The sequence below is a fragment of the Ornithodoros turicata genome, chromosome 6 (assembly GCF_037126465.1).
Source record: "Ornithodoros turicata isolate Travis chromosome 6, ASM3712646v1, whole genome shotgun sequence".
Lineage (NCBI taxonomy): Eukaryota > Metazoa > Arthropoda > Arachnida > Ixodida > Argasidae > Ornithodoros > Ornithodoros turicata.
Window position 1 is genome coordinate 46,300,461 of NC_088206.1, and position 288,358 is coordinate 46,588,818.

General features: G+C 44.9%; 6 protein-coding genes, 1 long non-coding RNA gene and 2 other non-coding genes across 19 annotated transcripts; 3 read left to right on the forward strand and 6 right to left on the reverse strand.

Moving 5' to 3' along the window:
- The first annotated feature begins 280 nt into the window (after positions 1-280).
- On the forward strand, positions 281-7,470 carry LOC135396617 (engulfment and cell motility protein 1-like). Its single transcript, XM_064627682.1, has 3 exons — positions 281-482; positions 559-1,382; positions 2,372-7,470. The coding sequence occupies exons 2-3, from the start codon at positions 852-854 to the stop codon at positions 3,980-3,982; spliced, it is 2,142 nt and encodes a 713-aa protein (XP_064483752.1). The 5' UTR covers positions 281-482; positions 559-851; the 3' UTR covers positions 3,983-7,470.
- On the reverse strand, positions 7,453-55,945 carry LOC135396615 (pyruvate carboxylase, mitochondrial-like). Of its 8 annotated transcripts, none has more exons than XM_064627669.1 (22): positions 55,630-55,945; positions 53,754-53,904; positions 52,372-52,556; positions 51,705-51,870; positions 51,494-51,639; positions 50,237-50,354; positions 49,973-50,079; positions 49,520-49,683; positions 49,295-49,457; positions 42,322-42,504; positions 42,028-42,265; positions 36,510-36,602; positions 27,724-27,948; positions 26,744-26,900; positions 22,984-23,090; positions 22,787-22,920; positions 21,575-21,824; positions 12,410-12,654; positions 12,175-12,354; positions 9,204-9,452; positions 8,109-8,252; positions 7,453-8,047 (listed from the first exon to the last, which is right to left on the reverse strand). In XM_064627669.1, the coding sequence occupies exons 2-22, from the start codon at positions 53,884-53,886 to the stop codon at positions 7,790-7,792; spliced, it is 3,645 nt and encodes a 1,214-aa protein (XP_064483739.1). In that variant the 5' UTR covers positions 53,887-53,904; positions 55,630-55,945; the 3' UTR covers positions 7,453-7,789. The 8 variants fall into 8 exon arrangements, with proteins under 8 accessions (XP_064483739.1, XP_064483745.1, XP_064483743.1 ...); XM_064627675.1 differs by lacking the exon at positions 55,630-55,945 and adding an exon at positions 55,330-55,406; XM_064627673.1 differs by lacking the exon at positions 55,630-55,945 and adding an exon at positions 55,247-55,322.
- Positions 55,946-56,146: 201 nt separating this feature from the next.
- LOC135396616 (DNA replication licensing factor mcm5-A-like) lies at positions 56,147-99,037 on the forward strand. 3 transcript variants are annotated; one of them, XM_064627678.1, is made up of 15 exons: positions 56,147-56,404; positions 67,959-68,085; positions 69,360-69,488; positions 73,071-73,243; positions 80,231-80,386; positions 80,442-80,526; positions 83,800-84,056; positions 87,249-87,360; positions 87,420-87,488; positions 91,919-92,059; positions 92,113-92,289; positions 92,351-92,460; positions 95,519-95,647; positions 97,798-98,068; positions 98,886-99,037. In XM_064627678.1, exons 1-15 carry the CDS (start codon positions 56,250-56,252, stop codon positions 98,985-98,987), a joined length of 2,193 nt encoding a protein of 730 aa, XP_064483748.1. In that variant the 5' UTR covers positions 56,147-56,249; the 3' UTR covers positions 98,988-99,037. The 3 variants fall into 3 exon arrangements, with proteins under 3 accessions (XP_064483748.1, XP_064483750.1, XP_064483749.1); XM_064627680.1 differs by lacking the exon at positions 56,147-56,404 and adding an exon at positions 57,319-57,381; XM_064627679.1 differs by lacking the exon at positions 56,147-56,404 and adding an exon at positions 59,019-59,672.
- Positions 98,842-121,442, reverse strand: LOC135396618 (KICSTOR complex protein kaptin-like). 2 transcript variants are annotated; one of them, XM_064627684.1, is made up of 12 exons: positions 121,013-121,442; positions 118,313-118,398; positions 115,298-115,385; positions 114,840-114,894; positions 114,712-114,793; positions 114,587-114,660; positions 111,214-111,349; positions 111,071-111,119; positions 110,921-111,005; positions 102,598-102,733; positions 102,388-102,543; positions 98,842-99,095 (listed from the first exon to the last, which is right to left on the reverse strand). In XM_064627684.1, the coding sequence occupies exons 1-12, from the start codon at positions 121,269-121,271 to the stop codon at positions 99,027-99,029; spliced, it is 1,275 nt and encodes a 424-aa protein (XP_064483754.1). In that variant the 5' UTR covers positions 121,272-121,442; the 3' UTR covers positions 98,842-99,026. The 2 variants fall into 2 exon arrangements, with proteins under 2 accessions (XP_064483754.1, XP_064483753.1); XM_064627683.1 differs by having other exon boundaries at positions 111,071-111,178; positions 111,240-111,349; positions 121,013-121,440.
- Positions 121,443-211,315: 89,873 nt separating this feature from the next.
- On the reverse strand, positions 211,316-211,388 carry Trnaa-ggc (transfer RNA alanine (anticodon GGC)). The gene has a single exon. It is a non-coding gene; the product is annotated as a tRNA-Ala (tRNA).
- Positions 211,389-211,966: 578 nt separating this feature from the next.
- Positions 211,967-212,039, reverse strand: Trnaa-ggc (transfer RNA alanine (anticodon GGC)). The gene has a single exon. It is a non-coding gene; the product is annotated as a tRNA-Ala (tRNA).
- A 9,972-nt stretch (positions 212,040-222,011) lies between these two features.
- LOC135398568 (uncharacterized) lies at positions 222,012-224,582 on the reverse strand. Its single transcript, XM_064629958.1, has 3 exons — positions 224,356-224,582; positions 222,411-222,928; positions 222,012-222,157 (listed from the first exon to the last, which is right to left on the reverse strand). Exons 1-3 carry the CDS (start codon positions 224,580-224,582, stop codon positions 222,012-222,014), a joined length of 891 nt encoding a protein of 296 aa, XP_064486028.1.
- Positions 224,583-257,643: 33,061 nt separating this feature from the next.
- LOC135397974 (uncharacterized) lies at positions 257,644-258,275 on the reverse strand. Its single transcript, XR_010423922.1, has 3 exons — positions 258,190-258,275; positions 257,938-258,105; positions 257,644-257,731 (listed from the first exon to the last, which is right to left on the reverse strand). It is a non-coding gene; the product is annotated as an uncharacterized LOC135397974 (long non-coding RNA).
- A 4,203-nt stretch (positions 258,276-262,478) lies between these two features.
- Positions 262,479-264,527, forward strand: LOC135398570 (uncharacterized). Its single transcript, XM_064629959.1, has one exon. The coding sequence runs from the start codon at positions 262,479-262,481 to the stop codon at positions 264,525-264,527; it is 2,049 nt and encodes a 682-aa protein (XP_064486029.1).
- The last annotated feature ends 23,831 nt before the right edge of the window (positions 264,528-288,358 follow it).

The following is a 288,358-nucleotide window of genomic DNA, read 5'->3' on the forward strand; positions in this document are numbered from 1 at the left end:
GCAGCAAGAGCCAAAAAAGTGCTCTTGGGGCGAGCGAACTACTCCGTAGTGCATCATCCGAACACGCGGCTCTTGCTCTGGCCGCACCACCCGAATTTACCGCTCGGGTTCGGGGCAGAAAAAAGTGCCCCAAATGCATCATGAGCCAATTCTCATACGCCCTCGAGCCAGCTCTGTGACGACATATCCGCTCCGAGCGCCTCCGGGCGATTAAACACTTGGGTGGCAACGGTCACGTGATCCAGCTCGGTCGCCGACCTAGCAATTTCCGAGCGCTCGGCCGTTTTGCTACGAAATGACCACCCGAATTCGTTAAAAGAAACAGTTGCGCAGAAGATGTTCAAGGTTCCGAATTTCGTTTATATTTTCTCTCATTCTTATCCATTCAGACTCACTTTGTCATGTCCTCTCTTGGCCATCTAGCACGCTCGTTCGCTGAAACATCCTGTCAGGACATCGTGCAAGTGCAACCAACAAAAAGGGTACAGTTGCGGCAGCGACTTTTTTTTAGCGATTTTCAGTTTCAATTTCAGCGACTTTCTGTTTTAGGCGTTTTAGGGACGCCACTAGCGCCTTCCTGCGGAAGCACTGGTCGGAAGCGAGCGAAAACGGCGGAAGTCTGGGTCTGGGCGCGTCTGGGTAACAAGACCAACGCTCGTGAACCAAATCAAAACAGCGCCCGAAGTTGCCAGTGATTTCATAAACTAGAGTGCATAATGGTAATTTCGTTGCGCGCATACAAAGATTGATTGGTCTGCATCAACGTATGCCGTTCGCTCCTTGGTCGCTCGGTTTTAGGTCTTCTTAAGCTTCTTTGTGGGCGAGCCGCGGCGGAAGCTGGTGTATGCAAGATGCCAGCCAACAAAGATGGGCACATTGTCAAAATTGCTGTTGAGATGGCTGATCAGGTGCCTCAGCTGATCGAATTCGACCAACAGAGACCACTGACTGCCATTATTCAAGACCTGTGTAATCACTGGGCCATAACTGATTCTGACCAGTACTCGCTTCGATTTTCGGACAACACCCAGTCTTACATAACAGAAAAAAATAGAAATGAGATAAAAAACGGCTACGTTCTGCGTTTAACTCCAAGTCCTACCAAAACTGCGCAGGAAATTTTGGAAAAGTTGAGAAATGGCACCTTGGAAGAGAGACGGATGGCTCTGTCAAACTTGGTCAAACTGTCGTCTGATTATACGTTTGCATTAGAATTTATCAACAAGCAAGGCCACCAGCTGCTTGTCAGTATAATAGAAGGTGGCAACTACACGGGGGAGCACCTGGCTCTGACTCTACAGTCCTTCGTCGAACTCATGGACCACGGCATTGTCTTCTGGGACATTCTTGAACCTAAGTTGATAGGAAAAGTTGCCAATCAGGTAGAGAACATATACCTTGAAACATAATTCTGAGTAGATAATAGTAACATAAATAGTAAACATTAGTAAATAGTAGATAGTAGCTTTTAACACGTTGCCTATTGGACACATTACCTTTGCCCCGGTAGGCCCTTCTTTCTAGCATCTGCTGCAGTAGAAGTCTCCCGCAGTAACTTAAGAAAGTGTTGTGACTGCTTACTGACCCAAGCCACATGAGCCCAAACCCAGCCGGGGCCATTGCCTCGGTGGTTGTATGGTACAAATTGCTTAGCCATTTCGCCCTCTCCGAGGGACGTTATGTACGGGGTGCCGTGTGCTGAAATTTCGGTGCTGGTTAAAGAATCTTCAAGTGGACAAAATGTGGACAAAATTTTCATTCTCACTTTTCATGTACCTAGCTGGGTGTTCAGGACAAAAGGTGGTGAAGCAGGAACTCTCTAAGGAGTCTAAGTTCGTCCAGTGTAGGGATAACTTAATGCGTTGAGAAAAATAATCAGAATGCGTCTATTGGACAGTGGGCAGCACCACGTGCAGCACTGTCCAATAGGCGCGTTAGATTGCTTTTCTCGACGCATCAAGTTATCTCAACACTGAACGAACCTAGCTTCCCTGAACCCAGAAAATGTTTACTTGATATTTTGTGCAACATCACCGGAACTCGATGAAAAAGTTTTTATGGGTAACATTAGTGTTGTGTGTGTTTGTGCTCACCACCGCAAATGCGAGATGGGTGTGGTGCTAGTTGTGCTCTCTTTGTTTCCAGGATAGTCAGGCCTTTCCGAGGGCACACTTGTATCAGTTCCTTTGGTTAAGAAGTTTTCGTGTTTATTGTAATTTTTGTGCAATGGATTAATGTTCAATAGTATGCTTTATCAATTCAATGAAGCAGCTTAGTATTCCATTCCATGCGTCATTTGTTTCAGCATCTTTATTTATATGACCATAGAAGCCAGATGTCAGAGAACATATCATACTGCTGTTCTTTGCAGGTGAACACCAATATGCCACAGGACAGCAGGACCCTGCAAGCATCTCTTTCCATCTTGGAGTCATTAGTACTGAACAGTTCAAGCCGTTACTCCATGGTGGATCAACAAATCACACTGCCCAACCTTATTGTGCACATTCAAAGTGGTAGCGCTGAAATCCAGCAGTCTGCCATTGCTCTCATTAATGCGCTCTTCCTTAAAGCAGAAAGCCTGACAAAGCGTAAGACGCTGGCTGCCACGCTGTCATCACGCCACATTCGTGACGTTATTCTTACCACAGTGCTGCAGCGCTCACAGCAGCATGTTGGCACCGAGATGGCCCACCAACTTTATGTGTTGCAAACACTCCTTCTCAACTTGCTGGACGAACGACGTACCCGGATCGACCCAAATGATCCAGAAGCGCGAGAACGCATCCTGGAACTGCGCCGCTTCGCCTTCGATTCTGATGGGGAAGCGACGAGTGGCCGCAAGACTGGCGGATATGCCAAGGACTACAAAAAGCTCGGCTTTCAGAATCACACCAATCCCGTGCAAGACTTTGCTGAACCTCCTGGGATGTTGGCATTGGACAATATGGTGTACTTTGCGAGGAACCATACGGACAATTACATCAAGGTGGTTCTGGAAAACTCATGTCGTGCTGACGAGCACGAGTGCCCCTTTGGCCGCAGTAGCATCAGGTTGACAAAGCTCCTGGCTGAGATGCTGAAGGTCGGTGAATTGCCAACAGAACAGGGAAAGACCTTCTACCCAATGTTCTTTACCCATGATCATCCCTTTGAAGAATTTTTTTGTATAAGCATCATGCTCCTGAACAAGACATGGAAAGAAATGCGTGCTACGACAGAAGACTTTGCAAAAGTTTTCAGTGTTGTGCAAGAACAAATTGCTCGTGCAACTGACCCTCCTCCAGCAACACTAGACAAGTTTAAGAGTAAGTTGGCTACGCTGACGTACTCTGAAATAATGAACCTGTGGCAGCAGGAACAGTCAACACGGGAGGAATGGGAAAGCCAGGCAAAGCCCATTGTCGAATTGCGGGAACGAGTTACTCCAGAAATTCTGGACTTGATCCGGCAGCAGAGATTGCAGTTCCTACACGATGGAACACTTTTCACCAAGTACTCTGCTAAGGGTCACCGCATCAAAGACAAGTTCTGGTACTGCCGTCTATCTGCGAACCAGAAGGTGCTGCATTATGGTGATTGTGAAGAGAACGCAGTCTCCAGTATTGAGGACCTCCCCCATAAGTTGGCTGTGGTAGAGATCCGTAGTCTGGTGACTGGCCGTGAGTGCCCTTATATGAAAGATACCCGCAAGGCCCGCTCGACCGCCTCTCTGGCCTTCTCCTTGATTCTGGACTCTGAACAAGAGCCACTCAACTTTGTAGCCCCCAACGAGAAGGTGTTTGACTACTGGACGGACGGCATCAATGCTCTGCTTGGCAGGACTATGGTTAGTAAGGAGACCAAGAATGACCTGGAGGTTTTACTTAGCATGGAGGTCAAGCTTCGTCTGTTGGACACCGAAGGAGTTGACATTCCCGAGAATCCTCCACCGATTCCCAAAGAGGTGACTAATTTCGACTTTTGCTACGATTTCAAATAAGCCCAACGATGGGTAATGTGCAAAGTGTCTCATTTGTGCGCAACAGTACTGCAGTGCCATGGGAGAGCAATTTTCTCTGTTCTTACAAGCTGCCAGTACTTCGACACAGGCCAGGGCAGGAGTAGATGTATATTTTATAGCGCTTAAGTGGAACTGTTAACAAGGGACAAGGAGAGTGACAGTAATGGTTCACAACTTAAGAAACTTCAACAGTGTTAAAGGAGTTCTGCACAGTCTGAAAAACACTGCATCTGATAAAGTCCCTGAAGGACAACAACAATGCAAAGTTTCGTCGCATTTAGTGGACGCAAACATATTTAAAACCATTCACAATTACCATATTTTCACGAATCTAAGACGACCCCCATGTTCGGGTACACAGATTTGAAAAAAAAAAGTTAACAGGAGATTGGGAGGCAGTATAACATTTAGAAGCGATGCACAATATCGTTTATTCATCACCGCTTTTTTCGACGCTGTTTTCTTTGTCGCTATCTGCCCACAGCTTATTGTCCTCCGTTCCGTCCAACGCGTAGACAAACTATACTTTTTAAAAGCGTGCAAGAACGTCGTCAAGCACATCACGTCCAAAATCTACTGCACTGGCGAGATTCTTGATTTCTCCCTGTTGCTTTAGCCATCTTTTAACATTTGCTTCCGTTACTTGAAAGTGCCTCGCCGCAGCTAAATCGTTTCTGCATTCAGTGGCGAGAGCGATAACTTTGCATTCAAACGCAGAGTGACGACGCCACGACAGTGTATGAAGGCCGTCCCCATTGTTCCCGTATTGCCGTATTTACATTGCTTTGTTTGTTTCGTGCTGACTGGCGCTGACAACCACAGCATGTAGCATCGGCCACGCCGCGCTGTGGGCCAGATCCCTTCGCCCACACCCGCCTCTCTCATGACTTTATTGTGGCATAGATATTCGAATTTAAGATGACACTCGGCATTGGAATACAAGATTTTAGAAAAAAAAAAGAAGAAAAAGGTTGTCTTAGATTCGTGAAAATACGGTATGTAAAAACTTGCTGGCTCTTGGCTGTTGGCAACCTGTTCTGTGACGTAATGGCTCATTTCCAAACCAATGGAAGCTGCCGTCTTTGCATTGGCTATTTGGCTCAGCTGCGACTGCACAGCATTCTCCCGCGAAATGGCCTTGCTGTCCGTCTGACATTGAAGGGCGCATGCCGGGTGACTGGCTTTGAGAGATGACATCATGATGAGCACGAAAATGGCACTTCTTTTGCATCGGCAAAACCGAAACCAAACTGTTAAACGCCGTCAATTCCCAGTGTTAGTAAAAACCACAGAAACCAATGGTGGTGGTGGTTTATGAACTTTGAGTTCACGCAAACGTTATAGACCCAACATTAGAAAAGTCTTGGTCGCTCTGTGCAGAACTCTTTTGAGATTAGCAACATGTTCTGGAAAATAGTTCCAATCAACAACAGTACATGAAATAAGCTGAATTTGAAATAACCATTGTGCAGCAAAAACTGAACTGTAAATGTTAGTGGAACCTATGTGATAGACATTGGCAGTTCAAAGCACATCTGACGTCCCATTATTTGAACATGATGGCATAAGTTATATCCCTACAATTGTTTGATGTGGCTTCCAGACAGGAATTGAGTTTCCCTAGAGTACTACTTTGTCTCTGCAAGTTGTAGTAATATTGCACATTCTGTTATCCCTATTTATGGTGTACACTTCCATTGATTCATATTAATTTTTTAAACTCAGTTGAGTTCAAATGTCCTAGGAAATATGTTTGTTCTATTTGAATGCACAAGCAGTTTGCACTGGATGATTGGACTAAAGAAAACCTACATGCATGCTTCTCACACAGTACATCCTCTGCAGTAAGGTAGTGCTGTTCGGGGGTGGCTGCGTAGGAGCAGTTTCTTTCATTCAATCTTGGAACACTTTTTAACTTCATGGTTGTATTGGGGTCGAATTAACAACAGTGTTTTGCATGTGCATTTATTGTGTCCAAGTCATGTACACTGCTTTCCAAGAACCCTAGCTACCTATATATAACTTTGACGGAGAAGCAAGCTCGAAGTGAGCCAGTCACTCAATGATTATGTGAATGTAAACTACTTTTGATGATGATGTGTGCCAACGCAAGCTGAAGCGGGCACCTGCAGAAAGCCATGAGCATCCCGTGGGAGCTTTGCTCATGGCTGCCTGCCCCCTTGCAAGATGCGATTCTGGAGCTTTGTGTGGAATATCCAACCCACATGCCTTGAGGGTGAACATCACCTTGAGAAACAGATGCCCGTGCTGGGATTACGTAAAGATGAACTGCCACATGCTTTTTGAATGTCAGTTTCAAGCATTTTTTGTCAATTAGCTTGACAGCATGCAAACATTGTCTGTCCAGTGGCCTTCCCTTCCATTATTGAGAGAGAGTAGGTTTCCTGACAATGGCCTGCGATGGCTTTGTGATACCGGACATGCGGTTATCACCGTTACACCACGTTGCTCAACAGTTCTTGCTGGCATGTTTTCAGTAATGGATGTCTTTCTCGTGGCACATAGATATTGTTCACATTTGTTGATTCTAAGAGGACATCTCCTTTGTGAACACATATAACACTTTCTAAAAATAATGTTCCTTATAGTCAGGGTTCCACATTTTTGATGTTTATTATAATGAAGGTTGCTGTAATGGCTACAATTGTCAAAGCACAAGTCACCTTGGGGAAGGCAGGCAGAGATAAATCTAGTATTGTTGTTGTTGTTGTATTGGTAAGGGTCAGCCTTGCACTTCCCCAGCTATTTGAGGACTGGGAATAAGGCAACATCTGTTTCAGGTGACTGTACATCAGAGAGCCACTCACACATCTAAAGCGAGTTGTTGACACAGCTGGTGCATGTTTATTGCCACTTTTCAGCTTGAACGGAAACCTTATTTAAGGAGATATTCAATGTGTATGCCATTCCCTGGTGCTCTTAAGTGTGAAACAATTTGCCACAAAATTAATCATGCAATAATATTGTACATAAAAAATTAAGTTTCGCAAGTTACCAGGATGTTATATGCCAGTCACATAAACAATATGTGGTCACAAATGTTCAGCTGCTATACATAGTCAGGTATTCAGTGCTAGCAGTAGTGGTAACTAGAGCGAAACAGCAGTCTCCTTTCAGATCGGTGTTCTAATGATCGCCATGGGGGGAGGCAAAGTAGTAGACGCCTGCTCTTCGTTTTTGGGGTGAGAGCAGTACTATTTTTTTTAGATATGTGGGCGGGCATTGCGCTTGTCTCATCCTGCAATTGGCAATACAAACAGCAGGATTTCACAATAAGTTGTTGCTTTGGAGGTAATCCATTTGGTTGAAGCAAATGTGGATCTAGTCAAGTGATGTGTGCAGCAATCTCATGGAAAGTTGCTCATCTTGGAGTCTCATGAATATCATCATTTCAGTATGTGTATGGATGGTACAATGTTGAAATAAACTTGTATACAATAAACACTTTATTAGACTTTGTTATTTGCTCAATTGCAACAAAGATGTGCCAAAGCGGGCATTTGGTTTGGAAGACTCGATAAAAATAATATTGCTGACATTGATAGCTGTTGTCAGTGCTACTTTGCTTTCCAACAGGCATGAAAGACTTCGGGTGGCACTATCAAAGAACCCCTGAAGTATGAGACTACTATTAAGACTAGAGGCTTTGAAGCACAGTGCAGTACAGAGCATTTAGCTACAGCCTCCTACTGCCTAGACAGCCTCCTACAGGCTGCTATCACCATGCAGCAAAGTAACTGACAGCCACTTGTACAACATAGCACCTCAGGGCTCTTCGGCTATCTCCACAAGGAGATCGTCTCCCTGTAACTTCATCTCTTTTGTGACAGAGATGCTCTTGACCTTTCCTGCGATGGGAGCCTGTACCACCATCTCCATCTTCATGGCACTTAGCACCACCAGGGGGTCACCCTTCTTCACTGTGTCCCCTTCCTTGACTCTGACGTCCAAAACTGTGCCTGGCATGGGTGCCCCCACGCTGCCTTTGACATCTTTGTTAGCTTTTGGGTGCACCACAATTTCCTGCACACATTTGTTTATGTGAAGGAGAGAAAAGCGCTGCGAAAGTGGATCTAATCCCTACCTCGCTGAGCGTCAGATCCTTGACAAACACGGAACGTAGTTGTCCATTGAGTTCAAAGAACACTTCTCTCTCCCCCTCCTCTGTGACATTCGCTGAAACGGCCAGGGTCTTAATGTGAAGAGTTTTACCTTTTTCTAGAACCACCTGCAAATATTTTAGTGCATGTTTCATCAGCCAACTTCATGGTGATCTAACGGAATGACAGCATATTGCAGCATCATGCTGTGGTCAACTTGCGGCAACCTTTTTCCACATCCTTGCCTTTGTGTTTCTAAAATTGTGCAAAAGGATACTTCATACATACTAAGGGTCATGAAATCCCTTTGGCTGAAAGCATTTTCCAAATTACCCTACTAAACTAAATGCTAAAATACATAATAAGAATAGTTAATAAGAATAGCACACTACTGCTCTGCCCTCAAGGCTCTCTTCACCTTTCTGGACGCCACAGGACTTGGACCCTTATTGTGAAGGGACTCATTATTTAATTCCCTGCATCACCTCCAGCAATGGGGTAGAGTATCGCCCCCGGCGATGACACTCCCCCGGCGATGAAACTCCCCATCCATCATCTCGAAATAAAGTTGTTGTTTCGTTAAGAATAGTTGCACAGCACATTGTGGTGCTATACCTCGTTACGATGCTTTACAGTGCTTAAGAATTTTGATGAAATAAAGTGCTAGCTTCAGCTTGGCTGCATTTTCAGTAGTTCCAGCCTTGGTGGATCAGTTGGAAAGGTGTCCATCTTGATCTCAAGGTTGCGGGTTTGAACCTGGCCAAGTATGCCAACAACTTGGTGGCAGGGTACAAGCTACTTGGGCCCACTGTTTTCCCCGTGGGACATTAAATATGGTGTGCTGTGTGCTGGCATTTCAGTGCACATTAAGGAACCCTCAGGTTAGGAGGGCAAAATTAATCTGCAGACATACTACTGTGGCGTGATCATGGTTGTCTCATGCCATAATGACACAAATTATCGTTATCGATTGTATTTTTTAAGCAGCCCAATCATGGTGCAGTTTGGAAGTGCTAGGTGTACCGTTAGTATTGACAATAAAAATTTGATACCAGCAGCCAAACAAGAGGAAGGCTTACCTCAAAGTGGTCTCCAACATTGGGTCCAACAAGGAAGACCCGCGTGTCAAGTAGGCATACTGGTCCATATGTGTTTCGGAAGGTGAGGAAGTCGTCGCACACCTTTGGGTACATTGCTGCACTCATGACGTCCTCATTGGTTACCTTTGGCCCATGCTTTTCCACCAGCTTTTTCTTGAGGGCTTCTAAGTCCATGGGAGGCAGAGTCTGACCAGGACGTCCCTCGATCCGCACGGTGTCTTTTAGAATCTGAACAAGAGTGACAAAGCACATATCTATGGGAGTGGCAATAAGAATATTTCTTTCTTCTGAGGGATAAACCTGTTTCATTTCTTTGGGGCAGAATTGTATACAATGACTTGAAGAGGCAGAATAGATAAATGAAGGACCTATTTTCGGTACTCACTGGCAGAAAGGCATTTTATGCGTCAGATTTGGTGACTATGGAGCTGCACCTTTGTTGAGCTCAGTGAAAAATAGAAATAGCTTGTGGCTATTAATATCCATCTAGGACTGTAAGAGCTCTAGTGGATGTCACATAGAATCTCAAGTGCAGGAACATATTGACATGTTCCTTCCAGCATGGTGGTCAACCTGGAATAGACTGACTAGAATATCACCAGCAGAGCTTTTCTTGAAATGGCAACTCTGAACAAAATTAAGACTACCCAAACCACCGTTCATGGAAGGCTAGTTCCAAGGAACAGGCAAATGCACCAAGGAGCTCTGCCCAAAGTTTTCAAACAGGGGTTCTGGCCATAGGTAAAACCAGTGTGAGGAAAAAAAAGTAGCGTAACTAGAAGGAATCGTAGAACAAGTACAAAGGAGGAGGAGGAGGAGTGTATGGAGGACATGCTGTAATTTACGCATGCTGATCCGATCAACTTTGAGCATGACATGAAAGTGCTATATTCTATGGAAACCCCTGTAGCATATCGTCAGCATCGACAATGAGGAAGATAGTGCAGAGCGCGTGACCTATAGCAATCTAGGCAATCCCGTCGAATAAACCAGTTGTTGTCACTCGGGTCGTTCACTTCATCCCTCTCAAGCTCCTACATATTTGGTGACCCGGACGTGATTCGAACATGCAACATGCACTGCCACCTTGTCAAGGGTTTCGCTACCTACTGACGGCGGTTGACCGCTTCACGAGATGGCTTGAAGCCACACCAATGCCTGATGCCTCAGCGCGAATGATCGCTTCCACCTTCCTTTCATCGTGGATCTCTCGGTTTGGTGTCCCATCTAAAATAGTCACCGACAGAGGCCGTCAATTTGAAGCGCACCTTTTCGCCGTCTTCGCGACGCTCTTGGGAACATCTCCCAGCCAAGCAACAGAACCATCTAGCAGCAGCGCCCTGCCAATAGCTACAGGACTAGGAGAAGCACGGGTCTCTGTTGCTCTTCAGGTCGCTATGAAGCTGAGGATGCACCATTCATTACTCTGTTCACGGAATGCATATTTCGTTTATGCACCCATTTATTAATGCAGAATGGAACTACAGTTGGGTCACCATAAGGTTTAAGATTTTCCTCTCCACCTGCTTACATTGAGAGACCACAGATAAAAATTTTTGAGCAGTGACTCATCTAGAGTGCTATGCTTTTGGTCTGTTGAAATCCTTGTGTGCCCCATTTGGTCCTGACCCACCCATGTCACCCTATCTAGATAACAGCAACTCCAGCATGTCACCACATTTTCGACTGCCTCGCTTCATGCCTCGAGCCCCACCACTGGAATGGTTGGCATGACCGGGAACGTATGGTCTCCATTATGTGATTTGTTGCTTTACGTTAGTTTGCACCTTATCGAGCCTTTTCAGGTTAACACGTGGCAGAGTACCTCATGCAACTGTTGTGGTGATATTAGTACATGTGGACAGCAGCCAGATGGTGATCAAACTGGCCCCTGCCAAAGGAGACTGCAACTGTTGCTACACAACCCTGCCTGAATTGGACAATGATCATCCGCTGGTAAGCACACAGTGTCCGTCAGGCATTGTTGACTTTTCAGACAATTGATGCCACAGTGTGCATACCAGACACAAACTTTGCTTTTGTTGTGTACTATGGTGTGTGCACTCCCTTGCTTACGTGATTACACAAACAGCCTGCCCGTATCTCCCAGACCTTAATTGCCTGTGTCTTGCAGACTCATGCTAGTTATTATGGCTTTGGTGATTTTTTTTGCAACACTCTGTACTCTGGCCTGTGGCTTTTGCAAGATACATGTGGCATCTCCTGAACAGATTTCTACAGTAAAGGGTGAAAGACCTGGCAGTTATGTTTAAACTCAAAAGCAAGCAAGCAAGCAAGAAAGAAAGAAAGAAAAAAAGTGTTGGGCCCAGTCTGGGGCGTATTCTGGGCCGCCCAGAATACGCCCCCACAAATTGGTGCCCAACGTGGGGCCCGATCTAGTATGCCAATTGCCCAGGAGGTCCACTACAGGCTTGTTTTTCTGTTCTTTTTGGCTTGCACAGTTTTGCTCCCAAACAGAATTTGCAGTTAACTGCCATCGAGCATGATATAATTTGAGAGTTTGATTGCCTCCTGTTACCTGCGATTACCTCCCTACAGTTTTCATCTACAAAAAGGCAGATGACACGACCATGCATGTGCCCTAGATACTTATGAGGTAAAACAAAGGCAAAAGTACAACAGAAACATCCAGCAAACTTTCATGAAGCATACTGTCACGATTGTGCTATCGCTATCTTATCTTGTTGCGTCACCGCGAAGTGGAGTAGTGGGGCGCCTTCGTGTGTGTGCCGACATTGTTTGCATAACGATAGTAGTGACAACAACCATACATCCCAGAAAAAAGGGATTGTGAAAACTTTAGTTAGTTTAGAAAAGGAAAACGGTTCCCTGGAGCAAAGTGCCACCATCCAAATATACCATCCTTCTGGGACACTGTGTGCTAACACCTCCACATTTCTTTGTTTATTAGATGCAAGACTGTGCTTACCTTACTTCGCAAAGGCTCCGGAAATCCACCATGCGGCATTCCTATGTAGCCCTGCATGAACTCAACTACTGACGTAGGAAAACTCAGCTCTTCAGCTCTCTCTAGGACATCTTTACTGCTGAGTTTATTCTGCACCATAAACTGTGCCAAGTCACCCACAACCTTTGATGATGGTGTCACCTAAAAAGCAAAGTGCGCCCATTTCTCTCTGACGAATACTCCACCACCCCAGTACCTTGATAATGTCTCCAAGAAGATTGTTGGCTTCCTTGTATGCTTTCTTAATGCTTTCAAAGTGCTCTCCAAGACCCAAGCTAAATGCCTGGAACTGAAGGTTGGTGTACTGGCCACCAGGAATCTCATTCTCGTACACGTCTGCATTGCCGCTCTTCATAGTGACAGCACATTCGAATGGAGCATACAGGGTACGTGCTTGCTCCCAGTAGGCGGAGTATTTGCTCACATTCTCGAGAGAGATCCCTGCAAATCGAGACAGACACACTTGATTTCCTTAGATCACTGTGTTGATCATTTGTCAGCTTTGAAGGCCAGTGATGACAAGCCTGATTTGTAGCAAATATCACATGGCACATTTACAGTATGTGAAATCATGTGGTTTAAACATTTCACAGCATTTAAAACCCTTCAATTCACGATGTTTAGAGTTTCACGTGTCTATCATTTCCTACAATGCACCAACATTCAAGAAACCACTTGGTTGGTAACCAGAATTGTGGAGATATAAGTGTCCCACAAGAGAGGAGGAAGCAGATCGACCGGTCGAGCTGGCAAAAGAGGGATGGGCAAACACCAACCAGGAAGCTGACCTTGTTGGAGTGAGGTGTGTGCTGATGTGGCCCCTGTCTTCACCATCCACTACAGGGTCTGATACATACTGCAATATCTGGTTTGCTATCTGATGTCTTCCAAAATGTTACTTGTATACAGTGTTAAAAGGACGGTCTCGTACAGATCGAGCGATTTCAAAACTTAGCTGAAACTATATTCAGGAGTGATTTACCGTATTTTCACGCGTATTAGCCGCGGCTTATGCGAGATTTTTTGTTTTCGCGGACGCTCTGCGGCTTATCTGATGACTATTTTTCCCTGGTATTTTCCCAATACCCTGGATGAAACGAAAGGGCAGACAGTGCATCATGTTTTTCGGAACAGGACCGCCCTGCCAGTGCACGAACAATACCGAACAGGTACGGGTCCACATTCGAGTGGACTGACCTTCCGGATACATTCCCCCACCCAGCTTTAACAAAAGGGGTGACAGCAGGGGCGGATTTAAGGGTCTGTCATGGGGGGGGAGAGGGGTCTTAAGAGGGGATACGACCTCCCGCGGCCCCATGTATTCTCTATGGGCGAAACAATGCGATCTTCTGCAGCTAATACTGAACCGATTTGGACCAAAATGGCCTTGTTCGATAGATTTTCGAATTTCAAACAATTCGCATTGGAGACATTTGCAATTTTTTTTTTTCAGAAGTTTTTAAAACCTTACGAAAGCTGCAAAAATACTAGCCCCACTTTCAGCCACTATCAAGATATTGTTGCTGAAGGAATCGAAAAGGCTGCCTGGGAGGAAATGCGACAAGCAGGACTGGAAGAGGCAAGACTTGCAAGAGAAGCTGGAGAGGTAGATGCTGAGGGCTTTCCCTTACTCACCGTTGTGGCCGACGGCGCATGGGCAAAACGCACGTACAAAAATAAATACGATTCTCTCTCCGGAATGGTAAGTACACTCATACTTTTTCATATCTTCGTTTGACAGAGCTTATGTTCATCTTACAGTTTCTTAAAAATGTATTTACGTCGTCTTTCAGGGGGCCATTGTTGGGTATCGTACACAGAAAGTCCTTTTCCTCGGCGTTCGAAATAAGTTTTACACCATGTGCGCAAGAGCGAAGCCTGGCGAGGAACCGAAGGAGCACGTCTGTTACAAGAACTGGAAAGGAACTTCAACGAGCATGGAGAAAGACGTCATCGTGGAAGGTTTTCGACGCAGCGTGCAGATTCACGGATTGAAATACATGAAGCTCATCGCTGATGGCGACTCGAGCACTTATAATCCATTCTGGAGGCATCTCCGTATCAAACCCAGGTAGTGAGAAAAATCGAGTGCCGAAACCACATACTCCGAAATTACAGTGGCCGCCTCAGAGACATTGTACTGACGAAGAAAATGACCAACGTCCCATCGTCCATGAAAAGCTTGCTCTTGAAAAACATTCCTCGCCTGAGATCTGGTGTGTACAAGGCCATCAAATTCCACAAGGAACAAAGCCAGTTTTCCTTGCGCCAAAGGACTCAAAACCTTGTTGGGGACATAAGGAACGGCGCAGTCCATGTCTTCGGTGATCATGAAAGATGTGCGGACTATTTTTGTCGGGGCCCAAAGGATGGAGAAACAAATCGTGTGCCCGAACTTCGACAATGTGGCCTTTTCAATGAAATCCTCGTTGCAATGAACCGTGTTGTAAACAATGCTAGCAGCCTGATAATGGATGTGGACAACAATGCCGCTGAACATTTTAATGCTGTGGTTGCAAAATACGTCGGCGGAAAGCGGATTAACCACTCGCAGGAACATTCGTACCGCACTCGGGCGTTAGGCGCTGTCGTCTCATTCAACTCCGGGCAGTACCACCGCTCAATCCACAAGGCGATGTACAGCTGCAGCCCGGGAAAGTTTACGAAGCGAATGCTGAAGCACCGCGCGGATGTACACGCTGCAAGAAAGAAAAACCGTTCGTGTCATCAACCTCGTTGTAAACGCTCGCTGACGAGCATGTTCTCTGGAAAATCCATGGCAGATGCTGATTACGGACCCGATGCTCAAAGGCCCGACATGGAGCCCGAAGAGTTACGACTGGCTTGTGACCACTACAGAAGTTGTCTGCTGCTAACTCCAATAGAGTCTCAACAACTCGAAAAAGACACCACCGGTCCAGTGTCGCGGCCGTTGTGGATGCAAGAAAGGAGAAAACGGTTGACCGCATCCATGTTTGGCAAGGTTTGCAAAATGCTTCCCACAACAAGCTGTACCAGCACTGTTCGCGCCATGCTTTACACCCATGTGCACACCAAGTCTATGGAATACGGCCACGACAACGAGCCCATAGCGATTTCGAAGCTCGAGAAAAATATGGGAATCGCGGTGACCCCATGTGGTCTATTTGTCGATCACAAGCAACCATTCCTTGCAGCCACGCCTGATGGTCTCGTGGGCGAAGACACCGTCGTAGAAGTGAAGTGTCCATATTCGGCGCGAGATCTTTCTCCACTACAAGCTGTAAAAAACAAAAAAATTCAATATTGCCGGATTGCTGCGGATGGAAGCCTCTTACTCAAGGAAAACAGCAACTACCATTACCAGATACAAGGTCAGCTGCACATCACTCGGCGTGAATTCTGCCTGTTCGTGATTTTCGCTGGAAATGAGATATCAGTGCAACGTATCTCAAGAGACGACGCTTTCTGGGAAACAAAAATGTCAAAGCCACTCCAGATGTTTTTCGACAACTGCCTGCTCCCAGAATTGGTAGACCCACGTCAGAGCCGAGGAATGCCAATAAGGAACCCGACTTACATTATTGAGGCACAGCAAGCCAGAGAGGAAAAAAAGAAACGTGAAGAAAAAGTACAGATCCAAACAGAGCAATGAGCGTTGCTCCATGGCTGCAAGTGAGGTATATGTTGAAAGATGAAAGTCACTGAAAAGGTTAGCCAGCTGTAGGGATCGAACCCACATCTACTGGATTGCCGGTCCAGGGCTCTACCAATTGAGCTAAGCTAACACGCCTCTCCAGCGACTTTCGGGGTGCGTCATCTGAAGGGACGACAAACCAGCCACTCACTCTCACTCACCCTCCTTTCACTCTTACATTTTTGCTCACTCATACACACATTCATACGACGGAAATCGACGCAAGCGGCACCTGTATATGTGGCTACAAGTCAAGCGTGCCACAATCAACGAAGAAAGAAGGAAAAGGTTAGCCAGCTGTAGGACTCAAATCCACATCTCTCGATTACCGACCTAGGGCTGGTTCATTGTTCAACGATGAAAGATGAAAGTCACTGAAAAGGTTTGCCAGCTGTAGGAGTCGAACCCACATCTTCTGGATTGCCGGTCCAGGGCTCTACCAATTTAGCTAAGCTAACACGCCTTCTCAGCGACTTCCAGGGTGCGTCATCTGAAGGGACAAACCAGCGTAAGGATGGAACTGGACGTTTGTACGGGCACGGCGGTGCACAGACATTTCGGTGCACGTGCATTTCGGAGCATGAACGTTTAGGAGAACGGACACTTCGGTGCACGGACAACTCGGTGCGCATTCTTTTTGGCGGGGCAATGTGAAACGAAAAATTACAGCAGTGACTATTTTTGCCGTTCCGTAATCACCATACATTCAGAATTTAGCAAGCTTTTGTTGATGCCTTTCACTGATGTGTGCCTTTGCTACAAAAATATCATATTATTGTTATACTGTTATCATATTAAAATATATGTTACTGTGTTTTTCCCATGCGCTTACGTGATTGAAAAAGCGCTTTGAATGCACGGTCAGACAAATACACACCAAGTATCTTATGTGCCTGTTGTTTTCGCAAGCTACGTGTCGTGCCCTGTAACACAATATAATAGAAGAACGTTTGTCGGGGGAGAACATACTTTGTTTTGGCTGGGTGGGATGACTGATGCAAAACATCAAATTTCTCCGTTTCATCAAATTTCTAAGAAGGAAATTTCGCCATGGTACGACAAAAAATCTAACGCCGAACTATAAGAAGGCTGAAAGCCAAAAGACCGAAAAAGCATAACGCCGAGCTATCATAAAGCCAAAAGCAAAAAGGCCGAAAAATCATAACGCCGAACTATCGAAGGCCGAAAATCGGAACACCGAACAATCACAAGCCCCAAAATAAAAAGGCCAAAGAGACAGAAGACCTAGAAGGCAGAAGAAGAAGGGGATGATTAGGAAAAGGTTTTGTAGAAATTTTATTTAACTCTTTTATTAGAAATCAAATAATTGGAACGCAAAGCGTTTGGTGCTCGGAAATAAACTGGCTAGGGAGAGACAGAGAGGGAGAAAAGCAATAATTTATAACATGTTTACAAATAGAAAGTGCCTGGTTGGTGATTGCCAGTGAATGACTCGTACCACCCACTCAATGAATTTTAGAGGAGATGGTGTCGCTCTATACATTTGGTAACCCGAACGTGATTGTCATCGTGTACACTAAGCACATACAATGACACAGTCATGTCTACTTTTATTTTTTGTTTTCCGCATAAGTGATCAAAAGTACGTTATCTGAAGTGAAGTTGGATGAAATGATTTATTCCCTGTATTAATTCCCAACAAGTCTATCCTACTTTTTGTAGAGCTCATTTTTTATCGCAGTTGGAATAACAGTTTCCTTATCTTGGGTTCCTTACTTTTTGACCTTACGATAATTCGGTTTTCTGGCTTTCCGGCCTGCTGATAGTTCGGTTTTCTGAATTTTCGGCCTTCTGATTGTTCGATGTTTTAATTGTTCGGCCTTTTAAGTTTCGGCCTTTTGATATATTGTCTAGGTTTCGAAGGATACATGTATGTTGTAAGGACCAAATTTAGATTCACTTGCACATAGGCGAAAAGTAAATAAACTAAAACTGGGTGTCCGCCTATTTCATCGAACGTCGTTTGGTCGAATGCCGTTTGATCGAACGCCGTTTGTTGGAAAGGAGTTCAAAGCTCCGTGGAGTGTGTCGTACGCACCTGTTTTTCTGTAACTTTTGATTCGAGCATACGGTGTGGGCAATCAGTTTCCTCTACTTTTTTATTTATTTGTTTGCTTTGTTCAGCCGAAGAGGGGAGGCCACTGGTTATTTTAAGACCTTTGTCATTTACGAACAACGCAGCTGAACAGAACGGGGCACGGACAATTGCTCACCGGACAGTTGCTCACCGGACAATTGCTCACCGGACAATTGCTCACCGGACAATTGCTCACCAAAAAACTGCTGAGGCCGGACAATTGCTCACCACAGAACCGTTGAAGCCGGACAATTACTCACCGCCTCTTTCACCACACTTATATTGTGATTTTATTTCGCGTTTATGGCGCTTGACTTTTTTTATGTTAGCTGAACTTATTTTTTAGCTGTCTAAGTTGCTTCAAATAGATCTAGGAAATCCACCAGTGAAGAGGCTGAGGCGAGAGGTCGTCCACTTGCAGGCACGCCTGAAGCGTCTTTGTCAGGACCTGCGTCCATGGGGCGTTCCTATAGGAGTTTTTTTCCAAGGGGTGGACAGCAAAGTGCGTCCAGGGGGCAAAGCGTGCATCCACCTCACCTCCTTCCCTGGGGCGGACGCTGCGGGTGTTCACAGGTTCATATTATTAGAAAAAATTATGACCTATGAATAAAGGGTGCAAAATTTTCACAAGTGACCTTGCTCCCCTCTCGGTATGCCCATGTCTGCGTCACCAGGATCTTCCAAGACACAAGCCGGGGGAGATTTAAGAACACATCTCTATTTTACCACTCAAATTCATGAATTTTCTATGTCTGTCCAAGTCGGTTTAGCGAACGCAAGCCACATTTTAGCGCCCGATTGGCTTAGCAGGGCGGACACGACTGAACTGCACGTATTAGGTCAGTCCAAGTTTGTTTGTATTGCTATGTCCAGGTTAGTCTAGTTCGCTGTTGACAGTTTCGCGCGCGCGACTGTGCATTTTATAGTCAGATAACATTTATTTACAGTAGTCTATTTTGCAATGGGGATTTCGATCACTTCATTTCGAGGTAACCCAAATTCAGCTAACATAAAAAAAGTCAAGTATATGAGCGCCATAAACAATAAATAAAATCACATCGCATAAAAACACGAAATAAAATTGCATATAAGTGTGGTGAAAGAGGCGCGGTGGAGCAATTATCCGGCTTCAGCGGTTCTCTGGTGAGCAATTGTCCGGCCTCAGCAGTTTTTTGGTGAGCAATTGTCCGGTGAGCAATTGTCTGGTGAGCAACTCTCCGGTGAGCAATTATCCGGTGAGCAATTGTCCTGGATCCGAACAGAACAGTGGGAACAATCCGACGCACTACACATATTGAAGAAAGTGGCCTCACGTTGGGAGCAGCCGACAGTCTGTGCTTCTTCTGGGCACCCTTTAAATTTAACCCTGGGCAAATTTAAAGAGAAAGTTCTGAAATGGGATATCTATATGTGCGCGAAAGCCATTTGAAGCCTGTGGATACTAAGAAAGAAATTTTGCCATGGTACAACAAAACATATTAAATTAACAGCATGTAAAGCATTAGTCCTGAGTGGCTCGGGACTAACATCTCCATTTTTTTCTTTTACAAACTAATCAATCAAAACAGTTGTTCCACCTCATTTAGAGTATGCATCTGCAGTCTTGGATCTCTGCACATCCACGCTATCCGTGAAAAAACAAAGAAAGAAGACAAAATGCAAAGGTCCGCTGCACGGCTTATCTTGTCTAGGTTTCGAAGGACTTATTCAGTTAATGTTTGTAGCGACTAATAAATTTCGATTCACTTGCACACAGACGCAAAGTAAATACACTAAAACTGAATAGTCAGTTAAATACAAATATTGCGTCATATATACATTCCGTCCGCAAAATGTTCTAGTGTGAGAACTCAGCGCCAAAGAAAAATCGGCAGGTGAATATAAATAAGGGAAGGCCAACGAAATATAACATTAGGACTCTGCGCTGTGTCCAGAAAGTCAGACAAGCTAAGATAGCATAACACCAAGAAGTCACCAGATGCAGTCCACAAAGGGACAAAAGAGAAGAATTGGCGTTCGTCGGGACCTCCTTCCTTCTTTCTTTCCTTCTTTTTCTGTAGCTGAGTTGACCTTGGCAACCCAAACATGACGTGAAATCCCTGCATCTCAATAGTCAAGGAGGTCACACGTGTTTATGGAACTACACAATCCTGCGGAGGAGTGAGTTATTTGTACTAAGGGTAATGGCTACAGCTGCCTTCAGGCTGAGACCCGTATGTTCGTGTGCCGCCATCTACATGCGAAAAAATCGTGAATTGGAGATGCCGCCTCACTCGTATCCCCTCTTAAGAAAATTTCGTGCTTTGCGGCGCAGCATCGTCCAGGAGATAGGGTTTTTACATAGGGAACACGACCGTATGCGGTCGCCCCCCCCCCCCCCCTTAAATCCGCCCCTGGGTGACAGTGAATCATGTCTCCTGGAACATGTCTTAGTAAGCCGCTCTGTAATATTTCTGATGTTAGCCTCTGTCTTTTTTTTTTTCGAATAAATATATACCCGTTTTCATAGCGATAAAGTCTCTATTGATTTTGTATGTGCATCACTGGTTAGCGCACAAAGCAGTCGCGTCGTATTACCCGCAGCTTATCTGAGAGTGCGGCTTATCTGCAAAAACATTTTCAAAATGTATCTAAAAACGAGTCCTGCGGCTTATCTGCGGTGCGGCTAATACGCGTGAAAATACGGTACCTCACGAAATTTACCTCAGCATAAAAAAAAAAGAAAAAAAACCGAACTGGCTGATAAGCACTTTCTAGTGAACAATGTTACGAAATCATTTGATATAGCTTTATTATCAGCTCTTACTGTCTTGTCGTTTTTACTTTGCAGTGCTCTTGCCTGGCACTGCTTGTAACTTCCTATGCTGCAATATTCCCCATATTCATACTTTCCCACACCCTCCTCTTAGTTTAATTTTACATTGCCTATTACTTTTTTTTTTCAGTATGGTGCAATAACAGTTAGTACTTGCTTTTTACTGTACCAGTTACTGTTTTGTTGTTTTGTCCATTTTGCTAATTTTATCTAAAAGCTTACCATACGCTATAGCACTGCAGCAAACAAAGTGACCTGAACTCCATAATGTAAAAGACCGAGTCTCGGCACACAGGGGGACGACAAGAACACACGTACGACTCAAAAGTGTCGTGTGTTCATATTGTGCCTCTGTGTGCCCAGACTCAGGCTTTTACATTATGGAGCTCATCCACCAGCTAGCCTGCATCTACTACATTTTAAAAGTGAGTTGAGTTTGGTTGAATAATGTTCAGTTTTGGCTTAATTATAAAACAATGCAGTGGCAAAACTTTCTATAGCATTATAGCACTAGGAGAAGCAGTGGTCATAAAAAGGCAAATAATGACTGGGATTCAGAATCAGCAGTAATAAATATAAACAATAATAAAAAAAAACATTAATAAAAAATAAACTACAGATCAGGTAGTTAGTGCTTTAATTACAGGTAGCAATGAACTGAAGTAAGTGAGAAATCCTACAGCTCTCATAAAGCCATTACTGTTCAGGCATTGATGAGGCAGCCCTCCAGAATGACTCAGTAACAATATCCTGGACTATGAAAGTGACATACGTGTCTTGTGCTTGGAACCTTGTAGACACGCAATGATTGCACCCATGCTAGGTTGAGAGGTCATGCCAGACATGGAGTCGACAGCCACGTCCACCACGTCAGCACCCGATGCTGCACACTCCAGCATGGATGCCACTCCAGCACCAGCTGTGTCGTGAGTGTGAATGTGGATGGGAACATCTGGGTGGCGATCCCGCAGTGCTTTCACAAGCAGGCGTGCTGCTTGTGGCTTCAGCAGACCTGCCATGTCCTGCATATATGTATTTACCTCTTCTTGTATTACACTGATAAGGATACTACAGCATTACTTAGCAGTATTCCGGCCACCAACGTGACTTCCATAATACAGGGTGTCTTTCTTTTTTCGATACAGATTTTTCATAAAAAACTATAATAGCTATAGACCTCCTCTTTTCACTTCTATCATCTCTGGGCCGGCGGACGTTCTTGGCCATTTGTTGCTCAACCATCGAATGACTAATTACCTAAAAAACGTTAATTAACTTTTTAATTATAAAAGCTACGAAGTTGTCCCAATGAGAACGTCTGTTCCCTTCGGTCATCTGATATCGTAGCCGTTTCCAGAACAAAAATCCGTTCGATAGATCATCCACAAAAAATTCTTGAAGTTACACCATTTTTTCCTTTATTTTGTTCATTGCACATCTTCGAAGACGCGTCTTTCTTTCACCCCCAATGTGAGAGGGTGAAAGAGCACACTATCGCCTCTTGCGTCCTGGAAAAAGATTAAAAGAAAACAGAAAATGCAACCCAAGATAAGCATCCATAGCAAACATGGTGATGTTACTCTTCGCTCTCTCACTTGGAGAGCGACACGTGTGCGGCCCTGCAACAGGTGGTTTCAGGCTCCCAGTGCCTACAGGTTTCATTAAACAGAACACATCGCATGAAGACACCTCATTAAATCAGCGCAAAAATGCATTGGCCTCCATGGGGAAGTGTACGCACAACTGATATAATACGTGAAATAGAGCATTTAGTTAACTCTACATTTGCTATGTCCGGGTTCAAATGTACGTAGTGCAATGTACTTTGTCCAAGCTTCTTTTCAGAGCAGTGTGGCATAAGAGCAGATAGATTAAGACATGTTTGTTAGCTGTTTCATATATCCTTGGAACAAAACAATCCCAGTAGCTTTTTGTCTTCAAGTGATATGGGAGTGTTTAACAGGCAAAAACAAGCATGCTGTACCTTGATGCAAAGGATGTGTGTACCAGCCTTGACCAATTCGTCGGAGAGCTTGAGGTAGTAATCCAAGTTGTATTTCGTCCTGTTTGGGTTTGAGACATCACCCGTGTAAGATATGGCTGCTTCCACAACACCACCTTTCAGAAAAACAAGCCACTTTCATCCGAGATGCCCAACATTTCTTCGAATCACAGCAGTACCTGCCTTTCCAGCGGCATCCATCCCAAGGAGCAGGTTTGGTACATAATTAAGAGAATCAAAAACCCGGAATATATCCATGCCACATTCTTTGGCAATTTGACAGAATCTGCAAAAAGAATGACACATTTACGTCACATGGTCATTTTGGAGCAACCCACCAGCACAGAATATCGAGAATCACTAGACAAATTCATCATCAGTACAGTCAAGTTTAGTGGGTCTAACGATACATTGGAAAACTTTGGAAGAAATCTATGTTTTGATCTCACAAGTCCCGAAACTGCTTTATTTTTTAATTTACGTAGCACAGTAATCTGAAACAGTCTAAGCTCTAGTATTCAGTCAATCCCCATTGAACGCTCTATGTATATAGGGTCTGACTTTTTCGAGTTAAATGCCTTTCCTGCATTCGTGAGTAATTGGATGCTAGTATTTTTAGATCTCCAATCCGAGGTGAAATCGGGTTGCTTTTTCTTTTTGTACAGCAACGGCCCACAGTTAAAGGTGCACATATTGGTGAAACATGCACCACATGTTGTAACATGAAATGTACTTCACTCACTTACTGTTGCATGGAAACAATATTTATATCAGACTTGCATGCAGATTGCCACTAAATAGTCTATGTCATAAGTAGAGAACGGATTTTAAGGCAAAGAAAAACGTGTGTTAGGCACCTAAGAAGGCACTAAACGAGGCCCAAAAAGGCATGAATTTTTTCGAAATAGGCACAATCGATATTGCACTACCAGCACTACGAGCGATGCTATCAGCACTGGCAGCTTTACGGTAACATACCACTTTATCACGTGCAATTGCTGCTCAGAAATAATATACTTGTATTGTAACCTCTGAAGTCATTTTTCAATTGCACTGCAAAGATTCCATACAGCCAGTGAGAGAGGAATAGGAAGAAAAATAGTATGGAGATTTTGGCGTCCACAAAACCACTCTGATCTCATGGCAACCTTTATTTTGGAATTGGACCACAAGCACCTTGCACACGTCTTCTTATTGAAAGCATGAAGACAGTAGAAAACAAGCATAATTTCAATGTGTTCCAGTGTGAAATCCTTGCCTGTCACTACTAATTGTCCTACATGCTGAGAACAGCCTCACGATGTCGTCCGACTGGATGGTGCATGCCTGTACGAATACGGGCACTCGTGACGAATATCTTCGGGAATAGAAGGAGCGTCAACACCAGAGCTAATTGCAAGTAATTGAGCTACTGTATGTAATTACTTCTCATGCAACTAATTACTGTAACCAACTACTTTCTAAAATATGTATCTGTAACTAATTCAATACTTTTTTCGAGTAACTTGTACTCTGAGGAAAGTTACTTCTTCAATCAAACTTCCATGCGACTGCTAGGTCCTGGGCTGGAACATTACAGGGTGAATGAGAACTTAAAAAATGTCCTGCTGCTAAGAACAAATTTATGAGCATTATCAGCTTGGCTACCAAGCGAGTGAGTAGGTGGTTTGTTTCAAAAGCTTGTTTTCAACAGGTCCTACAATTGATACACTGTGTTCCAAAGTTTTATGTCACCTTGAACATGAGTAACCGGAAGTAGATGGGGAGTAACTGGATGACATTTCACGAGTACATAACTGTAACTGGGGGTACACTTCAGTCTAAGTAACTTTTCCTTACCTTAGTTACTTTTAAAGTCATGTAACTGTAACTTAATTATACTTCGTGAGTAACTTATACAAGCTCTGGTCACCATTAAGCACAGCTGCAAGGGGAGACAAAGTCTTGTACCGTGTGCAAGGAATGCCGGCGGAAAAGAATTCGCTTTGTGCCATAGGGTGAGACACTTGCATTACGCAACAAAGTGCGGCGTAGAGTGTCCTCAGCTGTTACGCACTTCTTTTTTCTGTTGCAAAACATATGAAACATAAACACGAAGCAGCAAGTAAAGTACCCGTTGAGGCACTTATCAGAGCCTATTTTCAAAGAAAGGCACTAATGGAAAAAAGGCAAAAGAGGCATTAACATTTGTACAGAGGCAGGTGTGTTTCCTGCTGTCTGGAAGCAGTCCGTCATTGTACCAGTGCTTAAAAGTGGTGACCCTACTGTTGTCGACAATTACCGGCCTATTTCATTATGTAACTTTTCAAAAGTTTTTGAGATTGTCATGCACGAACGATTTTATGTGTATTTTAGTAGAAGAATAGTGGAAATGCAGCATGGTTTTATCTGTGGACACAAATCTGTGTTCTTTTTTAAATTATTGCTCACCTGCAGTTGTCAATGGTGGTCAGGTCGACGTTTTGTACTGCGATATGTCAAAAGCCTTTGACCGCGTGTCTCATGTGCGTCTCCTTCAGAAATTATCTCGCATTGGAGTTACAGATGGCTATTGCAAATGGATAAATGATTATTTAACGAATCGCACTAATTTTGTTCACTTAGGCAATTGTTTGTCGTCGGAATACAAGTCTCTTTCTGGGGTTCCGCAGGGCTCTAATCTTGGCCTTTTATTCTTCTTAATATTTGTGAATGATTTGTCCTTGGTCGTTCAACACTCGCAGGTGCTACAGTATGCTGACGATGCACAGTGGACGACTGTTAGCTACTCCAACAGGATGTTGATTCAGTAAATAACTGGTGTAAAAATAATTTTTTGTTACTTAACCCTGCCAAGACGAAGGTGTTGACGATAAGCAACAAGAGAAAGCCCACGCATTTTTCTTATGTTGTCGAAAACATTGATATCGAGCGTGTGCCCTCTGTTCGTGACCTTGGTGTCATAGTGGACAGCGCCCTTTCCTTCGGCCCACATGTGAACACCATTGTGAACAATGCTGTCATGTCTCTGGGTGTCATAACGTGATTTACTCGCGGCTTCACTGGCCCTCGGTGCTTGTTAGTACTGTATATGAGCCATGTCAGGAGCAGACTCGAACATTGAAGTATTGTTTGGAACCGTTTGACTAAAACACAGTCAGACCAAATTGAACGTGTACAACGTAAGCTGGTTACTACTGTTTATGACAGATATATTGGTAGGAGGTTATACTATGACTATGAGTTCATTCTTGATTATATAGGACTTCTGTTATTGTCGTGTCGAAGACTATGTATTTATTTGCGATTTTTGGAAAAAGTAATTAACGGTGAAATCAACTGTCCCATGTTGTTATCATCCATTAATTTTCTGTGTACAACAAGGACAAGGGCACGAAATTTGTTCTACATTAGTCATTCAGACGTTGCTTCTCCTGTCTCAGATACTGAAAGTGTATAATGACAATGGTTCTGACCGTGCGACATTTCGATAGTATATCTTTCTCTTAATTTAGTTATCCCAGAATCTTTAATTAGCCAGCATTATGCATGTGTAGTTCCCTGTTGTATATAGAGTATGTATTGTGTCTCGTGCACCACACTAAAGGCCACGGCTGTTTGTGGGCACTTTAAATAAAATCAATCAATCAACCAATCAATCAAGCAACATTAGGGTACTAAGGGTGCCCTTCAACCTGATTTGTGCTTAGAACACTGAAAGGCAACATCTGTACATTTCCCGACGAAAAGGCATACACCTGGAAATCCGCTCTGTAGTGATAAGTGATTGAAATTCGGGGAGAAATAGGGTCTACCCTGAATTGGTTCAAAAGATGATTTGAGGGGAATAATCAGTAGGAATCAGGTTTAACCTAAAAGAGTCAGGACCTACTCAAACCCTATTCATTCGGGTTTCCCCTGAAGGTTCTACACAAGGGAGGGAATTATCTAACATCTCACTTGTAGACAACGTTGTCTGGATAAGAAGTATAGCCAACAGCATTGGCACCACGCAGGAGCATTTGGAATGGGATGTTCGGGATCAATTGCCTCATCTCTCTCAGCCGCTCCCAAGGGCACTCGTGCAAGAATCGCATTGCGACGTCGAATGTTGCACCTGCGCATGGGATATGTAATTTTGGAATGCAGCACAACATAACGTGAAACAATGTCATATACAATTTCCTGCATCATAGCCATTTTATCCAAGCGGGGAAGGTCCCGCACCACTGTGTCAAATCGGGCCCTGCAGATGCTAAGGTCGGCCCTGGTTTCACATACCGTGTTCATCCAAACTGCAAGAAGCGCATTTCTTCTTGTTTACTTTCCATACAATATCGGCAGATTTTACTGTTTTATAGTTCCTGAAGTGAAACTCAATTTTTGCACCAATTTTCGAAGATGTAACTTGAAAAGTAAAACCCGAGAAAACAAGGGTCTATGCTAGCTGATATTGCATACCATTGAAAAATTTCGTGCTCATGTAAGAAAAAGGACAGGAAGGCATCAAGCAAGGACAGGAAAGAGTGCAGCGAAGGTGGTGCTATTTCCTCTCCTTGCTTGGCATTTTTCTGTCCCTTTTCTTACTTTAGTGCGGAATTTTTCAATACTATAGGTACGTAGCCAGTTTGCCAAGCAAACGCTATGAATGGGGGGCAAACACTGCCCCCATTCATAGCGGATGCGTCATTTCCCCAAGACGCATTCACTGTTCAGCAATCAAGGGAGAAATGCAAGGAAGATATCTCGACCCATGTTCATAACATGAGGGAATTTGTAAATGTAAGGTTCACAGGTTGAGGGTTAACTGTCTGTGCAGATATGCCAATGGAAATGAAGTGAACAAATGTGAACATAAAATGGAACTTTGAGAGGCCACAGAGTGAGATTTGCACAACAGCAACCCTGGGCAGCAGACGCTTATGGTATTATCTACTCACCACCCCAGTTCTCGAGACTGTAGAACCTGTTGAAGTTGTGTGCAACAAAAGGGCTGATCTTGAGCAGGTCGAAGGTGCGCACTCTAGTAGCCAACAAGGACTGGTGGGCATCCCGGAATGTTGTGTCCATCAACAGAAGGCCGTCGTGATTGCGCACTGCTTTGGCAAAGCCTTCAGGACCCTCACGCAACAGCACATCTCGCAGGCCCTCAGGAGGCTCCACGCCTAGTGCCCGGAAAAAGCCATTTATGTTACTTTGTCATTGTCAGGGAACACTTGTTACAGTAGAGGCTTAACCACTACCTCCTGGAAATCTCAATGTGAAGGTTTACGGTATGAGCACAGACATTCAACATTTAAGATCCTAGGTTACGGAAAATGAACTGCATAGAATACATAAATCGCCCCTACACATGTAGATTATAATCAGAGCCTTGTGTTTCAGGATTAAACCCAGTAAAACCAGTCTTTAAACCTGAAGTCTCATCATCGTTAATTTTGTTATAACCCAAAAAGACCTGAAAATGAACTTGCAAACAATGCAAATACAATGCTAAACACAGCACATCCAGAATATCCACGAAGCATCTTGCATCCATATCGAATGAGAGAGCCACTATTTTTAACACTGTCCACCCGATATCACCCCATTTTACAAGATTTTGCAGCTTCTATGGATGCTATTGTCAAATTTGTCATGAAGAATGAACCTTCTGGACAATATCCCAGGCCTTTCCTTGCAATTGCATTTCCCGTGGCACCCTCTATCAACATAGAGTAGGACTGTGGCATTAATCGTGACCACTTGCTCCAAGAAGTCCACATGAATGACCACTGGCAGATGAATGTTGGGAACGCCTACACTGGCACTAGGCCATGTGGCATCCGCATGCTGGGCTTCCTCCTCCATTCGGCACCGGTGAGTGGCAGTCTTTTTTAATCCCCACGAGCTGCTCTTTCTTCTATTCAACGTTTCCTGAAATTCTGCTTGTATAAATTAGCCAAGTGACTCAACATTGTAAAGTTTGTACAGTAACTTTTGCAAAGTCCTATCACAGTTGTTACTGCGCATCAACACCGTAACTCTTGAGAGTACTTTAGATAGTCCATTATATATTGCAGAAATGAAGCTCTTTTCATTAAAATCGGTTGAAGCACTCGCCCCAAACACTCTCTCAAAGCAGACTGGGCTCCCGGAACCGAGGGTGTAAGAGAACAATAACAGCGAAGAGATTACCCACTGCGACTTGGATATAGCAGAGAGTCAGTCTTATGCGTGGACTCTTGCTTTACCTATTTGTAAGTGCAACTTGACTGCACTGCAACCGGTTTATATGTTATAACGTCTTAAAATCTACCCTATTTTTGTAACGCTCCACTTTCCAAACTGGCATACCGATCTATAAGACATATTCATGTCAAAATATAAAACCCGAAAACGCAGGGCCATAAGTACAACAGAGCTAAGGGCAGTGAAGGAAGGTAAGAACAACATTAATTCAGAGAAATATGAGACTTTTAGAAGACACTTCTAGAAGGAATATATCCTTTAAAGAGACGGTCTCGTACAGATCGAGCGATTCCGAAACTTAGCTGAAATTATATTCAAGAGTGCTACAGAAACACAGTCGCGAAGTTTCAACCAGAACAACGAAGTGGTTTTCGAGAAATTTGAAGGAATATGCTGTGACAGCAGACGACGGAAGTCGCAGCTGGATTCAACTCCCTCTCATGCATCGTCACATGTGACGTGGTTATGGTATTTATGGTGGCAGGTCGCCCATTGGGCGACCGAAGTGCAATGCACAATACAGTCGGGGGTGTATGCGCTTTGCGCTTGGAAGTTGTCACGCGCGACGTCGTAATGTCTGATAACAAATTTAGCGATAGTGACGGGTCCCTGTCACTAAGCGGTGAAGATGAGTTCATCGGCGCCGATCGATTGAAGAACCGGGGACGTCGATGAACCTTTAGCTACTGACCCTTTGCCACAACAACGTGGTTAGCCAGTGAAAGTAGTGGATGATCCGGAATCGATTGACGGGTAAGACTCATCCATAAAAGCGCACTTTTTGCGTATATATGTTCCGCCTGATCGTGACACCATTCTAAATTGTACAAACATTGCAGGTGTGTGTGTAGCCACTGCTCGCTAATACCAGTATGTGTTATGCGCACAATCCGGAACCTGTTTCGATCCGTCACGTACACATGGTGTTGTATTCTCCTGAAAGGTGTTGTAAGGTTTGTTTTTGTTGCGCAGCTTTTTATTTGCATATAAAAATGTGTGTTTCATGGTACGTTATGCAAACTTTCAGATTTGGGCATTTCGTCATGTATCAGAACTTGGATAGACTGCTGAAGAAAGCTGATCTCTCTATGCATTCCCGCAAGCGGCAGGAGGTCATCAACGTGATAAGTGAAGGCTTTCCATTCATGTCATTACACCTGGAGCAAATGACAAAATCAAGGATAAGCTGATCTACGTCAACGTCTTCAATTACCCCTGGCCTATGAAAAAAAAAAGCCCTTTTCAGAACCATCCAACATATCTGCATCAAAGACCATGCTTTTGCATCCAATAAGCCCTTATCATCATTGATGATTATAATATTTCATATAAAAAATACCTAGACGTGCATTACGAATGTGCAAGATGGAACAGCCGTATTTTTGCTAATGTTATGGCGGTGTGATCATGAGCCCATACTGGCTCAGATTTTGATTGTGTCAGGGGTTGCACACTAAGATGTCCAGCACGTTGAATATAAAAGATGTGGAAATGTTTAAAACTTTCAAAAATATCAAAAATACCTAGATGTCCATGACAAATTTGTAAGATGGAACAGCGGTTTGCAACATGTTTACATGTCGTCAGTCTTATTTTTGCTCATGCTACACCGGTGTGTTCATGAGCCTATACTGGCTCAGATTTTGATTGTGTCAGGGGTTGCACACTAAGATGTCCAGCACGTTGAATATAAAAGATGTGGAAATGTTTAAAAACTTTCAAAGATATCAAAAATACCTAGACGTGCATGACAAATTTGTAAGATGGAACAGCAGTTTGCAACATGTTTACTTGTCGTCAGTCTTATTTTTGCTCACGCTACACCGGTGTGTTCATGAGCCTATACTGGCTCAGATTTTGATTGTGTCAGGGGTTGCACACTAAGATGTCCAGCACGTTGAATATAAAAGATTTTGAAATGTTTAAAAACTTTCAAAAATATCAAAAATACCTAGACGTGCGTGACAAATTTGTAAGATGGAACAGCGGTTTGCAACATGTTTACTTGTCGTCAGTCTTATTTTTGCCCATGCTGCACCGGTGTGTTCATGAGCCCATACTGGCTCAGATTTTGATTGTGTCAGGGGTTGCACACTAAGATGTCCAGCACGTTGAATATAAAAGATTTTGAAATGTTTAAAAACTTTCAAGAATATCAAAAATACCTAGACGTGCGTGACAAATTTGTAAGATGGAACAGCGGTTTGCAACATGTTTACATGTCGTCAGTCTTATGTTTGCTCATGCTGCACCGGTGTGTTCATGAGCCCATACTGGCTCAGATTTTGATTGTGTCAGGGGTTGCACACTAAGATGTCCAGCACATTGAATATAAAAGATTTTGAAATGTTTAAAAACTTTCAAAAATATCAAAAATACCTAGACGTGCGTGACAAATTTGTAAGATGGAACAGCGGTTTGCAACATGTTTACTTGTCGTCAGTCTTATTTTTGCCCATGCTGCACCGGTGTGTTCATGAGCCCATACTGGCTCAGATTTTGATTGTGTCAGGGGTTGCACACTAAGATGTCCAGCACGTTGAATATAAAAGATTTTGAAATGTTTAAAAACTTTCAAGAATATCAAAAATACCTAGACGTGCGTGACAAATTTGTAAGATGGAACAGCGGTTTGCAACATGTTTACATGTCGTCAGTCTTATGTTTGCTCATGCTGCACCGGTGTGTTCATGAGCCCATACTGGCTCAGATTTTGATTGTGTCAGGGGTTGCACACTAAGATGTCCAGCACATTGAATATAAAAGATGTGGAAATGTTTAAAACTTTCAAAAATATCAAAAATACCTAGATGTCCATGACAAATTTGTAAGATGGAACAGCGGTTTGCAACATGTTTACATGTCGTCAGTCTTATTTTTGCTCATGCTACACCGGTGTGTTCATGAGCCTATACTGGCTCAGATTTTGATTGTGTCAGGGGTTGCACACTAAGATGTCCAGCACGTTGAATATAAAAGATGTGGAAATGTTTAAAAACTTTCAAAAATATCAAAAATACCTAGATGTCCATGACAAATTTGTAAGATGGAACAGCGGTTTGCAACATGTTTACAATGTCGTCAGTCTTATGTTTGCTCATGCTGCACCGGTGTGTTCATGAGCCCATACTGGCTCAGATTTTGATTGTGTCAGGGGTTGCACACTAAGATAGATGTCCAGCACGTTGAATATAAAGGTTGTGGAAGTTGAGTGTTTATGTAGCCATCTTTTATTGTCCCTTATTGTAATGTACGTCCACAGCACTGACCAATTGTGTTAAAATTGGGTTGTTGGTATCGGGTAGTCATAATGATGTTCAAGCAGCAAGCTCTGAGCAACCTGTCGTCCTGTCCTGTCAACAAGGTTGTCTTGTCTTTTGCTGGTTGAACATCAAATGATCACAACACTGATTTGCGGATATAACTTACATATTTATATTATGCAATACTTTTCTCACATCAGTAATGTGCAGGGAAAAATTAAATAGAGCTGTGAAGCCTGCGAATTGGAGTTGTTAGATTTGTGACCCATTCATAGGTGTTGATTCTGGCACAGGAAGGAGTGCCACTCTCATCAGTTAGTGTCAGCTACTGAAGGGGTACAAGACAACATTATTGAGCATAGTTTGGCGATATACTGCTCCGGTAGGGATAATACCTTAGAGAGGCTATATGCAAAACAAACTGATGTAGCCTGCTGGATCAAGCACTTCCTTCTCGCAATACTACCGAGGTACACGGGACTGCCGTTTCGTGCGGTGCCGACAATTTCTGTACACGTCACTTTTGGCTATTATCAACAGAGTACCTACATTTCAATACTGCGCGTATCCAGTTCTTTGGACACCATTGCCGCTAACAGTTGACTGCGTGACGGTCGACATCTTTTAGTTTGAGCTGCGTCCGGCGCCGTCCCATACATATCGTGCTCGCAGAACGTCTCTTACCTCATATGCATCGTGAACGAAACGTGCGGAGTACGCGCACGCGTGTGACAATCAGACCTTTTGTTGAAGATGCTTCGAGTATGTGACTCCCAACAGGTGCTTTTCTATATCCACTTTCATCACATTGTCATTTACAAAAGAGTTGTTATACACCCGGGTTACGTTTCCACCACTAACATACGGAATATTCTTTTCACAGGTAAGACGAACTAGAAGTGCTCAAAATACCGAACAATACGAGACAAGTTAGTAAATAAGCGTGAACTGCCTTTATTAGGTGGAGTCATCCACGTAAACTCCCGCTCGAAATGAAGATGCGAGACGTATTGACATTGTTGTTCGGCCACATTTTACAATACGCGTCTTTCGTTTGACCAGACCACATGCAGCAAATTTATTGCCGTCGCCGTGATCCTCGAGCACCTTTTGGAAGTCGTCTGGTCTCACCGCTGCAAAAAGGCGCGAGAGCAGACGATTTTTTCATCCAATAAGCGGTCTGCCATCGTAGCGGATATCACTGTTGCCAACAGAAATCGCAATGTGCTGGCGCTGTTCTTATCAACTTAATTCGTTTATTTAATAACCGTGACGATTCTGGACGAGCGAATTCACAGTATTACGTTTTCAGCAATGAGGAATCGAATGGTACGCTTTGTGGATGGGCCAGGGTGTATGAGACCGTCCCTTTAATGTAGGGCATAGTAATCCAGGTAGCCTTGTTGTTTATCCTATTTCTCACAACTATGATAATTATGGTAGTTTACGTTGTCTGATTAAGAACTGTGGTTGTGCAGCTTGTACTGCACTGCATGTGGTGGCAACCTGTTGTTCTTACGAGGTCTGTCCAGAAAGTTTGTGCAGTGAGTTTGCTGAGTGGTAGTAGGTGAACTGGTGGCGCCCTCGTCCGGCTCTCCACATTCGACGACATGTGTTTGATATTCGTTAGTGCTTTAGCGTCTCTAGGAGAAGGCCTGGCTTTGTGCGTCCTTGTTTTGTAGAAACGGTTCTTGCTTATTGGCAAAATGGAGATAAACCAACAGCTCGAACAATGAATTAACATAAGGTTTCTTTTAAAACTCGGCAGGAATGACCTGGAAATTCACAAAAATGTTGCAGCAGGCATATGGAGAGGGTCTACTAAAGGAAAGAATGGTTTTCAAGTGGGTTGAGCGTTTTCGGGGAGGCCATGAAGACCCTAAAGACGATTCAAGGTCGGGACGCCCCTCCACCTCAACTGCCAGTGAAAACACTGAGTCCGTACATTCTCTTGTGTTGAGCGACCAGTGACTGACTGTCAAAATGATAGCAAAGGAGTGTGGATTGAGAAAATCGTCCGTCCACACGATTTTGCCAGAGCATTTGGCAATGAAGAAGGTTTGCGCCAAGATTGTGCCGAAACTGCTCACCCCTGAACAGAAGTTTCGACGGAACGAATGTTGCCTGGACTGGAGATCGTCAGAGGACAATGCCAATTTCGTGGATAGGGTGATCACAGGCGCCGAGTCATGGATCTACGAGTACGACATCGAGTTGAAGTCCCAGAGCAGGGAGTGGAAACAGAAAGATGAGCCGAGGCCGAAAAAATCATGAAAAAGCATATAAAAAATCAAGGTCATGTTGATAGTTTTCTTTGACTGTTACGGAATTGTGCACAATGGATTCGCGCCTGAGGGCCAGAGTGTGAACGCAGCTTTCTATGTGGAAGTTTTGACGTGCTTGAGAGACCGTGTGCGGCGCATGCGACCGGAATTGTGTTAGGGAAAGCGACGGATTCTCCAACACGACAATGCCCCCTCCCACAGCACTAATTGTGCATGAGTTTTTGGCTCGCCACTCCATTACCGTGCTTGAGCACCCACCGTACTCCCCTGACTTAGCGCCCAGGGACTTTTTCCTATTCCCAAAATGCGAAATGGTGCTGCGAGGTCGCCACCTGGGAGATGTGACGACAATAAAAAAAGAAACGACATCCCTGCTGAAGGTCTTGACAGAGGATGACTTTCAAAGGTGCTTCCAGCAATGGCAATGGAGGTGGGACAGGTGCGTCATCTCTAACGGAGAGCATCTTGAAGGGGACCACAGTGATGCATCCCCAAATTGGTAAAATAAAAATTTTATAAACGTACTGCACAAACTTTCTGGACAAACCTCGTATATGTCTGCTTTGTAAAATTCACCGCAAACGTTAAACGATGAGACACAACATTTAGAGCACTGCACTGCTCTCGTGCACCCATTCAATTGCCCTTTCAAGTCTATTAAATGTACAGCATTGGCATGATGCTTTGTGAAACAAACTGAAAAAAAATAGAAAAAATAAAAAGAAAAAACGAAGAGCGAGGTTACCATCATGCAGGTGCAGAAAGGGGTACAAGCAGAAAGCAGAATGTATGCAGTGTATCCATGCAACAAGAAAAAGAGTCTACACAAAACTTCAAGCTTCAAGTACTTCAGGAATATTAGTGCATTAGGATTCTGACAAAAATGCTGCGCACTACATTATGTGTGCTGGGTGCCTGGTCCGTGATGCTACTTAATGACAAGCGGCAGGTGTAGTGAGCTATTCCGCCACCCCTGGGAAGATGACTACTGTATAAGTGGTTAAATTTGCGGCCTTAATACAATAAACCCTCGTTAACTCGAACTCGCTTATCTCGAAATATCGGTTATCTCGAATTTTTTTTGCGTCCCGATCCTTGTGCCAATGCTTCTTATGTATTTTGGCCCTTTTAAGTCGAAGCTTTTTTTTGCAGCAGTACGGATATCTCGAAATTCCATCACCGGAAGGTCAGCGTACCTACGGTACCTACTACCTACTACCTACGTACCTACTACCTACCCGTCACGGGCACTCGATAGTGACGCGGCAACTTGTACAAAGGCGGACCCGCATGGCAGCGTGCTAAAACCCATACACGCCATGCTGGATGATCGAGGCTTACAAGGAACTGCAATCACGGGACACCGACACCCGTGTGAGATTCATGAAGGCTGGACTACTGTCTCCACTTGAAACTCTCTCCATACAGTGAAATAGCGTGAAAAACCACGTACATATGTTGCCTCAGCGTCCTAGGTCAAATTTCATACATATTGCATTTGCGTATTTGCTGTCATTGGGCCAAATAACTCGCAAAAAAAGAGCGCTTGCGAATTTCGCGAAAATTAGTTCCTCGCAAACATTACTACTTATACAGTATACACAATCTCGACTTTACATTATAGCTCAGCAACCTTGCCAAAGAACAACACATAAGGAAGTAAAGATAATACAGTCGAGCTCAGTTGTTACGATATTCAACATAACAATAATAACTGTGGTATTACAACCAGCTAGTTCCCACCAGTATAATCATTGTATTCTGCATTCCCATCGATACCTACCATTACAAACAGGCTCGACTGTATTTTCAGTTCAGAAAGCATGACAAAGAAACACGGCGCTCGTTTTAAACATATTCTGTGACATGCACGTGCAAGAAACTGCTCCATTAGCGTTATCAGCGTGCACACACACAGAAAAAGAGCAAGAAGGAGAAAACACTGACAGATAGGGCATGGAGCACGGGAATCACGTGGACCACGGGTTCCGTCATGCTGGTGAGGCACAGAGCTGTGGGTAGCACGTTCTACAATCAAGCCTGCATCCCAAGGGAATAATGTGCATTATGCGACTCTATTCTGTTTAACATCCCGATACCACACCAACTCTACCGTATTGCAACTACGGGCCATCTTTTCTCCCAAACAGGATTGCTCAATTTTTGCCTCTATTCCTTCTTTTCTCCCGGTGCTTGACATTGCCATAGATGGGAATCAATAGATAACATATCACAATTCACAAGCATATCTAGAATACAGAACATTATTATTTGCAAACGATCATTTGTCACACATGTGTGATTCTGTGGAACATTTGGATTGTACACGTGGACGCACCAAAACCTAAAAGGCCACAAAATGCTGCACATAGTACAAAATTTCACTTACAGGTAAACACCTATTTTTGTTTTTCACGAATTCCGCACTAGCCTAGGATATTACAGCTAATTCTAAAACTTCATTTCTGCTGGTAATTTTTGACCTACTGAAACGAGACACATTCAGAGAGACTTGTATTTCAGGGTCTCGTAAAACCTGCGCCATTCCACGCCAGATGATCCAAAGTGGACGCTCGACCATAACAAATTTTTGTCAAAAAATTGGTGCAGGTAGAAGACCCACGTGGAACTGTAATAGTGGAGGACGCAGCTCAAAATACATTGCCTTTAATCTTTTAGAGGTCTAAGTAAGTATGGTAAAGTCAGAAAATTATACCTAATCTTTTTCACACTTTTTCACATTTATTCACCTGCACGTGATGTGGCAAGATACCCAATGTCATTTTTATGCAGTATACTGTCACACTGTATACTATCACACACTGTGTATGTTATGCAAAGTGGGTGTCTCCCTCTAAGGGCACCTTCTGTTCGTGAGTTTTTAATTGCTTTCCGTGGCAACTCAGGAGCGATGTATACACTACCCTTTGTTAAGTGGGTTTGCAGGTATGTCCTCAGAAAGTTTTGTGCGCGTGTGCATTGTACATCGCGCGTTAGCGGAGCTCAAAAATGTAAAATTTGCAATTTTCCCAATTTTCGACAGTTTTTTCCAGGATGTGGCGGTTCATGTCCAAACAACTGCAAGGTGCATTTCGATAAAGAAGACATTCCACTACATAATAGTAAAAAATTTGGAAAAGTACTTTTTGAAACGCACAAGAATTTTTTTTTTTTTTCTGGACCACTCTTGGCATTCTGCCGATACTTTAAAGTCTGCTTACTAAGGTAGAGAAATGGGGTAGCTGGTAAGTCATACTTAAGATTTGTTTGCAGCAGAGAGACAAGGACAGAAGAAACTGACAGGAAGGCTGTGTACTCACAACTAAAGGAAAAAATTCCTGCTTTCTAACCACGTTCTGCAGCGACAAAGAAGCAATAGGTCTCTATGTCTTCCACTATCTCCTTGCTTTGTGTTCCTTTGGTATCTTCCTTTCGCTTCCTTGTCGTTTGTCCACATTACCAGTCTTTTGTGGCTTTTTTTTTCATTCCAAGTAGCAGAAAACATGACAACAACACTAACAAACTCTAGCTTTAGAGCAGATTTGGTTTAAATGATCTTATGTATGCCAAACACTTGCATCTCCGAAGAGAATGATGTTTGCTACACCTCTATTGCTGCGGTAGATATGGGTTGAAAATGGTGTAGTCTTCTTCTGCCTGGCACGGCGATAGAGTGCGTGTGTTTATCAGCGAGAAGGTTTTTTTTCTTGTGCCCCATCCTCTTTTGACACCCATAGTGCTTGAACTTTTAGATTGTCTCTGGCGCACTTGTAGAGATCTTTTGGTGTCAGGATTTGGCCGTCAACAACTCTCTGCAGGCTTGGTTTTGCAGCAAGCCTTTTAACCGTCCCGTCTATGCCGTCGCATGGTCCTTTCCCATATTATGTCACGTGGAAGCGGATATACACAGCAACTGCATAAACGGTAGCCTGGGATTCATTCCAGTAGTAGGATTGAGGACAGCACTCTCCTCAATCCTATGTCACCTCTTCATCCGATGTCGTCATCACTTCATCATTTATTGTTGTTGTTGTTTGTCACTGCAGAACATGGTTAGAAAGCAGACTTCAACGTATCTGCAAAATGCCAAAAGTAGCCCAGAAAAAAAAAATAAAATTTTTTTTTCTCGCATGTTTCAAAAAATACTTTCCCAATTGTTTACTATTATGTCCTGGAATGTCTTCTTTATTGAAAAGCACACTGCAGTTTGACATGGACCATCACATCCCGAAATTGGAGGTCAAAAATTGAGAAAATTGCAAATTTTACATTTTCGAGCTCCGCTAACGCGCGGTGTACTACGCACATGCACACACAACTTTTTGAGGACATACCTGCAACCCCACTTAATCAACGGTAGTGTATACATTGCTCCCGAGTTGCCACAGAAAGTAGTTAAAAAACTCACAAACCAAATGGGCCCTTCGAGGGAGAGGGAGAAAGCCACTTTGCATAATGTACACATTGCGTGATAGTGCACCTTTCCGCTACATGAAAATCACATGTGGTATCTTGCCATATCACGCGCGGGTGAATAAATGTGAAAAAGTGAGCTGTGTCCTCCAGAACTACTGTTCCACATGGGTCTTCTACCTGCACCAATTTATTGAAAAAAAAAAAAAAAACTGTGATGGTTGGGCACCCACTTTGGATCATCTGGCATGGAATGGCCCGCCTGTTTTTACCCCAAATTTGCACCATCAACAATTTGGATGAGCAGGTAAACTGCGAAACCAAACCAGCCAAAGCACAAGCTCATTCACTCATGCTGGTGCAGGGAGACACTAAATACTTCACGCTTGGCTCTGCCTCACGCCAACGCACGTTCATCCAAAATGTGTGAAAACCATCTCTCGTTTTCGAACAGAATATCTGCTCTCTCATGTGATACAGTAAAAGCTCGATAATTCGACCACAGTTAATTCGGAAATTCGGACTACTCGCATGGTCCCTCAACATGAGTCCTGACCTGCGATGATGGAACGACCCAGTGGGCAGATGTGGTGCAGATGTGGCAGACTAGGACGGAGCCGGTAGAACTGGCCGCCAGGCACAGTAGCGCGCGGTAGCAGAGGCGCGCCGTCGGCGTCGTCCACGGGCCTCCACATCACTCACCCCCACAGACGCGGAGCGGTGCATGCGGTTGAGATCCGCGTCGATACCACGAAGAGGAGAATGAGGACGACTCATAAATGATGGATGACTGGACACACGGTTTGTGATTGTGGCAGTTGATGCAGCAGCAGCGGGATAGTGTGAAGAAGACTGCTGCGATCTGGGTGGTTTCCAGTGGTGAGATGTGAGTGCTGAGTGGTTGCTAATTGCGTTCAGTGGCTGCTCATTCTGTTGAGTTGCGTTGAGTGATCGTTGCTGAGTGTTGTCGAGTGCTGCTGAGGCAGGCTGCTGGGCGACAGTACCATGACTGGAACAAGAGTGTGAATGCTGGTTGAGAGAACTGCCGGGGAGGACCATCGTGAAGCAGGTGGAGGCCGGAAACTGACCATGCTGTGATCTCCCTGAGGGTCCCTGGTGGAATTGGGGTCCCAGTGCGACTTGCCTGCCAGAAGGTGGTTCGCTACTGGTTAGCCAAAACATTTAGGATGATGAGTGGTCCAATTACGACGAACTTGGTGTTCGTTGTTCGGGTCATCAAATGTAGAGGAAGTGGTGTTCATTGGGTGGTGGGAGCGCATGATCCCCAGGGTGAAGTCATCCCTAAGACTGACCGCGGCCATAGTCACAAGACATTTGAAGAACTCGTCACCATCCTTCACGAAGTTGAAGCGGTCGTAAACAGCACACCCTTCACTAGTGTATCCACTGCTCCTCAAAAGGTACTCCCTCTTACCCCCGTCTCATTTCCTTGTCGGAAACCGTATTGCCAAGCTGCCGCTTCTCGAGAATGTCCAGCAAGCGAGCACACTGTTGACGTTACGCAGACGGAGCGAACGACACCAGCAAGCCATTGAGGTGTTCTGGAAGCGCTGGAAAAAAGAATATCTCCTCCAGCTCCGTTCTGGGCACCAAGGTGCTGCCGGATTTCCTACAGCTCTGAAGCCTGGTGATCTTGTCATCGCTGATGATGACCACCTCCTGCCATTGTTGTGGAAAACTGCCATCGTTGTAGCCGCACACGGGATCGGCAGCAGCTTCACTATCAGACTCTCAAACGGAAGAGAAACACTGCGTCCTGCTCAGCGTCTGTACCTGCTAGAGGCCCACGAGGACACTACAGCCGCCCCCGGGAGGATGTTGGGAATCGACGAGGACGTTTCTGCCCACGCGAGTACCAAAAAAGAATCAGGAATCGCGAGCCTGGCACTTGGGGCTGTACTGGCGCAGTAGCGCGTTGCCGTCGTCGCCCATGGGCCACCACAAACATTAGTCTATGGTAAGGAACACTCGTTAATTTTGAAGCACTCGTGCGCCCACCACATAATTCGGACGGTACGACAGCGTGGTGAACCGCTGCAAACAACGTGCGTCTGAACCCCGAATGATCAGATGGACAAAGAAGGCAAAGTATGGCACAACTCTACACCTAAGAAGAACAGATGCGCCTTTATCGCTATGGTCATCAGCGCTGTGACGTTGTCTCTCTTCCTTCAAGCATCTGTCAAGCAACGATGTGTCTCACTCTCTTTTTGTTTCTGTGCTGCACGCCAAACTCCCATGGCAAATCCATAATCGACTTGAAAGAAATCTGAGAACTGCTTTAGCCGTTGCAGTTTTATGTGATTGGAGAACTCTGCATTAGGGACATGACATCCATTTCCGTGGTCTCCTGCCTTCTTTGGTGCAAGTTGCGGACTATGTCACAATTGACGATGGTGTTGCCGGTGTTGCTGGCAGTTTGATTGAAGATGAATTGTGGATAATGTCCTTGTAACAGCCGAGAAGAATATCGTCGGATGACGAATGTGAGGAGCCATCACCACGGCGGAAGCACTTGCTGTTTTGGATTATGTCAGCTTGAACGCTTCTGCTGGTGCAAGTGCGGTGGAGCACCTACTGTGCTTCGAAAACTTCTAACGGCGCAAATGAGCTTGCAAAAGCAAACCACTCTGACAGTTTTAAATAAAAGTGTCTTCATAATGGCAAGTACATCTTTTGTTATGTGGTCCATTCAATAATTCGACATCAGGTTAATTCGGACATTTTCGGGTGTCCAGTTAGATCCGAATTAACAGGGTTTTACTGTACTTATCACTCAATTTTCCTGTGTTTCACGTCTCCTGACATGAGGCACGAATTTTGTCATCTCATTTTGAAGAAACGTAAGACCCGAAAATACCAGGGTCTGTTCACTTGTGATAAAAGGGAGAAGAGTCAGAACGGTGCAACTGAAAATGCTCCCTGATTGAACAGCAGAGGCATAGAACTACACCACCCTAGAAGTCTCAAACAGTCTATGGGATTCTATAGGACTAACTGCAAGCATTTGCACACAGAATAAAGGTACTACCTGGGTCAATCTCTGGAACAACTGGACTGATCTCAGATGGTTTAAGCGGGGTAGCCAGGGGAGTCATGGGTCCATTCACCATGACATTACCCAAATAGTACAGCAGTTTTTGGGCCCTATTCTGTGTGGGCACAAAGTTGAAAAGCTCGGGGTGCTCATCGATGAAGTGGGTGTCAATGCTGTGCGCCTCAAGAAATTCTTCATTTTGAAATACGTTGAGCAGAAATGGAATGTTTGTCTGGAACATAAGCTTATTACAAAGGCCAGTCCCCCATCAGTGGCAAGGTCGCTCACCTTGACACCACGGACGCGGAACTCTTGCAATGCTCGGTTCATTTTTGCAGCAGCAGACTTCATGTCTTTGGCATGAGATATCACTTTCACCAAGAGGGAGTCATAGTACGGAGAAATGATGGCACCAGCGAATGCAGAGGCTCCATCGAGTCGAATGCCAAAGCCTTCACCGCTTCTGAAAACCTGCAAGTAACACAATACTAAGCATCAAGACTAGTAACCCCTGAGAAACATATATACTACTGCAAAAGCCCTTAATGTTCGCAACACCCTATTTTCGCGAATTTCATGAATCGGAAGATACAAGAATTTTGTGCCTTGTGCCTGGTCCTCCAAAAATTGGGAATGCAAAAAATTAAAGGATTTTACAGTATGAGCCATGACACGGACACAATGACATTTCCGTTGCTTGTTATCTTCAATTTTCTTACTGGGCGATTCAGGAATTTTTGTTCCATACCTGCCAACTTGGGAACATCCAAATTAGGGAGATTTCAAAAGTGGGGGGAGGGGGGAGGACAAAGCCAATGTTGAGAGGCTTTTATTTTCATGTGTAACAGGAGCACACTTTACCCCAGCAGGCTCATCGCTCACAAGGTTTGCAGCAAAGGACTTTGCCCTCTTCAAGAAACTATCTGGGTGTCAAGCTGTGACTAGGCTATGACACTTTTTGAACAGAACGTGAAGACACAAAACTATGTCTCTGCTCTCTTTGCGATGCTGAAGTGCCCTCACATTCAACAGTACTCGATCAGCACTACCTCAGTAATGTATCTGAAATTCAAAAGCCCATCTGGACTTCCCAGGAGAGCTTAAACATAATAGTTGTTGATCAAGTTAGTTAACGAGTCATTAAAAAAGTAGCTTGCATAATACGTCAGAACTATCAGTCACAGTATACATCGCTGTTGTCAGTTCAGCGCGCATATCATGAGCTCTTGTGCGCGGTTTCCCATTTCACAGACAACTGCGGTCGACTCAGTTCAAAGCACAATCCTCCTCCGTGTTTCCAACTCCTGACGCTGCAAAGCGGTACGCTTTGCAGCCTCGATCGGTCCACCCTTCACACGGAATGCTGGTGTCGCAACCGTAAACTGTGCAGAACACATGGTGCCCTTCCTGAACGCGATCACGTGTCCCAGTTCATCCGTGTATTGCTTCAGAAACACGTGTAGATACTTGTGGCGCTTACACTGAGCTGTGATGTGCAACACGCAAGGCAGAAACAGTGCAAAGGCACCGTTGTCGGCCGAAAACATGGAGGAAATACCCGGAAACTAGAAGTGCTAGAACCAGAGCCATGACCAGAACCCCTGAACTCCGTAACATAGAGGCTCAGAGAAGTGGCAGCGATGCCGATGGCAATTAGGCTGGTATTGAATTGATGCTTTCTTCTGTGTGTCCAGAGAGAAAGCAGGAGTTTGAGATATAGAGGGGGAAACTGCATTTTCCGGGAGATTTGCTTCTCTGTCGTACAATCGTACAAACATGTCCGAATCCGGGAGTCTCCCGGATGAATCGGGAGAGTTGCCAGGTATGTTGTTCTTGAAACTTTTTTATGAGCAACCCAGGCGAAAATTTGAGCTGGGAAGTCAACTGGTACCAGCTCGTTCCCAGTTCGCACCAACTGGAGGTCAACTGGAACCAACTGGTACCAAACTGGTGGACATTGGAAAGTAAACTGGTACCGGTTCAAGCTGGGCTGGTGGCAACTGGGCACTTTGTGGTACCAGTTCGAGCTGGACTGGTAGCAACTGGGAAGTGAACAGGTACCGGTTGTGGGGCGCTGCAGTTAGCCCATGATACAGTCGCTGCTTATCGAAGGAGATAAAAGCGCCGCGCGATGGGGGGAGAGGGGAATGTTTCTGCCGATAGCTGTCAATGTAGGCAGCGGGGCTTGGAGCGGAACGGAGGATCCGCGACACAGGATATGTAAGTGGTGCCCTTGTCACTGAGTAAAGAGTGTGTTTGTTCACTTGTGTCTGTGTCTCTCACGCTGTGGTGCAGCGGTTGGGGAAAAGACGGGTTGGATTAAACCCCGCATGGGATTCAAGGGGGTAGAATCCTACACAGTTCAAGCTGGGTTGGGGAGGTAACTGGAAAGCGAACTGGTAGCAGTTCAAGGTGGTCTGGTGGCAAGTGGGCACTGTGTGCAACCAGTTCAAGCTGGGCTGTTGGCAACTGGAAAGTGAACTGGTACTAGTTCAAGCTGGACTGGTAGCAACCGGAAGTGAGGTGGTGCCAGTTCGAACTGAACCAGTTTACATATTTGGGGGAAGTTTCGGTTTCAGTTCCAGGACAGCTTAATATGAAGATTGCAAGACGAAGTTATAAAACGATCAGGAAGTGACTTTATTAGTAGTAATAGTCATATTTCAATCTTTGGCAAAGTTCCTGTTAACAAAAGTTATTTTGGAACTCTTATATTTGTATTTTGTGCGTTCCTGCTCCCACGATGAATGATGCGTTTACCGTGCAACGGTCGCTTGCTTAGCAGCGTGCTTGTAGAGCGATTTTTGCCCGTTATGTTCTTAACGTGATGTGTGACATAGGCGTTGATTTTGTAATCTAAAGGAGTCGTCTGCAAGATACAACAGTGTGACAGTACAATGAGCGTCAGCGGCCGGGCGGGTGGGTGTTACAGGATTACAGCTTGACTACAACTGTGGAGACCGCTTTATCGTGAGTACTGTGCTTAAGTGCTTTTCCCTTGTGCACCATTTAGAAATATTACTTCCACTAGAACCTCTTCTCTCTGTTCCACGTCACATTCGTGGCATCTGCAAGTGCATGCCGTTTTACGAGTAACATCCGGTTTATGTTAACGTTACCAGCAACTTTTTTCATTCATGTTTTTGTTTTTGCTCTTTTTTTTCGTTCATTCTCGTGTTTTAGACCCTTCACACCACGGATGTTGTCGAACTAGCACAGCGCGCCAGAGTAGTACTCATTGCCCCCCAAAGCCGGCCAATCACTTAGTTGAAAGGTCCAATTACTGCACAATGGAAATGTTGAGAGATTCGCATACTTTCCGGGGCCACGACTGCTCAAATTGAGTGACTGTCCAGCCACACACTACAATTACATGTTGCAATTGAATGCATATTCACTTGTGTATATTCACTTCACCTCTTCAACTTTCCAGAAACCTTAAGCTGCTGGGGCTCAAAGGAAAATATCGATCCATCGTGTGCTATTAAGAAGATCTCAAATACTTTGTTGAATGATTCAAGATGTCCCCAAGGCAGTCAAGCAAGGGACCAATCAACCATGAAGTATTATCTATTCCATGTAACCCTGTAGTTCATCTACTGCTATAATTTGATTACGTTATAGTTACGTTACATGCACATTAGAATATGTGTAATGTTTATGTGTGTAACTACAAATAAAACGCAATTTTGCATTGCAGTTCTTTGGATCTGCTGTTGCTGGGAACAGCGACCCTGCAAAGGGGCACTGGTTACATACAAGCTAACCTCTGTCCGAACAGGCCGCTCTAAGTGATGTCACTTCAACCGGTCCCAGGTCCAACAATGAGGTTTGCAACCAGTTCCAGTTGATACTGCGACCGGTTAGAAACCAGTTGGGCCAACTGGTACCAGTTGATCGAACTGGTCCCTGTTCGATAACACAGTTCGCCCAGTTCCAGTTGCAACTGGACCAGTTCAACTGGGACTGGGTGAGCTGTGTTATCGAACAGGGACCAGTTGTCCCAACTGGTACCAGTTGATCTGGGACCGGTTGAACTGGTCCCTGTTCGATAACACAGTTCAATTGGTACCAGTTCAAAAAATTTTCGCCTGGCAAGGACGTCCCTTTGTGCTGTGACAATCTCTGCTCATGACAATGGGGATAATTAATTCCTCGTGCAGGCTCCAATGTAGTAACCTAATAGATCAGTTAACAGAAACACTGATTGTGAAAACACCAGCTCAAGTTTTGTTGGTCAACTGATTTGTAGAAATTTCAAGCACAATTGAAAAATACACAATGCAACAGCACACTGGAGCACATTTTCTTCATCATGATACTGCATGCGTTATACAGTCAAACTCCTTTACAACGAAACTCAGGGGACAGCAAAAAAAATTCGCAGTAAAGGTACTTTCGTTAAAAAGGATGTCCATTATTGGACCTATAGGGCTCCAGCCAGACCGCAAAAAAATTTGCTGTAGTGGTATTTTCGTTAAAAAGGTGTTCGCTATAAAGGAGTTTGACTGTAATCCCTGTCTCATGGTACATAATCATGTCATTTTTCTATAAAGCGCATATATTCACGTGGCACACACAAACTCGATTTACACCACACACTCGTAAACCTAGGATTCGTCCACCCATGAGTCAAGGACACATTTCAACACTGTCGACAGAACTACAGTAATGCTAATCGCGACAGCATCTTCATTACTACAGCTGAAAAATAATTGGGGGGCATGCTGCAAGTAGAAACCAAATTCTAAAATGATCGTAACTTGCTTGACATTCAAGCACCGTATCATATGTAGGACCCGGTGTTTTAGGGTAAAATGCGTTTTTAACCCCCACGATTTGCATCATCATCACTTGGGGTTAAAAAAAAAATGCGAAATCGACCTTTGCAAAGTGCCAATTCAGCCACCAATACGGGCACTAGAGAACAGTAGCACTGAACATTCAGCACAGCTGTTCCGCATCTTATACATCATTATAAAATGCGAGAAGCGCTCATTTTTTATTTTCCACCCGAAAATCTATTTTTCCGCCTGATATCACCTGATTTTACCCTGTTTTAAGGATCCTGAAATAAAACCTGATTTTTACCCCCTCGATTTTCAAAGAACATAAAACCTGAAAACACAGGGCCCTAATTATATGCTACTTTCATCATATGCATGACATGTTTAAGGTGCCCCACTAGAAATGTTTCACTTGTTTCTGCAACTTATGCTGTACCAACAGGGGCATCGGAAGTCTCTCACTGCTGGGGGGGCGAGCCCTATCTTAGCCTAACCTAACCTAAAGGAGCCATTGATGTGCTTATTAGAAATGACTCGTCCTGTGCAATACGATGACTGTGAAGGGTGTAACACATATGGGAAGGCGTTTGAGCGGCACAAACTAATATATTGGTTCATTATTCCATTAAGTGGGGTAAGACAAACAGAAGTAAGCGAGCGGTGGTGTGTTCCTTTATTTTTTATTTTTGTTCTCGTCAGAAGCGCAATGGGGTTGTCTGCAAAGACTGTCATTATTATTGCACTAAAAAGGCTCTGCCAAAGAGTTCTGGCCATGGCTCAGGCAAAGAAATGGTACACATCTCAACAAGCACACCAGCGAACAGCTTAAAGGCTCCTCGCAGCATGATAAGAGTTTCCCTTCCCAGCATCTAATATTTCCCTGCATTTACCAAAAACAAGTCTACGTCCTTTGCTGGAGCGAAATCTGCGTTTTCCTGTGTCGTCTAAGCAAGGCTACTGAATGGCGTGTCGCTACTCTTTGCGCAGCAGGTCCGCAGATACAGTATAGCGTAATCGGCTGGATAGTACACTACCGCATGTACAGTGGAACCTCGTTAGCGCGTACCTGGCGGGGACGCGGAAAAAGTACGTGCATAGCGGTACTACGTCATAACCGAAAATTACTAGTTATGTCACTTATCGTCATGAGAAACCTGAAAAATGCAAGCCGTGATAGAAGCCATCAATTCACGATTTTTACTTCACGCTCAAACGCAGAAATCCGTGATTTTTGTTTGGTGATGCTCTGGCCTCGCGGCGAGGAGGCCATCTTCAAAGTCTGTCAAACTTGGCGCCAGCTGTTCCATCGAACCCCGCTTCTCAAAAAATAGACGCAGAACGTCTAACTCCCGTACTGCTTCTGCCACTGTCTGGCACAGTATGTCGTCCTCTTCAGTGTCCGCATGGTCGTCATCGTCACCACCTGAGTTGGACGCCGTTTCGGGAGCAACAGTCGTCGTCCGTCAACTCGGCCGATGTCGTGACCTCATCGTCCACATCTCAGAATATGCTAAACTGTACACTTTCGGAAGCATCCTGACGCTGCAGAACTTCAGCTAGAAGATTCTCGCAATCGTTGGTTGACTTCCTCGTTGGCATCTGAAGTCTCCTCAGTACTGACAACAAACTTTGCACACCTGAAGCAATTCTGAATCATTGCGGGCTCAACTTGGCTCCATGAGTACTGGAGCATATGTATCTCGCTCATCAAGTCAATAAAGTAAGACTTGTCGTTCTCGACCTCACCAGGTCATGAACCCCCTACTTTCTACCAGAAAGAAGGGAATTACAGATAAGAAGGGGATTACAGATGAGAAGGGGGAGACATGGGGAAGATTACGGAAACAATCGCCACGTGTTCGAGAAGCCGACGGGTTTTCTTTTCCCGCGTTCACAAGGACCGGTTTCGCAAGAACAGACCAACAAAAATAGTACGCGATAAGCGACACGGGTGTCAAGAAATGCTACGTGTAAAGCGGTCATGAAATGCATTGAGTGCAATGGCTGTTCGGTCAGGGAATCCAAATGACTACTTCTAAAGCGGAACTACGGCTTATGCGGGTACGCACTAACAAGGTTCCACTGTATTTACTCTGCACGGTAACAGAGGTGAAAGCGAGACTGTTTGGGTTGACACGTACAGATGAAAATGGGGTGGTGGGATCCCCAGAGCAAAAGTTCAGGGGGGGGGGGCCCTGCAGTAAAAACTCGGGGGGAGGGGGGGGGCGACTGCCCCCTCTGCCCCCACCTTCCGACGCCCCTGTGTATCAACGTGGTATACATGCAATACATGCAATGTGTGTACTGCTGTGATGAAGTCAATGTGTACAGTCACAATATCACAGCTTGAAAGCTCAGAGAAGTTTCAGGAATGAAAGCAAAACTGTGGTCTCCTCCAACACCAGCAATGGCAGTTACATCTTAGACTGAGTTCATTTCATTGCTCTCTCGTTTGAAGAGTAAAGGACACCCACCTCTATGCGTCCAGTGTCAGGTTGAAAATTCTTTGCAGGGTCTTCAGTGGTGACACGGCACTGAATGGCACACCCCTGTGGCTTGATCTTATCTTGCACAAGGTCCAGCTCCTTTAGAGTCCTTCCTTCTGTGATTCGAATCTGCGACTGCACCAGGTCTACCCTAAGGAAAGTGCAAACCTCAGATGCTCCATGGCCAGCAGCACAAATCTACAGAGTACTCACCCAGTGATCTCTTCCGTGATGGTGTGTTCAACCTGTAGTCTGGCATTAACCTCGATGAAGTAGTACCTCCCTGTTTTATCTAGCAGAAATTCTACGGTACCAGCATTTGAATAACCAACATGCTTGGCCAGCCTTACAGCATCCTGCAGTATCGCCTGCCGTACCTGTGCGTGATAGCTGCATCAAGAAAGCTGGACAGTATAACAGCTTAGTTAATCTGTTTGCTGTTCAGCTAAACATGTTCAGATGAAAATAATGCATACAGTACTTTTTACGAATTATTTAGGAGACAAAACAAAACTACTTAGGGTTTCTCAGTTGCTAAAAATGACATCTAAGCCAAAGCTACAGTATGGGCATTTGAAGGAAGAATATTAGATGAAAAGAAAAAAGGAGCATGTGCCACGTCGTCTAGTGTCTACTAATAAGAGAGGCTCAGAAAAATAATTGTACCTTGGGATCTAAGTTAATAGCAGGGGCTATCTCGATGACTTTTTGATGCCTTCGCTGAACAGAACAATCACGTTCGTACAGATGCACCACGTCACCCGTATGGTCGCCTGTACCAGAAACCAAAAATACGAATCATGGTATCAACCCAAATCATCTGCTCTAGTGTCTACTGTGAACACAGTTATTGTCAGTCCATACACCACACAGTGGGGAATAAAAACAATTCAGAACAGCATGTCGTGAGCTGGGTATATGCTTGCTTACCCAGCAGCTGCACCTCGATGTGCCTGGGCCTCTCTATGAACCGTTCAATGAACATGGCACCATTGCCAAAGGCAGATTTGGCTTCAGATGATGCCCTCTGAAAACTTTCTTCCACATCCTGCAATTCATATTGACAGTGTTTCAGGCACAGCATTCACTGGAGCAGACTTTCATTATGAAAGTGTTCCTCTTGAGATAAAATGCTCTTTTGGGATGGGCACTGAAAAAAGGCAAGGTGCAATTAAAAAAGAAAGGAAAAAAAGGAACTTAATGACCATCATCATCCTCATATATTTCGTGGAATGACATTTTGATAAGTGTGCTTACAACACCTACATGTTAAAGGGACCATCGCATCCGGAAACGTGTGTATAAGACCTATACGTTAATGTTTGGCACCGCTTCACAGTCCACTTGGGCCATGTCTCTCTTCCGAAAACAGTTTAGATATTAGATAAAGGAGTCTTTATAAGATTCGTACTCCCTCTGCAGCTAAGGAACTCCCAGAGATGCTAACATCATGATGACGCAGGCCAATGCGTCCATTGGCAACGCAGTGAAAACGATTGTCTCTGAGCTCGTCTGCTTTGTGTTCTCACTGCAATATAGTGAAAAGTGCAAAAGTGCGAGCACTGATGCAACCATGTTGCGTGGAACATGGTGTTACATTCCTGGCTGCATGAACACTTCTGACACTAACCCAGTAGTGAGACTCCGCAAGCCGATCAAATACTTCCCGTGACTTGAAGACGCCTGCCTGCTTGCCAGCCGATCGCCAAGAGGGCACTCCCTGATTAGACATTTCCTCGAGTTTTTGCTCAGCATAGAACTCTCATACCCTCAACATCCGGCATTACGTTCATGCATAATTACATCAAACTGCACTACTAATCCACTCCACTGACTGCCTCCCCAATTTTACATCGGGTTTTTGGCGGATGAACAAGGAGTAGAACAGAGCTATAGTTTCGGAATCGATCAGGACGGATGCAACAATCCCTTTAAGCACCAGAGATACCCATCCACCCTTCCAGGGCACTATAATTTGTCCTGTACTCGTTCTAATTTGATTGTCAAAGTCCATCAGAGCAACACACCAGGAATGGATATGTGAGCTTTTGGCTGAAGGGTAATTCAGTTACACTGAGTATGGAGGAAATCTAAGATACTCACTCCCACATTATAGCCACCTTCAAACCTTTTTCTACACGTCTCAAAAGTGCACTCATCATATGTATCTGACTACAGGGTACATGCCTTTGACTCCTTGACCACTCTCATTCCACGACCCCCTCCTCCATAGGCAGCCTTAAAGATGATGGGCAGCCCATGTTCCTTCACAAACTCCATTGCTTCTTCCGTCGTTGTTATTGGACTATCAGTTCCTGGCACCACTCGCACATCTGCCAAATTATATTTACAACTATGAACATCCCATTGCAGGCTCAGTGCAGAGGGTTCCACTCACCTGCGGCGATAGCTGATTGGCGAGCAGCAATCTTGTCCCCCATCTTGGCCATCACTTCGGGTGTTGGTCCAACGAAACGGATGCCACCATCTATACATGCCTGAGCGAAGTCAGCCCTTTCTGAAAGGAACCCGTAGCCAGGATGGATGGCGTCCACGTTATTTTCCTGTAAGGCAGTTTTCCTTCACATGCCTCCACTTGTCTAGGGCATACAGTAATACATGCCACAACTATTGCAGCAGCGTTGTACTGCAAGCACACAACGGGACCATGCTTTGCAGACGAAGAGGGTGACCATGTCAACTTACCTGTCAACAGAAACACAACATTAGAGTAACACAATGTCTGGATCCATGCAATGGCCAGTTACACAAGCAATATTACCAACTACTGAGTGCTCAGCAAAAACCCACATCCAAAAAGTCTAGAGCCCAAAGTCAGAATGAGGAATGAAAACAAAGTATTCCACTATGAGAAATAGAAAAAGTACTACACAAGAGGAAAGTGCAGGTCACAACATTAAAGCCTGGAAGCCATAACTCAAGCTGGTAGGACTCAGAGAAATCAAATGCTGAACTGTCACTGAACTAAAATGCTGCAGAGACACATGCTAAGAAAATGACCACAACTGGAAGGCAGCTGTGCCGAAGCAAAGCTATGGCATCACCTGAGCAATCTTGACTATTTCTGGCACATTGAGATAAGCCTGGACCGGGGAGAGACCCTTTCCGATGAGGTAGGACTCGTCCGCTTTCTGCCGATGCATATGCATTTTGTCCTGCTCGGAGTAGATGGCCACTGAGCGAATGCCCAGTTCGTTGCATGCTCGGAACACACGGATGGCAATCTCGCCTGGCAGAGGAAATAGGTCTCCATCAACTCTTAGGCATTTCAAGATGGCAAGGACCACAGGACATGTTGCTTTGTGTTGTTTTCATGTGTTCGTGTGAATTTCTAAGTTAAACCAACTTCCGTCAAAAAATCTGAGCTGATTCCATGTACCAGCCATAAATTGTCCAGAAGAAATTGAATTATTTAAAGCTGTCTCATGATACAGTCAAACTCCTTTATAGCGAACACCTTTTTAACGAAAATACCACTACAGCAAATTTTTTTGCAGTCCCGCTGGAGCCCTATAGGTCCAATAATGGACATCCTTTTTAACGAAAATACCTTTACTGCGAATTTTTTTTGCTGTCCCGAGTTTCGTTGTAAAGGAGTTCGACTGTATACAGGGGAAAAGAAACAACGAAAGTACGTTTGATCTGTGGTATAGTTTAGTTTTTCCAAAAGTGTAGTTGCCTTGTGTCAATGGATCTTTTTTTTGTGTGTTGTTATTTGCCTGTAACACCCTCCCCAGTGTCTTTTGGGAGTAAATAAATTGATTGAGTGATTGACTGAAAGTGTGTTGTAGCTTTTATTTTCATGGTTTCCTACGACTTCTGCCGTAAATAACGACATACTGACCACTTCTTAAATCCTGAAGACGAAATTTTATTGGAACAATCTGGGGCTCTCAACTGCTTTCGAGGTTACGGTTGTGTTTAGCTGTGAGTTAAGTACAGGTGCAAAATTTCGTTCAACAGAGCCCAGTTTTCTACAAAAGCTAGAAAAATGAGCCACGTGCGAGTGTTCTTTCATCCCAGTTCTTTTTTTTTCTGAGCTGTTCACTCCAGTGCTAACATCCAGTTTCAGTTTTGACAATGAATGAACATGAGCAGATGTACCCTGCCCACGTCACAGGGTTATGCAACCAAGATAGAGGCATGTTAAATGTAATAGTATGCAGGTTCCATTTCAAATGCATATGTGGTTTCAACACGTTTTAGAGTTAGTACAGGAAGGTGCTGACTATGACATCATGGAAGAGAGACTGTTGGCTACAAAACTGATTTGTAAAGAACTACAGCTTCAAACCATTCAAATATTTTGCATGGCCATGGGTGCATCTTTAGAAATCGCACAGCAGCGTATATTAGTTTTGTCTGGGGCCCAGGATTTAACAAGATTCACAATTTTCAAGAAATTATGTGCAAGGTAAAATCTCACCTCTGTTGGCTACAAGTAATTTCTTGATTGGTTTGTACTCCACGTGTGGTGAAGTGGAGTGCATTCTTGAATGTGATAAACGCCATAGTGCACGTCTTCTGGCCACCCCTCCAACCTGTAGAAGAGCCCTCATGTCGTCTCACCTGGATCACTGCAAGCATTGTACATTGGAGCATTAAGCAGACATGCATCACTCAAGTAGCACTTCCTTTTTCTCAGTTACATCCGATGCTCTACAGCTGTACTTCTATATAGATATTTGTCATTATTGTTATTGGTATACAACCCTAAAGCCTGCTTTTCTGCACTGCAGGCCTTTACTGATGATGACGACGGCGATGAGTCAATGTTTTATGATGCATACGTGACTATTGGCTGTTATTCTTCAGAGGTGCTGCCGCTTAAATTGCTTCTTACAACTTACTTTTCTTAATTTTTTTTATGTCAGTGGAGCACCGAATGAATGTGCTGAAGGCAGATTGCTAAATGATGAGAGGCAGCTTTCATTAGCTCACATAACCAAGTAAGAATACGAGACAATTACAGACAATGCCCTCTCAATGCCTTGAAATTTCTACTTCTTCAAGGTGTGACAATCCTCGAAAGAGGAGTAGTGGCCGGGAATCGAACCCATACCTCTGTACTTTCCATCTTGTTCTACTTCTTCAGCAGTTTCTTGTACGCAGTGATTATTTTGTCGACCAGACCACAGGATAAGCATCCGTTTTATTCTGTGGACCAGACCGACCGAATCACAAGATTAGTGGTTGCAGAATTCACTATGCTGATGCAATGCTGATGTGGTGTAGTGGTTAGCATCACTGACTGGGAAATCAGAAAGTGTGGATAGAAACGTTTTTTTTTTCTTTGCTCCGGGTGCTGTTTTACCTCGGGCGCAACGTTTGAGTCCTTTTTTCTTATCTCAGAGTTGCAGTGAATGTGGACATGTGGGCAGTATTGTACGGGCGTGTTTGGGCGACCACTGTTAGTACAAAAAAATTTACTAAACTTTTGTTCCAAATTAGGTTAAGTTAGGGCCACAGCACCTTTCTTATGTTCTAGAATTAGGTTTGGTTAGGTATGGTTAGGTTAGATTAAGTATGGCATGGCATTTTTCCACACTTGATGCGGACGCCGCATGGCCTCACCACGGACGCCTATCATGTGGTTTGGTCTACAGAATAGTCACTGCATTTCTTGTATTTTGTGTTTGTCTGAGCATGTATGTTTTAAGTTTTGTATAGTGAAGCATTTGTTTTTTTCTTGTATTTCTATTGTAAGTTTTTCTTTAGTGAAATATTTGTGTTCATCTAAAGCTTCCTCCAGACACATAACTGCAAATAAATTGGAGCATTTAATTAGATGCTGGTTAGAGGTCGAAAATTTAAGTGCTACGAACAACTTCATGCAAAACGTTCCTTCTAAACATTTCGCTGTGCAAGCTGAAATTCTCAGCAATGCATACTTTGATGAACAAATGCACGTTACATCACCGTCCTATAATAACAGGGTAGTTGGTATCCGCACAACTGCTCGAGTTATTCCGGTTCGTTTTCCGGGAACCTTGTGCACATACACGGGAATTCCCACAGTGTTTCCTCCGGACAACATTGATGCGAAAGTTTCAATACCAAGGCGAAATACAGAAGCGAGCGTTGCGCTCCTTCAAGCCGAAAGGAGAGGCGCAAATATGTGACGACAGAGATAATATGTGACGACCTTGATTTGCACGTAAACAACGGAATAATAACTGAACACACCGCATATGAAGAGGCAAACTGTCCGCACGTTTTTTTTTTTTTTTTTTTTCTAGCATGCTCATTTAGACGTCGCGACAGACATGCATGAAGGTGCGATTCCATTGAATGCCACTTACCTGAGTGCGGAATTATTCCTGTCAATTCACTACTACGTATGTTTGAGATATTGGGCTCTAGGAAACCCGGCTCCTGGCTCCCGCCAGCCAACACGCTTAATGTGTCACTGTTTTTTTTTGTCTAATGATACGCAACGTCTGATGTTTCGTCATGAACCATATACATAAACACTCGACAGGCCGCAACCTTGAACACGGGACTGCAGTACAGTAGCCTACAGCATTTTGTTGCGGTGCGAAGGTTACAGCCGGTTACGGTTACGATTGCGCTGATTTGCGACTTTGCGGCGCGCCAGATGAAGAGAAGAAAATGCACCCGCAGAGCAGACCCCTACCGCCGACCACGGTAGGTAGAAGCGGCAGAAAATTGTTCGCAGAGAAACGACGAATCAATCAAGTAAGTAGGCCTGAATTTTTGTTATGAAAATTTCATTGAGATTTTCAGTTACAGACCGTCTGTAGAGGACCTAGCTACACTCATTTTATCCACAAGAGGTCACCCGGACGCTAAAAAGAAGGCCGCCATACATCCATCCAGATCCATCCACCTTTTTCCCGCCAAATTGAGGCGCTCATTGTGCTCATTTTCGCCTGTTCTGCTTCTGCACTGAAATCTTGCGATGGCAGGTTTTGACGATGCTGGGGTGTATTACAGTGACAATTTCGGCAACGAAAACAACCAAAATGATTCTCAAGTTAATCTGCAAGCTGTCAAGCGAAGATTTCGTGAGTTCCTGCGCCAATTTCACGAAGGAAACTTCTCGTACCGCTACAGGTAAGCAAGCAGTGTGAAAGCGCCATGAAGTCTTTATTGCGATCTCAAAGTAACATGCGAATGTTTAATATGTTGTAGCTTGACGCTTAGAGTTTCTAGTGACTGAAATTGAAGTTAGCCCGTGTGGACGAGACAGGGGAGAGGACACCATGCGATGAGGTTTTTGACATCCGCTCCACACATCCGATCCGCATCCACAACGGCGGCCAACTTCTACAGGGTGTGAGAAAATTTCCGGGCACATTTCAAAGCGTTATTAAAAATTGTACATAATAACAATCACAACACAAATTAGCACATTGCTGTAGTTATGGCAAAAGTTTTATTTGAGCTCGATATGATAGGAGTCGTAAGCCGCAAGTCCTACCATCGATATGATAGGAGTTGCAAGCTGCAGAAAATCCGCGCCCATGCATTTTCAATGGCTTATAGACCGTTTACACCAGACAGTTGCTTCGGGCGCTAATAGATGGTGCCACTGTAGCCACGCCATTGCTTGCCTTCTGCGAGTGCCTGTGTGCCTTTGACAAGACGTCGTTCGGTTGTTGCAACTTGATCGGAGCTTAAAACCTGAGGGGTATTCGTAACTGCTGCTTAACTGCAGGGTTTTGAGCGCTAAATTCTAACTGTATCACACGTTAAATCACTCACTGAGGCTTGTATAAGCTATAGAAACTTGCACGAGAACAGGAAAACGTCGTTCGGCTGTTGTAATTTGGTCGGCGCTTAAAGGAGCTCTGAAAGCCATCTCAAAAATTTTCCGTTCCGAACGCGTGGTGGAAGCAGGTAACTTAACTTGATGATTAACACGAAAATTTTGTCTGTGCGCGATGTTTTTCGTAGAAAAAAAGACGCTTGAACATCGCCGCGCGTGTTCCCACTCGACTCGCTCCTCCGGGTCAAACGAGGAGGAGAAAGAAAAAAACGTCGTTGGTGACGTAATAAAAGTTGAAAGCGGCGACCGCGCTTCTATCCGGGTCAGTGCTGACTGGTTTTCTTTTCTTTCTTTCCGTTTTCTTTCACCCTGCTTTCTCTCTGTCAAGGGATGAATAAGGAAGGACCTCGATATTCATGGTCGTGAAACCCCCGTTCTCGAAATTCATGTTCTGGAAACAAGGAAAAGGGGAAATGCTGCTTCGTAAGATGTTATGCCGCGATTAAGAACATAACATCACTATTTAACCACTCAAATTCAGGAATTTTCTATATGTGTTGAAGTCGCCTTAGCGAACGAAAGACACATTTAGAAGCCATTTGGCTAAGCAGGGCGGCATGTTGGTTGGTTAGTTGTGTGCTTGCAATATTATGGGTGGGTTAGTCACAGTTTGCCGTTGGCAGTTTTCCGCGCGCAACATATGCATTTTATAGTCAGCTAAAATTTACGCTAGTCACGTGTTGTTTCAGTGCACGCTGATATATGTCGTCGGACGCAAACTTAACCGGCGTTGGCTGTCACTATATGGTGGATAAAACTGATGCACTATATGGTGACAAAACAAATGGCGCCGAGCGCGGATGAACTCAAACTTGCGTGTCTGCGTCGTCCACATTTGTAGTCTGCATCGGCCAATTCTCGTTTAGCTCGATGGTTGGTAAGTTGACCATAAATTGTGGTGGTCTTATGACACTGCTTGGCTCTGTTGGTGTGTAACTCAGGCAATGAATGTTCAACTCCTGATGCCACGATGTGCCGGCGACGGCATATTGCGATAGATTTCACTGGATTGTATCTGACAACGTATGGACAAGAACACTCCTCCAGCTGAATAAGGAATTAACTGAATGGCTAACAAAGTTGGTAGTCAAAGTGACGGGCACTAGTGATCATAGCGAATTAGTGATATAGCGTATATTGATATAATGACATAGCGGACGGAATTAGTGGTCATAGTCATGCAGCGATCATTTCGAGGCGTGAAGTGAAGCAGCGCTTAGCGCCGCACTGTGTTTATACGTATTGCCGCCAACAACACAACAAGAAACAGTCACCACGATAACGAACAGCATACAAAACACAGACACGGACAGAACAGCGTTCAACTGGCACCTGAAGTTTATTTTCATAATCCACCTACTCCGGAAGGTCGCTTTAGGGAAAGCAAGGTCAAGCGGGGAGAGGTTGACCGATTTTTGGTTGACTTCGCTCGGGGAGTTCAATGAGGAGGCCTCTACAATCTCACGGTCTAACCTTGAACTGTGTCTGTAGACCAGTCTTCGTTTACTGTATCTGATAAACCAAAGAAAAAGCATAAGAAACTTCTTCCATCGTTGCAGCGGGGTTCCGAGTGAAAAATAGCAGACGACGTTCTTCGAAACCAATCAGGGGATCCACCTTTCTGACGTCAAAATGACGCAAGCGGCTCGACGGCTCGTTCCGGGTATTGCCACCGTTGCGCACGGTCGCGATTTTCAAAATCGAATTCTGCGATATTTACGCACCTGTTGATAGTATTACTTCGCATGGTGCATTTTAATATGCTTATTAACCACTTGGTTCAAAAAATGCTAGTGATTAAAGTGCTTTCCTAGCTCCTTTAAAACCTGAGGGGTATCATTCGTAACTGCTGCTTCACTGCAGGGGTTTGAAACCTAAATTCTAACTGTGTCACACGTTAAATCACTCACTGAGGCTATTTATAAGCTATCGAAGACTATATGAGAACAGGTATACGTTTTTTGATTGTCCCAATTTGATCGGAGTATCATTCGGCACTGTTGCCTGTAAATCTTCCGAAATTGAACTTATTTAACGGATTCCACCACAGCTGAAACAGGGCGCGAATGTTTCACTAAAAATTCGGGAGTACAAACATCAAGGAACTAAAATTACTTACCTCCATGTGGTAATTAGCATGAAACAAGAAGCACAACACACACACGTCCACCTACGACAGCGCGAAACCGACGACTGAGAACAATTGATGTCTTCATGCGCTGACCAGGGCACTACATTCATAGCCACCGGCGCCGAGGCGTACGAACACAACGAATGATACCCCTCAGGATCTAGCGCCTCCCGTGCCTTTGCCTATGTGAGTGCTTCCGACATTTTTTGCCGCTGTGCTACAGTTCTGTGCAAAATCTGGAAAAGCAGAGCGAAGACTGGTTCCGTGATTGAGTGTCGAAACTCTGACAGGGATCTGATCGTGTGGGACGAAGCTGTTTGTTAAATTCATGAGCCGTCGCTATACAAAGACTGCCCGCGTTCGAGGCCTTTTGCAATGCACGGGTTTCCACAAAGAGAAAAAATCAAGCTGATTCGACAACGGTAGGTATCGAATCTTCAGAGGAAGGATTTCAAACCGGGAAAGTCAGCGAGGGTAAGTAATGCAGCCCTCAAAGTGGCACAGCATTTCTGTGGAAGCCCCAAACTCTGCTGTAGGCATGAAAGAACTGATGTCCTGAGGCTGGAACAACATAGAAGGGACAAATACATACAAAGCCTCAATGCCTAAGAAATTAACGATGAAAGATGAAAGTCACTGAAAAGGTTAGCCAGCTGTAGGACTCGAACCCACATCTTCTGGATTGCCGGTCCAGGGCTCTACCAATTGAGCTAAGCTAACACGCCTTCTCAGTAACTTCCAGGGTGCGTCATCTAAGGGGACAAATCAGCCACTCTCTCTCTCGCACATCCTCCTTTCACTCTCTTACATTTTTGCTCACTCATACAGACATTCATACGACGGGGTCGACGCAGGCGGCAACTGTTGAACATGAAAGAACTGATGTTCTGAGGCTGGAACAACATAGAAGGGACAAATACATACAAAGCCTCAATGCCTAAGAAATTAACGATGAAAGATGAAAGTCACTGAAAAGGCTAGCCAGCTGTAGGACTCGAACACACATCTTCTGGATTGAGTCCTACAGCTGGCTAACCTTTTCAGTGACTTCTTGCACGAAAGTTCTTGTTCAAATAAATCTTAGTTGCTCCTAACCATTTTTCATGTTAGTATCATTTTACTGTATCTTCGACATCAGTTTCGGTTTAGCGCTTGAACACCCGATGCAGCATGAAACGGAGAGCGCCTGAGACTAACGATGGCGGTATAGGCCATTGAAAACGCATGGGCTCGGATTTTCTGCAGCTTGTAACTCCTATCATATTGACCATACAACATTGAGGAGTTCAAATAAAAACTTTTGACAAAACTACAGCACTGTGCCAATTTGTGTTGTGATTGCTATTAATGATGAAAGATGGAAGTCACTAAAAAGGTTAGCCAGCTCTAGGACTCGAACCCTCATCTTCTGGATTACTGGTCCAGGGCTCTACCAACTGAGCTAAGCACTTGAGGCTTTGTATGTATTTGTCCTTTCTATGTGTTCCAGCCTCAAAACATCAGTTGTCTCGTGATTGCTATTATATACAATTTTTTATAATGTTTTGAAATGTGTCCAGAAATCTTCTCACACTCTGTACATCCGCATCCAACCCGCAAAATCCGCGTCTCCCATGGGACACAGAGATGGTTCATTTCTGGGCTCAATATATCTAGGCAATTTTCCAGAAAATAAAGTATATTTCCCGTCTGCACAAACTAGCACAGAAAAAAGAAATAAAGGTAACAAAAACTGCTGTCACCGAACTTTGTTCACTTGGGCGACTTCCTCTCTCTTCTGACAGTGAAACCACCGCAGTGGCATAGCTTTTGTAGCGAGGGCAGGTCCTGAGCGTCCATGATGTCACCAAAGGATACACAACAGCAAGCACAGATTTAGCTGCCATTTGGCCCAAGTATTGAGCCTTTGTGTTGTGTTGTTTACGTGTCTTGCGCATCGCTCAGGCTTGCCTATCATAAGTAGGGTTTATTGCGAGTGGGATGCAAGATCGGCGCCGAACGTGCACCTAGACTGGAGACGCCAGATGTCTACTCTCCCAGTCGTGCGAGCAGCTTGCGTTCACCTTTTATTCGGTGTTCGGTGCCTAGTGCAAGAAAATTGGTGGCGCAATCTCGCGGTTTACCGTATTCCCCCGCGTCAACCAGCATGCTGGGAAAGACTGGGGGAGGCCAGCATGCTGCTAAACGCCGTATTATGCTGCATGCCGAAAAATCCAGGACATCTTTTTTCGTGGCGAAGAGCATGTAAAAACCCAGACTGCCTTCCATTTTGGGATCAAACCTGACAAAATAGCCTTTGAATAATATAACGCCGTCAAGCAAGGGCACACGCACAAAAGGGATTAGCCAGAGTGAAAGCTGCCTGTGACTATAACAGGCACACACTTCTTTCTCATGAGGTCATCAGGGTGACCTAAAAGAATGGGGAGATCAGTTTATCCCTGAACGCCGCTGGGACGCAGTGTAGCAGTTCGCATCGTCGTTAGTGTTCTCCTCAAATTTGACAGAGATGGGCGCTGCAGACACCTGTGCCGTTGGTCAACGGGACATGGAAGCCAGGAAACAACGGGGCGGCACGAGTACGGCGCCGTGGCCGTTCCCGCGGCCACAGTTATTCGATTGCCTTCAAGTTGGATGTCCTCAAGACACTGGAAGAGCTCAACGGGAATATCAGTGCTACGGCAAGGGCCCATGGAATTCCTCGTCAGTGCCTCCAAGACTGGATGAAAAGCAAGGACCAACTTCGCACATGCTCCTCACTTAGTGACATCTGCATTCAAAAGCGAAGAAACGTTCCTTCAAGTGAGGAGGAGAAGAAGAAATGGGCCAAGTTTCCTGATATGGAGCTGGAACTTTCAGCATGGATAACACTCCCACGTAAGAACGGCTTTCCGGTTTCTACGTGCACGATAAAATCCTGCGCCCAAGAAATACTTAAGAACGGCGATGGTCAGTCCCAGGACTTCCAAGCATCAAACGGGTGACTGGACCACTTCTTGACCAGATACGACGTTGTGTGCAGGTGGTCACAAGCGTAGCCCAGGAAGTTCCGGAAAACGCAAGTCTGTTGTGCCACAGCTTTTTTTACTTCAACAACAGTGCTGTTGGTTGTTTACCACCATTGTGCATAGGGAACATGGATGAGACTCCTCCGTGGTTCGATCCACCACAGAACGGGATATTCGATTTCAAGGGAGTCAAGCAAGTGAGGTGTGAAACGACTGGAAAAGAGAAGCTGAGATACACCATTGTCCTGGGTGCAATGGCAGACTGAAATGAAGCTAAAGTCCATGATAATTTTTAAAGGGCTCAAGAACGTCCCAAAATGTGAGTTCCCAAAGGAAGTTGTAGTGACTGTTGCTATGAAGGGCAACATCCCAGCAGATCTTATGAACACTTACAAATAGAAAGTTTGGGGTGCACGTCCAGGAGCCTTTTTTAAGCACAAGATTGTCCTCGTGATGGATAGTGAGGCCAGCGCATCTGAGGAATACTACAAAGACAAGCTTCAAACAACACTACAACACGTCATTGTCAGTCATTCCGGGAGGCCTGACACCTCTTCTCCACCCGGCAGACGTCGTGTGGAACAAGCCATTCAAGGCGGCCATGAGGAAGCGTTGGGAAGATTGGCTGCGCAATGGTGTCGCGGAGTTCACGAAAACTGGGAAGTGACGAAGCGCTTCCTACCTGACTGTCACGCAATGGGTGAAGGAAGCATGGGATATGGTATCCCATGATCTCATCAAGCAATTCTTTGTGCAATGTTGTTGGATTGGTTGGACGCCAATACCAGGACGTGCTTCACAGCTTCTTGAGAGAATTGATGTGTACAGGTATGCCATCTCTTCAGGCAAACAACCCATCCAGCCTCACGCGGACACAGACAGCGAGACGGAAGACGATGACGACTGAGTGCCACGTCAGAAACGTCACGCAAGACCAGGGGAAAGTTTTAAACACAGTTAAAGATGAAATAAATATTAGTCGTTACCAGTACGAACGTCTGTTTCTTCCTTCTTTTTCTTTTTTGTGTTCCCCAAAATTTTGCGGCATGCCGAAAAATACAAAATTTGGGAGCGGCAGAATTTGGACTTCCCCGAATTTCTCGGCATGCCGGCTAATGTGGGGGGATACAGTATCCGCATCTGACCCGGCGCCAATCTGCTTCATTAACAACCGCATCCGATTCGCTCCTGATCCGGCGCCATCTGATCCGCAGATCACAACAAGCGTCCATACTCATCCGAATCCGCAAGTTTCCTTCGGATATCGGCTTCCATCCGTGGATGGTGCAGGGCTTTAGTGTGTCTCCTGTCCTTTGTCTCATCCACATGCGCTACCTCCAATTTCAGTTATGGACGACAAGAAGTGCTCAACAATAGGACCAAGGCATCACAAAAAGAGATACTACTAGATAAACCAGCAAGTACAAAGTGCTAGTGTAACTACGCTTTGAGCATCAATGATATGATTACGGATGGAGAGCTCAAGTCACACATACGAAGATTCCTCTCCAGGAAAGCATCGGGACCTGATAATATCCCAAACGAAGTTTTAAAGACCTTCCAAAGAATCGCCTTAGCAGCACTCAGGCAGTGTTACAATGACATAATGACACAGAAGGAAATTCCAAAGGACTGGAAAGTGTCAAAGACTGATATGCAAGCCTAAAAAACCACTCTCCCGTATTGAATCATACTGCCCCATAGTAATTCAGGGCAATGTATACAAACTTTCTGCCTCAGTCCTAGCTACTGCAAACATCACGATATATTCAGGGAGGTACAATACGGTTTCAGGAGAAATGGACGAGCAAGTTTCAACATTTTTATTTCAACGCAACTCTTAGAAATAACAAGAAAATGAAACGAGAAATTGCTCCTCGCCTTCCTTGATCTCGAAATGGCATACGATGCAGTCTACCACAAAATCATATCTGGCAAGCTAGAAAGAACGGGATTACTAAAAGATGACGAAAAGATGACTTCCAATACTAATATTGGAAAAACTATATGAAGAATGTGAAACAGTGTATCATCTGGGTAAATACAAATCTCAGGCAGTCCCAATCAAAATGGGACTAGGACAAGGCTGCCCACTGTCACAGACTCTTTTTATCGTCTGTATCAACGATTTGCTCGTCCGATTACAAAACGAAGTACACAGAATTTGCCTAAGAATAATAACTGCAAGCACATGAGAAGTCAAAACAAAAATCACAGCGCTTGCTCTCGCTCATCACATAGTACTGATCGCCTCGTTGGTGGACAACCTACAACATATGCTAGATTATTGTACGGCAGAGGCAGAAAAAGACGGCTTGAAATTTAATTTGATGAAAACATTATGGATGAGCTTTAATCGCGAAGAATCTGAAGATCAGTCCTTTATGCTCCAAAATAGGGAAATAGCCCAAATGAAGGACTACAAGTATTTAGGAGTGCAATTCTTAAAAAACATGAATCGATCATCGTAAAGAAATCAAACAGACTAAAGGATATGCTTGGCACCTGGTGTGGCACTCATATAATCCTTACACAGTAGGAAACTCCTTTGGAAGACAACAGGTTCAACGCACGCACTTATATGCCTCTAGCCCTGTCACTATAAAGGCTGTATTGTCTTAAATAAATGACTAAACAACATCAACAAACAATACATATACAGGGTGTCTTTTTTTTTTTTTTTTTTTGCTGCATGACAAAAACATGGAGGCATGGGTGCACCTGGTTTGTAGATTTTCATCAGATCATTCATTTGTAGATTTTTACCAGCTTGCTTGCACCCTATCCCTTCTCTCATTTTTAGCTGCACCAGATTAAAAAAAAGGTTGTGAAGACAGTATATACAGGGTGTCCCAGAAAACTTGTCATTGGATTATAATAAAAACCTATGCCACCTCGGATCATGCGGTCAACGGCATTTGTTCTTATGTTTTTGCCACCTCCTGATGTGAATCTCATGTAACACAAGTTTTCGTATGTAAATTTTTGTGAACTGAACTCTGAAATTTTCCAAGTAAAGGTAATTTTTTTACCCCACCAATGTGAAGAGCGTGCCAAATTTACTCAAATTCATATTTGACAGGGATATTGAGGAGCTATCCCATCGGGAAAAAATAGCTGAATATTGTGCTTTTCAGAGCACCCAGAGCATGGCGCTCAATGACTTTTGAGCACAATCGTTGCCAGTCCAACGAAAGGAGGTTGCAAGCCCAGCCCACGGAGGGATAGTTGAAAAAGTGGCAGTTCTTGAAATTGAGAGAGGGAAGGCATGATCCCTGCAGAAGCCGGATGCGATAAGCCATGCCTGTGTTAGCTCTTTCTACTATTTTTTTGTGGGCTGGGTTTCCAACCTCCTTTCGTCGGACTGACAACAATTGCACTGAAAAATTCATTATGCACTATGCTCTAGGTGCTCCGTAAAGCATGATGTTCAGCTGTTTTTTCTGATGGGATAGCACCTCAATGTCCCTGTCAATTATCATGAATTTGAGTAAATTTGGCATGCTGTTTACGTTGGTGGAATAAAAAAAGTGACCTTTACTTTGGGATATTCCCGAGTTCAGTTCGCAAAAATTTACATAATAAAACTTGCGTTACATGACATTCAGATCAGGAGGTGGCAAAAACATAGTAAGAACAAATGCTGTTGACTGCATGATTGTAAGGGTTGCCATCGGTGGCTCAGTCGGTAGCGTGTCCGCCTGCTGATATCAAGATCACGGGATCAAACCTGGCCGAGGACGGTGGCAATTTGGTGGGAGGGTACAAGTTGCACAGACACGCTGTCTTCCGCAAGCGACGTTAAATGTGGTGTTTCATTTGTCGAGATTTTGGCACACGTTAACAAACCGTCAGGTGGGCAAAATTAATCCACAGACCCGACCACTGTGGCGTCGCTCATGATCACAGTTGTCTCGTGACATAAAGCCCTGAATTATTATTATTATTACATTGCATGATTCTAGATGGAGTAGTTTTTTAATAATAATTGAATGACACGTTTTTTGGGACACCCTGTAGATTCTGTTTTTGCGGTTGAGTTGTACAGCAGGGCGGACATTGTCTCGGGAGAGTATGTAACTACTGGATGCCTAATTGCCTTGGGGGATTTTTATGAGGGGGAGTACTGCCTTGGACAGCACTGTACACTGACAGCATTGTACTACACTCCCTAAGTTCAATTGAAGCTCCATGCAAGGACAGAAACTCTAGGGGAGGGGAGGGTATTGGATGGAGGGGATGCCCCATGCACCCCCTTTTGCCATTCATCAAAGTGTTATTCCCCCAATATTAACTCCACACACGCATAAAAATTGGAGGTATTTTATTCCTTCTTCCAAGTTTCTTCAGACTATTGTTTATGGCAGGTGACCTTACCGCTAGGTATCGTGAGCACCCAGGAACTGTCATGAGGCATACTGTTGAGGTGTTCCTGGCGAGAGATGTCCTGTGAAGGGTGTGTTTCACAGAGATAGTGCAAGGGGCTGATTGGAGGCTAATGTTACATCGTGTCATTCCGCCATGATGTCCCTACATAACATCCCCATCCACCGGTTGAGTGCCCTTGCTATAAGCGCATGTGCTGAAAGGGAAATGGCGATGTTTGAGTTCACGTGAAGCGACAGCAAGGCTTGGTAGTTCTGCTACTACTACTGCTACTAAAGTACTGGGAAAATTTACATTTGGGTGTTCCAAAGTGCTCCGAAGCGCATATTTCGCTGCTTCAAAACTCTTATTTCAGATAAAATGGTTAAAAAGCAAGCGAGCTGGTGGCTAAGATCCATGACGAAAACCCGAGACTGGGAAAAAGACGAAAAACAGAAAAACAGACGTGTTGTGTTGTGTCGTCTGTTTTTCGTCTTTTTCCCAGTCTCGGGTTTTCGTCATGGATCTTATTTCAGTGCTTCAAAGTGCTCCACAATGCATATTTGGATGCTCCAAAAATTGCTTCAAATTGCGTTTTGGGAGTAGTATTACTATTGGCACCTATTCCAACCAGAGCACGTGGCCCTCTGACACGGAATTAGTGCTATTTCCCCTGTATTCCTGATCTGCTCAGTTTTGCAAATGAATATTTTACAATTGTTGAGCTGTGCTCAGTTCCCGTCAAGAAGGGAGACGAGAAGGACGTGGACCCCTTCCGTATCCTTTTCGATGCTTCTGCTGACAAAGCCAGCAAGCTTACAATGCTACTGTTATCTGTGATTACAGTGAGATGAAAACAGGAAGAAATGAGCTATTGTTTTCTTCTCCTGCTTCTTGCGCTGATGGGGAACTGAGTGTGGCCCAGCAGTCGTCCTTCTCAAGCAACCAGTTTTGCTCATTTTTTCCAGCTGCTACTATTACACTAGGTTGCATATCTTATGGCGGGTTTGGGTAAATCTGCAATGTTATACTGACAAGTAAACAAACGGTGCTTTGATGTTGCAGATTTCAGAGTTCAATTCTATAAATAAAATTTTTTAGTTAAAATTGGATAAAATTACTGGTAGTACGTGGCAGAAATTCCCTTTACATAAATGCCTTTTCTATTAAAATTTTTTGACATGGTTACTGAAGCACCCTGTATGTAATGGGAAAGCCATGCTCCTGTCGCCAGCAATGCGCGTTGCAGGTGTGGTGCACTGATTTGTGGTGTCAATAATTGCTCATTTCATTGATAATTGATCTAGTCTGTTACTTCTCATTGTTTATTTTCAGAGATCAATTAAAGCAGCACTACAACATGGGACATTACTGGTTGGAAGTCTCTCTTGAGGATCTTGCCAGCTTTGACGAAATGTTGGCAGACAAGTTGATGAAGCAGCCTTCAGATCATCTACCAGTGGTAGGCACAGACGACGCTCGTTGGCCAGCAGCTTCTCACATAAGCTAAAATAGCTGGTGCATGCATTCACCTATGATAACACATGCAGTTGTGTGAAATGCTGGTTCAGCCTATGCACTAGCGTTTCACCTCAGCGACCTGCCATTAGTGTCTGCCTCTTTGTATGCTGGAATACTTGAGAACGGTGACAATTTAGAGTAGTTTGTGCATACTGACGAAAAATGACCAGAGTATGTGATCAGAGACACAGACGAAGGACTCGTGCTGACTTGCAATTTTATTAACGCAAACCTGGTTAAATAGCTTGGCTTCCCTCTCTGCCTCTTGTATTAGGTGCCAACAACTTTTCCATTCTTTGGCTTTGTGCTTGTGCAGTGTGCAAGACTGCTCTCTCTTCCTGAATCATTACTAAAAATGGACTGCTTGTGTGTGTGACTCTTTCTTCCGTTGCAATCTGGAAAGCTTCCTCTTCCTGCGAGTTTTCCCCTGTGCATTAGGCCTCGCATGTTTCTTGTCTGTATACTGCTTGAAGGCAGTTTTGCTTGGATATCACGGTTCTAGGTGGATAAAAAATTAAAACTGTTTGTCAGCGGGCCTCTGATGTTGTCTCATACTTGATCATTGCAAGGAATGAACAGGGATCTTGATGACATATAAAATGTGCTCGAATCTGTTGTGTAATCTAGTAGTGTAAGATAGCACTTCCGGTACCGTGTGCATCTAGGAACTGTCGTGACGGTGCGGGAGATGTAAGATGAACGACACACTATGCAGAGTGCATGCAATAGCTGATCAAAGGCGAATGTTACATGGTGTCATCCCCTGCCCCTGGTCGAAAACCCCTGTTCTACCATTTCCTCAAACTTTTTATCCAAGAATTTAACCCCTCAAGGCCTAAAAACTGCACCAATATTGCTGATTGAAACTTGCTTAATGTTCATTTGCTTAAAATTGACCTAATAAAATTAACAAATCTATTACATATATTTATTCAACACTTTGTTGTTTTTCTCTCAAGCTCGATCACATGAATAATGCTGGATTGTGTTGCTGATAATGCTAGGTATTCAGTATCCTTTCTCCGACTCAGGCATACAAGTTTTTACGTGTGCTAGTTACTTTTAGTTCTCTCGTCACGCTATGTGTTTATCCTGGTTGTATTTCATTTTGGCATCCCTTCTAAAATTATTCAGTGTCCTCCAATAATGTTCTAGAATTATTTATATTTATCGTTTAGTCTCCCAAACCCTAATAGTACCATACTTTACATATAGTTTGAAGAAGCAGCCAAGGAAGTTGCAGATGAGATCACGCGTCCTCGGCCGGAAGGGGAAGAAGAAATTGCTGACATCCAGGTCATCCTGAAATCTGAAGCCCTTCCACTGCCCATGAGAGAGATTAGGGTAATGTACTAGACACAACTTTTGGGTGAATGTTTGAGCACACTGGAGGTGTGACTACCAAGGCTAGCTGTTCCAGTAATGTGATGAGCAAACTTGTGCTTTGACGTGAATTGTAAAATTCCGAAAGAGAAGCTTCGCACTGATTAATGGGTATGAATATATCATTGCGAGGCCTATACATCAGTGTGCGTTATGGACAGGAAAACAAGGTGTATTTTTGGGAGGTGGCAAATTGTCAAATCATTCGAATAATTTTAACCCATCATAGAAAACAAGGGCAGCATTTCCTTGAGTCTGAGGAATTAAATGTGGAGGAACACAAAAAGGCGGACGACACAGGGCTGTAATGTTCTTCCATGTTGTGTTCCTCGGACTCAAGGAATTGTTGTCCCTGTTTTCTATGGTGGGTTGAACTTATTCGTTTAATTTGAGCACTCTTCCCCTCAAAAGAGAGATACATACCTGGTATACGTTATTTCCCTATGGCACAATATATCACACAGTCTACACTACTGTCTACAGTACACCAGATTGCTTGCACACATTTTGGTTGTTCTCGGTTGTAGCGGTATAGCTCTGTCCGCTAAATACAAAGCAAATATTTTACATGTGTATGACAGTGCATGCATACCACATACAAATAGTTGCGCTGTATGACTATAAATGTTTCCCTCAGTTGCATTAAAGTTACCATGAATGGATATTTGACAAACCCATGATCATTTTTAATTTGTTCCCCTGTACTAAAGCATTCACTCTGTGAAATATGAAGTTGAAAATGGTTCAAATAGCGGAGATATTCTATATTAACCACGAGCGTGAACGGCAGCTGTACGGCCCGCGTCCGAGGCGGGCTGGCCGTGACATCATACACAGTACATGTTGCCGATTCGTGGACGGGCTTTTGCGAGCAAACTGCAAAATTTGCAAACAAGCTTGCATACTTCGCCATGAAATATGTTTTAATTTGACCTGGAGACAAGATTGTATCTAACCGTTGACACAGAATCCTACGAGAAATGTAATATAGCCATTGACTGTCAGCATGGTTACCAGGGCACGTTTTCCTCTTTGAACTTCTTCGTCAGAACATACCTCAGTCTGTGACATTTTACGAGCTGCTGAGTACCGAACGATCAATAGAAGATGTGTGTGTCACATAATCTCTTCCTCCATTGCTGACAATTTGCCTTTCGTCATATTTTAAGTGATTTCGACGGCAGATATACGACGTCGTTGTCCAAACCGAAACCATGCACCCATATGGTCCCGTAGGGTGTGTCCTCCTCCTCGTTCACAGTTAGCTGAGAGAATTGGATAGCGATGACATAAGCCCGCTTCGAAGGCATATATCCAGCGGTCACGCACTGCTATTTTTGTCTGATAACTGTGCCCCCGTTGTACTTAATATGGTTAAAAGTCTATGTGTGTACGATAGTGAGGGATCATGGGAACGGTTTCCTGCAGAGTACTCCTAAATTCGCGAAAATCATTTCGTGGTCCCTTTAACATCTCGGAGATAATCGCATGCTTATGACTGGTTTGGAGGCAGCTTATTGACGGAAAATCTCGCCACCACAGGGACCCTGCTTTAGTACGGGATCGTGGGGCCGTTTGGGATCTGCGTACTGGCCCAGACAACAAAATGTCATCCTGCAAACGTCCCAGGGATATTCCTCTATGGATATTCAATATCCCACCTGCATTCCAGAAATGTCCCCGTGGTATCCTCTTGGACATTCCTAGGAATATCCCAAGAATGTATCACTTGGATATTAATGACCCTTAACGCACCTACGATTATTTGATGTGTCCACCCCACCAGACGGTGCTCCAAAACTTTATGTATATCTAATGTACTGTACGCAAGTTCCAGACATTTCACACATCCGTGTGAAATTACACTGCATTTCTTCGATTGCCACGCATGTGCACACATATGAGGACAAATGATGAGTCTAACAAAGAAAGCGTCAGCCAATTCGTGAGTCAGTGTGTAACGCTCTGGCAAACTTTATTTACTCTGGTAATCTACAAAAATTACAAACTTCCAAATTATGCTCGAGTTGCATGTAGTAGGTAGGACTGGATGACGCTCTCTATCTCAAAAGCGTTTACTTCTCGGAGGCCTACAAGAGAGGTATATTTGGGGATTAACTTGCTATTGTCGCCACACAGACCACGCTACAACAAGTGTCATGTGTCTGTACTGGAGATCTCTAATCCAAACAGCGCTCGCGTTCATGTATAGTGCGTTCGTTGTGTGTCTCCAATTCACACCAGTCGCATTCAATCAGGGAACGGAATTATCTTCTGTGTTTGTCACCACATTATTACCCAGGTGTAAACCTGCACTGATTTTGCCTAATAAAGACGCAGTATTTCTCCGATAGCATTTCTATAAGCAATCCAAGCGGGACAAGATTGTTTAAAAAGTTGCCCTCTGAGCAATGTGGTCACGCCATTATGTAAACAGCCTGCATTTGCTTTCTAAGGCCCCATACCCGTGCATTATGTATACGGTATAGTTAGAGAGTGACTTTTTCGGGTTAAACCCGATTCTGCCCGGTTATTCCCCCCCGAACTGACCTCCAACCAATTCGGGTTAAACCCTATTTCTCCCCGAATTCGTCACTATGAAATCCTCAAGTGACGTTTCTACTGAAGACGAACAAAGGTCGTCACGTGTAACACATGTAAGAATGGGTCACTTACGTTCCCAGCAATACACCCATGTGTGTCAACACTGTCTATGCCTTCGGGGATTACCACTATAAGGTCACGATCCCGCAAAAAACAACAACAAAAAAAGACGAAAACAAGAGAGATTAGGAAAGGACTTAACAGACAAGAAGAGAAACAAAAACACCCGATAACACCCGAAGGTACAATTATCGTCCGATTTCTCCCCGAATTACAGATCTAAAAATAGCGCACGATTTTTACCCCCGAATCTGAGAAAGGCATTTAACCCGAAAAAGTCACCCCCTAGGTATAGTATAGCATGTTTACTTTTACAAAAGAAGAAATCTTGCGTCGAAGCGGTCTAGCAGCCGCGTCTACTCCCGCGGTTTCACATCACTTTCAACTAACTGAACTGCGTCTTGACTGGGCTTCCTGCTTCATCGCCAAACACGCAGCTTTGCCATTCGTCTTCTGGCTCGAAAAGTGTCACGTGACTATTGCCAGCGCGAACCACACTTGGCCTTGAACATTTCCTCCCCCAGAAGAGTGAAAGGCCCCACTGCGGTGTTCTCGGTGCATTTTTTTTTTCATATCTTTGTGGATGCTGCTCGAAATGCCCTCTTTGGCAATCTTCGAACATTCTTTGGATATATCTTTGCGGCCCTCACATGGAATGCCCGCTTCGGCACTCTCAGGATATTGTTTGGACATATAAATTTTGTGTGGTTGTCTGGGGGATGCTTACGAACCAAACTGTGCTGAGGGGCGATACAATCATTCTCTAACAGTACAGTGATCTGTCGACCTTACATATTGGGAGCAAATCTGTTTTATAGTGCAGGCATCGGTTACTGAAAGGCTGGTCATGCTGTCACTAATTTGCAAATTGTGTTTCAGTCTGACCAAGTGTCACGGCTTGTGAAGGTGCCTGGCATAGTCATTTCAGCATCAGGGATCAAAGCCAAGGCTATCAGCATTGCACTGCAGTGCCGATCCTGTCGGGAAACTGTGCCCAATGTCGCAATCAAGCCTGGCCTTGAGGGTTATGCACTTCCACGACGTTGCAATAGGTCTGTACTACGTTTTGAACTTTTATCACAAAAAACACTATACATATACAGTCAACCCTCGATTTATGAACACCCTCGGTTCCCCGAAAAATCGTTCATAAATTGAAGGATTCATAAATCGAAAATTCAGTTAACTGAGTACTATCGAGCAAATGCAACAGTATTTCCGAGTTGGGATTGTGTTTATAATGCCATATATTGTGTAATTTTGCTTTTGACCATGCCTTCTGCTGTATCAATCTCACAAAGAACAGACGTTAGTGCATTCACACTCTGTTTATTATGCAATACTAAATTGTTTAATTTTGCTTTGCACCATGCCTTCCGCTGTGTCAATCTTGGAAATAAGAGATGTCACCACATTCGCACTGGACTGGTCTCGGATTTCCTCCGGGATTTTTAACATCCGTTTATTAATCTCCGGGTGACAGCGACCACCTTATTCATCAACTGAGGTCAGGAACACTTGGTTGCACCTTGTGCGACCCCGGAAAACCCGTTTGTTGTTCGGATTTCGAGGGTTTAAGAACCGAGGGTGCAATACCTGGAAAACGTTTTGTCCGTTCAGGCGTCATTCATAAGACCACGGAATTATCCCTTTGAAGGTTTCTGTTGACCTCGGAACGATCCGTTCATAAATTGAGGGCAAAAGCGCTGGGCAACTCCTAGTTGGTTCCCAGAAATTCCATTCATTATTCAGATATCGAGGTTCATAAAACGAGGGAAAAATGAATGTAAAAAGTTTGGTTCCCTCTGCTCGTGTTCATAAAACGGGGGAATCCATAAATCGAAGGGAAGAGGAGGAAAGATCAGAGACTCTTACGAGCGCTTCTGTCGACACCATATTTATGAGCGTTAGGAAGCGTTCATTTTCATCGTAAAGGGTAAATTCTTTTTGGGGTGAGAGACAGGGTACTAGTGTCTGCGCCACGTTGTTCTTGCCGCCGTGTGACGCGTATTTAATTTCCAGAAAAATCGTAAACTCGGCATGTGCGTCAAAAAATCCCACAATTTGCGGTCACGTACCACTGTAAGTATTTCTCCCACTGAAGTGAAATTAGTATCACTCGATAGATCGTGCAGCGCCCTTTCGTGTGGTATGTTTTTTTATGTATATCGATCTGGGTATTATGTAATTTGGATGCGTTCAAATGCGCAAGGTATACGATATTACGGAAATTGTGGCCGCAGATATCTAGAAAATGCCATCTTCGATTTTAATAATTTTCGGCACATGAGTAGCTTCATCCCGCTTCTTTCTAATGGCGGAAAGACAGTTTTACTTTTTTGCGTTTGAGAAGAGGAGCGATTTTTTTCCTGAGGCAATGTTTATGACACGCACGCCGCTATGCACTTTAATGCGCCACACATGCGCATCAAAGAACACCACGAAATAGTGTGTCACGCTGAGCTTAGACACTATACACAGCTATGTCCACTATATAATATTAATTTGGTGTGTCTAGTTGCAAAAAGCTATGCAGGTGCCGAAAAGGGTCTCAAGTACATGAGAAAACTGATCTCTGTCAGATCTGCCTGAAATCAATATAGCCAAAGCCGTCTGTCTGAAACAGGAATTGGCGAAGTTCACACACTCTTGTGGACTGTCCTTTGGATTTGGGACATGCAATAAAACATATTTTGCTGGCAGCTTAGCTTGGCCGGTCCTGGCTACCACTGACTTCTAGGTCTACTAGCTTTCATACCCACCATACAGTTATTCCGTGATTCAAAAACAAGTACAAAATATGTGTCAACAAACAAATTTATTTGAGCCATCATATACTAACACAATCGCCTGGCAGACTGGCACACATACATGCACTGAGCGTACAACGTCCGTTGCATAGCGCTTCCTAGCAACAAAGTTCAACCGTTCACCCTTGCAAAATACAGCCTTTTCCCAACAACGACCAACTTTCACTTTCACATACTTGCCCACAATCACATGATGAGCAAGTCGTTTCCTTGCCTACTATACGCCAAGCAAAACACCACGCTGCTTCATGAATCCTATTTTCTTGTCACTCCAATGCAAATCTAACGGCACTCGAACGTGTTTCTCGAGCCAGAATTCACGACATCATTGCAGTTTCAAATACAGTTGGCTGTTCGTAGACTGATGCTTGTATTGAGAAACAGTGCAACACGATCATAACATATGAATAGGACCGCGAACGGAGAACGCACCTGCATCCCAACGGAAGACACCGCCGACATTCTCACCGTTCAAATTTCAAATCAAACGGCTAAGAGAGTACGCAGCACGCAGGCGAGGAAGCGTGAAGTGCCGTCGTCCTGTTTTCAAATTCCGGCAACCAATGGACAGGCAAGGATTTCTCTGTGCGCAGTAACACGCATTTTGACACAGATTTTGAGAGAGTTGTGTCGGTTGTGTGGGGCTGGTTTCACATTTCGAAGCAGCCTCAGTTTTGTCGACCTGTGTGTTGGGCGGTGATGTCCGTTCATGCGCTCTAACCAAAAGACTGGAACCGGATGGCTACGCCAACATACAGCGACCGTCGTGTAGTGTGTGCCGATTATCGACACAGACACAAAAATCAGATTTATTTCGAGAAGAATTTCAAAACAGTATGTGCCCTAGGAGTACATGATGTGCAGAACATGTTTTCTGGATTTCAGACGGTAACTGTTAAGGAAACAGACTTTTTGTGCAACAACTGCGTCACTTATTTCCGTCAATGTGCCAAAGTCGCCCAGCCTGACTATGAACTGGAGTCGCTGCCCAGCAGCTCGGAAGATCCAACCTACAAGCAGAGTACGGATTATGTCACCGGCCTTAACGAAAGCGTGGCGTCCACCATCCTTAACGTATCACCACTTCAGCCTTCTGGGCAAGTGAAGTACAAGTCGTCGTACGCCAAAAGAAAGGTCGACGAGTTAGAAAAAGAGTTCTCGAAAAAGACTCTACGCTGGGTCAGCCTAGCATATGATGCGGAGGTTCCCGAGGCACCCAATCAACCTGACCAGGACGTCGAGCAGTTGATTGCAAACGTTGGGGTAGCATTCCTAAAAGCAGAGACCCTCCAAGAGAAGTGCCGCATCCTTACTCTCCTACCATCATCGTATTCTATGGGACACACAGTGAAGGTAATCCCAGAAGCCACAAAGTACTTAATCCTTAAGGCTAAGAAGCTTCAGTTGGTCCTGCCCTGAACCGTACGAACCAAAAAACCCAGCAAATGACGAGGACGTTGCACGTGCTCTTGAATATTACCTAAACGACGTCGTAAGCGTCAATGAGCTCGGAAAGAAGTGAATGATCGCTAAGCGCTACATGACTCGTACAATCCGAGAGGTTATTATAGTTTGTTCCTGCAGGCGAATCCGATCTGCAAACTTGGACTGACGAAATTCTATTCTCTGCGCCCCAGGTGGGTAAGTTTGAGCCCGTACCGTGAAGAATGTGTGTGCTCCAACTGTGCAAACTTTTCTATCTGCGTCACTGCTGTGCATGTGTGTTACCACCACTGATGACTGCAGAAGAGGCGAATGTGACATGTGCCCAACGCAGAACTATTTTACAGCCGAGACCCTCGCATTGCATGACGTGGGCGACATAGAACTTTCATTGTGGAAGTTTGGTAGGCTCGAGAAGAACTCCCTTGCATGCGAGGCCTTCGTTGAAGCATGTTACCGCTGGATTTCTCGGCATATACGTCACAAATACCTGAAGGATGTGCAAAAGGCAGCCATCCGCAAAGAGAAACTTTCTGTGAGACCGCGCACAGTTGTGTTTCACTTGGATTTCGCAGAAAACTGGACTGTGGTGCTGCCTGATGCTGTTCAAAGCTACCATTGGAAAAAATCGCAGATTACGATTTTTACGTGCGTGGTGTCAACAAGTAGTGACACCCGCAGCCTAGCTGTGATAAGCGACGATATGTGCCATGACAGTGCGTTCACAACACTGGCTCTCCAACGAATCTATGAATGGCTGGACGAACATAAAGCAATTTACAGCGAGTGTGTGTATGTGTCGGATGGTGCAAGTGCCCACTTTAAGAATAGATACGAGGTGTTTGAAATGTCGAAGTCACCAGCACTAAGAAAGTGGCTGTTCTCCGCTCCTGGCCATGGTAAGAGCGCTTGCGACGGCATCGGTGGCATCCTGAAGCACAGTGCCACAGTGTACAACCTACGGTCCTCGCCCGCGGACGTCATTCAGACGGCTGTAGAGTTTGTAGCGAAACTGAAACCTCGCTCCCCAAATGTAATTCTTCTCCATGTTCCCAAAGAGGAGGCACAGCAGCATAGGTTGGTAAAAAGGGAGCAGTGGAAGCGTGCAAAACGAATCTCCAACCTCCGCGAAAAATTAGTGTGGACATAAAGCAGCGAGGCAACACATAAAATTGTGTTCCAAGTTTCTGCAGCTTCTGTTTAGATATGGTCATGGAAGGCTCAGCTGAACATATTTATTGTGTCAATAAAATGTTCTTTTGAACGTGCATTTACCTCGTTTCTGTCCGAAAGGACTACTACATTCAAATTGTCGTAGCATCGCGTATTGCAAGTATCCACTTTGTTCTTAGACACACCAAATTAATATTATATAGTGGACATAGCTGTGTATAGGAACCGTGCGACACCTACAGGGGGCGCGTTGCTCCGTCGCGACAGCGCCGCCGGTGGCGGTCTTGGACGTATCCGACGTGATACCGCGCCGCCCGTTCTATGCATTCTCAAGTGGAACCGTAGCTTGCGTGGCGACCTCCGTAATTAGAAGGGCTAATTTTCGAAGTGCAAATAATGTGGAACCTTTCTGGGGCGCGAACGAAGAGAATGGAGACAAACTGCACAGAAGCAACCACCGTATTTATAATGCATCTAACAGTACGGAAGGAGGACAGCCATTCGCGTCTGCCCGGTCAAAACACCTGTAAGTGATACGTCGAGAGGATGGTTATTTGACTCCTCACAAAATGGCTTGCTAGCGAAGGCTATACACGTGTATTCCTCTGACTCCAGCCATTTGTAATATCATGTTTTTGACTGAGTCTTGTATCCCTTTCGTTGTCCTTGCACACACATAGCTTCGTCACTGAAATTTGCATCGTGCGTCCGTTTTATCCATACAAATAAACACGTGGGGTCACAACTTATTGCCTGAACTTGTACTGCAGTTTTTCCAGTATCTTCAGATACAATAACTCTAAAGAGATCCTCAAAGAAGAAAGTATATGAGTTTCTACCTCGGCTACCGCCGTAAGCTTGCGGGACGACAGCTGTGAAATGGTCGGTGAGTAAATACTAAACAATTTGGACAACGTAGAACTTCTGTTCTCACTGTGAGGCTCGTCATACCGGGAGCAATATCGGCTCTGGGCACTGGCGATGAAACACCTCAATCATTATCTCGAAATAGGTTGCCGTTTGGTCGGTGCATTTGACGGTGATACAGTATCCAGCGGCGTTTCACCATCACGAAAGTGGCAACTGTAAATCATTGATCATTTTGCAGGTCCTCATTCAGTTTCATTGAAACTAGAACAAAAGAAATAGAATATATTCGCTCATGTTGTGCACACCTCATGCAATGGCCGAACGCGCGTCACCTACGCTATTCGCTGCGAGTCTAGTGACCTCGGTGGTATTGGAAGCGTAGAAATCACGAGAAATGAAGCATCTGGTCCCTAATGAAGAGTTCTTTTAGGTGCTAGCACAGTTAGCGATGCTGTGGCAAAAAAAGATACCCGCACTTCACATGTAAACAAAGCTGGCTACCCGGCGGCTATCACTCAAGGTACTTTCTCCGGAGGCCGCATCACGGTGCCACCAGTTTGTCGCACAGTCCCTATAGTGTCTAAGCTCAGCGTGACACACTATTTCGTGGTGTTCTTTGATGCGCACGTGTGGCGCATTAAAGTGCGTAGCGGCACGTGCGAACCGTGCGTGTCGTAAACATTGCCTCAGGAAAAAAATCGCTCCTCTTGTCAAACGCAAAAAAGTAAAACTGTCTTTCCGCCATTAGAAAGAAGCGGGATGAAGCTACTCATGTGCCGAAAATTATTAAAATCGAAGATGGCATTTTTGAGATATCTGCGGCCAAAATTTCCGTAATATCGTATACCTTGTGCATTTGAACGCATCCAAATTATATAATACCCATATCGCTATACATAAAAAACATACCACACGAAAGGGCGTTGCACGATCTGTCGAGTGATACTAATTTCACTTCAGTGGGAGAAATACTTACGGTGGTACGTGACCGCAAATTGTGGGATTTTTTGACGCACATGCCGAGTTTACGATTTTTCTGGAAATTAAATACGCGTCACACGGCGGCAAGAACAACGTGGCGCAGACACTAGTACCCTGTCTCTCACCCCAAAAGAATTTACCCTTTACGATGAAAATGAACGCCTCCTTAAGCGCATAAATATGGTGTCGACAGAAGCGCTCGTAAGAGTCTCTGATCTTTCCTCCTCTCCACCTCAGATATTAATGCCTGCACGAGTTTAGTGTAGGGCACGTTTTACATCGCCCGAGGTCCCATTCAACATATATTTTTTTCGTCACAATCAAAAGACCCAACTTCTGCGTCTTGTTCGATTTAAAATGAAACTGCCCAGCTATGCTACCACATTTTTTGAGATATTTGCAACCCATTACAAAGGAAGAGGTGTAAACCTAAGGTATGTAAACATAGTATGAAGAGGTGTGTAAATCCAACAACATGAGGTAAAACGTCCTTAATATCAAAGTTCAGTGCATCTATTTCTGACGTCTTTTTCAACTTGAGTGGAAAAATGGACACCCATCCACTTTTTCATGCAGTGCATAGAGAGACAAAAAGCACTTCACATTTGTCTTTATTTAGTGAAGCTGCTGGTGGGGCAGGCAGATAAAGATAGAGAACACAATTGAATTTTTTTTTCTTGTCTATATTCATTATCTTGTTTACCTATACCTGTTTGTAGCAAGTCATCGCTTATACCTTGTTCCCTTTGCCATCCAATCTAGTGATCGCAGCGGGCAGCCCAACTGCCCAGTGGATCCGTACTTCATTGTCCCAGACAAGTGCAAGTGTGTTGACTTCCAGGTGCTCAAGATGCAAGAAGTTCCAGAGGAAGTGCCCTATGGAGAGATGCCTCGTCATTTGCAACTGTATTGTGACAGGTATGGTAGACCACCAATATGCTTGATGCACAAAGATAATATGTCTGTCCTGCAGGTACCTGTGTGAGCGTGTTGTGCCTGGGAACAGAATCACGGCCATCGGTGTGTACTCCATTAAAAAGGCTGGACGCCCTACAAAGGTAATCCACTCTTTCTCTTTATTCTTCGGGTAGTATGCATGGTGCTTGGTGTGTCTGTGCACATTCTTCGAAGTTCTGGAGTTGGTGCCGTAAAAGATAGAAGTGTGTATTGCAGCGCAGTACGAAACAGCGTCACTCTGCCTGCATGTGTAGTGTGCCTGTGGTTAACTGTAGGCACAGGCCAATACACTGTGTAGTACACCCACACCTCACGATAGCTTAGGCACAGATCACGTTGTGAAAGTAAACACAGGGAGCTTGCATTAAGCCATTACTGCGCATAAGTTGTTTTCGAAGTGGTGTATATCTCCTACCCTTTGCTCGACTACAAGTGCTCCTGTTCATGTCCCTTTCAATTATCTGGTTAACTGTTAACAGACTCGTGTTACACATATCAAATTCAGGTTTACTAAGTGTATTCTATCTCCTGACTCTTTTTCTCATACTCTTTTTGTGCTAAAGAAGCCTGAGGTATGGACAAACACAGAAGGGACATGCCAGAAATAGGTCAAACCAGCAAAATGTTTCACTAACACAGGAATGCGCAAAGATAAATGCAACAATAGTCTTTAGGAATAAAGAAGATGACAAATGCGAGAACAATACAAGAAATGCCAAACTAAAGTAAGAATTCAGAGAAGGCGTCTAAAAGCCGGATGAATAGCGATGCACCGTTAACACAATTGCCTGCATACTGAATGACCAAATCTTATCTAGGGAGAAATGTCCGTGTTACCGGTTCCCTCTCAATAATTGCATCTCCCCCCAAAAGTGGGTGATAGTTTTTTGCAATCTTTTAAGCGGCCTGCTAAATTGGAATCTGGGTTTTTTTCTGTGTTGACATAATCTTTGACTGACACACTGTGGTGTTAGTTTTATGTACAGAAATCCTCAAGCTAAAGGATTAGAACAGACGGCATTTTTAAAGCAAGGGACATAATTCAAAGATGCATGGCTTATCATTCTGCAACTGGATCTCTCCAGAAAAGTGGGTGTGGCGATCTGACCGAAAACACCTTCTGAACAAACAAAACCACAAACAAACAAAAACAAAATTGCACTGTACTGCACGCCATCGTACATTAGGATGAGAAAAACATTTATTTGTGTGCAGTTGTTAGGATGTTAAATTTGAGAATACTTGAGCTCTTCAGACTTGAGAAGCAGGTGTAGTACATGAGGACATGTTAGTCGCATGTTGTCTGGTTCTGCTCATATCTTTTGCAATGTCACTCCACATGTGCAGCACTTGGTGAGTTTGAGTCTAATGAACACGATTGGGGACACTTGGGAGTTCATCACAGCAGGCATGTACATGAAAAAGGCATAATTTTATTGAGTTTAAGGAAGCACAACGTGGCTATAAGCGCAAGTTTGGGGATTTAACCCGATTATTCCCAGAATCTGCACCCTGAATTGAGGCTTGCTAGTTTCGGGTTAAACCCGATTAATACCCATGAAGTGGTACTTTGGAACGAAGGGAGAAAAAAAAAAATGGAATCGAGCGCCACCTGTTGACAAAGTCTGCAGTCTGCAACCGTGCGAGAATGTTTAGAGAGAGTGACTGTTTGAAGCTGTAGATGGCACAACGAACAGCGGTTCAATGACAGGGCTCTCTGGATGCTGCACACGGAACTGTGGATACCAAAAATAGCAAGTAGGGGTTACTTCGACGCTCGTAGCAAATAACGTACGAAATGGGACGTCTGAAGACGTCTGCCGAGGATCAGGCTGTAGAATATCCGGACTTTGAAGTGGTCAAGTGTAAAAAATGTGGAACTGGTGCACCTTCAACTCCTTCAACTTCATCTGCTGCGACGGCAACTATGTTGCGTTGTTGCAAGTATGGTGCAATTGAAATCTCACCAGAACGAGACAGAAAGCTGTACCACCACTTCGAACACGCTGTGTCCCATAGGCAACTAAAGCAGTTAGTCAAGTGTGGAAAAGGCTAGCAGTAAACAAAGAGGGCAGCCTACGCTGATGGACACGCTCGTTCGCCAGAGAGAATGCGAAAAGCAAGAACATGGACCACTACTTTGTCCAAACAACAAAAGTCAAAAGTCACAACAAAATCCACATAGGTCCAGCATGAATGATGAGCTATGAAAGATCAGCACCATACTTTTTGTGAACAAGGACATTAGGTAAAAACTTGTTAGTTGTGCATATTATTGCTTTCAGTAATAAAGCCAGATTTCTCTCAGAACTTGCAATGCTGGAAAGGTTTCCACCCAAATTTGCATATTTTTTAGAACACGAATTTATTTTCCTGATTTTTACCCCCCGAATTGTGAAAAAAAGAAGAAAAAAAGCAAGAAAACAAAGAGAAACAGTACAATCCCGTTAACTCGAAGAGGACCGAACATTTGTTCGAATCAAGCAGAATTCGAACTAAAGGGAGCAGCTCTGAATGAGGGCTTGATGCGTTGGCAGCGCATACCATCTGCATCAGAGACACATCATGGCTCACCAGGTCTTGCCACTCGCGGTCACACGATAGCGTAAATACAAGAGGCTGATTCTTTCCAGAATAGTTTTACAGACCAACATAAAAAAGGCAGAAAATAATCTTATACTCGCTTGCGTTCGGTTCTTCAGCCGCGACTCTAGAAGCGCCCACGAACGCAAATATCGCCGACCCAGTTTGAGACAATATCAAATTGCTGCCTTTTTCTCGGCTGCGTTGTCAACAGGAAGGGTCTTGATCCCCATAAAAACAGGCTTGCTTGCTCCACAGAGGACTAAAGCAACGTAGTTCTGTGCTGGTCGCGTTTGCACACACCGTTACTGTATCATTTTTATGAGAAATGGATTTATAAGTAATAGGTAAATTAACATTGAATAAGTAAATTTGTGTAATGAGTAAACAGTGACCGATGCTTCCGAGCCAATGCGTAGTTGGGAGTCGGGCGCGGCCGGGCAATCTCGTTCGAATAAACTGTTGTGCACCTTCACATGTTCAAATTACTGGGAGTTTCGCCCCCATTGAAATACACATGGCTTTGCCAGGACTCGAGCGTCACAATTTCACTGTGTTTCACGAGAACTTGAGGCTCTAAATGTGATGAGCAACAGAACAAAGTGGCTTATTGTGCTTCCTCAAACTCAAGGAAGTGATGTCTTTTTCATGTACTCTGCAGCAAGCATGCCTGATCCTGCTTCTCTCATCTCATTACATGTTGTACCCCTTTTTATCACATGCATGTTTTGGAATTATGAAAAGTTACTAATCGCATATGGATAAATAAAAACTCTTGGGAACGCATGCAGAAAGGACCACACGAGAAATCCAACATCGGCATCCGTGCTCCGTACTTGCGTGTCGTGGGAATCACGGTGGACACCGATGGGGCAGCACGTGTTGGTCGGGCACCCCTTTCTCCTGACGAGGAGGATTTCTTCCGTCACTTGGCTAGCAGTGACAACGTCTATGAGCGCATCGTCAACAGCATTGCTCCTTCAATTTATGGCTGCCCAGACATGAAGAAAGCCATTGCCTGCCTCTTGTTTGGTGGGTCGGTTAAAAGGTTAGTTCAGAACACAAGGTTTGGTGCTCTATGTGCGTAAGTGAGTTGTGGAAACTCATCTTGGTCTCAGAAACTGCTTGATTTTTGGTTATGTGTAAACATGTTTTGCAATTGAAATGTGGCAGTCATCAAAAAAGCCAGACATGTGTATTGCTGTTGGACAGAAGCGCCGCCGCAGGAACTAGTGAAGAGAATGGCAGGGCGGCAGACGAGTAGGAAAGGGACAGAGGGCACATACTGTAATTTCACGCGTATAAGCCGCAGGACCCGTTTTTAGGAACGTTTTGAAAATTTTCGGGCAGATTAGCAGCACTCGCAGATAAGCCACGGGCAGTACGACGCGACTAATTTGTGTGCAAAGGAGACCATAAAGAAGGCCATAAGCCCTGTGGTTCATATTCTGGGATCAGCACGGTGTACAACAAAGGAGGTCAGTTCTAGTGTTCTACCAAGATCAGATTGTGCCCTTGTTGGGTGTTTTTTATGGATCGACGTGTCAGTGGCCTTCCAGAAGACATGAATCACTGTCACCACTTTCGTTAAAGCTGGCTGCTTGGGGGAAGTCACCAGGAAGGTCAGTCTACTCGAATGTGGACGCGCCCCTGTTACGCGCTGTTCGTGCATCGGCAGGGCGGTGCTTTTCCAGGCACACTGTCAGCCCTTTTCTTAAAACGGGCGTATGGTGAAAATACCAGGGAAAAATAGTAATCAGATACGCCGCACCGGTGGATAAGCTGCGGAACGCTCGTGAGAAAAAAAAAAACCTGGTTTAAGCCGCGGCTAATACGCGTGAAATTACGGTACTTGATATAGTTCCGGAATATACAGTTTCGATATAATATAGGTGGCTGTTGAAGAGCAGCTGTCTGGCGCTGCTGTTTGCACATATTCAGACCCTAAATGGGGCTAGTACACTACAAAACCTGGTGACGAGGATGGGATCCAAACCCAGAATCCAACCATCCAGCGGGAATCCATCATATTTGGCAAAATTGTTTGAATAATAAAAGCCACAATGGAGTTGCATAACACTGATTAATTTGACTATTAGTCCGATACAAGTACCTAGTCTACTATTGGCCTAATGCTAGTCCAACTAATAAAGTATCAAAAACTACAAAAATGGTTGTTGTCCCATGCACTACATGCCCAAGCATCCCTGGTACATATTCTGGATACCTCATGCCCCTTGGAGGGCCCTAAACTCAATTTTTTTACTTATTTTAAACTACAGGGTGTATGCTATAAAAGGTCAGTCACATTTTCGCGCCTGGCGCGATACCTACTTGTCAGACAGACAGACTTCCGCTGCCGCGAAAAAAATCGTCGATATCAGGCACTGCGTAACAAAATAGATACGGTCACACAAACTTTTCGTCTTCATGCATTTCCTATGCGCTATACCGACGTAAACACGCCAGTCTGTCGATAGTTGTTTGTAGCTTCCGCATGGGGCGCTAGTGACATTGAATCCGAAACAAACTCACGTGGGTGCGTATTTCTGTTATGCACGGTACGTACCCGTGGTACTCATTGAGATTTACGTTTAACGAAGCTTGATACGATTTGTTTTAGATGTTTTCTGCACATGTTGCGGCTCGTATGCCGCTTCCTGGCGAAACATCTCTGCTTCTTCTCTTAGCAAACGACAGTCTGTTTGCGATTGCTTTGTTGCGAGAACAACACTTTTAGCCGCCCTTCTAACGTTTTTATTTCATTCATTTTGTGTCTCTATACAGCTTCATTGGACTCTATTATTCCTGTTATTATATTTGTTCGTGTTCCATTTGTTTCTGTCGTATTTTGTATCCTTTGTGCGTTGCTGTGTGCCAGTTGACGGTTCAGGAGCGTACACATGTGGATTCAACGTCACTAGCGCCCCATGCGGAAGCTACAAACAACTATCGACAGACTGGTGTGTTTACGTCGGTATAGCGCATAGGAAATGCATGAAGACGAAAGTTTGCGTGGCCATATCTATTTTGTTACGCAGTGCCTGATATCGACGATTTTTTTTAGGGTTTCCTGCCATAACTTCTTCACTCTGCGGCGGCGGAAGTCTGTCTGTTGAGTAGGTATCGCGCCATGCGCGAAAATGTGACTGACCTTTTATAGCATACACTCTGTATATTACAAGACATCATCACGCATAGGCTCAATACAGGGAACGTGAATGTTATGGGTATTAGTACTAATTTGTGAGAGTGCTAGCAAGTCTTCATAAGTTTCAGTTTCACAAAGAGATAGATGAAATGCTGAATGTTCGTCTCCTAGCAATGGCACAAGCATCTTCCTAGTTTTTGTCTCTCGCTGTCTGTGTGTCTGTCGCTGCGGATGGCTAGCAGTTGCGGATTGGAGGCAGAAGGTGTACCGAAGAACAAATTAGAAGTGTCCAAACGAACTTTCACAACATCTTCCTTCCGAACGAACTTCCAATGAACTTCCAACGTTCGAAACAAACTTCCACAACGTCGCACTTTCAACCATGTACTGACAACAACCTAGAAACACACAAACAGAAAAACTATGATTCCCAAGCCCTGGCAATAAAAATTCCTACTCCGTCCCCACTTTCTTCTTGATAATGCGACCCCTCTTATCATCCAAACCTCATTCCTTTTTCAATTAATTCTTCCTGGTTCCGGGAAAGGATGTGGAACTGGTGTACTCTAGAAAGGGGAAACATTTCCTTCAGCAAGAGGAATACACAAACAGCACACAGAACAAAGGGGACAACAGTAGTCTGGCTGTGTTGCCCCTTTCTGCAGAAGATGACCTTGAATGTGGTGTTGCTTGTGGTGCAGCAGTGTTGCTGGGTGGGAGCCAAGTTGCACCCATCTTTGTCACAACTCTCAAAACTAGAACTTAATTTGTATAACTTCGTCAGCGCAGAGAGAAAACAATATTTTGCAGAACTGCGACGTGAGTCATGCAGTTTTCAATGGCATAAATTTGGTTCTTTGTTGGTTTGGTTCTTGGTTTGACATAAAAGCTGTGAAAGCGAGTGACAATTTTGAAACCGTGTGTGATACTGCTGCATCACACAAGATCTAAGCAGTTTTTCTGGCTGTTTGAAAATTTCTATTGGACATGATTGTGACCACTGCAGACACATAAAAGTTCTGGCACAAATTGACACCCGAGTGCAGGGATGGAGACTGATAAGTTGTTTTCATGTCTTCCTCCACAAAGGCTCCCTGATGGCTTGCGGAGACGTGGTGACATCAACTTACTGCTGCTGGGTGATCCTGGAACAGCAAAGAGTCAGCTGCTAAAATTTGTTGAAAAAGTGGCCCCTATTGCAGTAAGAGATCTATACTAAAATGCAGTTGGCAAATATCATGATAAAGGTGATTGTGATAGGTCTACACATCAGGCAAAGGCAGCAGCGCAGCAGGTTTGACTGCATCTGTGACAAGAGATGCAGCCACGGTATGCTTCTTTTATTCACACTATTCCATTGCCCTTTGACAGATTACTAGTGGTATTTATTTGTTATTTGTGCAGGGACATGACATAGATACCAGTCCTGCATAATTTTCTTGGTACATATTTGTACGCTGACAACAACTTAAGTTATGTTGCATCTTGTCAAATGCCGTGTATAGTTATTGTTTTCATGGGCTTTCACCGAAGAGATCTGCGGTCTGTCTGCAAGAGGCTACGCAGTTCTAGTGATCGTGAGTTATGACCAAACAACTCGTCGATGCTGAGTCGCAAAGGGAAAGATAGATTTTTACATGATAGCGCTCGACAGGTTGCCCAAAACATTGGAAGTAGAAAGCATTGCAAAATGCTTAAGGTAGAGCCAGGATAAATGTGCAGACAGTGCTATTTTAGTCAATGATCAGTATAGTCTAAAGCAGTTAATGAAACTGGGTGGGCAAAGGATGACCGCTTTGTTTTGTGTTTATGTGTTGCACATTATTGCACTGGACTGCTATCATTGAAAGACTAATACAGTCGAACCCGCATATATCGAACTCTAAGGGGATCGCAAAATAGTAGGGGTGTGCGAATCCGAATATTTGAAGTTGAATCGAATATCGAATCAAATGGGGAAAAAAATTCCGAATACCGAATCGAATATCGAATATTAGTGCAAAATTTACAATATGTGACTTTCACACCATAAGTTTCCATTTCGTAGCCCATGGCTTTACTGTAATTTTTCTAGCATTAACTGTCACAAGAGAGCCATGCAATTCTTCTGTGTAAAGCCCCTACTCTTTAATGTTACATGAGAGTGCTTCATGCTTTTCGGGTGAGCCTACACTTACTGTGGTACTGGAGTGGTTACCTTCATTTCAGAATTTTATGCCAGGCAGTAGCATATTATACGGATGAGGCTGTAATTGTTTCAGACAACCACAGGCCATTTGTGAAACCAACGAATTGGCATCCTGCCTCAGCTTCGCCATGAACACCTTTTAGTTTCTTTGCACTCGCCCTAGGAAGTTGCACTACTGAAATTTTAGATGCAAAGGACATCTTTAAGACACCCTTCTTGTTTGTGGGCTGTAGTCATTATTCAAGAGTCCTAACTTTTTAAAGGCAACCTCACAGACATCAAATCAGTCTCTCGTCGGCACCGCTAAACTGCATGTGGGAGAGGCGCTGCCCCTTCCACAGACGATGTCTACAAAACTAACTTTGGATAACGTTATCTTAAACTAAACACCGTCCTGCCTGTGTTGGTCCTGCAGCAAGGGCAATTTTGTAAAGCAGGCTTCACCTCGTGCACGGAAGCATCAAGTGAAGCCCACTTTCGGGTTGTGTCGTTCATATTCGCGGAATAGTCGAATATTCGAAAAATCGAATACTGGATATTCGATTCGCGAATCGAATAGTTCGAGCGTTTGATATTCGATTCGAATTCGAGAATTCGAATATTCGCACACCCCTACAAAATAGTTTGATATATCTATAATTCGATGTATCAGACGTGTTACATTAGCGACGACCGAAGCACCCGCGGTCCGAAGCACCCGAAGCACTTATCCCAACCGCAGTCATGACAGATGTAGAAAGTAGTGAAAACACATTATTTTACAGCACAAAAATCGGTGACCTTAGCTTGCGTCTTGTTGCGGGCCAAGAAGTTGAGCACACGCGTCTCGATCTTGTCAAGATGCTCCACGTTTGTAAGGCTGGAGCTTTCCATATCTACGCAGCAGCGATAAATCACTTGAAACGCTGAGATGAGCTCAGTGGCTGTTGGCAATGGATGTCGTTCTTCATCGTCGTCGGTGCTATCCGCTTCATCTATTCATCCGGTTCTTCATCGTTATGTCCGCAACGATGTCCGCGTCCGTCATTCCGCCACAGCATCTACACCCGCGTTGTCCGTAGCGCTCATGCATGGGAGAACAACGCCCGGAAACACCGAGAGTTCACGAAGCGCTCCTGGCGCCTCCTCGTTCGTGTTTTCGCCCTTTCCTCCCACGTGCTCTCTCCTCTTCTGCCCTCTTTCGCTCTCTCGTCCTTTTTGACGGTGCGAGATCGCCAGCACAAGTGCCCAGAAGAGTGTACGAAGTTGAGGTAGGAAAATAAAGCATTTACGATGAACAGGTTTGAAACGCGAATAAGATCCACTGTTCCCCCCCTGTTAACACACATGCTTAAAGATAACCTGTCACTATCTAACGCTTTCACACATGCCACGCATGGCTGACAAAGTACCGAGCATATTAATCCACATTAAAGATTACATCGTATGTAGATAAGCCATCTCTTCCAAAGACAGGTCACACATAGAGGTAAAAAGTATGTTCAAACAAAAGATAGCAAGGGAGGTAGCTGAAGCATTCTAATAATAAAGAACGGGGATATGTTTGTAAGCCAGCCATCCATTGACCTGTCTTTGGAAGAGATGGCGTATCTGCATACGGTGTAATCTTTGACGTGGATTAATATGCTCGGTACTTTGTCAGCCATGCGTGGCATGTGTGAAAGTGTTAGATAGTGACGGGTTATCTTTAAATAGTGTGTTAACAAGGGGGGGGGGGGGAACAGTGGATCTTATTCATGTTTCAAACCTGTTCATTGTAAATGCTTTATTTGCCTTGTCCGTCCCGAAATAAATATTCTGTCAGTTGTGAGTAAGCAGCCGTGGTGTCAACTTCGTTCTTCCTTGTGTTGTTTCTTGCTGCATTCAACAATATGCCCAGAAGAGGTGGCGTTTTCAGGATCTCTACGTTCAATATATCGGGTAACCGCGGTACCGAAGTTCGATAAAGCCGTACACCCGTGCTGTACTTTTACATGTAATCTTCAAGGGGACTTGTTTATTGTTCGATATACGCAATAATTCGAAATATGCGGGTTTGACTATGCACACGTATGAACTATCTGGTAATAATTTTTGCCACTGCTGTCTTCACATTGCAAACTGGCCCTGGACCCAACTGAACACTCTGCTTGCACATTACACATGCCCTCCGATTTAAGAACAAGTAGGCGTAGCTGTGAGGAAGTGTCTGATATAGTGACCTTTGTATTAAATTCCCCAAATGACCCACCAAATCTGGCAAAAAGAGACCAGTCTCTTGACCACCTCTGAGCAACTGCAGTAACCTTGACACATCTATGCTTTTGGGCCTTTGGCATGATTCCACAATATGAGCTTAACGTGCAGTACGACTGGCTCAATTCATTTTCATTTTCTCTTTCTTTCTCTCATGATTCCTGACTGTTTCTGTACTTCTTGTTTCCAACGTTTGAAGGCTCTCTTCTGTATGTCCTCTCATCCACACCTAGGTAATCATCTCCTATTGCTGCATCCTGTGCCCTTTTTACCGTATAGCCCCCACTTCAGCATTGAATTCGTTGCAAAACAGACTTTTACGTGTTCTCAGCCAACATGTCTGTCTGATCTACCTGTTTGACAATGATGTTTCCAACTACAGTGTATATGTCTCAAAATAATGTTAAGCGGTTGCCTTTGAAGATAGTGCCCCATTCTCTTGAATTGAATAACCCTTCGTTCAAGGGCCTGTACTGAGTACAACCACCGTGCTACAACACTGTAATATGGGCAATATGCTCACTCGTTGCAATGCGAGATGAGCATTGGAGCGAATCGTGTCACTGCCACATAGTCGTGTCCTTGTCTTCACTTTCGTATATTATCTGTCATCAGACATGATGCACTGTATCTATGGAGATACATGTACCTATAATCACTGTGCAGGGGTACCATCTGCTGTTGTACTCTGTAAGCATCAGCTTCGGTATACCATGTAAAGGAGTCACCTTTCCTAAGGACCTGGACGCCTTTGCTTGTGAACTTATTCCTGAACAACTACACATTTTCATAGTTATATTGCCAGTATATACCATTCATAGTTGTGCTCAAGTGAAATCTTAGTTGGCTATAAGGCCATACCTAACCAGTAGTTGGGGAGCAGGCTGTTGGGTAAGCATTCAATGATGATAGGGCCTTGTCTCTTAGGGTTGAACCCGGTAAACACCGTTTATCCCCCCCCTCCCACTTGCACCATCGTCACTTGGGGTAACACATGCAAAAAACCCGAAAATGCACTGGGGACCAGTTTGGGAACTGGAGAGAGCTAAGCACTGAAAATTCAGCACAGCTGCTCGGCACCATCATCTGAAATTTCACAAGTCTTTTTGTTTTGTACTTTCCACCCTTAAAATCTGCTTTTCCACCCGATATCACCCCATTTTACAGCTCCTGAAGTAAAATTCGACTTTTGCCCCAACCGATTTTCAGAAAGCTCCAAACCCGAAGATACAAGGCTCTATGAACATGGAATCAACCCCAAAAACATCATTTGTGCCATTCATTTATATTGTATCAGGCTTTAAAACGCTCTTCTCATAAATTGTCCACCCTTCAGAGGAACTTCGTGATGGAAGGAGGGGCCATGGTGCTGGCAGATGGTGGAGTTGTCTGCATAGATGAGTTTGACAAGATGCGAGAAGATGACAGGGTGGCCATACATGAAGCCATGGAGCAGCAGACCATCTCAATTGCGAAGGTAAGTGATGTAACAGATGCATCGATGCCACTGTAGTGACTGTGTGATTGCAGGCAGGTATTACGACAACCCTCAACTCTCGCTGCTCTGTTCTGGCGGCGGCCAACAGTGTCTTTGGTCGCTGGGACGATACAAAGGCCGACGAGAACATTGACTTTATGCCTACCATTCTGTCCCGTTTTGATATGATTTTTGTTGTCAAAGATGTCCATGATGAGCGGAGAGACACGGTAAGTCACTTGGTTCTTGTGTTGCATAACGAGTTCATTAATCTTACTTGGCTCTGTACAGACTTTGGCGAAGCACGTGATGAATATCCACATGAATGCTGCCGCCGAAGAACCAAAAGAAGGGGAGCTCAGCCTCAATGTCCTGAAGAAGTATATTGCCTTCTGCAGAGAGTAAGTATCTCTACATACAATCATGCAATTAGTTCCCTTTACCATGTGTGGTGGAAGACTTCGAACCATCCACGGATTCCACAGAAATTCTACACAGGTGCAATTCCACTCGGTAGCGATGGTGTTTAGCCGTCATAGTGTTTCACATTGTACAGTGGAACATTAGAAGATCGCACGCACCACTTGCCTGCAAAAATCAGACTGCACATACTTACAAGTTTCATTTGTCCTTGTTCAGCTTTGTTATAGAATTTTTTCACTTTATGTTATTTGCTAAGTGAACAAACAAACAAAGCATTGAGAATTCCCTTCCGACGTTTACACTTGATACGAGAAAAGCCAGCAAATCCAATGCACAACGTGAAAGGTCGGCCAATTTTAAACATGCACCCTCTAAGACAATATGGGTTCCATTCTTTCCTTCACATCGCTGGTATGCAAAGAACTGCTGCTAGCTGGGCGATATAGCGATAGAGTTTCATAATGAGAGCAAACAAGTGATCGCAAGTATAGTCATGTGCGAATGTTCTAAACCTCCAAATATTCATTCGAATAATGCAAAATTTGATTTGATCTTTGAATGGAGTAGTGGTATTCGTAAATTATTTGTTTTTTCAAATATTTTTCGAATAATTGCGGCGCTTGGCACGGGGAAGCGTTGCCGCACCACGCAGCAAAGCGTGCTCGCACTGCAGAAGCACAACTCGCTGGAGAAATTAATAAATGCTTTCCCACTTGTCACTAGACTCGCCGTAGAGCAGCGCGCGCCAAGCCAGTCGAGCGTTTCCGGTTTTTTACTTCTAGAAAACTCGCGATCAGCCCACGTGACGCCAGAAGTGGAACAGTGTGTCTTTTCATCCGCACGTCCGCACAGTGAGCAATGTTCTGGTGCTCTGCCGGAGAAACAGCGAAGTGTCATCTGGGAGCGGGAAACGCTAAATGCCGTGCCACGCTCCAGACACCTACGTGAACGACAACGTAATCATCTGAAGCGTCACTTTGGACTGGACTGGAAATTGGACATCGCAACTACGTCGCAAACAGTGCGTTCGTTCTTCAAACCAAAACTGAAGTCATGAGACGCACGTGTGAATGCGCTCACTATGAAGATCGCGCATTTCATAGCAAGGGGTCTTCACTCGTTCTCACTAGTGGAGGAACTGGGTTTGCTTGAACTGATGCACTGTGCGGAGCCACAATGTTCCCTTCCGTCAAGAACAACTTTCTCGCGGTCAGTGATTCCTGACTTATACAAGCAGGAAACTGAGAGGGCCAAGTACAAGATTGAGGACAACTTGAAAAGCGCCGATACTCGATAACGACATACGGCTCGAATTTGCGTGCAGGTGACAGTTATGCCTCATTCACATGCCACAGTATGGATGAGGACTTTGTGGCCCACAGCTATGCTTTGGCCTGCAAACACATGTCTGGTAACCATAACAGCACCAATCTACACAACTTGCTCCTATAGCTGATTGAAGAATGGGGGCTTTCACAGGACCCACCAGTATGTATTGTCACGGAAAATGCCCGTTAACTTAATTGCAGGGTAGGTCATGGACAAGCATACCATGCTTTGCTCACACTCTTCAGTTGAGCATTGAAGATGCAAGAAAGCAGACCAAGGACTTAAATGAACTCAGTGGGAAAGCACGGTCACCTGTTGGCCACTACAAACGTAGTTACCAGAGCATGTTGATGAACTAGTATTCCTACACGAAAGCCTGAAGTGATGTAGTTCCTGTTTCTTTTGGGTTCTGAATTTAATCCCGAATTAAAGTGTGTCACAATCCTTAGATCATGCACAGCTTGCTATCATTTCTCCTGGAGAAAATTTTGAGTTATTTGTTAATAATTCGTATTCGATTCGAAAACTATTCGAATTCGATTCGATTTGCACATTATTCGTTCATATTCGATTCGAAATAAAAAAAATCGCTGTTCGCACATGCCTAATCATAAGTCTTGAACGTTGGAGACAGTTTTACTTTCACATGTTTATACAAAATAACTGGGTGATACCAAAGTGGCTCATTTACTTTATTCAGTCACAATCCTTTACAATTTTTTTTTCCTCTCTTTCCATCTCCATTGTAATTGCACTAATGTTGACCGTGTTGTATTTGCCCCCTCCCTCTATGGCAATCGCCAGAAGTATTATAAATAAATAAATAAATATTTTGTTCAACGTTGCTGGTGTTACGAAAGGGAAGAGATGACCGAGCCGAATTGCCTTCAAACGTTTGCTGACCGACAAACAAGCAAACAGAATTACAGGGCGCACACTCTCAGCCCCTTCTTACTCTTTCCTCAACAGCTGGTTTTCCATAACGCATAGTCTTGAAATTCTGAGTTTTCTGAATTCGAATCTGTAATATTTACGAACAATTTTTTACGAACAACTGGATTTTATTGGATTTGGTTGCTGGGTGTTATACTGTGCTTGTATTGTAAATCACACTTAAGGTAGTAATGCTATCATGGACATAACTACAGTGGCCCCCTGGACCTTAATATCTGCGTACTTCAAGAACTAATTACTGCAAACCCATGACCCTAGTTATGCTCATAATTTAATGACACTGGAACCGTACAGCTATTTGACGAAACTAATGGCTTACAACACATAGTTGTGAGCGCAATAGAAGTATTAGTACACAGGGAAGCATAAGTAGCTGTTGCTGCTTATTTAGTATAGTCCTAGCACAATAAAACATGTAAATTATTACACATGTCACATCTCAGGAGCGGCTTAGAGGAACGTCGACATTCCACGAGGGAAAGTACTGCACTTGTTCGTGCATATTAAATCTATGTGGATGCATGCTTATTACGTTGTGGAAGTGAGGTTTTTGCATGAGTGTCACGGTGGTTGTCATATGTCGTTTCGAAAGCCATCATTTTGAGCAAAATTGGGTTGCACACAGAAATGTTTGTTCCTGTTTTATGTCCCCTAACGCATATTAAATACATATCAGAAACTTGGTGCTGGATAAAATGAACATTGTTTGTTAAGAGTTTCAGTGATGACAGTATGGACAAATGCTTTGTGTAGAAAATGTGGTCCACGGCTGTCTCCTCAGGCTGCTGAGAAACTGAAGAACCGGTATGTACTCATGCGCAACGGAACCAGAGAGCATGAACAAGAAACGGACAAGAAGTGCAGCATTCCTATCACCGTCAGGTATGTGTAACAACCTTCTCAGCGGATCAGTTTCCCTGTCAATATATGCTAATCAGTCAGAGCTACAAAGGAATAGGGCTGTCGTACAATCCGGTCCCTACAGTGGGGTACTTTTTTGCTTTGAGTAAACATGCGTGGCCTTTCGTTAACTGAGAATACATTCTACACTGTAAGCAGTGGAACTAGAGAGTGCGGTCTCTCGTGAAGTTTGCTCTTGCTGTAGTGGGATCATGTAGGTAAAAGGAGGTGAGCAATGTGCAAGCAGATGTGATCTCGCAACACTCTTGTGATGAAGTATGAAAACAGTGAAGCAGGCCCTTCGGGCTTCCTGGATCCACACATCAGGAAGGCAGTAATGCATCGAGGTTCAAAGAAGGCCGAAGCAGAGCGAGAAAAATACCAGCGGCTAAGTGAAAACACAGAGGCCAAAGCTTGTGTACAGTAGGACTTGCTTCAGCTACCTATTGTAAGCCCATTCTTACATCACCAGCACAAACATCCCTGAAGTAGTCAATGTGAAAAACGCAAGGACAAACGAGATTTGGTTTGAAGCGCTTTGGATGTTTTGTTGAGCGGCAAAGTTTTGGAAGCGGACGACACGGAGTGCAGTCGTTCGATGGTATCACTATAAACTGAACATGCGAGATAGAGAAACAAAGTGCAAAAATGCATCAGGAACACATCAGGTGTTGCATGCGAAAAAAGTTGACACAACATTACGTCTCGTAAAAACATTTTGTTTCGAATTAAATGCATATTAAATGAAATCTGCACCATCCTGTTCATGGCGTTTGGTAACGAGGCTTTGGCAGTTTCGAGGGAATCCCGTAAACTGTCTTGCGGGAATGGACCATTTTCATCAGAATGCACAGCGCATGCGCCGCTTTCGTTCTGGCTGAAAATAGCCTGAACCATTACTATTGCTACACAAACGCTACTACCACTTTCCTGTTTCTGGAGTCCTTCCGTCAGTGAGTGAGGCTGCGCTTCCTGGGTTCCGGCACCAAAAATATAGGTAAAGGACCTGGGAACGATAACGAACAGCTTTAATGCACAATGGCTGCATCACGCTGAAGAAGTGCAAGCATCATCATCTTCAAAACAGTGGCGCATAGCTCATTGGTCTGGCATGGAATGGCACGGCAAGCTCCAGAGTCATGTTGCTTATATCAAACGAGCACTCAAACTTCATACAGACAGAAGCAGCAGAAACAGGGCTTGAACCCTAAGGTGGATACTCAAAAAGCGAATAGATGCAGGACGCTGGAACGAAAGACATGAAAACGAAACTGCGTCACCTCAGCACGTGCATTTGTTTTCAGCTAGTAGCAGACGACATTCGAGAGGGCACCACATCTCAGGAAAATGGTCCAATCGCAAAGGCTGTATGGCTGACCGTCTGGCAAGAAGTGAATGACTGTATGCTTTTAAGGAAGTGCGCCTGTCTGACAGAGGTATAAGATATGCTAAACAAGTCTTCAGGTGAGGGCCTTTGCCCTGCCGGTTTGGAAATTTGGGTATATGTTCGAAGGTTTGTAAGTTGGCCGTCCCTTGATAATAAATCTTGCTGGTAGGGAGTGCTGTGTGGTCGCCTCCAGCATCCTTGTCTTTGTTTGCATTCATTTTTGCCCCGGATGTCCCACCAACATGCCGAAAAGTTCGCTCTACTCAACTGTACCAGTGCTATCATGTATTTCGTGCATCTGATACGCTGAAGCGCTCCAGAAGGGGCTGTCGCCTTTTTGCCAAACTCAGAGTTTGGCATCATGGAACCTTGCTTCCAAACTAGGACCAGCCCATAAAAGATGCCAGTCACTAGGCTTGCCTCTGATTCTATTACCTTCATTGCATCTATAACATCACTTCTTCGTAAGAAAGCTGAGCGCATGCTGGCATCCTTGGGCGACCGTTGGCGTCCTCTGCATTATATGGTCCACTGGGTGTACCAGGTAACCCTCAGGGTGAGGGTTGCTGACTGTTCTTGTTGCAGTTAGCCACCAGTTTTCACTGGAAGCTGGCACACAGTGTTTAATAAGTCCCAAAAATGGAAAACCCTACATATTTTATGCTATAATGTGTGTTATAAACTTATAATGCACATGTATTAAGATGTGGATGAGACTGACCCTGACCGTTTATCTAATGTGTAGGCAACTGGAGGCAATCATACGTACTGCTGAGTCACTGGCCAAGATGCAACTGCAGCCCTTTGCAACAGAGTCTCACGTGGATGAAGCCTTGAGGCTTTTTCAGGTGTCCACACTAGATGCAGCACATTCTGGAAACCTCTCTGGGGCTGAGGGCTTTACTACAGAAGAGGAGCATCAGCTGTTGCTCCGCATCGAGGGCCAGCTCAAGCGACGCTTTGCCATTGGCTCACAGGTCTCAGAGCATAGCATTGTCCAAGACTTCCTGAAGCAGGTATTTTATTTATTTATACCCTCAAAGGAAACTAAACATGTGAGTCGGCTTCATGTCTGCCCGGCATGTGCCACTTTCTCGCATCTCCTGCTCTCTACGTGTGGACTACATTCTCGTACCTGAGTGGAACTGCAGCCAGGGACGCGGACAAGTGCGTTAAAACAAAAAATGACAGGAGACCTGCAGATTCGCAACTAGCAGAAGTTTAATAGGAGGAGGCACTTATATACAGTACACAGAGCAACCAACCATTTGTCTGCATCCGTGGCTGCAGTTCCACTCAAGTATGTACTTCAACCAACTACCCCGCATCAACCCACTTGTTGACTACATGCTCCACTTGCGGAGTTACAGCTATATGACTGCAGCTCGAGTTGTCTCTGAGTATAACTAGGGCCATGTGTTTTAGGGTAAACCTGTTTTACCCCCCCCCCCCCCCCCCCCCCCCCCCGACTTTCATCACCATCACCTTAGGTAAAACCCGAAAATGAACTTGGCAAAGTTCCAATTGAGCCACCAATACGGGCCCTGGAGAACGCTAAGCATCGGACACTCAGCACAGCTGTTCCACATCTCATGTTCATCTAAAATGCAAGAAGCACTTTTTGTTTTCCCTAACAGATTTTACCTTTTTACGGCTCCTGAAATTAAAACCAGATTTTAACCAACGATTTTCAAAAAACAAGAAACCCGAACACACAGGGCTCTAAGTATAACTCTCCATTACCGTCTGCTGTTCATACTTTATTAGTATAAAAAGTTGCCTTCAAGAATGCTCTGTACAAACAGGTGCTTTAATATGAAATTATGATTACAGAAATACCCTGAGCGAGCGATCCACAAAGTCTTGCACTTCATGATCAGACGTGGTGAAATCCAGCACCGAATGCAGCGCAAGATGCTATACAGGATCAAGTAACTCCCCGATCATTGTTCGTGTGTTTTTATAAATAAATATTTATCGTTGCAGTCTGCACAACTTTCGTATTCGCTCCATGCACACTTCAGCAGTTTCTTGGAGGTCATGCTGTAAAATGAAAAAGGGAATGAAATTTCAGTGAAGCCTCCTGTACTTCACAATGCAATATTCACAGGAACATTGTTTCTTGTCAGTATTGAAAGGTACTGCAAGTCACTGGCTGCTGTACTAACACTGACAATCTCAATGCCACATCCAGAACAATGGAAACGCTTTGGAAAAGTTACGAGTGGGTATCAGCGGCGATTTGCCACCGGTCGTATTTGAGTACATATCCAAAGAATCGGGTAGCACAAATCCATTCAATGGGACTATACTGCACCTGCACTTCTGACCACATTTGAAACTCATTTCTGCACAGAGTGTGCACAATTCTTTGAGCTTAGTGATTGTGAGGGAAGCTTCATTCCATGAAAATTTCCAAAATACGCAAGAGAGAAGTCATTAGAAAATGAAGGTACTTTCTATAGATAGTCTTGAAATACACTAAAATGTTGGTTGGACCGTGTTTAGTACTGAAAGATCACAAGATTTTCATTGCTGCTTGTTGGAGAGCATGACTGGCAGTTGTTCTCTCATCTTCAATCATGCAGTGCAAATACAGATTGCTGGGATAGGATAAGGTGCTTAAACTACACTCACGGCTTCCTGATTTCCTGCCTATTAGTTTCATTGTGTGCGACATTGTGCACACTTTATTGCATACCTTGACAGTATCTGAAGCTTCCGGTTTTGCTCAATTACTCTTGCACAACACATGAACGGAAAGGTGCTTTGAGTCATTATATATCTTGTCATGCAGATCACAACTCCTATGTGTTACCAGTGACGGCCTTATCAATATGGAATATGGGTATCCAACTGATGCAATCTTTGTAGCTTTTGCTATGGCACTAAAAAAGAGTGCCCCACTCTCCTCCTTTTAACAATAGTACCGTTACTTACAGTGGATCAGGTCCTTCATCACTAGTCTATCACAATTCCAATATGCTAGCCATGTCTGTTCATGAATGTCCCTACTTGCTCCAGGTGCACCCAAAGTCCCTGTTCTAGAAGTATAAGTGCCATGAAAGTTTCCCTGTCCCTACCTGATAGTTCACTTTGCCGTTACACTGCTCACAGTATCGTATTTTTGCCTTCTTAGTAAGATGCAAGGGGCGTTCAAGTCAAACCGGGACTTTTCATTTTTCGCAAAAGTAAAATGAACTTACAGGCGAGAAATTAGTTTTATTTTTCAACGTAATCTCCAGCTGCACTAATGCACTTGTCCCAGCGTTTCACGAGGGCTTGGATGCCAGCAGCATAGAAATCCTTACCGACGCGTAGCAGCCGTGATCGGACCGCATTCTTGACCTCGTCGTCGCAGCTGAGGCGGCGGCCCCCAAGGAACGCCTTCAGTGACCCGAAGAGATGGAAATCGCTGGGGGCGAGGTCTGGACTGTAAGGGGGATGTGGCAGCAACTCCCAGCCAAGTTCCTGTAAGGTGCGTGGTCGTGAGATGCGCTGTATGCGGGCGTGCATTATCCTGTAGGAGGAGGACTCCTTTGGTGATGAGGCCCGGCTTTCCGAAACTGGAGGTGTTCATGAATGATAGTGTTCAACGTTCCCGCCGAAAGGTCAGTCTTTTGAGTCAGTTCGAGACATGTTATCCGTCGGTCCTTGAGGATCCGGCGCTCCACAAGTTGGATGTTCTCAGGAACTCTGACACTGGGCTCTGAGCCGCCCCGGCCGGGATCGTCCTGCACTGATGTACGGCCGTCTCGGAACAGTTTGTACCACTCAAACGCTTTGCTGCGGCTAAGTGTATCGTAGCCATACTGAGCCTGAAGTCTTCTGTGAATTTCAGATGACTTTATGCCTTCATTCACGAGAAACTTCATGACAGTTCGCTGTTCGATGTGCGCGCTCACCTCGTTGTCGGCCATCTTGTCTAGCACGTGTCTTCTGTTTCGCACAAACTTTTGACCACTATGTGGTGAACGCGGAGGCCTGTCGCGTGTGAAAATGATGAAAAAGAAGTAGCGGGAGTCATTTGTACACTCAGGAGACAGAAAGTCCCGGTTTGACTTGAACGCCCCTCGTATATCACACTAACCTGCTTCTCAAGGCTTCGCTATTAGAATCCCCATCATATCCCAGGCGAAAATACCTGGACAGAACCAGTTGGATATTCAAATGGTTCCACCTTAACTGGCTTATGGAAGAATTTCTGGCTGGAACCGTCCCTGATGGATGCAGCTGGACCAGCCTTGATGGGTCTACTTGGGCCCTGCTCCACCTGAGATTGAGTTCAAGTGGAGAAGGGTCCGGAATGACAATCACGCGCACACATGAGTCTGGGTTAACAGCAAAATATCTATGCCGTATTCAATACACGAAGGGCACTGCAAAGGTAGCACGTGCTGCTTGTTTTCCTGTTTTAGAACATCTTGGATCTTTTCAGCGTGAAGTATCTCTTTTGTTGTCCTACACATAGTCATCTCCTTCTTCATCCTTCAATATCTATGAGTGCGGCTGCAGAACGGAAATGAGCACAAATAACACCAAGAAATGATGCCATTCGGAGATGTACCAGTAAAGCAAGGAAGTCGATGACCTGGCATCATATCTGCACTTTCTCGGGAGATATAGTGATGGTCGAGATCGAACCACCAAGTACAAGGCAGCTGCTCATCATCATTCGTTTCTGCCTTCCAGCATTAGAGACTGGGGTGACCTCCCAACAGCCATTAATAGCACTGAAGATATGTCCCATTTCAGAAGCACTCTTACTGGTCACCTGCTTTTGTAATGTGAGACGCAATAGTAATCTTGTAATAACTATCATATCAACCACTGTATGCAATACTAATACTTCTTGTAGTCATTAATAATCCTATAACAAGGATAATAATAATTTGCGTTAATAGTAACATGATTTGTAATGCAGCATGCTGTAGTATGCGAGCTGTGATGTTGCCCAGCCCACTGTAATGCATCAAGGACCAAAAAAGGGTATTGCAAACACATAAATATATATCAGGTTACTATCGTGTGCAAGCATTGAACATTGAAGGCATTTTTGTGCTGTGTTGCAAAAATCACAATTGAAGCACTTTCACTACTGCTTGTGACAAATACAACCATATGAATTTTTTATGACTGGCTCATAAGTAGGGCCTGACTTTTTCCAATTATATTTTTCAGCAACATCGGGGGGTAAATATTGGGTTATATTTTGCTTCAATAATTTGGGTGTAATCGGGTGTAACCCTAAAATGTCAGGCCCTACAGTCATAAGTTCTTTGTGAATGCAAAAATGTGACAATGTGGGACTATCTTTGCCATGCCCACATGATACCTGCAAAATGTGAAGCCCCTTTGTGGACAGAACCACCAGTTCTCTAAGTCCGTCTCCTGTGATGTCAAGGTATCTGAGGGACAGGACGGGATGGGACACTGTCTGCTGCCATAGAGGCACATACCGCTCATCCTCCAGCTTGAAAACAAGCACCTCCTGCAAGGATTACAATCCTTAGGACACATCATACTTCGTACTGTGGCCACTCACCTGGCCATAGGTCCCCAAGACCACTTCATGCGTTCCATCCATGTCCACATCTGCTATGCAACCACAGGTGACTGAATCAAAGTGCTCACTATGTGGGAGCACTGCACACTTGTCGAGACCCTGCTGCAATATGTCCCTGTGACAATACAATCAATACATCCACAGCTTCATTGCCTCAACGTTTCTCAACTGTTCTAAGAAAGTGCATACACCCAGCACAGTAACTAGAAGAGTGAAGAAAAACAGGCACTCAAATTCAGCAAATGCATGTGAAGTCACACATAAGAATTCTTGAGAACTACATACATGTACTAAGAACAGTGTATGCCATTTATACAGATCCTACATTTAATTCCAATGGATTTCTGTATGTGGACTTTCAGAGGGGTGTGTATGTGGACTATGTGAGTATGTGGACTATCTTGAAGGGGCACTAAAATGCAAAAACAACTTGCTCTCAAATGAAAGTCTATGTTTCAATTAGTACAATTCAAACTAAATTAGTTCACACAACACTACTCTTTAGAAGAAAAACACAATGAAAACAGATCCGTCTTTAGCAGCAACGAATGGTATCCCCCGGAGGCAAAGATTAGCGGCATCCAATGAAACAGCAGGAGAAGTGCGCGCATACCTATCGTGCGTGTGTGGATTTGGAACGAGTCGGATCGTAGTGTTCTGTATATGCTTGGCACAGTGGCATAGCCACGCGAGGGCTGGGGAGGGGGGGGCTCGAGTCCCCCCTACCTGCCGCCGATCGACCCGCACAAATTGTGCAAATCCAAGGTGAACATAATATATGGGGGGGACCAGTGTGACGACCGCGAAAGTTCTTGCAGTTCACGGCGTCTATCTAAGCAGCTCTTGAAAGGTTTTCAAAGTATGAGCTTCTCAAAATACTTCCAATCTCATGACACCACCTCATTGGTCATGACAGCCTATACATGTAACCGTATTTTTGTTCCTTTTTTTTTTTCATCCACAGTTTGCACTGTGCACAAGTATGTGTGTGTTGTCGCACACACGATCAGGGGGGGGGGGGAGGGGGAAGTGGGGTGAGTTTTTGTATCGAGCCCCCTCTACCTTGAAGGTCTGGCTCGGCATGATGCGCACTGCTACATTTTTCAATACCGATTCACTGAATTCTCGCCCACAACAGTTCTCGCGAGTGTTCCACCGACAACATTTATCTTCACGTCCTTCGGACAGCGACGCCAGTCCACTTTGCAACGCATTTTTCACCGGGACTGCTCCTTGGCGTGGCACTGCAGCTTGGACTAAAAACACCGATGCATGAGCTGAAGCGTTGTTCTCTGCTTAGCGCCGAAACAAGAAAGAGTCCGGTATAATTTTGATTGTAGCTTCGTAACGGAATCAAAGTTTTGAATTACGACAACAAGTACGAAATTAACATAGCGTGTAACGTAATTTGAAGTGAACTTGTTTTTGCATTTTAGTGCCCCTTTAACTTATTGCTTATAATATACTACAGGGTGTTTCACCAATGCGAAGAGAGAAAAAAAAAAGGCAAATCATAATAAGAAATCTACCAGCTATCCCGGGGGAGATTTTGCCATGACTTCTGAGCACTTTTATCAAATTTAATTTGTGAAAAATTGAACTTTCCCAATTGATATCCGAAATTTGCCAAGTCAACCTCACATTTTTTTTAAACAAACGGAAAGCACACGTTAGATTTATACCATTGCATTGTAAAATACATTCCCTACTGCTTTGGTAATAGCTGGGAAAAAAATTGCAAAGAATGTCATTTCGAGGCGTGCAAGTTGTTGGACGAGCTCAGTTCTCCGTCAAATGAATGCAAAGTGCGACGGTCACCTGCAAAAATTGTCACCCACCCTTTTCTTTTCCTTCTCGTTCTTCTTCCAGATAACTTTACGTAGCAACCATGCTGGGGCCCTATCCTCGTCAAAGTAATCGACCTCGATTAATTTGTGTCTCGCCTGTCATTGGTCGTTACGTGAAGAAGGCGTAAAGAACAGAAATGAATGTTGCGTGCCCTCAACCGATAGTCGAGCTCTTGATCCTGCAATCTTCGCGCTTTATCAGTGTGCCCACATCACAGACCGCCCTTGCGTGTTCTCGATGGAAGTGGAAGGCTGTATTGTGAAAGAGAAATTTGTGTAGCCGTGAAGAAAAGTGTCCATGTGTAATCTATTTGCTCTACATAGGAAATGTTGAAGTCTGCAGGTGATAAGAAAAATACGAGTGTGTGAGCGTGGTTCCTTTACACAGTAGCGGATGCAGACAGTGGGTGACCTTCACACTGCTCATACGCTAGAGACAAGGGCTAGTAATAAATATCCCAAGATAAGGGCGGAGCCTATGGGTGGAGCGTGCTCTGGTAGCTCTGCCCAACAATTTGTGACATAAAGTAATCAAAGTTGACTACTTTTTGACAAAAATAGGGCCCCTGCAGTTGTCAGCAAAAGCTTGGACAAGGGAAAGTGGCAGGTACATGGCCTCTTCGCATCGCTTCTTTCGGAGATCTGAGCATGGCTGGCAATTTGCACACCTCGAAACGACTGTTTCCACAATTTTTTTCTTGCTATTATCATTGTAGTAGTGAATGTATTTTGAAATAGAATGAGGTAAATCAGGCATGCGCTTTCTGTTGCCGTAAAAAAAATGTCAGGTTGACTTGGCAAATTACGGAGTTCAATTGGGAATTTCTCGCGAATAAATTATAAAAGTGCTCAGAAGCCATGGCAAAATCTCCCTGGAGATGAAGTAGTGTTGACCCCATAGGGTTCAGGCAAGTAGATTTCTAATATAATTTTATTTTTCACGTGAGGTGAAATTCGAGCATTTACATTATCTTTATAAAAAAAGCTATGATAGCAGCATAGTTTTTTTTTTTTTTTTGTTGAGTGCTATGGCCAGGTGAACATCCTCTCAAAGAAAGTATGCAACTACAAGATGACTAATTACCTAAAATTAATTAACTCTTTAATTACTTTGCTGCACTCCTAAGCCCTCAGGGTAAACTAAATAAACAAATAAATAAATTAGGGAATTTCTGGCAAACTCGAGGTAGCAGAATGCATCTTTTAAAAATCGAGAAAAGAGCACGTGCCGTGAGCTATCCATCACTGAATTTCTGTATGCAAATGAGCCAAAACGGAAAAAGTGCGCCTCAGGAGCGCATCACCCTCACCGACGGAGGCTTAACTGGACCGGAAGGCAGTTTATCTGCCCAGCTGGGCAGTACCTACACCAATCATCTCCATTGCTCCAAATCACGTGGCCCTCTGACGTAAAATGAGCGCTGTACTCCCTGCGTTCCGAGTCGCTGCAGTTTCGGCTCACATGCATATCAAAATTTGGGGATGGATATTTTAAAGCCTGTGGGTGTTTCAGGATTTTTTAAACGTGGAATGGCGTTCAACGAGCTCATCTCTCGATCTGCTATCTCACTTTCGTCCAAAATCCCCTAATTAAAGAGTTAATGAATTTTAGGTAATTAGTCATCTTGTACTTGCATACTTTCTTCGAGAGGAAGTACTACTTTCTTCCTGGTCGTGGAACTCAACTGCAAAAACAACATCTATGCTGCTCTCATAACTTTTTAATAAAAATTCTGTAAAGGGTAAAAAACACCCTGTACATTATGCTACCAAGCAAACGAATGCTATGCTAACTGAACTTTGATCCGCATGCAAAGCAAAGTATAAACTGCACTTCTCCTAGTACATGCATGACTTGCAGAATGGTAATGCCAGGCAAAGGGGAGTTGGTGAGCAAAAAGTGGTGGTGAAAATTATCCGCAGTCCTACCCTGTGGTAAGTGCAGCATGTCGCAACATGAATAGGGTTTCGGATCCTTGTTTGTGTTTCTGTGTAGTAAAGACGTGTTGGAAGTGCGCCTTGTGTTCTGTCTAACTTCAGCTGTGTCTGTGTTTTTCGGCACGTTGCAGTGACGAATAGGCCGACTCACTTTGCGTGTAAATCTACTCTCAATTATAATTTTTTAATTATTATTTTTATTGTACCTATATGGATATGCTTATGATAATTGTGTGCTTAAGTATAATGCATGCAGGGCCTTTCATATTCAGTTCAAATGGGTTGTTTTTGTATCTAGATATGAAACCAGCACACCGAAAACGAGCACTTTATAGGGCATTCCTGGCGACAAGGCAGAACAGTGATCTTCTAGCATGGAAGCAGTATAGGAACCATGTCAACTCAGTGTTATGCAAAGCTAAGGAGGAGTCACTGTTAAACAAACCTGACATGATATGGAAAAACATCAAACGCATCACAGGTGCAACCAAGGAGAAGGAGTCAATAGGTTGCATGTATGTTGACGGCAAAGCGGTGTCTGACAAGTCGCTAGCTGACGCATTTAATTCTTTTTTTTTTAAAAGACAGACATTTTTTTGACAGAGTCACAAGTTCCATCTTCGGAAATTATGTTACACTCCAACATAAGGGAATCCTTATTCTTGGAACCCACTACATCCACGGAGGTCATCTCTGTTTTTACTTCTGTTAACAACAGTAAGAGTATAGATTTTGATGGGCTCCAAGTGAAACCGCTAAATTACGTCATCGATATTTTAGCTCCATAACTTACACATATCTTTAACATGATATTAGTAATTGGTAAAGTTACTAAATTACTAAAGTTAAATTGCAAAAGTGTCCCTAATACACAAAGGCGGTGAGAAGGACCGGTCTCTATACTTCCCATCTTCTCAAAAGGTTTAGAGAAGATAATTCATAAAAGGCTAATGGGTTTTTTGGACAAACATAAATTGCTATCTAACGCCCAGCATGGCTTTAGGAAAGGTATGTCAACCGAGTTAGCCTTACTGAATCTAAAGGGTACCATTTTAGGTAATTTTGAGAGAAAACGCATTGTGCTGGGAATGTTTATTGATTTCTAGAGGCATTTGATTGTATTGACCATGATGTGTTACTAAAGAAGTTATATAAATACGGCGTGAGAGGAAATGCTCTTGAACTTTTTCGAACATACCTAAGCAATCGAAAACAATGTATGCAAATTGACTCTGCAATCTCGGACCTCGAAAAGGTAACTGCTGCTGTGCCTCAGGGTAGCACCTTAGGCCCCTTTTAATTTAATTTATATCTTAACGATATTGTCAATATCAACAGTGTAGCGTCTTTTGTTATTTATGCTGATGATGTGAGCATTCTCCTATCAGGGTGTAAAGCAAATGAATTAATACAAAAGGGTAACGTTATTCTTGAACACCTTCAGTCGTGGGCCTCCAAAAATAAATTTACAATAAACACCAATAAGACAAAAGCTACGATATTCCGACTCACTAACAAATGGGTAGAATGGGACACTCAACTTACTATTAGCTATAAGTAGGGTTTGTGGTTTTCGGCATTTATTTTCAACCCAATTCGGGGGGTGTTTATCGGCATTTATATTGGGGACTATAAATCGGATTTTTTCGGCATCTATATTCTGCCCAAAAAATAAATGCCCGAATACGGGCATCTATTTATTTCGCATGAAGGAGAGCCTATTTTGCGGGCGAAGTAACAACGAACCGAAAAGAAGTGAATTGATTCATGGTTTCATTAACAATGTCTTTTATTGCCTGTGCCAAACCAGCAAACAATGAGACTACCTCTTGTTGTAATAGATGCAAGCGTGCATCATCATGCTCGCATCTGTCATAGCGGCTCGCTCCTTGTGATTAATAACACGCAGTTTAGAGAACGCGCGCTCAACATTAGCGCTAGAAACAGGAATAGCCAGTATGCTTAAGGCGCATTGCGATAACAAAGGCCATGTGCTCGAACGGGTCGTCCAAAACTGAATAGGAGATATATCCACCTGAGGGGCAGGGCATGCAGCATATTCGAAAAACTCGCGCTTTATATCATCCATACGAGATTCATCAACAGAGCTGAGGTCATCCTCCTATAAGTGCTTACGCATAACGAAACAAGGGCACAGCCCGAAGATAATGCCACGCTCGAGAAATAGTCGACAAAGGGAGATTCCAAGGGGATTTCCCTTTGCGGTTCCAGGAATGGCAGCTGTCAGGATACGAGAAATTCGTATTTTTTCGGAATATTCCGAATCTGAAAAAATCATTCGGGGGGTGTTTTCCGGCATTTTTCGGAAAATGCCGAATACCACGAACCCTAGCTATAAGTGTATAGAGATCATGAGTAACTTCAAACTCTTAGGCGTATGTTTTTCCGACACTATGTCTTGGGATTACCACTACCAATACGTACAATCTAAAATTTCCGCAGTGGTTGGAATCTTGTATAGGCATTATTATCTACCTATGCAGGTTAAACTAACATTATATAATTCATCGTTCCTGTCTCATATTCAATATTGTCATCTAGTATGGGGTACGTCAAGTAAAAGGAACATACATGCCTTGTTTCTTTTACAGAAAAAGGCAGTTTGTGCAATCGCAAATGCCGAATATTATTCAAGCACAAAACAAATTTTTCTTGACCTATCCCTCACTAAAATACCCAATATGTATGAGTATCGTTTGATTATGACATATAGACGCTCCTACCTTCAGAACAATCCCCATTTCTGCAATTTAGTTGCACTTGTTTGGAATGACACTAACGCATATAAATTCTGAGCCCCTTTATCCTGGCAGGTTAGAAAACTGCGTACGAACTACGGTACACCCTTCCCACACTATTAAACAAATATAAGGAAATGGATTTTATGTACACAAGCATCCAAAATATCAAACTCCTTTTTCTTGGTGCGTAACCACTAACCCCATATTACTGTATTTCTATTCTTGTCATTATTGTTATTGCTGTCATTATTGTCATATTTATTATTACTGTCATCGTCGACTTAATATTTGTAAATATACCCCTGCAGTGTTAATTATTCATGCATGGTATTGAAATGTATTTATGTCTGCTGTTTCCGTTTCTGTTCTTCGCGTTTGAATACCATTTGTACGTATTTTCTACATATTTGTATGCTCCGCTGTGTGAGGCGCAGGGTCTGGGACTCGTCAAGCTACCCAGTGTAGCTTTTTTCCCAGTACTCTGGGTCCAATGTTGGGCCAAATAAAGGTATTATTATTATTATTATTAAACCAATGGAGAAAAGGCATTCAAAGAAGTTGGCTTCGATATTCCAAGATCCACGCTCAAAGATTACTACAGTTCAACCATGTCACACAACTATGCTGCACATGAATCGTGGAACCAGCTAATATTTATCAATCGTTGATGTGGTATGGCACAAAATGCACTACACTGTGTATATTACAGAGCAGAATGCTTATGTATACAATAATACAAGCATATGCATAGGGCCTTGTGTTTTTCGGTTAAATTCTGTAAAAAATATGTTTTAACCTCCGATTTGCATCATCGTCAGTTAGGGTAAAACCCAAACAATCCCGAATATAAATTTTCCAAATGCAAATTCAGCCACCAGTACGGCACACCAGAGAACGCTTTGCAGTGTGCATTCAGCAGTGTTGCTCGTGTTCATCTGAAATGCAAGAAGCACTTTCATCCGAAAATCTGTGTTTCCACCTGATATCACAAATTTTTCGCCCTGTTTTGCAGCCCTTGAAATAAAACCCGCCACTCAATTTATGCTTGGTCAGGTTCTTGTTTTGATCTTCATAGCAGTATAAAGCTACATGCAGCATAGTCAATCACAGAGTACAATGCTCCCAGAGTTCCAACGTTCACTGTTAGTTGATGACACACTAGGTCAGGGGTTGGGAACCTGAATCCTAAGGGCCACATTTCATTCCCCCCTCGTCGATTTTTTCCATGGCTCCACTCTGTGTTCGTCTCAGTGAATCTATCGCTTACCTTGTGCGCAGTTAATATTGCAATGGAGTGCTTGTCTAAAAAAAATTGCTGTAACACGAAATCACAACGTTGATTGTGTGCATGCAGGAATTTCAAAATCATCAGAGTGGTGGAGAAACCCTTGAGCCTTTTGCTACTTTGCACCAGTTCTGCACTAGGTCTGCTTTAGAATTCAAAATAACAGTGCTGTCACAGAATATGTATTTGGAAAGAACAGATGACAGCAATGCCTTGCCAGTAAGAAAAAAAAGCACTATTAAATTGGGGTGTGGAGTTAATGACCTTCACTTTGAAGGTTGCTTTCCTTAACATCCTATTTTAATTGATCTAACACCTGTCCCAAGACAGAACGTTTGCTGTTCCGATAGAGTGATAGCTGTGCACGTCTCCAAGTAGCACTATACCTAACATGTGACCTCAGAAACTTTACAGACAGAGGCCCATTGAGTGTTCATCGTTCATAATGATACACCATAATGATACACCACCTGTAGACAAGTGAGGGCCCGAGCGTGTTTCCCACAAGAAGGTGGATAGGTTCTTCTCCTGAACCTTCCCTTTTTGCAATGCCCACTGTGGGAGAAGAAAAACATAATGACAGGAGCTGTAACCATTGTGAGCCAGCATTTAGAGCTCACCTTTCGTAAGAAATTCCGGAATAGGCTTTACTACAGAGTCCTTGAAAATCTGTATCACAGACAGGGGGGAATCAATGTCTTTCACCCACGACGATGTCACTACAAGCTCTGTGAAATGAAAGGAGCATTTGTCACAGCAGTACCTTGTCTTGAGTGCAGAGGAACATACCGCCACGCTGCAATTCTGTCACAGCAACTCTGACAAGGCCACCCTCACAGCAGAAAGCAGATATGCGTTTTCTGTCATCATCTGCATACTTCAAGGCCATGGAGAGAACTCTGTCAATGCAAGTAGACTCTATCACGAACCGTGTCTATTTTTTCAGTAGAAAAACGATTATTTTATTTCTTACTACCGCATGTTTTGTTTCATTTGTTTGTTTCATTTATTAGTGATCTGCAAAAGGGGACCAAACCCCCGTCAAAATGTAAAACACTTATTCGACAAATGTGCCCAATACGAATAAGAAAGATACAATGGGATGCTGATGATTTTTAAGAAAGCCACTGGTAAGACCACACTGCCCAATTACTGGCATCCTCTGCCAGGTTTGTGTCCAACCTAGCGATCAGTGTGCAGTCAAATTTCGAACTGATCTACAGAGGCCAGTACACTTTCCTTGTGCAAGGCACTGTACAAATGAGTGAAGCTGTGCAAGTACTCATCACTCACAGGGCTTTGACTGTGTCCATATAAGACCTAAACACCATTATAGTTGATTCCAATACCTATCTAGTGCTGCCATGACCTTCTCGAATGGGCCTGTGGACCTCAAGCTGAATCAGCTTTTTTTTAAGTGAATTAAATTGGCACAGAGGTAGGGTGGCATCCTGGAAAGTTGAGCGTCATGAAAACTGTCACTTTCGTCACTCAAACTGTCAATCAGAGATTACGAGGGCAAGGGGCGGGGCACCTACTGGGCCCCTCCCCTTTGCTTTGTAACCTCTGATCTCTGGAAGGTTGAAAACAACAATGAAACCGGCCTCAACTTTCCACTCAGCTCCCCGTGGGCGCAGCAAGTGTTTGAAGTTGGTTGCCAAAAGGGTGATTCACTCTGTCGTCTTGGTGAGCGCACTTGTCTCGTTTGCGTAGCTAAAAGTGTGAAGTTAGAGTCGATTCGTGTACACAGCACTACAGGCTACAATCTGAGATGATTTGTAGTAAAGTGCAGGACTCATCTGTGGAGATACTAAGAGCACCAGCTCTAAATGCCTAAATTTGTGGCTAATAAAAGGCATCGTGCCTTAAGAAATAGAATAGTTATGGCTATGAGCAATGCGGAGCGCTGCCGGCTCTATTGTGTGATAAAGAAAGCCGAACGGGAAACCCAGCAAAGAACAGGACTGCAGACTCCGTCCACTTCAGATTCAATGTGTCTACGAAGGGGTGAACGCAGTTTTCATGCAAGTAGAGGCTCTGACAACGAGCACTGCTGTCCGTTCTCCACCTTACGATGATTGTTGGCAAGCTGGAAACATCTACTTCGAGAAGAATTTCGCCCAGAACAAGTTCGAGCATGCTTGTAGTAGCGTATGTAATCGTATCTGCTTCCAATTCGACATGTGGCCTATCAATCTATTAGACAATTGCCCACATCGCCAGATGTGACTGTAACTGTGATGTGTTAGCTGTTATGTGCTCCGTTGTCTGTAAGTGTTGAACCTAACATTAGCTTCGAAGAAATCATTGTAATATATCTGTCGAATGAATGGACTCTTGTAAACCGATGTCCGTTGTTTCAGTGTCCTGTGCCAGACGTATTCATGAAAAAACCTAGCGGAGTAGCAAAACTACTACGTACACAGAATTTAAAAAAAATTCCGTGTTAGTGCCGCGAACCAACTGTCTACGAGTGGCATACAGACGTGGACAGAAGGAGAGAGGACAGCAGGAAGGAGTAGAGGACAATGGGGTTAGTATGCGTTTCAGGTCGACTTCAGGGGGGAACTGTGCCAACATTCACCTGGAAAGCCTGCTGGAAAAACCAGGGAAAACCTCAGACAGCACAGTCGGTGCAGGGATTCGAACCCGCGTCACCTCCAAGTCTCGGCATGGAAGGTGATCATCCTATCCACTATGCCAGTGGTTCCCAAACTGCGGGTTGCGACACGTTCCGAGGGGGGTTGCAAAGCAGCCCAGAAAAAAAAAAGAAAGAAAGAAGGAAAACCACGCCCTACCCGTTCTTTCTTCTACGTTACCAGGAGGCCTGTCGCCACAGACCAGGAGGTTTCTCATAAAAACGCTTGCATACGTCACACAACCTCGTTTTCACGCCTGCTTTCACTTGTGCACGGGGGCAGAAATCAACGTCATGAGCACCGCTCAGTGCCGTCTTCTCGAATTAAGGCAGACGCCAAAAACCTAGGAAAACCATTTCACGTGCTTTGTCGATGCGTGCCATTGCATGCCATTATGCAAGACTTTTTGGCCCAGAGAACTCACTCTGACTGTAGCTCCAATAAGATGTCAGTGTATCGCTTTGGCTAGCGTTCATGCGCTGAGATCGGAAGACGTCCGGCATCGCGACGAGGGGAAGGGGGGGTTGCGACAAGGTTGTGTATATATTTATGGGCCGCGGGGCGGCAAAGTTTAGGAACCACTGCACTATGCCATGCGAGCTGGTCTGAATCAGCTGAGGAGAACCAAAAGACATGAGAAAGACAAACCGTGCTGTAGAACAACCCACCGTTTACTGACTTGAGTGGAAAGTTTATATGCGTGTAAGCTAACTATGTCTCCGTCTTCACATCACATGAGGTCCTTGCCTTGCTTACTTCACAGCTTGATCTGGAGTCCATACATGCATTTCAGGGAAACACCAGTGGTCGAATGGCTGTTGTCATCAGTATCCACTGTGGCTTTAAGGGAAAAGCTAGTAGCTTCATATGTGCAGCTCTCAAAAACAATGGCTGTAACGCTTATTTTTGGTATCTTCATCCCATCTCACAGAGAAAAAAATAAGTGCTGGGAGTTTAACGGAAGAGCTGCATATATAGTGTCTGCACCTGCACCCGTGCTACAGTGCACCTGTGTCTTCTAGATGGGGTAGCATAGATGCGTATACCTTTATGGGACAACTGGACGTGCAGATACAATATATTTCGAAACGTTTTCCACAACAATGGTTAGAGAAACAGTTGTTCAGCTCAGGAAATTACTATGCGTATAGTACTACCAGCAACCATTTCAAGGAAAACATAACTTCATGAAGCAAGGTATAGGCAGCTCTCAGCAGATGGTGTTCTTTTGTGATACCCATCAGTGCACTCGGTATTGTACGGTAGTCCTGTCGTTTGGCATCCAAGAAGTGGGGTAATGCAGAGAGGCTTGCCATTGGTCTTCTCAAATGATTCGCCTAATCACTGCAGGAGAATTTTCTTGTGCCCTCCACATATCGTGGCTTGCACATCTTTATGCTGTCCCTTGCACTTCTTGACAAATCAAAGACACACTGTACCCACCTCTTTTCTTTTTTAAATGGTGTGGGAAACTAAAACCGACAAATAAGAACTTACACATCTGGTATATCCACAAACTCTGGAAAATGATCCTCCACGGGAACTTCACTGTATGACTGGTGTGACTCATCCTGCAATGCACCATTTAGTGCTGCTATCTCTCATTGAGTTCTGTGCTTTACCTCACGAAAGACATGGATCTTGCGGTCACAGCCGCTCACGAGAAAGACTGTTTCCCTGCCTGCTTGTTCGTCTGAAAATAACCTAACAAACAATTTAGAACCTGTCTCAACCTGCTTGTGCCACTTACTGTGAATGGGTCAGCTGGTAGGGAATGTAATCCAACTCCAAATGGAGGCATCCCTCTGCACAGATAGATGACACTGAGCATAACGGCAATACATATTTGCTTTTTGGAGGATAATATTGTTTTTATTGTCTGGTAAAATATGAAGGTTTAAGAGGCCATTGTTCACTGAAGAACTTCATCAGCTTCTTTTAGACCACTTTACACGACACACAAAAAAAATGATGTAGAGTATTTTAATTTTTTGTTCGGCATGCACTACAATTAGAACTACACAGTGAATGAGAAAAACATATTTTGATTAGAATGGTATAAAATACTCTCAAAAATATGTGAGATACACATGTATTTTGTTCCAGATGCAGAGTAGTACTAAAAACGTATAGTTTCTTTGTAAGTCGAAGTCCAGACTTTTGATCTCAAAGATGCAAAATTGCTTATACGGGAGTCGTTCTACTCACGTGCTATCTTGTCAAGATCCACCCCAGTGCCTGGCTCCCCTTGGGAATAAATATTGAGGTACTGCTTTGATGGCTGGTTCTCCCCGGACTGAAAAACAGCATCACAACCAGAATGTGTTGTTAGGGTGTACGCAGAACCTCAACGACGAAAAGGACCAAGCAAGACATGGCTGATGGTAATGTTCACACAGGTTTAATGAAACAAGAACAAGTGTCACGAGACACGCGGCTGGTTCATTGCTCAGCTGATAAAGATGAGAATATAAAACACACATGTGCTGCCCCCATAGACAACACATTGTCAATATTATTAACATGTGTGACATTGTGTACTAACGTTTTGTGTAACAAAAGCTGAAGCAATGCACGCACGCACGCACCGTTGAATACGCGGTGTGTGTGTGTGTGTGTTCGCGCGCAGTGTGTGTGAGTGCGTCGCTTCAGCTTTTAAATGTTAGTACACAATGTCACACATGTTAATAATATTGACAATGTGTTGTCCATGGGGGCAGCACATGTGTTTTTTTTTCATTTTCACATGTGTGTTCATTTTCACACCCACACACCCACATGAACGAACGAACGAACAAACAAACAAACAAAGCTAGTCATGCACGCACCTGTTGAGATAACATATAATTTGTGGCTTTACATCACGAGACAACTATGATCATGAGCGACACCACAGTGGCAACATCACCTAGATAGAGAAAGCCTGCTTACTCGTCGACGAGACATAACAACTAATAATCAGCCAATCGGGATCATGTTGTCAACAGAATCATAACAGAAACGGCACTGTGCTGTACAATCTTATATTTAATTGCTGGATTTCATAGATATAAACATTCTTGCCTTTTATATTCCAACTATTCATGTAGATTTGTTTAAAAATCATTCCGACTACAGAATGTGTCCCAGCAGGTGGTTCTGCCGACGTGCCTTATGCTCCCTAGGTGGCGATCATCAAATTTGCACAAAAAATCCACTAGTTCTGCAGGTTGCATTTCAATCAAGAGGTATCCATTTCAATCCCATCCAATCCACTTGCCACCCAAAATGGCGCTGCCCATGTTGGATAGGGGGACAAATTGTGAGGATAGGTTGATTGATAGCGCCCCATAGTTCAAGACTCCATTGGTCAGAAAGCTGAAAAAGTGGGTGGAGCTTCAGGTATAGGCATGACCCATTAATGGCCAGACTCCCTTTTAACATACAGCTCTGGGCAGAACCAACACCACCTAGATACAGAAAGCCTGCGCGCTCATCGACGTGACGTAACAATTAAGAGTCAGCCAATCAGGATTGTGTTTTCAACGGCCGTAGCAAATCACGAATGTGCTTTCACCGGTCGTGGCCATGAAGATGAACCACCGTTGTCTGGGAGTGGTAGTTGAACGTTCCCGCATACTAAATGGTAAAACTTAGAAATAAAGTGCAAAACGGCCCAAATCTTTCCCAAATCTGATTTTCTGGAAAGCGTGTTGCACCTTTTGTCTAAATATTCAGGTCTGCAGGTTCCAAGTAAGCTGCAATCATTTGCGGGTTCTTGAATTTGCAGAACGGAAAATTGCAGTGGCAGACGAATTCGGCTATATATGTCCACATAGCAAAGGAGGAAGAGGAGGCAATAAGCAGGCCTTCTGTATCTAGGTGCATTGACAGTGGTCGGTCTGTGGATTAGTTTTGCCCACTTTGAGGGTTCTTTAACACCGAAATCTCAGTACAGAGCACACAGTGTTTAATGTCCCTGGCGGAAGATAGTGTGCCTAAGGATCTTGTACCCAGCCACCAAGCTGCTCCCGCCCCCAAATGGGTTCAAACCTGCGACCTTAAAATAAGTAGGCCGACATGCTATCAACTGGTCCACTGGGGCCTGTTCGAGATATTATGACATGATGTGTATTCATATGGTTTCCCAAAATCAGGAATTGGGACTGTAACTTCCGCACTAATCAGCAAAAATATGAATACCGCAAGAACTGCTTGCTGACTGCCACAACATAGGAGTGTAAAAATCATCGGACGCACAACAGACTTGGAACAGCCCATTATAAAATGAAACTATCTGCTAGTGAGCAGATGTACTGAAGGATCATTGTTACTGGAAGTTGTTATATTGAGTTGTTGGCATCAGTGTCAGAAATGATCAACTGGAGACACTACAATGGAAATTGTCAACACTTAATTGAGAACGAGCAAGCTTTTAGGCAAATCAGAATTCTGCGTGTAATTTTTAATTTCACTTCATAACTGTGGTGAAGTTGTGCTGGAGTTGGTGCTCCTATCAATGATTTTCATGTTTTTGGGTGACAACGTTATAAGCCAGACAGGAATCGAACCCGCACTTCTGGACTGCCTGTCAAGTGAGCTAACCATTATGCTACACTGACACAGTTTGGCGATGACTTGCCAACGGGCCATGTTCAATGAACAGGAAACGTACTCACTGTCTTCACACTTTCTTCTACATGTTTTCTCATATACACAAACACATACAACATAGGATAAAGCAGCGACATCAGGTGAACAACCTTTTACGTCCTTACGCACCTTGAGGTTCGCATTGTGTTAATCTGTTTGTGTGTTCCAGACTCAGAACAGTTATTTCCCATCTTGTGTAAGTGTAAGTAGCAGCGATGAGTTACCTGGCCGCATGTTGCTCAACACTGCCGCTGATGCTTATTCTGCTTGGTGACAGAAAGCAAGCTTCACTCGCACAAATGATGGCCCCATCAAAGGTTAGAGGGTACACATCCTACTTGCTATCATTGATCCCCACTGGCAAGGCTGTAACCAACATGTGCTGTGTGCGTGTCTACTCCTGTTTCATCATGGTGGCCATCCCCTCAGTCCTTGCAATTTTGACACTGGGCTGTTTACACCTGACATCTTGTCCTAGTTGCCACATGGACTCCCGGAATGAAATGCAACACCCTTTTGAAACTTACAGGATGAAACCAGCTACACTACTATGCCACGGGAAGCACACTGACCAATATGGATGCAACGCACCCGCACAAAGGCGATGCCGATGATGACATCCAAACTATTTCCTAAAGGCCTGCTGAATGCATCCATTGCCACCACATCTGCACCTTCTGTAAGTTGAAAATACACAAATTACTCTTAAAATCAAACCAGAGGACATAGTCTTTCATTTGCACTTCATCTAAGAACCATACAGAAAAAAAAAAAAAGATAATCATTATTTTGCACCAAGGTCACATTTAAGGTTCCAGGCTTTCACGTCTATCTGGAACGCCTATAAAATATAAAAAATTAGGATTTTTCCAAACTCCAGTAACTGAGAGCTCAGCAGAAAAATGCCATGTCCTGATGGCCCAAACCCACTGTGCAGCAGTCTTTCACTTAACAATGCGCAAAGCATCTATGCAAGTGCAGGTGAACTTCATCCTTGACTAGAGGCACCCTGACACTGGAGTCACCGAACAGTGTGCCCTATTTGGTGACACCACTCTACACGGCGCACTCTGAGATCATTTCAGCCATTTTTCGAGTCCACCTGGAAAATGTCCTGTGCCAAAGGTATTCCTCTGGATCATGCTTCCTGTCCACCTCAAAGTGGACAAGGAAACACAGATGACATACAAATTGGCTTCTTGAAGGGCAGCTTGCTGTTGAAAGCTGAAAGTTGCCTATTTTGTCTATGCTACGTTGACTATGTTAAGGATTTGCGGCGTTATGTGATCCAGATTTCAAGATGTTCACGTCACCAGGTGATCGTGATACTGCATTTGGGGTGTGCAAGTTGTGCCACATATACACAGCTCAGCATTTCGGGTTTTCGAAACTCATAATCACAATCATCTGATAAGGCGTGAGTTTGGGCCCTGCTATGAACTCGCGTGAAGGTCAACATGGCGTATCGGTGAGCTCAATCATGCTGCATATTAGCGCACTTACCAGATAACATACATCTGCTTTGTTTACAAGTGTGATGTTATCCGGTGAGTGCACTAATATGCAGCATGATCGAGCTCACTGATACACCATGTCGACCTTCACGAGTTCATAGCAGGGACCAAACTCATGGCTTATCAGATGATTGTGATCGTGAGTTTCCAAGACCTGAAATGCAGAGCTATGGCCACATAACAGTTTTAACTCAGCTGTAAAAATAGATGACAAAAAACTTCAAATTCTGACAAAGTAACATGCTAAAAAATATAACTGTGAAAAGCTGGAACCCTAGTCATCATGCATAGGGGTTAGTCAAAGGAAAAATAGTATTACAATGGATATGTGGGGGGGGTACCGGAAGTCTACCATTAACAATAAACCGCTTAAGAATGAAATGTTCCAGAATAAATCGCTTAGAAAATACACAGTTAAAAATAAATATCCAAAAATAAACTGCTTAATATCTCTGCTTAAAGATCACCACTTCAGAATCACCATTAAAATTAGGTTAGTTTAGTTTAGTGCAGCTAGTTTAGTTTAGTTTTCGTTAGTTTGAGCTAGTTTAGGCTAGCTTGGACTTGTGACGTTAGTTTAAGTCCCTTGCTTCAGGTTCACCATGCTTTTGGGTGGTGGAGGCATAAGACTGAGAGGTGGTTTCACCTCACTTTTTAAAGATATATTTTTAACCGTAGGTGTTTGACAATTGATTATTAACGATGGATAGTTACGCAGTTTATTGTTATTGTGGATTTATTTAAGCATATATTCTGGACGTTTTTAACAGTGGATAGCTACGCATTTATTATTGAGCGTTTATTTTGAACGGTTTCAAATAGGCTACACCCGATATATGCATTATGTAAGGAGCCACATATGTGAAAGGGTCAAACACCCTTTAAGATAACTGCAGATAAGATTCTGCATGACATCTTCCATTAACACTAGTGATATGCTTCATACTATTGCCATCTAGACTATAGAGAACCTGTTCAATGCTCATTCTCCCTCCCCTGCTACACCATCATGTTGTAGGGTCCTGGTGATTCACCGTACTGTCTATTCAATGTATTCTTGTAGACTTGTATTCTATCATGTCACGTATTCTATACACATACTAACATGCAGGTGTAAATAAGATAATGATTTGTGTTCCGAAGAATACTAATACTAGGCTTAATGCTATCACTGGCTGCATGTTAAGCTGGAGGAGGCTCATTCGCATAGCTACTCTGGCTATAAGCACAGCCATGAGCGGTGGGGCTACCACGATATGTTTAAATAGCAAGCAGGCATTGTTTGGTCTAGGTGATCAATGGTCTCAACAGCTTCTGTCTGCTATCATGGTGTATTTCTTCAGGTTTCTTGGAAACCAACTTGTTGATCTACTGAGTGTGGAGAGCCGGGCAAGTTGGTCAGAGCCCAAATTCACACGGAGCAAGCAAAAATGCGGACAGACAAACACGCCAGTGTGTTGTCTTCTGTGTGCTTGTCTGTCGGTGTTTTTGCTTGTTTTTCCATGTGACTTGTTGCTCCGAGTGAAACGTTTACAGCTCTTGTATACAGGGCTCATGAATAAGCTTTCCCGTTTAGTTTCTGATTGAGTCAAACTGTACTGTGTGTCAAACCGAGAAGGAAACCGAGGAAACTTCAAGGATGAGTGGCAAGTTGACCTATACCAGCACTGCCGCAACATACATCACGGCTTCTGTTTCAAGAACTAGTGAAGCACAAGGGGAGGTGACATGCACACTATTGCATGGTTCTGAAACCGGAGCACCGGTACACACATACCAGGCAGATAAGTAAACTGAACCTCCCTCGTAGAGGGAACCATGACATTTCTCGCACTGCGGGTATATTCGATGCAGAAGACATTCCTTTGCAGGCACGACACGAGCACACTGTTGACGTCCCATCCCATTGTAAGCGTCGTCATGCCATAAATATTGCTTTGAGAAGGCAATCCTGAGAAATGCACTTCAGTCATCCTCTTCCGAACACCTTCCATGGCTTCGACCGCTTCGACGGTATTGTTCCGATTCAATCCCATGCGATTCGCACACGCTCAATTTGTGACGCCAATACACTTTGCAAAGTGTACGAAAACGAAAACACAAGGTTAAAAAACACACGAGATAAACTTCCCCATCGGGGAGAACCTTTTCGGAAGCTGCCTTGGTACAGGAGGAGGGGAGAAAGGGTCACGTGGTTCGCTGACGTCGCTCACGGAAGACGATCACGTGACTTTGGCGCGCGAGTTTTTAATGCTTCGGACCCGATCCGAAGGAGTTCCCCTCAGTCTTCGTTTCGTTATCGTCGCACTTAGGGTTGCTACCTGTCCGGATTTCACCCGAACAGTTCGGTAATTCAAGGCTTGAGTTAGGTGTCCGGGTGAAGATGTAATCTGGACATGAAATGTTCAAAAAATTGGCCGAGTCGCAGTAAAGACCTCTCGACTTTAGTTTTGAGTTTGCGTCATCGCTGCCAAAGATTGAGCGATAGCTAAAATGAGCAATCAAAGCTACGTAGAGCCACATTAGGATGCCGTAGACAACCTCTCATAATAATTAGGACCCAGTGTACCCAGCGCTCAGCATTCAAGTCTCAATAATTTGATACAGTCCCTAACAATCCAGATCATCCAATCCAAGACAGGGGAAAAATGGAGGGAGACGTGGCAGAGCCCGACAGTAATAGCTCCCATAGTTTGAGAAAGTTCACACAGTACTGGGCACAATGCAAATGCTTGTCTCGCATTTCGGCGTGCCCTGGCTACCATCGACTACTACTGGATTTCCGCATAACGCCCAGTTATTTGTAGCCTGAAATAAGTAAAGCAATTTTTTGTTAAAAATATATTTCATAGATCGTATTGATTCAAAGTGCTATACAAAGCCCACTGCATTGCGCTTCCTACCACACCGTAACAAAATCGAAAGTTAAGTTGCAAAACGAACACGTATATTAGTATATTACTTCGTGATGAGCATCTTATTTCGCTCGTTGCAGCGCACCATAATACATTACAGCGAGATGGAGTGCGTGACCCCCCCGGCGGTGTTCGGTGCAGGGTGTCGAACCGAAACGTTTTTCGTTCCGGTTTTCGTTTCGGTTACATCATAAACGATCCGGTACCGGTTCTGCTCCGGAGTAAAAAAATAACGGTCCATACCGGTTTTTAACCGGTTCCGCTTCTGCTGGGAATATTCACCCCCACAAAAAAAAAAAAAAGAAAAAAATCAATGTTACAAAATGTAAACCCATTTATTCCGCATACACGGAGCATATGTGAAATTGGTAGCTTCTGGTTCCTGTAGGTTACTGTCTGTACAAATGGGCTTTCGCCTTTATTGAAGCGCATGCTACAAACGGACTTGTTTGTCGTGATGTCATACGCAAAGTACTTTCTTGCTGGGTTGGAGCGATTGCGTCCCATCCGAATGTCTGTTGCTACTGTCTAGCCAGCAAGCACCAGCGCACGAGTACGACGCAAATCGAGGAACACCTTCATTCACAAACGCGCTCGACGGCTCCGTTTTATTTTCTTCGTGTCCTGTCCACAAAAGAGTTGCCACTTTGCACGGGCTTGCCCTCGCGTATACGTAAATGTATTCAACTTGGCTGCTCTCAAAAAAGGGACGCGTTGCGCGACATTACCGATAAAGAAGCCGTTATGCAGCCCCCTTGGGTCGCTGTTTAGTTGAAGAGAGTTTGGGGGTATCAAATTAAAACGAACACTACGGCACATTGCTAGAGAGTCACATGTACCTCGAAGTCTGTGTGCGTCCGCGAACTATAAACCATTACAAAGGGAGCCTAAGGGTCATACTATACCGACATACATTCCACCGTAACCGTAACCCTCGTATAGTATCCATGACATTAATTCAGAGCACACGACGTCTGTTTCGTTCGCCTATCCGTAGTCCAAACCGGCGAAGTTTTTTCTTGGACCGAAAACCGTTAAATATATTTTTCGGTTTCCCTCCTGAGCGAAAAAAACGTGTACGGTTTCGATTCTGTTCCGGTTCGCACCAAAATAGCGGTTTTTTTTTCGGTTTTCGGTTCCGGTTTTCGGTTCGCTCCGACACCCTGGTTCGGTGTAGTCTGGCACTGGATTTTACTCTGTTTTACTCTGGCTTGTGCTTGTATCCCAGGTGAAAAATGTCTGCAGTTTCAATGATTTATGAAACAACTTCCACCTTAAACCATTTACGTACAAATTTAGTGGTTCAAAGTGGTTTTCAGTAGAAATTGTTTCATAAGACACTTGTAACTGCTAACAGTTTTCACCTGGGATGCAGGTGAATGTGCACTGTGCAGCCTATTATTTATTGCTTGTGTTGATCTGTTGTGCACTACGTCTGAATTCTGTAGCATATACACCGATTATTGGGCAATTAGGGGCAAAGCGATCAATTCTATTTAGAGGTCCACAATTTATCATGTATACCGGCCAGCAGTGTCTGGACCTGTTGCTAACAGTTAAGTGTGCTCAAATTCGATGACTCACCTTAGCGGCGTCTCCTCTTTGTTTATCCGATGCCGCCAGCTGGCATATCTTCTGATCTTCTACAAGCGATGCCTACCCTGGCTACCTGGCTTCCTAACGGGGTCCTCGTTTTGCTGATGTTGGCATGGACCATGGAGTCTGCTGGGGATACGGACCTTTCGGTACGGACATTTCGGTACACGGACCTTTCGGTACACGGACGTTTCAGTACAAGGACATTTCGGTACACGGCCATATCGGAATATGATCGTCGGAATATGGTCTTCGACTTATTGGTTATGGCAACGTGTTTTGTTCTCAATACAGATTTTTTATTTAAAATGTGTGAGCTACAGACGTCCTGTTTTCACTTCTAACATCTCTGGGACGGCAGATATTCTTTGCCAGTTATTGTCACCCAAACGGCATATCTGCGGCTCTTATAGATTTTTAATAAAAAATCTGTATAAAAAAAGACACCCTGTATAAGGAAGGGCATTACAAGGTTTTGCACGCACGAAAACATCAGTACGTTGTCCGTTGCGTTGTTCACTGTAAATTAAAATTACCATGACCTTTCTTTCTTTCTTTTTTCTTTTTTTTAACGGCTTTCAACGAAAATACGTTTGCTGAAAAGTCCGGCAACCTCTTCATTTCCTTTTTGACGAACATAACATTTTTGACGACCTATATTAACAACGGGCATCTGGGATGTCTTCTGTGAAAGAGAGTAGGACAAAATTAGCCAGATAAAAATGCCCGCCTGCTATACCGTGGGTACTTTTTTCCGGGAACGTTTTCTCCGGGATCATTCTTTCCTACGCCCTTCTGGTTGCCACCCGTAAGGCACTGCAGAAAGGCTACTTTGCGATCATTGCAGCATGCAGATATAGGCAATTTTAGGGGAACATCTACACTCCCGTCACCACATTTACTACCATTCTTGAGCCCTTATGTGTCCTGCAGAGGGAAACCCATCAAAAGGTCAAAACACGAAAGGCCAAAAGATTAAAACGGCTAACAGACGAAGGGCCAAAAAATCAAAATACCGACCTGTCTGAAGTCCGAAGAGACATTGTTCAATTTTTTCGCACAAGATTTCAACATAATGTCCGTCCAAGCGCGTGTAAACTGTAAACACTCTTTTTGAACTAACCATATAAAGAAAATTTAACCTAACCTTAGCCTTGAATTTTGACTTTCGGTTTGTTCGGGGATTCGATTTTTCGGCCTTATGGCTGTCACTCCCTGTAGAGGCAATGCCTGGAAATTATACTTTTCGCGGCGACCACATGTATCGTGCATGGGATGCTTCGAGTATTTCCCTTGGATGACATACTGAAACAACGCATTGCATGATAGTCTAGGTACTCGCAATTTTAGGTACTCGAAAAAAAAAAAATCACCGTTTTGTGACTAAGAAGCCGGAGACCACCGGAGGTCCGCGTACCGAAAGGTCCGTGTACCGAAATGTCCGTACCGAAAGGTCCTGTACCGAAATGCCCTGTACCGAAAAGTCCTAGACCCGTCTGCTAGGTTTTCGGCGCGTCGCTATGTCACCTGTATTGGATGGGTGAATATATTGCTAAGTCGGTCACTGCTTTGGAGGAGGGGCTCGTGCTTCTGTAGAATGGCTTTGATGTTTGGAAGTGCGTTGTGATGAAGCTTATTTGGCACGCGTCAGAATCTTTTCGGCGTTCCAGAACCTCGTTTCGATCGAGTGTCAGTGCCTTGCGACGGAATTCGGTTAGGAGGGAGTCTGGATAGTCCCTTTGGGCAAGTGTGCTGCAGAGTTCGTCAAGCTTCTCAGCATTATCTGTGTCATTTGAATTCTACACCACACGGAACGGCTACTGGGCGTTCAGTGCCGGCATTGGTAATAACTAGGGTTCCGCGCTTTCGGTTTTTATTTTTGGGCGGATTCGGCGGATCTTCTGGATTACCGGTAATCCAGCTGGATTACCGGTAATCCAGCTGGATTACCGGTAATTCAGAAGGTGTGGGTTCGAGTCCTACAGCTGGCTAATCTTTTCAGTGACTTCCATCTTTCATCATTAATTTCTTAGACACTTTGAGGCTTTGTATGTATTTGTCCTTTCTATGTGTTCCAGCCTCAGAACATCAATTTCTCATGTCCATATAAAAGCCTGAGTTTGGGCAGTTTGGGTCACTGTCGTCCCATCCTGCTCCGCAAACACGGGCTTTTGTAGTATGGGGCATTCGTAGTGTTGGGCTGAGCTCCCCATATTGTCATTCATCCGGAAAACTGATACCTCTTTGCAACGAGAAATCCACAGTCTGAAGGCTGTTGTTTTTCAGTTTCCCGAAATGGGTTCCACAAGTAGCAAGCGCCGCAAAACATGTAAGGTTTTCCACTATTCAAATGGTTCTACGTTTTACTGCGAGTATTATTCTCCAGGGATTACAGCATGAGAGCTCCTCCGGATCGGGTGGGAAGCGTTCAAAACAGAATTTCGTAAATGCAGGCTAGTTGGTGGATAAATCCCATAGGCAAGCCTGAGCGATGGGCAAGACACGTAAAGAAACACAAACACGAAGGCTCAAACCAGCAAGACGTTTAATTGATAACAACGAACTTCATGAATATGTAGACGGTGAGAGGGAAGACAGAGAGAGGGGAATAGGGAATGGACCATTTCCATATTCGCGTCGCCCCTGGCGACGGAATGTCGAATGTCGTGTCTTTCCTCCCCAATAATGGTGACGCGCTTTTCGGACTGGCACGTTGCGTGGGAAAGTAGCAAGAGAAGATTGGAAGAAGAATGCGGAAAGAGTGAAAGCGCATTGTACTCGTTACCAGATCTCAAACGTCCGCGTAACCTTGAAACCGATTATCTCCCCACAATGAACATGATAGTCTCCCGCAGGTGGGTCCATAGCGATGTTTTCCACTCAAAGATGGGGGACTCAAGGATTGGGCATGCCCATACGCGTTGTCGGAAATGGTCCATTATTATTTGACAAAGTGTTGGGGATTATGGGGGAAAATCATATATGGCATGTTTAGTCACTATGTGTCAGAGCAGAAAAACCTATCAAGTGGTCGAACGGGCTAGGGTGAACAATCCAGGCTCTTGGACCGCTTTTTGGACGTGAAAAAGTGGGTTAGCATGCGGAATGTGTTTATGGGCAAGTGGATTACACACGGCGGATGTTCCTTCAGATAACGGCAAAGAAACGTGGAACAAGGTCCATGAGGGCCTAGTATACTTTTACAAGGCAGCAGTCGTACCAGACACATTAAACATATCTAGGGTTTCTGTACACAGAATGGGTAGTGTGTGTGCCCTTTCAGCGGTACAAGAATGGCTTTTATGTGGTTGACGAACAAAAACAACCCATGAAGCTGAAGATAAGAAGGCTAAAATAAGGCAGCTAAGAGCTACATGCACTTGTGCAACCAACGGCAGCGCATCGTTTGGTTGCATTTTTCGCACGGAATACGTGAACCAAGGGCACCCCGGCCGCGCTATTTTGACCACCGAGAGCCACCAAAGATGATGGCGGCGGCGCGTCGCAGCTCGCGCATGCGTCGCACGCATGCTTCTTAATGATTAAAGGATGAAAGAAGGAAGTCACTGCCTGTCATCATGTTCAACAGATGCCTCTTGCGTCGATACCGTCGTATGAATGTGTGTATGAGTGAGAAAACATGTAAGAGTGAAAGTGGGATGAGTGAGAGAGTGGTTGGTTTGTCCCTTCAGATGACGCACCCTTAGAACTCGCTGGGGAGGTGTGCTAGCTTAGCTCAATTGGTAAGAGCCTTGCACCGGTATTGGTAAGCATTGGTAAGAGTCCTACAGCTGGCTAACCTTTTCAGTGACTTCCTTCTTTCATCATTAATTTCTTAAGCACTTGAGGCTTTGTATGTATTTGTCCTTTCTATGTGTTCCTGGCTCAGAACATCAACTGTCATCATATAGGCTTCTTAGTTGTCTTTGCTTGTGGCACTTAGCCAATTAGGTGTCTTTGAAAAGGCAACGATTCTGTGAAATAATCTAATGTTTCGCTAGTTTCGAGCAAAAGAAATAAAAATAGAACTGATGTACCTGTATAATGGCTTGAGATGTTCGGCCCTGGTGTCTTAAATACAAAAACAACTTGCTCTCAAATGAAAGTCCGTGTTTCAATTAGTGTAATTCAAACAAAATTAAGTCGCACAACGGTAAAAAAAATCATTGTCGGTTTTAGATGTACCCAACTCCTTATCTCTGAGGAACACTCAAGATTTTGTGAAAATGCTTTTGCCGTTTCATGGTTCTGAAATGTTTGCGATGTCATTGGATGTCAAAGATCTGTACTCATTCTCTAAGGAAACCTCTGCTGTTGAAACGGGTTTCGGATCTTTTGAACGCAAATTTGGTACGTTTCCAGTCTCACGCTAGCATTGCAATAAGTGATTTTTTGGAATTGCTGAATTTGTATTTGGATTCTAATGTAACTTGCATAGATGGCGTTTTGTACACCCAAAAGGATGGTGTTTTCGTAGGTTCATCTGTTGCACCGTTCTTATCTGAAATCTATTTAGGTTGCCTCGACCCTCATTTACATGCTTTTGTAAATTCGTGTTTGCCTGACACTGTTTTGGTGGCTAGATACGTCGATGATCTGATATTTATGTCTCGTTCCCGCTCCTGCTTGGTAGAACTGCAACGTGTGGCTCGTGAATCGGCCCCCGAATTAACATTTACGGAAGAGCATCCTACCGACGGGAAGTTGAAGTTTTTAGATTTGACCTTACACTTCAAAAGTGGGTCATGCTGGGAATATTGTGTATCAAGTAAAAAAACCCTTCTGCCAAGAAGGAGTTGCCATTCTAAGTTGGTGAAAAATAGTTTGATAAATTCCTTGATAACCAGTGCCTTGACCAAGTCTTGCTCGCATTTTGTGTTCAGTGCTCTCAGGCTACAGACTGCCAAATTACAAAGAGCAGGATATGAGTTTAAGCTAATACAGCACAATCTACTTGTTCAGTTTCAAGCTCGCCCGAAACGTGTAATGGAAGAAAATGAGAAAAACAAGAAAATTGCAGTAGTTCCATACTACCACAAGATTTCACATAACTTGAAGGCGATGTCGAATGAGATGGGGGGTCCGTCTCCTCTTTAGGAACAACTTCAGGTTAGATCGTTTAACACCTTTTTCGAAACCAGAGTCTGGCTGTAATGTTGAACACAGAACCATCAAGTTTGTTCCTTGTGCAAAAAATGTTGTATATAGAATCCCGTTAGCTTGTGGCTTTGTATACATAGCTCAAACATCTCAATGCGTTAACCAAAGGTTGGGCCAGCATAAAAACAGCCCAGATTCAAACTTGTCGGACCATCTAAGAATCTGTAATAATTGTCAACCCCTATGGTCCCAGACGGCGGTGCTGGCGTGGGAACCAGACAGGCGAAAACGTCTTTTGAGAGAAGTGTTGGCCATACAGAGTGTTGGCAATGGACCTTTTCCAGTTGGACGTGCGACCATGTTAAGAAGCCTACCTGCACTTGGCAACGTGGTGACTGGGAACGAGGGTAGTTCTCCGAAAAACAGTGTTTAGTCTTCCTTCCTTCGCGTCAAAAGTTATCGAATTCGTGATAAAATATTGGAGTACAACTTTTCATTCGTCTTTCATTTCTTCGAACGGTTTATCATTGTTGTTTTTGCCACCTTTCTACTGCGAGGGTACGCTGTCGGTGCGAGAGGGAAAAACGAATGAGTTCCCCGAACTCATTCGCATGTATTGCCATTTGATTTCACCGTGTGACACGAAACGAATGTCAAGGGGTATTACTGCGAAGGCGACATCAAAGCGTGAAAGTATGCCCGGCTGCTGCACATAGACTGTCAGTGCCTTTTGCAGTTCTCGATGCACACATTGCCTTCGGATATAGAAAGTAAAGATCTGCGCCCACGGTATACCCGAAACCTTCAGAGAAAGGATTGAAATCGCGGAAAGTCTGCTCGGGTAAGCTCGCAGCCTGTTCTGGTTGGTAACACCCTCCTGCATCTTGGGTATGCTCGGTTCATTTTCCTGATGGCCGGCCCACGAAAGCAAATCCGTACCCGACACTTCGTCCGTCAACCGCAGTAAGTAGTCTATTTAAGTAGTCTACATAGTCATTTATTTCGCTAAAATTATCTGTACATTGCCACTCATATTCATTTTTGTCTCACAAAACCAGCCATATTTCTAGCATACTCGTTATTCTTATAACATGCATTATTCTATTGTAAAATTCCAGCGCATATATGTTTTTATTGTTGTCACATAGGTATGTAAGCATGAGTGTACATGTTTTATGGCGAGTCCTCTGATGTACTTCGGCCATCGTCTTTCTTTCTTCGGCCATCGTCTTTCAATTCTAACATCATCTGTTTTACAGAGCATTATGCATAAGGGACTACGAATCCTGATCAGGAAGTACACTTTCCATGGTTGACAGTGATCACTCAAATGCCGTGAATTCCTGTGATGAAACAGCAACATGCTGCAATGACCCACCTTCGTCTGAAGAGCCTTCCACCACAATTGCTACAGCATCTCAGTATGGGGATTCATGCAAACCTGTCATGTAAAAACAACATAAGGTCAAAAACAAAAGAAAATTTCAGAGACCATCCCACGGCTGCAACAGAGGAAGGCACGCTAGCTCAACGGGTCGCGCCTCTTTATGCTAATGAGTGGGCCCCTTCGCGCTGATTGGACCATTCCAAACCCACTGATCGGTGATTGGCTGGCTTAGCTCGGCGCCTTTATGCTAATGAGTCGGCATGGCTCCACCCGCCTTGGTCCATTCTCCAATTAGCCAATTAGCTGGTCAATTCTAAGCCCATTGATCGCGGATTGGCTCCGCACATTTTCTACACTTATAAGCCATCTGATTGGTCGATCCTCATTGGCCCACAGACGGCGGCCAGATGGCGCGCTCGGTAGCGGCCCCGCTGCGGCTTTATCTCAGATGTCCAAACTTACCTCGTTAGAGCGCCACCAGATGGCGCAACTCAGGTGCATCAACTCCACGTGGTTCCACTTCGACGCGCCACACGAGCGAGAGAACTTCGTCGAGATGTGTTGCCACATATCGCGCTCCTGTTTCGCCGCAAACAAGTTGCGGGACATCATACGCGAAATCTTGGACGAGTACCTATCGGCTTACAGGGAGCAATCACTGCACGAGGTTCAGGAACTATGTCAGGAAGAAATAAGAGTCCTGGATGATGATGATGATTAGGAGTTTTGTGGCGCAGCGACAACAAGAGTCCTGGAGACGATCATCAATCGCGCTAGGAGCTATGGATGAAAATAAAGATGCATCACACCTCGCCACACAGTCTCCTCAAGTTATTCCATGATGCGCATGCAGTTCTAGCACCCCGCTCGAATTCTCATTTCCGGCGCGTCCATGTGTGGCAAGACAGTGCTCACGCAGAATATAATGAGACACCCCCAGTTATTTAGCATTCCACCGCAGAAGATACTTTACGTACGAAAGTATGCAGCTGGATGGGAAAAGGATTTCGACGGCGTGGAGGTTATGGACAGGATACCCACAGATTGGTATGAACAATATCCCATTCTCATAGTTATTGACGATCAAATTACGGAAAAGGGGGTTCTATCGGAGGTAGAGTCGCTGTTTGTGCGTGGTAGCCACCATAAAAATGCGTCCGTGATCCTGATCACACAAGCCTTATTCTATCACAATGCCGCTTTTCGAACGATATCCCTGAACGCCAGTTATGTCGTATTGTTCCGGAACGCTCGGACCGTACAACAGATCGAAACCTTCAGACGTCAAGTATTCGGGAAACAGGGGCTCTCCTATTTCCTCGACGCATATAACCAGTCGACAGAGAAGGCGCACGGTTATTTAGTTGTAGATCTTCACTCGCAAACACCTCCGTCCCGCAGCCTGCGAACGGGTATTTTATCGCACGAGCGGCAGTTCCTGTTACGCCCGTGAAATGACCAATCTTAGAAGACATCTCACGCTCCTCAAAGTATTGGCCACCAGCAAACCGGTGCACCTTGTAGAGTTACTTAAAGAACTCAGCTGCGACGACATTCGAATCCTTTCAGAAATCTGTCTGAACATTCTACGCGGAAATATCCCACTTTCGACGGAACGTCATAAAAACTTGAAAAAACACAAAAAACCCATCCGCTTCCTCGCTTACAAGTCACTTCATAAGTGCCCCCAGCAGTTGAAGAAATATATTAGGGGACAACGAGGTGGTCTCATTCCCATACTTCCACTGCTCCTCTCAGGGCTCCCAAGTGTCGTGGCGGGAGCCGCCGGGCCAGCGATATCCAAAGCCATCGGTCATGGCTCATAGAATAGAAATAGGTGAAGTTCTGAAATCCAACGATTCGGACGATGTAAAAGTGGGCAAAGTACTGGAAGCCCTCTATTACTTGCTCAAGCGCGCTCACTATCATCCTCCTACTCTGGAACCCGTCTATTCGGAACCCAAACCGAAACCGGAACCCAACCAATTCCATTGTAATCTTCTACCCTCCGGCATTGATAAAGCACGCGCGAAATCTGTGCTAAAAGAATTGAAGAAAGTTTTCACCTGGCAGGCGTAAGGTAAGTTTAACTGGATTGTGGTGTATTGGAGCTAGGTGGCTGCCGTAAGGGCGCCTGCAGCTCCAGTGCTTACGCGTTAAAATATAATAATTGGGAGTGATGGAATTTAGAAGCGGTCTTTTATACCGCTGTCTTTTAAGAAAACGCAGAGCGCTTTCAGTGCTTTGGATTGTTGGTGCCTTCTGGGCCATCTTCCGGTAATCTTACAAAAGCACCTGGCAGGCGGATAATGTGCTAGTATATAGAGGGAAACGAATCAACCGCTCAAACATTGTGGCTCTCGTGAGCTACTTAGCATGTCGTAGCGCGCTCATCAAGAAATCCAGATGGTACAAAAAAGTATCGAAAATTATAAGCGCTCTAAAAATGCACCCTATTGCTCGCTGGAGCAAATATGGGGCCATATACAAAGATCACGGAGAAAGGGCTAGGTGGAGTTAAGAGTTAGATGGCTCACGCGCAGAGAAGCCATCGAACAGCTGAAAAACGAAGATGCTTACACCCGTCGCAAGCCGGTGAAGAAAAAATTTAAGCGGCGCTCCATCATTGCAACTCACGTGAGGGATTTATATCAGGCAGGCCTTCTGGATATGCGTAAATATCAGAAATTTAACAAGGGCTACAAGTACATCTTAACGGTCATAGATATGCTATCGAGGTACCTGTACATGGTCCCCATTCGCACAAAGCGCCCGCAAGACATAAAGAAAGCTTTACAACTAGTTTTCCGTCATGGAATTCCGAAGAATCTCCTCGCCGATCGTGGAAGCGAATTTTGGGGTTCCCCCATTCGTCTGTATTTTCAGTCGCTACTAAATCACTATACAAGGCAAAGTGGAATGAAGGCGGCCTCCTGTGAACGCGTACAGAGAACAATTAGAGAAAGAATAGCCAGACATTTCACTAGTATGGGGAAGTTTAATGATATCAACGCGCTGCCAAAGATAGAGGTCGACTATAATGACTCGGTATATTCCGTCACGGGCGAAAAGCCGAAAAACGTGAATGCCGGGAATGAAGTAGCTCTGTTCAACAGATTGAATCGGAAGACGACCCCGCGCGAGAGCAAGTATAAAATAGGGGACCAGGTGAGGCTCGCGTAAGATCGCGGTGTGTTCGCCAAAGGCTACGATCAAAGGTGGACGGCCGAAGTGTTCGAGGTGTCGCGAACGAGAAACACCGATCCACCCGTAGTGTACGTAAAAGATTCGGCGGGAAAAGAAATACTGGGATCATTCTACGAGCAGGAATTGCATCCCGTCCACCACGATAAGCGACTGATATCCGCGGTGATTAGAAGAAAATTAATGGGGTACTGCACTACTTGGTTCTCTGGTTCGGATACGCCAAAGACCACGATTCTTGGGTGCCCCCCAGCGATGTCAGAAAATGAATTTTATGTGTATCTGCTCTTGAACGCCAGCATGGACCTGCACCCGTCCAACACGCTGAACGACCTCACGATCGCGTTACATAAGCCGCTACACCTGGATGATTTGTACGTTGTTGGTCTAGAGGGATTTTCCGTTCCCAACAGCTTCCTGAACGTGAACCAAGCGGCGGATAACCTGATAACGCTATCAACGGAGAACGGGCAAACGAAACAGCTCACGTTCGAAGACACGGACACACTATTGTATAAAATATATGATTGAATATAATATGAAATAGAGTGGACTTACGAGGAAGATCACTACGTTAAACACGTAGTGATACCATCGCGCGTGCGCTCGGTGAAATTAGTCGACAGACCGCTGCATCTCGCTTTTGGAATCGCCGACATCGAAGGAGATCATGTGGAGGGCGGCAGAGTACGCACGGTCCCAACCGTGCTACCAGTTCAGAAGGAAAGACCCATTATTATGCGAGTTCGTCGCGTGATACTGATCAATAACGATCTAATTTTGGAACCCCGATCGCTAATTACCGACACATTCAACGAATTCTTCAGAGCGACGAACGATACATAATCAAGGGTGGAATACAAAGACAACACTTACTCGCTCTCTCTCCCGGTGAATTTCAACTTCTCAACCTAGTTCCTGGACCTCATTCAGGTGAAGCACATTCACGTTGAAGGATCCCAAAAGCGCATCAGGTGTAATCCCATAGTGAAGACGTACCGCATTCACATAAACACTCGAGAGGCGGAAACTCGGCGCATTTCACTTCCACCAAATTACTGCGAAACACCCGAAGCTCTCGTGAGCGCCATCAATGAGCGTCTGCAACCCGAGGCTTCCCTCGCGTACGATGCATGGGCGAGGAAGTGTTCGCTGAGCTTGCGAGAAAACGTGTCGCTTACATTATCCGATTACTTTGCGTACCTACTGGGTTTCGGCGCGAAAACTGTATTTACCGAAAATGATACGGGCGTCGACGAAGTGACCATAGATCTTCCCATTAATAGTATTATGATATACACGGATCTCGTCACGCCCTCCGTAGTGGGAAACGGGCGTCATCCAATACTGAAATTAATTCCATTCGTTAACGATAGAACGAAAGAGCAACTGAGTTTCAGCTTTCTTCCCCTTCAGTACTTTAAGTTAGTGCAGCGCGAAATTTCCTGAATCACCGTCTCTACACGCGACGACACGGGTCGCAAGCTACCGCTACAAAATCGCGGTAGATCGATGCTGACGCTGCACTTTAAGCATGTACACTAAAGCAGTATCTATCTACGGATTTGGTGTTCCGACGGTATACAGGTCGCACCTGTACCAGAGGGGAGGCAATTTCTTTTCTCAGCTTGGGCGTTTCGCTATTCCACTCTTTAAACGCGTATCGCCGTACACAAAAAAGATGGCTGTCGCCGCAGCTAAACGCGTGGCCAAAAATCTGTTGGAGGGAGACTGTTTCCGAAGTACGGGCGAAAGATACGGGCCAAGAAATTCTCCGAGATCTCGGAGGGGCCGAACGAAGAAAGCGGAGAAAACCTGACGTCTTCGACAGCATAAATCACGCCGGTTCCTCTGCAACAATTTAGTTGCGAGATGGACACGATTAACGTCGTACATCCCGACACTCCTCTGTTGGATAAGTCGGAAACACAATTATTTTCCGTGTCGGGAACGCAATGGCATATACTGAAGGGGGAATACGAGGTATTCTACCCGGTCGCTGACATATCCTCCATCATAGAGTTCCAGCTCTAGAATTTGGGGCATCACTATCTGGATTTGAACTCCGCGTACATAGTGACGAGAGTCCGCATCGTACGTGACGATGGGTCGCTACCGGAAACAAATTCGGGCGATAGGACGACGTACTACCAGGTCTACCCCGTCAACGCGTTCGCCAGCTCGCTTTTCAAGAACGTAGCCGTTTCCTTGAATCAGACCATGATTACGAATAATAATTTGTATAGCTATAGAAGCTACCTGGATATTTTGCTTCAAGCTAGCACCACGGAGCAAAATACCGTGCATAAAGCGGGTTTGTACACGCAAGAAGAAGCACGTCAATCGGAAAACAACATTCGCGCTCGTGGACTGGCCGAACGATACAACCTCACATGGGCCGGCAAGACCATCGACCTGGTTTCCAAGATCAACTCGGACATTTTCCTGCAGCCTAAGCTACTCATATCGGCAGTGGAAATTAGGGTTCTTTTTTTATCAAGGCTCCGCCGAATTCCGAATTATGAAGACCGATCAGGAGCAGCACACGCATAAAGTGGAAATCATGAGTGCCGCCTTGTACATAAAGAAAATGACCGTGTCTCCCAGCCTATTCCTCGGGCACGAAACCGAATTGCAGCAGCGCAAGGCTCTCTACACACTGGCCGGAAGTGAATCTCGTATTCGTTTGCTACCAGTTGGCAACCTGGATGCAGGCCTGGAAGATTTATTTAGAGAGAAGATACCGGTCTAAGGTGGTGGTTGCATTCGTGCCCACCCTAACCTACCAGGGAGCATTCAATCGCGACCCGTATCGATTTGTGAAGTGCGACATTGAATCGGCGACGCTCACTGTGAACGGGACGCAGCGAATAGACACGTTCGACTTCAACAGTAACCTGAATCACCGAAGCTACTTGAACCTCTTGGAGCAGCTGTGCGAGAAGCACGTCTCCTACGAATACGATCACTACGTTGGAAACAAGTTCCTACTCTATACTACAACCTGGATCCCGATCAATCCTCCGTCCACTTGTCACCGATCAGGCGTGCACTCTTAGAAATGGATCTTCTATCGTGTCTTCTACAGACACCCGAAAAACGGTAATTTTGTGGTTTCTACGTAGAGACCACGCGAAAGGGCGGGGAATGACGTCGCATCACGTGGTTTCCGTCGTAGAAGCCACAAAAGTGGCGTCTGTTTCCTCCTTTCCCGGTCGTTTCCCCCTCCCGCGTGCTAGTGCTTCCCCTCTCCCCCAGCGCAGGCTTGGCAGGCAGGCTTGCAGTCAACAGAATTTGTTTCAAAGGGGATTGAAGACTTTATTTCGGCAAAGTTGTGAAATTGTGGCAGTGATACAGTGAATATTGACTAGACTTGCAAACTATGCAAAATACGCTGTTCACAGAGAAATGACTCAGAGAAAATAAAAATGAATAAGAACCACACATAGTCAAAATATCACAGATTGCACAAAACGGCGCGGCTCGACGCCGCTGCTGCGAAACTATTTGCAAGCTTGAAACTCGCTACGAAACAAGTTTCGCTGGGATGCAGACCTGTTTGTTGCTCAGAGCATACGATCACCATATTTCAGCGGCTCTACATCTCTTTGTCGGGGCTGTTGATATGGCAGTTGTCACCCGTTGTGCAGCGTTTCCTCCATGCTTCCCATACTGGCCTCGAATCGAAATTCTGGTTCAAGGCGTAACTGTGACAAAGTAAACGACGACAAAGACGCATTACAAAGTGGATATGAACAACATTAAGTGTAATAAAAGTCACTATCGACAACAGTGAAACGGTACGAACTATAGCTTATGCTAAAACGATGATAGGTGAGGCAGCGAGGAGAAAAAAAATGGTACATTGGTAAGTATGTAGGAGGAGAGATCAAAGAGATATCTTACTGAATGCGGTCATGGTCGACAGGTGAGTGTTAGCATTGGACGCATGTTCGGGGTAACACTTGTGCCGTGTACCGGCTAATAGCTGTCAGTCTTCGGTATGAATCGCACGCACATTTCCTCCAGGCGGCACGTTGGTGACGTCCATACCCACTGCGGCCAGCTGAGACAGAGAATGGTTACTCAAACCACGGTCGAAACGAGCCCCCGAAAGACAAAAACATCCTGCGCCATACACAAACGTTAGCGCTCGTGAAGTCCACGTTTAGAGGCAATTCTAACAGAACTACAAACCGGATAGAGCTGATAACACATTACCGTCTCTCGAATACCTTCACTACTCAACTTAGGGTGCCTGAATGCGCGCTCTCTCTCCTCCTCCTTGACAGGGTGGGGACAACGGCGGAGGTGCCGCCATGTTCACTCGCAAGCGCCGCTTGCAGCTATGTGTTCTGATAGAAAATTTCGCCTTTCTAAGCTTTTTCCCACTTTTTTTCAACAATTTTCTGCCAAAAACACACTTCCAATGACGAAGTCCCGCCTCGCTCCTACACAAACAGCGGCAGTCAGTGAGCGAAAATGGCGTTCGGAGGTCACTAGGAAGTCTCCACCCTGTCAACGACGACGAAGGAGGAGAGCGCGCGCATTCAGGCACCCTAACTCAACTTCTCAAGCATCACCACATACCTTTCGTTGACGTTCTGTCACGACCGCCATGACACTTCCATTCGCAACTGCGCCTTCCAAATGCTCGTTAGAAGCGTGGGGAAGTAACAGGTAGCCACTACAATAGTAGTGCTGCTAGCATGGTTACCGCAATAAAATTTATTAAACGAAGGTGTCTTACCTGTAAAAGAATCCCAGAATCAGCAAAGCGAGGAAACGCTGGCGGCAAGGCATCGAAGAAGAGGTGCGACCAGTGCCGCACCACCGGCATGTCTGGCCCCGTGGCATAGCTCACGTGACTCCGGTCCTCGACGCCGGTCAGGTGATCACTCCGAGCGCATAGAAACCACGGCAAAAATTTAGACAACACGAAATAGACTTCACGGCGTCCGATTCCTGGTCACGTGATAAACGTGTCTTCTATACGGCGTACGCGCCAAAAAAAAGCAAGACAATTTTTTATGGTATTTTCTTTTCTCCCGGGTCACGTGGGCAGCTGTCGTCTAAAACTTCGGCCTTGAGCACGGCAGCTCTTGACGGCACGATAGAAGACCTATTTCTAAGAGTGTGGAAACGTTCGTCTGCAACTCAAGTTCCGACGCGCCTTGGCCGAACGCACGACCGTATTGATACTGTCTGTGAATGTGAGAATCATGTCCGTGGATAAGAACAGGAGCGTCACATTGGATTAGCGATGTTCGAGCAGGACATTGAGAGACTTTCAAAATACAACAATTACACTTCGGCGCTCTTCCGTGGTGTATATTGTGCTGTGGTGTATTCCGTGTGCTCGAGACGATCGTCTGCCCGCGCTGGATAGACCGGGAATAATCGTGGTCAACACCGATCGCTGACAGCAAGCCGGGGAGCATGGGATTCTCTACACGAAAATAAAGGATAAACTGATCTACTTTGATTCCTTCGGTATCCGCCCATCGAACCCAAGCTGAAACGTCTCATCGTAGACGAATATAATGATGTCTGTATTCAAAGCCTGTATTCTCCAATGTGTGGTGTGTATTGTTGTATCATGGCGACATTGTTGGACAAAGGGAAATCACTGAAGAGCATTGTATCCCTGTTTTCCAATAATCTCGCCACTAATGACCCAAAATCAATAAAGATGCTAGAAAAGTTGTCTGTTGCTTAAAAAAAGCGTGGTGTTCTTTATTCTCTATAGCTCCCCACAAACTATACTTGCTTAGTCGATGAATACGCGTTATAATACTTCTATATAGCTCCCTATCATATCATTCTATCAATATAGCTTCCTATCACACCAGCCTATCTATATACCTTCCTAAGCCATCACAACAACACAACATTTTTTCTCTTAAAATCAGAAATACATGTATTTTTATTTTACTGATGATTACAAATGGGACACGGACTTTCGCTGGTTTCGGTGAGATGAGTCACTTTTTCTTGGCGTGAGTAAAGATGATGTCGTGCGATGCGACTCCATCCATGAATCTCTCCTTCTCTAGTTTCAGATCTGGTAATTCACGCATTTCTTGCAAATCTTCATCTGTGAGTCGCTTAAAACGACTGGGTAGGTACATCTTTACGCGTTTATTGTTTTCCATCAGGAGATCCACGTACACGTCCTCCCCGTATAGTGTCCACCTTGCGTAAGTCCAACACGTCGAGCTTTTCGTTCTTCGGAATAATGCTCATTTTCTGAATGTCCTCATCACCGGGTTTCTTTAGTTTATCCAGCTTCTCGAAAATAGATGACATATCTCGCTTACTTCTCAGTGCAACTTTCTACAAACACCGAATGAACTGAAAGTGAGAACAACTGTTACCTAACTTTCCTCATCTTGAAGACAATAGTGAGACATACCTTTCTCGTTGTGCGCTTCACTCGGAGTCGATCGACGGATGAACAAGTAGCTCAAATGAGTTGTATATATCGCAACTTTTATATAAAGCACCCCTGGTGGGGCTATTTTTAGGCGCAAGGATGGTGCACCGTAGCTGGGTCAGATTTTGTTTACACAATAACATCGGAACAGCCCGTGATGTGCAGCACGCGCACATGTTAGCTGCGAAGGACTTGGATAACCCCATTTGGAACTTCTTGGAAACCAAACTGCATAAGCGAACCCTTTGTTTTTGGTTACAGAAAGCTTGTTTCGGCATGTGGAAATGAGACGGCTATCATGTAATACAGGCGGTCCGCTTTGACGTGGGCTCATAGAGATTTTATTTTCTCCAGATAGACTTGTCTCATGGGGCAGAACAGTTTATTTTTGGTATACGTTTTAATATGCGCGGCCTCGATTTCTCAGAAAACATGATTTACAACCCCAAACTGCGAGCTCTGATATAAAACAGATGGCCCCAACGTGTTGGGACATGCAGCGTGGCTGCTGAGGCTCCATGACCTCATTTCTTGACAAACATGATTTACGACCTCCGAACCATGGGAGTACGCGAGTTTTGATATAAAACAGATGGCCCCAACGTGTTGGGGCATGCAGCGTGGCTGCTGAAGCTCGATGACCTCATTTCTAGGAAAACATTATTTATGACCTTCAAACTATGGGAGTATGCGGAAACAAGCGAGCTTTGATATAGAACAGATGACCCCAACGTGTTGGGACATGCAGCGTGGTTAATGATTTATAAGACGCGGGAGCGCCACAGGGGGAAACAGTCTGGTTCCACTCGCTTCAAAAGTAAGTCATTCCCCTCACTTGTTGCACATTTCTTACGGTTCCTTTAATTTACAGTGCCTAGGTGTGTATTCTGCTTTTTTGACCCTCACGATATCGAGGATGAATCGAAAGACGATTCTCGGGACGGCGCACCTCCTATACACTGTCTGCTCACGTGATGCGATCGCACCCCGACGTGGATATATCCTTCCTGCCCTTCTTCCAGACCGACAGTGCATTTAGAGGTATCGTCAAAAGATTCGTGCTATTGACATCTGTTCACGATCAGGAAGTGATTTGCGACAATGATTCACATGACCAGAATTCAGGAACACGACACAGCGAGCCGGCTTCGCGGGATAACAGACAACCATGCAAGAAAGCCGACTTGACAGATTTGCACGAGGATATGGGAGGAGGAAAAATTCGGGGAGGGACGAGGAGGAGAGATAAGAAAGAACTTTTAACGTCATCTGCACGGCAATAACACTGTGGGCACGCGAGGCACGCACGAGAGCTCGTGCTCAGGTAAAAAAAAAACGCAACGCGTGGCTCAGAATTGAAATATGCATCAAGCCTTTTCTGTTGGTTGAATGTCGTTGCGAAATCAAAAATCGCGCTATAGAAGCTCGTGAAGCGAAATGATTGGTCCGCGTGAGAAAGGCATAATCTTAATATTAATAATTGGTGGCGCCGACTATGATCATGAGCGACGCCACGGTAGATACATTGGTCTACTTGTGAACAATTTGATGATGCAAAGGCAGCCAGCTATGGCCTTAGTGTAACCTTTAGTGGAAATTAATATGAGCGATGTACTCGAGAATATTTTCTATTGCAACTAAGAAAGAGTAGACAGGGACGTCCAGAGATCGCTATTGCAGACCTGCTCTTCGTCAATCAGTACCAATGTAGTACCAATGCGCTAGCTGCTGGGCTGTCGCCGACACACAGGAGCTGCAACTACGCAAGTTAAGCTAGTTAACGAAAGAGTCATATTGGCGAATGTTCAGCCGTTCTGCTTCTACAGGGACAGGCATGAACTAATCCTATACTGTGCTATCTTATCGAAACTACTAAATTACGTCGCGCCTACGGTAGTGATCTGCAGGCAGGTAAAGGCAATTTTATGAGCAAGTGTACCTGAATTCTAAGAAATGAAATAAAAAATACTATATGATATGTGTATAAAAAAAGTACCACACCAAGGATTGAACCCAAGAACGCAAATCCGTATCGCGCTCACTATACCACGAGACCAGCAACGCAACAACACAGCGCAGACATAATTAAAGGATTAAGACACGCCAATGTATTCTGCCATGAAGCCAACACGGCGAAAATAAGTCTCTCAGGAAAAAAAGTGTGACGGTCTCATGCTACCAATCCACTTGTGGACAATCGAAGAACCTTCTGCCGTCACGCCTAGATGTGGACACTTTTTTTCAAACCCTCAGTACTAATAGATATTTTACGGAAAGCAGACGGAATGTATAGCTTCAATGGAGGGCATCGAGTTCGCAGGTTAAGCCAACTTTAAGAGTAGGTGTCCCGCAATTCTGGGAATTCACGATATGGTCGCTATATTGAGAGCGCAGAGAATACCCTTTAGGTTTGGCATTTGTTTCGATGTTTTAATGATAAAGGAAACTCGTGGGGAGATAATCACACACATCGCCCACTTTATGGCGTTTACTCGCGAAGTCCACAGACACGGAGCTATCGCTAATACCCTGATGGATCTGATTCAGGAGTCCACAGGGCGCGTCGAAAATTATCAGCGGGAAGGGAGCTGGTTCGTGTCCACCGACGCTCAAAGCGTTCAAATGTGTATTTCCGCTGTGAAAACTAAAAAATTCGAATGCAATGGGGTACTTCCCACTCATTTGGCTAAACGTAGGAACGTCCTAACGAATGTCTCTTTACTACCGCGTAAGGAGGGTGAATGTTTTAAATACAATACACTCTCCCTCCTGCACCCGAAGGAAAGGATATAGATGGAAAAAATATAAAAACTACGCAGCGGAGTACTGGTGGCCTAGCCGCTTCCCCGTTTCCTACTCTGATCTCGACGAATTCCAAGACAAAAACAAGATATTCGTGTACGTATACGAGTACGTCGATCAGGGAGTGCACGTGTCGCGACCCTTAAAACTGGAGTATGGAAAGAAAATTCACTTATTGGCTATAGATGAACATTGTTTCGGAATCACGTCCCTCGAACGGTTACTGATGAGAGACAATAGGCGTTTCGTATGCGAGCGTTGCACGCGCTCTTTTAACCACGAAAAGACCACGGGGAAACACCGGCGCCTGGGCGCGGACGTAAACGAATAAATCATATTAGAATTTTGCGAACCGGGCAAAAATTTTGCAGAATTTACTAAAATACAGTACAAGCAGCAGTACAACTACGTCGTCGCGTTGGACACGGAGAGTGTACTCGCGCCCAGTGGTGTTGGCATGCAGCGTCACGTCACCTCTAGCTTCTGTGCCGTGCTCGTGCGCACCCACGACTTGAAGGTGATGCGCATCAGGACGCACCACGGTGAAGATTCCGCGAGGCAGTGCGTGAAAGCTTTGATGGAAATGCGGGACGAGATGATCGCCCTGAACGCCTGCCGCAATGGTGCTGAATGATGAGCAACGACCCGAGCACAGAGCCGCCACCCACTGCGCGTACTCTAAACGGGAGTTCGCGCAAGATCTACCCCGTGTCCGACATCACGACTATTCCAAGCGTTGTACTGCCGGCGAGACAAATTACATCGCGACACTGTGCAACCCCTGTAACGTGGCGTGCATGACGAGAGAAAAACTGCCCATCATGGTGCACAATCTGGCCTACGATTTGGCCGGACTGCTGCGGAAATTTCACCTTCTCAGGTGGAAGCGAGCTCCCTTCATTGTGGCCAGTTCCATGGAAAAAATTCGATCATTCGAAATTGGCACTTCCCTATTCAGCGATACCATGCAGTACCTAAATTCGTCACTGGGACTCGTGGAAAAAAGTCAAATCCATGGGGGGCGGAGAGGCGTTCCAATGCCTGAAGCAGGTATTTGGAGACGACTATGAAATTTTGCTTCGTAAAGGTGCATTCCCGTACGGCCACGTTAGCACTTTCGTGGTGTACGACGAATTGGCTCTGCCAGCAAAATCCGCCCTCCGAAACGATCTCACAGGGGAGGATATAAGCGACGAAGACTACCACTACGCGCTGCACGTATTTGAACGCTTTGGATGCTCGAATCTGAGGGAATCGATTATAATGCATTGTACCTGAAAACGGATGCCCTATTACATGCTGACATAATGCAGCACTTCCGACGCCTGTGCTACGACGCGGGCGGATTGGAATTGCTTCATTGCGTTTCTCTGGCATCCTATACGTGGCAATGTGCCCTAAATTACACGCAGGCAAAATTGAAATTGATCAACGACGAGGACATGTACAGCCATGGAATCGGGTGTTAGAGGCGGGCTCTGTCAGGCGAGCAGGCGTCATTTACAGGCTAACAACCCTCTGTGCAGTGGCTATGATCCCGATAAAGAGGAGGTGTACATCTACATAGATTGCAACAATCTTTACGGATTCAGTATGATAAAGCACCTCCCTATCAGTAGCTGACCACGTTTATCCGGAAACGCACACCTTTGTCTAAACACGATTGATTAATTAATTAGAGCTAATTGGGCCCCCCCATTAATCAGCACCCTCCAGGGAGTCACCACACTAATTGGGAAGCATCTAACTCGTGTCCAGACCAGATGTGCGTTTCCGGATAATCGTGGTCATAAAAAAGAAAAAATAGATAGAGAGAGAGTGGAGAGAAGGAGTTTAGTTGAAGATCAACGACGCCATCTTGAAGAAAGCGGTACGGAACGGCCGCTGACCATCGCCAGGCGACAGAGCACAGAGGCATGTTGCAAAGCATCGCAGCTATGACCACAAGTTCCGGACATCCTGTGACGTCATTGTGGCATGTCTGGGCAAGTTAGGACAGCTCTGGACATGCAAGGAGAAAAACACTCATAATACAGAGGCTGGGAAAGCAAGAGTAAATATGCTAACCATCAATAGCTAACAACAAAAAGAATCAGGCACAGAAGCAAAGCAGCCCACCACAACAGCAGTCACGGGGAGCGCAGAACTAGAGTCACTGTATACTGGGAGAGTACCGCAAATCGCTCGCGTCGTCTGCTACGGCGCCATTTTTCACCTCTCGCGGGCATAGCTGGGCCGGCGCGCAGCTACCAAATTCTCAGTTTCGTTCGAACAATTGATACATGAACATTATTTGAAAGATTATCTGGACTTTTTAGACCCATGTATCGATGGCACTCATTAGCAGTGCAATAACTACGCAGCTTAGAGGTGCCGGTTTAAGAAATCATTGGTCGAGCGAGACCAGGATGCCGTACGCATTGTTGTCTGCTGTTTCACTACCTTCTTTTTGAGGACTACCCTTCGACTACTACTACCATCGTACTCCTCGATTCTTGTACTTACCTGTCGAACACTCCTTCAAGACCTGCTCGTAACAGACTAGCAAAACCACACTGGTAACACAGGCAAGGCTACTGTTAATTTCTTACGGCAGGACTATTAAAATAGGTTAACATTAAATACAACTTGCCACTGCTCACCCTGTTGAGATAAGTGCAGATGTTTATTCACTTAACATTTTGTACTAGGACCCTCATTCCTATAGATTTTGATGCACACTTCACTGACGACTTGCGTTTTTCAAGCAAGCGCGAAGTCACTTCTCGCAGGGCAAACCGAAGACGGCACAGGAAGTATTCGTCTATCACCTTTCCAACGATATTGTGACAACCTGGAAACATTTTGCACACTTCTTCGCACGATTGCATACCTTCTGCCAGATGGACAATTGTTACCCTCTCATGAACAAGGGCATCTTCATTCTCCCTGAAGTAACCTTCACAAGTTTCAAATAACTTGCGTGCATTTTCTGATGGCAAACATAGACAGTTTGCTTCAGTGTACGACTTCAGTGCTGTGAGTTTGCCCGGTGCGCTACACCCACCATTATCTTCCAAACTTGCAGTGCAAACATCACAGAGTGTGTGTTTCTTTTTCACGTTTCGTATCACATAGCCCGAAAGATATACTAGGCTTTCCTGTTCCTCATCACAGAGTTCCAGCTTATCAGGCGCAGTTAACAGTGCAGATGTGCTACCATTCTCATGCCCCCTTGCAGTTAAGAAGCTTGACAATTGTTCACAGTCATCAGCTTCATATGAGGCGTGCTTGCTCGGTTGAAAAAATTGAGCAAGAACAATCACTCGAAGCACCAACTTAAACTCTCTAGCGCGTGGCACAGGTGATTTACAGCGTACAACGCTGAACAAACTCTCAAGTGCATCTTGTGAGAACCTACTAAGTAGGAGAAACTTAAATCCCTTTTGATTGATGTAGTATTGACGGAGTTCAAGTGCTGCTGTAGTTGAAATAACGACTCCACACTGCACTGGTTTCCAATGCACTGTAGCGCTGTCCTTGTTGTGAATTGCCAAGTCCGTGAACAGCTCCCGGAACTCCTGAAGGAACTGCTTTGCACTTTCAGCCTTTGATTGAGATAGATCACTTAGTGCCAATGTTGGGGTTCGTGAGGTCATCAAAGTGAACCAGTGAAACACCTGCTCAATAAACCATGCTGTTGTTATAGCCTTCTCGTCCATCTTTCTCTCTGCCACGAGATATCTTATGGCAGCAGCTACAGCATGGCTAAATATAGCACAGGCTGGCCCAACGTTCATCTTAGAATAATGGTTCGGATTTAGGTGTTTCATTTTCAGACGGGGAGCGAGTTTTAAACTGTGTGCTTCGTCCCGCCTACACAGATCTTCCATATATTTGACAGACACCTAGAAAGAAGGAAACAATTCATTCAACAAAGTCGGCGAATATTTATCATGAAGTGAACAAGAATCAGCACCTCATTTGTGGGTAGGTTGTGTTTCTTCACAGTCTTGTGGTCCAGCAGAAGAGGTTGCTTGCGAATGAGGTGGCCTCTTAGATCCTTGAGAAGGTGCGGTGTGTCAGCGAGGAAATACAACTGACGACTATTATCGCATGGGTGAGGGCAGGACACACTTGGTCTTCCATGTTTCGTCGCCGTTATCCCACATAACCTCCAAATGGCTTGGTTTCCAGGACCCATGTCGCTGATGATTGCGTCAACATCCATTCCCAACGACTCAGCACGCCTTATGATGTCAAAAATGACACCTTTGACGGTTGAGGCATCAAAAGAGTCAGCTGGAAATTGCACAAAAATGCAGTGGATAAGTGCACTTGTACACACACTGCACAAAAATTGAAAAATAAGGGAAATGAGGGCTCTCACAGCAAACGTGGTATGCGACTGTTTGCTTCCACCGAGATGTCACACCACCCAACATGAAAACTAAGGCATGAGTAGCAAGATCATTCTCTGTCGTTGGATTTGATGGCGGTATCGTTGGCCTGCCTGCATGATGAAAATATTCATTTGGTCATAATAGGCTGCTGACACATTTCCTTTTACTTTACACTGGTACTCACCAATTATAGATTTAGTGGTGTTATCGTAATCCAAACCCGGAGTGAGCTCCATTTCATCGAGCATCAATACAGCATGGCGCTCATCACTACGTAGAGTATCCACTTTACGTTCTAGGGCAGCAAATACCTCTTCCAAAATGCCTGTAACACAAACTGCAGTCAATACAATATTGTCCACATTGTCAGAGATCCGAATGATACCTGGACGGAACTTTATGTTCTCTATATGCGCTTGAAGAGTGCGTTCAGCAGGCACTGGGTAGCCTTCCCTCCTTAGAGCTTCATAGCCTCTAGATCCGCATGCTACCCTAAGCTTCAAACCTTTTTCTATCGTAGCTGTTGACCATGCGCTTCCTCGCATTGTGCCTTTCTCAAGGGCTCTTAGTTGATCTTGTGCAAACAAGCCAGAAAACGAAGCTTGTAGGTCCTCCCTTCCTCTTTCTGCAGCCCTCCTTTTTTTCTGTTCAAGCTTTAGCTTCCTTTCAAGTTCTAGAATGCGCTGATTCAGCAGGTGATATGTATTCGTATCCTGGTTGTTTTCAGGACGTTGCACTGCTGTAATAGATCCTACTGGAGACTCTAGGACATTAGCATGATTTGTATTTGATGAATTTGGAAGCTCACAATGCAGGCTGCCATCTGTGCCACTGGGAAATTGTGAAGCGGATACCAGGCATTCCTCCGAAAGGGCTGGGATGTCCTCCAACAGGGTATGGTTCTCTGTTTCAAGGCAGTCTGATGTCTCAATGCTCTGAACATTTTCTTTTCCTGCAGTTGAAATACCCATCATGAACTATTCTCTCCTCAAGACCTGGTCTTGGTTTTGCTTCATCTTTGTATTATATATTTTTTAGGAATAGCAAGCCGACGTTTGGTCAGGCTGAGCTTTCCGAAATAAATATATGTCCTCCCTGGGCAGCATGAGAACATGCACAAACTGTGTCAAATTCGTGTGACACAAACGATGTGATACATGGCACAACCGACTCAAACTAACCTGGGTTTTGGCCATTGCCAGTGATGATTTGAGGATTTGGAAGACGATTCGTGAGGACCGTGCATGGAATGGCAGCTTCGTTTTCGTGCAACTGCTTGTTCATGTCGACGTTGGTCAGAGGTTGTGTAGACCGGGTATAATCCACCAGAGGCCGAGGATGTGGCCCCCTTCTCTTTGTCGTTGGTTGTCGGTGCGAGAAGACAGTCGGCAGCGCATTTGGCTTGAGCTTTCGTTTTCCATCGGCACGGTTGTTCTCAAATTGGTCAGCTTCGAAATGGTCCTGAGGATAACGATTCACGATTTATTTCTTTAACTTTATAATCACCTATCTCATCACCTCTACTTCTTATACATGGGGATCAGAACGAAATATTGATACAACACTGGTGGTGGCCACAACTTCTTGGAACGCGCATCTATATTCTTATGAAGAGGCCATGTCTTTGTACATTAACAATACAGTACAGTACACTTACTCACCTCACAAAGGACAGAACTTCTCGTGGGAACGAAGTCTTTGCGATTGATCCTGTGGAGCCATATCTTGCGTCTTTCCGTGTCGTTTTTGCCGGACGGGACAGAAAATACAGCTTTCCCAGTCTCCTTCCTGTTCGTGCAGCTATATGCGCAGCACATAGGCATGGTGATAGCTACGCAGATCCGAGGTGCACATCTGTAACGGCCGCACGAATACAGACGCGATTGCTACCGATACAACACGGAAGCCAAACACGGGAAGGTGAAAAATGGTGGCCTGGCGCGCCTCGATAGAGTTCACCTCCGTTCGCACCTCCATCCATATATCACGTGACACCGCTCGTCAAATCCCGGGAGGAGCGGCGCAGCTCAAAGGGACGCGGTACTCTCCCAGTATACAGTGACTCTACGCAGAACCAGAGCCGTATATGAAAAGGGAGTCTGGCCATTGGGAGGAGTCACAAAAAGAGGCTCGACCTGTCAATCACAGTTTCGTTCCTCTGATTGGTTTGCTTTTTACCAAGGGGGTCGCCATGACACCATACTGCCACCCAAAATGGCGACGAAAACAAACACAGTGAAGCGGGGACTTCGTGACAAAAAATTTTCACAGACTAACCTGATTTTACGTTGCAAATGTACATCCTAATATAAATTTCTCGGAAATCAGTTTCAACTTATGCTCATCCATCGATATCCAACTGAAAATAATACGTTTTGTCGCCGGTGTTAGGCCTAGTGAACACGGCGATCACAACGAAATCATAACAAAAACGGCGCTGTGCTGTACAATCTTATATTTAACAGCTGGATTTCATGGATATAAACATTCTTGTCTCTTATATTCCAACTATTCATGTAGATTTGTTTAAAAATCATACCGACAACAGAACGTGTCCCAGCAGGTGGTTCTGCCGGCAGCGATACAACGACGGAAGCAGACGACAATTCCCGACGTGCCTTACGCTCCCTAGGTGGCGCTCATCAAATTTGCACCAACAATCCACTAGTTTTGCAGATTGCGAGAGGTATCCATTTCAATCCCATCCAATCCACTTGCCACCCAAAATGGCGCTGCCCATGTTGGATAAGGGGGCAAATAGTGAGGATAGGCTGATTGATAGCGCCCCATATTTCAAGACTTCATTGGTCGGAAAGCTGAAAAAGTGGGTGGAGCTTCAGGTATAGGCATGACCCATTAATGGCCAGACTCCCTTTTAATATACGGCTCTGCGCAGAACGATGCGACTGCTCCATCTGACAGCCAGGCAGAGAACTGACTCGTAATGGTTTTTTCTCCTGTATAAAGTCCCACAGTTGCACCCCCTAGCGGTTACATTCTCAACTAATCTTACGACAACATTATTAAGAATCACGCCAGCGCTACTCTCGTTCCCAAGGCAGAAGAAGATAGAAAATGGCGGGGATGACCGGAGAACAGCAACCAGCGCCCGACATGCACGGGCATGAAAATCATAAAAAAGGGGGACAAAGCAATCACGTGCGAAAGAATTAGGCTGCGTCTACTAAAGCAGCGCCGCTGCCAGCGCTGTCAGCGGATGGCAAGTTTCCGTCTACTAGGGCAGCGCGCTCGTTTCGTAGACAACCTGCTGCCGCAGCGCCGCTGCTGCCGCTGGCCAGCGCAGGCAGCAGGTCGGGAGCCGCTGAGCGCGCTGCTGCTGGCTGTGTGACGTCACGATAGCAGACGACATCGCCCGCCGCGTAGTTTGAACATGGCGTCCACATCGACTGCTGGGCTCATCACTGTCACAATATAAACTCCGCAAGGATGCGTGAACGTTCTTGTCACTCCAGAAGAAGCAAGCAGACTGCAGCACGGTACGTACACGGAACTAATTGAAGTACGTTTCATGTGCCGCGATGTACTAACTGAAATAAACCTCCCGCGCCCCTTTTCGCGTGGTTTCGGTTCTGCACACATTTGCTTCTGTACAGGAGCAGTTTTGCAATGTATACGACGGATCAACAAATTATACAGAACTGAGACGTCCCTCGTGATAAAAGGGAGTCGCCTTTGGGCATATATTGGTGTAGAAGCGGGAGGGAGGCCAAGATGAGGGCGTCACAAAGCTTTATGCCCCTTCTCTCGTCCTCTCTGCTTGCAGATCCCTACTGTGTTGGTACGACGTGCTCACAGTTAAGCGTACACCCGCATTAGACTACAACCTTTTGCCAAATGTGGCATCATAACTCTATGGCAAGGGACCGAGAGACGCGGAACACACCTTGAACCTAACTAACCTGAAGGCGGCTCTCGTGCATGGCCTCGGATTCTTTGTCTATTTGCCTTTTTGTAGTAAGGACGGAAAGCGCGCCAGTTATACACAGCTCTTCATCTGTCTCGGAGGCTTCGGAAATAAAAACATCTAGTAATCGACTGCGCGGTACCATCGGGGATCTCGTCGTCTGCTCGTTGGCCGCCATTTTCAGCAAAACCAGCGAGCTTGTCTACTAAACCAGCGCCTGCTGTCGCTAGCGCTGCCCCCTACCGGTGCTGTCGGCGCTTTTTTAGTAGACGCAGCCTTAGTTACACCACAACAGGAGCGCGGAACGATGCGACTGCTCCATCCGACAGCCAGGCACAGAACTGACTCATAATGCTTTTTTCTCTTCTATAAAGTTACGCATCAGCAGCCCCCCTAGCAGTTACTTTCTCAACTAATTTCATGGCAAAATTATTAAGAATCACGCCAGCGCTACTCTCGTTCCCAAGGCAGAAGAAGATAGAAAATGGCGGGGATGCCTGGACAACGGCAACCAGCGCCCGACATGCACGAGCATGAAAAGCGCAAACAAAGCGGGAACAAAGTTGGCGAAAGAATTAGTTACACATCAGTCACGAGGAGCGCAGAACGACACATCCATTCTGTCTGACAGGCGGGCGCAGAACCATCCGCCGGAAGCTGCCGTTTACGCAATGGTCCAGGGAAAATGGCGGGCGCCCAAACCACGTGATTCCCAGGAGCCAATCATAGCGTCTCCGCTGGCCAGCGCGGGAAAAAAGGTAGGGCCCAGTGCGCATGCGCAGACCGACCTCCTTTCTCAACCTCCTCCCCCTTCTCTCCTGGGTTTTGTCGTCTGCTCTCGTTCCGCGCTCCGCCAGCTCCGCTGGCTTCGCGGGGTTATTTTTCTTTTGCGCGCTTGCTTTTTGCTGCTTGCCAAGTCGAATGTGTATAAACTTAATGAACTGGAAGCGATAGCGGTTTATGAAGTGCAAATTTATTTGTGCTCATGAATTGTCTTGAAAAGGTTCAACATAATCACAAGTCTTCTAACAGTCTTCGTTTGAAGTTCAATAAAATCCCGGACCACACGTCCAAGGGGGTACATCAGGTTATGTTTTTGGAAGACGCTGCGCTGTGCCAGGTGTGTCCTTGCCGCCGATGGACGCGAGAACACTGAAAAAATAAGGGAAAGTGTACAGATTGTGGATGCCTGTGAATTAGGGAAATGACTAAAAAGAAGCGCTAAAATTATGTTTTTAACGCTCGTATTGAAATAGAACACTAAATAGAATGTCCCTTGGTGGTTCATGGCATGATGAAAAAAGAGGAAGGAAAGGCCAGCTGTAACGTGAACGAAAGTATACGCTACTGTGTTCTGTTAATCAATGTATGGAACTATATAAGTTGAAAACGAAATGCCTCAGATATGGGCGCTGCAAATATGCAGATACCTTGAACACAGAATGTTCTGCTAGGGCCCTCTGCCTTGGCACATTAGAGTCAAAGTTGCTAACATGCCAGAACAATACCATTCATCGTAATCATGTACTGGACCCGTTCCATCATTGGCATTTTCTGTTAGTGGGTTTAGCTTAGGAATGGAAAGTCAATTGAAAACTTAGTAAAAGAGAGGTTGGAAGCCGTGCATCCACAGCAGCATGCATTTTATTAAATAACTAGGAGAAAGGCGAAGACACAGTGGAGTGAAAATGTTACGATTTCAGAAGGTTAAAATCTGAATCAAAGTTCACATACAGATTCAGACAAAATACTATGCAGCTATAGAGCTTTGTTGTTGCTATGATGTTGTTATGAGAATATTAGAAATAGAACATTATCATTGCTTATGATGATCTATTATGAATAAACGAGCCACACATGTACACACTTACACACGCTTTGTTCAAAAAAGGCAAAAGCAAAAAAGCATCTGCATTCCTTTTAGTTTAACTTACTTTGATTTGATTTGACCATACTGGCGCAAGGATAACAGGGATCATGCTGCGCCGAAGTTTAACTTACTTAAGCTTACTATAGCATCGACTGTGCTGCTCAGAGCTCCTGCACTGTTTTACCAGGATTCAGTAAGCCCGGAGCAGGCACAGTGAAGCAATGCAATATGAAACATCCAATACCATGTCTAAACCTGATCTGTTGCCTTCCCTGAACGATATGAGAGCAAATTACCACAATGAAGGAAATAAAATCAGCAAAAGCCAATCTGAAAAGCAGCTTGCAGGGAGGGCAGTGGTGAAAGAATGTGAGAATCTACTACAGAAGAACTGAACCTTTCTTTTTGTTCAAATAAATAAAAGAAATCCTCTGCTCCAGACAGTTGTGGGGTCGTACGCGCCCATTCTAAATTATTACCGTTTTAGGCTTTCAGAACAACTCTCCCATGCTGATAGCCACTGAAATATGCGGTGCATTACAGTGCGTGGAATTACATTTCAGAAATGTTGGTAGTACTGAAACTCTACTTAAAATTTGGATAATGTCAACATGATATGACGAGATCTATGTTGTATTCATGAAGCAAGTTTCTTGCGCTTCCTTCTGCTCTGTTGTTGCTGTATTGAAATTTGCCTGTTTGCAGCATTCGTCAACCTTAAGTGGTTCTCTATGCGTAGGACGACAAACATAGAATGGAATTTCGTCATGCAAACCACATCACAAAAGGGTTCATGACTGGACTGCTTTAAGATGTGCAGCAAGTTTGCCTTTACATTTTTCTTGTGCAATATGTCACCAACATTTGCCTGAAATGTCGTCTCCAGTTTCTGATAATATTCAAAGAAGGCACTTGAAGGGACACAGGTTTGTTCATTAGCACGCAAATAAAGAAACACGCTAGAAGGGTCCTGAAGGTCATCCTGTGTCCCTTTGAGTAGTTCACTGCAGTTGCTACAGTGTGACATTTTGAGGAACAATTCAACCAAGTGTCCTGCATATGCAAAGCGCGCATTTAGATCAGCAGGATCAATGTCAGGGGACGTATCTGATGTCTCGCTTGAAGGCAGATCATGCTCTGGTTCCTCTGGTGGAACAGATGTAACAGTAGAAAATGGCATGCGTTTTAGTTCATTGAAGATTAGGCTCAGCTCAGTAGCTTCGCAGTTACCCCTGCCTGTCGCATTGACAACTTTGCTTGCCAATGTATGCTTCAAACCAGCAACAAACTGAAATGCATTAGGTGTTTCATTGCTTCCATGCATTTGCCGAAACTGTCCAAACATGTTTTCTAGGGGATCTTGGTTGAGTCGCCTCGTGAGCAAGTGCTCAAAGTTATAGGTCTCATGGAGGTCATCCCACAACGCAAGCACAGCATTAATTGTTACTTGCCACCCATTCACTGTTGGTGGCTCTCTAGCACAACCAATAAATTTCCAGTTAGAAATTCGCTCGGCGGCAGATTGCAAAATTTCTTTATGCTTAGTAGATGCTGATATCGCATATCTCATTTATTTGTCCTCACTCTGAGCAGTTGAAGAACTGTTAAGGGTATCAAAGAGAATATCCATCTGTTGCAAGAAATCTGATGTCGCAGCAGCAGCAGGTGGCATCTGTCCCACTACAATGAGAACCGCAATGCCTGCTGACACGCTGTCACTAAGGACTTGTGTTGCAAACTTGACCCTCATGCGGTTGAACACTGTTGGGTTGATATGGTTCTCTGTGAGCTTCGGTGCAAGGCGTGCCTTGAGGGGGTAGTTACTCTCATAGAACTGTTTGATGAAAGCCCGCTGAACCTTTTTCTCAGCACTCCCATTCAGAAGGTCATACTTGAGCAAACGATTCCGGGTTGTCTTCATCAGGTGCGGAGGGTCAAACATAAAATACACCTTGTGGTCATTCACAAGAAAATATGGCTGTGAGGGGGATACTTCCAAATTTCTAGCTAAGGCACAGTTGCTTGAACCTTGGTCACAGACAACCACCTTTACAAAAATATTTGCTGACTGCAACCGTTGAATCAGTTGTACGAGCAGAGCCTGCAGAGTATGTGCTGAAGCTGCGGATTTCGACAGAACATACGCTAGGGGCTGGATCCACGTTGTAGAGATACCGGACAGCATTACGAGAAGAGCTGAGTTTGCCAACTGAGGTTCTCTCTCTTGGCCATTGTCAACAAAACCAAGCACCACATCAGAACCGCGATCATACTGTAGATGTTGCTTGATAGACATCTCATCAAACATCAACATGCATGTACGGTCCTTCAGTGGTAGATCCTTAAGCTTGGCCTCCAGCCTATTGAGAACTTCGGGCAGCACTCCAGGCTCCACATGAATATCCTTTAGCCAAGTACGGAGGGTACGCTCAGTTGGCAAAGCCAGGAACCGACTTAAAAATCTGTAAGCCCTCGGCCCCATGAAGTGCAATTTTAGGGCTAAACCCCGGAAGTACTCAGGCCACCGACGCCCATACTTGCGAAAACGCTGCAGGTACAACTGAACCCTGAAAATTTCAAGTGCCTCCTTTGACATATACCGTGATGCACCGTTAATTATCTGGGCTCTTGACAAGGTACTTAGCTGTGCTGTCGAAGCAGTTCTTCTGGCACGAAACAGACTTTTCCGCAGCTTGTCACGTGACGCCCTCAGTGACTGAATGAGAGAAGTGGTCCTTGGAGTCCTCACAATTTTGGGTCTGCCTCCCCTGTGCATTCTTGGCGTAGCTGCTGCAGTAAAGAAAATATAAGAGGCAAATAAATAAATAAATAATAAAGCAATAAAGAAAAATAATAAATAGAATTAAAGCAAATAATGTCACAGTGTGAACAAAGCGAAACACAGGTATGCTACGGCAACAGAGTTGCAGAATATAGTCATTTATTCTCCATCATAATTATGCAAAGTAGGGCAACATAATCTGTTTTCCTGTCCCAACTATTAATTTCATACACCCCTCCCCCCACAAAAAAGAAAGTAACCGAAAAATTTCCTCTGTCTCCCTCTTTCTCTAGCTGCTACTATACTTATCACTACCACTATCACTCTCATTATCTTCCCCATGACCAACGCTTTGCCTCGCGCATCGCTATCTCTCGAATCACCACAATCACCGTACATGGGTTACCAGCGATAGGTTAGAGCAAAATGTGAGAGCGTTGCTAACGTTTACCCAGCCCTCATAGATGGCGTCGCAACACGTCCCGCGGCACATGATGCGCGTATTGCGCAACGTATGCGAGAAATCGAAAGTACTACTGTCGCAACCCGGAAGTCTACAACTGAGGTGAGAGTTCATCCTACGAATTTTCCGCAAGACATTTTGCGATCATCTCGCTCTGGAGGCACACTTAGTTTTGTGGTTTTCATCAGATGTCTCTTATATACGATCACCAGTTCGTGGGTGATTCGAGGATGCTGCGACTGGCGGAGCGAATCACTCACCGAAAGAGGAGCGATCTACGTAAGTACTGATCACATTTACAAGTTAACTATTGCACACTGCTGAGGTCCACGAGTGTGTGCCCCCTCCCTTCTCTTCTCAATATGCATGTCACCGCGGTGCCGGCGTACGGGGAGGGGGGAGGATTTTCGAGCAGGAAGCACCAGTTTTATGGTCACAACGTGGATGAACAGAAACTAGTATGAGGCGGGGGTAACGAGGTAGAGGCCTACCCCCTACCCTGATTGTACCTCTATAAACATAACTGTGAGGTGAGATGTCGCTTACATCTCAGGATTTTTTTTTTAATTGTGAAAGCCTCACTTTTGAAAGGAACAAAAATCAGTGCTCAGTTACATTCATTTTTCAGAATCTTCAGTTTTGAAGCCCGGTGCCACATGCCGGGCTTTACTGCACGCACTAGAGAATTGCGAAAATATTCACAGAAAAGTCATCATAATGATTGGCACTAATGACATAAAACAGGTAAGCACATATTGAAGAAAATGTATTGATGCTTGACTCAATCTCTGATACTGCATAATGTTATTCAAAGGCCATTGATTTTCATGGTAAAACCTTCCTAGTTTATGTATGTTCTATGTTCTATGTTCATCTCAACCTTTTTGGAAAAGATGAGAGATTCGACAAGAATCAAAGAAGACATCTCAGCGGTCATCGACCACATCAAGACACGAGTGGACAAAGCAATACTCCTTACACTTCCGCCATGCCCACTTGTCTCTAAAACATCTAGGGCATGACACACGCTTCACGCAGTCAACACACATATACAGACACTACAGTGTGGTAAGTTGCTCAGATAATGCAATAAATACTCTCATGACATAGCCGACTATGGAAAAAAGATGAAGTGGCATCCTTGTGCAAATTAAATGTTTACTGTAAATGGTGAATGTATCTTTCATGCCTTTTAAACAAAAGTACGGCCCATTATGTTCAACGCTTGCAGATAACATTCAGCTCTTAGACGTTCACAAGGGTCCCAGAAAGCCGTAAAAGGGTCCCAGAAAGCCGAATTATGGCATGTACGAGAGGTAAGTTAGCAAAATGATCAAGCTTGACGGAGCTGGATGGGAATCTTTAAAAAAATATGCTTATGTTGTCTGAAACCTTTACTTGTACATAGGAGGTACAGACGTCGGCGCAACGAGGCAGCACCAAGGACTGACCTTGTGCATTGGAATAGGAGGGGCATGGATGCGGTTCACAAGGCCATAAAAGATCATCTGGGACTGTAATTTCTAAAACTGTGATGGACACATGCTTAAAAATGAACATAACCGCATAGCACACTAATAGCTAATCATCATCCCGAATGACATCATTATCTGCCCTGACTTGTTGAAAACTGGAGAAGTACGCCATTTTTTTGTGACAATTATGAACAGCACCAGCGTCACAACAAAGGCTTACACATTCCGCTTTCAACAAATCAGGGCAGATAATGTTACCATTCGAGAAGATGGTTGGCTAGGAGCGTGCTATGCGGTGAAGTTCATTTTTATGAGTGCAGTTTTTTCAATCTGTTTCGTGTTCTATACTGTGCTAGCATTGTGAATAACGGGGGGGGGGGGACAGGAGAAGTTAAAGGTACTGTAAAGCAGCACCGATCAAATGTCATTTAGTGTGGCTATTCGATAGTCCAAGCCACCAGGACAAAAACTGTGCAAGTTTCATTCCAATCGACGATGCAGTTAATTAGAAAATTACAATTAAAGATTACGGGCAACACTGTACTAGGTATTCGAAATGAACCCGTACTTCTGACACATACGACGGCAACCACATTGCATGCGTATAACACTGGGCCCGACATAACAATCCACCACAATCCACTATAAAATCCGCCCCTGCAATCCACACAACGATCCACATCTGAGGATAAACGGATAAGCGAACTGAAATGAAATGCTGAGCCATTAAAAAAAATGTGTCAGACGTTCAAGAAGCCAGACAGCGTCGGGACTTCTTTGTTCACAGAGGTTCACAGAGAGAGATTGTTCGTTCGAAAGAGGCCGCGAACAAAAGGAGCGCGCAGGCGCAGCAGAGAAGTAGGGAGAGCTCCCATCGAACAGCGACCAGCACTGGGTTACTTCGCAAAAACAGGGGTTAACAGGTTAAACTGCTAACAGGGGTTTCAGAATGCATAGATAAACAGGAAAACTAATAATATGGTTACTAAAATAACGAAGTTCCGATGTCATGGTGTGTAATACCAATTTTCAGTGTTGCCCGCTGTACAGGGGGTTGTTTGACACCAGGCGTCGCACCGCTCCACTACGCCGCATCTTTCATGGCAAATTAAAAATATTTATAGCGCGTTGTAGGTCGTATGGTTCATCATATGGTATTTAGAAGCAATAAAGTCTCTAGTCACATCACCAGCATATAATGCTTGTCTACTGCTTTACAGTACCTTTAATATGCATACTGGGACGACAAGGGGGAACTACGCCGGTTTTAGTCTGGATGAACTGCTAAAAAGCCAATGGAAAACCTCAACCTGCAGAGCCTGTGGTAGGATTCCGGACCCATTACCTCACAACCTTGAGCATGGCTGTCACCAAGATGAAAATTCTTTTACCCACTTTGCAATGCCATTGTTAGACAGTGATTTTCTACTGGTTTTCATTAGAATGAATGTTCTTTACTGCAACCATTTCATTCTCAGTATAGGCAAATAATTCGTACAGGCGGCATAATGGTAAATGACCACATACCAGATGAACCCAATGAATCAGGAGCCAACACAGGTGACTGGGAGCAAATGTCGGCACCTCCAAGTGCTGTAAAGGAAAGAAAAAAAAAAAAAACCGATGAAACTAAACCAAGAGAAATGTTGAGTAAGGACACTCACTGGGTGGTGATAGCCGGTCCAGGTTTGCAGTGCTTGGTGTATCAACCACACTGCTGCAAGGATCTAAAAAATAATAATGCAAAAGCCAGCAGGAATTCCATGAAAATACTGTGGCAAAAAAAAAAAAAACACCTGTTGAGGTAGTGGTAGATGGTATAGGAACATGAGATGGTCTTGGAACAGGTGAAGGTGGGGAAACTGGTGTGTCAGGTGTGCCAGGTGGCTCCGAAAGAACGCAGGGCTCCCGTGGTTGTTCTCGTGACTGAAGAGAGACATCTAAAGAAGAATTGACACAGAGGCATATTTATCTCTCATTCTAAACACAATGTGCATTATTACTGTCATTATTATGATTATTACTTTAGTCTAAATGTCCTAGAACATGCAAGTGCTCATGAAAGGACCACCGTTGTTTTAGGCAGTGACACAACCCATCAAATGGAGTACCACACATATAATGATTAAAACATGAAACAGGTGAAGGTGGTGAAACCGGGAAAAAGCATTTAGAAAAAGAAAATTACGTATGTGTAACAGTAGAGAGATGTGAGAGCAACTAACCTTCCACTGGCATATCTAGTGCACCATGAGGCTCCTGTGTTTGCTCTTGTGATTGAAGAGGCATATCTAAAGGAGAATGACCACAGAGGCATAGTTAGCGGCCTGTCCCACTGTCAATCACAATATTTGTGCTACTACTGTCAATATAGTGAAAGTGTGTATGAAAATATATATAAACCTGTTATGCAGCGGAAAAGTGCAACAAAACGATCGACAGGGCACATCATTGACTTTACTAGGAATTAACAGTGATCTATCGAGAGCCCCCCCCCCCCAAAAAAAACAAGAAAATTGGACGAGATCCCACTACAGTTTTGTAAAAATTCCACACGACCCAAGGACGAAATTCTTGTTAAACCACTGATTATGCATGAAGCGTGATGCCCAAAATGGATGAAATTGCCATAATCAAGTGCAAGTAGCCCAGGCCATTGTCTCTGCAGTGAAGTACTGGCTTGTCCTAAAAGAAAAAACAAAAACAAAAAAACGCATGATCAAACCTGCCCACATGCAACCTTCGAACGTCTACAGATTGACATGAATGGAGGTGTGGTTCACACAGTCCCCACATATGTAACCCATCCAATTCCACAACCACTGCCTAATTTCTAATTACGGTATAACTAAAACATACATTCACAACTGAAGTGAAAAACCTCACCCTGCAGTGGAACTGTCGGACAAGCTGTTTTCTTCAACCGTACTTTGGCACGAGAGTTGAAGCAGTCCGGTGAGAAGTGCTCGCCACACAAAAGCCTACTCTTTAGAGCTGAGTCTGCCAAATCGTTCAGCTCAGGGCGTTGTGCATAGGCGATCCACGCGGATTTCCTATTTGAACACCACAACACACATGTCACAAGCATTCGTGTATCACGCTAAATGAATAACAGCTATGCATGTGAGAGTGACACATGGAGTATAATCTGAAAGCGGCGTCCGCGCGCATCTCTCATTATGAAACGCCTCAAACGTCAATCGATGGCTCATATTAGACTTCACACGATAGACCTGCATTTTGTCCTCCAATGGAAAGTAACAAAAACTTGTCTTACCGTTCATCGATGGGAAATCGGAAGAATGAATGTCGGCTTCCAAGCGTGCGATTCGTACATCCTTTGGCCGTGCAAGGATGTCCTAAGAAGTTCTTCTTTCTGTTGTCGTGATGACTAGTTGAATCTGCCATTACGGTAGCTAAGTGCTAAGCAATGTAGCAGTGCTTAGCGTGCTAAGTTTCCAGAATGTAAATCGCAACTCGCAACTATTACTCACAGTCGGCTGCAGTCGGCGTCTTTCCGTTGAGCGGTTCGCGCGTTCCGATGCTCGCTCCTCGGTCAAATGACTCTCGCCCAATCAGCGCAAAGGAAACTGACGCCAGTTTTTTAGACCAATGAGCATCCAAATATTTATACATATATTGCGCAGCCAATCAGAGATCGTTAGCGTACGCGCGCCGGTGGCGACATTATTTTGGAGGCGGTGCGTTTCGCTTTAGAGCCGGCGGCTGGCAGAACTGAATCGTAATGCTTTTTTCTCCTCTATAAAGTCATGCATCTGTCCCTCTTCCGGTTGATTTCTGAACTAATTTAATCGCAAAATTATTAAGAATTGTTCTAGCAGCATTCCCATTCAGGGCAGCACTATCGACATTGTCAAGACAAGAATGTTCCTTGTCAAAAAAGAAAAAAAAAAAAAAACGAAGCTAGATGCGTCAACAAAGAAAAGCATGCATGTCGGGGCACGTCAGGAGCGCTATTACACCAGGACAAATCGCACAACTGCTGGGCAACAGAGGAAAGCAAACAGAGAGAAACACTTGAACAGGGTAAAAACACTCACCATCATCGGACACGTACATCACATTCCCTCATTGTAAATCCGTTCGTCACAAAATCCACCACAATCGTCACACACCATTCACCAGTGACGAACTACACATCCGCACCCCATCAGAGGCAAACGGAATCCCACCGAAGCTACGCTCTTCCACTAACGGCCAACGCAATTGCTAGGAACAGAATTAGTGCGTCCACACCCGTCAGTGTCCAAGAGAGAAGTGAATCCTTGCGCCCCCTGCAGGCCTTGCTCATTGGCCGTTACGTCATCCTATTGTGTCAGGGCTACACTGTTTTTTTCTACTAATGCTCCCCTGGACAAGGTCCACCTGAAACAATAGAGTCGCGGTATGACGTCATCATGCACCTGCGTGGCTCAAAGACGCGTACGCTCTAGACAGGGGACCTGTTATTTATTGAATCACTATCCCAAGATTATTTACTTTATTCTACTATAATGATTGCATAGGGAACTATTGCAGAAAAACACCATACATGAGAGGTGATTGTAGGAATTAAGCATTTCATTCTCAAAGTCTTACTAAATGAGACTTGCAAAAGAACAAGATAATGGTTCAGCAAGACATGTCCATCTCATCCGAGAGCCAGGAAGATAACTGAATAATGACGCTTTGTTCTCGACTGGTTAAAGCACAGGGGTGGCATCCAATGTATTGCTCCGTAGACGAAAGCGTGCTTGGCGAACGCAATGCATCCTGGACAGGTCCTGGTCGCACGTCACAGCAAACGTCAAGGCACAGGTGACCTTAAAGATGGCGGCGCCCGTGATCGGTGGCCAAACCGTTTGTAAACAATGCGGTTATTGTTTCTGGACGACGTTTTGGATGTTTTTCGATCACGGTAATTATTTTTATCCGATAATCTCGCAATAAAACGCGGAGTTTTACACATAAAGCCTCGTATTGTTGACAACTTCCAAAGATGTGATAACGACCGCGCGTTAAGACTTACCGAGCCGATGCGATGTACTTAAACTAAGCTGAAACGGGCTACTATGTTGCGGAAGAAGCACCGCATAGTTTACGCTGGCAAAATACGTTCATCTTTTGGTGTTATGACGGCGAAAATATGTCGGTAAGCGGCAAAACGACAGGTAAACAAAGTCACATGACCTCAAAATGACGTTTTCTATGACGTGCGACCAGGACAAGATGGCAGTTTTGCCAAAAGCACCCGCTTGGGGGTAGTTACAACAATGGCGGGTTTGTGTCACCCCTGTGGGTTAAAGCCATGCACCTGTCCCCCATGCGGTTACTCTCTGAACTAAATGAATCGCAAAATTATTAAGAATCGTTCTAGCACTACTTCCATTCAGGGCAGCACTATCGTCATGACAAGAATGTTCCTTGTCAAAAAGAAAAAAACTACATGCAGAAGGAAAGCATGACAGAACAGGTCAGGGCATGTCAGCGCATGTTTGTCAGACAAAAAAGGGGGGGGGGAAAGCGAAGAGAAACACTTGAACCAAAGCAGAAAACCAACATCAAACTATTTCTAAACACATACACACACACATTCCTCTTATTCGAAGAACAGTGCCCACCGTAAATCCCTCCAGGAGAATACACACCATTTTTCTATTGTCTGAAGAAGACAGCGGCAAAGACAAACACTTCTATTATTTATTGAATCGCAAGGTTATTTCCTTTGTCCGACTCTTAGTGATATTCATCCTTACAATAAAATTCAACAAAAAAGCACCGTGCATATTAGCGATTCCCCCCCCCCCCTCCAAAGGCTCATCATGGTGATTAGAATCACAACACCAGTAAACTACCACTGCGCTTTTAAAATAATAAGTGAGACCACTCAACATCATCACCAGGCTTATGTAATACGAGGGGCGTTCAAGTCAAACCGGGACTTTTCATTTTTCGCAAAAGTAAAATGAACTTACAGGCGAGAAATTAGTTTTATTTTTTAAGGTAATCTCCAGTTGCACTAATCCGCTTGTCCCAGCGTTTCACGAGGGCTTGGATGCCAGCAGCGTAGAAATCCTTACCGGCGCGTAGCAGCCATGATCGGACAGCATTCTTGACCTCGTCGTCGCAGCTGAAGTGGCGGCCCCCAAGGAACGCCTTCAGTGGCCCGAAGAGATGGAAATCGCCGGGGGCGAGGTCTGGACTATAAGGGGGATGTGGCAGCAACTCCCAGCCAAGTTCCTGTAATGTGCGTGTCATGAGATGCGCTGTATGCGGCCGTGCATTGTCCTGTAGGAGAAGGACTCCTTTGGTGATGAGGCCCGGCCGCTTTTGCTTCAGCGCCTTACCCAGTCGAAAAAAAGGAAATGGTCCAGTTGGAATTTCTAATTGGTTATAATGGGACCAAAAAGGTCCCATGTCAAAACCTGTTAGATCGTTCAGTTCCAATTGGGCTGTCCAGTTGGTAGTTGAGCACCAATTGGAAGGTCCATTTGGTTTCATGCACTCCAACTGGACACTCAATTGGACATCATGGATCCAATTGGTCGTTTTGATAGGGAACTCCAGTTCCATTTGGTCTCCCGGTCTCCAACTGGTCCGCCCAATTAGCAGACAATTAGCAACTGTTAGCCCAATTGGCAACTGATTCCAATGTAGAGTTGTAAACTAAGTGATGTTACTCAGTATTCTCAATACAATTAGTCAGTGCGTGTGTACCTAAACTATTAATGCTATCAATAAGCAACAGTAATTTATATTAACAGTATTTTATGTTTTAAGGATTAGTTCGTCCCCCTGAGAGCGAGGTTTTTCGTTATCAATAGCAGAAAATGCGTAAATTGGGTTTCATAGCCACAGCTGGATAGAATATAAAACGATAGCGGAAAAGAAAGTTCGTGGTTCTACATCGCACGAGTAAGATAGACTTCTACATAGCACGAGTAAGATAGAAGCTTTCGCTGTCTTCACTTCAGTTTGAAACCGAAACTTTGATGCTCTCATCGTCATGTCTGACGCAGCGCATCAGCATCACCCCAGAATCTGTTTGAACAAGTTTCCGTTGGCGTCGGTCGCGTCGATTGTGGAGCTCCGTGAATGAAGCGTTTCGTCTGCTTTTTCAAACCGTGTAAGAACGCAAACATAATTGTATCTGTGTCGTGAGCTGCTGTGTTATGCGTAGAATTTTCTCTTCGTACCTGTGCACCAGCTGAGTTACGAGAAAGGACAAGCGGCCCGTGTATGACAGTTGTGAATTTCCTGAACTCTCAAATCCGAACTAAGGTGCGTGACAGTAACTCGATAGATATGTATGTTTATGGACATCCCTTATGACGTGTCATCGCCTTGCGCCAGATAGCTAACAGCTTTTTAATAAAAACCTGTTGTATTGTTTTCGTTTGGAAATGACCATTGTTTTGTTCTGAGCAGTTCTAGTCAACAAGACTAGTCCGAACGTACAATAAACAACAAGTTGTTTCCTCCTGTATATGTTCGTGTGTGATATTCTCTGAAACCGTAGCCGTAGCCTTATGTGGCAGACCCGGCAAGGCTACTTGTTTCCAATTGGAGACCCTACTGAGTCCAACTGGACCATTTGGTGTAACCATTTGGATTGAGTTGGTTAGCTAGTATGGGACCAATTGGTAAGCCTGAGCTTGCCAGTTCTTTGTAATGGGGGGACCAATTGATTTCAACTGGTTTTAGTCCAATGGGTGACAAAAACACAACTGGAATTCCAATTGGTTTGAATGGGAAAATGTCCAATTGGACCAATTCCTTTTTTTCGACTGGGTATGCACATCCCTGAGAACCTGGCAGTAATGTGCACTATTGATGGTGGTACCACTGGGTAGAAAATCAATATGAACAACGCCATCCTTATCCTAGAAAACCGTGGAAAAACGTTGGATGTTCTCAGGAACTCTGACATTGTGCTCTGCGCCGCCCCGGCCGGGATCGTCCTGCATTGATGTACGGCCGTCTCGGAACCGTTTGCACCACTCAAACGCTTTGCTGCGGCTAAGTGTATCGTGGCCATACTGAGCCTGAAGTCTTCTGTGAATTTCAGATGACTTTACGCCTCCATTCACGAGAAACTTCATGACAATTCGCTGTTCGATGTGCGCGCTCACCTCGTTGTCGGCCATCTTGTCCAGCATGGGTCTTCTGTTTTGCACAAACTTTGGACCATCAAGTGGTGAACGCGGAGGTCTGTCGCGTGTGAAAATGACGAAAAAGAAGTAGCGCGAGCCATTTGTACACTCAGGAGACAGGAAGTCCCGGTTTGACTTGAACACCCCTCGTACATGACCCTTTCTATGCTCATACATTCGTCGTCTGAGGCTACACCTGCGAGCAAAAAGGCGCGAAAACCTGGGGGCAAAGTTCCATTTGCGCACGACAAAGCACAAGACAGAACGCCTTTAGGGGAACATGACTGCTTTCCCACTATATAAATGATTATTGCATTGCAGTTTCGAAAAACTACTACAAAACTATAATTTTAGGGGCCTATTAAAATTCTACTTTCTATGGAAACTATAATTGCCCTGTTACTTGGATCACTATTAATCAAGCGCTCAAATTTTTTCTCTCTTCCCATTTCAGCCTTGTCATGCAGTGAAGCAGACTCACATCCAAAATAATTAATTTACACTGAGGTGCCATGCTTCAGGAATTCCTATCCTGCGCTCACATACCAGCATTTCTGCACGAATACCTATTCGCCTCGAGATCGAACTGTAGGTGGCGCTGCGGCGGAGCTCTAGTGGGGATACGGCACGATCCGGCGCGACAGGCGCAGGCTTTTCTACGCGGGTTTCGCCGTGTTCCTGGATGAAATGCCGCTGTCAGTGCCTCACATATTGCGGATATGTTGAAATGCGTTGCTTAGAACGCTCAAAAGGTGTGAAACTTGACAAAAATTCTGCACTGCTAAACGTATAAGAAGTCGCGAAGTTCTGAAAAGAAAATCTCCTGCGTGCTTTCGAAGGGAAACACCGCCAAGTCATTCCTTTGTTGCAAGCCAGATTTGGTTTTGGTCTTTTGCTGTTCTCACTCGAATATTTGTTCGTCACCTATATAGCTGTCTTTCCCTCTTCCTTTTTATCTTCGATTGACAAGAATTTAACAAAATAAAAACTACTCAAAATTCCTGTCTACACTGGTGTTGGCAATCCAAATGTACAAGTGTGCAACACCGCATCAGGACAGAATAGTCCAATAGCTACTGAAGCCCTTCGCTCTAATTTTTGTGTCGTATAACAGCGGTGGTTTCACGTCGTGCGAGTCGGAGAGAGGTTCGAGATTTGATTCGTCTCCCGTGCAGGCATTCGTTAAAAGGTGCGAAAGTATGTTACGAGGCGATCGCACCTGTGTGGATGGTGTTGACTTTGTGTGGGATGCTACCGGTTATGTAATAACTACATACAAAATAAGTTTTTGGTTCCAGTGGCAGGTATATATCAATATATCGTATGTGAAAGACAAAAGTCAAGCCTGTCATGCAGTCAGATGAAATGAGATGAAAGTTTGAAACTCACACATTTAAAAACACCTATGTCATACATATATTCCTCGCATTCCATATATTCATACATTCGATACAACTTGTGTTTAGCGCGCGTAGAATATCATAACTGGGCATTAAGAAGTAAGATCGAACTGCTAGCACAGAAACCATTCTATAAATAAGTGAGACATCGTTATACTTATGAGAAAAAAACCTGTTACAACATTGAACATCGACTTTAGCTCTCGGTATATTTTGTTTGACACAGAGAACCGCAGTGACAAAAATGACAAAGGCCGACTGGAATCCCCATACTGGAACATATGCACGTTCTGTAGTTTTCTTCCCTGCTACGCACGCTTGTGTTGGGAAGTAGACAAGTTCAAAAAGTTCTCCACGAAGTCATTTTCACTCATTTTGAAGCGATTTGGAAAACTCAAATGTTCAGAAACTGAGCCTTCCAAGCACGTTTTCGGCCACGATGACCACAGCGCAAGCACCGGCTCAAGCAGCGCATCCCCACTAAGGGAAGTTCACGAAGCAGCCGCACTGTGGCGACACTGTTCGATCTCGAGGCGAATAACAGCGTACTTCTTCAACATAACGAGCTCCTAACAGCATCTAACAAGCAAGCAGAGAAACCCACTGGCCCTGTTGTTGTTTGTTTGTTAGTACGTATCTATCACGTTCGTAGCGCTGTTCAAGCTTTGTTTTCTTTGCAAAAATTCAGACTTTATGGTATTAAGCTGTCCGAGTAGAAGTGACCTTCCCTGCTCGCTTAAGATAAATTGTGTGTCCTTTCTGTGCTTTCTTCACGCAGGGAAAATGCAAATGAGTATTTAGCATTATGCAATAATTATCTGATAGCAGAAATGAGTGTCTTTGTAGCGTGTGCCTTGTTATTTTATTTTTTTCTCTTATAGCTATGCAAGCAAAAGTGCGTGCAATTTTTCGCTGCTCTTTTCTTATTTTATCTACTTTTACGCTGAAGAAAGCCTCCGGGTAAAAGCTGAATAGTGTTCTATCAGTGGAAGGTTGTTTGTTTGATTTTGTTGGGTGTTCCATATCTTGATGAAGTAAGCAGTGCTTTTGCGGTCATGGGTTTTTCAGCAGAAATGCTGGTATCTGAGCACGGAGTAGAAATTCCTATATTTCTCTGCTCCCTAAGAAAATTTGTGCGTCGTTTTCCAAGCAAACCGCGTTTAGTTTACGCGTAATAGAAAAATGAAGTTGTGTATGCTCTATGATTTTCTGTCGCAGGCTTAGGCCTTTTCCCCGATGAGCAGTATTTTGTATGCGATGTCGCATGTCTGGACTTGTTCAGTAGTGTTTTTCTTGCTGCAATTTTTACCCTTCGCTAATATCTTGTTGCTGTCATGTTGTGCCAGCCGTTGAGTTTCGTAGCGATAAGCGGTGATTCTCCGATTATTCCTGAGCGGTTCGACTTAAGCCTTTTCCCTGCTCACTTAAGGAAATTTGTGTATCCCTGTCCTGTGTTTTCTTTACGCAAGGGCAATGCGACTGTGTATGTGGCATTATGCAAGAATTATCTGGTGGTAGAAATGGGTGTCTTTTTCTCAGTTTATTAGCGTGCGCTACGGTTTCTTGCAGTTACAGCTATTGTGACACAAATGCGTGTAATTTTTCGCAGTTCTTTTCTTCTTTTACTCCTTTTACTCAGAATGTAGGTGAGGGGGGAAAGTCAGCATGCAGGTAGAGCAGGAGAAAGCCGCTCGGAGAGTTCATGAGAATGGAATTTGTTTGTTTTTTGTTATATGTTGTTGAGTGTCAGCATTCACTTTGCTTGATATGTTGATGGGGTAAGCTGTATGCAGTTATAAGTATTTGTGCAGAAATGCTGGTATGTGAGCGTGGAGGAGAAATTCCAATAAAGCACCTCTCCTTGTGCATTCCTGAGCTGATGTCTGTGTGTGCGTGCTTTTTTCCTGGTTTGCGACGTCATCATGGCATGTTGGGGCTTGTTTATAGCAGTGTTGCAATTTTACCCGCCGCTATTATCTTGTTGTTATCTGGTGTTAGCCGATGAGCTTCGTAGCAATGTGCGGTGACTCTGCTATTATTCCTGAGCGCTCCGTCTTAAGCCTTTTTCCTTCTCGCTTAAAGAAATTTGTGTGCCCTTGTCCTGTGCTTTCTTTACGAAGGGACAATATGGCTGTGTATGTAGCATTATGCAAGAATTATCTGATACCAGACATGAGTGTCCTTTTCTTAGTTTATTAGCATATGCTTCAGTTTTTGAAGCCATAGCAATTCCAGCACAAGTGCGCGCAATTTTTGCTGCTCTTTCCTCAAATCACTGCTTTTGCGAGGAAGAAAGTCGCGTGGTAAAGCTGAATTCATGAGAAGTGGGTTTCTCTGCTTGCTTGTTAGATGTTGTTAGGAGCTCGTTGTGTTGAAGACGTAGCTGTTATAGGTATTCGTGCAGAAATGCTGGTATGTGAGTGCAGGATAGGAATTCCTGAAGCACGGCACCCTCAGTGTAAATTAATTATTTTGGATGTGAGTCTGCTTCACTGCATGACAAGGCTGAAATGGGAAGAGAGAAAAAATTTGATCGCTTGATTAATATGATCCAAGTAACAGGGCAATTATAGTTTCCATAGAAAGTAGAATTTTAATAGGCTCCTAAAATTATAGTTTTGTAGTAGTTTTTCTAAACTGCAATGCAATAATCATTTATATAGTGGGAATGCAATCATGTTCCCGTAAAGGCGTTCTGTCTTGTGCTTTGTCGTGCGCGAATAGAACTTTGCCCCCAGGCTTTCGCGCCTTTTTGCTCGCAGGTGTAGCCTCAGACGACGAATGTATGAGCGTAGAAAGGGTCATGTACGAGGGGTGTTCAAGTCAAACCGGGACTTTCTGTCTCCTGAGTGTACAAATGGCTCGCGCTACTTCTTTTTCGTCATTTTCACACGCGACAGGCCTCCGCGTTCACCACGTGATGGTCCAAAGTTTGTGCAAAACAGAAGACCCATGCTGGACAAGATGGCCGACAACGAGGTAAGCGCGCACATCGAACAGCGAATTGTCATGAAGTTTCTCGTGAATGGAGGCGTAAAGTCAACTGAAATTCACGGAAGACTTCAGGCTCAGTATGGCCACGATACACTTAGCCGCAGCAAAGCGTTTGAACGGTTTGAACGGCGTGCAAACGGTTCCGAGACGGCCGTACATCAGTGCAGGACGATCCCGGCCGGGGCGGCTCAGAGCCGAGTGTCAGAGTTCCTGAGAACATCCAACGTTTTTCCACGGTTTTCTAGGATAAAGTTGGCGTTGTTCATATTGATTTTCTGCCCAGTGGTACCACCATCAATAGTGCATATTACTGCCAGGTTCTCAGGGATGTGCATATAAGGCGCTGAAGCAAAAGCGGCCGGGCCTCATCACCAAAGGACTCCTTCTCCTACAGGACAATGCACGCCCGCATACAGCGCATCTCATGACACGCACCTTACAGGAACTTGGCTGGGAGTTGCTGCCACATCCCCCTTATAGTCCAGACCTCGTCCCCGGCGATTTCCATCTCTTCGGGCCACTGAAGGCGTTCCTTGGGGGCCGCCACTTCAACTGCGACGACGAGGTCAAGAATGCTGTCCAATCATGGCTGCTACGCGCCGGTAAGGATTTCTACGCTGCTGGCATCCAAGCTCTCGTGAAATGCAGGGACAAGCGGATTAGTGCAACTGGAGATTCTGTTGAAAAATAAAACTAATTTCTCGCCTGTAAGTTCATTTTAATTTTGCGAAAAATGAAAAGTCCCGGTTTGACTTGAACGCCCCTCGTATTACATAAGCCTGGTGATGATGTTGAGTGGTCTCACTTATTATTTTAAAAGAGCAGTGGTAGTTTACTGGTGTTGTGATTCTAATGACCATGATGAGCCTTTGGGGTGAAAATCGCTAATATGCACGGTGCTTTTTTGTTGAATTTTATTGTAAGAATGAATATCATTAAGAGTCAGACAAAGGAAATAACCTTGCGATTCAATAAATAATAGAAGTGTTTGTCTTTGCCGCTGTCTTCTTCAGACAGGATGTGATGACGTCACGCAGTCTGTAGCAATGCATTGACCGTTACTGGAAAAAAGTGTAGCAATAGAAAAATGATGTGTATTGTCCTGGAGGGATTTACGATGAGCACTGTTCTTCGAATAAGGGGAATGTGTGTGTGTATGTGTTTAGAAATAGTTTGATGTTGGTTTTCTGCTTTGTTCAAGTGTTTCTCTTCGCTTTTACCCCCTTTCTGTCTGACACACATGTCCTGACATGCCCTGACCTGTTCTGTCATGCGTCCCTTTGGCATGTAGTTTTTTTCTTTTTGACAAGGAACATTCTTGTCTTGACGATAGTGCTGCCCTGAATGGGAGTAGTGCTAGAACGCTTCTTAATAATTTTGCAATTCATTTAGTTCAGAGAGTAACCGCAAGAGGGACAGGCGCATTGCTTTATCCGGTTGAGGAACAAAGCGTCATTATTCAGTTATCTTCCTGGCTCTTGGATGGGATGGACATGTCTTGCTGAACCATTATCTTGTTCTTTTGCAAGTCTCATTTAGTAAGACTTTGAGAATGAAATGCTTAATTCCTACAGTCACCTCTCATGTATGGTGTTTTTCTGCAATAGTTCCCTGTGCAATCATTATAGTAGAATAAAGTAAATAATCTTGGGATAGTGATTCAATAAATAATAAGTCCCCTGTCTAGAGCGTACGCGTCCTTGAGCCACGCAGGTGCATGATGACATCATACCGCGACTCTATTGTCTCAGGCGGGCCTTGTCCAGAGGAGCATTAGTAGAAAAAAACAGTGTAGCCTCCTGGAGGGATTTACGATGAGCACTGTTCTTCGAATAAGAGGAATGTGTGTGTGTGTGTTTAGAAATAGTTTGATATTGGTTTTCTGCTTTGTTCAAGTGTTTCTCTTCGCTTTTCCCCCCTTTCTGTCTGACACACGTGTCCTGACATGCCCTGACCTGTTCTGTCATGCTTCCCTTCTGCATGTAGTTTTTTTCTTTTTGACAAGGAACATTCTTGTCTTGACGATAGTGCTGCCCTGAATGGGAGTAGTGCTAGAACGATTCTTAATAATTTTGCAATTCATTTAGTTGAGAGAGTAACCTCCAGAGGGACAGGTGCATGGCTTTATCCAGTCGAGGAACAAAACGTCATTATTCAGTTATCTTCCTGGCTCTTGGATGGGATGGACATGTCTTGCTGAACCGTTATCTTGTTCTTTTGCAAGTCTCATTTAGTAAGACTTTGAGAATGAAATGCTTAATTCCTACAATCACCTCTCATGTATGGTGTCTTTCTGCAATAGTTCCCTATGCAATCATTATAGTAGAATAAAGTAAATAATCTTGGGATAGTGATTCAATAAATAATAGGTCCCCTGTCTAGAGCGTACGCGTCCTTGAGCATGACGACATCATACCGCGACTCTATTGTTTCATGTGGACCTTGTCCAGAGGAGCATTAGTAGAAAAAAACAGTGTAGCCTTGAGACAATTGAATGATGTCACGACCAATGAGCAAGACCTGCAGGGGGCGCAAGGATTCACTTCTCTGTTGGACACTGACGGGTGTGGATGCATTAATTCTGTTCCTAGCAATTGCGTTGGCCGTTAGTGGAAGAGCGGAGCTTCGGTGGGATTCCGTTTGCCTCTGTTGGGGTGCGGATGTGTGGTTCGTCACTGGTGAATGGTGTGTGATGGTTGTGGTGGATTTTGTGACGAACGGATTTACAATGAGGGAATGTGGTGTACGTGTCCGATGATGGTGAGTGTCTTTTTCCTCTGTTCAAGTGTTTCTCTGTGTTTGCTTTCCTTTGTTGCCCAGCAGTCGTGTGATTTGTCGTCGTGTAATAGCGCTCCTGACATGCCCCGACATGCATGCTTTCCTCTGTTGACGCATCTAGCTTCGTATTTTTTTCTTCTTTTTTGACAAGGAACATTCTTGTCTTGACAATGTCGATAGTGCTGCCCTGAATGGGAATACTCCTAGAACAATTCTTAATAATTTTGCGATTAAATTAGTTCAGAAATCAACCGGAAGAGGGACAGATGCATGACTTTATAGAGGAGAAAAAAGCATTACGATTCAGTTCTGCGCCTGCCTGTCAGACGGAATGGATGTGTCGTTCTGTGCTCCTCGTGACTGATGTGTAACTAATTCTTTCGCCAACTTTGTTCCCGCTTTGTTTGCGATTTTCATGCTCGTGCATGTCGGGCGCTGGTTGCCGTTGTCCAGGCATCCCCGCCATTTTCTATCTTCTTCTGCCTTGGGAATGAGAGTAGCGCTGGCGTGATTCTTAATAATTTTGCCATGAAATTAGTTGAGAAAGTAACCACTAGGGGGCTGCTGATGCGTAAGTTTATAGAAGAGAAAAAAACATTATGAGTCAGTTCTGTGCCTGGCTGTCGGATGGAGCAGTCGCATCGTTCTGCGCTCCTGTTGTTGTGTAACTAATTCTTTCGCACGTGATAGCTTTGTCCCCCTTTTTTATGATTTTCATGCCCGTGCATGTCAGGCGCTGGTTGCTGTTGTCTGGGCATCTCCGCCATTTTCTATCTTCTTCTGCCTGGGGAACGAGAGTATTGCTGGCTTGATTCTTAATAATTTTGTCGTAAGATTCGTTGTGAATGTAACCGCTAGGAGGTGCAGATGCGGGACTTTATACAGGAGAAAAAACCATTACGAGTCAGTTTTCTGCCTGGCTGTCGGATGGAGCAGTCGCATCGTTCTGCGCTCCCCGTGACTGCTGTTGTGGTGGGCTGCTTTGCTTCTGTGGGCTGCTTGCTTCAAGATAGCGTCGTTGATCTTCAACTAAACTCCTTCTCTCCACTCTATCTCTATCTATTTTTTATTTTTTATGACCACGATTATTCGGAAACGCACATCTGGTCTGGACACGAGTTAGATGCTCCTTAATTAGTGAGGTAACCCTCTGGAGGGTGCTGAGTAATGTGGGGGGTCCCAATTAGCTCTAATTAATTAATTACTCGTGTTTAGACGAAGATGTGCATTTTCGGATAAACGTGGTCAGTACTTACTACTCCCGTCGGCGATTTCGAATGGGTCGAGGATTTTAGCTCCGTGGATTTTATGCATCACCCCACGGATTCGGACGTGGGGTACGTTTACGTTTGCGACTTGGAGTATCCAAAATATCTATCCACGCGCTGACGGGGTACTTCCCCCTAGCTCCCGAGAAGGCGGTTGTCCTGAAGGAATGGCTCTCGCCATTCCAGTGAGCGCTCCTCCAAGAGTTAATGTATCAGCATGCGAACAGCAAAAAGCTGCTGCTCACGTGCAAGGACAAGGTCGAGTACGTCGTTCATTACGTGCTGCTCGCGCTCTATTGTAGATTGGGCATGAGGGAGACGAAAATTCACCGAATTCTAAAATTTCGTCAGGCACCATTCCTGCGTCCCTACATCGAGGACAATGTTGCCAGACGCCTTAACTCCCCTAGTAAAAATTCCAGCTGGAAATGCAGTGACAATTCCAGCTGGATTATTGGACTGGTTCCAGCCTGGAAACAGGCTGGTTCCGGCCTGGAATTTGACTGGATCTAGCCTGTAAACGGGCTTGTACCAGGCTAGAAACAGGCTGCATCCAGCCGGAGAAAGACTGGTCTATTATGGTTCCACAGTGGACGCAGGCTGGAACAAGGCTGGATATGCAGCGTGTCTCCAGCCAGATTATCGGGTCCCGATGTAGGAGCGCTTCCACTTCAGCCTGTACCTTCTGCTGGAACTTATGTTCCAAAGCAGGAGGTTCCGCTCAAGTAGAAGCAACTTATAGAAGATAAATTGCTGCGCAAAGCAGAAACTGGAAACACACTATAACAAATGAATAAAGTGACAATCAGCAATAATTTCAAATATTTATTTTAACAACAATAACTAACACCCCATAACAGGTATGATAATAGACATACTACAAATAGTGTACATGCAGCAACAGTAGCAACACTATGAGACGATAATGTGACAGTTTGATGCAAAGTTTGGCATGTGCGAAATCACAAAGGTCACTTCTCAATCGCTCGTTTTCATTTAACTGTCCGACAAAGTCCGTCCCGTGCAAGCGGGACAATGACACAGGCAGTTCAGATAACTATAGATAAGTATCGGGTCACTACTGCACCTCTTGGTTCAGATTTAGGACTTAGGATCAACGGTACTACACACGCAGCTTACCCTTTGTCGTAATAGAGCTCGTGCACGGATTCAGGAACAAAATGCATAACAGAGCACACGACTACACAAATGCAAAGACGTTCACACTTTTATATGGTCGGCGAAGGTGAAATGCAGGAGGAAACACCTAAATTACCAGGCTGCGACGCCAACACAACAACCGACGTTTCCCAGTTCAAAGCAGATTCTGAGTTAATGCCGATGGTGGTTGGTCGCATTTTACGATGAGAGCATTATGGCTAAAGTTTCGGTTTGACAAACCGGGAAAGCTCACGTTTCGCAGCGTGAAGCTAATCAACAATAATTTTTTTTGAAATCTACTCATGTACGTGGAGTTCTGTGCATAACATTGCACACCTTTGGGTATTTATTTTATTATTTTATTTTTTATTTTAGTATTGTATTTATTTCATTATATTTGGGCATAAATTATTTGCACACATTTGTGAAATTAATTTCGGCTTTTTTCCCCCGTATATAAGCCAACATTATCTTCACAGTGTTCACAGTGAACAAACTCGCACATTCCAGCATAGTCGCTGGAATATCCCATTTCCAGCTCGGCTCCAGCAGGGAACCATCCTGGTTTCAGAGTGGAAGTTGGATGGTCTCAGAATGGAAATTCAAACAGCACTAGACCCAGCATGGAAACAGCCTTGGCCAGCCTAGCCCCAGCCTGGGATGGCCTTTCCAGGCTGGTTCCACAGTGAATCCAGGCTGTTTTTTTTACTAGGGTCGGGCACGACGTTCGAAAAAAATTTCTATAAAATCTCAAATAATGCGGTCTTCGGGAGAACGCTGCTAAATAAATTTAATATGCGGGATATTCGAGTAACCTTCGATGAGGAGACGGCGAGTCGCCTCGGGAGTTGGGCGGAATGTGTGTGAATGGAAATTTTGTCCCCCGATTGCGTCATGTACGAAATGCGCAAAAGAAAAGTGCGATGCGATTTCCCCCTGCAGATTGGCTTTACGATTTTAGAACTGAGTAAGTTAACCATGTACTTGTTCTACTATGAAACCATGGTGAGTAAGCTCACTTGTCCGGTGATTACCTGCTACTTTGACACGGATTCTCTGATCCTCGCCCTATTCTGCGAGGACTATGAAGATCAGTTACGTGCGATCGCCAACGAACATTTAGACTTGTCTTCCTTCGATCGCGATCGTCCGCTGTACAGCGAGAGGAATCGCGGTAGGCTTGGTGCGTTCAAAAGTTAAAGTTTGGCTTGAAAGCCAAAATGTACTCCATCAAATTAGCCGGGGGAAAACAGATAGCAAGAGCTAAAGGGGTCAAAAAGAACATTGTGCGCAAACACCTCCTCCATGATACGTACCACGATACCCTATTCAAGCACACTAGCGTATCGCACGAACAGGTGTCAATAGTAGGAAAGAGACAGTGCACGTACACCATCAGAAATGTGAAAAGAAGTCTGATGGCGCACGACGACAAACGATACCTCTACAATGACTTGGACTCGTACCCGTACGGAAGCTGCGAATATGGTAAGCTCGAGTGGATGACATAGATAGCGGGATTTCACCTGGCGTTCTTTCCCCCTTCAGATAATGCAGAGGATGAGAAGGAGTAGCGTCATTTGGACTGCGTCACTGGAAGGATGTAGTACCTCGTTCTCTTTTCACTCGTCTCGTGCGCGCCGGCGCTGGACGCAGGCAACTGTAGGGCGAGCATCAAGCTGGAGAAGGATAAACACATGTATGCGCACGAATGACCGGGCGATATCTTGGCCATCAGAGAGTGGCACGTGGTACCTATGCGATCCGGCATTAACCTGGGCAGGGAAGCTACTGGATCGCTGCGCACGTGCCTTCACTCGCTGGACGTGAGCGACAGCTACGAAGATATCCAGTGCACGTTGAAGTGCCAACTCACGGAGGACGAAATTTTTCTTAGCCGCTGTCCTAGAGACGTCTACATGATCCATCACTTTCGAGGAACCACTCCTAGCATCAAAGGAATTAATCTCTCCAAGGCTGCCATGCTTTTTCTCAAACATGTACTCAATAAACGTTGAAATGTATTTTTTCCTGTCTGGCTAAGATAAAGCCGCAGCGGGGCCGCTATCGAGCGTGCAATCTGGTCACCGTCGGTGGGTCATGAGGATCGGCCAATCAGATGGGTTATAAGTGTAGAAAATGTGCGGAGCCAATCCGCAATCAGTAGGCTTAGAATTGACCAATCAGATGGCAGAGCCACGGGCTTAGCATGCACCAATCATCGTGAGGCGGTTGGAGCCATGCCGACTCATTAGCATAAAGGTGCAGAGCTAAGCCAGCCAATCATCGATCAGTGGGTTTGGAATGGTCCAATCAGCGTGAAGGGGCCCACTCATTAGTATAAAGAGTCAAGCCAGCTCATTAGCATAAAAGGGTGAGTAGTCGACCAATCATCGATCAGTGGGCTTAGCGTGGACCAATCAACGTGAAGGGGTGGAGCCAAGCCAGCTCATTAGCATAAAGGGTGGAACTACGATTGACCAATCAGCGATCAATAGGCATAGCATGGGCCAATACACGTGAAATAGGTGGAGCTAAAGGCGACCAATCAGATGGCTTTGAATTGGATTGTGTTGAATTTGAATTGGATTGTGTTGGATTAGAACTGGATTTTGGCTTAGAGTTGAATTACAATTGGATTGGAATTGGCATGAAAAAATTGGCATTGAAAAGCGGCATGTCGTGGATGTCAGTAGTACAGTTATAGACTGTATAAGAACCAGACTGTATAACAATATACCAGTATAATAATATATACAGTATACCAATACTAATATATATATATATATATAATATATATATATTATAATATATATTATATATATATATAATATATATATATAATATATATAATATATATATAATAATATATAGTATAACAATATACCACCACTTTCATTAGAAAGAGGTGGTATGTATATTTATATATTTATATTTATTTATGCACGTATATATTATTATACTGGTATATTGTTATACAGTCTGGTTCTTATACAGTCTATAACTATACTACTGACATCAACGACATGCTGCTTTTGTGACGAGTTATTTGCCAGACCGTCAACGCTACGATGGCATGTATAGGAAACGTGCATAATATCAGCGCAGATGTCCATCTGCCTTTGAAATGCAACGACTGGACGTCTGAGTTCACAAGCTTTGAGACGGTGAAAAATCTTGTTGTGGCGAAACAGCAGTTTCAAGAATGTTTCATTTGAATGTGAACAAGGTAATAGTTGGGGTGCCTACTGTGTGTGCAGTTTTTGCAGTGGTTGATGTATTTGGGGATTGGGGAGCAGGAATGCTTCAAAGTATCTGTGGTATCCACATCGGTATCGCCATTGATGTCGTCACATCTGAATATAACCATCTGTAACGTCAATAAACGTGCCATTCGCTGCCTTTCCGTGCTTCCGTGTACACGACAGATAACTTGGCGACGATGGGGGCGTATCATGATACCCAATGCTGTTAGTTGTAGCCTTGCTCGCCGTTGCGGCTGTTTTTCCACATTCTACAATGACCCAGTTGGCTGCTGCAGGCACTTTCGCGGGACTTGCCCCGCCGGCCGTATTTCTGGAAAAGCCGGGAATGCCAGATATTCCGTGGGCACAGTTGCGACTGCGCTTCGAGTTCTTTCTTGGTGCCTCAGGAGCAGCAGGCCTATCAGCGGAGCAGCGCAGGGCAATTCTACATTCCATAGGAATGGAAGGACAGCGGATTTATTTCTCATCGCCACAAGTTCAACCCCAACTCCGGGACACGGCATTGCCTGATACATAGAAAATCAATACGAAGGACATAAACATTCATTTACAGAAGTCAATAAATTGATAAATGTAATAGGCTGTCAATATAATACATAAAGCTTAAAATAAAGTGTCAATACTGAGTCAGTGTTCATTTTTGTAAGGGCCAGCTTTCTGAGAATGGCGAGAGCCTTCCTTTTGCTCAAGTGACGCGCTTTTCTATAGCGGTCCACTCCACCCAGACCACCCTCAGGTTACTCATATCCCTCCATAAGTTGTCCACGCTATAGAGGCTTGCTGCTACTGCTGAGGCTCGCAAGATTTGGGCAGGGAAATCTGGCGGAATAGTTTCGAGACTTTGGGGAACCAGGCCGGTTTCTTCGCTGTCTTACGTTGCAACAAATAATTGACGAGTTCGTAAACGGAGGAGTGCCTGGTGGGCTTGCCCGAGACAGAGACACAACCCTCGTGACCCCAGGAAATAACCATTTTTAATTCCGAGACGACCCTTTCCGCTTCCTCTTCGTCAACCTCTGGAGAGAGGAGTGAATAGTCCAAGTCATTTGTAGCGTCGGACGCCTTGTTTTTATTGTCGTAGGGATCGAATCCGTACTGCTTAAGTACACGATAGAGTGCCTGCAGTATGAGTTTCCGTTTGACGTTGTCACTCTCCTTCGAGGAAAGAATGTTTCCGATGGAGCCGGTCACTTCAATTTTCTTGGCCATTGGAGGGGGCGTCGAAAAGGCTTAAAATGGCGGAAAGCAGGAAAAGAACCACTGACGAAAGAAGGCCCTGCCCTCGCTGCTGAGACAAATAGCGCTTCAAATGTTGCAGATTCTTGTGAATCTTTTTGTAGGCGAGCCGACGTAAGAAACGTTTGTGCTTCTTCAAACGTGCGAACATATCTGGAGCCAACGTCACCTTTTTGTTCGATACACTGAGACAAATTTCAAAGAGGTGTTTCATGTCGGACAAGGAAGAACGTCTCAAGATGTCGCTACGGCACAGAGGGGGTAGAGTGGAGAGCACTTTGAATAAAGTGAGGTGAGGATGGAGATTCACTTTTGAGCGTAGATATATTGACGTTCTCCCGGAAAGCTATTGCTACGCAACCTGTGACCCTCGTGCATATAGCTGTGAAGACCCACAAGTAAATAAGCATGAGGCGACGACATCGCTTGTTTATATGTGTCCAGAAAATACTTCAATCTTTTTCTACAAAATAGCTGTTGCCCAAAATGTTCCATCTGGTGGATGCTGCGGCAGGGGCAGATGTAAGGGGGGGGGGCGAGCGCCCCTCCCTATATGGCCGTGTTTCTTATGTAAAAACCCTATCTCCTGTATGATGCTGTGCCACAAAGCACGAAATTTTCTTAGGACCGCCCCCCCCATGACAGACCCTTAAATCCGCCCCTGCGCTGCAGACGGTGCGCCACAGGATGACGTAACTGGCGTTGTAGGATATAGTTCTAAAATGGCTACTGTTGAAAAAGATGCTTTGAACGAGTAAGAAGATCGACGCGTTGGGTCAGAGCCCCGAATGAAATGATCGGTAACCTCCTTCAAGAAATTGTAGTTCGTCATGTGATCGTCGACGACGATGAGCATAGCACGCCACGTGTCCCACTCTCGTGGTAGCTCCTTGGTAAATTTGACAGAGTCCCCGAATTCGTCCTGCATGCTCGGTGAAGCATATTTCTGCTCGTAGAATATTTGTGACTGTGGCTAGTCCACGGCATCATTCAGGTTCCTCAACACCTTCGCTAACAAACGTGAACTTACTGCACATGAAGGGACCACTTAAAGGAACTGTAAAGTGAAATTTGACCCCCATGTTTCTGTGTGTGACCTGGTAGTATTTGCCTGTGTGATGCTGCACACAAAGCCTAAGCACTCAAAGCGCGTTACTTATTACACTGCATAAATTAGAAAAAATAAATCGGATGGTAGGTTGTGCCCCGCAACAGCTAAAAAAGTCATGAGCGAAGTACTCCCGTCATGTGATACCTAAGTAATACACGATGAACTAATGACCGGCTACTAATTACCAATAAACACTACTTCAAGAATAACAAGAATTACTGGGACAATTCCTCAAAATACCGAAGAAACAGTATCAAAAATACTATCAGCATCCACTGTTTGCTCTCCTCCCAACCATATCACACAGCGTCATGCACAGCATGAATTGCGTCTCTCGTGGTTTGTGTATGCAAAAAGTTCATTTCCTGCCGAAATTGAACAGAACTTCACCTGACAGCGATGCAAGGCATCTACTGTAATGTTCGGGGATACTCCAAGTGTGCTTTTTCGACAAGGGACGTTGTGTACCACAAGATTCCAATGGATAATGCGCAGAAATGAAGGTGGTTGCACACGCACCGTTAGTAAGTGTTGTGTTTGTGCAGCTGTGACCCCACATAACCAGTAAGTACATTGTAGATGCCTTTTCGTGTGAGTGACTCGACTGTGTACTGTGTGCTGTAGCAGTGCCTTCTTATTGCAATTTTCACCCGTAAAAAACAAAGAAAAATCAGCCTATATCGTATTCGGCTACTAAAGTAAGAGTGATTTTCACAATTGAATTTGTGTACCCTTGTCCTCTGCTTCCTTTACGCAGGGGCAACGCGACTATGTATGTAGCATTATGCGAAAATTACCTGATAGCAGAAATGAGTGCATTTTTCTCGGTTTATTAGGGTGTGCTTTTTTTGTTGTTGTTATGGCTATTCAAGCACAAGTGCGTGTAATTTTTCACGGCTCTTTTCTTCTTTCACTGCTTTTACTCAGAAGAAAGCCATTTGGTAAAGCTAAATTCATGAGGAGTGGGTTTGTTTGTTTGTTAGATGTTATTAGTCGCACGGTATGTTGAAGAAGTAAACAGTGCTTAATCTTGCAGTTGTGGGTATTTGAACAGAAATGCTAGTATCTGAGCCAGGAGTAGAGATTCCTATAAAGCACGTCTCCTTATGCATTCCTGAGCTGCTGTGTGTGTGTGTTCTTTTTTTTCTGACTTGCGACGTCAACTGGGGATATTCATTACATGTTTTGCATGCGCTGTGGCATGTCTGGACTTATTTAGCAGTCTTGTTGCATATTTACCCGCCGCTAGTATGTTGTTGCTGTCATCTTGTGTTAGCCGTTGATTATCGTAGCGCTGTGCGGTGATTCTGCGATTATTCCTGAGCGCTCCTTCTTAACCCTTTCGCTCATCGCTTAAGGGAATTTGTGTATCCTTGTCCTGTGCTTTCTTTACACAATGACAATGCAACTGTGTATGCAGCATTATGCAAGAATTATCTGATAGCAGAAATAGGTGTGTTTTGTCAGTTGATGGTACCCCAAGAACACACTGTCATCCCAGGACTATCCTAAGGTTGTCAGATGGGGACAGGTATGGCATCCCTAGGATGTCAAAATCTGATCCTCAAAATGTCATAATACTGCCACTTTGGCATATGAGATGACGTCCCCGAGGCTGTCCCTCGCCCATCCTCAGGGACCAATTTAGGACAGTTTAAGTACACATAAAGGACAATGCTTTCCGTCAATTCTCTGCTTTGATTTGTTTTATGTATTTTGTGTTTTCTGGCACGCACATCCGCCAAGTGCTTACACAAGTTGCACCAAATTGCAATGACACCAAAGTTATGGGAGCATTTTTGTTGTTCCTGTTCGAAACAGAATCTTCTGAAGGACACTAAGTCTGAGAAATCCTCATAGGTGTGGGACAAGCCTTAAGCTTGCCCACTCAGAAACCCACTCCGAACCCAGTTGGAAATCTGTTGCAAGTGGATCCTCTTTAAAACCACTTGCAAGTGGTTTATGAAACAATTCCCACTTGAGAAACCACTTCAGCCAGACCCCTTTGAGATCCACTTTGAAAACCACTTACAACCATGTCCACTTTGGAAACCACTTGTAAGTGGTTTATGAAACAATTCCCACTTCAGAAACCACTTGCAGTTGGATCCACCTTGAAAACCACTTGTAACCAAGTCCACTTTGGAACCCACTTGCAAGCAGATCCACTCTGGAAACCACTTCGTGGTTTCCAGACTGGATGTCCTTACAAGTGGTTTCCAGAGTGGAAAGGGCTGCAAGTGGCTTTCTAGGTGGGTCCAGCTCCAACTGGTTTCTGAGGTAGGGATCACTGCATAAACCAAACTACTTGTAGATGGGGAAAGAAAACATTCCTTGCTGCATAGTGTGTACATGGAGGAAGAAATGACACTGCACGTGGTAAAGCAGGGAACGTTATAACAGCATTTGCTGTATTTGGTTCAGTACATAATCACACAACGTTAACGTGAACCTGAAGGCGGAAGTGCAACAGTGCTTACTCCAGTGCAGAACACAACATATGTATTTAACTGTCCAAGTTAACTCTACAAACTCACACTCCCAGACCAGAAATCTTATTCGGTTTAAGCGGAGATCAGATACACAATTTTAATTGAAAGTGACCAAAATTTCTCATTCCGAATCGACAATTTAGGACAAATACCATATTGAAAACAACACGAATTTAGAGGCTTTAAATGAGAAATCGTTTTAAATGTGAATGTGAAGTGGAACCAGTCGCACAGTTGGAGGTCTGCCTATAGTTTCCCGTTGGCCAACAGCATCAAGGATTTTCCCATTAAAGTCACACTGAAATTCTAATTTCCGATGCACTTTTTGAATGCGCAGTGATTATTCTGTTGCATCAGAAAGCATGTTTTCGCTGTAAAAATGAGTTACACAAAATACCGTTCCTGCGTGAATATTTATTCTTACACACGTAAAAATACAGTAGATGTGAAAATATTTAAAGTGGCAGATACAACTGTGAAAGTTATTTGTGATGTTTTTATAAGAGCGAGTGTTCACCAAGCGGTTGAAAATCGCTAGCAGGACTAGAAATGCCAAGAACAGAAACCGTAATAAGCACTTACATGTTGTGAAGGTATTCTGTCAATCATCAACAGACACCATAAATCCACAATGAGAAAGTTCACAGAGATGTCTCCCCATGTCCGAACAGTGACGACGAAAAAAATGGCATGAAGCTTTTTTTCGTAGGAGATTTCTAATGCCCGTCCAGCTTGCCTTTCTTGCGTGAAATTTAAGTCCAGCTTCGTTGAGAATCCGTTTTGTCCACCTGCCAAATGCCGACGCCCCTATGCCAGTCGCGTCGAACGAGGGTAACCTTCAAGTAATAGCATTTCGAAAGATAATGCAAAATCTGCTGGAACAGCCGCATCTCAACGTATGTGAGCAGCAAAATATATTACATACCGTTGGACACAGCGCTTGTGGCAACACACTGAGAGCACGATCCTCCCGTCAACGGCCGCGGTGCCTGCGAGTGCAAGGGTAAAAACATGCACAGCGGTGTTGAAAAAACGGGAATGCTTGACAAATCGACTACTGACCTTAGAGACGGATAACATCCTCGAAATCAAGCACGAATGACGCCGAGTACTTAAGAGCGACCGCACACAACCCGATGCTCCAACATTTCGTGAGAGACTGGAGACCGTTGGCGGTCCCGGCCGGCGTTCCCCCTCGCTTCTGGAGGACGAGTCGACATACATCCACCGATTGTTGTACGGAATGCATTAAAAATGGCTTACAGTAAGAGGTGAAATAGTAAAGTACCATGGCACATGTACTTTTGAGAATAATACGTTCACAAACATTTGAAATAACGCGAACTATTTTCAACTCGCACGAGCCACGATGTGGTGCGCCACGGAAACGTATTACGACGCGCCCTCTTGGCGATATCGCGGCCGACGTTCCTCCTCGGTCGATTTGTTCGGAATAAATTTTAATTTCAAGTTTTCATTTAAATTTCACTTGCAATAATTTCGATGCGGTTCGGGTGATGGAAGTTCACTTGTTTGAATTGGTTTGAATCAGTTCTTCCTCAACACGAACACGAAGCGTTCTTCTTAATTATATATTATCCTAATCATTTTTTTCTTTTTCCTGCCAATAAATTCCCCAATCATATATTATTACTTAATTTGAGAGTGATGATGTACCGTTGTACTCGACCTCTCGATCTTCCATCCTGAACCACTCTGGCTTCAAAGTGGGTACATTTCTGACCACTTTGGCCCCCAAGTGGATCCGTTCTTGACCTCCTTGGCTTCAAAGTGGATCAATTCTTCACCACTTTGGCCTTAAGTGGATCCTTCCTTGGCCACTTTAGCCCCAAAGTGGATCTCTGCTTGACCACTTTGGCCTTAAGTGGATCCCTCCTTGGCCACTTTAGCCCCAAAGTTGATCTCTGCTTGACCACTTTGGCCTCCAAGTGGATCCTGCTTAAACCACTTTGGCCTCCAAGTGGATCCTGTTTAAACCACTTTAGCCTTAAGTGGATCCTGTTTAAACCACTTCAGATTCCACTTTGTTTTTCCAACTGGGAAAGGTACTAGAATTCTCTTCCGAAGTCGAAACAGATACCATTTATTAATATAACGCGTCCCTCCGTAAATACGGGAGTCCTGCTAGCCTGCTACGCAAAACGAAGGGTGAGCTCTCAATGCTTCTTTCGATTACGCAAAGAAAAAATACTTAAAGCGAGGAATCGATTGAAGTATTAGGTTTGCCTCATTCCAAAGTCTATGTTTCTTACTCACGTTGGTTTGAGACATTCAGGTAGGAACTTTGAAAGTCAAAAGTAGTGCAACAGCATCGCGCGTTTCTGTTCTTTCCACGAGAAATCGTTCATGTATCATAGACAGTCATTCTTTTTGGCGGCAGGGAATTTTACGCTGGGCCATCCTTTATTTAAGAAAAATCTCAGTCAGGTCCCAGGATCGGCCCCAAAACAAAACAAATGTGTTTAGGGAGTCTGAGCACGTAAACTAAACAAAATACTATTTCTCGTCCCCCTAGCTACCCGTAGGGACGGGCACAGGACGTACCTGAATGACTCTTCACGGACAGTCCGCGAGTGTTATCCTCAGGACGGTTATGGGCATACACCTCGAAGGACGAGGACACGATGACACTGTGGACATCCTGAGGACCATGTGTGTTCTTGGGGTAGTTTGTTAGCATGTGTTTAATTTTTGAAGTCCTAGCTGTTTTGCTATTCGAGCAGAAATGTGGGTATCTGAGGGTTTATCGCTGAGGGTAGAAACTCCTGTCTGAGATGAATATGCATTTCACTGCGATTAGTTTCGTTTAAGTAATATTTTTGAACTTCCACAGCCACTGTGAACAAAAAAAGAGGATGGTTCTGTGCCTGCTCATGGAAGCAATATTGCATATATTGGAATGACATGTGATGAGAGCGAACTTTGCGCTCAGGTGTGGCAGTGGCGTAGGTGGAGGGAGCATTACATAAAACCAAGGGCAAGCTGCGACCTTGAACATGCAGAGCAAGTTATTTTTAAGGTATGACGACTCCCCGCATGTGCATGTTGGGGCATGCAGCGAGGTCGCCGCTATATAAGTGGGGAGGATGCGTAAAGAGGCAGCAGTCTTCGCATCGCTTCGGGAGTGTGCGGAGCACGCTTCAAAAGTAAGTATTTTTCATCCATGCTCTGTGGTGCATGTTTCCTTAGTGTTTCTTTTTTTTTTCAGTGCCTAGATGCGTGTTCTGCTGTTTTGATCCTCATTATATCGAGGATGATGAGCCGTTAGAAGAGAAATAACCATCTTCTCCAGACATTTCACCAGGCACATTGTGTGCTCACGTCGAGCGATCACATCCCTATGTGGACATTTCCTTCCTGCCTTTCTTTCAAACTGATAGCGCATTTCGAGGTATCGTCAAAGCGTTCGTGCTATTGGCATCTGTTCACGATCAGGGAGTGGAGGACTTGCGACAATATTTAATGAATCCCTTCCACAACATAATTGCTATTTTGCGAGCGCAAAGAATACCTTTTAGGTTTTGCATTTGTTCTGATGATGAAAGAAAATCGAGGGGATATAACCGCACACATAGCTCATTTTATGGCGTTTGCTCGCGAGGTCCACAGTGATGGAGCTATCGCAGATACTTTGATGGACGTCATTCATGAGTTCACGGGCGCATTGAAAATTAGCAGCGTGAGGGTAGTGGGTTTGTATCCACTGACGTCCAAAACGTTCAAATGTGTATTTCTGCTGTGCAAATTAAAAAATTCGGCTGCAATGGGGTACTTCCCACCAATTTGGCTAATCGTAGTAACATCCTAACGAATGTTCCTTTACCGACACGTAAAGAGGGCGAGTGCTTTAAGTACAATGCGCTCGTCCTCTTGCATCCACTGGAAAGGAACAGATGGAAAAATACGAAAATTATGCAACAGCGTACCGGTGGCCTAGCTGCTTCCCTGTTTCGTTCTCTGATCTGGATGAATTTGAAGTCCAAAACGAGATATCCATGTACGTTTACGCCTATGTCGATCAGAGAGTGCAGGTGTCACGACCCGCAAAACTGGAATTCGAAAAGAAAATTTATCTTTTGGAGGTTGATGAGCGTTTTTTTGGAATAAAATCTTTCGAGCGTTTGTTGACAAAAAAAAGTAACCGTTTCGTATTCGAGTGGTGCACGCGCTCTTTTAAGAAGGAAAGGAGCATGGCGAAACATCGACGCCTGTGCACGGATGTAAATGAAATCCTGTTAGAATTTTGTGAGCCAGGAAAAAATTTTGTAGAGTTTACTAAAGTACAGTACATGCAACAGTACAACTATGTCGTTGCGTTGGACAGGGAGAGCGTACTCGCACCCAGTGGTGTTGGCATGCAACGTCACATTACCTCTAGCTTCTGTGCTGTGCTTGTGTGCACCCACGACTCAAAGGTGATGCGCATTAGAACACACCATGGGGAAGACACGGCAAAGCAGTGTGTGAAGGCACTCATGGAAATGCGCGATGAAATGATCGCTTTGAATGCTTGCCCTGCCACTATGGTGCTGAGCAATGAGCAACACGCAAAGCACAGTGCCACTACCCACTGCGCATACTGTAAACAGGAGTAAACGAAAGACATACCTCGTGTTCGGCATCATGATCATTCGAAGCATTGTACCGGTAGTGCGACCAATTATGTTGCAACATTGTGTAACCCCTGCAATGTCGCGTGCACTACCAGAGAAAAATTGCCGATCATGATCCACAATTTGTCTTACAATTTGGCTGGACTGTTACGTTAATTTCACGTTCTCGGGTGGAAGCGACCTCCCTTCATTGTAGCCAGCTCCATAGAAAAAATTTGTGCGTTCGAAATTGGCACCTTCCTCTTCAAAGATGCCATGCAGTACCTAAATTCGTCGCTGGGGGAGCTTGTGGAAACTGTCAAATGCATGGGGGGCACAGAGTCGTTCCAATGCCTTAAGCAGGTATTTGGAGAAGACTACGAAATTTTGCTTGGTAAAGGTGTATTCCCGTACAGCTATATTAGTTCTTTCACAGTGTACAATGAATTGGCCCTACCAGAAAAATCCGTCTTTCGGAACGATCTAACTGGGAAATATATAAGTGATGAAGACTACCAGTACGCTCTGCATGTATTTGAACATTTTGGGTGCTCGAGTTTACAGGATTATAATGCATTGTACCTGAAAACGGATGCCCTGTTACATGCAGACATAATGCAGCACTTTCGACGCCTGTGCTACGGTGCACTCGGATTGGAATTGCTTCATTGCGTTTCTCTGGCATCCTATTCGTGGCAATCCGCCCTAAATTACATGCAAGCAATATTGGAATTGATCACCGAAGAGGACATGTACAGAACCATTGAATCGGGTGTTAGAGGCGGACTCTGTCAGGCGAACAGACGTCATTTACGTGCCAACAACCCTCTGTGCAGTGGGTACGATCCTGATAAGGAGGAAGTGTACCCCCCCATATCATACATACATTGCAACAATCTTTATGGATTCAGTATGATAAAACACCTCCCAGTCGGTGATTTCGAATGGGTCGAGGATTTCAGCTCTGTGGATTTTATGCGTCACCCCACTGATTCATGTAGGAGTATCCAAAATCTATCCACCCACTGACACGGTACTTTCCCCTGGCTCCTGAGAAAATGGTCGTCCCGAAGGATTGGCTCTTGCCATTCCAGCTAGGGCCCCTCGAAGGATTAATGTATCAGCCAGCTAACACCAAAAAGCTGCTGCTCACGTGCAAGGACAAGGTCGAGTACGTTGTTCATTACGCGCTGCTCGCACTCTATTGTAGATTGGGTATGATAGTGATGAAAATTCACAGAATTCTAAAATTTTGCCAGGCACCATTCTTGCGTCCATACATTGAGGACAATGTTGCCAGACGCGTTGCCTCAAGCACGACGTTCGAAATTTTTTTGATAAACTCTCAAATAATGCGGTCTTCGGAAGAATGCTTTTAAATAAATTTAACATGCGGGACATTCGAGTAGCCTTCGAGTCGAGGCGAGTCGCCTCAGGAGTCGGGCGGAATGCGTGAGGATGGAAATTTTGTCCCCTGATTGTGTCATGTACGAAATGAGCAAACGAAAAGTGCAATGCGATTTTCCACTCAAGATTGGCTTTGCGATTTTGGAACTGAGTAAATTAACCATGTACTCATTCTACTACGAAACCCTGTTGAGTAAGCTCACCTGCCCACTGATTACCTGTTACTTTGACATGGACTCTCTGATCCTCGGCATATTCTGCAAGAACTACGAAGATCAGGTACGAGCGATCGCCGACGACCACTTAGATTTGTCTTCCTTCGATCGGGATCATCCACTGTACAGTGAAAAGAATCGTGGGAGACTTGGGGCTTTCAAAAGCGAAACTGGTAGTGTACCTATCGAAGAAGTAATATGCTTGAAAGCTGAAATGTACTCCATCAAACTAGCTGGAGAAAAGCAAATTTCAAGAGCTAAAGGGGTAAAAAAAAATTGTACGGAAGCACCTCCTGCATGAGAAATACTGTGATACCTTATTCAACCACACGAGCGTATCGAATGAGCAAGTGTCAATAGTTGGAAAGAAACAGTGCATGTACCCCATCAGAAACGTCAAAAGAAGTCTGATGGCATATGACGACAAGCGATACCTCTGCAATGACATCGAATCCTACCCTTACGGAAGCTTTGAATATGGTAAGTTGAAATGAATGATGTAAATCGTGAAGCTCATAATGTTCTTTTTTTGCTCCAGAAGATGTGCAGGAAGAGAACTAATACTTCTGTGACATGCTGTTCTTTCGTGCGGTTTGACGTTGAACCGTGGAAGGAGAGGCACGAATGCCTGGGTGATCCACATGGTACCAATGCGAAGAATGCTAAGGATGTGAGTGGAGATGTCCAGTGCGCCTGGAAGTGCCCCAGAGAGAACTAGAATCTCTCTGGGAATGCCATGACGTGTTTAATAAATGTTGAAAATTTTTTCTTGTGTTTTTCTATGTCCCTACTGTTCCGAAACGTTGTCCAGGCTTAACTAGAAAGCATCCCAAGTCAATATGTAATTTGGGGGGGCCTGTGAGCTGGCCCAGAAATGAACGGAATTGACCCATGAGCGGTTGTCTATGTTGTGGTTGAAATTATGAACCAATAAGCAGTTGAAAGCACATGCGGGAGTAACCTGTGAGTGGATTTACCAATCAGTATTGGAGCATGTACAATACGCAGCCAATAGAATTTTGAGACAATCACTAGGTCCAGATATTGAGTCCCTGGATCAATAGAGAGGTGAGCAATTTGGTGGCCTATGAGCAGACTTACAAATTAATAGAATGGACTGTCTTGACCAAACCACTAGGTTTAGAAATGAATGGAAGTCACCATTTTGGTGCCTAAGAGCGAATGAGTTGGCCGGGTGTCAATGAAGGGTAGCCAATCAAGTAGGCATTGTATGGATCACTGTGAAGGGGTGGAGCCTGGATACATCAATCAGCGTGAAGGGGCGGATCTCTGACCGACCTACCAGAGGAACTAGAAGTGGTTCGACCTGGATTAGAATTGGCTGGCATTGGATTAGAAATTCCGAGAACTGGATTAGAAAAAAGTGGCTGTTGTGTGCCCCGGATCTATACTACTACCGACCGCACGTCCTCTCTCCACGGGAGCCAGCTCTCGACTGACGGAAGCGCTGCTCTACGGGTGCTACGCAGGCGCGCGCTCCTAGCGCCCTCTGCGCCGACGCGGCCGGCAGCCAGCTCATCCCGTTCCAGCTCCAGCCGTCATCCCCTGGCGAGCGCGCTCCCTGCAGCGCTGAGTTTCGGTTTCGCTCTCTCCTTTCTCTGTGCGCGCTCCTAGCGGCAATAGATTGCTTCTCCATTTCGGTTTTGCTCCCGTTTCTTTGCGCAGGTTTATTTGAAAACGCTCTATAAAGAGAGCGCGCACTGCGCTCCTGCGTTTCTCGTCATCATCGCCGGAAAAAGACAAAAACGAAGAACTTCGCGAATTTATTCGCGGTATCGTGGAGGAAGCCTTTCAAGTCCACCACCTGGAATGGTTGCAAGCACGTCAAGAAGTGTGCCAGGACAAGATGAAGACGCTCGACCGCATCTTCGCGGCAGACAGACTGACGTAAAAGAAGTCCAACTTTAGCCTGGATAATCTGTATTGGGAACGCAGTTCCGATCTAGAGGACGATGTGTAAATGGGTGCGTTTTCTTATTCAGCCCGAGTACCCAGGAGTTCGGTAACGACGTCAGAGCCTTTATCATCACGTGACTCCAGAGTAGCCACCTTTGACCATAATTTTCGAATGGCTAGAGTTACTCTGCGCTGAAAATGGCGGACTGGCCTGAGACGATGTGGAAGTGGTGGCATACTGCCTGTTTAACAACTTACCGCACATGCGTGCACTCTAGCAGATTTTGAAAATGTTCGACAGTTTTTAACCAGTCCTACACTTCCAAATTGAACACCACCGAAATTGTCTGTCAACAGGACGGTTGGTAGCAGACGACGTATCGTCGTCTGCTATCTTGTGTGTGACGTCAGAACGACGGCTACCCTTCTTCAGAGCAGAGTAGAGAAGAGTTGCTACTCCTGGCTACTCTGGCTAATTTTCGCCGCAGAGTTATGATGTCATTTTCGCTAATCTGGCTACTCTGGCTATTTTTCGCCGACTGAGAGTAACTCGGAGCTGCCAGAGTTGAATAAGAAAACGCAACCAATAAAAGAGATGCATTTCTCTACGAGACTCAGTCTCTTCTTTTTCTTCGCACAACGTGTACGCATGCAGCATGTCTTCCCCCGAACCTTTTCTTTTCTGTTAAACCTTTTTCTCCGAACCTTTTCTTTTCCATCTTTTTGTTGTATTTTAAAGGAACTGTAAAGTGAATTTCAACCCAGGGTAACCTTATGATTTTATGAAAGCCTAGGAAGAGTACATCTCAGTTACGAAATATTTCTTGTGGAATCCCTGTTTTCTTTGAGTAATGGAATTTCAAAGATTGCATTCGAGCGCGAGGCTGAGTACTCCCAATGCAACAACTCTGGGTTGGCTCGTGTCAGCTACGGCTAGTCTCGCCTTTCTCATCCGCGTCCTGGTCTGTGGCGAAACCGTAATGGCCGCAATGTTTTGGGGGTACACGCCGTGTGATGTCGAATTTACCAAACCTGAATGCCCTCGAGCCTCGGATAGTCCAGCAGTCGCGCAGGCAAACCTTCTGTTCTTACGAGGCACGCCGGAGACACAGCATGACATGATGCCATCCACAGAATCGTCGACGGAGGATGAATTGCCGTCATCGTCGTCACCTGGCCGCGTGGGAAACAGTCTTCGCGTGTAATGAAAATTGTTGAGAGCCTCACATCAGAAATTTGGTACTGCTGCTTCAGTCCAGGTGTCCTTGCAGCTAATGCGTGCCGATGTCGACGGCAGAGGGATGCCTCTGTTGCCGCGAATGAAACGTTACTGAAGCAGCACAGCGGTTACATTTCAAGAAATCAGTATTTTGAAATACTGTGGCTGGACACTGAGGTGCTCCAGGTGTCCTACTGGTACGTGAGAGAAAGCAACGACTACGCCCTTATCAGGAACAGTGAAGTGAACAAGTGAGTTCATTCACGTATACCTTCAGTTTGTTATCAGTAAAGCTACATATCATAATTTTACGCTGCCCATGGTACATGCAGGAAGTTTCAGTACGTTGCCTACAGACAGTTTACCAGGTGGCTCTGGGGCCCATTAAGAAAGCACTGCAGAAAAGCCCTCAAAGCATGTGCTGTACATGCCATAAAGGAAAACTTTCCTTTTGAAGCATACAAAAGTTTTTGCCTTTTTGACGTGTGATGCAGTAGGTGCTGTCTCTTCATGTGTATGTTCATTCGCTTTCACTGAGATGAATCTCTCACTTTTCTTTCAGGTGCGTGTGGGCAGCATTGAATGCCTGCCATCTTGACAGATGTACACTGCAAGATCACAACAGCATCCCTTTCATGCACAATAGAGGTCTGCCATATACCCTTCTGGAGTAACCAGACAGCCACTACACAGTGAAATTCATTCTACAGACATCAAAGCTTGTAAATATTGCTTTATTGAGCACTGCGTTTATGAATGAACATATGAGTGATAGCAGTAAGCAAACAAGAAGCCCAGTAACGAACCATGTAACGCAATGTATGCATGCTTTTTTTTTCTTTTCAGTGCAAAGGTGTTTGCTACAAACACGTTCCAGTCCATAAGCTCTAAGAGAACATAGGCTATCACCTTGCCTATCAAACATCACATGAGTTCATGACTTCATCAGTATAAGAAGGGCCTCAGGTGGGGACATGCAAATGTCTTCAGCAGAGGCTTCTCTTCAGAGGCATCCCTATCATTGACTCCGCAAGGATGTGAAGAAAAATTTTAGACCTTTTCTGTGCACATCCATCTTTGTTATCAAAGTGAAAAACCGAGCATGTTGGTGTTGATCTTGCATAACGAACTAGCACTGGGAACAGGACAGAGAGAAGAGATGACAGGACAGGTGCTATACTTCCAACAAAATAATTTATTGGCAACATAGTTCTGTCTTTAAATATCACACTCAGATGGCTAATACATCATCCACACACTCGTCATCCTTTTCCTTGTCCCACATTTTTAGGAATTTTACATTGTTATCAAACAAAGTGATAGAAGCATGACTCACACACTGTTGCTCCTTTTTTCTTATTTCGAATGCCTCTATTATTTCTTTGGTACGCTGATCACAAGAACGACCTTTTATCCTTGTCTCCAGGAATCTTGGAGAACAACCCCACGTGCTACAATGCACAGACAAGTGACCAGACGGGGTACACCTCAGGGTAGCCCGTGGCAACATTTGTACATCCAGAAAGGGGGCATATGCATAGGATCGTGTGTGGCAACAATTCTTAGTGACATCTTTCTCGCATCTGTTGACCGCAGGTTGTGTGATGCCCTGTTGTCTCTTGGGGATGTGAAAGTGTTCAGATATGTAGATGATTATTTGGAGTGGTATCACAAGAAAGACATCGGTGTTGCTATGTCGGATGAAGAAAAGTGGATTGTTGGGATGTTCCATGAGTTTGGGGGAGGCCTCTCTTTCACTAGTGAGGTATCAATCGACGGATGTCTGCGGTTCCTTGATATCCGGATACACCTTGAGGGTCAAGATGTATGTTGGTGTTATGCTCCCAGAAGCAAGAAAGAGATACTGCCGTTCCACTCATCTTATTCAAAGATTGTAAAAAGAGCTGTGTTGAGTAACTGCTTAACTAGTGCCTTGCGCAAGCCCTCCTTCCACCGCGTAAAAGAGGCGTATGATTCACAGATTGATCGGGCACGAAGTGCTGGGTACCCATATGAACTCATTCAATATGAGTGAGGCGTTGCTAAAGACCATCATGGGAGGGAAGGCTTCGGCAAAGAACAGACCTGCAGGGGTACCGGTTGTCATTCCTTATATGCATAAATTGTCCCATAATTTAAAGAAACTTGTAGACAGGCATTCTATTCCTGTGGCACTCTCTGCTCCTGAAAAATTAGGGAAATTGTGCAATATGACATGCCATAGAAAGAACGCCGGTCAATGTGACATAAAACATCTTAAGAAGTTTGTTCCATGTAAGGCAAATGTGGTCGATGAAATACCGCTGACCTGTGGTAAATGATACATTGGCCAGACGGGGTGGTGTTTAGACATTAGGCTAAGGGAGCATGCTGCTACCCTGAGGTGTACCCTGCCTGTTCACTTGTCTGTGCATTGTAGCACGTGTGGCTGTTCTCCAAGATTCCCGGAGACGAGGATAAAAGGTCGTTCTTGTGATCAGGGTACCAGAGAAATAACAGGGGCATTCGAAATAACAAAAAAGGAGCAACAGTGTGTGAGTCATCCTTCTATCACTTTGTTTGATAACAAAGTAAAATTCCTAAAAATGTGAGACAAGGAAAAGGATGACGAGCGTGTGGATGATGTATTAGCCATCTGAGTGTGATATTTAAAGACAGTACTATGTTGCCAATAAATTCTTTTGTTGGAAGTCTAGCACTTGTCCTGTCGTCTCTTCTCTCTGTCCCGTTCCCAGTGCTAGTTCGTCATGCCATCTTTATTACCCTTTCTCAACTTCTCATTACAAATTTCTCATGTTTTTGCTCATACCAGTCCAAGTGCAGTCATTGGCGTGGGCTCAGGGCTTTTACAGACTGCACTTCACTGCACTTCACTGCATTTCACTGTAGCTCACATCTTTGCAAGTTGTCGCTATTTCACTCAGGAGATGATCTACATCCTCTGCCAAGAAAAGATAATATGGTCATGGCTATGTGTTTTTTCTATACTCCCTATACCGAAACATGGTCCCTCGTGGCTGTCATGGATGTTGATAGCGTGTCGTGTCAAACCTAGACACACTATCTCGAAGTTCGTATACACTGTTTCCTGAATGACAGCTCGTTTGTATACGTAAGTTCATACAACTCCACATGCTAAGCAGAAGCTCTGCATTTCTCTCTGAATTGGAACTACACCAGTAAAGATTGTTACAAGTATGCTGCACCCACAGGTTTAGCTCAGCACATGCATGGGACTTGGCCGCAGCTTCAATCTTTTTCTTAACCCTCTGTTACGAGATCCTCTTGTGGGCTACATGGTCCATAAGTATTTCCAAATATGGCAACTGCATATTGCAATCGGTTATTATAAGTAACTACAAGCTGGTTCTTTTTACCTTTTATGACATATACCTTTTACGTCATTGTTGCAGATAGAATTATTGCAACAGAAAATTCAAGTACGCAAAGCTTGTGTGCCTTCTTTTGTATTATTTTTTTCGTGCCCTCAATCCTCTCTAACAAGAATTTGCATTTCCTCCTCACCACCTTCTTTGTCCTCTTTCTTTGATGTATATCAGTATAAATATCTGTACCAAGTGTGTGTGTGTGCGTGTGTCTGTATCATACCTGATGAAGGACAGACTTCGTCCGAAAGCTTGTTTTAGTAAAAGAAATTATTTGAATGTTTCAGTCTCTTGAAATACTTATCTAATTCACTTGCGAGTGCTAGACTTTTCCTATTTTTGCCTGTTGGTTACCACTCTATGCTCTGCAACACGGCCGTGAGTTCTGATAATCCTACCTGTGTTGCGAGAGGGAGGCTGCAACCTTTCTGGTAGGTGTTGTAAGTGAGATTACTTGAATATTAATCGCCTCGAGTAACCAGAGAACCTGATCAACAGCAAATACTACAAAGGTGTCATTTGAATTTGTGCAAACATAACAGGCTATGAATTCACACCTTGGCTGCACTGGTCCCACTGAAAAGGATTGTGCCAGACAGCAAGATGTTCCCCCCAGGCGAAAATTTTTTGAACTGTGTTATTGAACAGGGACCAGTTCAACCGGTCCCAGATCAACTGGTACCAGTTGGGACAACTGGTCCCAGTTGAGACTGGGACCGGCCAGAAACCAGTTGGGCCCACTGGTACCAGCTGATCGAACTGGTCCCTATTCGATAACACAGTTCACCCAGTTTCAGTTGCAACTGGACCAGTTCAACTGGGACTGGGTGAACTGTGTTATCGAACAGGTACCAGTTCGATCAACTGGTACCAGTTGGCCCAACTGGTTTCTAACCAGTCGCAGTCTCAACTGGAACTGGTTGCAAACCTCACTGTTGAGCTGGGACCGGTTGAAGTGGCTTCACTTAGAGCGGCCTGTTCGGACAGAGTTTAGCTTGTATGTAACCAGTGCCCCTTTGCAGGATCGCTGTTCCCAGCAATGGCAGATCCAAAGAACTGCAATGCAAAATTGCATTTTATTTGTAGTCAAACATTACACATATTCTAATGTACATGTAGCGTAACTATAACGCAATTAAATTATAGCAGTAGATGAACTAGAGAGTTACATGAAATAGATAATAATTCATGGTTGGTTGGTCCCTTGCTTGACTGCCTTGTGGACATCTTGAATCATTCAACAAAGTATTTGAGATGTTCTTAATAGCACACAATGGATCAATATTTTCCTTTGAGCCCAGCAGCTTAAGGTTTCTGGAAAGTTGAAAAGGCATAAGTGAATATGCATTCAATTGCAACATGTAATTGTAGTGTGTGCCTGGACAGTCACTCAATTTGAGCAGTCGTGGCCCCGGAAAGCACGGAAATCTCTCAACATTTCCGTTGTGCAGTAGTTGGACCTTTCAACTAAGAGATTCGCCGGCTTTCGGGGGCAATGAGTACTACTCTGGCGCACTACGCTAGTTCGACAACATCCGTGGTGCGAAGCATCTAGAACACGAGAATGAACGAAAAAAAAGCAAAGACAAAAACATGAATGAAAAAGTTGCCGGTAACGTTAACATAAACCGGATGTTAGTCGTAAAACGGCATGCACTTGCGGGTGCCACGAATGTGACGCGGAACAAAGAGAAGAGGTTCTAGTGGAAGTAATACTTCTAAATGGTGCACAAGGGAAAAGCACTTAAGCATATAGTACTCACGATATAAAGCGGTCTCCACAGTTGTAGTCGAGCTGCAATCCTATAACACCCACCCACCCGGCCGCTGGCGCTCATTGTACTGTCGCACTGTCGTAACTTGCAGACAAATCCTTTAGATTATAAAACCAAACGCCTATGTCACACATCACGCTAAGAACATAACGAGCAAAAATCGCTGTATACAAGCATGCTGCTAAGCAAACGACTGTTGCCAGTAAACGCATCATTCATCGCGCGAGCAGGAACGCACAAAATACAAATATAAGAGTTCCAAAATAACTTTCGTTAACACTAACGAACTTTACAAAAAATTGAAATATGATTATTTCTACTAATAAAGTTACTTTCTGATCGTTTTTATAACTTCGTCTTGCAATCTTCCTGTCCTGGCACTGAAACCGAAACTTCCCCCCAAATATGTAAACTGGTACAGTTCGAACTGCACCACCTCACTTTCGGTTGCTACCAGTCCAGCTTGAACTGGTACCAGTTCACTTTCCAGTTGCCACCAGCCCAGCTTGAACTGGTTGCACACAGTGCCCACTTGCCACCAGCCCAGCTTGAACTGGTACCAGTTCACTTTCTAGTTGCGTCCAGCTCAGCTTGAACTGGTTCACTTCCCAGTTGCTACCAGTCCGGCTTGAACTGGTACCACAAAGTGCCCAGTTGCCACCAGCCCAGCTTGAACTGGTACCAATTTACTTTTCAGTTGCCACCAGTTTGGTACCAGTTGATTCCAGTTGACCACCAGTTGGTGGGAACTGGGAACGAGCTGGTACCAGTTGACTTCCCATCTCAAATTTTCGCCTGGGTGCAGCTAATTGTGACGCGAACATCTGTGCCCACTTTGTGCGATGCACTGTAAGTCCTATATTTCTCAAACAGTTCTAATACTAGAGTTCTGAATTTGATGTACTTCTTCTGGTCTGGTGAAGCAGAGCGCAAGACTACAAATTAGAAGAGTATTTAGTATCTGCGAACTTGTATCAGCAGGCTATGTACCATTCAAAAGTGTTGTCTTCAGATTCCCGGAATGACTCAACAGCTGGTTCCACCAGTGGAAGATATTGTCATATCATAAACCTGCAAGGAATGTAGAAGTTAAAATTTTAACAAAACAAGCGCTTGTCCCACCTGTGAGCATGAGGGAGTATGGACAATAGGTGTTGAAATCATCACTGGAGAAAGGTTGAGAGGTGTTGATGGTAAATCATCCGTTAGCATGCATTTACTTCCGATTTTCACTTTCTTCTCAGTGATGATGGAAGCCTGTGTCGCAGATATAAAGGAAGAATACGGTCAGTATCTAGCACACAATTTATCTCATGCTTACATTCTCCTGCGAGAGCTCAGGACTCCCTACGGGAAGGGGGATGTTCCATTTGGTGCATTACATACCCCAACAACACAGAAATGTCCTGCGATCGTCCCCAGGATGTCAACCCCGGAAAACGATGACATCCTCAGGAAGTTACCAACTGGTCCTCCCAGTGTTACCTCCGTGTTAAAGTGGGACTCCCGGTCATATCACCTGCACATCCTCAGGGTGTCAACCTGGAACACTCGCAGGACCTTGTGAGGACGACTTCACCTGCACCCACCTGTACCTCATTTTTCTGCGTATAATTTATACTAAACCAGACGCAGTCCTGATAACTTATCTTTTTCCATACATCTTGATTAACTTCCGCAATACAATCTCGCTGTATGTTGATGATGATGATGATTGGAGCTTTAATTGCGCATTGACAACTTGCTGTATGTTTCTAGTACAATTCATAACGGACAACGAGCGCAGCGGTTTAAAGAGAAAGCAGAAAGAATATATAAGAGACGCTAAAAAAATCTTGTCAGGGGCACGAAGTCCAAGAGACACACTCCGAAAGGTATTAGAATTCTCTTCCGAAGCCAAAACAGACACTGTTTATTGCTTATAACGCGATCCTCCGTACATTCGAGAGTCCTGCTCGCCTGTGACACAAAACGAAGGGTGAGCTCCATGTCTCATTCGATTACGCAAAGAAAGAATACCCAAAATGAGGAATTGATTGAAGTATTAGGTCCACATCAATGCAAAGTTTATGTTTCTTACTCCTTTTGGTTTGGGACGTTAGGTTGGAGCTTTGAAAGTCAAAAACAGTGCGACAGAATCGCGCGTCTCTCCATTCCACGAGTAATGCGCTCCGTTTATCATGGACAGTCATTATTTTTAGATGCAGAGAATTTTACCCTGGACCACCCTTTATTTCAGAAAAATGTCAATCAGGTCCCAGGATCGGCCCAAAAAGAAAACAAATGTGTTTAGAAAGTCTGAACAGGTAAACTAAACAAAGTAATATTTCTCGTCCCCGCTAGCTACCCACATGTACGGGCACATGGCGTACCTGAATGACTCTTCACGGACAGTCCGATAGTGTTATCCTCAGGGCGTCCTGAGGATAACCTCGAAGGACGAGGACACGATGACACTATGGGGACGTCCTGAGGACCGCGTGTGTTCTTTGGGTAGCGTAGGCATCACAAAAAATCAATCTTAATTTGAAATGAACTATCACTATATATGTATTATTCATGTGTATCGGTAAATACATACCTCGTGTACACTGGTGTTCGCATCGTCGGACGTCGCAAGGAGAAATAATGGTGTCTGGACTGCGGTCCGCTTGAGACGTTTTTGACCGTCCACTGTTACCATTTCGTACGACTCGTCAGAAAAATGAGTTGAGCAAATACGGCATGGATCACAAATGTCCTGCGCCTGCAACCACTTTCGTTTCCGCGCATTATCCGTTGAAATCTTGTGGTACACAATTAACGTTCCTTGTCGAAAAAGCACACTTGATGTATCCCCAAACATTACAGTAGATGCCTGGCATCGCTGTCAGGTGAAGTTCTGTTCAATTTTAGCAGGAAATGAACTTTTTGCGTACACAAACCACGAGAGACGCAATTCACGCTGTGCATGACGCTGTGTGATATGGTTGGGGGAGAGCAAACAGAGGGCGCTGATAGTATTTTGGGATACTGTTTCTTCGAAATTTTTAAGAATTGTCCCAGTAATTCTTGTGATTCTTGAAGTAGTGTTTATTGGTAATTAGTAGCCGGTCGTTAGTTCATCGTGTATTACTTAGGTATCACATGACGGGAGTACTCCGATCATGACTTTTTTAGCTGTTGCGGGGCGCAACCTACCATCCCCGCTTTGAGTGCTTAGGCTCTGTGTGCAGCATCACACAGGCAAATACTACCAGGTCGCACACAGCAACATGGGGGTCAAATTTCACTTTACAGTTCCTTTAAGTGGTCCCTCCATGTGCAGTAAGTTCACGTTTGTAACGAAGGTGTTGAGGAACCTGAATGATGCCGTGGACAAGCCACAGTCACAAATATTCTACGTGCAGAAATATGCTTCGCCAAGCGTGCAGGACGAATTTGGGGACTCTGTAAAATTTACCAAGGAGCTACCACGAGAGTGGGACACGTGGCGTACGCTCATCGTCGTCGACGATCACATGACGGACTTTAATTTCTTGAAGGAGGGTTACCGATCTTTACATTCGGGGCTCTGACCACGCCAACCCGTCGATCTTACTCGTTCAAAACATCTTTTTCAACAGTAGCCATTTACGCGGTCTTAAGGAAATTTCGTGCTTTGCGGCACAGCATCATACAGGAGATAGGGTTTTTACATAGGGAACACGGCCTTATAGGGGCGGTCGCCCCCCCTTAAATCTGCCCCTGCCGCAGCGTCCACCAGATGGAACATTTCCTGCAACAGCTATTTGGTAGAAAAAGATTGAAGTATTTTCTGGACACATATAAACAAGCGATGTCGTCGCCTCATGCTTATTTACTTGTGGATCTTCACAGCTATATGCACGAGGGTCACAGGTTGCGTAGCAATAGCTTTCCGGGAGAATGTCAATATCCCTGTTGGAAAAAAGCCAAATAGGTTGTATGCGATAATATTTATCCTATACAAATTTATGTAGGATCCTTTATATCCTATTTTGTATCATGTGGGAAAGTTGTGGGATCCTACATGTGCTATATTCATTCACATATAGGTGAGTCATACGATCCTACATGTCTCATATTAGGCTATATAGGAGAGTTGTGGTGTCCTACTTGTCCCATATGCGGCAATATAGGAGAGTTGTAGGACACTACATTGCCTATATCCGGCTACGAGGAGACTTGTAGGATCCTACAAGGCATCAAAAAGGAGCTATGAGAGATCTTACGTGACCTGTTTGGTTTCATGTGGGGAGGACGTGGGGAATTATTTTGAGATATGGAAGTGATATATTAACACAGCAACAAACGTTATTTGATTGCCCTCAATCAATCAAAACTGGGGCCCTCCCTGGGGCCTCAAAACTCCCTCAAAACTGGGGCCCAGAACGAACTAGTCATATTCAATCATGTTTGCCATGATATATTTTTTTAGGTTGAAAACAACTAAATGGACTGGTTGCATTCATTTATGGAACATGCAACATCAAGCATACAATGATGCGTGCATTCCTTTGAGTGCTATTTAAGCACAGACTTCGACAGCCGTGCGCAACCGGTCGAGGTGGCAGGTGAACCCCATCGACCGACATTGCGGTGTCGATGGGGTTCTTGGTCTAATATCTAGGACTAAACCTGTTCTATCAGGACGCGGTTTGTTGTGACGGATCCCCAATCCTTCCCCTTCACGTGCACCCTCACGGGTGGCAGGAAATCCTAAAAGTAGTCGAGATACTTAGAAATTCCAGGCCTCCCTCTGCACTTCCGATACATTCGGAGCTCCGTAACATCCGCCCTGCTAGTGAGGTCGACGCCAGAATTTCCGTCCTAGTAGGACTTGAGTCGCTCTACGATCGGTCGAATGGAACCATGGGTCGGTCTTTAGCGGTTCGGGGGTTGTGGGCAGAGACGCCTTCGTAACTCTGTTTTTCTAAACTTTGGGGCCCTTTTTCGGAAGGAAGCCCGCGTCGGACAGTTTTCATCTTTCTGGAGTGTACTCGCCTCAACTCGGTGAACGTGGCAAAATTTACTACAGCTGTCAAAGTCTTCTGGTTCTCGAGCTACCGGTTTCCGTGTTTACACTCCTCCCAATACATGGGACTGCCGGCCGTTTTTTTTTCTTAAAAACGTTTCCATTGCACCTACAAAGTCGTGTTTGACATAGTTTTGAAGCTCTCGACGTGCTCTTACGAACCGCTTTAATCCCGTAAGCGCGCGACTTTCCGTTCCCCAGATACGGGCTTTGGAGTTGGAGGGTTATGGCGCTGGCGCCAGCAAGTCTGGCTGACGCCGCTTGGAGACGCTTCCGTGGGTGCCGTTCCTTTAGGGCCGTAATCTCGCTTATCTAACGTCCAATTTACTGGAAATTTTGGATGCGTGTTCTCCGTTCTTTGCTCTACAACTTTTCAATTCGCACCCCCATCTATTTACTACAGGTTATGGCGTTATTCCCGAAATTCCTTAGGCTGACTCTCCTTCTGCAACCTTCGTCCCTGTTTTTAGGTTTGAACCCTGCGGGAGATCTGAATCACATATTAACGGATTCGTGCACTCCGAACACCGAACGCCTAGAAACTTGCGGGATCTTTCTATCTCTCTCCATTCTCGAGTGAGGACAACATGGCAACAGCGGCTCGTTATACATGGGGCTGGGGGCATTTTTTTCGATATCGGTTGTTTGTTGGCGTAGAAATGTGATTGAAGACTTATTTTGACGGGGGAAACGTCCTCTTTCTAATGGCGCTGGTCGCCCGTACGCGCGGCTTTCTGCTTTCTGGATGTAGCGCGAGGAGAGCATGGAGGAGACGAGGAGAGCCGTTACAGGCGGCGCGCCCTTGGAGCTTGGAATGCCTCCAGCTCATTTGGAAGGGAAATCTTAGAAGCGTTCGGACGTGTGTCCAGAGAGCTCTCGTTCGGGAAGCGTCTTTCGTCGTAGTTTCGGTGGTTTTGGTGCCCCGCAGTGCTGTGACTGTATTTCATGCCTTACTAGTGGTATCTGGACCTGTTTCTGTGTGTGTACCTTGGAAGACCGAAAGCTGTTGGATTTCGTGAATTGAAGGTTAGTTGTGTTCATATAAAGCCATGTTTCGTGCACCTTTTGCTTGGTATACTTCCTAGCGTGTGGGTTCCTATAACTTTATCCGCTCAGTGCGATTATTACCCTATTGTTACCTATTGCCTCCATCTGTAATCTCGTGCTCTTACCCTGTTGGTTAACCTGTATCACCACTTAACATCAGGTTGAAGATGTCATGTGTTATGCTTCAGCGGCCCTGCTACAGGGTACCGGTGCTCTAAAGATACAGATCTTCCTTTTTTGGTTATCAATTCATGCATATTTTCCCCGAGTGTGGGAGAAATATGCACAGAATGTAAATAATCGCGGATATTATAACTCAACGTGCATTGTTTCACCCTGTTCAGGTAATACCTTACTGACACCCTTGCTGTAGCCCCAGTTGTCATAGTTAATTGATCTTGCTGCTAACAATCAAAACAATTGTCTTTGGACCTCAAGTAACAGCATATGTGGGAAGTCTGGTTAACCTGTGCACGGGTTTTGACACATTTTATGTGACACATAATGTATATCCCCTGTTAAATCTAGCTTCCTAATTCGCTTTATTGTTTCAGATGCCTCCAAGAAATATATCTTAGAGCTATCATCTAGCATGATCTGTAAAAGTGTTGAAGACGCTGTACATCAGGCAAGAGTGTGATTGTTCAACAGCCATGTGAGAGGAATGATGAGCGATATCAATAAAAAAAAGAAAGAAGCTGCATGATTTGTTATTTCCTAATACACACAGCACAATAGGGGGCACAAGTTATACGGGATCACCACGAGAGACTTGGTATTCCGCCATTTTAGCGTGTATGTAGGAACCTATTTGCATGTAGGACTCAACGTAGGTCCCACAATCAAATAGGATCCTGTTTATATGTAGGATCGCATTTGCATGTAGGTCCCACAACCAAATAGGATCCTGTTTATATGTAGGATCGCATTTGCATGTAGGACCCACAATTAAACAGGATCCTATTTGTATGTAGGTTCCTTCATCATGTAGGACCTGGTGTCATAATACCATATGGAGTCAAGTAGGAATTTCCAACAGGGTATCTACGCTCAAAAATGAATCTCCATCCTCACCTCACTTGACTCAAAGTGCTCTCCACTCTACCCCCTCTGTGCCATCGCGACATCTTGAGACGTTCTTCCTTGTCCGACATGAAACACCTCTCCGAAATTTGTCTCAATGTATTGAACAGAAAGGTGACGTTGGCTCCAGATACGTTCACGCGTTTGAAGAACCATAAACGCTTCTTACGTCGGCTCGCCTACAAAAAGATTCACGAGAATCCGCAACGTTTGAAGCGCTATTTGTCTCAGCAGCGAGGGCAGGGCGTTCTTTCGTCAGTGGTTCTCTTCCTGCTTTCCGCCGTTTTGAGCCTTTTCGACGCCCCCTCTAATGGCCAAGAGAATTGAAGTGACCAGCTCCATCGGAAACATTCTTTCCTCGAAGGAGAGTGACAACGTCAAACGGAAACTCATACTGCAGGCACTCTATCGCGTACTCAAGCAGTACGGATTCGATTCCTACGACAATAAAAACAAGGCGTCCGACGCTACAAATGACTTTGACTATTCGCTCCTCTCTCCAGAGGTTGACGAAGAGGAAGCGGAAAGGGTCGTTAGGGTCGTCTCGGAATTAAAAATGGTTATTTCCTGGGGTCACGAGGGTTGTGTCTCTGTCTCGGTCAAGCCCATCAGGCACTCCTTCGTTTACGAACTCGCCAATTATTTGTTGCAACGTAAAACGGCGAAGAAACCGTCCTGGTTCCCCAAAGTCTCGAAACTATTGCGCCTGATTTCCCTGCCCAAATCTCGCGAGCCTCAACAGTAGCAGCAAGCCTCTATAGCATGGACAACTTATGGAGGGATACGAGAAATCCGAGGGTGGTCTGGGGGGAGTGGACCGCTATAGAAAAGCGCGTCACTTGAGCAAAAGGAAGGCTCTTGCCATTCTCAGAAAGCTGGCCCTTACAAAAATGAACATTGACTCAGTATTGACTCTTTATTTTAAGTCTATGTATTATATTGACATCCTATTGCATTTATCAGTTTATTGACTTCTATAAATAGAATGTTTATGTCCTTCGTATTGATTTTCTATGTATGTACTATTGTATATACATGGGCCATACAAATTCTATTGGCACCCTATTCTAAATTGGCCACCGTGTATGTATTGAGAAGTGTCAATACACATTATGCAATAGAGACTCCATACAAAAATACCAAAAAGCGGGTTCAGCAGCTGCCATTCGCTACACCCTGGCATGATTTATCTTGTGTGTGTGTGTGATGCAAAACACAAAAGCTACAGCAATGTGGTTACTCTTTATTTTGTTTTATTGCACGTTCCACAATGCAGCGTAGCCGCAGATCACTTTCAGGACGTACCCTCCATGGTGAACGGGAGTCCGTGGGAGTAAGACATTTCATCATTGTTTTGAACCCCGTCCATCACACATTTGCTTTTGTACTTCACTTGTTTACGGAAGCTTAAAAAAGGCAAACAGAGAAAAATATAGTGAGAGACATATAGAGAGAACCAACATGTCCGACAAAGTCACTTCGAAAGGTTATGAAATTCTTCCAAGTACTGCCCTTCCTAAGAGAAAACGGGTACTACGTATTATTTGCACCACGAAGGAGGGTGATGTAGAGGGGAAGGTGCTGTCAGCTTGCTGAGATGCGAGCATCCCTCAGTAGTCTTCATTGGGATGCTCCCTGTACCACGGTAATCACAAGGATCATTGGTGAAGCTACCCCATCTGTCACGCGCGCTTCCGCTAATTTCAGAGTCTTGCTCGCCTTGACTCGAAAAGAAGGGTGAGCCGTGTAAGTCGAATTCGATTACGCACACAAACAACATTCAAGCGAGAAATTGTTGGGAGTATTAACTCCCAATCAACCTAATGCCTGTGTTTCTGACTGCCTTTCGTTTGAGACATTGTGTAGGTCCATCCAAAGCCAAACTTAAGCAGTGCTACAATCGCGCATTTCTGTCGCATGTAACATAGGCTGTCATCATTTTGGGGGATGGAAATCTTACACAGGATCGCCCTTTGCTTCTGACAAATGTCATTCTGTCTTCCTGTGGCACGTACCGGCACGTGCTACAGACTACGAAACACAGACGTTATGTTTGTAGAGGAGGTGGTGTTCCCCTACATGAGTCCTGACCGGCGATGATGGAATGTCCCAGCGGGCAGATGGACGTGGCCTCACGCTAGGACGGTGCCGGTAGAACTGCCGTGCCAGCGCCGTAGCGCGTGGCAGCAGAGGCGCGTCGTCGTCGTCTTCCACGGGCCGCCACACGTTGATTGGGAGTTAATACTCCAAACAATTCCTCGCGTGACTGTTGTTTTTGTGCGTAATCGTAATTGTAATAAATGTTTTTGTGCGTAAATTTGTGCGTAATCGAATTAGACATAGACAACTCACCCTTCTTTATGAGTCATAGACGAGCAGGCCTCTCGAATTTGCAGAAGCTTGTGGGAAAAAACATTATATATAGTACCCATTTTATAATAGGAAGGGAATACCAGTACCTTTAGAAGTCGCGGAGCGCAGTACTGCTTGTACTAGTGGTCCTGGAAAGAATTTTCTTACCCTTCGCAGTGAGCATTTTGGACTTCTTATATTCTCTATATTTCTCTGTTTCGTTTTTCAGCTGCCGTGCTTATTGTTCGATAAGGGAAGTGCGGGAAACAAGTGTAGAGAAACAGAAAAGGAAATGTGATGTCCGATGATCAAGACAATGGAGAAATGTCTTGCATGCCAGGGTGTAGCGAATGGCAGCTGCCTAAACCGCTTTTTAGCATCTTTGTATGGAGTCTGTATTGCATAATGTCTATTGACACTTCTCAATACATACACGGTGGCCAATTTGGAATAGGAAGTCAATAGAATTTCTATAGACAACCTACCGTGTTTATACTCTTATTGACATTTGTCAACAGAGTTTTTATAGACCGTCAATAGTTTTTCTCATAAGGGGGACGCCTACACTCTCCACCATCACCCTGACGATAAACGACGTGTGGCAAATGGATCTCGCCAACTTTTCAAAGTACAAGAGGTTCAACGGTGGCTACAGCTACATTCTCGTGGCGATTGATTCCCTCTCCCGTTTTCTGTGCATCTTCCCGCTAAAGACGAAACGTCCTGCCAAAATGAAAAAGGCCATGATAAGACTTTTTCGGGGAGGTAATGTTCCTACACGCATCTTTTGCGACAGAGGAGGCGAATTCTACAACAAGACCGCAAGGAGTACCTGGCACGAAAGAAGGTCTTCATGTATTCCACCTTCACGCCTGTAATCAAAGCTTCAGAAGCCGAACGAGTCATGAGGACGTTGCGCGATAGAATATTTCGTTATTTTAGAGTAACCGGAAAATACCACTTCGTTTCCGCGCTTTCCAAAATCGTGTGCGACTACAACACCACCAAACACAGAACGTTGGGCAACAGCCCATCCGAAGTCACTCCCGAAAACGAATTGGAACTGTTCAATAAAATAAATGGGAAGCCCGTCATACCCTCCGTGAAAAAGAAGCTCAAAGTCGGGGATAAAGTAAGGCTCCTACCGCACTGAAAAGGTTTTCGAAAGAGATCGGAAGATCTCAGATTTTCACCGTATCCCGCCTGAGAGACACCTCCCCTCCCGTCGTGCATCTGGAAGATTATCAGGGTAAGGAAGTGGACGGATCTTTCTACCCAGATGAGGTAGTCGTCGTAACCAGCGACGCCAACCAGCCTTGGCCAGTAACAAAAGTGCTGAGAAAGAAGAAAGTCAATGGCCAGAGCTTTTCCTTCCTTGGTTCGCTGGTTCGGTTACGACAAAGAACACGACAGTTGGGTTCCGAGCGGCGACGTGGTCTAGATTGGGAAATGACGTCAGACATCTACGTCTACCTCCTCTCGAATGCCAGCATGGATAAGTTTCCATCGAATAAACTCAATGCCTTCACGGTAGCTTTCGATAGTCCGCTTCACCTCTCGGATAGCTATAAAGTCGGTCTGATGGACCTCAGCATAAGCAACAGTTTTTTAAATATCGGATACGAAAAGGAAGATGCGAAAATCGAGGTTTCCTTTGAGGACATAGTTTTCGCGTCACCTTGGATCTAGAAACGGATCTGGGAAAAGCCCTTTCGAAATTTAACATTTTTTTCACGTGCAATAAATCGCGATACGACTTCTTACCAGAAGACGTGAAAGCCGTGGAATTGGACACTCGTCTCGCTCCGGCACTGGACGCGACGCTCGCATCGCGCGAAGCAGGTTGTGCGGTGAAGCCCCTACGTAACACACTCAACAAGTATTCCCAGTCACACAAGCTGGACGCCTCGCTAGAATTCGCTGATAACGTCTACTCTCTGAAAATGCCGAAAGAGTTGCACGTTCCAGAACCCTTTTTAGAACTGCTACGGTTCACGCCTGTCCAGGGACACGAAGAAACTCTACGCATCTCTCTCCCCGTAACTCTTCAATTTTGTTTCGTGATCAAGACGAAAATCCGTCGATCTTTGCAAGTACATCTGCCTCCCAGCTATTATGCTAAACCCCAAGCACTCCTACAGGAGATAAACGTGCGCGTTGGTGAACGCGCGCGCTTCAGCTTCGACCGAGCCGAGCAGAAATGTAAAATTCGGCTTTCCGAGGGCACCACCACATTGAGACTTTTCAAGTACGTGACCGTGCTTTTGGACTTCGAATCGCGTACCGTATTCGCGGGGGAGGAGGATGCGACGAGCGCCGTCGAGGTACTCCTGGAACTCCCGTTTCACAACATAATCGTCTACACGGATATCGTGGAACCCACCTACGAGGGGAGTGAAAAAAAAAAACGATATTAAAAATACTACTCTTTTATTACGAGAAAGAGAAGCACGTCGTCACCTACACGTTATATAACATCCAGTATTTTAACCTGTCTCAATTAGAAATTCCCTCAGTGACGATTGTTCTCGCGGACGAAACGGGAAGACGTTTACCATTGTGATCCAGAGGTAGAACCAATTTAACGTTGCACTTTAAATATGCACCGTAATTCCCATGTGTACGGGACCCCTTTTCCAACGAGGAGGCGGTGTGTTGAGCAACATATCCAAGTTTATCGTTACCACCTGGCAATAAATAAAACCGATCGCCAAGAAAACGTTGAAGCGCTTGGCGCGAAATTTGGTCGACGGCAAAAGGAATATCGGACGCAGTAAAAAAGACAGCCATAGCAACGGGGAGAGACGTGTTGGATTCCATGCAGGGCTCCGGAAAGAACAATGGTAAGAAACGTTGCAAAAGATATCAAAGGGCGCCGACATACGACACACCTGCAGGTATCTTTGTTTCGCCGTGAGGGTGACACATCCGCTGCGCTCCGGCCATGACGTCAACGAAAGACAAAAAACAGGCGCAACGGTCACCGCCCATAGAGTTAATATAAGAAGACTCTAGAGAACGTACTTGACGCGCCGTCAACGGGATTCTCCTATCCCCGAGCGTGACCGCACGGGCGCAGCCATCCGTTGGTCATGGACAGTGTTAGTGGACGAATTTCAGCCCCCTAACTACAGCGGAGCTGCTCCGTTTGTTGCCAACGCTGTGCAGTCACTTTGTATGACAAACAGGGGAACGAGCCGATGGAGGCAACGGCGTCCACCGGGAGCGAGGCAAGTCGTGTAATTGCGTTGAGTACGCACGAATCTTCGAGATACGTGCAGAATTGAGTAGTGCTATCGGAATCACAAGATAAACGTTGTCATATCAAACGTGAATCACATCCATGAGATTGCCTGCGACACCGCCAACCCTTTGCTTTCCACCGACACGAATGAAGATGTTTACCACCTATGACGTGTTGAAGTTGCGTTTGTATGCTTTGCGAGCGAAATCAATAAATCGTTACACATCGTACAAAACAAATGTAGGCATTTGTTTTGTAGGCAAATTGCATTTCCGAAGGCAACAGAAATCAAAAGAATAATACACACGATAATCCGCCATTTTCATGCTGCTCTGCGAACCGACGGGAACCGGAAATGGCAAAATCGAAACCACCCGCCATTCCATGCTCTGGTCTGTAGAGTTTCGTAGTAATAAAGTGACGAACTAACGGCAGCACACAAGCAAGTGATGTGTGGGAAAATAATAACTGCTTATTTGTTTAACGAATACATATGAGATACGCACATAGTACGTCGAATTTAGATACCAAGTCATGAATTTAGGAAAACGAGCACGTCAACGATGAAAGATGAAAGTCACGGAAAAGGTTAGTTAGCTGTAGGACTCGAACCCACATCTTCTGGATTGCCGGTCCAGGGCTCTACCAACTGAGCTAAGCTAACACGCCTTCTCAGCGACTTCCAGGGTGCGTCATCTGAAGGGACAAACCAGCCACTCTCTCTCACTCATCCTCCTTTCTCTCTTACATTTTTGCTCACTCATACACACATTCATACGACGGGATCGACGCAGGCGGCAACTGTTGAACATGAAAGAACTGCGTTCTGAGGCTGGAACAACATAAAAGGGACAAATACATACAAAGCCTCAATTTGCCTAAGAAATTAACGGTGAAAGATGAAAGTCACTGAAAAGGTTAGCTAGCTGTAGGACTCGAACCCACATCTTCTTCATTGCCGGTCCAGGGCTCTACCAATTGAGCTAAGCTAACACGCCTTCTCAGCGACTTCCAGGGTGCGTCATCTGAAGGGACAAACCAGCCACTCTCTCTCACTCATCATCCTTTCTCTCTTACATTTTTGCTCACTCATACGCACATTCATACGACGGGATCGACGCAGGCGGCAACTGTTGAACATGAAAGAACTGATGTTCTGAGGCTGGAACAACATCGAAGGGACAAATACATACAAAGCCTCAATTTGCCTAAGAAATTAACGATGAAAGTCACCGAAAGGTTAGCTAGCTGTAGGACTCGAACCCACACCTTCTGGATTGCCGGTCCAGGGCTCTACCAATTGAGCTAAGCTAACACGCCTTCTCAGCGACTTCCAGTGTGCGTCATCTGAAGGGACAAACCAGCCACTCTCTCTCACTCATCCTCCTTTCTCTCTTACATTTTTGCTCACTCATACACACATTCATACGACGGGATCTTACGACGGGAGGCTTTGTATGTATTTGTCCCTTCTATGTTGTTCCAGCCTCAGAACATCAGTTCTTTCAAGGAGCACGTCAAGTTTAGCGGAATGAAGCAGCCAACGGAAGGCAACGCCTTCCATGACCAACGGATGGCAGCTCCCGTGCGGTCACGCTTTTTTGAGCGAGTCCGACCCTCCTGTCACGGTCACCGCTCTGTCTGACGAGTGACGTGATGATATTCGAACACCCTTCTGTTCAATACGGAGTGGAAGATACTTCGTACCAACTCTTTTATCCGGTCAATGGGTTAAATAATACCGTGATCGAATTTTCTATTCAAAATTCAAAAAGGGCACACTTGGATCTCTACGGCAGCTTCGTGTCTATGACCGCGCGCTTCATTTGCGACGACCGAGGAGAAATGGACGAGAAAGATGTCGTTTTCCCAATAAACCATCTGTTCAGCGGCATGTTTAAGACGGTCACCGTTTATGCGAACAACAAGCTCGTCAGCTCCAATGAGTTGTGCGCCTACAGGAGTATTTTGGACGTCGCGCTTCATTCCACGCCCCTGGCTCAAGAGGCTGTGCACGTAGCTGGACTCTTTGTCGAGGACGACGAACATTTAAAAAACGCTTACGACGTCTCTTCTCGCGGTCCGAAACAACGCTTCGAAGCGGCGAAGGGCGGAAAATACTTTAACCTGGTCGGACAGATCAATACCGACCTGTTCCAACAGCCGCGCCTGATGGTACCTGCCGTCGAAATTTGCGTCATTTTCCTGTCAAACAACGACGAATCTAAACTCATATCGGCTTCCAACGACAGGAAAACGTACAATTACGAGGTGGACATTAAAGAGATGACGTTACACTTGAAAAAGGTGACGATGGCACCTTCCCTGTTTCTGGAATACGAGCAGCGGCTTCAGACCACACCCGCCATCTACGTCGTACGCGGATTGGAAACCAAAGTGCGAAGTTTGAGTGCCAGGAGCTTGGGCGCTCACTTTGAAAACGTTTACCCCGAAAGGGTGCCTTCCAAATTATGCGTCGCCCTGCTCGCCACGTCCGACTTTCTCGGCGACATCCAATCGAACCCCTACAAATTCCGTCATTACGATCTGTCTCATTCGATGCTCTCTGTGGACGGTCAGCAAGTGCCAGCCGAGTACGACTTTAAAAACGACCTAGTCAAAATTCCCTACTTTAAAGGCCTGTTCCGACATATAGATGCGCGCTAATATAGAGCTACAAAACAGCACGCAAAAACAGCGCTCACTGTTATCGGACGGTTCACACTTGCAAAGCGGCGCAAGCGCTATAATTTAGTGGAAGTTATCGTTTCCGGTCTCTCCCAGCATGACGCCTCCAGAGTTCGACAGCGACGGAAAAATTCGATCAACTGACTGAACACCTTATCAAGAAGGACAATCAGAAAAATTATCAGACATTTGGGATGACACACTCGCCGGTTCCAATGCGGTCGCCATGCCGTGAAATGCGGAAGCAAAACAGCTCCACGACTTTCGCGACGTCACCACTGAAGGGCCTCCTCATTGGCCAACACGAATGTAGTGCTAATATTAGCGCTGAAAAAGTTGACTGAAGCTCAACTCCGGCAAGCACTAATTTTTAGCGTTTTCGAGCACTACGAGGAGGAAAATATCGCCCTATTTTGTAGCGCTATATATCAAATCGCTATATGTCGGAACAGGCCTTAACTTCTTGCAGGAACTGGGTGAAAACCATTTCAAGTACAGCTACGATCGATTTAAAACAAACGAATTCCTGCTCTACTTCAACTCTGACGTGGACAAGTGTTCTTCTCCTTCGCATTTGAACGAGTGGCGAAAAGGAAATGTGCGTCTGCAATTACGCTTTGCTAAAGCCCTGCCACACGCGGTCACCGTTCTCTTGATTTCCGAGTGTCCCAAGCTCATGTGCATCGACAAGGACCTTCCGGTCGTACGGTCACCTTCTTATAAAAATGTATGAGAGCGACATCTTGGAACTCGTGTCCCTGAACCCCGTCGCTTCCTCCATGCTGACAGGCATTTGCGCTTCCAACGAAGCCTTCGTTTTACGCAAGCCCGGCTATTTAATCATCAATACGGAAGAGCGAAGAAAGCGCTGCCAGCACTGGATGCTCTACCAGGAAAACTACGACGGGACTGCCGTGTTTTTCAACAGTTACGGGCTTCCCCATGTAGTGTCTCAGCCTGCTTCATACGCCATCTTTATTCAGAAAGATCCCGTCGATAATCGTTGCCAACTGGTAGAAACTTTTCGGTATAGGCTGCGGATGGCAAAACATCTAGAATACTACACTATCCTCCTTGTGAAATAAATTCAGGAGTGGCACATGTGAGATTCTAAGCGAACAAATTAAAGATACATGGAAATTAAACTTCCGCATTGTTTGATGAAAAATGGAATTGTCAGTGAGGCTATAAGCCGGGGGTGCCGAACTCATTCATCTCCGCGGGCCGCATTGAGCCATGGACGAAATGCGCGGGCCGCATACCACGGCATAGCCTGTTTCTGATATAGATGACACAGCACAGAACTTAAAACGACATACAACATATATATTTGGGTTACTTAGCGTTGCTCAATCACAGGGTCAGCAATCATTTTTAGTTGCTGTGTCATGAGGAAACTTGACATATCTTGTTTTTAACTATTACGTCAACATCGTGTGAAAAGTGATTGCAATCCGCAGGAGTGCGTCGTGGTGTTCCTTTGTTAGTTAGTTGTGAGCGTAACTTTGACTTATTTGGGTTCATCACAGAAAACGCCTACTTGGAGACGTACGTTGACATAGTTGTCTCGCGACGTAAAGCCACGAATTATTATTATTAGACGTATGTTGTACCGGACGTGGACAGGCTTGTCCGCGACAACATACGTATATTCAGATACTTTCGTCCAACGTAAGAATAAAACGAAGCCACACCAAATTACGCGAACTTGTTTCTATATCGGTGCATCGCACTGCAGGTCAATTAGTTCCATTTGTTAATCATCAGGAACGTTGTCAACAACTGCGGAAAACGGCGAGCCAAAAACCCGTTTCAAGTCTCCAGCATTCGAAGAATCTTTGCTAGAAATCACTCGGGAGATCATCAAGCCTGCGACTGAACCGGTCCGTTTCTGGTGACATTGAAGGGTACAAACATTACAAATCGGCCATGTAGGGACTCAGAAATTTTGGTAGGGATGTACTAGTAATATTAATCATGTAAACATCAGACGTAGGGACAGGTTTAGAGACTCACAAGCGAAGACGACGAAAGCAACACAGAGACAGACAGGGAACTTTCAACCGATTATCATATGATTGTTGTTGATAATGTTGATTATGTTGATAATGATTGAAAGTTCGACGTACCGTGACTGTCTCTGTGTTACTTTTGTCGTCTTCACTGTTGTCATGTGCCACCTGCCCTGCTAGTCTCTTACAGTTAGAGAGTCACCAGCTGTTACAGGTCAGTGGCAACAGTTTTTTATCACTAATTAACGCAAGATAAACTGCACGAGTACAGAGCCCAGTGATAACGCCACGACCGTTCATGAAGCTTCAGCAGAATATTTATTTTATTTTTTGCTCGGGGGCCACGCGGGCCGCATGACAACCCCAGGCGGGCCGCATGCGGCCGCCACTTCGGCACCCCTGCTATAAGCTACGTAACAAAGTCACTAAGGTTCACTGGGGGTCTTTGTCCTCGTGTGGGGTACCGTCTTTCAGAGTAATGTTGACTTGTCAATGAGGTGGTGTCCACCTCATTGACAATGTGATCTGTGTACCTTTGATGCCGTTGATGGTATAAGGAATTTGCTCGTAGTGCGGTGTGAACTTAATACGTTGAGTCTGTTTGCAAAGCACTTGCTGTCCCACTTGAAAGCGATGTGGTCGAGCATGTTTGCGAGAATCAGCGTTATACTTGTTGTGGGTTTTCTTCCGAAGTATTGTTTCTTCAGTTTTCCTTTTCACCTCGGTTGCTTCTTGATCAGAGGTGGGGTAGTGTGGGAGGAGGTTTTTCATTTTCCTACCGAATAACAGCTCATAGGGTGTCTTTTCTGTGGTTGCTTGTTTTGTAGACCGGTAGGCCATAAGGAATATGTCGAACTCTGCTGTCCAGTTGCTGCTGGTGTGGACATGCTTCATTAGGGTTTCCATGAAGCGTTCTGCCTCACCATTCGCTTGAGGCCATAGCGGGGTGTGATCCGGTGGTGATGGAATCTAAGCTCTGCAGAACACTCCTGAAATTCTGCACTTTGGAACGGAGGTCCATTATCGGATCTAAGGAGCAGCGGAATTCCAAATTGAGCGAATGTTGTTTGGAGGATGGGGAGTACAACACGTGCACTGGTAGAGCGTATTATTTGTACTACAGGGTATTTCCAGAAGTCGTCAATGATTACCATAGCATAGTTGCCATCAAGGAAGGGTCCACGAAAGTCGATTGAGGGTTCTTCCCAGTAATGATTGATGTTTGTTTGTTTGTAAGGAAAAAAAAAAAACAAGGAGAAAAGGTAATGATTGACTGTACCCATCTTTGCAGTTGAAGCACAGATCACCATCGGCCCATGCATCTAAAGGGTGTAATTTCTTACACCCCACTGCTTTTACACCAGGACTGGTGTAAGTTATCAAACACCAACTTTACGCCACAAGGGGTGTAAGAAATATTTCAATTTACACCCTTCTAAAGGGTGTAGATTCTTACACCCTACTGACTTTACACCGAATTTGGTGTGAGTTATCAAACTCCAACTTTACACTCAAAAAGGTGTGATATGTTTTAGTGTGTGGCTAGATAAGGTCAGCAAGGTTTCGCAGAAATCGTCCCGAGTAGTTGATCATTCGAAGGAGGCTCCTTATTTCCTGGGGGTTTGTTGGTGTTTTGACTTGTAGAAATGCGTCAGTCTTCTGTGGGTCTTGGTCAGGGATGGGCATAAATACATTTTTTTGTTTTTAAATATAAATACAAAATACTTTGTTGAAAGAGGTATTTAAGTACCCTGCATAAATACTTTTCAATATGAGTATTTAAATACAAAATATAAATACAGTATTTAAATACCGTAACTACTACCATAAATACTGTGAGGAAGATGTCATCTGGAATTACAGAAATAATGATGATCATAACAACAAAAAATCAGCAAGGAACAATAGCATTTATTTGTTAGATTATCATGGCGATTTTAATATTAGAAGTTTCTCGAAGACTGCATCTTCTATGTACCTTCTGATCGGCCGTAGAATCAGATTCGCAAAGGAGAACACCTCTCCACAGGTGCTTACAACAATGTAGTCGGGTAGTCCCGACCGTTGTCCGCAACAACAGTGAAAAACTGGCCCTCTAAAATGGTTTGTCGCATGTGCGTGCTTGCGAAAACACGGCATAACTGCGCGGCTCTCTAAACTCTTTTGCCCTTCTTATCGAAATTTCAAATGCAGGTAACTTTAAGATATGAATAAGTATCTTGCGTATTTATGAGTATTTATAAAGTATTTGCACAAACAAATACCCGAAAATTAGTATTTAAATATAATTATAAATACATTTTTCGAATCTGTATTTAAATACAAAATATAAATACATGTATTTATATTTTAAATACTATTTTAATTACAATGTATTTAAATACTGCCCATCCCTGGTCTTGGCAGACACCTTCAGCTAAAAAGATCAGTCCAAAGAAAGTTATCACGCGCTGGTGGAAGTGGCACTTCTTCTCATTGAGTATAAGTCCTACTTCTTGGAGGCGATGAAGGACAGCATCCAGGGCCATGTTGTGTTGTGCCAGGGTTTGTCCACAGACTATGATTTCGTCGCTAATATTAAGGACGTTTGGGATGCCGTTTAGGACTTGACGGATAGTGTTCTGAAATATTTCATCTGCACTACTGATGCCAAAGTTAAGGCGCTTGTATGTGAACAAGCCAGCATGTGTTGAGAATGTTGTGAGTTGTCTTGAAGGTACGTCTAGTTCGAACTGGTGATAGCCATTTTTTAAATCCAGATCGGAGAAGACTTTTACCCCGTTTAGCGCTACAATGATGTCGTCTACAGTTGGGCACAGGTGTCGTTCACGTTGTATGGCAGTGTTCACAGCACGCATGTCGATACAAATTCGAATTTCGTCAGGGTGGTGCGGCTTGGAAACGATTACCACTGGGGAGACCCATAGAGTTGGGCCCTCTGCTGGTTCAATGATGTCTTCATATAGGAGCCGTTGAATTTCTTTCCCAGTGGCTTCACGCAGTGCAAAGGGTATACGGCGGTGTGGTTGAGCAACGGGAGGTATATTTTCGTCAGCAAAAAGATGAAATTGTTGCGCCTTGAGTTTTCTAACACCCTTAAATTGATTCCTTTATTGGGCTTTCTTCAACCTGGTGTGTTCCCAAGCGGAAAATGGAACTGGAATCCAACTGGATCCACTTGACTACCAGAGTGGTTTGAAGTGGACTGAACTGGTCCTACTTCAGAGTCGAGTGGTTCCAGTAGGGAACCACTAAGCATGATCGAAAGAAGTGACAGGGCGCTGACAAGCTGGTGCATGATGAGAGAGGCGGTACCCGAGACGGGGAGGCAGAGGGACGACACTTCTTGTTGTGTCGTCTCTCTCCCTCCCCGTCTCGGGTACCGCCTCTCTCACCACTAAGCATGCTTAGTGGTTCCCAACTGGCTCCCTTCCAGCTCCACTTGAATAGAATGTGGGTACCATGAAGGAATGAAGTGGTTCCATTTTGCCAGCAAGTAGACTTGGCAAGGTCCACTTTAGTCCAGAATGGTTACATTTTGGTGATAAAGCGAAAATTAGAGTGGGTTGGACGGGTCCACTTGGGGACTGACATAGGGAACACTGAAACCACTTGGAGAAAGTGGGAGCATAGCTGTCTGGCGGCATCGCCATCGCTAGCGATAGCAGCAAAAGGAGATCAATCCGATCCAATCCGTGTCGTTGAACGTACGTAACCGCTGTCGCGGTTATGGCGTGAACAGAGATGCTGCGTCGAATTTTATGGACTACTGAATCCGACGACAAGTAACGACAAGGTAAGGCGACTACTTTTGTTGTTGAGGCAATCAACATGCATTTTGTAGATCTGGTAAGGCCATTTCATTCGAGCTTGAAGCTGAGTAGAATGTTGTTGTGTTGTGCTAATGACAAGATCGCTAGTCCTCAAAGGCTACACAATCCCAGGCGCATATTAAAACGAATATGTTGCGATATAAACCTGGTGAAAATGGGAATGAGGGACAGCACGCACACTTGACTGTCGACAGTTTAATGATGCGAACTGTCACTTTCGATCACCGATAAGGAGTGCAGGTTTTTACTGGACGGGTGTCCCGCATTCCTCCTTCGTGTCTTTTCACCGCTGGTTTATATCGCTAATACCATGTACCAACACCATACCATTCGGTAATATAATAATCTGAAATGTTCATCATGATGTAACAATCAATCAATGTATGTCAGTTTTTAATTTTATAGTGGGGTGAGATGAATGAATGAATGCCTTTTGCATAAACGCTTAGTAAGCATTCAGTTCTGAAATAAATTTTCTCTTACTGCCCTTTTTACCTCCACAGAAAGCGTGAGGTACTGTGGGCTGGCCTGAACAAGAAAATGATTGCCGGAAGGAAGAAAGACGTCTCAAGAACAGTTAGCCCGATGTCAAAGCTTCATTATAGGATGTACCAAGTTTGTTAAACTTTGTAATGTTTCAAGTTTTGTTTCAAGGTACATCCTTGTTTCCTCGGGCAAGTTAAGCCAAGCTAAGCTCCTTCTCTGGTGGCAACGAATAAAAGTGTACCGTGTTGGCATGCAATGCCCAATACTCAGGGCAGGTGAAAATTTTCCCCAGAGCTCGTTGACCCTAAACTTACACTTCAAACTTTACTACAGTTGAAGTGACTTAAAAGACGACTTCGCAAGGATTCGAAAAAAATCAGATGAGCATCATACCGAGCACGAACCACCCCCTCGATACCGAATACAATATTCGCATTCATTTTGCACGAGTAATTAATTCGTAAATGATGAGAATTGAAAACCGACATGCGCAGAGCAGAAAACAGAGCTCCATACTACGGCGGTTCATCCGGATGAAGATACCGTGACGTCACCCAGCATTGTTGTCTGCTTCGAAACCTACATTCTCCCTTGCCTGATGATGTCAGCACTGTGTTCTGCTTTCACTGTCGTCTCACTTCACAGAGGTGAAGCGCTCGCTTCGTAATAAATTCGTTTGAATAAAACCTGCACAGTTTTGGAATGATATATTTCGTACACATGTTCCCGACATCCCAAAAGTTACGGATATACCGTAACCTTTGTGGTGATTTTGTAGCAGAGTCCCACTTTAAGAATACATGTCTATGCACACAGTAATTGATACACTTCCTTGAAATATACTCTTGATACTTGTAATGTTCCTTCTCGAAGGAATCCAATACTCCAAACTGTGATATCTTCTTTCTTGTTCGTGACCCCACCCTCTCGTCTTCCTCGTTGGCACCTTACAATACTCTTGATTGATACTCTTTCCTTGAAAGGTTTGTGGTGACATGGCATGTTAAAGGGTTATGGCATTTTGATAGACATTTTTCATGGCTTCATGCACAAACTGTACATGCACACGGGTGTATTGTATGTAGAAGATCAGAACTTGCAGCAATCTTCCAAGCTACCGACTATGGTCATGTTCAACTTAAGAAGAAAAAGAAATCTGAGCTCTCCAGATATTAGTGCGCCATGGATAGGACAGCTAGACACATTGAGGTCACGCTCCCTGCTTGCGCCAAATAATGTATTCCATCATACTCACTCTGTTTCCATATTGAATGTTAAGACTGGCAACATGGCACTACGATGCGGCAGGAAGTGCACTCCCCTACTGATGGCTCATGGTGGCGCTGCAGTATTTCTCGTGGCACACTATTGCTTCTCATTATGTCCAACAGCATATGTAGTTGGCAGACTAGATTCCTTTTCCTTCTTATGTTGAACACGTCTGTAGAGTGTTTTTCTACGTGTCGTTCTTGGATGGATTAAGCCCTTGAATACGTGTACCCGTCGGGCTCTGACATCAGAGCTCCGGTCACTGCTATTGGTAGTCTGTAAGCGTGTGACTTCTATCACGCTTCCTCACTGACAGAAACGCTTACTGTGACTCATTTGCAACTGGGACCTGTCTGAATAGCAAACATCTGTCATGTACATTTTTCCATATCATGATAGCTCTGCCGGTTGGCTTTTGTGTGAACTACCGCCTTTTAAATTAGGTTGTAGCAGTGAATGTTGAAACTTCACGAGCTTCGATATTCTTGATGCTAGTTTTCTGTGTATCTATTACTCCATTTGCTGTAAAACTTGGAATACTGGATCACTTCAGTGCAAATAAGTGCATTTCACATTTTTCCGTGACAGCTTGAAATTAATTGTTGCAGCTCATTTAGTATCTGTTTCTGTCTTTGTACTTCAGTGCTGGTTTACATTGCTTCAAAACCAGCTGAGTGTGTAAAAATCAGAAATAAAAGTGCTGTGCTGTGCTGACTATAAGTGGGCTACACAAATGGAACCACTTGCAAGTGGTTCTCCAAAGTGGGAAAGGTTTCATAAACCACTTGCAAGTGGTTTTCCCTAAAGTGGATATTCCCAAAGTGGTTCTCCAAAGTGAGAGTGGTTCCATTTGGTTCCTACTTGCGAGTGGTTCCATTTGCAAAAAATTTCCGCCTGGGTTATGTGGACAAGGCCTAAACTGGAGGCTGCTGAAAAGCTTAAAAGCGGTGCACAGTCTCCGGGTGTGACGAAAATGTCTTCTTGGATGTTATTCCCTTTCTAGGTCATGTTGACAGAGACTTTGCGAAGGAGTCGTAATGGAGATGTTGCTTTGTAGGGAAACACCTTCACAGAGGTCTTTTCTAGACGACTAGTCAGACGGCAGTTTTGAAGGTTGTTCTCGCCAACAATTGACACTGTTGCACCTGTGTCGATCAGAAAGGAAGGCGATGGGAGTGTTGTTAATTATGACAACTGCTCTAGGAGATTTGTTTGTTGTAGGCGATGTCACGGCTTCAAAAGCATATTCCTCGCTGCTTGAACTGTCATGGCCAACTGCCTGAACGCTCTGGTCCCATGAACGGCATACCTTAGCAAAATCACAAATTTTGTTGCAGGCATTGCATTTCTTACCCCATGCAGGACAGTTTCTCTTGCCGCCGTCGTGTGGCCATTTACCTCCGCAGTTTCCACACTCCGTTGATCTGGAACATTGCTTGGAGTGGTTGGGTTGTTGTGTTGCTTCCTTGTTTGCAGTTGGCTTCCTGTTGCCATGCTGCATATTCTTGTGTACTGCGTGTACTAATGCGGCGTTTTCAGCGTCTCTTTCGATGTCTGAAACATCTCGGTCAATGTCTTCAAACAGTCCACCTTGCTTAAGAATACCCGGTAAATCAAGCGAGTGAAGCATCGCATATTTTCGCAGATGAGGTGATGTTGTGGCGAGGATTAGTTGTTTTTTGATTTCCAGGTCTACATTTGCAAAACTGCAGTGACGAGCGAGCTGCAGAAGGTGTGTGTAGAACGCATCAAGGCTCTCACCTTCTTGCTGGTGTGTTTGTCGAAAACGATAAACGGCAAACGTTGGGTTAACTCTTGGTGCGAAGTAGGCATCGAGTTTTGCTTTTGCTGTATCATATTCCGAGATTGACGTTTGTTGCGACGCCAGGGCCGTTTGTGTTGCTGGGGCTGTCGTGCTGACAGGCACATTTGGCGCGGTTTGCGTGCCGGCTTCGTGCACTCTAAATCTTTTTACACCTTAAAGGGTGTAAACCCAAATGTGCAGGGCACGCACCTTTTAAGGTGTAGTTTAACACCGTCAACATTGTTAGGGTGTAATCATGTGGAAGGGCGTAATTCTCAACGGCGAATAAGAAAATACGCAGAAAAGTTGTCAGCTTGATGCGAAAAATCTTTTTTCGCATCGAGCTGACAACACTTTCTGGGCATATGCCCAGGATCATCTAGGAATGAAGTGTATTTGTATGTCATTTTGATAATCACCAAATGAACATATCTATAAAATGTTTCACTGCATCTAAAGTATTCAGTAAAAGTTGCTCTGCTCATGCAGCATATGGTGGTATGGCATGGAGGATGGTAATTGGTGAACTCTAATGCGATCAACTATGTTAAGGAAATATATACGGCTATACATAGGCAACTCAAGAATAGCCAATTCACCAGGACACACTTCAATGAGCTATATGAAAAATGGTATGCATGGCCTGTTATATGCTCTGAACTGTTTGCTCGGCTTTGTTGTTTTTTTTACTGAAAACTGATGGAAGAAGAGAGGTGTCACTTGAACAGGTACCAGAATGTCACATAAGAAAGCTTCTGTCAGAAGTGTCACGATTGATAGCTTTGCAGTTTCAGCAAGTTGTGTAATTGTAAAAGAAATTGCTGAAAATGACTTCCCGGTATTTTCAGAGATCTTAGGAATATATGTTGTAAATTGTCAGATTATTTTTATTGCCCTGTGTTTAACCACCGTTGAATACGATTGCCACTTGCATGTCCATGTGGTAACTACCACTCAGGAATCCACTGTTTTGAAAAATTGGAAGAGCGTTTCACCTGACGTACTGAACCTGCACAAACTCCCGGATGGCAGGCGCGTTATCAATCCATGTCATGCGCTTCTGTAGTGTGCCTTACTTATGCCAACTCATGTGACGCGCTCTCTGATTCCCTGTGTTATTTCTTAACTGGCGTCAATCTCTCCTTAGTGTGCCTGAATTAATCCACGCCTGGCTGTTAATCATGCAATGTGTTTATTATTTCGTCATGTCGTGCGTTCTTCTAGTGTTTCGTAAGTAATTTTATGTAATGTGGAAAACCTGCCCACTTCATCGTCAAAATATAATTGTTGTTGTTGTTACGTAATGCGCTCCTTCCCCTGTCATGTCTGCAGTGCTCGATCTCCTTTCAGTGAACAAAGTAAATGTATGTTCAAGATTCAAACACATCCTAGAATATACCCTGTATCACACCCTCACCGAGATTTTCCAGAAAAGGGTGTAATACACCATTCTTACACCCTCAAGAGCTCTCAAACATATTTTTGGGGTGCACAAAGGGTGTATTACTCCTGTGTACAACCATTTTACACCCATTTTACACCTTTAGAGGTGTGAAAAGATTTAGAGTGTGGAGGGCTCGAAAAATGTCGTAGACTTCGCCGACGTAGTGGAGAAGAAGCGCCTTTTTGCGTGCATCCACTGTGATGTTGCTTGCGATAAGAAAATTTTCGAACCGTTCAACCCACTTCACACACTCAAGTCCGATGTTGTTGTCGTCGGTTGTTCGGAGGTCGAAACTGGGGAATGGCGGGAGCGCTTGGACCATGTTGTGTTTGTTTGGGGATGGTCGATGGTAGAGTAGATGGACAGTACACACGATACCATCGCCATGCGAGGAGGAGAGCGGTGGCGACTATAAAAGGTGCACTAGTTCTACGACGGTTGATCGAAAGCCCATGAGGGGCATCCATCCACGACGTGAGCCGTTTCGTGGAGAAAAATGTAAGTTGGCCGGCTCTGCTCTGTGTGTATTCTATACAGTGGCGTCGGAACTATTTTTCCAGTGGGGGAGCGAAAAAAAGTGCTACCATAAACATCATCATCATCATCACTTATTTTCCTTGAGGGCTCATGCTGGCGTTATACAAGGTTGCTACACAAACTGTAAGCGTGCTCCAGGCAAACGACATCTGCATATTTGTACAGTACATCTAAAATAGCATTGCAGAAGTATTGTAATTAAATAGCGCTTGGTGGTGGGCTAGTTGGTATGAGTTCAGTGCGTCCGGCTTTTTTTTACTTCTGCGCAGTGCCTAGACCTCTATGACAAGTAATGTGTAAGGAACTTCGGGGACTTGTCTCCGCGAACCGTCGTCGCGGCACGTACGCGTGCCGCGACTGGAAGCGAATATCGTCCGATCCGCAAGCCTTCTGCGAAGAAACCACAATTTCCTGGGGCGGTCTGGAGCTCAGCAAGAATGTGTCCCTTTGACACCCAGCTCTTTGACTGGGTGTCACGCTGTCGTTATCAGTCCAGGGCGACTCAATAGGAAAAGCCGGGTAAATGACAACAGCGGGTAGTTTTGGACATCAGTACGGTGGAAAGTGAGGAGCCAGCAATCCGGTTAATAGCTAGAATATTTTACTATGACAAGACAACATATACATAATATGAAGACAACAAACAAGCTGCGATACATATCTCTTACCAGAGGTGTGGGCTTCTCCGATGTCTATGGCGTTTGATAATCATGTAACGCTGCTGCAGGCGACAACTTGATGGCGCTCCCTCGACGTTGCCGTTGGAATCCGACACGTGAACACAACACCGGTGCGACGTTTCGTCTCAGTCAATCGCACTTATTGTCGTACTACAGGTCTCACACGCCAGCTCAAAGTGCACAACCGACTGAAATCTGTGGCTGCACCTGGCAAACCGCCCCTATAACAACCTTCAACCGGGCAGTATCTTTGTATCCTTATTTCCCCCAGATGTCTTGTGTCTTGCGTGCCTTTCGCGATTCCCGTTTGCACCTCTATCCTCCCACCCCACCCCGTGGATTGAGTCTGGTAATGCTCGCGCCTCCCGGTACACACTTTCGGACTGATTTATTGCACTTCGAAACCTCGACAGTGCACTTCGTACCACAAACCTTGCCATGGTCAACTCCAGAACCCTGTGAACCTGACACCTTTGGTATGTAGCTCTTCTCAAACGGTCTCCGCACAGTGACAGTGGTAGGCTCTCTGTTTATTGCTTTCTAAATTTATGGCCGCCGAAAGAACACATGCACGGGCCTTTCCGTTACACCGTAAAAGAATACGACGCTGGGCTGACACTGGGGGAGCCGTGCTCCCCCATTCGTAAATGTGGGGGAGCCGTCGCTCTTCTTGCTCCCCCTGTTCCGGCGCCCCTGATTCTATATCTGGTATTGTTTTTCAGGATACGATAGCTGCTGTCACCGCATGTCACGAAGCGCACAGGGACTCCTCCCAACGAGTAACCTCCGTCATCGTCAACCTCATGCGTGCCTTAACTGCAAGGGAAAGTGAGCATTGTTTCGTGAGAGGGAATCTCGTGCTGATTTTGTTTGACCACGGTGCCACGCTGTCTCGTATGTCAGTACGACCCCATCGATGCCATGCTCGTGGCCGTAGAAAGAGAGCAGGAAGATAGAATAGAGAATCTCGGTAATAGTCCAGTCGTCCTATTCAGACGACGACAACAACAGAGTCAGTAGTCCACCTTTCGTAATACCTGAAACGGCGACGAACCCCTAGATGGGCACGACAATGCCGACGAACTGGTCATGTGGGAAGGGGATCAGTCGTATGCGAATTTCATTCCTCTGTCTGGTAGGGCTAGAGATGAATCACCAGATGCAAGCCCAAAATTTCGAAACGAAGATGAGCCCGTCGGGGGTCGAATCGTTGAATTACGAGAACACGTTGTAGAGAATCAACCCTCCGTCACGGAGAGAATTCCTTACTTTTTTGGTCCCTGACGAGGCATTCGACGGAATGGCTACTAGGTACACGCTTCTCTGCTCCCCGCACGACGACAACGTCGACGATTTGCGACTCTATCTACCGAGCATAGCTCCAGAAATCACGCGCGTCCTCGAAGCTCATCCCATGCCTTTCAAATTTTGTCTGTGCTCTAAGGCGCTCATGGTTAAGGACGGAGCTGACGGGTTGCCTTCTCATCTCCTTCACGTGAACCTTCACATGAGAGTGGTTCATAACCACCAAGAAATTGAAGACGCGATAAATGCTGCTATCGCAGAATCCTCGCAACGTGTAGAAAACTATACGAGAGAAGGGTCTGGTTTCACCTCCAACGACGTTCAATGTGTCGACTTAAAACTAACGCGTTTGAAACCCAAGCGGATGGGTGCACGATCGAGCTTCCCGAATTGTTGAAAAGAAAAACAAAGACTCTCACAAACGTCCAACTTCCACCGAATCACGAAAACCAGTGTTTCAATTATAGCGTGCTGGCACTCTTGCATCCGTTGAATAATAACATAAACGATTATGTCAGATCCCGCAAATACATGAATCCTTCGAATCCGGAGACGCGCGTAACGTGCTGGCCACCCTGCTTCCCAGTCACATACAAAGAGAGAAAAAACAAAATCTCCGTGTACATCTACGTGTTCGAAGAGCAGACGAATTCGATATCTACCGGACGGCTTCCCTGCACGCTCTATCAGGATGAACTCCATCTGCTGGAGGCTAGGGAGCATTTCTATGGAATCAGAAAATTTAGCACTTTCATGGGACGAAGTGACTATTTTTATTGCAAGAAATGCACGAGCGGTTATGGGACGAGAGAGGCGTTGAAGCAGCACGAACGTCTGTGTCGAGACGTAAACGAAGTGATTCTCGAAATGCCAAAAGCAGGGGAGAGCGTCTCCTTCACCAAGATACAGTACATGCAGCGCTACCCCTATTTCGCGGTATTAGACACGGAGAGCGTTTCGGAAATGGATGCACTCGTTAAGGATGCAGTGAGTGTGCACAGGATGAGCTCGTACTGCATCGTTGTAGGGAGAAGTTGCGACGGAAAAATACTAGGCCTACATGGCTATTTGGGACCCATCACGCCAGAAAAATGCTTGCTCGCGCTCATAGGATTTAGTGATTGTTGAATGTTGTGTCAATATTTTATGTCAACAAAGAAGATGAAGTCAAGGTCAGTAGTAGAGAGACGTATAGAGCTGTCGGGGGGGGGGGGGGCGAGTACGTTCCATGAACCCCTGGGCCCTGCCCTGAGCCCTGCGCGTATTTTTCCCTGCGCGGCGCGTGTGGGGAGGGTTGTCCGCGCGCTTATCGGCGGGGGAGGGCTGCGCGTGCGCTCATCGTAGCGTATTTTTCAGCCTGGGCAGACTTCTTTGGCCGACTTCACATATTTTTCCAGCTACAACAGGTGTGCAGTTTACATGCAGAGACATGCAAAGAAGGGTCATACACAAAAAAGTACAAGTGAAAATATATTTATTAATGCCATTCAAGTTGAGATATATTTATTAAAGCCAATAGTGCTGGGAATTGTGATGCCAATCAGGTGAAGGAGAAAAACCCAGCCGAAAAAAACCTTCACCACCTGTAACAGGGCGGTGCTCGGGTGGAGGGCTGCTGTGGTGGGCGGAGCGTGACCGGAGGGCTTCTTTCACAATTTTCCTACTTGGGCGTCGCGTGGCCGGAGGGCTGCGTGTGCGTTTACCATTCAGCCTGGGCCGCCGACTTTCGTCATTTTTCAGCCTGGGCCGCCGACTTTCGTCATTTTTCAGCCTGGGCCGCCGACTTTCGTCATTTTTCAGCCTGGGCCGTCGACTTTCGTCATTTTCAGCCTGAGTCGACTTGAATCGTAATTTTTCCAGCTACAACAGGTGTGCATAGCCATACACAAAAGTACAAGTGAAAATATATTTATTAAAGTCATTAGGAATTATGTTATGACTCTGCGTGAATGGGAAAAAACTTAGCCAAAAATCTGAAATAGAAGGAACACAATACACGTAACAATACTTATTACAGGTATGATACATTAGCATTGAATAGGTATCACAAATCAAACACAATATTTTTATTAGTGGAAGTTTTCAATAAATTAGAATTGATAGCGCATTTAAAATATTCTTAATCAATACGATTACAATCAAAATTACAAATTGTATTATAAAACGTCTAATATTCCTATACGTGAGAACCATCAGTGCAATAGCGGGAAGTTCTGATAGTTGTATGCAGTTAAATGTGAACAGCAGAGACTCTGGAGGACTATGGGACACGAACACAAGAGGAAATAAAATCTATACCAATACAAAGAAGATATTCCACTTCACCACATAGCACGCTCCAAGCCAACAAACAGAACAAAGAACGGCACGAACACAAGAGGAAATAAAATCTATACCAATACAAAGAAGATATTCCACTTCACCACATAACACACTCCAAGTCAACAAACAGAGCAAAGAACGACACGAACACAAGAGGAAATAAAATCTATGACAATACAAAGAAGATATTCCTAATCAAACAACACAGTAATCCATCATTCAGTAAATCAGATGAAAAAATCAAACTCATCAGAAAATAGACATGTTAAAAACTTCACCATATAGCCCGCTTCTAGCCAACAATCAGATCTAATGATATCTGACCTGCATGATTTGTTGAAGACGGATGCCGATAGATGTATGACACGAGCGACAAGAGGAAATAAAATCTATACCAATACAAAGAAGTTATTCTTAATCAAAACAACATAGTAATCTATAATTCAGAAAATCAAACCCATCAGAAATTTAATATTCCTATACGTGAGAACCATCAATGCAATAGCGTGAATATCTGTCATAACATTTTCGGGCGCAATAGGGAATCTCAATTTCATATTCCAACATTACTCAACTTTTAATTTCTTATTAAGTGAATAGCATAGACGTAAGGAAATAACGAGAAACAACACAATCAACAGCTACAATTAATAGAGAGCCAATCCTGCGCACCATCCAACACATAAGCCTAAATTAAAAGCCTCAGATGACGTATTATAGCATGGCATCAGCTGTGGGGAGTTTTTCGGCATTGGTGGTGATGATTGTTTCGCATGTAATGGTGCAATGATAATGGAAGTGAGATTGTTTACAATGCTAGTATGAAGTCAAGAGAGGAGCCTATAAAGAATGAGCACAGAAAAATACATAAGTCTCTGACCAGCTACGTAAAAGTGTTTCCTCAATAATATATGACTTTGAAAAAGCAAGCACAATGCAAAATAGCGGCACGGACTTGCTTGTAGCTGATGTTGCAGCTCTTGTTGTGTGTGTTTGCCTTTGCCCATTGCATGTTTGCTCCACCCTTGAAACACCATTATTGGGACAAATACGACCTTCTTTACGAGATATTTGATCCATTTTAACAACGAAGATAATATTGTTTGTATTTTGTGTATATGGTCTCAATAAACAACAAACTCTGAATGGCTCGGATCTATTGTAGTGACACTAAAGTGTGGCCTTTTATTTTTGCAATTATGACATTTGTGATGTCGAGTGCGCTCAATATATGACTGTGAGGCAAGTGTATACATTCCCATAACATTAAGTTCCAGCAAGTCACAGTCACATTGTAATGACGAATCTTTGTTAGCTGAACAGAATAAATCAATTCAGTGCTTGATGATTTGTAGAACAATGTTGTATGTAGAGATATGCAGATAAAGGAGGTCACAATTAACCATAGCACCGCACTGAGAGAACGACAGGGGGTCACGACACTGGCAACTTCCACACAACTCACAGGCAGGGGCACCCTGGGTAACATAACGATAACAGCGCTCACAGGATGCGGATGGAAACAAGACTGCACAGTGCGTTTTCCGTCGTGCGCCCGAACAAACGCAGCCAGCGAAGTGATGCTTTAACGCGCTGCAGAATTCTGATTGTTGCAAAGTACCACGTCAATTTCTTGAAACCATAACACTATAAAAGTTATGCGTGTGGGAGTCCGATACAGGATATGGCCAGCCTTGCATCAATGTTCTTTCTGTTTACTTACAGGCAGCCTACCGTGATGATGCGCCTGCACACACGTTGCACACATCACACCAGACTTCAACGCGTAAAAACACGCTGCTGGCATGCCCCAGCGATCGAAAGGCTACCTTGATCGTTGCAATTCACCACCGCACAACAAACGATAAACAAGCGATGGCCCATGGAGGTGCAATTATTATACGCAAGATGGAGATACGCAACCACAATCGACGACCGAACACTGACAAAAGCACAACGATAGCCTCCACGAGAATATGTACTGTTGCCTCTTCAATAACATGGCAAACGCGCTCTTTGTACATTGTTTTAGCGATCATATTAACAAACACAAAGGCAGGCTTAACCGCCGGCTACCCACACACCATCCCGCAACCACCTGGAGCAGCGCCAGCGCCGCCTGAACTTTTCTTCATCAACCTCATAACAAAAAAACAAACAGGAGCCTTCCTCTTCGCGGTCCTTCTGTCGTCTGCTACTTTCTCCCTCCCCTCAATCATCTCGTGACAATGTGAATAATGCGCATGCGTTGTGGTCAACCGGCTTCAGAGCCAGAGAGACCACGTGATCGATTTAAACCCGACGTCATTTAACAACGGTTTAAGTCGCTTGGTGAATACGGGCATACGCGTCCATAGTGACATGTAAGCACTCTAGTCCTCTGATGTGGGCTTGTACAGAGTCGTATAATTTTCGTAGCAGATATACATGTCGGCTCGATCGTACAGGTTGTATGTCGGCGAGACTTTTCAGATGTTCTTGAGTGAGAAGATTTTCGTTTCCAAAACGATCACGTAAAATAGCAATTGCAGTGTCGTATGTGCCAGAAGTCAAGTGAAGACCTGTTACGGCACTCGCTGCCTCCCCTTGCAGGGCTGCCATGAGGTAGCTCATCTTATCCCTAGATGACAAGTTTGTGTTGTCGTGTATGGCAGACTGGAACTGGCTCCAAAACAGCTGCTATTGCTGCCTTCTTGCGTCAAATTTCAATCGTCTAATTTAGGAAGCCGAACTGCATTGTGCCCCGTTCTCGCTGGGGCCTGTGGCGGAAGCGTGACGGTGTCGTTATCGGTATTCGTGACAGGTACGTTGTCGTTATTCGTTCTTATGACTGCCGACGAAACACTTCCCTTTGCCAACAGGAACTCTTTTGCCTTGAATGTGGTAGTATCAATGCGATTTTGATATTCGATTGGTCTCGTATATTCATCTTCAAATTCATCTTCAGTAAGAAGAGGTTCGATTTGACTGTCAACATCCATAAGTATCGCATTGAGACTAATCAGACGTTCCATACGTTCCTCGAAATCAGTCGCATCGCGTTCCTCACTTGTCATGCGCCGCTCGATATCGTTCAGTAAGGCAGTTACCTCTGCACGCAGGACTTTACGTTTCTTAAGAAGTTGTGGCTTCTCCATCTAGATGTACAGCTACGGTCGTCCGTCGCTCTCTGTACTATAATCTTCCGTTCCAATCCGATCAGTTCGACGATCCTATTCACGATACCATGTTAGAAGATAGGACAGGACAGAGAAGAAGGATGACGATGAGATGAAGATGTAGAGTCACCGGCCACAAAGTAACTCTTGAAGCTGTTTATTCTATGAATGAACGTGATTCCGTCGCGTGGTAAGCGACCTTAGTAGTAGAGAGACGTATAGAGCTGTCGGGGGGGGGGGGGCGAGTACGTTCCATGAACCCCGGGGCCCTGCCCTGAGCCCTGCGCGTATTTTTCCCTGCCCGGCGCGTGTGGGGAGGGTTGTCAGCGCGCTTATCGGTGGGGGAGGGATGCGTGCGCGCTTATCCTCTCACATTTTTCAGCCTGGGCAGACTACTTGGGCCGACTTCACATATTTTTCCGATACAGCAGGTGAGCGGTTTACATGCAAAGAAGGGTCATACACAAAAAGTACAAGTCAAAATATATTTATTAATGTCATTCAAGTTGAGATATATTTATTAAAGCCAATAGTGCTGGGAATTGTGATGCCAATCAGGTGAAGGAGAAAAACCCACCCGAAAAAACATTCAACACCTGTAACAGGGCGGTGCTCGGGTGGAGGGTTGCTGTGGTGGGCGGTGCGTGACCGGAGGGCTGCGTGCTAACCATTCCACCTGGGCTGACTTCTTTCACCATTTTCCTACTTGGGCCGACTTCCTTCCCGTGACAGGTGGGCGGAGCGTGACCGGAGGGCTGCTGTGGTGGGCGGAGCGTGACCGGAGGGCTACGTGTGCGTGCTTACCCTTCACCTTGGGCTGACTTCTTTCACAATTTTCCTACTTGGGCGTCGCGTGGCCGGAGGGCTGCGTGCGCGTTTACCATTCAGCCTGGGCCGCCGACTTTCGTCATTTTTCAACCCGTGCAGCCGACTTTCGTCATTTTTCAGCCTGGGTCGACTTCAATCGTAATTTTCCAGCTACAACAGGTGTGCAGTTTACATGCAAAGGATAGCCATACACAAAAGTACATGTGAAAATATATTTATTAAAGTCATTAGGAATTATGTTATGACTCTGCGTGAATGGGAAAAAACTTAGCCAAAAATCTGAAATAGAAGGAACACAATACACGTAACAATACTTATTACAGGTATGATACATTAGCATTGAATAGGTATCACAAATCAAACACAATATTTTTATTAGTGGAAGTTTTCAATGAATCAGAATTGATAGCGCATTTAAGATATTCTTAATCAATACGATTACAATCAAAATTACAAATTGTATTATAAAACGTCTAATATTCCTATACGTGAGAACCGTCAGTGCAATAGCGGGAAGTTCTGATAGTTGTATGCAGTTAAATGTGAACAGCAGAGACTCTGGAGGACTATGGGACACGAATACAAGAGGAAATAAAATCTATACCACTACATTGGTTAATCAAAACAACATAGTAATCTATCATTCAGAAAAAGAAAAAATCAAACTCATCAGGAAATAGACATGTTAAAAATGAACTTCACCACATAGCACGCTCCTAGCCAACAATCAGAATGACACGAACACAAGAGGAAATAAAATCTATACCAATACAAAGAAGATATTCCACTTCACCACATAGCACACTCCTAGCCAACAAACAGAACAAAGAACGACACGAACACAAGAGGAAATAAAATCTATACCAATACAAAGAAGATATTCCACTTCACCACATAGCACGCTCCAAGCCAACAAACAGAACAAAGAACGACACGAACACAAGAGGAAATAAAATCTATACCAATACAAAGAAGATATTCCACTTCACCACATAGCACGCTCCAAGCCAACAAACAGAACAAAGAACGGCGCGAACACAAGAGGAAATAAAATCTATACCAATACAAAGAACATATTCCACTTCACCACATAGCACGCTCCAAGCCAACAAACAGAACAAAGAACGACACGAACACAAGAGGAAATAAAATCTATACCAATACAAAGAAGATATTCCACTTCACCACATAGCACGCTCCAAGCCAACAAACAGAACAAAGAACGACACGAACACAAGAGGAAATAAAATCTATACCAATACAAAGAAGATATTCCACTTCACCACATAGCACGCTCCAAGCCAACAAACAGAACAAAGAACGACACGAACACAAGAGGAAATAAAATCTATACCAATACAAAGAAGATATTCCACTTCACCACATAGCACACTCCTAGCCAACAAACAGAACAAAGAACGACACGAACACAATAGGAAATAAAATCTATGACAATACAAAGAAGATATTCCATTTCACCACATAGCACGCTCCAAGCCAACAAACAGAACAAAGAACGACACGAACATAAGAGGAAATAAAATCTATACCAATACAAAGAAGATATTCCACATCACCACATGACACACTCCAAGTCAACAAACAGAGCAAAGAACGACACGAACACAAGAGGAAATAAAATCTATGACAATACAAAGAAGATATTCCTAATCAAACAACACAGTAATCTATCATTCAGTAAATCAGATGAAAAAATCAGACTCATCAGAAAATAGACATGTTAAAAACTTCACCATATAGCCCGCTCCTAGCCAACAATCAGATCTAATGATATCTGACCTGCATGATTTGTTGAAGACGGATGCCGATAGATGTATGGAAGACCACGGAACACGAGCGACAAGAGGAAATAAAATCTATACCAATACAAAGAAGTTATTCTTAATCAAAACAACATAGTAATCTATCATTCAGAAAATCAAACCCATCAGAAATTTAATATTTCTATACGTGAGAACCATCAACGCAATAGCGTGAATATCTGTCATAACATTTTCGGGCGCAATAGGGAATATCAATTTCATATTCCAACATTACTCAACTTTTAATTTCTTATTAAGTGAATAGCATAGACGTAAGGAAATAACGAGAAACAACACAATCAACAGCTACAATTAATAGAGAGCCAAACCTGCGCACCATCCAACACATAGAGAAATAATAGCTAATCAATCTATCAAGGGCGAAATAGCACAGGCTTAACAATATAGCACAGACTTAACGCTGAAGAACAGAGGAACACGCGGCGACACGTAAACATCGACAGAGGAAAATAATCTATCATTGAACTATCATAAAATCAACCAATATACAATTTTCATTCTAACAAACACTACGAACCTTGATGGAGGTGTCCAAGACGTAGGAAATACGCACTGTTTTCACTCTTTTCCTCAAAGTCGGGAGACTTTATGTCTCTATCTATATGCCCAAAGCACTGCGCATGCTTTATCACTCAAAGGGTTAGGGGCTATATTCCTTCGTCCAGCAAACAGAACGCTCTAGAGGTCAGATAAGAGAGAGTTCAAAGGCGATATAGTTTATTGTGCAGCGCAAATAGATGTAGATATCACTCGCTGGGGTCACTATCTTTTCGCATCCTTTCCCTGAAACGGAAATCTTTCGTCAAAGTGGTTGTCAAGTCGTCTAAGTTTGTAGAGATGCGATATTGTTATTGAAGATGTAGAGAAAGTCCAAATTATTAATTGGTAGCAACGATACTCAATCAAAAACGAGAAACAAATTTAATATCTTGCAACAGAAATTTCTAATGAACCACACAGAAATATCAAATGTGAAATGCAACTCACAGTTATGAAGCATTCCAATCTTAGAGGTACTTACTTATGTCATGCGAGTGAACAATTGAAGCAAATGCAAGACAATAATTATTTCAGGCAGTAAGTTCACAACTCATAGAGTATCAGACGAGTGAATACTTGAAACAAAATCAAAACAATAATTCTCACGACAGGTGGAGATTATAGCATTCTAAACCAGATAATAAAATTTTAATCAATAAAATAAACATAGATATGCTTTTAATTAAGTGTAGATGTGCACTTGAAAACAGAAGAGACAATTGGCTCTACATTGAAAAGAGGGACAGATTTTGTACTCGATACCATAAGTCATGGGAAGATGTGATAAAAACCTGCTTCGAAAAGGAGGAGCCGCGAAACGATTTCATTATCGCTGCATTTCAATACGTCCTAGACATGGTCGTATTCGGAGATATGGTACAAACTACAGAACTGAAGGTGCAAGAATTTATATGCCGAATCTACAATACTTATAAAAATATCTGCACATCAACGTCGGAAGGACCATTGGGATTGATGGCGGAGTTTTTGAGGTTTGCCAACGAAGAATTGAAATACTCTAGACCAGATGTAATTGTAATCATTGCAATGGGCATTGCGTACATCAAGAAAGCAGTCGGATCAAATTATCATATACAAGCGGTCTATATCGCACGATTCATTACGGATTTGTCGAAATTACACATATCTGAGATGGAAAGTACATAAAATCTTATCACGTGATGTATTCCACTACCACGGCAACGCAATTATTTTCTTCTACCAGTCTCTGCAACGATGTCGAATGAACAGAAGTTCAATATTGTCGTGCAAGGTCTGATGTATTATCACCTGTTGAAACTCAACAAACATATCAATTGCGGTGGACCACCGGACGATTTTCATCTAATACTCTCTTGTACGCCATTCAAGAACCTTCATACAAAGAAAGGAAGCATCAATAAGAGACTGTGCAAGTTCATCGCGACAAAGTGCAAGTTGTTGAAGCAATACAAACACGGCGACAACATAGTGCCTACGTTAATCAACGCTGGATTCAAGCGCCCAATAATCAGAATAAACTATTTAATGTCTTCGGAATTCATCAATGAAGACAACAAACGAAAACTTCAGAGTTTGAAATAGAATTGTAATTTATCGAAATAAACAAGTGTATAAATGAAACAATAATTGTAATCTTTGTCATCATTATAATGAATTCTTCGCATCACAATGAAAAACACTTTACATTTAGCATGGCTAGACTGAGAACAATGATCGCTAAGGAAACGAATATTCTACAATTTGTGTAAGAATTCTCATATGGAATGAGACCTGACCACCAAATAGGTTTTACTCGACTACACTCTGTACAAATTCAACACCCGATGGATAGAATTGCCAGAGAAGGATCGGTCATTGAAATTTAGAGACATGATACATCGGTCTATGATTACAAAAAGGATCTCTAATCTCATGTGAAAACTTATCATATTTCATGAATTAAATTCCACAGTGCATGTATATTTCTCAATCAGTTGCACTATCCCAGACTTAGTAAAAGAAGAAGAAAAGGCGACTTTGACAAGCAATCCGATTGGAGTGCGGAACAAATAAATAAATATTTTTGTCAACACAGTTGTCCATTGTTTGAGTAGGAAAAAGGAGCCGTCCAAGGCTTGCAGTGGGGGGGGGGGGGGGCAAGATATGGCAAAACGGGAAATAAGGCAAGATAACTGATTGCGGCGGGTCGTTCGCGACAACTTTTACAATCGCATTGGGGTTCACTGCCTGGGAGATAATACGAAGCCTTCGCGAAAAGCGAATCTATTATCAGATGCCACAATGCAAACGAAAGATTTTACGAGCACGAAGTAACAGGCCAAGTCTACGTTTCTAATCACGTAGTCTTCGTAACACACGGCACACAAACGTATATGAAATAATTTCCAAGTGGCAATCAGATTTTGGGAGAAGCGGATCACACAACAGCCATCAGAAGTGCTTAACCAATGTACAATGAAGATGAGCGTTATGCATAAACACAATGGAAGATATGTTATATTAATTATAATAACCAGATCAGCGCAGGTCACACATAAACGTAGATCCAATTCACAAAAATATACTCGAGATTTCCCGTAACCATACAGAAAACCTATCACATTATTTTAGTGTCATGGCATCTGGGCACTACAAATGGAAAGGCCACACTTTAATTTTTAAGTCTTTAGCTCATATCGTTGTAACACGCTAATTCCACACTAAGATAATTTTCTTCTTTAAATTTTCAAAATCAAAACTGTACGCTATTTCTTGCATTTTTCTAAAGATATAGATTAAAAAGTTGTGCATATACTCACACATACTATACAAGATATTTGATTGTGGATTCATTGCTAAAATTTATCGATCCACATTAAGGAGAAGTGTTGACTACCACACAGCGGTAAGAGTTTAATCACAATTTGAACAAGTGTTGCGATTTATGATTAGTGTTGTAGAATGTGTAATTTCACAATACGCAAGCTTTAGGTCGCTCACTTTGACGAGTACTTTTTCAAGATGTCAGGGAATTTAATCGAATGGATTGATATTTTCTGTATACACTATAACATAATGCGAATTCTTTATGTCGCGGGTACTAAAAGTTACGAATATTTTTCGAACGAAAATTTACTTAAGACTCGAAGAAAGGGTCACCCGCGTCGTCGAAGACGTTTCGGCAACACGCCGGGCCGCGTTTCCATAATGCCGTACCCGAAACCGAACGCGATTCTGCGCCCGACGCGTTAACGCAGTACCGCACGCGAGCGTGTTGCTTTTTCTGGAAACGGGTTCGTCGACCCGGGTGACCCTTTCTTCGAGTCTTCAGTAAATTTTCGTTCGAAAAATATTCGTAACTTTTAGTATCCGCGACATAAAGAATTCGCATTATGTTATAGTGTATACAGAAAATATCAATCCATTCGATTAAATTCCCTGACATCTTGAAAAAGTGCTCGTCAAAGTGAGCGACCTAAAGCTTGCGTATTGTGAAGTTACACATTCTACAACACTAATCATAAATCGCAACACTTGTTCAAATTGTGATTAAACTCTTACCGCTGTGTGGTAGTCAACACTTCTCCTTAATGTGGATCGATAAATTTCAGCAATGAATCCACAATCAAATATCTTGTATAGTATGTGTGAGTATATGTGAGAATTCTTACACAAATTGTAGAATATTCGTTTCCTTAGCGATCATTGTTCTCAGTCTAGCCATGCTAAATGTAAAGTGTTTTTCATTGTGATGCGAAGAATTCATTATAATGATGACAAAGATTACAATTATTGTTTCATTTATACACTTGTTTATTTCGATAAATTACAATTCTATTTCAAACTCTGAAGTTTTCGTTTGTTGTCTTCATTGATGAATTCCGAAGACATTAAATAGTTTATTCTGATTATTGGGCGCTTGAATCCAGCGTTGATTAACGTAGGCGCTATGTTGTCGCCGTGTTTGTATTGCTTCAATAACTTGCACTTTGTCGCGATGAACATGCACAGTCTCTTATTGATGCTTCCTTTCTTTGTATGAAGGTTCTTGAATGGCGTACAAGAGAGTATTAGATGAAAATCGTCCGGTGGTCCACCGCAATTGATATGTTTGTTGAGTTTCAACAGGTGATAATACATCAGACCTTGCACGACAATATTGAACTTCTGTTCATTCGACATCGTTGCAGAGACTGGTAGAAGAAAATAATTGCGTTGCCGTGGTAGTGGAATACATCACGTGATAAGATTTTATGTACTTTCCATCTCAGATATGTGTAATTTCGACAAATCCGTAATGAATCGTGCGATATAGACCGCTTGTATATGATAATTTGATCCGACTGCTTTCTTGATGTACGCAATGCCCATTGCAATGATTACAATTACATCTGGTCTAGAGTATTTCAATTCTTCGTTGGCAAACCTCAAAAACTCCGCCATCAATCCAATGGTCCTTCCGACGTTGATGTGCAGATATTTTTATAAGTATTGTAGATTCGGCATATAAATTCTTGCACCTTCAGTTCTGTAGTTTGTACCATATCTCCGAATACGACCATGTCTAGGACGTATTGAAATGCAGCGATAATGAAATCGTTTCGCGGCTCCTCCTTTTCGAAGCAGGTTTTTATCACATCTTCCCATGACTTATGGTATCGAGTACAAAATCTGTCCCTCTTTTCAATGTAGAGCCAATTGTCTCTTCTGTTTTCAAGTGCACATCTACACTTAATTAAAAGCATATCTATGTTTATTTTATTGATTAAAATTTTATTATCTGGTTTAGAATGCTATAATCTCCACCTGTCGTGAGAATTATTGTTTTGATTTTGTTTCAAGTATTCACTCGTCTGATACTCTATGAGTTGTGAACTTACTGCCTGAAATAATTATTGTCTTGCATTTGCTTCAATTGTTCACTCGCATGACATAAGTAAGTACCTCTAAGATTGGAATGCTTCATAACTGTGAGTTGCATTTCACATTTGATATTTCTGTGTGGTTCATTAGAAATTTCTGTTGCAAGATATTAAATTTGTTTCTCGTTTTTGATTGAGTATCGTTGCTACCACTTGACACCACTTACTTACACTTACACTTACCACTTGACTTGACTTGACAACCACTTTGACGAAAGATTTCCGTTTCAGGGAAAGGATGCGAAAAGATAGTGACCCCAGCGAGTGATATCTACATCTATTTGCGCTGCACAATAAACTATATCGCCTTTGAATTCTCTCTTATCTGACCTCTAGAGCGTTCTGTTTGCTGGACGAAGGAATATAGCCCCTAACCCTTTGAGTGATAAAGCATGCGCAGTGCTTTGGGCATATAGATAGAGACATAAAGTCTCCCGACTTTGAGGAAAAGAGTGAAAACAGTGCATATTTCCTACGTCTTGGACACCTCCATCAAGGTTCGTAGTGTTCGTTAGAATGAAAATCGTATATTGGTTGATTTTATGATAGTTCAATGATAGATTATTTTCCTCTGTTGATGTTTACGTGTCGCCGCGTGTTCCTCTGTTCTTCAGCGTTAAGTCTGTGCTATATTGTTAAGCCTGTGCTATTTCGCCCTTGATAGATTGATTAGCTATTATTTCTCTATGTGTTGGATGGTGCGCAGGTTTGGCTCTCTATTAATTGTAGCTGTTGATTGTGTTGTTTCTCGTTATTTCCTTACGTCTATGCTATTCACTTAATAAGAAATTAAAAGTTGAGTAATGTTGGAATATGAAATTGAGATTCCCTATTGGCGCCCGAAAATGTTATGACAGATATTCACGCTATTGCATTGATGGTTCTCACGTATAGAAATATTAAATTTCTGATGGGTTTGATTTTCTGAATGATAGATTACTATGTTGTTTTGATTAAGAATAACTTCTTTGTATTGGTATAGATTTTATTTCCTCTTGTCGCTCGTGTTCCGTGGTCTTCCATACATCTATCGGCATCCGTCTTCAACAAATCATGCAGGTCAGATATCATTAGATCTGATTGTTGGCTAGGAGCGGGCTATATTTTGAAGCTTTTAACATGTCTATTTTCTGATGAGTTTGATTTTTTCATCTGATTTACTGAATGATAGATTACTGTGTTGTTTGATTAGGAATATCTTCTTTGTATTGTCATAGATTTTATTTCCTCTTGTGTTCGTGTCGTTCTTTGCTCTGTTTGTTGACTTGGAGTGTGTCATGTGGTGATGTGGAATATCTTCTTTGTATTGGTATAGATTTTATTTCCTCTTATGTTCGTGTCGTTCTTTGTTCTGTTTGTTGGCTTGGAGCGTGCTATGTGGTGAAGTGGAATATCTTCTTTGTATTGTCATAGATTTTATTTCCTCTTGTGTTCGTGTCGTTCTTTGTTCTGTTTGTTGGCTAGGAGTGTGCTATGTGGTGAAGTGGAATATCTTCTTTGTATTGGTATAGATTTTATTTCCTCTTGTGTTCGTGCCGTTCTTTGTTCTGTTTGTTGGCTTGGAGCGTGCTATGTGGTGAAGTGGAATATCTTCTTTGTATTGGTATAGATTTTATTTCCTCTTGTGGTCGTGTCGTTCTTTGTTCTGTTTGTTGGCTTGGAGCGTGCTATGTGGTGAAGTGGAATATCTTCTTTGTATTGGTATAGATTTTATTTCCTCTTGTGTTCGTGTCGTCCTGTTTGTTGGCTAGGAGCGTGCTATGTGGTGAAGTGGAATATCTTCTTTGTGTTGGTATAGATTTTATTTCCTCTTGTGTTCGTGTCGTCCTGTTTGTTGGCTAGGAGTGTGCTATGTGGTGAAGTGGAATATCTTCTTTGTATTGGTATAGATTTTATTTCCTCTTGTGTTCGTGTCATTCTGATTGTTGGCTAGGAGCGTGCTATGTGGTGAAGTTCATTTTTAACACGTCTATTTCCTGATGAGTTTGATTTTTTCATTATCTGAATGATAGATTACTATGTTGTTTTGATTAACCAATGTAGTGGTATAGATTTTATTTCCTCTTGTATTCGTGTCCCATAGTCCTCCAGAGTCTCTGCTGTTCACATTTAACTGCATACAACTATCAGAACTTCCCGCTATTGCACTGATGGTTCTCACGTATAGGAATATTAGACGTTTTATAATACAATTTGTAATTTTGATTGTAATCGTACTGATTAAGAATATCTTAAATGCGCTATCAATTCTGATTCATTGAAAACTTCCACTAATAAAAATATTGTGTTTGATTTGTGATACCTATTCAATGCTAATGTATCATACCAGTAATAAGTATTGTTACGTGTATTGTGTTCCTTCTATTTCAGATTTTTGGCTAAGTTTTTTCCCATTCACGCAGAGTCATAACATAATTCCTAATGACTTTAATAAATATATTTTCACATGTACTTTTGTGTATGGCTATCCTTTGCATGTAAAATGCACACCTGTTGTAGCTGGAAAATTACGATTGAAGTCGACCCAGGCTGAAAAATGACAAAAGTCGGCGGCCCAGGCTGAATGGTAAACGCGCACTCAGCCCTCCGGCCACGCGACGCCCAAGTAGGAAAATTGTGAAAGAAGTCAGCCCAAGGTGAAGGGTAAGCACGCACACGTAGCCCTCCGGTCACGCTCCGCCCACCACAGCAGCCCTCCGGTCACGCTCCGCCCACCTGTCACGGGAAGGAAGTCGGCCCAAGTAGGAAAATGGTGAAAGAAGTCAGCCCAGGTGGAATGGTTAGCACGCAGCCCTCCGGTCACGCACCGCCCACCACAGCAACCCTCCACCCGAGCACCGCCCTGTTACAGGTGTTGAATGTTTTTTCGGGTGGGTTTTTCTCCTTCACCTGATTGGCATCACAATTCCCAGCACTATTGGCTTTAATAAATATATCTCAACTTGAATGACATTAATAAATATATTTTGACTTGTACTTTTTGTGTATGACCCTTCTTTGCATGTCTCTGCATGTAAACCGCTCACCTGCTGTATCGGAAAAATATGTGAAGTCGGCCCAAGAAGTCTGCCCAGGCTGAAAAATGTGAGAGGATAAGCGCGCACGCATCCCTCCCCCACCGATAAGCGCGCTGACAACCCTCCCCACACGCGCCGGGCAGGGAAAAATACGCGCAGGGCTCAGGGCACGGCCCAGGGCTTCATGGAACGTACTCCCCCCCCCCCCCCCCCCGACAGCTCTATACGTCTCTCTACTACTAAGGTCGCTTACCACGCGACGGAATCACGTTCATTCATAGAATAAACAGCTTCAAGAGTTACTTTGTGGCCGGTGACTCTACATCTTCATCTCATCGTCATCCTTCTTCTCTGTCCTGTCCTATCTTCTAACATGGTATCGTGAATAGGATCGTCGAACTGATCGGATTGGAACGGAAGATTATAGTACAGAGAGCGACGGACGACCGTAGCTGTACATCTAGATGGAGAAGCCACAACTTCTTAAGAAACGTAAAGTCCTGCGTGCAGAGGTAACTGCCTTACTGAACGATGTCGAGCGGCGCATGACAAGCGAGGAACGCGATGCGACTGATTTCGAGGAACGGATGGAACGTCTGATTAGTCTCAATGCGATACTTATGGATGTTGACAGTCAAATCGAACCTCTTCTTACTGAAGACGAATTTGAAGATGAATATACGAGACCAATCGAATATCAAAATCGCATTTATACTACCACATTCAAGGCAAAAGAGTTCCTGTTGGCAAAGGGAAGTGTTTCGTCGGCAGTCATAACGAATAACGACAACGTACCTGTCACGAATACCGATAACGACACCGTCACGCTTCCGCCACAGGCCCCAGCGAGAACGGGGCACAATGCGGTTCGGCTTCCTAAATTAGACGATTGAAATTTGACGCAAGAAGGCAGCAATGGCAGCTGTTTTGGAGCCAGTTCCAGTCTGCCATACACGACAACACAAACTTGTCATCTAGGGATAAGATGAGCTACCTCATGGCAGCCCTGCAAGGGGAGGCAGCGAGTGCCGTAACAGGTCTTCACTTGACTTCTGGCGCATACGACACTGCAATTGCTATTTTACGTGATCGTTTTGGAAACGAAAATCTTCTCACTCAAGAACATCTGAAAAGTCTCGCCGACATACAACCTGTACGATCGAGCCGACATGTATATCTGCTACGAAAATTATACGACTCTGTACAAGCCCACATCAGAGGACTAGAGTGCTTACATGTCACTATGGACGCGTATGCCCGTATTCACCAAGCGACTTAAACCGTTGTTAAATGACGTCGGGTTTAAATCGATCACGTGGTCTCTCTGGCTCTGAAGCCGGTTGACCACAACGCATGCGCATTATTCACATTGTCACGAGATGATTGAGGGGAGGGAGAAAGTAGCAGACGACAGAAGGACCGCGAAGAGGAAGGCTCCCGTTTGTTTTTTTGTTATAAGGTTGATAAAGAAAAGTTCAGGCGGCGCTGGCGCTGCTCCAGGTGGTTGCGGGATGGTGTGTGGGTAGCCGGCGGTTAAGCCTGCCTTTGTGTTTGTTAATATGATCGCTAAAACAATGTACAAAGAGCGCGTTTGCCATGTTATTGAAGAGGCAACAGTACATATTCTCGTGGAGGCTATCGTTGTGCTTTTGTCAGTGTTCGGTCGTCGATTGTGGTTGCGTATCTCCATCTTGCGTATAATAATTGCACCTCCATGGGCCATCGCTTGTTTATCGTTTGTTGTGCGGTGGTGAATTGCAACGATCAAGATAGCCTTTCGATCGCTGGGGCATGCCAGCAGCGTGTTTTTACGCGTTGAAGTCTGGTGTGATGTGTGCAACGTGTGTGCAGGCGCATCATCACGGTAGGCTGCCTGTAAGTAAACAGAAAGAACATTGATGCAAGGCTGGCCATATCCTGTATCGGACTCCCACACGCATAACTTTTATAGTGTTATGGTTTCAAGAAATTGACGTGGTACTTTGCAACAATCAGAATTCTGCAGCGCGTTAAAGCATCACTTCGCTGGCTGCGTTTGTTCGGGCGCACGACGGAAAACGCACTGTGCAGTCCTGTTTCCATCCGCATCCTGTGAGCGCTGTTATCGTTATGTTACCCAGGGTGTCCCTGCCTGTGAGTTGTGTGGAAGTTGCCAGTGTCGTGACCCCCTGTCGTTCTCTCAGTGCGGTGCTATGGTTAATTGTGACCTCCTTTATCTGCATATCTCTACATATAACATTGTTCTACAAATCATCAAGCACTGAATTGATTTATTCTGTTCAGCTAACAAAGATTCGTCATTACAATGTGACTGTGACTTGCTGGAACTTAATGTTATGGGAATGTATACACTTGCCTCACAGTCATATATTGAGCGCACTCGACATCACAAATGTCATAATTGCAAAAATAAAAGGCCACACTTTAGTGTCACTACAATAGATCCGAGCCATTCAGAGTTTGTTGTTTATTGAGACCATATACACAAAATACAAACAATATTATCTTCGTTGTTAAAATGGATCAAATATATCGTAAAGAAGGTCGTATTTGTCCCAATAATGGTGTTTCAAGGGTGGAGCAAACATGCAATGGGCAAACACACACAACAAGAGCTGCAACATCAGCTACAAGCAAGTCCGTGCTGCTATTTTGCATTGTGCTTGCTTTTTCAAAGTCATATATTATTGAGGAAACACTTTTACGTAGCTGGTCAGAGACTTATGTATTTTTCTGTGCTCATTCTTTATAGGCTCCTCTCTTGACTTCATACTAGCATTGTAAACAATCTCACTTCCATTATCATTGCACCATTACATGCGAAACAATCATCACCACCAATGCCTAAAAACTCCCCACAGCTGATGCCATGCTATAATACGTCATCTGAGGCTTTTAATTTAGGCTTCTTGTTCAGAAATAATTTCTGTGGTGATGCAGTTGCAGTTATCACTTCACTCTGACACAGATCACTCAACTTTGACAGTAAAATCACATGAGAGGCCCGTGTGACCTCTGCTTCTCCTTTGGCAAGGCTGCTCTGAGAACTGCCACTGTCCATTTGTGCAAATTAAGTGCATGATTAAATCAGCAGCTCTATACAGCTTTTTGAGAATTTTTTTATAGCTTTTCAGTCATGCTATAGTTCTCCGACTGTTCCCAGTTTTCTACAGTGTCCTGCAGACATCCTGAAATACAGATGGTAAAGCTCTCAAAAATTTGTGCATGTGCCCCATGCATTTGTGCACTGCGTGCTTATGCAGTTATAAACTGCAACAGCTGTGTACTGAGAGATTGTGCTATTTCTTGAGAAACAACACCGTGGAATATCAGAGCAAGGCACACCTAGAGGTGCTCATTCCAGCATGAATTCTGGGTGTCACTGCAAACAGCGGCACTAATCATTGTCTGCTAGCTTTCTGTATTGATATGTAACGGACAGTAAGTGGAAGTATGCAATGAACAAATGAATGCAATGCAAATAAGCTCATATAAAGAAAATAACGAAACTTGAAATCAGATGCATCTTATCTACAATGTGCTGTTATTATTTTTTAGGAAATACAGGGGGGGGGGGGGGGGTATATATAAGTTTAATAAACAGGAGGTGGCGTCCACGCAAGGAGAGGTCAGCCAGACCTATGTCGGCTTGCTACGCCCTGGTGGAGCAAAAAAAAAAAGAAGAAAAAAAACCGGCCGGTTTCTTTGCACTGGGGGCGAGTGCCCAGGGCCGCGGTTCTCAGTTCACAACGTAACACTCAGTTGGGTGTCCTGTAGGTATTGCAGGAGAGCCCTTGTAACGGCTCCCTGCTGTTGGCGTGCGACGGGGCCGAGAAGCACGGCCAGTGAGAGCGAGCCGTGTCCCAGGCGTTGGAGGCGATTGGCGAGGACAGCGCGGGCTGCAGAGTACTCCGAGCAGGTTAGTAGGAGGTGCTCAACGTCTGCTACTGCGCCACAGGTAGCGCAGCTAGCTGAGCGACGCTTTCCGACCCTGCACAGGTATTGCGGTGTATATGCGACGTTGAGTCGGAGCCGATGCAACAGCGTTTCTTCTGCGCGGATGAGCTGCTGGTATGGAGCGAATTGCATTGTCGGGTCAATGGACTGGATATACGCATTGGAGCGTACAGCGTCTTCGACAGAGCGACGCATTTCGGAGGCACACCACTCGCGGATCTTTATAAGACAGGCGGACGATGTGAGCGGCATACTAGCTGGCGGGCCGACGTCTTGGTGGGCACGCCTCGCGGCGGCGTCCGCTCGGGAGTTCCCACTGAGGCCTATGTGGCTGGGAACCCACTGTAGCCGCACACCGTGGCCAGAGGCGCAAAGAGAGTCGCATGCGGCGATGATAGCCGTTCGGAGGTCGCTGATGATTTTGGTGGCGTGAGAACTCAGGATCTCCAGGGCTGGCTTGCTGTCGGTGAGGATCGTCCACTCTGCAGGTGGGGAGGACGAGATGTGCTGAAGGGCCATATTGATTGCGAATAGCTCTGCTTCCGTGGAGGACGTCTCGTTGGGGAGCTTGGACGCTTTCTCAAAATCTTCGTGGGGCACATAAAAGGCTGCAGCTGCTCCACCAGGTATCACAGACCCATCAGTATAGACGGTCTGCCTTCCGTGGTGCAGCGAGGTTAGGTGTTCCAGGGCAAGTTGACGTGCTACAGGCGCTGGCGTGTCGCTTTTTTTCCCGAGGCCATGGATAAATGTGCATATGGGAGGTTGGTCGAGAGCCCATGTTGGGGTAGCATACGATACGTGAGATGTGGGAGGTGGGACAACACCCTTCAGACGGCGCACTGCGCTACCAAAGGCAGACGCGGGACTGTAGTGGTCAATGGTCCTGAGGTAGTGGAAAGGGTGCCGAGTCATTAGCCGCGTGTAAACGCGGAGGGTCTCTCTATCTCGCAGAGTGGTAACAAGTGGTTCCCTGGCCTCTGCAAGTACCGAATAAGTTTCCGTTGTCTTGGGTTAGCCCAGGCATGCGCGAAGGCTGCGGGACTGAATGTTCAGGAGTTCCCGCTCGTGAGTCGTCCGCAGGCCGTGCAGCACTGGGATGCTGTACCGCAGGAAGCCGAGCACGAGGGAGCTGTGAATTTGGCGAAGATCGCGACAGGTGGGGCCCCAAGACGCTCCGGAGATGCGGCGTAGGACGTTCACTGATCTGCTCGTCTTGACGGAGAGGTTCTTTATGTGCTTAGACCACGAGAGCTGTCTGTCAATAATCACGCCAAGGTACTTGCAGTGCGTCACAAATTGAAGCGGGGTTCCGGCAACATGGAGAGGGTAGCTGGTGAAGGGCCGCCGAGTAAACGCCATGGCGGCTGTCTTGCTAGGGGATACACGGAGTCCTCGGTCTGCAAGGTAAGACGCGGTGGTGTTGAGAGTGCCCTGTAAGCGTTGTTGAATGGCGTCCCGTCGGACTCCGGATGTCCATATGCAGATGTCGTCGGCATAGATTGTGATGCGGATATGCTCAGAGAGGCACGCCGGGAGTGATGCCATAATCAGATTGAACAGCAGCGGACTCAGTACACTACCTTGTGGCACTCCACGGGAGACGGGAAAAGCTGGCGTATCTCCTGATGCAGTACGGAGGAACAGCGTCCGGCCGGACAGAAAGTCACGGACCCAAGAAACCATTCGAGCTCCCACTCCCGACTCTTGCAGGGTAGCAACAACGGCACCGTGGAGAACGCTATCATACGCCTTCATGACATCCAAAAAGACGGGAACAGTAAAACGTGCTTCCGACTGTTCTTCTTGGACACTGGATACCAGGTCGATCACGTTGTCGATGGACGACCTCCCTTGTCTGAACCCTGCCATGGCCTCGGGGAAGTACCTCACAGTTTCAAAGTACCAGGTTAGCCGCGAGTGTACCATGCGCTCCATTGTCTTCGCCACGCAGCTGGTGAGTGCAATCGGCCGAAAGGAATCGATGTCATGGGGCGATTTTCCAGGTTTTAAAATGGGGACCACCATTGCCGACTTCCATTCTGCGGGAACAACACCGGCGCGCCACGACTCATTAATGAGCCGCAAGAGCAGCTGGCGTCCGCGGAGGGGTAGGTTGCGAAGGGTCTTGTATGTCACTAGGTCTGCCCCAAGAGAGGTGTGCACTGGTGACTGTCTTAAGGCCGACTCTAGCTCCATGGAAGAGAATGGGTGGCTTAAGGAAGGCTCCATTGGCGGATCAGGAACAACTGTGATATCGCAGGCTGACGTGAGGTCGACAGTGGGTGATGAGGTCAGCCTACTGCAATAGTCTTCCGCAAGCTCCATCTCCGAACGACCTGTGGCTAAGGATAGCGACCGGAACGGATCACGCTGAGTAACCGGCTCGGTTAGACCCTTCATCACCGCCCATATTCGGGAGAGAGGTGTGCGTGGCGACAGCGACGATGCAAAGCTTCTCCAGTGGTTCCTGGCTAGTTTGCGAAGGTGCCTGTCGACGGCTTTCTGCACCCGTTGAGCTTCACGTTTGTCATCAGGGAGGCGGGTTCGACGAGCGCGCCTTTCCGCTCTCCGGCGTGTCGCACGCAGGCGCGCGTACTCCGCATCAACGGCCGCGAACTTCGTCGGGAGGCGAACGACGCTTGTGCAAGCGCGCGTGGCGCCGACCACAGCACGGCAGAAGTCTTGATGGTTGGCGCGCTGGAGCACGGAGTCCGTGAGGGCGGATTCAACAGCAGCCCTATAACGGTGCCAGTTCGTCGACCTGACGCTACGCCTGAGTTGGGTCCCAGGAGCTCCACGGATGTTGATCAACAGCGGCAAGTGATCACTCCCCAGCGTGTCAGCATCAACTTGCCATGTGAACTGCCGGGCAATCGAGGCGGATACAACCGTGAGGTCCAGACATGACGAGACAGAAGACGACGGTACAAACGTTGGAGAACCGTCGTTAAGGAGATGGAGGTCTCGTTCTTCAAACAGCGCTGCAAGGCGTTCCCCTCGCGAGTCAGAGCGTGTACTACCCCAGGTGACATGGTGCGCGTTAAAGTCCCCACACAGTACATATGGAGGCGGGAGGCGGTCTAGAATGCACCCTAAGTCGTTCACATCATAGGAGACGGCTGGGGGCAGATACACAGAAACAACGGTGAGGTCGGTAGTGCCCATATGAACCGAGCAGCAGGCGTATTCCCCTCCATCGGTTAGCCCGATGTCCCTGCTCAGAGAGGGTATGTCCGACCTAACAAGAACAGCTGCTCGACTCTTGGCACCTCTGGGCTTGGAGGCGAAGGTGATATAGTTGGAGAGGCGGAAGTCATCACGGATTCCGCACTCCGATATGCACATGAGAGGGAATTTGTGCCTCCAGGAAAATTGACGGAAATCAGATAGCTTCGACTGCAGGCTTCTCGCGTTCCACTGAAAGATCGTTGTCGTTTGGTACTGCACAGCCATGCTGCCAGTGGCGGAGCGGTAAGGGCGCCCAGCTGATCTTAGCGGCTGCTACGCTTAGGGCCGGATAAGGTGGGAGCGATGGCGTTCTCGAGCTGTAGGATGGATCTAATTTCAGCAAGTGCCTTGCACTCAGGACAAGCGGCGACGATGGCTTTTAATGCCGCGAAGAGTAGCCTGATCACCACGACCTGCATGTCTCCAGGGTCGTCGTTCGCTCGGATCGGTGATGGCCGGCGGGACTTCACCGGCGGAAATACAGGATTGTATATCTTTCTTCCACATTTTCAGTTAAGCTTTGATACACTTTGACAGTTGTAACTTTGCAATAGCCGACATATCCATCCAGCTGGGTCAGCACAAAGCTACACAACCGGACAGTATATTAGAGTAGTGAACACGGTGTACTGCATCATCAAGGACAAAGTCTGGGAGCAGAAATGTGGGACATTGCTTAATATGCAGCAAAATAACATAGATGTCTTTGCATGGCTGACCACCTAACTACAATAGCCAGTGATGAACATGATGAACAGTGATGAACATGCGATGTCTTCAGCTGGTGTATTCTGGAAATTAATAGGTGACGTTTGGGGTGTGGGGGGGGATGGTTTGCAAGATAACAGCACCAAACAGCAACAGCAGTTTCATAGATTTTGGGCAAACACATCTATGTTGGCACACATGAAGGGCATATAGTCATTTCATTCCACTTTATTGAACTTTATGTACCCATAAGGGTGCATTACAAAAGATGGGAGGGGGCAGGGTTACAAAAAGAAACAGAGGTAGAAGTAGTGCGAAGCTTCTCTTTAGAAGAAAGGAAAAATTCCGCACACACAACCACAATATTCCTGAAGAAATGGCTTCTACTCCTACACTGACATGTTTTTCATGCGTTTAAGCAGGGTTAGTCATGTTCCAGCCTGTAGGGAACAGACTATCTCGAATGTTATCTAACTTAGGAAGCGATCACTGTTATCGTGTCTTCTGTACCGCCGCTGCATCGCTCTCAGATTGCGCGCTCAGATGTATGCCTTCTCGGAACGTGGTGTGGGTGGTGCACACACGTGGTTGTGATGTCATGTATGGGCGGGACTTTTGGTATAAAAGCGAAGCTGCGCGTGCAGCACGAAAGAGACATTCTACATTGGAAAGCCAGGATACGTACACGCGCTATTTCGCTCCTTTCTTGTCTCTTGTATTTCCCAAGCTCTCTTAGATCCGACGGTCCGTTACATTGCCCCCGGGTGCGGACTGTGGCTGTCCCTCTCGGTGCGCACTCAGAACTGTGCTCCTTCGGCTTTTGACACCTTGTTTGTCGTGCAAGTCCGCGACCCTGTCGATCCTCACCACGGCGATGGCCGCTGAATGTACGGGCGCTCAGCGTCACCCCGACATGGAGAATAAAGACATGGACGGACCGCATGGACGTAGCAACGCCCCCAGTGACAATGAATCAATTGGACGAAAATGGTTTTGAGATACCCCGGTATCATCTGAAGCGTCGGCGCCGTAGCACCTCCGGCTCCAGCATCGAGACCGTCATGTCCGCTTCTTCTCGTCAAGGTAATGTGCCTCGCACTGTTCTCTTCCGGCCCTCAATCAAAGGGGACAGTGTTACTTCGCTTCGACTGGTGAAACTCGAAGATTTTCTCAACTCTGAAGCTCCCAACGAACTAAGGGAAATCCGAATCAACCGCGCCCTCAATATAGTGGCAGTGGATGTCAAAACCATCGCCGGCGTCACCCTGTTCCTCGCCCTCAACCGTCTCTGTGCAATGCCGGTTCGTGCCGCAATGCCGACGCCCAAATGTGCGAGTACCGGTGTTATCCGCGTAGTCGACCTCTCACTCACTGACAGCGACTTGTGCCAACGCCTCCGTTCTCCAGTGGATTTCTCCAGCGTAAAGCGACTTGGGAAAAGACTCCGAGTCGGTGAAAATTGTCTTCGTATCTTCGTCCCGTCCATCAATAGTTCACATCGGCACTGTAAAGTGCCCGGTCTCCGCCTACAAGCCCAAGCCAACACAGTGTTTTCAATGTGGGCGCTTCGGCCACGTGAACGTGTCATGCCCAAGGCCGGAACAGTGCCTTATCTGTGCCGGTGACCACGCTACCAGCGCGTGCCCGGAAGGGAGTGTCCCGAAGTGCACCAATTGCGGCCTAGCACATTCTGCTGTCGACAAAACCTGTCCGGTGAAAAAACGGGAAACTGCTGCCCATCGCTTGGCTTGAAAGAAAGCATACCAACGAGGAAAGCTCGGAAAATGCTCAAGAATAAGGGCCGCATCCCCCATCGTTCCTCGGACTCCTCCTCACTCCCTAATCGTGTGCCACCGACAAACATCGACGCTAACGCACCTGCGGCTCCTCGCCCATCCGCCGAAATTGCTCACGACCACGAAATGGCGTCGCGCCAAGTTGGTACAGCAACTCAGGACGTCACGTCGAGTTCACAGAGAACATACAGCGCCACTCTCCAGGGCAACAAGACACACGACACCGCATCTCAAGAGCTTCGGGATGTCGATGGAAAACGCGTCGCGCACCGTTCCCCAAGCCACCATGCCCTTCCCACAGCTCCCCGCCCAACTGACCACAGTAATTCTTCAACCGTGGACTGGGGCAACGCCTTGCCCATCTTCGCTTCCTTCATCAAGATCGCCTTCCTTGTACTCAAGACACTGGCGCAATGTTCTGCCCTTCCATGGGACTCAGGTACTTTATCTCCTTCGTCATACCCCTGGAACACTCTATCGCCAGCCTCTTCGGAGTATAACCAGACCCGGGACACTTCCGTTGACCCTATGGAGCCACTTTTTGCAGCTCAGTAGTGCCCCAAGCGGAGGGTGGGTCTTTCTGAGCGTGCGCAGTTTTGGCACGGGCGTATGAAATAGTGCGCGGACCTCCGGGTTTGTGCGTTACTGCCCACACATATCCAACATGGCGCGTTGTCGTTAGTAGGCTGCGCTTCGCCTGATTTTTTACTTATTTTGTCAGTTGAAAACAACAATGCAAACAGCAAGTTCGTAGGCAGTGCATTTATTTTCACTTGATGAGAAATATATAGTATCTGCAAGAATATACTGCAATTGTTTACATCCGGTACGATGTGGTTCTTTTCCGAAATGACAATACAGTAAAATTGGTAACATTCAGGCAGCAATTGACATAAAAGTAAAAATTCACCGCTACTTTCACAGCTCTCCGGTGGGTTAATATCGCGATGCATGAAACTCAAAAATCTTGCTGCTTGGGCAAGATTTTGCTTTGTGAATGGGAAGAACATTCAATAATCGTTCTTTGGTGTTTATGAAAGATTCATTAGACGAAAAATAGTGGCACCATTATGATTATCGGAAACAGGGGTGACTGTTTCATACTAAGACTATTGTCACTACATTTGGGCGCGATGAGGTGCCCATTTGTGGAACACGGTGTGCTCAGCCCGTAAACAGCGTGTAAAAGGGGGTCTGCACCGCACTGCACTGCATACCTTATGCACCTTTCTAACGTGCACGGCATGTAAACAAAACTATGGAATGTAACCAGTGTGACCAGCCACTGGGATAAGCTCACGCCTGTGACGGAATTATGTGTGACAAATAGTGCACAGCAATCTCTTTTCTGGGAAGGAAGTCAGTTTAGCATAACCGCACTATACGTAAGGAAAACGCTCATCACGCGCTGCAAAATTGAAAGTGATCTCAGAGAAATTTATGCCCAGACAACGTAGATATGCATGGGCGCATGGAAACAGGATCCTTTACGCATGAAACACGAATGTTCAGAAAACATACACACATGATATAATGCAAACTTGAAAGTAAGCTTTCACAAAAATTGGTGCTTAGACAGTAGACAGTGTGTGGTATATATACGAACAATAACATGGCAGTGATGTTGGCACTTTAGAATGAATTGACGCTCTGATAACATGGGGAAGTATGTACAACGGTATTGAATTATCCTATACACTGCAAGCTTCATGGGTTAGGAACAACACAGCAACAGATCATTGCAATGATGTCTAACGGCAAACCTTTGCATTACGTTAGCAATTCAGAATATGTACACTTCAAAGACATGCAGAAAGATGAAAGATGGAAGTCACTGAAAAGGTTAGCCAGCTGTAGGACTCGAACCCACATCTTCTGGATTACCGGTCCAGGGCTCTACCAATTGATAGAGCCCTGGATCGGTAATCCAGAAGATGTGGGTTCGAGTCCTACAGATGGCTAACCTTTTCAGTGACTTCCATCTTTCATCGTTAATTTCTTAGGCAATTTGAGGCTTTGTATGTGTTTGTCCTTTCTATGTTGTTGCAGCCTCAGAACATCAGTTCTCTCATGCAGAAAGCACGAGAAACGAGGGAAACAGCTTGTAATACCCCTGAAATGAAGTTAACAGATGTTTTTAAAAAAGCAGCAGCTCAGTCCGCTTACACCCCGTCTACACTTCCAGCAGCACCATCTTTGTCTTGACCACCTGCAGTCCTGCGTGCAGAGGAAAGCTTTCGCATCTTGCGTGCTGCTGAAGGGTACCTTGACCGTTGCGCCTTCAAGGAACGGTTCACAAACCGGAGATGCCATTTTAGTCTCTTAAGAGTAAACATTTTTACAAATTTGTCCTGACACACAGAGCTGCAGAATATATCAGTTTCGAGAGTCAGTGCTGTACACAGGTATTTACAGATATGTGGAAGATGTGCAGCTGACCCAATCAGGTCGACAAACATCTCCTCCATCCTCTGAATGAGCTCAAAGCAGTTCGCAGAAGGTATTGTGACGTCACCAAATACCTCCCCGGGTGCATCGTTTGCTCTGAGCATGGCCAGAAACTGATGTGTACCAGCCAACATCTCACTGTCCTCTGGCTTTAAAAAACGCTCACACGCACAGTTTTCCGGTTTCTCAGCAAGAAAGTCCTTTACAATGATCCCAGCAAGGTAGTAAATCACATTTTCATCAACAATGCAAGCATTGTCCCCGGCAACATTCAGAGGATTTGAACCTTCACCAAGCTGTGGCACCTCCGTACTGGCAGGTATCGCATCTTCAGCCGAAGCTGTCGCAGTGGTCGCAGCTCCAAGTTCGGGCAAAAAAAGTGAAGTGTCGTCTTCGCAGTTCCCTTCTTTTGATAATCTCATCAACTTGGCAGCCCAGATGTGTTTCAGTCCGGCGGTGAACTGGAAAATATTTGGGTTATCGTTGCACCCGTGTTGCTGACGCAGTATTCCGAACAGGTTCTCCAATGGATCCTGTTGAAGTCGCCGTGTCAGTAAGTACGGAAAGGAGAAGTTCTTGTGGAGGTCTTCCCACAGGAGGAGAACTGCTTTGATGGAGATCTGCCAGCCTTCAATTGTGTGTGGCTGCCGTGGGCTTCTGAATTTCCATTTCGCTATATACTGCAGATATTCCTCGAGGACAGCAATGTGTTCCGACGTCTCAGATAGTGCGTATCTCTTCTTTTGTCCAATCTTTCTCACCGAGGAGCTATTCATGCAGTCGAAGAGTACATCCATCCTCTCGAGGAACTCTGCTGTTGGCTTTGCTGTGGCTGGGATTTCGTTCAAAGATATCAGAACTAGAATGGCCACTGATACAGTAAAGCTCATGACCTGCGCTGCTCTCTTGACGTTCATATCTGCAAATGCAGATTTGTAGACATGTTTGTCTGTCAAGTTGGGTGCAAGCTTGGGACGTAGAGGGTGCGAGCTTTTGTGCAGTGAAACAATGTACGACCAGTCAATGATATCTCCGTCTATTTCCAGCTGATGGGCTCAGAGATTGTTCCGCACACACTTGAGTAGATGTGGTGTGTCGAATAGAAAGAATACGTTTTCACAATTGACTGAGAAGAAAGGACTCTCAGCAGTGATGTTGAGACGACTAGCGAGGGAGACATTTTTTGCGCCTTGGTCACATATCACGGCCTTCACCCAAACATCCACTTCCCTCAACCTGACAATTAACTCCAGCAAGAGCCTCTGCATAGTTTCTGCTCCTGTAGCATTGCAAGCAACAGTGTAGGCAACTGGCTGTACCCACTGTCGTGATATCCCAGACAACAACATTACCAAGGCGACGTTTGCAATCCGTGGTGTCCTCTCTGTGCCATCATCAGCAAATCCTACTATAATGTCCTCTCCTGGGTCATAATGAAGAACTTTGCTGAGGGACATTTCATCCAACAGAATGCAGCAGGCTTTTTCACGTCTAGCCCAGTGTTCTGTTGCCTTTTGAATGATTTGAATGACGCCAGGAATGATGCCAGGCTTCATGCGGATACATGACAACCACCTTCTTATTGTCCTGACATAGGGCAGCGTCATCACACAGGCAAGAAACCTGTATGCTCTGGGACCATGAAAATATAACTTGAGTGCAAATTTCTGCATTTCTTCGGACCATCTTCTTCCTTGTTTTTTTTACAGAACATAGGGCCACCTGAGAGCATAGCAGAGTATAGACAGCACTGGGGACAAACCCCTTGAGCACACGTAGAGAGTCCTCCTTTGTGACATTGGTCCGCTGTTCCTTGGCTTTGAGTCTGTTCAGGGCCTTTCGGTGCCTGTTGACTTTCTCTTGCAGTCTTGCTATTCGTCTTTCTGTCTGGGGCGAGTACTTCCGCTTCTTTGCTACTCTCTTGTTTTGAGAAGTGGCCCGTGTTGAGTCTCTTTGTGGGAGATTGACAGTGCTCACATCCATAGCTGTTGGTAGACAAAATAGCACAAAGTAAGAACTACAGTTTATGTAATAAGGAGCAATTAGGAGTATAGTTTACAGTTGAGATGTGCGTACATACCTGATGCACCTTCCTGGGCTGAATCTGTGGGGATAGTTATGTTGGAGCTTGTATCTGCTGCACCTTCTGAGACTCCGTCTGTTGTTGTAGATATGCTGGAGGTTGTACCTGTTGCACTTAAGAAATGGTGAGGAAAATAGCTTTAGCCACAGCTATAACATAAGTACCATTGACCTCCTGGGGGTCGACTGGTTGCGAAGTGGAACCAGTTGAACTGGCAGCGCCATCATCAATACCGTAGTTCAATACTACAAGTAGTGCATGCAAGAAGTAGCATGCAGTCAACGTGTACTGCAACGTGTACTGCTTAAAGGAAACTTACCTGTGCATTCCACTACTACCTCAACGTCTGATGTCGGATAGCTCTCAGTGGCTGAATCTGTAACACTATTTTTGCATATCGGCATTATGACTTGAGCCGGAATGGAAACTGATGAATCGCCGTCAACCTCCTTGGATGCCCGGTATGCCTCAGAGTCAGTGTCCATTGCTGAGGGGTTCAAAGAGTGTCTTCAGTCAAAACCTATTCCATGACCTTATGATGGTTTGCCAAAGAGAACACACCACTACATACCATCATTGTCAGCTCGCCCAGGCTTATGGTATATTGAAGTTTCCACCGAATGGTCTAAGGCAAGTCCTGACGACTGTGCTGTAGGGTCATGGCATGCTCCTGTTGCAAAAGGATAAACAAAAGATTGAAACTATGAACACTGTGTTCATTGAGACGGTAGGTGATACACATTTGAGGCAGCTGCTACTATGCATTTACAAGGAATAATTTTAAGGAACATAGAATATAATAATACTATTTTCTTATCAGAGAAGACAATGTGATTTGTTTAAGATGTGGTTTGTTAAAGTTTAAGCCCTGAAACGCTTTTTTACAACTTTCCCTTCCCAGAACAACAATGCTTCACTATGAATACGTATTTTATTTTATTTTTCATGCAAAAGATCGCTCAAGAATTAAATTAAATCATTATAAGCGGTAATATTACTAAGTATGGAAATGATTTCCTTTTACTTGTTTAGTATGTTTCGTGACCAATTTTGTATTTAGGGATGCGAGAACCAAAAATCAAAGTGGAAATGAATGTTACGCTTTTACTTCAAGCATTTCTTCCCGTGCAACACACTACGGGAAGGAATACTGAGCGTGTCTCAGCTCTCAAAAGAATTAGGATTGGCGTATCAACAATTTCAGGGATCACAGCACCTTCTCACAACCTACTTTTGCCCGAAACATTTTTTTTTTTTTTTACCAGTGCGCGTTACAACAATGTACCCTCTGACACCTAACCAGTGGCGGATCCAGGGGGGGGGGGGCGGTTGGGCGATCGCCTCCCGAAACGTCAGTTTATACATTGGATTTCCCTCTCCCCCTCCCCCACTACGCGCTCCGCAAAAGAAACCGCCCCCCCCCCCCAAACCGAGGGTCTGGATCTGCCCCTGCACCAAACGCAAGGATTACCTTCACTTGACGTATCAGTTAAAAGCGAAATGAGCGCAATCGCCGCGAAACCGTCATGTCATTACCCGCCGCCCTCTTGAATATACATAATAGAAAGTCTCAGGAGGCGCCGATATTCCCAGCAGATTGTTCTTCAGGGCCCGGCCTGCTGAAGCTTTCTTTCACCTTGTGTTTAATCACAGGGTCGATGGATATTTCGCGGATCAAACATTTTTAATAGCCGTGCGATGGTCAATGAATAGCAGAGTTCCTTACGTTATCATCGTGATGAGTATCAACCACTCCTTAGTTTTGCTTTACCTGTGTCAAGATGCAAGGTTGCTTCTTGAAGCGGGCTTGCGTAGTCGTGGTCTTGACATTGTTCAGGAAGACCGCGCGCCTCTGAGTACAAACATGCACAGAATCAATAACTGCACACAGGAATCAGGGGCGAAGGCACATAGAGATGAGGGCCACTTTCCAGTAGCTTCGTCACGACTGAACACATCTAGCACTATCCATTATCGCCCTGCGCACAATTGGCTTATCAAAAGCGCCCGGTCCATTATCAAATCTCCTAATCATCACAACACTGGTCGCCGGTTGTGTGCATCCAGGGATCTAATCTCAATTACGCAAAGGGCCAACCTCCTTTAGCTTCTGCTTCATTTTTCCATGAAGGGTTCTTATTTTAAGGTGAAAAATTTTCTGGCCACGTACCCTGTGACGCAAGAAACTTGAGTCCATCTTTGTGCACTGGGACCCTAGGTATAGCAGACTTCTTCAGTCGAGTGCGAGCTGGATCCATATAATCTGCTTCTAGGAAGTGCACAGAGCACAACCTGTAACTGTTGTGCACTTGACCCCTTGGTTTGCTTAACAAGTCGGGCCTGTTCGCATACAGAAGCCAACTGTCGAACCTGGGTATCGAAAAAATGTGGTAGTGGTGGTAGCTCACAGACAAGCAAGAAAACAAGAAGAGGAAACTTGTAGGTGAGAAAGGCGATAAAATAAACCTGCGGATAAAATAAAGCGGAATTCAAAGCCGGAACAATTTCACACAAATTCCCTTACATACAAAAAACAACGCTAATTTACGTAAGATATACGTTGATCTACAACGCAACAATCAACTACGCAATCGATAAATAAGCATAGTCTCTACAGCTGTTTCAGAATGCCGGCACATACCTTTCATCCACAGGAATCCGGAAAAACTTCCGTCCTGGTGCTCTTCCAGAATTGTTGCACCATTTAGCGGAACAGTAGACGTGTCCACCACGTCCAGAAGGCATAATAATTGGCAAAAAAACTGTTTTCCGTGAATAGCACCGTGTTCGCGCGGAAGAGCAAAGAACGCAACCTGCTCTCGAGTGCGGAGAGTCGACGCCACCAACGGAGAACCGTTGCAATGGTTTCATACAGCGCGCGCATCAGAAGTTTCGTTTTCGCCTGTTGCTTGATTGGCCATGAGCATAGGTCACGTGATAATAAATTTTCGAACAAGACAGAGGTGATTTTCGTTTCAGTAAACATTCTTGTGGTGAACCTTTATCCAAGATTAAGAACAGTTTGCAAACGAAATCAAATTCTGCTGACGCGATCATAGCAACCCACCGAAGTGAGGGCGCTTTCGTCAATCTACTGTGGCGCTTCTATCCTTTGAGCCGCGAAGTGCGCCGAGTGTCCGGGACCTGGTATAACGGCCTCCAGGTCTCCCGGCAAGACCATTTCGTCCCCACGGTATTATGAACATGGCTCCACAACCTTGCAACTCGACGAGCGAGAGTCGCCCAAGCACAAACACAGCCCATCCAGCTCAGTGCCTACTTCTTCCAACCACGGGGCTATGCGTTCCCGTACAGTGCCTATCATCATGCAGTGGAACTGTAACGGCTTGAGAAGCAGACTACAGGAACTGCATCTCTTTCTCAAGGAATACCCTATTCCCGTCCTAGCATTCTCCGAATGCGGTCTTACCAGTGACAGCGGAATAGCTGGTTACAGAAAATATGTGTCGCCCTCTATCATTACGTTCCCTACCGGCTCCGCAGCCTTATTCATCAAGAAAGACTTGCCGCAAGCCCCCGTACCTCTTCAATTCGCTTGCAGTAGTCAGGCTGAATTCGTTGGCACTACAGTTTTCTTACACACAGTCAAGCTAACCGTAGTGTCTGTTTACATCCGACCAGGAGCGCCTATACAGCAAGTCCAGCTAACGGACACTCTTACACGGATACTCCAGCAGTGCCCCGGCAATATCATTTTATGCGGAGACTTTAATGCGCACCACCAGCTCTGGGGCAACAACTCGTCAGACCGGCTCGGCCAAGAAGTACTCCAGGCTGCTGAGGACTTAGACCTCACCATCGCAAACAACGGCGCCCCCACCTTTTATCGACCCCCTCCACTTATAGTGCTATCGATCTGACCCTACATTCGCTGAACCTTCAAGTTGAGTGGAGAGTTAAACCCGACACAATGGGAAGCGACCATTTTCCAATATTTGTGACACTGCCCCAGGTGACCAAGTCGAAAATCAGACCAGCCCTTCTGACACGTCATGTCATCCACTGGGACTCCTTTCGTAAATCCTTGGAAAAAGGCGAGAACAACGATATCATAGCCGATATACAGTCAAGTCTTAGTATCGCCACGTCCACCACCCGCACGTGGGTCACCGACCCGGCACCCGATCTCAAATTTCTCAAACTGACCTCGGCCAGGCGGCGAGCACAACGGCTGCTGCGACGCGACCCTACTCCCCTCAACCTCATCATATACCGCAGGATCTCATCCGTTCTTCGTCGGTACTCCAAGGCTCTGCGGCGACATCAGTGGAGAGCTTTCTGTGCCTCCTTAACCCCCCACTCACCTGGCAGCACAGTATGGCGCGTCATCAACTCCCTCACGGGAACACAAAGCCAAAAAATACCTTTCCAGGATTTCGCTTTCAGTCGCGGCATTACTGTGGCAGAAGCCGCCGATGTCTTCATGGACGTTTTCAGCCCACCTCCGTCTCGCCTAGACCCTCCTTCCATAAATACTGTTCCTCCCCACCCCTTGGACACACCCTTCACCATCCAAGAGCTCCTTACCGCCCTGAGGAAATGTACCCGGCGTAGTAGTCCCGGATCGGACGGTGTAACTTATCAGGCCCTAAAAAACTTCCCGCAACCGCTCAAGACCGTCTCCTCTGTCTCTTCAACGACATATGGACTACCGGCACCGTCCCACCCTCGTGGGAGCATGCTCTCATTGTCCCAGTGCTCAAGCCCAACAAGCCCCCAGAGCTCCCAAGCTCTTCCCGCCCTATCTCTCCCACTTCATGCGTCTGCAAGGTGATGGAGAGAATGGTCCTCGCTAGGGTGGAATGGTTCCTTGAACACCATACAATCCTTCCGTCTGAAATGACTGGCTTTCGTCGGAAGCTCGCCACCAGTGACAACTTGCTCGAGTTTTGTTCTGATGCCGACAGGAGACTTTCTGTCCTTGCCACCTTCATCGACATCAACAATGCCTTTGGGAGTGTTTCCCTAAACGTCGCAGTCGAACGGCTCCAGAGCGTAGGCATAGGAGGCAAGGCTCTGCTCTTCATTTCGAATCTCTTGTATGGCCGGACCTCTCAAGTTCGCCTCGGACATGTTCTGGGACGTCCCAGAGACCAGCCCAGAGGGCTCCCCCAGGGAAGTGTCATCAGCGCTGTCATTTTCAACATAGTTCTCTCAGCCCTCCCCGAAGCTCTCCCCAGATTCATCCCGACGGTCCGCCTGTCTATTTACGCCGATGACCTTACCCTGTGGATCTGCGGCTGCAGGCTGACTCAGATGACAGGGCGCATGCGAAAAACCCTAACCGCAGTCAATGACCACCTGAACACCTTGGGTCTCACCATATCGCCCCAGAAGTCATCTTATATGATTATCAACAAGAAAAAAAGAACCGATCCCGCCACTCTCAACATCAACGGGGTCAGTATCCCTCGGGTCTCCAACCAGAAGAGTCTGGGACTAACAATCGACGACCGCCTCAGCTGGCGCCCTCTGGTCACTGCTATAGCCTCCAAAACCACGCCTTGTAGAAACGTCCAGGAAAGACTTGCCGGAACCTCCTGGGGTTCTTCCCCCACAGCCATGCTTCATCTGCATAAAGCCCTTACCTTGTCTCGGATCTTGTACTGCCTTCCCTTTGCCTCACCCAGCCCATCCTGCATGGCTACCTTGGACAGAGCACACACAGGGGGACTCAAAACTGCCCTTGGGCTTCCTCAGGCTGCGGTCAACAGGGAGACCTACAAAGAGGCCGGACAACCCTGCCTTCGTCTTGCCTGTACTGAACGACTACTGCTCCAGTTTGACAGGCTCAGGCAAACACCCCCAGGCAGGGAAATACTACAGCGCATACAAGGGCATCACCAGTCACGTTTTGCTCACCACCTCCACACCTTCTCTTCTTTAGCGCAACCCTCACCACCATTGCCAGCGCCTCAAGCCCCGTGGCTCGTTTCTTTCATCAGCTGTGCTAACAAGATACCCTTCCTCCGCGCGAAGAAAGATCTCCCATCACATGTGGCAAAGGCCCTCACTCTCGACCTCTTAGAGACACGCTACGCCGCCCACACCAAGGTCTTCACTGACGGCTCCGTCAGTCATCAACAGAAGTCATGTACTGCAGCTTTCCACATCCCTGAACTGAATATCTCGTGGCATGCCCGCATCATCGGTTATGTCTCCTCGACCACCGCCGAGCTCATCGCACTCAACGAAGCGCTCAAGGCCATTGAGCATTTCCCACCAAAATTCTTTGTATTCCTCACGGACTCACGAACAGCCATCAACCGCATCCATTTCCCTGGAAGAACCGATATATTGGTCTGGCACATCAGGAAGAAACTCGATTTCCTCACTGAACAAAGCTGCATCGTGCACCTGCAGTGGATTCCTTCCCATGTGGGGATCTCTGGGAACGAAAAGGCTGACCAGCTAGCAGCCGAGGCGCATTCCCTGCCCCCAACCGTTCAAGCTCCTCCCTGCCCTAACTCAACGAGACAGGCTATTACGGAATACATTGCTTTCTGTCACCGTCTGGCCACCAACACTGGGGATGATGTCTGCCCTCCTTGTCCCGCAAGAGGCCTTCCCAGACAAAAGGCAACAGTCCTTCACCGCCTCCGAACTGGATCGGCTTTCACTCCTGCCTTCCTACACCGCTTGAGGAGGATCGACAGCCTTCTCTGCGTCACCTGCAACGTCTGCTCTGACACTAAGCATCTTCTCCTTGAGTGCCGCAACTTCGCAGGTCAACGAGACACTCTTCTGAAGGATCTGCAACTCATCGGTACGCAAGTCACCGAACTGTGTCACCTTACGCACCCAACTGGACCTGTCGCCAAGCAGCGCAAGACACGGGACGCGTTACTCACCTTTCTCGAGGCCACTGGCCTCCTGGCTACCCTGTGATCTCACAGCTGACTCACCGTCGCATGGTTTTAACCCTCCCTTTCCTCCCCTCCCTTTCTTTCTAACTCTTTAACTCCCCCTTCCCCATTCCCCCGTGAGAGTGAACCCTGCCGTCAGTAGTGTACGGGCTAACCTCACTCTCTCGGAGAACAAGGAGCAGTCAAAAACAGGGACAACGACACAAGAAGACACACAAACAGAGGCTCCACTATCAACAAGTTTTTACTGAACTATACAAGCACATTTATAACCAATGGCGTAGAGGGGAAAAACTTGTTGATAGTGGAGCCTCTGTTTGTGTGTCTTCTTGTGTCGTTGTCCCTGTTTTTGACTGCTCCTTGTTCTCCGAGTCATGTACCAACAAGCCCATCAAGCTACTCTAGCCTCACTCTCCTTTCCTATGTAATCGACATTCTATCACCACCACCACCACGAAAGAGAAGCTTCCTCTGGGCCGATCCGGCTTGGCACGCAGACAGCTGCTACGGGCGTTGGTATGGGCAGAGAACGGTGGGCTGAACTGGATCCGGTATGGCAATAAACTGTTGTTCGTTTGTTTGTTTATTCTTTGGTTGCTTGTGTCCTTCTTCAACGACAGAATGAACAGGGGGACCCGCGAGTGGGATAAATATTCCCACAAGTGGCGCCCAACGTGGGGCCCGACTCCCAATCGCCTGAGTCTGCAGGCTATGAACGCTGCACTGAGTTCGGAAGGCGATGGGGAGAATCGGCTCTGTGGACGGGTCCTGTCTATTCGGTTGGAGAAGGGATCGGTTCTTCTTTCCTTTTCTTGTGGTTGTTTTACCGGTGACGCTCAAGCGGCTGCGCCGCGCGTGTTTATTGTTCGTTCTCTAGTACCCACTTCGGATCCTGGAGCACTGATTGCCCCGTGTGCCATTCCTTGGTTGCGGCGCACAGAGCCTGATTACGAGCCTATCCGACTCGCGATCCTGAAGCCAGGTCTCACCACAGGGTACGTTTACGCGACCCGTAGGACCATGTAACCGTTTTAGGTACTTTCAGTGCCTTGACGAACACTCGCACAACGAGTTCGGCTGGACGCTTTTCGGCGGAACACCTCTCGCAGTCGTAATAACGAAAGGCAGCTCTCAGGCCGCCTGATTACAGGACTGTTATATTTGCCACGTTTATGCATCAGCAGGCATATAGGCCCATATTGTGTTCATCCTTCATTCACTGCTGTGCATTTAGGGGTGGAGTGCGAGTCAAGGCAGGGATGAGCTAGTGTGAAATGGGAGTACCTGTTCCATTGAAGTAACATACAGGACATGTCAAAAAGGAAGAACCGTGGGCACTTAGCACGTACTTGAACTGGTGTAAGGAGAACGAAGTTGTAACATTATTGACAGTACAGTGAAGTGAAGTGTATATTAGAAGTGGTCATTGGTTTGGTTCATGCAGTGTTACCACAATTTCTGCTATTCTGTACTTATTGCTTGAACTCAGCTATTTAGAACACATTGAAGACAGACACAACACAACCAAATTACAGGCATTTGGGCATTCATGATAAATTCAATGTGGATATATATATATATATATATATATATATATATATGTATAATGCAGGGGAAAAAGCCATTAGAGGAACAAATAAATGATACTAGACGTGTTTGTAATTCAAACTTACAGATTAACATGGCTTCTATGGCTGCACGCAGAAAAACAGATACTCATGGAACGATGCGGCAGCACCAGAGGACACGTCATATATATATACATACATATAGATAGGGGAGAAAAGACACCAGAGACTGAAGTAGGGAGTAGGGGAAAGTTATTTATTAAGCTGGCATTTAAACTAAGGGTCTGGGGAAGTCTACGTTTTGGCGGAAGCTCCGCCTTCCTCGGGACTCTTCCGCCGAAACGTAGACTTCCCCAGACCCTTAGTTTAAATGCCAGCTTAATAAATAACTTTCCCCTACTCCCTACTTCAGTCTCTGGTGTCTTTTCTCCCCTATCTATATTCAACATCCTGGTCGTTCGAACCTAAATTTTGTAGCGTATATATATATATATATATATATATATATACTTGGTGAATGGGGTTCGGACGACCGCGAATATATGTAGCTGAAATGAAAATTGAAACACAGACTACGAAGGTACGGGAAGTAAGAAAAAAGGGATAATTTATTTACATTTAAGATACTTGGAATGCTAAAAGGGTTGTCGACGTTTCCACAGTGGCACTCTCTTCGTCAGGACTAAAGATGCGTAGCTGATTACACATTTCTTAAATAGGTTTGCTACATGACGTCATAATCGGTACGGGCACGCCACAGGCATTTGTCAGTGAGTCAGATTCGGGAATATTCCAGAAGGTCAAGTCCGGGTGGTGATGTCATTCGCCGTAGGTCACTGTCCGCTTTCGGGAAAATTCCGGGCAGGGTGAGTGCTGCTTCAAACTTTGCTGGCGGTCGTCAATGGGTCACGTTCGAGAATGTTGACTTGTGAGGTTCAAGTGTGATGTCATCGTCCTTGGGGGAGTGGCTTTGTCCAGGTTGGGCCACCCATCCAGCTGAAAAGGAATTGGAAAAAAGTGCCTTATCTACGAGGTTAGACTTCTAATTGTTGATAGCATGCCGGGGTCTTCGTTAATGGTCGATTGGAATTTGTAGATTAGGTAGGATTCGCGCTGCTCTCGGGAGCGGTCAGAGCTGAAGTTTGACTGGAGAATAAAGATTGATACGTCGTTAATAGAATGTCCTGGCTGCTTGAAATGGCGGGAAACCGGAAGATTAGGTTTTTTGGTGACATCCGATCGGTGGTTGTTGAATCTGACTCTGAAAGAAGTTTTTGTCTGACCCACATATTGTGCTTGACATGCGTTACATTGGATTGCATAGATGACGTTCGAGGAATTGCAATCTAGGTCCGCAATGATCTTGGCGGTAAAATTAGAGTTTGTACTTTTGACTTCCTGCGTGGTCTGCATTAGTTTGCAAATCTGACAACGTCGGCCATTACATGGGTGACAACCAATCGAAGGGTTTATCGTACTGTTTACTTTAGAGCGGACCAAGTTATCCTGCAGATTACGTGTACGTCTGTAAGCGACTCGTGGTGGTTCGGGAAAAATTTCCTTAGTGCGTTCGGACTGGAGGAGGATACTATGGTGGCGATTAAGTATGCTGTTAATGTTTGGGATATTTCCGGTGAATGTTACAGTTAAGTTTACCGAATTGGTTTTCGAGTTATTTTTCTTTTTTTCGAACAAGCTAGTGCGATCTACTTTGCGAGCCCTGTTGAGAGCATCTTGCACCAGGTTCAGTGGATATTGACGATCAACGAAAGTTTGTTGCAGCTGTTCTAAATTTTTTTCCAGATCGCCATCATTTGAGCATATTTTCCTGTATCTAAGGGCTTGACTATAGGGGATGGCCAGTTTCGTGTGCCGCGGATGGCAGCTTTGAAATGATAAGTATTGTTGAGAATCGGTTGGCTTACGGAACAGATCAGTTGTTAAACCACCATTAGGGAATTTAACCTGAACATCTAGGAAGTTAACAATGGTGGCTGAATAAGAATGAGTGAAGTTAATGGAGGGGTGGAAGTTGTTGAAGTTGCATATAAAATCTAACAGGCTGTCTTCCGAGTGTGGCCAGATCATAAATATGTCGTCCAGGTAACGTTTGTAGAGAGTAGGTTTTAGCTCGCACTGGCTCAAGAAATTTTCTTCCAAACTGCCCATGAATATATTTGCGTAACTGGGTGCCATCTTAGTGCCCATAGCTGTGCCGCTGATTTGTAGATATTGTCTGCCATTAAATTCGAAGTTATTGTTCCTCAGCATCAGTTTCAGTAGAGCAGATAGAACAGTCGGATCACAAGGGGAATCGGAGTACTTTGAAAAAGCCGTTTCTGCTGCGGTGATCCCGTCTTCGTGTGGGATATTGGTGTATAAGGATGACACGTCTAGCGTAACTAGGAGACTAGAAGCAGGTGGCTGACATTGGTTTAGTACTTGGAGGAAGTGATTAGTGTCCTTAATATACGAAGGGAGTTGTGGGGGTATGTCTTTAAGGAGATAGTCTACAAAGCTAGAGAGATTTTCTGTGGCTGTTCCATTACAAGAAACGATTGGGCGTCCGGGATTTCCCGGTTTGTGAATTTTCGGGAGCATGTAGAACCTGCCTGGTTTTGCGTTACGTGGGAGAAGGTAATCATATAATGCCGAATCGGTTTTCTTTGTTGCCTTTAGTGTCTTTAAATTTTTGGTGATGTCAGGAACAAATTTGTTCCGTACGATCACCGTCCAGTGGCTTGTAAAATGTAGCACAAGCCAATTGTCGGAGTCCCTCATCGATGTAATTTTGCATATCCATTACAACAATTGCACCACCTTTATCTGCTCTTTTGATTATTATGTCCTTCGATTGTTTGAGATCGGAAAGACTACGATGCTCCGCTGGGGTAAGATTCGGTTTGGGCTTGCGAGAAGAAGAATTGTATGCTGTTATAATATCATTCTGCACTGCCTTTATGTAGATATCTAGGGCTTTCTGGCGATTAGGTTCCGGTGTAAAATCGGACGGTGGCCTAAAATGATTGGGGGTTTGATCCTGTTTATCATAAAAGTACTCTTTAAGGCGCATTCGTCGAGCGAAGTTGTCTAAATCGAGATGAAGTTGATATTCGTTTGCCTTATTATTGTTAGGGCAGAATGAAAGGCCCCGGCTAAGCAGCGAGACTTCGGAGTCTGTGAGTGAGTGAGACGACAAATTAACGACGCTCTGTGATGCAGTGCTGGTGGTGATGGTGTGAATTGAGGAATTTTGATTATCACGAGTGCTATCTTGGGCTTCACTTTGGGAATTTAATGAGGGAGTATTTACAGTACTGCTTGATTGAAGTTGGATATCACATTCACACAGAAGGTCTGGGTCTATCTGGTCCCTAGCGAGTTTTGTACGTTTGGTATTACGTACTTCGATCTCTTTGTCTGTTGTAAATTGCAGCAATTCCGACTTGTGTGCATCGCTAAGGGTGACATTTTCGCGGATGGTTTGAACTTCCTGAGATATTTCCTTAGTGGATTCATCACAGTGGGATATGAGGACATCTATTAAGGCGGATGAGGCATTGGCAAGGATTTCGTCCCACCTGTTTTGAAGGTTATCTTTTATAGGGAGGGTAGGTTTGAGTTTTATGGCGAGTCCTCTTGGAATTTTGCCATGGTCCTTATAGACTTGTAGTGCGGCACGGTGGGAGTTATATCGGATACATTTCTCAGTTAAATTGCGGACTTTGAGGAAGGCTTTGGCACTGGGAGATAGCTCGGTGTCAATATTGGAAAAAGTACGCTCACCGGCGGCTAGTCAACAAACTTTCGTTGATCGTCAATATCCATTGAACCTGGTGCAAGATGCTCTCAACAGGGCTCGCAAAGTAGATCGCACTAGCTTGTTCGAAAAAAAGAAAAATAACTCGAAAACCAATTCGGTAAACTTAACTGTAACATTCACCGGAAATATCCCAAACATTAACAGCATACTTAATCGCCACCATAGTATCCTCCTCCAGTCCGAACGCACTAAGGAAATTTTTCCCGAACCACCACGAGTCGCTTACAGACGTACACGTAATCTGCAGGATAACTTGGTCCGCTCTAAAGTAAACAGTACGATAAACCCTTCGATTGGTTGTCACCCATGTAATGGCCGACGTTGTCAGATTTGCAAACTAATGCAGACCACGCAGGAAGTCAAAAGTACAAACTCTAATTTTACCGCCAAGATCATTGCGGACCTAGATTGCAATTCCTCGAACGTCATCTATGCAATCCAATGTAACGCATGTCAAGCACAATATGTGGGTCAGACAAAAACTTCTTTCAGAGTCAGATTCAACAACCACCGATCGGATGTCACCAAAAAACCTAATCTTCCGGTTTCCCGCCATTTCAAGCAGCCAGGACATTCTATTAACGACGTATCAATCTTTATTCTCCAGTCAAACTTCAGCTCTGACCGCTCCCGAGAGCAGCGCGAATGCTACCTAATCTACAAATTCCAATCGACCATTAACGAAGACCCCGGCATGCTATCAACAATTAGAAGTCTAACCTCGTAGATAAGGCACTTTTTTCCAATTCCTTTTCAGCTGGATGGGTGGCCCAACCTGGACAAAGCCACTCCCCCAAGGACGATGACATCACACTTGAACCTCACAAGTCAACATTCTCGAACGTGACCCATTGACGACCGCCAGCAAAGTTTGAAGCAGCACTCACCCTGCCCGGAATTTTCCCGAAAGCGGGCAGTGACCTACGGCGAATGACATCATCACCCGGACTTGACCTTCTGGAATATTCCCGAATCTGACTCACTGACAAACGCCTGTGGCTTGCCCGTACCGATTATGACGTCATGTAGCAAACCTATTTAAGAAATGTGTAATCAGCTACGCATCTTTAGTCCTGACGAAGACAGTGCCACTGTCGAAACGTCGACAACCCTTTTAGCATTCCAAGTATCTTAAATGTAAATAAATTATCCCTTTTTTCTTACTTCCCGTACCTTCGTAGTCTGTGTTTCAATTTTCATTTCAGCTATATATATATATATATATAAAGAGGGGGAAAAAGCATGATGCGCACGATGCGCAGCTACCCGGGGCTGACGAGCCGCAAACACGGCGAAACACGTGTCCCCTGGTGCTGTCGCATCGTTCCATGAGTATCTATATATATATATATAATAAATCTTGTGACCTGATTACATAGAGATGTGTTTTTCCATTCTTAAGATTTGCCTTACAGGATATGAGACTACACAACAAGTGCACAGATCACACCAGTGTAAAGCTGGGGTGTCGTTGACATGTGTGTCACCACCATGCCATGACATCAGTGTCATGGCAGCTGTCAACAATGCATAGCATGTGAGATTTGTCAGGAAATCTTGCAAAAAATGAGCATGCCTGTGTACTGAGATCACATGACCTGTCATACACCTGCAGTCACATCATAATGATAGCCATGATTTAGCACAGACGATACAAATGTCAATCTGCCGCGTGGTGACTGTCCTCAGCATAGCTGTGTTTCAGAAAGATCAATGTACTTGTGCACCGCAGTAAATATTTCTTTTTTCCATAGCATGTGGCATGGGACACACATCTGCCCTTCCCTAATAATAATAATAATCCTTGTGGAAATGCGTAACAAGTTTTATTGATTTAATGCAAAGAAGCAACTCAAAAACATGAGGTACAGGCACAGCTCTGCCGATAACAGATAATTTGGAAGAAAAGAAAGGAAGTGTTGGACATACACAGTGCTGCTCACACAATGAAGGAGAACACAGTGTGAATCATGTTCATGGGCTTGTATTGGCAGTAATCACATCCCAGAAATACGTTGCTTTGATAAAGCCTGCAGCCAGGTTTCTTGTGTTTTGTCTCATACGGTGGCAGTCTACAAAGCCACATCTACTGTTAGCAGATGATAAATGAGCATAGAAGCAAGTAGCTGTCACCTTGAACATTTTCTAATATTACGGTACATCATCATTGCAGAAATGTTGGTTGTTGGCATATTTCCTTCCCCTTCTGGTGTCATGTGCTGGAAGCAGTAGAGCACACATTTTAGCTACACATGTACTTACATATGCGTCCTTATAAAATTTTGAGACCTGCACTTCTCTGTACCTGCACTTGATTTTCTTCTGAACCAGCAAGGTGAAACCTGCTCACAATTTTGCACGCAGCATCTACACACTGCTGACAGTGGTATCGACATCATGACTACATGGGCTGCTTGGCACTCTACTGTTGTGTTTATATGCCCCTGTGGAGGCTCTAATTTGTCCATACAAATCTGTTGACACAAAACACTGCTCGCAATATTTCCTTGTATGTCTCTGCAGGATATTTCTACCTGTACTTTTATAGAATAACCAAGTCTGATATCCTAAAGACACGCATTTTTGTCAAAATTTCTCCCAGTCGACATATACAGCAGCACCCTGCATTGAAGCCGATAAGCATAACCAGATCTCACCAGCACAAAATTTCGCCAAGAAACATGCTCATAGCGATTTCAGAAACAGTAGTGCTTTCATAATGACAGAGAACACAATAGTGCTTTCTTAGGGGACTTTCCTCTTTCTGGGCAAGCAAACCAAGCTTTCAAGGGGATCTAGAGCTTCCTCCATATGGTGCCTTTTCCAGCGTCAGACGTGAAATATTGTACCTTGTTAATGCACTGGGACATTCAACATATAACGCCAGGTACCCTCTAAATACTACTAATTTGGAACGTCACTCTTAACATCTCAAAGGGAGCTACGTGCTTGATATTTGTGCCTTCACATCCTGGGCAACATGTACCATCCTCCGCTGTATAGTTCTAAAGCACATGGAGGTATAATTGCTCCATGGCACCCCCCTCCCTCTTGTGACCTCCGTTTAGTTTAGAAAACCAACAAGACTGATGCATTTTTAACAGGAAACACTTAACAGTAAACGAGGAGCACAAAGCTCGTTCACAAGTACCGGCGATCAGTGTAGTGTGCAGCAAGTCGTTAAATGTATCAATCAGAACCAGCAACGGCAACATAGCACAAACTATTGTTAATGATGTATAACAGAGGCACTAGGGGCTGTATTAAAAGTACCACGCATAATCAGCGTCGTTTTTGTTGCTGGAGGTAACAGCTGTTTGTGCACGACCTCCTGTCAGCTTTGGATCGGAAAGTGACTTGTGTCTAGCTGCCAATGTTGACATCACTAACTTTGACGATGTTGGTTGTAAATTTGCAGAGCGGATTTCAAAATTCCACTCCATACCGATCGTCAACTTTTTATCGGCGGCGGGTTTATTACCTCACTTACTTCGCTGACGGGTCCCTCACAACGTTCTTTTTGCTTAATTTGTGGAATTTCGACTTGAAAACTAGGCAACAGCATCTAGCAAAAACTATTTTTGGGTTGTTTCTCGAAATGCTCATTCACAGCTGCTCCGCGCTAGACCGGCTTTAAACTACCCCCACCCCTAGCTTAAATCAGTCCTATGCAAATACATGGGAATTAGACCATCGCTAGACCGCCGGGTTTACGTCGTATAAACGGCGAACGAAATGAGACACTGAAGGCAAATATTGATTGGAGTGCAACAACATCTGCCTTACGAACGCTTCTAGTAGCTTTACAAGTCAAAACTTACCCGTGTTTCGCCGAAAAATTTCCGGTGAGGCGTAGAATAGGCCTATGCGCTGTGCACACGAACTCCATGGAGGCCGCCATAAGCCTCACGGCAGTCGGGGTCACTGGTCGGGGTAGGACAGCAGGGTGGTTGTTCGTGATTGGCGGACGAAGTTCTCACGTGATCAACTTAAACCAGACGTCACTAAACCAGTGGCTAAGGGCCGGTTTCACCAACGCTGGTTAAGAGTTAAACCGAGATCAAGGGTCCTTAAACTAGAGGTTAACCACCAACCCTGTTTCACGAACGCCGGTTAGCCAAATCTCCCGTTAAAGTTGACGGATTTCTTGATCGCTTGTCAACGGCCGGTTAACCCGTGAGTTAAATATGGCGGCGTTTGTATTGCGGTGTTGCAGCGGAAGATTTCGTGGCGGATTTGTGCTTCAGAAGAGAAATTGGTCTGGTAACGAGCATCGTTTCGCAGGGATGTGTCGCAGATGTTGTGAATAAAGTACGTGGATTATCAGCAGCATCGCGGACCCTTGTACCCCATATGTTAGAGTACCTGTCCTTTCATTTCAAGCATTACTTGCTATTCTTGTACATAAATAGCTTCAATTCAGTCAAACAGTATGTTGACAGCTTTCTTGGGTGTTAGGTGGATGTAACCAGTTCGCACCTCGTTACGAAGGCATACGTGTATGCGTGCGTGTGTTACCGTCTGCGATTATAAACAAAACCTAGTATGCGCTGACACAAAAGAAAACTTATTGAAAAACGTATTTTCACATAAGCAACGCGCGTAAAGAAAAGTAGGTTTACATGGTAGGGTATTCATTAAAAATTTTAATTATTATGATCGTCTTCAGTATAAATATGTGTCGTCTGCTACAGACAGAAGGTAATCACTTCTGATGCAAAGCCATGGAGTACTTCGACGAGGATCTGGAAGATCTACACCTGAGTTTTCAAGTTCAGCCGTCACGATATTATCCTAGAGACACCACGGACCCTTTTGTAGCCCTAAATGACAAGCAGTTTCATGACAGATTTCGGCTACTGAAACATACAGTGTATGATCTCCTCTTGGTAATTGAGAAGCACCTCGAGTTTACATCAGACAGGAACTCCTCAGTACCACCAATACGCCAGCTCCTATTCTGCCTCCGTTTCTATGCTAGTGGAACTTTTCAAATAGTTATAGGCGACACGTCTGACATAAGCAAGTCTACAGTCTGCCGTATAATCAAGAGAGTATCACATGTTCTTGCCTCACTGTCACCTCTCTACATAAAATTCCCATCAGCGCAAGATGAAAAGCAAAGGACAATGCTTGGATTCTATGACATTGCAGGCTTTCCTGGAGTCATTGGAGCAATTGACTGTACACACGTAGCAATACAGTCACCAGGTGGTAACACAGCAGAGCTGTTCAGAAACAGAAAGGGCTACTTTTCAATTAATGTACAGTGTGTATGTGACGCTGACTTGCAGATCACCGACATTGTTGCTAGGTGGCCTGGTGCTACCCATGATGCCACAATTTTTGATAGCTCGAGAATTCGAGCCCACCTCGAGACAAACTTAGGAGGTCATTTGCTCGGGGATGCAGGATATTCTTGCAGGCCCTATCTGCTTACACCCTTAGCAGCACCTAACTCTGCTGCAGAAAAGAGATATCAGAATAAGCATGTTGCAACAAGAAACACTGTAGAAAGACTCTTTGGTGTGTGGAAGAGAAGATTTCCTGTGTTGAAGATGGGGCTACGTTTGAAGATTGACACTGCTCTGGCGGTGATTCTTGCAACAGCGGTGTTGCATAACATTGCTCAACAAAAGGACAATTGCATACCTGACATTTGTGAATCAGCTGTCGAGCATGAATCAGTTGATGTTGTGTGGAATGGTCCTTTAGAGCCAGGAGCCACAAGCTCTAGAGCCCAAATAATTGCAAACTTTGCAAGGAGCCATGAGGATCTGCAGCAGTTGCTACCCGAATGATGATAAGCAGGACATATGAAGGATGCATAAAATGCAGACTAGCTGGCTGCATATGATGGAACAGGCATACACACATGACAACATATTCTCAAACAAAACAATTGTTTATTTCAAACAAGGTGACTGTAGGCAAAGGAACCTCAGAAGAGTAAAGTGGGTTCACACAGGGGGCACACTTACACAATTTCCTTTGCTCCTAATCTCTATAAACTCATACAAGGGGCTTCTTGTCTTAGGTCTTCCCTAAAATTTTGGCATTCCTGAAGATGCTTTGTGAGGTCAGAACTGGTAACACTGGAATCGACATTTTGGTTATACAGTCAACCCCTCGATTTATGAACCTTCGATTTGTGAATTCCCTTGTTTTATGAACAGGAGCACGAGGAACCAAACTTTTTACATGCATTTTTCCCTCGTTTTATGAACCTCGATATCCGAATAACGAATGGAATTTCTGGGAACCAACTAGGAGTTGCCTAGCGTTTTTGCCCTCAATTTATAATCGGATCGTTCCGGTGTCAACAGAAACCTTCAAAGGGATTATTCCGTTGTCTTATGAATGACACCGGAACGGACACATCTTTTCCCAGATATTGCACCCTTGGTTGTAACCCCTCGAAATCCGAACAATAAATGGGTTTCCCTGGGACGCATCAGGGACGACCAAGTGTACAGCAGAAGGCATGGTCGAAAGCAAAATTACACAACATACTGCATTATAAACACAGTCCCAACTCGCAAATACTGTTTCGTCAGCTCGATAGTACTGACTTAACGGAATTTTCGATTCATGAATCCCTCGATTTATGAACGCTTTTTCCGGGAATCGAAGGTGTTCATAAATCGAGGGTTGACTGTAATCTGATAATTTTTGGAGCGGGCAAAAAGTCTCTTGTGGAAGCTCACAGAAATAAGCCGCAGAGGGAATTGTGTCAGTGAGCCCTTCATGTTCTCTCGCTCACTCTTCTGAAGTTTCTTGTCCTAAAGTATTCAATGTGATTTTGCAGCAATAAATGCATTGTCGTAGAGGATATAGCCATTGTGTGTTCCCACACTCATGTATTTAATTTTCTTCGTTTTATTTCCAAGTCCAGCTGAGCTGACCCAAGGAGTAAAGCCTTGTACTCGGTGTCCATCTGTGCGTGAATCAATTTTTCCTTAGCTATGGATTCCTCGAGCTTTGCTACGTCCAACCTCTTTTGGTTTAGCGTGATTTTCAATTTTGCCAGTTTTTTATACCACAATGCAGATCTCGGCGAGGTGGCGTCGAGCGTCGAGGTGGCGCAGGCCTCCTACGTGACGAGGTGTCGTGCACTTGCCTGCTTGTCCCTGGGACACCTGGTAGACATGGTGCTCCTGCTGTAGCGGCTAGACTTTCAGAATGAGATATTTCTGTGGTGGCCTGGCCTGTTGAGGTTGAGGTGTCTTGTTCATGTCTGTCCTCATTCCACAGACCTTCACTGCTGAGACATCAATCCGACGCTCCTGTAATATCAAAAGAAGAATGCAGGCTTTGCATCAAGATCTATGATGTAGATGTGGGCTAGCTGGCGGACAAACTAAATGATAGGCAAGCCTAGCTTGGCTTGCCTATGAATGCATTGCATCAAGGATGCCATTTTGATTTTCATATGAGGTCCAATGCCAGGAAGAACAGCAAGAAGAGCAAATGTTTGTTCTTTGCCTTGTATAAGTCTCTTGTACAGGCCCCGACAAAAGGTTAGGAACACTGGAGTGGTGTATCTGAGCGACACGGTTGCTACAAACAGGAGCAAACAGACTCACAAACAGGTGACCGGGTACTCGACGCACCACTCAGTAAGTGTGTCCACTCCCATTTGCCGCTAGGGTGTTGCTGAGATCAAGAAATACGCCGCTCTAGTGTTCCGTAAACTTTTGTTGGGATCTGTACATCTCATAATATTTAAACCCCTGAGACTAGGGAAGTATGAAAACAAATGACAAGGACAAACTGTCCAAGTTGAGACTGTCGATGTGTGTGTTTTGTGCCTTCCTAGTCTGGGGATTTTCATATTACGAGTTCTAATCACCAGCTCACTTGCTTTTTAGGCATTCTCTCTCGAACACGCCAGCGAAATGTTTTCAGCTCTACAGAACAAAACATCACTGAACGGAGTAAAATAAGCAAAAGACTTACCACAGGAATCTCATTTGTACTTGTCCCATTGATAATGACATCTAAAAATAAAGAAGGTCAATTCCATTCACCTGAGAATTACCCATATCCTGGATAACAAAATAACTGAGCAGATGTAAATACCAAATATTCTTGAAGCATCCGAGTCATAGGAGTTCTGCAGTGGCTGTAGATTTTCAGGTACCAGAGAGGCAATGTGAATTGTTGCACTGGAGAGCGGTGATGGTGGTGGACGGATGGAGAAAGGTCACAACTCACCACTCTGGAGTCAAGGACGCCAACTGGCACGTCTTTCCATCGAGACGCTTTACAGCTACTGTTAAAGTTCATTGGTAACGAAGTAAAGTATAGGGAGGAAATGGATCTACGTTTCCTTGAGACTAGTTCAACGAAAGAACAGGTAAAAACAACGTGTCGTCCGTTCACAAAAACACCCAGTGGTCCACCAGTAAAGACGCTACAAAGTACAACCCAATCGGGGAAATGAGATACCTGCATATTTTGCGGTGGTACAAGACATACCACTTTAGAGTGTAAAAGTTCGAAGTGTCTCGAAGAAAAGAAGAAGCTGCTCGCAGTTCAGCGCCGGTGCTTCCGATGCACAAAACAAAATCACTCGGCAAAACAATAGAGGGGCCATCCAAGGTGCAGCACGTGTTCCGGCCGACACGCATCGAGTATGTGCGATCCCACATACAAACCGCAAATCAGAGAAAAAGTCTCCGAAACGTCAAGTCCAGTTACTCTCAAGGCAACAGTAGCCAACACAGATCATCCGAGCAACATACTACTTCAGACAGCGACTGCTTGTGGGCGACAAAACTGAGCGCTACACTCGCCTCGTTTTCGACAGTGGCAGTCAGCGCACCTTTATTACAAAAGCCCTGTCTGACGCATTTGGTTGCAAACGCATTCGCACGGAGGACGTCTCTATCGGAGCTTTCGGACATGATCCAGGACGACGGCAGGTGCTTGATCTTGTTGAACTACATGTCAGACCTCAACCTACATGCGGCTGCCAAACCCTTCGGGCTCTCGTGGTGGAGAAAATACGCACCTAAATTCTGGAAATTCCCTCACAGGATATAAAGAATCACATGCCTGAGTGCGGTCTATTTCTCGCTGACTCATCCGACTCTGCTGACAGTCCACGAATAGAAATTCAGGTTGGAGCAGATTATTATTGGGTTTTTGTGACTTGAAGATCCTAAAAATTACGCCAAAGGGTACAGGCCATTGAAACAACACTCGGCTGGACGTTGCAAGGATCTTGTTACGCCATGAATACTGTGAGAATGGCTAACTGCAACAGCGTTACGGTGTTACAAGTGAGTCAACTTCCGAAGCGGGAGTTAAATGACATGATGGAACGCATATGTAATCTGGATAGTATCGGCATTCGCGCGAACGAAGCAGAAGACCGAGAATGTAACCCGGTGTTGAATGTATTGGAGGAGTTCGAAAAATTCATTGTATTTGAACATGGTAGGCACATGGTTGGTCTGCCATGGAAGACAGAAGTGTCAATTGGTGACAACAAACGAATCGCCGAGAAGCGTCTCTCGAAGTGACTAAACGACTTATGAAATCACCCGAACTAATGAAGAAATATGATGACGCGATACGAGAGTACCTCATATCAGGTGTCGCAGAGAAGGTTGCCAAGGCATGGTTGAAGGTATGGAGTATGGACACATATATTACATGCCGCACAACGCCGTCATAAGAGAGGACCGAATGACGACCAAGATAAGAATAGCGTTTGACGCTTCGTCTCATGAAGATCGTACACATTCGCTTAATGATAACTTGCACCCTGGCCCAGACTTAAACCCGTCCATCGTTGCTGTTCTTCTCAATTTCCGGCCACATCCTGTGGCTCTAATAGCCGATATTCAGAAGGCGTTTTTACAGATAGCTATACGGGAAGAGGATAGAAACGCACTGAGATATTTATGGTACGAAACAACCCCAGAGCAAGGGCAACCGCTACCGAAACTTCCCCAAGAACACAATGACCTCCTGTGTACGTCCGAGGAAAGTCATCAGCGGACAGGGATAACATCCCCAGGACTTCCCTACCAGGTCCTCAATTTGTTAGAAATGTGACAAAGTGAGACTCCCCGCCATATCACCAGGACCTCCGATGGGAGCTACCAAATGACGCAGCTAGTACAATTCTGGGAGCAAGCATACCTTAGTGAATTATTTATTTTGGGAAGTGAGGGCACATTTGCAGCATCCAGTCAGTGTGTGTGTGTTTTTTATATATTTTCAACCTCGGTCACCAGCTGCTATTTGAGGTTTCTCATCTGTATTTGTTTATCGTATTTCTCATCACAAACAATGAGTGTCACAATTTAAAAAGCAAAAAAAAGAAAGATATATAAAAGGCTCGTAGGCCACTAAGACCACCGATATCGCTTAGAAAGGCATATGGTGCAGCAGCATTTCCTTTCCAAGACAGAACAGATACAACTTATTGCTTGTCTTGCGAACTTCAGCAGATTCGGAAGTCCTTTTCGCATCTTAGTCAAAACAAAGGGTGAGGTATCTAAGTTTAACTTGATTTTGCACATAACCAACAATGAACTGAGAAATTCATTGGAGTATTAAATCGCTATCAAGGTAGTGTCCGTGTTTCTTACTGCTTTGGTTGGAGGCATGCATCGTAAGTGAAGCTTGAGCAGTGAAACGCTATTATTTTTTGTCTCTTCGGAAATCAAATGCTCCGTGCAACCTCCTGCCAGGGACCCTTTGCGGACACTCACGCAACAAGACCGCTGTGAAAGGTCTAGCAAACTGTATTGTACTGCACGTCAAACGCAGCACATGGACGGATTCCTTTAAAATCCGAAGCTCAGTATTTGCACCCCTATATCGGTCTTTATTTTATATTTTTGTTTGTATTTTTTTAAATTTATGCATGAGCACTCCTTCTTTGATATTTTTTTGGGTAATGAGAAATAAATCGGGAACTTGATAACTGCTAGCAGGTATTAAAATACACAACGCAGGATTAAAGTTATTTACTTCTCCTGTGCTCGTCCTCCGGTTGATGACCGCAGGATGTACGCGAATGACAGTCACTGGAAGCTCCTATGATGACAGCCTGTGGACCTCCTCCGTTCATACCATCACGGACGAGGACGTGATGACACTTTGAGGACATCCTGAGGACCGCGTGTGTTCTTGGGGTTGAGACATGGAGAATGTCTAGGGTGACCTTTGGGACCACGCCTAGCACTTTTCTTGTGGCAGCGACGATACGCCATCATCTGCGATCGAACGCTAACGCATATCCGGAGACTGTGGGCCTCCTCGAGAACTCTATTTACGTGGATGATGTAGTATTGTGGGCCAGGAATGATGAACAGGTAGTGCAGAGGTACGCTGAAACACAAGAAATTTTTCGTAAAGCCCCTATGAAACTATAGAAATGGGGTCCAAACAGCAATGCAATGCGCGACAGATTTCGAAAGGAAAAGGACGCAATCTTGCTGCCCATAACTACGAAAGTTCTTGGAGTGTGATGGGACTAGGCCAACGATACCATATCGTTACCTATACATGGCACAGGAGAAGGTGACATGCAAACCCAGAATGTTACAAAGCGACAGGCATTGCGTAAAATTGCACAGATATATGACCCACTGGGTTTCATTCTACCATATACTGTCACCGGTAAACTGATACTACAATCCATCTGGAAAAGAGAGCTGGATTGGGATACGCCACTACCAACCGACCTCAATGAAAGATGGCGCGACTGGTACAGCCAACTCACCCTCCTTTCAGCTGTACAAATTCCACGGTATTATGGCACGACAGTCTCGGAGCAGGCCGCGGCAGAATTGCATTTTTTCTCGGATGCAAGTCCTGCTGCCTACGGGATGGTGGTCTATTTACGTCTCAAGTGTGGCTTGACAGGATACCGTACAGAGCTACTAATGGCAAGATCTAGGATTGCTCCCATCAAAGAGATTACACTCGCTCGACTAGAGCTCCTAGGAGCGTTGATGGCGTCACTCCTTTCCACGTACTTGAGGAACAACTTTAAACTGAAGACTCTGAATTACTTCTGGACTGATTCGATGATCACTCTACACTGGATAAAGGGCGATCCAGTACGTTGGACGAAATTTGTCTGCAGTAGGGTAACTGAAATTCAGCAAAACGTTTGGAAGGAACATTGGCAACATGTGGCGAGCAATATGAACCCAGCCGACCTCTTAACCAGAGGTATAGCGCCAAGGCAATTACTGACCTCTCACCTGTGGTGGAAAGGACCGTCATGGTTACAAGCTTCACGTCATTCGTGGCCCTCACCAGACAGTTCATCTATAGCAGAGAGCTTAGAAGTGCACCATGTAGTGCTGGAATTGAATCGAGTGACAGCACATCCCGTAGTGTAACGTAAATTCCCTTCACCTGATAACAGCGTGGGTGCTGCGCTTTATAGCTAACGCAAGAAGAACGAATGTGCATGTAGGTCCGCTGTTGGCGGAGGAAGTCAAGAAAGCACAGAATTATTAGATCAAGATAGTGCAAAGTTCGGCATTCACAGACGAGATCAGCTGTTTAAAAAGGGGGAAGCCCATTCCCGAGTGATCCAAGTAGCGGGACCTCAGGCCGTTCCTGGACGACAGCAGCATTTTGCGAGTCGGCGGACGTCTGCGCTCAAGCCAGCAGTCATTCGAAGCGTCATCCCATTCTCATTCCAGCACACTCCTACTGCGGTGACTTTTTGATCTTGGCCTCGCACCGCCAGGTACTGCATTCTGGGGTACGAGATACACTCGTCCAGGTCAGGGAAAGATTTTGAATAATCAAAGCACGACAACAAATCAAGCGAGTCATAAGGAATTGTACAACATGTAAGAATAACGATGCGAGGCACTTGACACATGTGGATGCTCAACTACGAGCTGAACGCATAACAATATGTCACCCTTTTGAAGTCGTCGGCGTCGACTTCGCTGGACCTCAAACGCTGAAACACAAAACAAAGTCGTACCAAAAGGGATACATTGTCCTGTTTACGTGTGCCGTCACCAGAGCCGTACATATGGAACTGTGTGAGGACATGTCAGCGAGCAAGTTTCTACAGGCGTTTCGCAGATTCACAGCTAGAGGAACTTGCCATACAGTTTATAGCAATAACGCAAAGGCTTTCAAGGGAGTAGCTAAAGAATTTGGCGCGCTATGGATCCCATCATTCAAGACTATGCAGCCATCAGAGCAATCCAATGGCGTTTTATAGCAGAGCGCGCTCCGTGGTACGTGGGGGGGCTTCTATGAGCGGTTAATACGCTCGGTAAAATCCGCCATTCGGAAGACCCTATTAAGGACAATTGTAGATTTCGCTGAGATGGACACACTGCTCACTGAAGTGGAGGCTATGATTAACTCTAGGCCGATCACGTACGTCTATAACAAACACACAGAGCCCACGCCATTGACAACAGCAGACATGATTACTGGAAAACGACTCACGCTTCAACGATAACAACCCCCCCCGGAAGATGCATTGCAGGATGCTCTCCAGTCAACAGAGTTACTGAGGAGCACATGGAGGATGCGCCAACGCCGCCTTGCATTGGTATGGGAAAGATGGCAGAAAGAATATCTTAGCAAGCTTCGTTCTGCACATCACTCAAAAGACTTCAAAGGGACTGATGTGAGTGTCGGTGATGTTGTTCTCATTGAAGAACCGAACCGAACCAAGCTACAATGGAGAATGGGGGTCGTCGAAAAGGTTTTCCCGAGCTCTGATGGAAGGATCAGGGTATGTTTGTTGAGGGCATCATCTCGGACCACACTTAGAAGACCTGTGCAACGTCTCTATAAGATTGAATCTTCACAGCTATAACGGCCAACCGATTCTGCTTCTTTGCGGGTGGCAAGCTGTTGAATGTTATGTCAATATTTTATGTCAACAAAGAAGATGATGGAATCACGTTCATTCTTAGGTCAACCTTCGTAGAATAAACAGCTCATCTTCATCCTTCCTCTCTGTCCTGTCCTATCTTCTAACATCAAATCATCATCAATCATCATATCGATCAAATCGATAGGTTAAACTGCTGTCCCTTGCTGTTGGTCATGAGTATGGAAGACCACATTCGACACGAATGAGCGACGCACTGCGAATTTTGTTGAATCGAATTTAACCAGCACACGCGGAAGGTGTCGCATCACGACCACACCCATTTCGTAGAGCCCGGTTCCTCGAATTTTGTTGTGACGCTGTGTGATGCATGTAACCAAGGTTACAAGGTTTCGTGTCGTAACACCAAAGAACTCGTCGTGTGCTTGCACAACCTGCAATACGATTTGAGCTCCCATCTCCGTCACATGCACTAAATCTGGGTGAACCGTGGATCTTAGCTTCGAGATCAGAAAATGGGTTCAACATTGGCGATCTCCATTTCCGCGATACCACGCAATTTTTCTACCTCTCCTTGTCTAACCTGGTGGAAACGCTCGTTGCCAGCTGCGGCGAGAGCACGTTTCATTGTACCCGTCAAATGTTTGGTGGCCATTTCCGCTCCCTCCTCAGGAAAGACATTTATTCGTACACTTTCGTCGGCAGTTTTGAAGCGTACAATATGCCCGCGCTACCGCCAATGTAAGCTTTCAAAAGTGACCTGACCAAGAGACCATGTACGAGGACTATCAGTACGCCCTTGACATTTTCGAATTGTTCAAATGTAAGAACCTCGGCGGTTACACGCGTCTCTATGTCACGCTCGACGCCTGTCAGCTCTGCGACGTCGTGCTGTATTTCAGGAAGATTGCGCTAGAGACGGATGGGATAGATATCCTACGTACCATGTCCCTCGCCAGTTACGCGTGGAGCAGCACCCTGAAGCTCAACAAGGTGCAGCTTGAGCTCATGAGTGATCACGAGATGTACGAAACGATCGAGAAGGGAATCAGAGGAGGCATTTATAACAGCTTCCACAGATACTGTCGGGCTAATCACGAGGGGTGTGACGATTACGATCCCCAGTAAGAAAAGACTTTCATCCAGTACCTCGACGTGAACAGTTTGTACTCGTACGCGATGACTTTCCATCTCGTGACATGTGGTTTTGAGTGGGTCGATCCTTCGAGGTGGAACGAGATCGGTTTTCTCAACATTCCTCACGATTCGGAAGTGGGTTACGTCTACGTGGTAGACTTATTGTATCACGAAGAACTGCATGCGCACACTAGGGATTTTCCCCTGGCACCCGAACACAGGTGCGTGGACGAGAACGAACTGTCCCCCTATCGAAGACACTAGAAACACGAGTTGATGCTGAATGCCTCTCCCACAAAGGAACTCTTGCTGACGTGCTATAACAAAGAACGCTACGTCTTTATTATGCATTGCTCGCTCTGTACGTGAGGTTGGGTATGAAAATAAAACATGTTCACAGCATCCTCTCGTTCCGCCAAGACAATTTCTTGCGAACCTTCGTGCAGAGAGACGTCGCGTTAAGGAATGCCGTGACCACGAAATTCGAGCGACTTCTGTTGAACAGTACGTTCGGTAAATCGATACAAAATGTTAGACGCATTAGAAAGTATGCTATAGCCTACGACAAAGAAAGCGTGCTCCAAAAAGCTAGCTCCGTCGACTGTCAGCATTTTCACATTCTGAGTGACAAGTGCATCTTGTATGAGATGAAACAGCGTCGCATCAAATGCAGGCACCTCCTTTACGTGGGCTTAAGGTTTCTGGAAAGTTGAAAAGGCACAAGTGAATATGCATTCAATTACAACATGTAATTGTAGTGTGTGCCTGGACAGTCACTCAATTTGAGCCCCGGAAAGTACGCGAATCTCTCAACATTATCGTTGTGCAGTAGTTGGACCTTTCAACTAACAGATTCACCGGCTTTCGGGGGCAATGAGTACTACTCTGGCGCACTACGCTAGTTCGACAACATCCGTGGTGTGAAGGATCTAAAACACGAGAATGAACGAAAAAAACAAAACAAAAACATGAATGAAAAAAGTTGCTGGTAGCGTTAATATAAACCGGTTGTTACTCGTAAAACGGCATGCACTTGCAGGTGCCACGAATGTGACGCGGAACAAAGAGAAGAGGTTCTAGTGGAAGTAATATTTCTAAATGGTGCACAACGGAAAAGCACTTAAGCATATAGTACTCACGATATAAAGCGTTCTCCACAGTTGTAGTCAAGCTGTAATCCTATAACACCCACCCGCCGGCCGCTGGCGCTCATTGTACTGTCGCACTGTCGTAACTTGAAGACAAATCCTTTAGATTATAAAACCAACGCCTATGTCACACATCACGCTAAGAACATAACGGGCAAAAATCGCTGCACAAGCACGCTGCTAAGCAAGCGACCGTTGCACATTAAACGCATGATTCCTCGCGGGAGCAGGAACGTACAAAATACAAATATAAGAGTTCCAAAATAACTTTCGTTAACAGGAACTTTACCAAAAATTGAAATATGACTATTTCTATTAATAAAGTTACTTTCTGATCGTTTTTATAACTTCGTCTTGCAATCTTCATATTAACCTGTCCTGGCACTGAAACCAAAACTTCCCCCCAAATATGTAAACTGGTCCAGTTCGAGCTGGCACCACCTCACTTCCAGTTGCTACCAGTCCAGCTTGAACTGGTACCAGTTCACTTTCCAGTTGCCCCCAGCCCAGCTTGAACTGGTTGCACACAGTGCCCAGTTGCCACCAGCCCAGCTTGAACTGGTACCAGTTTACTTTCCAGTTGCCACCAGTTTGGTACCAGTTGGTTTCAGTTGACCACCAGTTGGTGCGAACTGGGAACGAGCTGGTACCAGTTGTCTTCCCAGCTCAAATTTTCGCCTGGGCTGCGACACCCTGTATAATAGAGAATACAAATAAAAAGTTCTAGTCCAGATATGCTCTCTCTCTCTCGCAGACAGGAGAAGTACGAGTCATCGTGGCAGCGTGATAGTGAAATGGGTGCATAAAAAGACTGACCATTCCGTCATTGTGCTGGTGCCGTGACCCGCGCAATGATGACGCTGTGATGAAGATCCTTTTCTGGCACACCTGATCTTCTCGTAATGTTCTGTTCGTGAGATCAGACACGTCAGGAAGGGTGCAGGCATCTATCGACTAACTCAAGAGACATCTTTGTATGTTTAGATTCAATAAAGATGTTTTCATGAGACAGAAAAAAAAACCCCCAGTCTCGTCAAAGTTATTCAGAATGTTTAATGCGTTGCGTTTCGATAACCAAACGGTGTTTCAATAAATCAGTGACAAAGTTCACGATGTAGACCGCTTGCAAATGATGCTGTTTCTGCAGTGCGTACTTAATATGAGCAATGACACGAGCGAGAAGGTCCACGATGTCTGCAGAGACGTAGTTGAATTCGGTGTTGGTCAAGCTCACATATTCACTGATCGATCCCAAGGGCCCATCTAGAACCATTATATAGACGTTCTTGTAACGGGTATAGATCCGACGCACCATCTCCTGAAGCGTCCCCAGAGAGATCTCTCCTATATTGCGAAAGCACACCATGTCTTTAACGTAGCGAAAAGCCATGATGATGAGCTCGTTTCAGGGACTCTCCTTGTTGAGACATTCATTCTCCACTTCTTTCCAAGAAGCGGCGATGCGGGGACAAGTTTGTAAAGCGTGGTAGCTGAACATTTCCACGTATCGGTCAGAATGATGACGTGAGCGCATTGCGCGCTCCCTTTATAGAGCGTTTTCAAATATACATGCACAAAGAAATGAGAGCGAAACCAAAACGGAGGAGCAATCCGTTGCCGCTAGGAGCCCGTGCAGAGGAAGGAGAGAGCGAAATGGAAACTCGGCGCTGCTGGGAGCGCGCTCTCGAGGGAATGACCGCTGGCTGCCAGCCGCGTCAGCGCAGGAGGGCCTTAGAAGCACGCGCGTGCATGCATAGCTCCCTTAGAGCGGCGCTTCCGTCAGTCGAGCGCTGACTCTCGTGGAGAGAGGACGTGCGGTCAGTTGCTCCGCCATCGCCGCGCCGCGTCAGTTGAAGCCTGGCTGTGGATGGAAGCGGACGCTCCGTCGCTGTGGGGGAAAGGTGAGTGATTTGCCGTAGCAGTTAGGCCCTTTTGCCGATGTTTGCGAATTTTTACCGCGGTCGTGTTAAGCCTTTTCCTCCGCATGACGAGACTTGTTTAGCAGTGACTTCCACGCCATTGAGTTTCGTAGCGTTGTGAGTCTTAAGGCTTTTCCCCGTGCTGTCGCATGTTTAGTGGTGTTCATTGTTTACCCTGTGCCTAGCATATTGTGGTTGTCATCTTGTGTTAGATGTTGTACCTACACTACGCTACGGTTAGGCCTAATCGCTCGTCTTAAGGCTTTTCCCCCAGTGTGTTTTCTCCGTACTGTCGCATGTCTGGACTTGTTTAGCAGTGACTTCCTAGTATATTGTTGCTGTTTTCATCTTGTGTTAGCCCTCGAGTTTCGTAGCGATGTGCGGTGACGCTGCGATTAGGGCTAAGCTC

What these genes read in the sequence shown, in the direction of transcription:
- LOC135396617 (XM_064627682.1), top strand. Translation starts at nt 852, where the DNA reads ATGCCAGCCAACAAAGATGGGCACATTGTCAAAATTGCTGTTGAGATG. An exon ending in TAGGAAAAGTTGCCAATCAG is followed by an intron (nt 1,383 to 2,371) that starts GTAGAGAACATA and finishes TGTTCTTTGCAG; the next exon opens with GTGAACACCAATATGCCACA.
- LOC135396615 (XM_064627669.1), bottom strand. Translation starts at nt 53,886, where the DNA reads ATGAGGGCTCTTCTACAGGTTGGAGGGGTGGCCAGAAGACGTGCACTA. An exon ending in CCAATCAGCTATCGCCGCAG is followed by an intron (nt 51,640 to 51,704) that starts GTGAGTGGAACC and finishes ATAATTTGGCAG; the next exon opens with ATGTGCGAGTGGTGCCAGGA. An exon ending in AGGTTCCAAGCACAAGACAC is followed by an intron (nt 12,655 to 21,574) that starts GTATGTCACTTT and finishes CTCGATTTGCAG; the next exon opens with GGATCTCTCTCGAGAATGTG.
- LOC135396616 (XM_064627678.1), top strand. Translation starts at nt 56,250, where the DNA reads ATGGCAGGTTTTGACGATGCTGGGGTGTATTACAGTGACAATTTCGGC. An exon ending in AACTTCTCGTACCGCTACAG is followed by an intron (nt 56,405 to 67,958) that starts GTAAGCAAGCAG and finishes GTTTATTTTCAG; the next exon opens with AGATCAATTAAAGCAGCACT. An exon ending in AGACCATCTCAATTGCGAAG is followed by an intron (nt 92,060 to 92,112) that starts GTAAGTGATGTA and finishes GTGTGATTGCAG; the next exon opens with GCAGGTATTACGACAACCCT.
- LOC135396618 (XM_064627683.1), bottom strand. Translation starts at nt 121,271, where the DNA reads ATGGGATTGAATCGGAACAATACCGTCGAAGCGGTCGAAGCCATGGAA. An exon ending in TCAGTTTACTTATCTGCCTG is followed by an intron (nt 118,399 to 121,012) that starts GTATGTGTGTAC and finishes TTCAACTTACAG; the next exon opens with AAGGTGCAGATGTGGTGGCA. An exon ending in GGATCTTGACAAGATAGCAC is followed by an intron (nt 114,895 to 115,297) that starts GTGAGTAGAACG and finishes CTATCTGTGCAG; the next exon opens with AGGGATGCCTCCATTTGGAG.
- LOC135398568 (XM_064629958.1), bottom strand. Translation starts at nt 224,582, where the DNA reads ATGGTCCAAGCGCTCCCGCCATTCCCCAGTTTCGACCTCCGAACAACC. An exon ending in CTTTTCACACCTCTAAAGGT is followed by an intron (nt 222,929 to 224,355) that starts GTAAAATGGGTG and finishes TGTGCCTGTCAG; the next exon opens with CACGACAGCCCCAGCAACAC. An exon ending in GGAGTGTGGAAACTGCGGAG is followed by an intron (nt 222,158 to 222,410) that starts GTAAATGGCCAC and finishes TGATCGACACAG; the next exon opens with GTGCAACAGTGTCAATTGTT.
- LOC135398570 (XM_064629959.1), top strand. Translation starts at nt 262,479, where the DNA reads ATGACTGGCTTTCGTCGGAAGCTCGCCACCAGTGACAACTTGCTCGAG.